The 288,358-nt window shown below is 39.9% G+C and overlaps 2 long non-coding RNA genes and 1 pseudogene across 2 annotated transcripts; 1 reads left to right on the top strand and 2 right to left on the bottom strand.

Annotated features, from left to right (window-relative positions):
• Positions 1 to 116,824: 116,824 nt before the first annotated feature.
• Positions 116,825 to 287,205, top strand: LOC123334651. Its single transcript, XR_006552650.2, has 4 exons — positions 116,825 to 117,041; positions 128,732 to 128,818; positions 251,015 to 251,161; positions 287,024 to 287,205. It is a non-coding gene; the product is annotated as an uncharacterized LOC123334651 (long non-coding RNA).
• On the bottom strand, positions 156,321 to 158,527 carry LOC123334650. The gene is made up of 2 exons (XR_006552648.2): positions 157,945 to 158,527; positions 156,321 to 156,799 (listed from the first exon to the last, which is right to left on the bottom strand). It is a non-coding gene; the product is annotated as an uncharacterized LOC123334650 (long non-coding RNA).
• Positions 283,280 to 283,672, bottom strand: LOC102407361 (annotated as a pseudogene).
• Positions 287,206 to 288,358: the final 1,153 nt, after the last annotated feature.

The following is a 288,358-nucleotide window of genomic DNA, read 5'->3' as shown; positions in this document are numbered from 1 at the left end:
TGAATGTTGCCTATTCCCTTTGAAAATACCACATTCCTAGTCAGGAAAATGAATTATGTTGCTAACACAGTAGTATAAATTGGTTTTATACATATGGCTTTCCTACTGATCAGGTGGTCAAGGGATATTGGAGGCTGATGGACGTTTGACAGAGAAAATCTTCACCTATGTTCTAGTTTTGCCTATGGCTAGATATCTAGAACTGGAGGACTGGAGAGAATTGCTCATTCCAAGGACACGGGCTTCACATTGCTCATGCAGCTAGTGGGATGGAAGCCTAAGGTACCCTCTTGGCATATGAGATCTTCCATCAATTCTGGAAGAAGACAGAAAGGAAAATGATTCTTTCTGTTTAGAAACTGCCACTGGTGTCTCATGATAGTCAGGCTACTTCTCCTTAATCGATTACTATTTTCCCTGCAGAAATTCAAAGCTGAGGAAATGTTTTCTCATCACTGTGTGTCTCAAGTCACTGAAATAAGGCATCCTTTCCTGTCTATTATTTGATTTAAGGTCTGCTTTAGGCATTTATTGAACTGATTAGCACATTAGTTTTATTATTCTCTTCCATGTCCTTTTATGTTCTGGTGAGTTTATTAGGTGAGGCCAGTTTCCTTCTGAGAGTTTAATCCAAAGGCCTTTACTAGAAGGCTAGCATATTTCCTTTTCTCATAAAGATAAGAAAATGTCAACAGGCAGACTGTCTGAGCCTGAGTTATGGAACAGATTCCATATCAAACTTCCCAGTGAGACTGACTTCAACATCTGCTGGCTTTCTTCTCCTGGTACCTGGTTCACAAGTGAGACACATAATTAATTCCCTGAGGAGGGAACTGGTCATATTCCATGACTTACTCATGGATTTTCAGTGCTTTTTTTTTTTTTTTTTTTTAGGTTTTTGGTAGAAAAGATATGGAGTGTGAGAGAAGAAGAGAAGTCAAAGATGTTTCTAAAATTTTTGACTTGAGCAAAGGAAAGGATTAAATTTTTTTTGCTGCATGGAGTAGACTACTTGAAGAAAGTCTTTCATGCAGAGGAGGGAGGGTGCAGAGGAAATGTCAGGGATTTGGTTTTGAACATGTTAAGTTTAAGAAGCCTATTGTGTATCTCCAAACTGAAATATTCAGCTAAGTAAATGAGGAAGTTCAGGGACTTGTCATCATGTACTTGATATTTCAAGCCATGTGGGGAAGAGTAGATAAAGAAGGGAAGAGACTCTCTGTTGTTACAGCAGGATCAGCAATCATGTTCTGTAAAAATTTTAGGCTTTGCAGGGTGTATGGTCTTTGTCATAATTAGTCAACTCTGTATTTATAGTGAAAACAGCAATATGCAATATGAAAAGAAATGGATGTGACTATATTCCAATAAAACTTTATTTATGGAAACACGAACAGGCCAAATTTGGTCTATGAGCTGTAGTTTGCTCACCTTTGTGTTAGAGGTCAGAATCATATAGGCTTATAAGAAGGAACAATTAAATCTTGAGCTTATACCTTAAATTCTCTTCCTTTCTAAATGAAACAATTGTGTGTGTGTATGTGTGTATTTGTATGCCATATACTTGTATAAAAGACAAGTTGAATATCTCTGTGGACCAGAAATGGAACAGAAGCCTAGAGCTGTAAGTTGAGCTGAGGCCCATATATTAGGTCCTATGTGCAGAAAGAGAGAGACAACGTTCTGTAGTCATGAGATTGTAGAGAGCCCAAAGCTCCCCATGCATTATGAGAGACCTGAGCTGGGTTTCATTGCCTGAAACCAGCTGGGCAGAGAAGGTGGAAAGAAAGAAAGGGTGAGAAAACCAATACTACTGTCTTTGGCTACTGTTTGCATAAAATATGAGCTATGTCAAGAAAAAAGAGAAAATGTCATTCAGAAAATTTAGGGTCTGGACAGAACTCCCTGCTATCTGAGTGGATGGATCTTGATATTCATAGTGCATCTTGAAACTGGAGCTTCAAGCTATTTATTTAAGACCTGGTTCTGGTACTGGACTAGAGAACTTTAGTATAAAAACTACATGTTACAGAGTCAGACCACAGCTGCTGCTGCTAAGTCGCTTCAGTCGTGCCGACTCTGTGCGACCCCAGAGACGGCAGCCCACCAGGCTCCCCCGTCCATGGGATTCTCCAGGCAAGAACACTGGAGTGGGTTGCCATTTCCTTCTCCAATGCATGAAAGTGAAAAGTGAAAGTGAAGTCGCTCAGTACTGTCTGACTCCTAGCGACCCCATGGACTGTAGCCCACCAGGCTCCTCCGTCCATGGGATTTTCCAGGCAAGAGTACTGGCTATTGCTGCTGCTAAGTCGCTTTAGACGTGTCCGACTCTGTGCGACCCCATAGACGGCAGCTTACCAGGCTCCTCTGTCCCTGGGATTCTCCAGGCAAGAGTACTGGAGTGGGTTGCCATTTCCTTCTCCAATGCATGAAAATGAAAAGTGAAAGTGAAGTCGCTCAGTCGTGTCCGACTCCTAGCAACCCCATGGACTGTAGCCCACCAGGCTCCTCCATCCATGGGATTTTCCAGGCAAGAGTACTGGAGTGGGTTACCATTGTACTGGAGTGGGGTGCCATTGCCTTCTCCGTCAGACCACAGACCAGGAACGTAAAACAATGAAAACATTTTCCATTCAAAGTGAACATGCAAATTAAATTTTCAGAGTTAGAAAATTGAACATCAAGTTTGAAGTCAAAACAAAATACAGAAGAGTTAAATACATGACAAAATATAAACAATAGAATACTCAATTTGACTTTAAATATGTTTAAGATTCTCAAATAGTTATAGACAATTTTACCCAGGGAGAAGATTATGGCAGTAAAATAAATTGATACGAGCCAAAAAAAACAATTAGAAATTCTCAAAATGCAGAATATAGTCATTGGAATAAATGTAACCCCATGGACTGTAGCCTACCAGGCTCCTCTGTCCATGGAATTCTCCAGACCAGAATACTGGAATGAGTAGCTGTTTCCTTCTCCAGGGGATCTTCCTAATCCAGGAATCAAACTGGGGTCTCCTGCATTGCAGGTAGATTTTTTACCAACTAAGCTACCAGGGAAGCCCACAAAAATCTCACTAAGCAGAGTGATTTTCAGACTGGACTTAGTTAAAGAATGAATTAGGGAGTTGAAAAATAGTATAGAGAAAATCACCTGAAGTTAAACGTAGAGAAATAAAAGTATGAAAAACATGAAAAATACATTAAAAGACAATCACTGAAAGATTTCAACACACACACACACACACACACATATATATATACACATATATATGTATATATATGCTATGTATATATAGTAGGTATCTCAGGGACAGAGAAAAGAGAGAATGATTGAGAAATAATATTTGAAATATCACAGGTAAAAGGGTTCTAACAGTGAGAAAAGGATGAGTTTTCAGACTAAAAGTACACACCAAATGCTGACAGAGGTTAAAAACAAAAATAAACCCAACTTGATTTATTATACAGAAGTACTGATATCTCACATATTTAAGAAGAAAATCTCAAAAGCTAACGATGTAAAACAATGTTCAAAACTTCAGAGAAAGGCAACTGGACAACAAGCAGATTTCTCATGAGAATAACAAATACTTGAATGGAGTAATATCTCCAAAGTGCTTAGGGAAAATACTAACCTGAAATTATATATCCAGCTAAATTTGCTTTCAGAAGTGAAAACAAACTAAAGATATTTTCAGAAATGCAAAGACTAAGAGAATTTACTATCCAGCAACTCTTGATAAGAGAATGAACATTTTTTTTTTGGCAGAAAGAAAAGTGAACTTAGAAAGAATAAGATATAATGTGATATAAGAAACAATGGGAAACATGTAAGTTGATAAAATATATTTTATATATTAAAAAAATTTTTTTAATTTTTTTTATTATTTTTTTTTAACTTTACAATATTGTATTGGTTTTGCCATATATCAACATGAATCCACCACAGGTATACACGAGTTCCCCATCCTGAACCCTCCTCCCTCCTCCCTCCCCGTACCATCCCTCTGGGTCGTCCCAGTGCTCCAGCCCCAAACATCCAGTATTGTGCATCAAACCTGGACTGGTGACTCATTTCATATATGATATTATACATGTTTCAATGCCATTCTCCCAAATCATCCCACCCTCGCCCTCTCCCACAGAGTCCAAAAGACTGTTCTATACATCAGTGTCTCTTTTGCTGTCTCGTATACAGGGTTATTGTTACCATCTTTTTAAATTCCATATATGCATTAGTATACTGTATTGGTGTTTTTCTTTCTGGCTTACTTCACTCTGTATAATAGGCTCCAGTTTCATCCACCTCATTAGAACTGATTCAAATGCATTCTTTTTAATGGCTGAGTAATACTCCATTGTGTATATGTACCACAGCTTTCTTATCCATTCATCTGCTGATAGACATCTAGGTTGCTTCCATGTCCTGGCTATTATAAACAGTGCTGTGATGAACATTGGGGTACACATGTCTCTTTCAATTCTGGTTTCCTCAGTGTGTATGCCCAGCAGAGGGATTGCTGGGTCAAAAGGCAGTTCTATTTCCAGTTTTTTAAGGAATCTCCATGCTGTTCTCCATAGTGGCTGTACTAGTTTGCATTCCCACCAACAGTGTAAGAGGGTTCCCTTTTCTCCACACCCTCTCCAGCATTTATTGCGTGTAGACTTTTGGATTGCAGCCATTCTGACTGGCGTGAAATGGTACCTCATAGTGGTTTTGATTTGCATTTCTCTGATGATGAGTGATGTTGAGCATCTTTTCATGTGTTTGTTAGCCATCTGTATGTCTTCTTTGGAGAAATGTCTGTTTAGTTCTTTGGCCCATTTTTTGATTGGGTCATTTATTTTTCTGGAATTGAGCTGTAGGAGTTGCTTATATATTTTTGAGATTAGTCGTTTGTCAGTTGCTTCATTTGCTATTATTTTCTCCCATTCTGAAGGCTGTCTTTTCACCTTGCTTATAGTTTCCTTTGTTGTGCAGAAGCGTTTAATTTTAATTAGGTCCCATTTGTTTATTTTTGCTTTTATTTCCAATATTCTGGGAGGTGGGTCATAGAGGATCCTGCTGTGATGTATGTCGGAGAGTGTTTTGCCTATGTTCTCCTCTAGGAGTTTTATAGTTTCTGGTCTTACGTTGAGATCTTTAATCCATTTTGAGTTTATTTTTGTGTATGGTGTTAGTAAGTGTTCTAGTTTCATTTGTTTACAAGTGGTTGACCAGTTTTCCCAGGACCACTTGTTAAAGAGATTGTCTTTTCTCCATTGTTTATTCTTGCCTCCTATGTCAAAGGTAAGGTGTCCTTAGGTGCATGGGTTTATCTGGGGCTTTCTATTTTGTTCCATTGATCTATATTTCTGTCTTTGTGCCAGTACCATACTGTCTTGATGACTGTGGCTTTGTAGCAGAGCCTGAAGTCAGGCAGGTTGGTTCCTCCAGTTCCATTCTTCTTTCTCAAGATTGCTTTGGCTATTTGAGTTTTTTTGTATTTCCATACAAATTGTGAAATTATTTGTTCTAGCTCTGTGAAGAATACCATTGATAGCTTGATAGGGATTGCATTGAATCTATAGATTGCTTTGGGTAGTATACTCATTTTCACTATATTGATTCTTCCAATCCATGAACATGGTATATTTCTCCATCTATTAGTGTCCTCTTTGATTTCTTTCACCAGTGTTTTACAGTTTTCTATATATAGGTCTTTAGTTTCTTTAGGTAGATATATTCCTAAGTATTTTATTCTTTTCGTTGCAATGGTGAATGGAATTGTTTCCTTAATTTCTCTTTCTGTTTTCTCATTATTAGTGTATAGGAATGCAAAGGATTTCTGTGTGTTGATTTTATATCCAGCAACTTTACTATATTCATTGATTAGTTCTAGTAATTTTCTGGTGGAGTCTTTAGGGTTTTCTATGTAGAGGATCATGTCATCTGCAAACAGTGAAAGTTTTACTTCTTCTTTTCCAATTTGGATTCCTTTCATTTCTTTTTCTGCTCTGATTGCTGTGGTCAAAACTTCCAAAACTATGTTGAATAGTAATGGTGAAAGTGGGCACCCTTGTCTTGTTCCTGACTTTAGGGGAAATGCTTTCAATTTTTCACCATTGAGGATAATGTTTGCTGTGGGTTTGTCATATATAGCTTTTATTGTGTTGAGGTATGTTCCTTCTATTCCTGCTTTCTGGAGAGTTTTTATCATAAATGGATGTTGAATTTTGTCAAAGGCTTTCTCTGCATCTATTGAGATAATCATATGGTTTTTATTTTTCAATTTGTTAATGTGGTGTATTACATTGATTGATTGCAGATATTGAAGAACACTTGCATCCCTGGGATAAAGCCCACTTGGTCATGGTGTATGATCTTTTTAATGTGTTGTTGGATTCTGATTTCTAGAATTTTGTCAAGGATTTTTGCATCTATGTTCATTAGTGATATTGGCCTGTAGTTCTCTTTTTCTGTGGCATCTTTGTCAGGTTTTGGTATTAGGGTGATGGTGGCCTCATAGAATGAGTTTGGAAGTTTCCCTTCCTCTGCAATTTTCTGGAAGAGTTTGAGTAGGATAGGTGTTAGCTCTTCTCTAAATTTTTGGTAGAATTCAGCTGTGAAGCCATCTGGACCTGGGCTTTTGTTTGCTGGAAGATTTCTGATTACAGTTTCAATTTCCTTGCTTGTGATGGGTCTGTTAAGATTTTCTATTTCTTCCTGGTCCAGTTTTGGAAAGTTGTACTTTTCTAAGAATTTGTCCATTTCTTCCAAGTTGTCCATTTTATTGGCATATAATTGCTGATAGTAGTCTCTTATGATCCTTTGCATTTCTGTGTTGTCTGTTGTGATCTCTCCATTTTCATTTCTAATTTTACTGATTTGATTTTTCTCCCTGTTTCTTGATGAGTCTGGCTAATGGTTTGTCAATTTTATTTATCCTTTCAAAGAACCAGTTTTTGGCTTTGTTAATTTTTGCTATGGTCTCTTTTGTTTCTTTTGCATTTATTTCTTCCCTAATTTTTAAGATTTCTTTCCTTCTACTAACCCTGGGGTTCTTCATTTCTTCCTTTTCTAGTTGCTTTAGGTGTACAGTTAGGTTATTTATTTGACTTTTTTCTTGTTTCTTGAGGTATGCCTGTATTGCTATGAACTTTCCCCTTAGGACTGCTTTTACAGTGTCCCACAGGTTTTAGGTTGTTGTGTTTTCATTTTCATTTGTTTCTATGCAAATTTTGATTTCTTTTTTTATTTCTTCTGTGATTTGTTGGTTATTCAGCAGCGTGTTGTTCAGCCTCCATATGTTGGAATTTTTAATAGTTTTTCTCCTGTAATTGAGATCTAATCTTACTGCATTGTGGTCAGAAAAGATGCTTGGAATGATTTCAATTTTTTTTTAATTTACCAAGGCTAGATTTATGGCCCAGGATGTGATCTATCCTGGAGAAGTTTCTGTGTGTGCTTGAGAAAAAGGTGAAATTCATTGTTTTGGGGTGAAATGTCCTATAGATATCAATTAGGTCTAACTGGTCTATTGTATCATTTAAAGTTTGTGTTTCCTTGTTAATTTTCTGTTTAGTTGATCTATCCATAGGTGTGAGTGGGGTATTAAAGTCTCCCACTGCTACTGCTGTTGCTGCTAAGTCGCTTCAGTCATGTCCGACTCCGTGTGACCCCATAGACGGCAGCCCACCAGGCTCCCCCGTCCCTGGGATTCTCCAGGCAAGAACACTGGAGTGGGTTGCCATTTCCTTCTCCAATGCAGGAAAGTGAAAAGTGAAAGTGAAGTCGCTCAGTCGTGTCCGACTCTTCGCGACCCCATGGACTGCAGCGCACCAGGCTCCTCTGCCTATGGGATTTTCTAGGCAAGAGTACTGGAGTGGGGTGCCACTGCCTTCTCTGAAGTCTCCCACTATTATTGTGTTATTGTTAATTTCCCCTTTCATACTTGTTAGCATTTGTCTTACATATTGCGGTGCTCCTATGTTGGATGTATATATATTTATAATATTTTATATATTATTGACTTTAATCTATACAAGAGAGGAATAACCATAATTTTTGGTTTATATTTGTTAAGGTAAAAGTTTTGAAGTAAAATGACACTCTGATGTCTAGATTAGGAATGAGAGAACTTTCCATACAGGGCCATATAAAGAGTATTTCAGACTCTGTGGGCATTTGGTCTTTGTTGTAACTACTCAGCTTTGCCATTGTGTCAGTTTAGCAGCCCTAGATAATACATAAACAAATGAGAGTGGCTATGTTCCAATATAACTTTATTGTGGACACTGAATTTTGGATTTTATATAATGTTGATGTCATGAACTATATTCTTTTGATTTAAAAAACTGTTTAATGTGAAAACCATTCTTAACTCATGAGCTATACAAAATCAGGTGTCAGGCAAGATTTGGCTGAAGCCTGGTCTAGACAAGAGTAACAAGGAAGATGGAACAGTGTGGGTGGTAGAGAAAAAGGGACTATTTAATGGATAGTTTTATAGAGTAAAATAGAGATGCTCAATATCTTAGTCATTAGAAAAATTTAAGAGTAATTGCCAAATCAATAGAAATACAATTGACAACTTCAAAACCAGCCGAGAAAAAGTGAAATAAAGAATATTTACAAATACCACAGAAGGTAAGAAATGAAACACAAAGATAAAATATAATAGAAGAAACCACAAGATGAATTAGTGTTAGTAAGTAAAAATATTATGAATTATAGTGAATGTAAATGGATTAAATGCATCAAAAAAGAAGGACTATATGATTGGATTTTACAAAAAGCCATCTATGTTCTATTTGCAAAAGTTATACTTAAAGTGACATAGATTGAAAATAAAACCATAGAAAGAAGTATTCAAACACTAAACAAAAGAAAGCTAGCTAGTAGAGAATAATGATATTAGGCACAATGGAATTTAAGGAAAAAGCACCAATCCATATAATAGTATTAATTAAAGAGAAACATTATATAACAAGAAAAAACAGTACACCAATAGAAAAAATAATCATGAAAGCGCATACTTTAACAACATAGCTCATAAAACTGACAAAATTACACAAAGAAACATAACCATAGTGAGAGATTTTACTACTTCTGTCGCAAATGTACAAAGCAAACAAAAATATTTCTGCCTACATTTTGTCCATAGAGAATATATATTTTTTCTACCAAATGAAACACTTATTAAAAATTCTTAAAACTCATGCCTTAAGCATTCCAAAGATCAATATCTTATGTGGATTACATTTCCTAACAATAATGCAATTAAACTAGAACTCTAATACAAAATAGTACAAAGCCCAACTGACATATTTGAAAACTAAAAAATAAACTCTTAAAGAATGTAAGGAGTTAAGTAAGAAATTAAAAGAAAATAATTGCAAAATATTACAATTGAACAACAATGAAGCAATACATTTTGGAATGTGAAGGCATAATTAATATGTTGTACGTAAACAGGGAAAGAGTAGAAGGAAGGAAATAATGAAGATAATAACAGAAGTTAATAACTTTAAAAAGCAAGTCAACAAAAACAGAAATAACAGAAACAATTAGTATAATCAAGTATTTATTTCTAGGCAAACAAAGAAATAAGCAAGTAAAAACAGAAAAAAGCAAAAGTAAACACTTTAAGGAATAAAAAATGTGGGCATAATATATAGTAAAGAAAAATGAGTATATAAAAATGAAAAACCTGAGGCTAGAAAATTGGGAAGCAAATGAATAGATATTTTTCCACAAAAAGAAATTATCAAGTTAGTCTCAAAAAGTGGTCAAAAAGCCAAGTACACTACTAGCCATTAAAGACATAATTACATAGATGGGCATGAAAATATCTCAGATATTTATTGCTAAGTTAAAAAGTTTGCAGAATGTCACATAGAGTATGTTTTTAAATTAATTAATACCATACATTATTTTTGAATATTATATATTTAAGAAAAGTATAAAGGCATGACTTGTATTTACACTAAATACATGAAAGGAGCTGCCTCTGAGGAGAGAAGGAAGAGAGAAATGAAATGAGACCAAAAGGGAAAATTTAGTGTATATTAACATTTTCTGTAAGGACTAATCAATCTTTTAAAAATTTTTTGAAGAAACTATTAAAAGATGATTTTCAAAAACTATAAAATCCTGACTCTCCTATTGATATAAAATGAATACATTATAGATTTTCTTTAACTTAATGAGTGTATTAGGCAGATGTTATAATGCATTCAAAAGACGCTCAGTGAACAGACACATCTATACATCAGGAAAATTGAAGTATGTATTAAAATTGTCTATCCAAGGTAAAAGAAGATACAGAATTTATATGTCTATAGACAAGAACTATTTTGCATTGCTATCAGTTATCTGCAATACACAGAGTTGTACAGTAGCTTCCATAGAATCAGCATGTGATAACGCTGAGAGGTCTCCTCTATAGAGTCTAGCCAATGCAAAGTTTTCTATCAAATTATAACTTTTTCTCTACACAGCCATAATTGTTAACATCATCTCATTTTAGTTTTCATATTATTTTCTGTACTCTTCTTGATTTAAAAGCAGTTCAATTTTTTTAAGTTAAAAGATCATATCCTCGCCACTGCTCCCTACAACTTCCTAGTCTACAGCACAAAATTCAAAAGATTTTGAGTCTATAGATCTGGAGATGGATCTGGGGTTTTGTAAATTTTTTAAAACTAACCCAGGTTATTGTGATGTGAAGCCATGTTTGGGCACCTCTCACTTGATGGTAACTAACATTCCTTCCAACTCTGAGATCTATATATTGTGCCCTTGTTTCTTGGTTTGGGGGCAATGCATAAGTTTTAAATCATGTGCTGTTCTGAGTAGCATGATGAAATCTTTGCACTGTCCTGCTCTGTCCCATCCGGGATGTGAATCATCCCTTTGTCCCTTGCATCCCTTCATTTAGTCACTTAGTAGCTACCTTGTTGCTCAGATCGACTGTTGTGGTATTGCAGTGCCTGTGTTCAGGTAACCTCTATTTATAATGGACACAAAACACAAGGGCAGCGATGCTGGCAATTCAGATATGATGGAGAGAAGCCATATACTGCTTCCTATAAATGAAAAGAGAAACGTTCTTGACTTAATAAGGAAAGAAAAAAATTGTATGCTGAGGTTGCTAAGATCTACAGTAAGAATGTTCTGTCCTTGAAATTGTGGGGAGGGAAAAAGAAATTAGTGCTTATTTTATTTTCTTACCTCAGACTGCAAAAATTATGACCATTGGTCATGATAAATGCTTAGTTAAGATGGAAAAGGCATTAAATTTGTACAAGGAGACATTTTTAGAGTGAGAGACATTCACATACCTTTTATTACATTATATTGCTATAATTGGTCTGTTTAATTTTTAGGTGTTGTTAATGTATTACTCTGCATAATTAATAAATTAAACTTTATCAAATGATGTATATGTAGGAAAAAACATAGTATGTATAGAGTCTGGTAGTATCTATGGTTTCAAGCATTACCTAGGGGTCTTAGAACTTACACGATACAGATAGGGAGGGACTGTTGTATTTGAAAAAATCTAATGAAACCTCTGAGTCACAAATTGACCTTTAGGGAGTACGTCTGATCAACTTAGGAATCCAATAATGTAAACAAAGTAGTAATTTCTGTAGAAATAGAATTGGGGTCAGCTAGCACTGGATGGAAAAGCTCCACACTTGATAGGAGTTGTTATAGAGTAGAATGGGATGAAATTATTTAAACAGGAGAATCTGTGATTGCTTTGTAGGTTAGGCTGACCCAAAAGCTCTTATGAGAATAAACAAGGAAAATCCTTAAAAAAAACAGTACTCACTGAACTCATCTCTATGGCTTCTCGTTTTCTTCTTCCTTGGTTATCTGAATCCTACTCAATTTCCAGACCCACTTTATTCCTCTGTGAATCTGCCTTTAACTTCCTGCTATAGCTCCCAAATCTTCCTGCCTCTTCTGAACTCCAAGCAGCACTCCTGGTTTCCATCACTTAAATGGTTTTTGGCTCATATTCCATAGCCTGATTATTGTAGATGACTTGCCAGTCCTTTTTACCTATTTTGTCTCTTCCTTCTCAGTTGATAAGCAACCTAAGGCAACAGCAGTGCCGTATACATCTTAGGGTTTCCTAGTCTGGTATTTTACACAAAGGATTACAGATGCTGGCAACCTCTCTAAATTATGTGAACCATTGACCAAGACTCAAAAAGTCCAATCCTACATTGGAAGACAATGAGACACATGGTTTTTGCAAGGTTTATGGCATAATTTTAGGAATTCACATCTTTTATATTAAAAAAAAAATCTTGTCACTGAAAGTCGCTGAATCTTTAAAACAGTTTAAGCCAGAAATTTGAACACAACCAGTACTCTCTTATCTAGCTTGTCTTTGGTATCCATATTATTCACCTTCATAGCAGACAGTTCTCCACATTGTGAAATCAGTTCAGTTCAGTCACTCAGTCATGTCTGACTCTTTGTGACCCCATGAATCACAGCACGCCAGGCCTCCCTGTCCATCACCAACTCCCGGAATTCACCCAAATCCATGTCCATTGAGTCAGTGATGACATCCAACCATCTTATTCTCTGTCATCCCCTTCTCCTCCTGCCCTCAATCTTTCCCAGCATCAGGGTCTTTTCCAATGAGTCACCTCTTCGCATCAGGTGGCCAAAGTATTGGAGTTTCAGCTTCAACATCAGTCCTTCCAATGAACACCCAGGACTGATCTCCTTTAGGATGGACTGGTTGGACCTTCTTGCAGTCCAAGGGACTCTCAAGAGTCTTCTCCAACACCACAGTTCAAAAGCATCAATTCTTCGGTGCTCAGCTTTCTTTATAGTCCAACTCTCACATTGTGAAATAACTGATTGGCAAATGCTGCTGGAATTTTTAACTTAAGGTTATCACAGTGAGAAGGGACTGACATGGTTTTTATCTTTCTCAAGTTCACAACTACTGGGGAAAAGTGTTTAGTTGGTCCAGCCTGGGGCCAGTGATCATGCCTAGACCAATCTACTTTAGTCAGGAGTGAAGGTGAAGCCACATTAAAATATAGATTTTTCCATCTGAACTGTGGAAAGCATTGGAATGGGGGGGAGGAGAAAAATTCCCAACAGAAGGGTGGAGGATATTGTTTTTCAAAAGACAAAATAACAGGTTTCAACCATACTTTAACTCTCACCGTTAAAGCCTCCTTATTGCTTCTTCGCACATCCTTACTGCTTTCTGCCTCTATCCTTTCTTCCAACTCTATCCTCCTGTTTTGAATCCCGTCTTCCAAGAAGATCCCCCCTGCCTCCATCCTATGCTATCAGTTATATTTGTACAAAAATTTGAGTTAAATGCTATATCATAATGCTGTGGTACTGTACTTCCAATAATTCATCAGCCATTAAGGAAACGTAGAGGGAAATGACAATGGTATGCCATTTTACATTCACTAGGATGACTATTTGGAGAAGGCAATGGCACCCCAGTCCAGTACTCTTGCCTGGAAAATCCCATGGACGGAGGAGCCTGGTGGGCTGCAGTCCATGGGGTCGTGAAGAGTCGGGCACACGTGAAGCGACTTAGCAGCAGCATGATGACTATAACTAAAACAACAACAACAGGTGCCAACAAGGATGTCGAGAAAAGGAACCTTTGTATATTGCTAACGGAAATGTAAAACGGTGTGGTCACTTTCACAGATACTTTGGCAGTTATCCGAAAAAGTTAAACAGAGCTGCCATATGAACCAGCAGTTCTACGCCTACACGTGTACCCAAGGGACGTGAAAATGCACAAAAACTTGTACACCAGTGTTCATACAGCATTAGTCACAATAGGTGAAAAGTAGAAGCAACCCGTCAATAGAGACTGTTGAACGGATGAACAAAAGTGTTATGGTCGTACAATGGAATACTATTCTGCAGTAAAAAAGAATGAGGCATTGATACATGCTATGACAGGGACAAACTTTGAAAATATTATACTAAGTGAAAGAAACCAGTCTACATATGGTATGATTCTCTTTATATAAAAGGTCCAAATCTTTAGAGACAGAAAGTAGATTAGTGGTTGTCTAGGACTGTGTACGTGGGATGGAGATGGGGAGTAACTCTTGGTGGGTATGAGGTTTCTTTTTGGAATGATGAAGATGTTCTAAAATTAAATCATGGTACTGGTTGCACTAATTGTGTAAATATTCTAAAAACCATTGCATTGCACATTTAAAATGGGGTGGCCAATGATATGAAAATAATCTCAATGAAACTTTATTAAATGCAAAAAGATTAAGTTTTCAAAAGAATTAAAAACATAGTGGAAGTAGTGTCTGTGCCAACAGGTAGGGACAACAGTAATGATCAGAAACGAGCATGCTCCCAGGCAACATGCTCAATTTCTGGAGTTTAAGACCTAGAGTTAGAAGCTCCAGTCTCCCCATTTGGGTGTTGGCAAGAGCTCTTTCACACATTTTCATTTCTTTGCTAACATATTCTGCTCAGTTTAACATGTCTTTCCCTCCTCCCCCACCTAGTGAATTCTTATTCTTTTGAGATTCATCTAGGTATACACTGAATTCTTTCCTACGACGTCTTCTGGACAAAGGTAGTGGCTTCATCATCTTTCTTTCCCATAGTGCCACATACATAGCATTGTTAGAGTGTTGACCTTGCTCATCCATGACTTTTATGGGTACCTAAATCCTGAAAGATGATGCTGTGAAAGTGCTGCACTCAATATGCCAGCAGATTTGGAAAACTCAGCAGTGGCCACAGGACTGGGAAAGGTCAGTTTTCATTCCAATCCCAAAGAAAGGCCATGTCAAAGAATGCTCAAACTACCGCACAATTGCACTCATCTCACACGCTAGTAAAGTAATGCTCAAAATTCTCCAAGCCAGGCTTCAGCAATACTTGAACCGTGAACTTCCAGATGTTCAAGCTGGTTTTAGAAAAGGCAGAGGAACCACAGAGCAAATTGCCAACATCTTCTGGATCATCAAAAAAGCAAGAGAGTTCCAGAAAAACATCTATTTCTGCTTTATTGACTATGCCAAAGCCTTTGACTGTGTGAATCACAATAAACTGTGGAAAATTCTGAAAGAGATGGGAATACCAGACCACCTGACCTGCCTCTTGAGAAACCTATATGCAGGTCAGGAAGCAACAGTTAGAACTGGACATGGAACAACAGACTGGTTCCAAGGAGGAAAAGGAGTACGTCAAGGGTGTATATTGTCACCCTGCTTATTTAACTTGTATGCAGAGTACATCATGAGAAACTCTAGACTGACGAAACACAAGCTGGAATCAAGATTGCCGGAAGAAATATCAATAACCTCAGATATGCAGATGATACCACCCTTATGGCAGAAAGTGAAGAGGAACTAAAAAGCCTCTTGATGAAAGTGAAAGAGGAGAGTGAAAAAGTTGGCTTAAAGCTCAACATTCAGAAAACGAAGATCATGGCATCTGGTCCCATCACTTCATGGCAAATAGATGGGGAAACAGTGTCAGACTTTATTTTGGGGGCTCCAAAATCACTGCAGATGGTGACTGCAGCCATGAAATTAAAAGACGCTTACTCCTTTGAAGGAAAGTTATGACTAACCTTAGATAGCATATTAAAAAGCAGAGATATTACTTTGCCAACAAAGGTCCATCTAGTCAAGGCCATGGTTTTTCCAGTGGTCATGTATGAATGTGAGAGTTGGACTGTGAAGAAGGCTGAGCGCTGAAGAATTGATGCTTTTGAACTGTGGTGTTGGAGAAGACTCTTGAGAGTCCCTTGGACTGCAAGGAGATCCAACCAGTCCATCCTAAAGGAGATCAGTCCTTGGTGTTCACTGGAAGGACTGATGCTAAAGCGGAAACTCCAATACTTTGACCACCTCATGCGAAGAGTTGACTCATTGGAAAAGACTCTGATGCTGGGAGGGATTGGGGGCAGGAGGAAAACGGGATGACAGAGGATGAAATGGCTGGATGGCATCACCAACTCAAAGGACCTGAGTTTGAGTGAACTCCGGGAGTTGGTGATGGACAGGGAGGCCTGGTGTGCTGTGATTCATGGGGTCACAAAGAGTCGGACACGACTGAGCGACTGAACTGAACTGATCCTTACAATGGTATGTCCTCAAGGCCAGAGGCAATTTCTTTATTATTTTAATATCCCAAGCACTTGACATGATGATTAATAGATGCTCAATATATGTTTGCTAGGGCTTCCCCAGTGCCTCAATGGTAAAGAATCCACCTGCAACACAGGAGCCACAGGAGATACAGGTTCAATCCCTGGGGCAGGAAGATCCTTTGGAGCAGGGCATGGCAACCCATTCCAGTTTTCTTGCCTGGAGAATCCCATGGACACAGAAGCCTGGTGGGCTACAGTCCATAGCATTGCAAAGAGCTGGACACAACTGAAGCAACTTAGACCACAGGCCTGCACGCAATTTGCTAAATGTAGAAAAAGGGCAAGTGTCCATGAAATAGCCTGATACCCTAGATAGATTTAGATAAGGGACTCAGAAACAAAATCTAAGGCCAAAATCCCACTGTGAAAAATTACTGCGTGGGAAGCCCACTGTCAATGCATTGGCTATGCAGTAACTGAGCAACAGGAAATATGAAAGGACTCCTGTGACCAGCACTGCCGTAGTCCAGTGGGTTCCCTTTTGGGCAGTTGGAGATGGCATTTGAGGTGGGGGCTGCTGGCTTCTGTTATTACCTACTTGTTACTCTTTTCAGTTAAATTATAAAGTCTTTAAGGTCAAGGCTGTAAATTCTTCTTTTATATGCCTCATGGATAATGCACAAATGTTTGTTAAATGAACTCCTTTCACCCTAAACATCTTCTCCTGAAAAAGAGTGAAAATTCTGTTTCCTTTTTGCTGATTCCTTCATTCTAACTCTTTCAGAAATGAAATCCAAAATACAGAAAAGTGACTCTCTTTCAATTTGAGAGAGATACTGTGGGTCTGGGGGAAAACATCACTGAAGAACTAATTCAAATTGTGAAACTAAGTGAAGGGAAAAACAGTGCCTATCATTGGAGCAACATGACATATCATTCATTTATTTGTTATTTGTTATAGGCTATCATTCCACACCAATAAGTAAGCTCTGTGAGAGCCAAGATTTCTATCTGTTGGGTTCACTGAGGTATCCTGAGCATTTGAACAATTTCTGGCACATAATGGGTACTTAATAAATATTTGCTGGTAAAGGGAGACTGGAAAGGAACAAGTGAGGGGCTGAGGGAAAGAAGACGGTTATGTATGGAAATGTATAAATACCAGGAATTAGTGCCAGATCAACCTTACTTAACGTTGTTATAAGTGATTTGGAAAAACGTCTGCTAGAATAACATTTTCTGCAGAGCTCTCTGTGTAGTGACATACTGAGGCAATAAGTATAAACTGTAAAAGGAAATAACTTGGCCATATGAGTGGGTAGAAAAATGGCAAATAAGCTCCATGTAGACTTATGTAAGATGATAACACATTATGGGAAAATGGTACAAATGTGCCTATAAGATAATGATTTCTAACTATCAGATCTGAACCAGGAGAGACTCCAAAAAGTTGTTGAATGCACTCTACTTTATGCCCAGGGGTGACTCTCCAACATCACTGCGGTGTCAGGAATAAGTCCCACATTACTTTAATTACACATCTCAGGCCTTGGGTGAAAAATGACTGTGGAAGATAAATAAATCCTTTTGCAGTGGCTATGTCACAATTTTCTCTCTGCTTCTCTGCATTCTAGTCTGTTGTCTGTGGATTTGGCTCGTTTCTTCTTACCAGAAAAGCAGCACAGGTGACACAGTTAGGGTGCCTGCTCTGCAGGGAGCACTTTCAGAGCTCTGGCTATGGTGGGGTCAGCTGTTCTGAATAAGTTGGACCCATAACCCTTCTGGTTACATCTAACTAGAGTCAGAGCACCATTTACTGTCCATATCTTTTTTTTTTTTTTAACCCATATGCCATGTATAAGTTTTCCTACTTAAAGTTGGTTTGAGTAGGTTTTTAGTTATTGCAATCAAAGAAATCCCAGATAGCAAGAGGTAAAATATTTCAATAGGAAAAAAATTCCCCTATCCCATCTTGCAAAAAGCTCAGTGCAAATCAATTTGACTGGTAAAGAGGCTTGGAAGTAGATTCTGGAAAGGACTGAATAGTCTCCCCAGGTTGGAAAGTCCTACCTTAAATATCCCTTGTTCTGTATCTCTGATGTGGTGAGGTTTGAGGGCAACTCCTGGCCAGCTCCCCAAGCGTTACTATCTAATTCCCAGTGTAGAAAGTAGTTACTTTTGTATCAGCAGACTACCATTTGCTAATCCAGTCCTCTGTGTGATCTTACTGTTGTTTTCCTATTGTAATTTTTGTATTAGCATTCTCCATAGAAACAGAACAAATAGGATATATCTATACATCTGTCTATCTAAAGAGACTTATTATAAGGTATTGGCTCATATGATTTTTATGGAGGTTACAAAGTCCTACAATTGGCCATTTGCAGGCTAGACACCTAGCAAAGCCGGTGATGTAGTTCAGAGGCCTGAGAGCCAGAGAGCTGATGGTGCAGATCCCAGTCCATGTCTGAAGCCCCGAGAAACAGGAGCAGAGAAGGCTCATGGAAAGTCACTGTCCAAGTTCATAGACAAGAGAAGATTTAGGTCCCACTTCAGCAGTCAGGCAGAGAGTGAATTCCACTTTGCTTCCCCTTTTAACTCTGTTGAGGCCCTCAATGTTTTAGATGATACCCACCCACACTGGGGAAGGCCATCCGCTTTATTCAGTTCACCATCTCAAATACCGATCGCGTCTAGAAACATCTTCAGAGACATACCCAGAAAGAATGTTTAACCAGCTGGCATCCCTTGATGCCATCAAGTTGATACAGAAATCCCAACCATTACAGTTTCACAGGTACATATTTACTTCGAAAAAAATGTCAAAACACCATAGTTCACTTTAATTCTGGTCTCTGCACCTTGTAAACGACTATGTAGAACTGAAAACAGAAGAACAATCAGGATAACCAGAGAACTGATGGTCACACACACTGGTTAATTTTATTTTAAAGTAGAGTTGTAACATGAAAAGGCAAGGTTGAAAGGCGTTATTAATAAAACCAATAAATTAATGGTATGTATTATATGTAATCAATGACATATAATTTATAGATATTAGCTTATTTACTGTAAGAAAATATTATTCCTAATTCACATATGGGAGGTAAAGTAATTTGCCTAAGGTCTCATAGTGGCAAAGCTGGGATTTCATTCCAGTCAGTCTAGCACTATGGTTTATGATCTTAATTACTGACTAGATGACCTCTGATGTATGTTTAATTAAACTCAACTGTTTGAATACTTACAAAACTTGTAAACTTATAAAACTGATAGAACTCTTTATATCATGATATAGCAGTGGCTGTAAACATAAGCAGGCATGATTACTAAGTTTAAGAATGTTAAATCCATAATGTAACATGAATGGACATTGGGGAAACTGGAGGGTATCAACCCATATGTTACTGATGAACTGGAGACAATCATGATATCCACAAACTCTGCCTTAGAGACCCTGTTCCGGATGGACCAGAGAAAGGTGTGGAAGTCAGGTGGAATCCAATATAAAAAGCCTCATGTTCCTGTTATATGTCATAATAGCTACAGAAAGAATATTTCAAAGATCTTTAAGGGTCCTCGTGCAGCTGGCCACTCCCATTGCTGATGATTAAAAATGTTGAAGAGTCAATAGACCTGATCTTGGTGGCTTTCACATCCTTGTATTCATGCTGGGCATCCTCCTGCTGCTTTGCCTCTTTGCTAAGTGAAATAGGTATTTGCTCATGTCTTGGTCTTTAAACCCCGTTTGTCATCTATTGAATATTTCACAATCAAAATTAAAACAGTAAAATCTATTTCACAGAAGTTTTCTTTAACAAGTGTTTAATATTATCAAGTTCAATGATCTTACAATTTCACATGTAGTTTGGTGAATAGGTTTTAACATTTCTCTACTTACCCAAACATGTTGATATAAAAAACTGAAAAGATTTTAAAAAACTACTGAGGTGGGGTTAGAGGGAGGGAGGAGAGTTGTTGGGAGAGAGTTCACTTGGTGACTGTTGCTATAGGAACCATTTACCAACTGCTCAAGGTATCAGTTCCCAAGGAGGACAGCAACAGCAAGCAAAATGAAACTAAAACTTACTGAGGTTTGTGTATGGAGGGTGTTTCTTCTAGGCATATCCTTGGCTTCCTTTTTACTTTTCTTTAATTGGAGGATAATTACTTTACAATGTTGTGTTGGTTTCTGTCATACAACAGCGTGAATCAGCTATAAATATAAATCTCTCTCCCCTCCTTCCTGTCCCCGCCATCCCAGCCCTCTGGGTCATCACAGAGCACTGAGCTGAGTTCCCTGGGACAGCAGGTTGCCACTAGCTAGCTAGTCTACACACGGTAGTGTATATACGTCAGTTCTATTCTCTCAATTTGTCCTGCCCCTCCGCATTCCGCATGTCTGTTCTCTACGTGCTCTCCGCTCACTCCTTCCTTGCTCTCTCCAGGGGATATAGCACAGCTGACTCCCACTTGCAGACAAATGGCCTATGGAGAAATCCAAGAAGAATGCTGCATACCCACGGTGATACCTGGGTACCTGCCTCCTGGAGTAGCTGAGGCCAGAACAAATCACCAGGAGCCATAGCACTCACATGACAGAACACATCACTGTTGCTTAAGTCATGTTTTATAGTAACTGTAGGAAAGCAGATACGATAGGGCACAGTGAGCTCCCGAGCAGGCAGAATTGAAATCCTGGCTATGCCACTTACCTTGGGCAGCTTACTCAGTCTTGCTCAGTTGTAGATTCCTAGTCTGTCAAATGGGAGTCATCTTATTTGTCTGAAGATTCAACAGAATGGTAGATACCAAATGCTTGGCATGTATAGAAGGTATTCAATTGATGACTGCTTCCTTTCCTTCTCCCAAGGGAAATGGTTTGCTGTAAGGGAATTTGTTTCCTCCCTTTCTCTTAAATCACATTACCTTTACTCTTTTTGAACATATTATCTTCAAAATATTGTGATTTTTTTCAACCTACTGTGCATACTGTGCATGCGTGCGTGCACACATGCTAAGTTGCTTCAGTTGTGTCCAACTCTTTGTGATCCCATGGACTGTAGCCCACCGGGCTCCTCTGTCCATGGAATTCTCCAGGCAAGAATACTGGAGTGGATTGCCATTTTATTCTCCAGGGGATCTTTCTGACCCAGGGATCAAACTTAAGTCTCTTGTATCACCCGCATACTGTATTTCCTAGGTTTTAAAGTCTCTCCTTAAACTTTTATCTGCAAAACACTCTTTTTATTCTGTGTCTTTCTCTCACACTTAAATTGTTGATGTTGCTACATGAGAGTTAATCTTTTGATCTTTACTTTCAAAGATTTTTCATGGTGTCTTATATATTTGCTACCCAGGACTTTAGCAGAAAAGTCAATTACATAGATTGATTAGAATAAAAGCAGGGATGGCATTTAAAAGTGTGTCAACTCACATTTTTGTTGGGGGGCGGGTGTTCCTTAAACATGGACTAATTTTTAAAACATTCTCTGCCTCACTTTAAAATGTTTGGTGACTGGTTTTTGTCTGAATGCATCCAGTAGCAACAGACTTGCATGCTCTTTTGTGACCTGGAAATTCCCAAGTAATCACTTTTGAGTAGCAGATGTTTAGATAAGCTAACAAGTTCTTAGGGAAATAAATCCTTTTATGATTATTTCAGTAGGGATCTGTATGTTTGGTTCTGTATGTCAGTGGAACTACATTCTCAACAGGTGAAAATAAATGCCTGCAGAGCTGGGGTTTAAATGGAGAGAAAGGGATCTGGCACCTATTTTCTAGCGACTATATAAAGACAGGCCAGGGGGCTGACCTCAGGTTGGGTGTGGGTCAGGAGGGCAGGAAGGGGACCTGCTGGTCCTCTTGTTCTCTTTTAACATCTTGTAGGAGCAAAATACATGTCACTTTTTAAAGGAGACCTGGGAAAGGAAGTGTAAGAAATTTAACTTAATACTTTTAATGCGTACAATGTATTATCATGTAGTAATGTATAGAACCAGCCGGGAAAATCATATCACCTGTTACCAATAAGATCAACAAATATTTATTACATACCCTTGGGGGTGACACAAGCAGCAGTTGAGTGTATGAACACATAAGGGGGTGCTGGGGGGACCCCCACATATTTAGATAGATATGTAAGCAGAATCTATTATTGCTCGGATTTTTTTTTTCCTTGTCCTCTTTCCTTTCAATTTCTGCGGTAAAAAGTCTTTAAGCCACCAATACCTTTGTGGAAAAAGGGAACATTACTCATTAGCTTTTCCCTGCAGGCAAAACCAAGTGCTTCTGTTTCAGCTCTTTACCCCTGATAAAGGTCTAAATCTTTTATCTTGATGGGAGGCAAAGACAAAGACGGCAACCTTAGTTTTAAGAGATTCCTTCCTTCCTTCCTCCCTTCCTTTTTTCCTCCCTTCCTTTTCTGTTTTTCGTGCTCTCTGATGGCACAACTTCACTCTTGGTTGTATTCCTCTTTGTCTGAACTTTTCTAATACTCCAGGGTTATCCACAAACCTCATACAATTTCTTTAAAGAGAGACAAATTATATTAATCTCAATTAGAGACCACACATGCCCACACAATTTTGCCCACATCAGGATGAAGTTTTGTGTGTGTGTGTGTGTGTGTGTTTTTTAAAAAAAAAAAAAACAATTTTTTTTTTAACAGGCAAACAACGGTAGGATCATAGACCCTACATTTTCTACATAGTGAACATATAAACTCAGTGGTCAGAAAGACATGGTAGTTCTACACTCTTCAGATCTTTCCAATTAGAACTTGAAAGCCCATTTCCCTCCCAGAGAAATGCCAGATGCATTCTTCTTTAATGAGCTTAGGACCAAAACTGCAATATGATCTCCTGCTTCAGGTGGAACACGGATAACAACTTAGAAAGAAAGGAGAATGGGGTCTGGAAGAGGATGTAGATTGAAGGATTACCTTAATTAAATGTAAAAGTAGGATCAGAGAGGCAGAAAGACCTTAGAGAGAAACTAGTTCTGTGGTCTGAGAGACAAAGCCCTATAGGGCAGCTGTTACCATGTTTGGAAAAAATCAAAGTAAGTCTGGGTGTTTATACATTATTTAAAGAAAATAAGGTGGGCATGACAAATACTCCATAGAATATAGGCAACCCAAGACAAAAGCCTATGGAGGACTAGTAACATCTTAAGTGTTTTTAGCTGACTGTATGTTCTAATTCCATGCATTTTATCTACCTGAAACTCATAAATCAAGTTATTCTTTCAAATTATCCCTGATACCACAAGCCCTCTATGTTTTCTGACATCTTAAAAGGTCAGGCCACAGGCAAATAAAAATCTAATTCAAAGTTTAATACAAAATGAAAGTACATGGAGCTTCCTAGATCATTTTTTTTTAGGGTGACTAAAACTTTAAAATGCTGCAGTTTGGATTAAATAAATTATCGATTAAAACAATGAGATACTATGTAGCTGTAAAAATGAATGGGGAAACCATGTACTGAAATACAAAAAAAAAAAAAATCTCCAAAGTATAATATTAGGAGAACAGGTAAGATACAGAACAGTATGCAGAGTGTATGACTTTTGCGTAAAGAACAATATATATGTATGTATTTACTCAGATATAAAATCAAAGTATAGGAAGAATACATGAGTAATTAACAACAGTCAGTATTTAAGAGCAGAGGGTAACTGGGCTGATTGGGAGTAAGGGTAAGAAGGCATTTTACTATAGACAGCTTTTGTAATATTAGATCCTTGAACTATGTGACTATATTAGCTACAAAATAAAACAGTAATACAGTAAATCTATTAAATGGTAGTGAAAATGAAAGTGTTAGTTGCTCAGTTGTGTCTGGCTCTTTGCAGCACCATGGACTGTAGCCCACAAGACTCCTTTGTCCACAGAATGAGGATTGCCTTCTCCAGGGGATCTTCCCCATCCAGGGATCAAACCCCAGTCTCCTGTATTGCAGGCAGATTCGATACCGTATAAACCACCAGGGAAGCCCATATTAGCTATACATGTATAATTTTAAAAGTCCTTTATTATACCAAAAAATGAAACAAAATGCAGTAGTTAGAAGAAAATTGCAGGGTGATGAATGTATAGGGAATCTATGTTTTATTTTTAGGCTCTGTCATCTTGTGTCTTGCTAATACCTCAAGGATAAGCTATCAAATACCTAAACAGTTCGACTGGAGATCAGGAAACTTCAAAAAACACAACCACCTGATAATCTTCTTAGAAGCATTTGGGACTGCTCAGTGATCCATGAATGTCAAGGCAAAACTCTGATATGCCTCTTCCAGGTTCCATATAAATCTCTTCATCTAAGGTAAACTTGGGGCCAAATAAGAAATACCTGCGGCCCTTGTTTCATGTTCACGAGTGTTTTAGAGGCATTATTTCACACATCTTCCCACAAGCTGGTGAACCGCACAGCTTTTCTAATACCTTTTCACAGAGAGGTGAAGGCTCTGAACAATCCAGCCCTGTAGCAGTGTGTTCAGTGATAAAGGAGGGCACACATCTGTTTTGATTCCTAGCCATACAGTTCCAGAGATTCACAGACTTTTCCCCAGAACATTCCCCACTCTCTGGTGTCATTCTAAGCTCATTTCTTCGGTACTCAGATTCCTTTCTTTTCTTCGGATGGCAAACTTGTCTCTATCTAGTATCTGGGGAATGAATATCATTGGAATTATTAAAAGTACAAGGTGACACAACAAACCACCAATTTGTTGTTTTGATGAAAATATTCTTGTATTTTCAGCAGATGTTGCCTTTATTATACATTCTTTGTTTTGACAAAAAAAAGAGAAAGAAAGTTCTGATCATTTTTCCTATGAAACTTAATCTAAAACCAAACAATTTGGCATGTGACTTCTGAACGTGTTCCATGTTTCATTTCTAGAGCCCATTTCCCTGGCAACTTCCACCCTCTCCCAGCTGCAGAGGTCAACACAATAGACTTGTCACAGGTTTTTAAGTCGGGTAACTACTTTTAATTTGGAGAAATTATTACCCAGAGAGAAAATAGGCTGGTCCTGTACTTCAAAGAAAAAAAATACAAATCAAGATGCACACAGCCTCCTGAATTGGACTAACTCTTAATGTTGCTGTGTACCTCCTAAGCAGCTGTTCAAATAAGTAGCTGCCCGAGGAAATGTATATTCAAATGCTCTTTGTCATTTGCCTCTCCTAGCTTCACACCTAAAAGCCAGATGCAAGCTCTTCCAGGGCTAACAAATAGATGCCTTCTGGTGGCTCATTATGGTAATTACTGGCCATATATTACTGCCATGTGAAAAGGGCTGTGAGGCAGGCCAGCCCAGGGGCATTTACAAGTGGTTTATTTATGTTGAGCTATTAAGAATCCTCGAGTTATCAGATCAACCACAGCTCTTTGGGTTTTACAAGCAAGTTGTTCCTTAACAATCTGATCCTTCATCTGCTACCTTTGTGCTATGTTTAAGCACCACTTAGGGACCTAACATGCTGCTTAGGAAAGTTACTTTACCTATTTACAAAGAGATTCTCAAGTCCATTGCATCCTGTGCACTTTTTCTGCATGGCTCCTTCCCAACACCACCCACTCTACCTCCCCCATCCCTCCAAAGGCTGTGATGCTTTTCCCCATTCTTTGATCTTCAATTGGCCCACACACTTCTTTGCTGGCCACAAACACCTTCTTGGTGTAAATGAATGTTGATGCAACTGAGCTTTATGGGTTTGGACATCAGGGCTGAATTCAGGTACCTAGGGTCTGAAGCTGATACAAATTTGGGGGAGGCCCTTTTTAACAAAAAGAATGAGATACTTTCTGAATATAAAATTAGATACAAAAATTAATATTTGGCATGAGAAACAAACTTCAAAATTTAGAAAGTTGGCAAATCTTACAAACATCACAAAATCTACACCACCACCACCAAGAACAATAAAGACCTTAAAGTCAGTTGCCTGACTCTTTTCTAAACTTTTTTCTTGTTTTTGGCAGGGGTAGCAGCAGGCTCTTTGATTGCCTCTTCATTAGCCAATAGTTTTATAATTGTTTTATAGTGAAAAAAGAAACTCAGTCTTTCCTCTAGCAACACTGAAAAATCTTTTATTACTAATATAGTTTAGTGAAGTTTCTTTCAGCTTCATATCTTGTTTTTGGTAATGTCAATCAAATTTTTTAGAATTCTTACTAAATTTAGGGAAAAAAATTTTTTTGTGCATGAGCTGTAAGATTTCAGGGTATTTCAAGTTTTATTTTGCGATGACTAATCTTGAATACACTTGAAATATATTCATTAACTAGCTTATATTAGATAATACCATTGAAATATATCCCCTTCTTAATCAATTACTGCTTTTGTTTTAATCTCAAAGTTTTGGTTTTTTTTTTACATACGGCTCTTTGTATCAGAATTTCTACTGATGTCATCACTCCTCTTTATTGCATTTAATTTTGTATTCCCTTCATTTTTTTTTCCCTTAACTTCCTTTTAGTTTTTAAATACATTTATAAAGAACAAAGGGCTTCCCTGGTGCTCAGTGGTAAAGAATCTGCCTGGCAATGCAGGAGATGCATTTCTTCAATCCCTGGGCCCTGAAGATCCCCTAGAGAAGGAAATGGCAACCTACTTCAGTATTCTTGCCTGGGAAATCCCATGGACAGAGGAGCCTGGCAGGCTACATAGTCCATAGGGTCGCAAAGAGTCGGACATGGCTTAGCAACTAAACATAACAACGAAAGACAAAAATGGTAACTTTCATAAACATTCACTTCAGGAGTACACTGGAGATAAATTTTCACTTGTTTCATTGAAGCATCCCAAAACATCTTTCCAAATTTGTTTCTTCTCCATGTTAGAATAATTTCACAACTTAAAAAAAAGACAAACTATTTTAAAGGTGCTATGCAAATAAAAAGCCAGTGAAACGTAAGTCTCATTAAAGTCATGAAGAATCTGCCTTTGGACCTCTGGGCGATGACTCGATAGGTGTAAGTCAACGTGCAGTTGGAGATAAGTCGTGCCTCACTCCTCAGTGCTTCTCTGCTCAGTGCAGCGTGCAACTAAACACATAACTAAAGCTTCAAGCTAAAACTGGGGAAGGAGGAGGAGGGATGTCTCTCCCCAGAATTCTCAGGGGTGGGGAATGGAGTGGACAGAAGCCCTTGGCTGGGAGGCAGGGAAATGAGAAGGAATGACTCTTGAGAACTGTCCCTCTTTCAGCATGATGTCAGGACGCATAAGCTCATTTACAACCTATTTCTAATAGCATCTGGTTGTTACAGTTGTATGAATACTTTTCACACGAGAGATAAACCATTCAGCAAATTCTTTTTGGCTGACATTATCTCTTTCATTATAATGGCAAAGTTGGAAATAACCCAAATATTTAAAAGTCAGGTGTTGGTTAAACACATCATTACATATCCATACAACAGATGCATGCAACATGTAAAAATGTTTCATAAGAGTATATTTATTGATTTGAAAGTTGGTTATTATATGTTTTTACATGAAACAAGCAATATATGAATGGTAAAAATCCTAGTTTTTCTTAAAAAAAAGAATCTTTACATAATGTAGTTATGGATGTATATGTACTAAGGTATTGACAATAGTTGTCCTTGAGCAGATGTAGGTGTAAGATTTTTGTTTTTATTAAAAATAGTTATTTGTATCATTAAAATTTTACTGATAAGCATTTTTTATTTTGGTAATAAAAAATATTTTTATTGGAAAAAAAGAGAAAATAGTACTGTGACATTGGATTTTAGTCCTTTCAAATAAAATAATGGCCTGAAATTAAAACTTATACATGCAGTTTCAGTATTCATGCTAAAATTTCATTTCTAAGAGACATTAACCTATTTCTAAGAAGGATTACTCTCTAGGACTTACTGTAGCAATATGAGACATGTCAATCTCCCCTACAGCATACTGTGGGATCTGCAAATTTCATTCCTGTGACTGGGGAAAGGCCAGGGTCCCCTAAAACTAGTTCCAAAAGGGGATTTTAAGAGAAATGTTTTATACTTAATCAAATTTTTCTAAAATGCATATATATATATTTTTTTTTATTTAAAGTATTACCTGGAAAAGACTATGTTTATTCCTTCATATTTAAAATATAGGAAAGCATAGTGACCCTTCAGAAACTTGGGGTGTACATAAATAAAATGCATTAATCTGAGTTGCCTCAAGCAATATTTATTGTTGTAAATGCAGTGTGATCCACCACTTAGAATATACAAAGCTCAGAACACATTTGTTTCCATAACCTTACTCTATTCTTCCAAGATCCTTGCAAGTTTTCAGTCCTTGGTATGCAAAAGAAACACATGAGGAAACTTGGTAAAACGCAGATCCCAAAATCTCACTCTCAGACATTCTGATTAAGTAGACCTGAGATCGGACCCAGGAATGAGCAATTTGAACTGGGGCTCATACTTGGAGAAACACCATTTTAAGGAAGTGTGCTTCTTTTAATAATGGGGAAATTATAGGAAAGCACAAAAAAGAGTTTGACTTACTTTGAAAGCGGCAACTCATTGGAAAAGACCCTGATGCTGGGCAAGACTGAGGGCAGGAGGAGAAGAGAATGACAGAGGATGAGATAGTTCGGTGGCATCATTGACTCAGGGGACATGAGTTTGAGCAAACTCCAGGAGATGGTGAAGGACAGAGAAATCTGACGTGCTGAAGTCCATGGGGTCACAAATAGTCGGACACGACTGAGTGACTGAACAACAACAGAGAAGTAAGTCACTTGACTTACTGTGAGAGGTTCAAAAAAGAGACTACCTAAGGACTAAAGGCTTCCCAGGTGGCACTAGTGGGAAAGAAAGTGAAAGTGAAGTCGCTCAGTCGTGTCTAACTCTTTGCGACCCCATGGACTGTAGCCTACAACGCTCCTCCATCCATGGGATTATCCAGGCAAGAGTACCTGAGTGGGTTGCCATTTCCTTCTCCAGAGGATCTTCCCAACCCAGGGATCGAACCTGGGTCTCCCGCATTGTAAGCAGATGCTTTACCATCTGAGCCACCAGGGAACCCGCCTGCTAATGCAGGAGGCATAAAAGATGCAGGTTGGATCCCGGGGTTGGAAGATCCCCTGGGGAAAGAAGTGGCTACTCATTCTAGTATTCTTGCTTGGAGAATCCCCATGGACAGAGGAGCTATGTAGTCCATAGGGTCGCAAAGAGTCAGACACAACTGAAGCAACTTAGGAGGCACGCACAAGGACTGTGATGTGTGAGACAGAAATGAGAAACATTGCTTACGCTCCTGAATCTTTCTCTATCTCGCCTTTACCAGCTGACCAGCATGCCCCCTGAGCTACAAAATATGAACCCTTTGACCAAATTATTCAATGCCTCAATACTAGCCCTCTGCAGTTAATGAAACCATACTGTGTGGGGGGAAGAAAAAAACAACAAATCTTTTTTCTTCGGAGTAGCTTGAAACCCTGTTAAGATAATGACTTGGGCCTCACTTAAAAACCTGCCACGTCTAACCCTCTCAATCGACACAGATCGCTGCCGAGTGCATGCACTTTGTCTCTGCTGGTGCTAATGGTTTTCTACCTTCTGCTCTAGACACGTGACAGCCCAGTGTCACAGTGATGCTGAAAAATGCATTCTCCATGCCCAGGAAGAAGCTGTATAAATATTCTCAATAAATAAATAACAGTTGTCATTTTCAAAATATGACAATCTCCAGCTGCCTGTGCTTAAAGTGAGCGACGTGTCATTTATCCTAATAGATATGAGCGCATGTATTGTACATACCAGTGAGTCACCTAATTCTTATTCACTCCAGCCTTGGTCTCAGTTGGGGGCAAGTACCTCTAACGGGGTATAGCTGGATCAAATCACAAGCTGAAAAATCTTGGTCAATTATAGAAGCCTGAGGCTAAGGAGGGTTTTCAGACCTCGTAGACCCCTCCTCTTCCCAGGCTTACCCAAGATGCCAGTCAACCTCCTGGCTGTGGAATTTCTGGGACTCTTTCTCCCCCCTGTAATTTAATGTGACTCAGTTGTTCTCTGTCCTGATAATACAAATGGTGAGAAAGTCGCCTAATCCTACGGCATACCCTCTTATCAGCACCTCTTTATTTCCCTCTTTAAAGGCTCAACATGTTTTGATTTACAATCCACACCAAGATAACTACAGGTGCCCTTTCTAAAAAGCGAGGTTAACTCACCTGAGATGAATTCTTTTATTGCAAACAAAAGCAGCACATGAGCAGGAAATACAATTAATACAGGTGCTTCCCTGAAACTTAGCAAATGCCTGTTGTATTTGAAAGGAGAAAAATCGTCACCATGGCCTGGAGGGTCCTTTGAGGCTGTCTCAGTGAAGGAAGGATTTGAATTAAAATGGCATTTAAAGGGAAAAGGAGAAGGCCCAAGAAAGCTGTAAATTGTTTATTTGGGGTGAGGAAGGTGTTGAGCAAAACTGACCCCAGCATCAGCATTTTGAAGTGAAATCAATGAAATAACACCCCGTGAAATCTTATCAGTTTTGTATGGGTGCATGTTCTGAGCTATATTCTTGCTCAATAACTTTTTCAGTACTCTGGTTAAAGCAACCTTGTAGAATCTGTCATTGAGTCTCCTTGAAAATATATAATGCATATATTAACTCTGGGAAAGCATTTTGAATTCTGTTAGATGGAGGCTGATGTGCTAACTTGATCTTCAGTTTGTGTGAGGTTCAGAGTTCACTGTTCTGGCAGTTGACAGTTCTTTATTTTAAACTTCAGCAGTTAATTGAAAGTCTTTTATCATGAAGTATAGGTAATTCTTTTTAGGTGGTGGTAAAGATGTTTGCTGTTCATGTTAAAAAATGATCAGAAAGGGAATCAAGCAAAATAAATGCCACAGTCCTTTCAGATAGCTTAATTTTATAAATCTTGTATAGTTAAAAAGAAAATTATGATATTAAAAAACCCCCATGAAAAACAAATGGGGAAATGGTAGACTTAACAAGAACCCCTGACAAGTAGTTACAATTAAATTGCCATTCTGTTTTAAAAAATCTTGATCACTTCTCTAAACAAGTAATGTGTCTTCTTTTAACTCCTGGTTCTGATATTCATTTAGTTTGGATAGTTTCATCAAGTACAGTCTTACTTTTCAGCTCTGGCCAGGGTACTTTCTAATATTAATTGACTTTGGAGGGCACATTCCTGTGTTTGCAATCTGGACCCTCCTTCTGACAATCTCCTCCTTCCCCAGGGCATCCACAAACAGGGCTTCAACAAATGCTTTTGGCATCTCACACTTCCTCAATGGCAGAATCTACCTGCTCTTAGAACGACAAGATGACAAGATTGCATGCTCAATTACACCTGCTCCTCTTTTTAAGTAATTGCCTTAGATCTTGACAAATTATGTGCTAGTTTTCTCAAGCACTCTAATTTAAATTAGAATGAAGTACCAGACTTTTATTAATTATTGAATCCTGATTGTCTGAAGCAATGTCATTTTGTTTTCTAGAATTTTACTATCATTCACGACCCAATTAGAAACAGCTAAAAATTCCTGCTACTTTGGACCCCTTCCACATATACTGTGTATGAAACTAGTTTCCTATATCTGGATTTTTATGTAACCAAAAAAAGTGCTAGTTTATAGAGTTTTCTATGACCTGTGGAAATAAAAGTAGAACCAAATTTAGCAAATTAGAATTCAACATCCCTAGTCAAATCTGAATTTCAGATAAATAATGAATCATTTTTTAATGTATGTCCCATGCAATATTTGGGATTTAATTATACTTTGAAAATTACTTGTTTATCTGAAACTCAAACTTAACCAGGTGTCCTGTGTTTTATCTGGCAATCAAGAGTTGAGTAAAACCAAAATGATTTATATATGTATGTTTTCTATGAATCACATTTTATTGGGAAGCAAAGGAATGAATTATATTTCAAGTTTGGTATTGGTAAAATATGGGAAGATCGATGTAAATAATAGGTAAGAATACTATTGACAAGAAATATTAACGTGAGTGTCTTCATGACTTTTTTCACATTCTAGTAAAATATAAAATTTCTCCCTGTTTAGGAAATTCCATTTTCTGCCTTAATTTGCATTTGTTATTTTTCTTCATGACCCTCTGAAACACTTTCCATTACTCAAGTCATCAGCATTCATTTAAAACTGGTGAAGCCTTACAAGAACAGCAAATGGAGGAATAGAAGTCTGATTAAAATTATCTTATTTCAAGGAAGAAGGAACTCTGCTTTAAATTAACTGTCATAAGCAAAATATTAGGAAACAAATACTTCAGGTATCTTTCAGATTCCAAGAAAAATGTAATAAAGATAATTTTCTTTTCAAAATCATGATTATAGTAGTGGAATGTTCTAATTTTTTTTGTACTTTATTTTAATTAAAAAATTTTTTTTTAATTTTTATTTTTGATGGCTCATGATTTTAGCAAAATGGTCACAAAATCAATTGAATGTGAGCTTCATGAATTCCTTATGGTTTCTTTCCTCACAAATTAAATACTATAAGCCAAATAAAAATATTCACTAATAAAGTTAAGGAATGTGCTACAAATTATTTTCATTAATATTAGAATTTTACATATTTCAAGGTTTCTAATGTATGCTATTATCCACCCTGTGTATGAATTGAAATATGTCAAATCTTAAAATTACTTTTATTTTTCTTAATGTTATCTTTCCCTTCAGTCTAGTATTAATAATTCCCACTTTCCTTCCTTACTCCTAAAATAAATAGAGTTCAAAATGGAAAGAGAAAGCTTGGTATTTCTATTATTATAAGGAAATGGACTTTTATTATCAAATAATATACCTATCTTGTTTAGTCTAATCTTGTTATTATAATCTCAACTTCCCCAAATGAAATGACTCTTTTTAATAGACTTGATGAAATGGAAGCCAATTACAAGTGTTTCTTTTTGGTGCTTTAGGGGTGAAGTTTTTAGTTCACATGACAAAATATAGGTACTAGATATACTGGTATAAAAGTTTCCTCTAACTTTTTTTATCTAGCTTCCCACAATGTTTAATGTTACATGTTTATTGTCTCCTCAGTGTCTGTAGGAAAATGTCAAATTTATCATGCAAGATTCTAATATAAGTAAATATGTATTGTTGTTGCTGTTGTTGAGTCAGTCGTGTCCCCACGGACTGCAGCATACAAGGCTTCCCTGTCCTTCACCATCTCCTGGAGCTTTCTCTAACTCATGTCCATTGAGTCAGTGATGCCATTCAACCATCTTGTCCTCTGTCATCCCCTTTGCCCCCTGCCTTCAATCTTTGCCAGCATCAGGGTCTTTTCTAATGAGTCAGCTCTTTGCATCAGGTGGCCAAAATATTGGAGCTTCAGCTTCAGCATCAGTCCTTCTAATGAATATTCAAGATTGATTTCTTTTAGAATTGACTGGTTTGGTCTCCTTGCAGTCCAAGGGATTCTCAAGAGTTTTCTCCAACACCACAGTTCAAAAGCATCAATTCTTCAGTGTTTAGCCTTTATTGTCCAACTTGCAGCCATGAAATTAAAAGATGCTTACTCCTTGGAAGGAAAGTTATGACCTACCTAGATAGCATATTGAAAAGCAGAGACATTACTTTGCCAACAAAGGTCCGTCTAGCCAAGGCTATGGTTTTTCCAGTGGTCATGTATGGATGTGAGAGTTGGACTGTGAAGAAAGCTGAGTGCTGAAGAATTGATGGTTTTGAACTGTGGTGTTGGAGAAGACTCTTGAGAGTCCCTTGGACTGCAAGGAGATCCAACCAGTCCATTCTGAAGGAGATCAGCCCTGGGATTTCTTTGGAAGGTATGATGCTAAAGCTGAAACTCCAGTACTTTGGCCACCTCATGTGAAGAGTTGACTCATTGGAAAAGACTCTGATGCTGGGAGGGATTGGGGGCAGGAGAAGAAGGAGACGACAGAGGATGAGATGGCTGGATGGCATCACCAACTCGATGAACGTGAGTTTGAGTGAACTCCGGGAGTTGTTGATGGACAGGGAGGCCTGGCGTGCTGTGATTCATGGGGTCACAAAGAGTCGGACACGACTGAGCGACTGAACTGAACTGATTGTCCAACTCTCATATCCATAATCTAACATACATAAAGGATCTGTTAATTTATCATACGCTATCCAGTTCTCTTGTTTTATCAACACCAGTTAAATAGCATCGGTTGCTTTTAGAAGAGTTCAGAATGTCATTTTTCTGGGGAAAAAGGTCTTGGTTCTAAAGCAATAGAAAAAAAGAGCCAGAAATAGTCCCAGTTGCAGTGTGAGGACAGATCTCTCTGGACCAACCAGAAACAAGGTGTACTACACTCAGTGCTTATTGAGGCTGAGGATTCAAGCCCGTTCTTGATAAAGCTGCAACCCCGAGAGAGATTCCCAAAAAAGGAGAAAAAAGAAATAAGAAATACAAAGAAATAAAAGCTCAGAGAAGACAGTGGAATACAAGGATAGTAATGAATCAGAAGCAGTGAGGGCACAAAATGAAGACTTCTCTGGGAGAAAATAACAAAAGCATAATTCAGAATAGAGGGAAGGTGTTATTTCTCTAGCAAAATTCTATGGAAATTAGTGTCCAAAAGTATAAAAGGTGTGCCATGAAAGGGGGTGGGGAATTTTCCATGACTGAATTTGCTTGGGAAATGTAAATATTCCTATCTTGAAGATATACAGCACATAACTGAATACTAAAATTTCTGAGAGGTCCTGTGTCTAAAAGCTTAAATTTTATAAATATATATACATGTTGTGGCACTCCACTCCAGTACTCTTGCCTGGAAAATCCCATGGATGGAGGAGCCTGGTAGGCTGCAGTCCATTGGGTCGCAAAGAGTTGGACACGACTGAGTGACTTCACTTTCACTTTTCCCTTTCATGCATTGGAGAAGGAAATGGCAACCCACTCCAGTGTTCTTGCCTGGAGAATCCCAGGGACAGGGGAGCCTGGTGGGCTGCCGTCTATGGGGTCGCACAGAGTCGGACAGGACTGAAGGGACTTAGCAGCAGTAGCAGCAGCATACATTTTGCAAGGATATCCAATGAGTCCATCCTAATGGAGATCAGTCCTGGGTGTTCATTGGAAGGACTGATGCTGAAGCTGAAACTCCAGTACTTTGGCCATCCCATGTGAAGTGTTGACTAATTGGAAAAGATCCTGATGCTGGGAGGGATAGTGGGGTGGGAGGAGAAGGGGACGACAGAGGATGAGATGGCTGGATGGCATCACCAACTCAAGGGATGTAAGTTTGAGTGAACTCCGGGAGTTGGTGATTGACAGGGAGGCCTGGCGTGCTGTGATTCATGGGGTCACAAAGAGTAGGACACAACTGAGCGACTGAACTGAACTGAATACATGTTAAATATTGATAAATATTAACAAACAATATTGGTATTAATATGTGGTATTAATGCAACTTATATACCTATGGGATTATTTTTTCAGACCCTCTAGTAACATTTTCTATCCTATGAGTGGATGAAGCAATGAACTCTAGTGTGTGCAGTGAGTGCTAAGTTGTTTCAACTGCCTCCGACTCTGCAACCCTATGAACGGCAGCCCTCCAGGTTCCTCTGTCCATGGAGTTCTCCAGGCAAGAATACTGGAGTGGGTTGCCGTGCCCTCCTCCAGGGAATCTTCTCAACCCAGGGATTGAACCTGTGTTCTCATGTCTTCTGCATTGGCAGGCGGATTCTTTACCCCTAGCACCACCTGGGAAGCCCAATGAACTCTAGTATTCTGCAGTTATTGGTTACTTGGAGACTTAGATCTGGATACTGTTTACACCTTGATGGTATCTGAAGGCTTTACTTTATCACATCCATGATGTCGAATTGAGAGTGTGTGTCTGTGTGTGTGTGTGCTCAGTCGCTTAGTCATGTCTGACTCTTCAGGACCCCAGTGTCCATGGCATTCTCCAGGCAAGAATACTGGTGTGGGTAGCCATTCCTTTCTCCAGGGGATCTTCCCAACCCAGGGGTCAAACCCAGCTCTCCCGCATTACAGGCAGATTCTTTACTGTCTGAGATTCCAGGGAAGCCCATGAATTGAGAATCCCTGGGTTCAAATCCTAGGTCTTCTACTTCCTTCAGCAGGGTCCTTGACTTCTTTAAGCCTCAATTTCCTTCTCTGTCAAACAGGAAAGAACTAACAATGAATACAGGATGTATTTCATAGCTTATTGAGGGAATCAGATGAGATATTCCTTATAAAATATATAACGTAATGCTCGGCACATGGTAAACAGAAAATGTAATTTTTTGAAGTGTAGTTGATTTAGAATGTTGTGTTACCTTCAGGAGGACAGCATAGTGATCCAGATTCCTTTTCAGATTATTTTCCACAATGGCTTATTAAATGATATTGAATATACATTAAGTGGGCTATATAGTAGGGCTTTGTTATTTATCTATTTTATATATAGTGGTATATATCTGTTAATCCCAAACTTCTAATTTATCCCTCCCTTAACTCCTTTCCCCTTTGGTAACCATATTTTTGTTTTCTATGTCTGTGAGTTTGTTTCTGTTTTGTAAATAAGTTCATTTGTATCACTTTTTTTTAGATTCCACGTATCATTCCACATATGATAGCGGCCTTGCTCTCTCTGATTTGTCACTAAGTGTGATAATCTCTGGGTCCATTCATGTTGCTGCAAATGGCCTTATTTCCTTTAGGAAACAAAAAAATCTTAGTATTATAAATCCTGTGCTTGCATCTCCTCCTTTGTGAGTTCTCTGAGCACGATTTTTATCTGGCTGTGGAAGTGAAAGTCTCTCAGTGGTGTCCGACTCTTTGTGACCCCACAGACTATACAGTCCATGGAATTCTCCAGACCAGAATGCTGGAGTGGGTAGCCTTTTCCCTTCTCCAGGGGATCTTCCCAACCCAGAGATCTACTCAAATGTTTTTTTGGAGATTAGAGCTTAAATGAATTATGAATATCTAGCCAAGCAACATGGTACCTGGGCTTTGGCCAAATGAAATATGACCTTAGCAGTCTCATGGTGAATAGAGAGGCTTTAGTGAGATTATATGCATAAAGGGTTAATGATTTGATAGGCAGCAGCAGGGTTTTTAACTAACAGTGGCAAAGATGAACTAACTAAATTAGATAATTTATATTATCTAATATAAATGAGATAAGTAGGGTTTCTCCGCCCCTTGCATTGCACTGTTCACAGTCTTTGCTGAGACATGTATGGGCTCTTGGATTTGTGTACCTCTGAACTCAGGTGGGAAGAATGCGTCTTACACTGGCAGTTGGCATTTTGAAAGAAAGATGAAACCACTGGGAGAGGTAGTGAACCCTCATAATGGGGATCAGAAAGCCAAGGCCTGCATTGCATTTTACCCAGGGCTACAGATAAATCCCTGCCTTCATCCTTTTTAAAATGGAGAGGTGAGGAAATAGATTTAAAAAAAAACAAAAACCTTTTATTTAGAAATATTTGGATTGGCCAAAAAGTTCATTCACGTTTTTCTGTAACATCTTACAGAAATAATAATTATAGACACACAGGATGTTTCTGGGATGATACAGAGAAATCGTGTGTACCTGTCACCAATTTCCCCCACTGGTTACATTTTAGGCAACAGTACTGTGATATCAAAAACAGGAAACTGAAATTGGTATAAAGGATGTGTATAGTTCTGCATCATTTTATCACATTCACCTCCACAATTAAGATAGGGAACTTGAGATTTTATTTTATCCAATTTTTCCTTTTTGAGAGGCAAAATAAAAACAGTTCACATTAGTATGTGTTAACTTTTGTAATTATATTTCAACTTTCACAACTAGAAGTAGACAATAGCAAAAAAGTAGTTATTTTTGAGGGTTTTGATATCACAGTTCAGGGTTTTCATAGGATTCTGAACATTTATGGTTGCAATGTTCTTCCCCTTTCCTCTTTCTAAATCTGGTCATCATATGTAAATACTTTGGGAAGTAACTATATTCTAATTCAGTTCTCCTTTGTCATCATTTGTGATTGCATTGGGGAAATGTATGTGTTTCACAGAAAGCAAAAAGTGCTGAAGAAAGAACCAAATGGTGAAACAGATCCCATTTTAAAAGGCCATAAACAAGCTTACAGCAGTAAGTGGTGACATGAATAAATTGCTTTTGCAAGAAAATTCAGACTTAATATCATTACTAAGCCACAGCTGAAAGGCATAACTGTATTTCAACTGGTAGCAATGACTGGGAGAAGGCAATGGCAACCCACTCCAGTACTCTTGCCTGGAAAATCCCATGGATGGAGGAGCCTGGTAGGCTGCAGTCCACAGGGTCACGAAGACTCAGACATGACTGAGCGACTTCACTTTTACTTTTCACTTCCATGCACTGGAGAAGGAAATGGCAACCCACTCCAGTGTTCTTGCCTGGAGAATCCCAGGGACGGCAGAGCCTGGTGGGCTGCCATCTATGGGGTCGCACAGAGTTGTACACGACTGAAGTGACTTAGCAGCAGCAGCAGCAATGACTGACACCACTGGGCTAGAAATGATCTAATGATGGCATTATAATGACTTTTCTTATTTAAAAAAAAATGAAGGAAGCTTAGAATTTCATCCTAGTAGTTGAGGAAGTAAAAGTTCAATGATAATATAACTGATTTTATCCTATATTCTTTGCCATGGCTTTGCCGTGTTCTCCTCTGGCCTTTAATATTAAGACAGATATGTCAAAATTTGAGACCAATTCTCACAGTTTTGTATGACTGTGGCTCCTAGCTTGTTAAAAGGCATACCCATGACATTCATAGTTCAACAAATTGATCTCCAGACTGAAGAACACTATTATAACCAATCATTTTATCCATAAAACAAGTACTTTAGAATAAGTGGGTGGGCACCTGTAGTCACTAACCACACCAGCCAAGAGGCTGGTTCTGGCACTGCACTTAGCATTAATTAGCAACATTTCCCTGAGTGTGTTCCATTAAGTAGAAGAGTCTTCTAAGATGCTTATGAAAAAAATTCCATTTTTTACATCACAACCAAGACATGGTTGTTTTCAGTAGATTTTTCTACATGTTTACCAATGTCTATCCTTAGTATTTGCATCTCAGCCCTTCATTTTGGAATCATTTGTGTGTGTGTGTCTCAAAATTTTAGAAATTTCTTTACAAGAGAGATCTTTAAGTTTGTAAGATGTGTTAATTTGACACTGGAAGATGTTTCACTGTGTGACTCTAGGTTGACAATTAAAAACTCTTAGCAGTTTGAAGATATCCCCATCTTCTGATGGTCTCAACTAAATTATCATTCTGCTTAAGTTATCTGGGTTTTGTTTGTATTTTACTCTCTAGCTTCTTTTAAGAACTTCTCTTTGTCTTTGGCAAACTGAACTTTCATTGTGTATTTAGGTGTCTTCTTTTTCCCTCTAGCTTCTTTGGAATCTGAGTTTCATTGGGATTGTGAATCAGAGGGTTTGTGTTTTTGTCATTCTGCAGAATTCTCAGCCAATATTATTTAAAAAAATTTTTTTTAATTGGGGTATAGTTGATTTACAATGTTAGATTTAGGGTACAGCAAAGTAAATCAGTTTTATATATACATTTATCCACTCTTTTTTCTTAGATTCTTATCCCATATAGGCCATTACAGAATATTGAATAGAGTTCTCTGTGCTATAGAGTAGGTTCTTACTAGTTATCTACTTTATATATATTAGTTTATATATGTCAATCCCAATCTCCTAATTGCCAATGTCTTGAATGTTGTCTTTCCCTAATTCTGTTATTTTCCTCAAGAAGCCTGATTAGGCATTTGTTAGACCTCCTTACTCTGCCTTCCATGTTCACTGATTTTATCTTCACTATTTTCAATCAGCTGTTAGAATCCAATCTGTTTAGTCCGCTGAGTTTCTAATTTGATTTCCAAAAGCTCTTTGGAACTTTTTTTTTTTTAATCTTACCTGGTCATTTTTCATAGTCTTTTGTTTCTTAGCTATACTTGAGTCTTGTATTTCTTTAAGGATTTCAAACATACCTATTTTATATTCTGTATGTAATAATTTCAAAGTCCAGTGGTCTTAGTGAGTTTAATATATAGTGGTTTTTTTTTTTTTTTTTTTTTACTTTCTATTGACTTTTGCTCATGGTGGTTTATTTCCTCACTTAATATATTTTTCATTAACCTATGTGCTTTGGAATTTTGGCCATAGAAATATTTTGAGACTCAAGTTTAAAGTGTTTTCCTTTATGTATGATTTATTTTTGTTTCTGACAGTCACCTAAGGGCATTGCCTAGCCAGGACTAGTTCAAATTAAATTCTTAGCTCTGGGTTTTTCAGGTCACTGAATTCTTTGAAATCCATTCCCAAACCCTTGTAAAGACTTGCTTATGGTTTAAATTCTCAGGGAAAAAATTTCCCAAACCCCTTTATCCAGAACCAAGTCTAAGATAGCAAAACATTTCTTTCCCTCTGCTGGTTGTTTTGTGTCTCAGTTAATTAAACACATCACTAAGTAATCAATTATAATGTAATAAAACAATATCTTTACCTTTTCACCAAAAAGGTCACTGTGGGAGGTTCTGGATTCATGTAGGAGTCTCTCCGCCAAAACTTATTCCTTAGCTTTCAATCCCCTAACCTGAAGTAACCCATTAAAGCTCCAGGCCATCAGCAAATACTGGATGCTCTTGCAGTTGCTTCCAATGATAGTGTGATGTATACTCGCTAGGGATATATTTTCTCATGGTTGGGGCACAATTTCTTGCCAGTTTAGTTATTCACTTAAGGGCTAAAGATTGCATCCAACATTTCTAATTGTTCTGTACTAGAGACAGTTTTTTTGTACTATCTTTCATAATAGTTTATTTGCCACATTACCTGAAACAGAATTCAGAATATCATTTAAAGATGTAAAGAAAACTATTAGAAGAACTAAGAGTGATAATCGACTAGTGGAAAGAGAAGTATGAAGAACTGAGATATATATCAAAAGCCTCATTGTAATGTGGCTTATTGTAAAAGAAACATTTGAATTTTATTCCCCCCAAACCCCTGCCAAAAATGATTTATTCAATAACTAATGATGACAATTGCCTGACCTTCTGGAAAATAATAAATTTATTCCTACCCCAGGCTTATACCAAAATGAAAGCCAGTAGGATCAGAGATTTAGCTTCACAAAAGGGAACTCTAAAGTTAGTAAGGAAATTATATGAGATTTTAAAAATTAACTTTGGAATGAGATGAGCATTTTAAAATAAGACACAAAATGGAGTCATAAAAGATGATGAATATGTGTACATAAAAATTAAACATTCCTGCCTTAGAATCTTATAAATAAAATCGATGACAAGCTGGGAAGAATATTTGTAGCATACTATATATAATAAAGGGCTATGTTTTAAAATATATTAAGTGTTCTTAGGAGTCAATTAGAAAAAAATTTTAAAACCAAGAGGAAAATGAGTAGAGAACATTAGTAGCCAGTTTATAGAAAAGTAAATACAAACAGTTTTAATTGAATTAAGATATGTTCAGTCTTATCAAAAGAAATGTTTATTAAAATAATAATAATATATCATTTTATACCTATCAGATTGAGTTATACTAACATATGTATGCATGTATGCTTGTATGCATATATGAATTCTCTGGAGTGAATCATCTCAAGATATTAAGAGAATTTGCCTCTATGGAGGACAACCAGGGGCCAAAGTGAGATGAACACATACTTTTATTATAGCACACTATATTGTATGTTTAAATTATTACCATGTGTGTATTACTTTTATTTTATTTTTTTAATATAAATTTATTTATTTTAATTGGATGCTAATTACTTTACAATATTGTATTGGTTTTGCCATACATCAACATGAATCCACCACCGGTGTACACGTATTCCCCATTCTGAACCCCACCTCCCACCTTCCTCCCCATACCATCCCTCTGGGTCATCCCAGTGCACCAGCCCCAAGCATCCAGTATCGTGCATCGAACCTGGACTGGCAATTCGTTTAACATATGATATTATACATGTTTCAATGCCATTCTCCCAAATCATCCCACCCTCGCCCTCTCCCACAGAGTCCAAAAGACTGTTCTATACATCTGTGTCTCTTTTGCTGTCTCACATACAGGGTTATCGTTACCACCTTTTTAAATTCTATATATATGCGTTAGTATACTATATTGGTGTTTTTCTTTCTGGCTTACTTCACTCTGTATAATAGGTTCCAGTTTCATCCACCTCATTAGAACTGATTCAAATGTATTCTTTTTAATGGCTGCGTAATACTCCATTGTGTATATGTATCACAGCTTTCTTATCCATTCATCTGCTGATGGACATCTAGGTTGCTTCCATGTCCTGGCTATTATAAACAGTGCTGCGATGAACACTGGGGTACACGTGTCTCTTTCAATTCTGGTTTCCTCGGTGTGTATGCCCAGTCGTGGGATTGCTGGGTTGTATGGCAGCTCTATTTCCAGTTTTTTAAGGAATCTCCACACTGTTCTCCATAGTGGCTGTACTAGTTTGCATTCCCACCAACAGTGTAAGAGGGTTCCCTTTTCTCCACACCCTCTCCAGCATTTATTGCTTGTAGACTTTTGGATAGCAGCCATTCTGACTGGCATGAAATGGTACCTCATAGTGGTTTTGATTTGCATTTCTCTGATAATGAGTGATGTTGAGCATCTTTTCATGTGTTTGTTAGCCATCTGTATGTCTTCTTTGGAGAAATGTCTGTTTAGTTCTTTGGCCCATTTTTTGATTGGGTCGTTTATTTTTCTGGAATTGAGCTGTGTGAGCTACTTGTATATTTTTTAGATTAATTCTTTGTCCGTTGCTTGGTTTGCTATTATTTTCTCCCATTCTGAAGGCTGTCTTTTCACCTTGCTTATAGTTTCCTTTGTTGTGCGGAAGCTTTTAATTTTAATTAGGTCCCATTTGTTTATTTTTGCTTTTATTTCCAATATTCTGGGAGGTGGGTCATAGAGGATCCTGCTGTGATGTATGTTGGAGAGTGTTTTGCCTATGTTCTCCTCTAGGAGTTTTATAGTTTCTGGTCTTACATTTAGATCTTTAATCCATTTTGAGTTTATTTTTGTGTATGGTGTTAGCAAGTGTTCTAGCTTCATTCTTTTACAAGTGGTTGACCAGTTTTCCCAGCACCACTTGTTAAAGAGATTGTCTTTTCTCCATTGTATATTCTTGCCTCCTTTGTCAAAGATAAGGTATCCATAGGTGTGTGGATTTATCTCTGGGCTTTCTATTTTGTTCCATTGATCTATATTTCTGTCTTTGTGCCAGTACCATACTGTCTTGATGACTGTGGCTTTGTAGTAGAGCCTGAAGTCAGGCAGGTTGATTCCTCCAGTTCCATTCTTCTTTCTCAAGATTGCTTTGGCTATTCAAGGTTTTTTTTATTTCCATACAAATTGTGAAATTATTTGTTCTAGCTCTGTGAAAAATACTGTTGGTAGCTTGATAGGGATTGCATTGAATCTATAGACTGGTTTGGGTAGTATACTCATTTTCACTATATTGATTCTTCCAGTGAATGAACACGGTATATTTCTCAATTTATTAGTGTCCTCTTTGATTTCTGTCACCAGTGTTTTATAGTTTTCTATATATAGGTATTTTGTTTCTTTGGGTAGATATATTCCTAAGTATTTTATTCTTTTTGTTGCAATGGTGAATAGAATTGTTTCCTTAATTTCTCTTTCTATTTTCTCATTATTAGTGTATAGGAATGCAAGGGATTTCTGTGTGTTGATTTTATATCCTGCAAATTTACTATATTCATTGATTAGCTTTAGTAATTTTCTGGTGGAGTCTTTAGGGTTTTCTATGTAGAGGATCATGTCATCTGCAAACAGTGAAAGTTTTACTTCTTCTTTTCCAATTTGGATTCCTTTCATTTCTTTTTCTGCTCTGATTGCTGTGGTCAAAACTTCCAAAACTATGTTGAATAGTAATGGTGAAAGTGGGCACCCTTGTCTTGTTCCTGACTTTAGGGGAAATGCTTTCAATCTTTCACCATTGAGGATAATGTTTGCTGTGGATTTGTCATATTTAGGTTTTATTATGTTGAGGTATGTTCCTTCTATTCCTGCTTTCTGGAGAATTTTTATCATAAATGGATGTTGAATTTTGTCAAAGGCTTTCTCTGCATCTATTGAGATAATCATATGGCTTTTATTTTTCAATTTGTTAATGTGGTGTATTACATTGATTGATTTACAGATATTGAAGAATCTTTGCATCCCTGAAATAAAGCCCACTTGTTCATGGTATATGATCTTTTAAATGTGTTGTTGGATTCTGATTGCTAGAATTTTATTAAGGAATTTTGCATCTATGTTCATCAGTGATATTGGCCTGTAGTTTTCTTTTTTTGTGGCATCTTTGTCAGGTTTTGGTATTAGGGTGATGGTGGCCTCATAGAATGAGTTTGGAAGTTTCCCTTCCTCTGCAATTTTCTGGAAGAGTTTGAGTAGGATAGGTGTTAGCTCTTCTCTAAATTTTTGGTAGAATTCAGCTGTGAAGCCGTCTGGACCTGGGCTTTTGTTTGCTGGAAGATTTTTGATGACAGTTTCAATTTCCCTGCTTGTGATGGGTCTGTTAAGATTTTCTATTTCTTCCTGGTCCAGTTTTGGAAAGTTGTACTTTTCTAAGAATTCATCCATTTCTTCCAAGTTGTCCATTTTATTGGCATATAATTGCTGATAGTAGTCGTTTATGATCCTTTGTATTTCTGTGTTGTCTGTTGTGATCTCTCCATTTTCATTTCTAATTTTATTGATTTGATTTTTCCCCTTGTTTCTTGATGAGTCTGGCTAATGGTTTGTCAATTTTATTTATCCTCTCAAAGAACCAGCTTTTGGCTTTGTTCATTTTTGCTATGGTCTCTTTTGTTTCTTTTGCATTTATTTCTGCCCTAATTTTTAAGATTTCTTTCCTTCTACTAACCCTGGGGTTCTTCATTTCTTCCTTTTCTAGTTGCTTTAGGTGTAGAGTTAGGTTATTTATTTGACTTTTTTTCTTGTTTCTTGAGGTATGCCTGTATTGCTATGAACCTTTTCCTTAGCACTGCTTTTACCGTGTCCCACAGGTTTTGGGTTGTTGTATTTTCATTTTCATTCGTTTCTATGCAAATTTTGATTTATTTTTTTATTTCTTCTGTGATTTGTTGGTTATTCAGCAGCGTGTTGTTCAGCCTTCATATGTTGAAATTTTTAATAGTTTTTCTCCTGTAATTGAGATCTAATCTTACTGCATTGTGGTCAGAAAAGATGCATGGAATGATTTCAATTTTTTTGAATTTCCAAGGCTAGATTTATGGCCCAGGATGTGATCTATCCTGGAGAAGGTTTGTGTGCACTTAAGAAAAAGGTGAAATTCATTGTTTTGGGGTGAAATGTCCTATAGATATCAATTAGGTCTAACTGGTCTATTGTATCATTTAAAGTTTGTGTTTCCTTGTTAATTTTCTGTTTAGTTGATCTATCCATAGGTGTGAGTGGGGTATTAAAGTCTCCCACTATTATCGTGTTATTGTTAATTTCCCCCTTCATACTTGTTAGCATTTGTCTTACATATTGTGGTGCTCCTATGTTGGGTGCATATGTCTTTATAATTGTTATATCTTCTTCTTGAATTGATCCTTTGATCATTATATAGTGTCCTTCTTTGTCTCTTTTCACAGCCTTTGTTTTAAGTCTATTTTATCTGATATGAGTATTGCTACTCCTGCTTTCTTTTGGTGTCTATTTGCACAGAATATCTTTTCCCAGCCCTTCACTTTCAGTCTATATGTGTCCCTTGTTTTGAGATGGGTCTCTTGTAGACAACATATATAGGAGTCTTGTTTTTGTATCCATTCAGCCAGTCTTTGTCTTTTGTTGGGGCATTCAACTCATTTATGTTTAAGGTAATTATTGATAAGAAGAGTTGACTCATTGGAAAAGACTCTGATGTTGGGAGGGATTGGGGGCAGGAGGAGAAGGGGACGACAGAGGATGAGATGGCTGGATGGCATCACTGACTTGATGGACGTGAGTTTGAGTGAACTCCAGGAGTTGGTGATGGACAGGGAGGCCTGGCGTGCAGCAATTCATGGGGTCTCAAAGAGTCGGACACGACTGAATGACTGAACTGAACTGATGATCCCGTTGCCATTTACTTTATTGTTTTGGGTTTGAGTTTATACACCCTTTTTGTGTTTCCTGTCTAGAGAAGATCCTTTAGCATTTGTAATATAATTACCTCAAAATATAAATTGAAGCCAGAGAAAATAAGTACATTAATTATTGTCATACAGTTAATAAACAGCAGATGTTTCATTCAAGCCCAAGGCAACATGATTTTGACTAAACCACACAGGTCTATTGTGACATTAATTTGCATTATTATTTCTAAACTTTTTGTCAACTTATCCAACGTGACAAGGATACTGTGTATATGGACTATCTCTTAAGGAAGAACCATATGAACATTTCTTAGGAGGCTGATGTTCTTACTCTCTTTCCACTATTTTCTTTTATATTTTTACTTAATAGAGATATGAAACAACTTGTGACATTTTCATTTTTAACAAACATATCTAAAACTCTGGGATTTTTAAAGTCTTATTTTTAAAGCCTTTCTTCAATGGCAAAGTTAGTGTTGTGTGTGTGTGTGTGTGTGTGTGTGTGTGTGTTTGTGAATGTGTGTGTGTAATCATTACTTAAACTTTAGATTATTAAATTGCAAAACCTAGATTGAGAATAAAAACACATCATGGTGTCCTAGTTAAATGAGCTAAGGGACTCTGAAGGAATTTATTTTTGGAACATTATAGAGCACCCTGTATGGATTGAACTGGGAGAATTTACTTCTTTTCTTTCTTCTCTTTTTAATCACAAACTCCACTTACTAAAATTGTGTTTCACAGAGCATTGACCTTTAGACTATAATGGCTTTCTTGGGGCTATTACGATTTATAGGGCAAACGCCTTCCAATCCTTCAACCCACAAGTAAAGGTTACAAAGTTTTAGAGCACAAAGTACCTAACTCTTTACTTGTAAATTCACTTTCCCAACCAAAAGCCAAAACCATTAGCCCACTGTGGGTACTTTTCATGTTTGAAATGACATTATTAAAAATCAAGTTTATCTTTTAGTAGAAAAGTGTTTTTTTTTAAGTATGGTATCCTCAGATAATAGGTTTGACTAAAACCCTAAAGACCACCAAGTTAAACCTCCTATGCTGATCAGGATTCCTAAATTTTCTAACTGAATTTGTAGGGGAGAGAGGGCTAGTGTTTGTTTTGTTTGATTTGTATTTCTTTGTAGAAATATATGTCAAAATTCAAAATAATTAAGTAGTGAAACTATCAGTAATTTTTGTTTATATGTTAACGTCTAAATCAATAAATATTATGCTTACAGTTTAAGTGCAGCATCTATTGTAAAATTTGAAAAATACAAAACATGAAAAAGGATGAAAAAAAGAATCAACATCTATATATTATCCTATCATTTTTTCTGATTATATATATATACACACACACACATACATATATACACCCATATTATGATTAGGTTTATTAGCAAGTAATTAAAAAATGTCTAACAGCAGTGATATAGAAAGGATAGAAGGTTTTTCTCTCCCATATTAAAATCCAGACAGAGAATCCAAGGCTGGATTGCATCTCTGTTTTATAAAGTCCTCAGGGAACTGGCCTCTTCTACCTGTTCCTCCATGCATGGCTCCATTCCCAAGGTCATTTAATAATCCAGCTATCACATTCATGTTCTAGCCAGCAGGATGGAGGAAGGGTTTTAAAGGAAAGAGCATACCTATTCCTTTTACAAAACAAGAATTTGTAAAGCTGAACATTACACTTCCATTCACTGGCTAATGTTCAGAGCCATCACATGACTATACATCCCTTTGCAAGGAGGGCTGGACAATATAATACTTTTTTCTGGACGGCCACAGCCAGCTAGAAGTCCCAGGACAGGTTTCCTGCCTACTAACTCCCATTGCTTCTTTTAAATGGTACATACTCTTCCACCACTCCTACAACATGCGAAATGCATTTTGAGAACTTTATTCACTTTGATGCATAAAATCAGGAGGTGAAGGTGACCTTTAAGACAGTAAAACAAACATATAATTTTAAAAATTGAGAATTACATAAATTATTCAAAATTGACTCAAGATGAAATAGGATATAAACAACTTCTAAAAACAGAATTTATCATTACCTGTCTATCACCAACCTTTATACATTCAAGAAAAGACATTCATACCAAATAGGTAATTTGACAAAATTCTCAGATTTTAGATACCTCCATTTTGTAAAAACTGTCTTATAGACTAGAAAAAGAGAAAAGATATGCCAATTATTTTATGAGGCTAGTAAAAGCTCCATATCAGAGTGTATTGAGAGCACAACAAAATAAAATCAGAATTGAAATGCAGTTATGAATTTAGCTTATGAAATGTCAGAAAAAATGTGAAATGTTTACTGGATTTATATTGAATGTTTAGATGATGTAGGTGAGTTTCTGTGTATTTTTAGGGAAGGAATTATTGACAGGTTTGAATTTTTCTCATTCCTTTTTTTATCTTCTGTTGTTTTGAAATTTAAACGTTGTTATGTCTATTCATTTAATAGTTGTTATTCAGTTACTCAATCGTGTCCAATTCTTTGCAACTCCATGGACCACACGACGCCAGACTTCCCAGTCCTTCACCAGCTCCCAGAGCTTGCTCAAACTCATGTCCATTGAGTTGGTGATGCCGTCCAACCATCTCATCCTCTGCCATCCCCTTCTCCTCCTGCCTTCAATCTTTCCTAGCATCAGGGGCTTTTCTAATGAGTTGGCTCTTACACTTAATAAATATACATTTAATAGTTACACTTTGTGTTTTAATATAGATACTTCACAAAGCCTAATGTTAGTACAGGGACTAGGCAAATTTTTCTTATTCATCTTATTGAAAAATAGTTTTGTTGGGTATAAAATTTTAGGTCAGTATCGGTTCAGTTCAGTCGCTCAATCGTGTCCAACTCTTTGCGACCCCATGAATCGCAGCTCGCCAGGCCTCCCTGTCCATTACCAACTCCCGGAGTTCACTCAGACTCACATTCATCGAGTCAGTGATGCCATCCAGCCATCTCATCCTCTGTCGTCCCCTTCTCCTCCTGCCCCCAATCTCTTCTAGCATCAGAGTCTTTTCAAGTGAGTCAACTCTTCTCATGAGGTGGCCAAAGTACTGGAGTTTCAGCTTTAGCATCATTCCTTCCAAAGAAATCCTAGGGCTGATCTCCTTCAGAATGGACTGGTTGGATCTCCTTGCAGTCCAAGGGACTCTCAAGAGTCTTCTCCAACACCACAGTTCAAAAGCATCAATTCTTCAGCGCTCAGATTTCTTCACAGTCCAACTCTCAATCCATACATGACCACTGGAGTATATGCTTACTTATTATATTATTCTACTATGCTTTGCTTCTACCATTTTTGTTGAGAATGTCAGCTCTCAATCTAAATGCTGTTTTTATGTCTATGTTGTCTGTCTTTTTTCCCAGGCTGTTTTCATATTTTATGTCCCATTCTTTTTGTTTTTGTTGCTATTTTTATAATTTAAAGTTTATCTACTGTGTGTTTAGGTGTGGGTATGATTTTATTAATAGTGTTTGAAATTTACTGAACTTCTGGTTTTTTTCACAATAATAGAAAATTCACAGCCTTTAACTCATCAAATAATCCCTTCTTTTGCCTTCTGAAATTCTGATTCAATGTATGCTATATTGTCACAGTAAATTCTCCATACCTTGTAATCTGTTTTTCATCATATCTCTGGATTGATTGTATTTTGATAATTTTTTTGAAATTGATTTCTAGATTATTGAGTCTCTACTCAGCTGTCTAATACTTTTGCTCAATTTTTAAATAGGTATTGTATTTTTCATTTCTGGGAGTTCTGTTTACTTCTTTTTTTCTCATTGTCTTGATTATTCTAGAAGATAGTATGTTCCCTGTCACATTTTCAATATACTTAAAATATTTTGGAAAATATTAAGCATAGTTATTTTATATTCTATGTCTGGTGATAAGTAACATCTAAAGTCTTTCTGCGTCTATTCTGTTTTATTTTTCCTACTAGCAAACCCATAGAACAGTGATTTCTTGAATGTCTTGTAATTTTTACCATAAGTAATTTATTTCCCTTTGAAATTTGAATGGAAATTCCTTAAACTAGAGTTGAAATTGACTTCCTCCAGAGAGGATTTGCACCTGTTTCTGACATAACCAACTAAAATTTAACTTCTTAGCTTTAGTTATTGTTTGTGGTTTTGGAGATTAGTTTGTTTGTTGTGATTTCATGTAATTTGTAAGTTTTTCATTTGGACCAGACACTTTCTTGTGGTATCAATTCATAATAAAAATCCAAGTAAAGGCTGATTTATGGCTAGGAATTCTCCAGAGAGGTTATTATTTTTTTCCTTTCCACCTAATGCCAAATTCAAGGCATATTTTCTTGCCCTTAATGTACAGTGGGATTTTGTTTGTCATATACCCTTACACTGAGAGTATGGCCTTAAGAGAGCATCTTTTTTGTGAAGAAGCCCAAGTGGATCTCTCACTTAGGACTGGCCTTAGCTTTGCGCTTTCATCTCTTGCATCCTTTTACCTGACAAAGTGGAGGGATGAAGTATCCAGGGCATGTCAGTATTCCTCAAGGAAGAGGCAACTGTGAAATTCATTCATCTCCAAAGGTTCCTGCTTTTATTTCTTTTGGGAATATATAGATTCCTTATTTTCATATTAGTTCAATAATTGATTTATAAGTATTTTGGGAGAATGTTCCCCAGCCTTTTAGCTGCCCCTCTTGAGGTCTAATCTGCCATATTTCTGGAAATGAAAGTTCAATTCTGTTATGTTTTTACTTAATTCTTCTGTTTTAATTATGCTTTTCCCTATCAGGAATACTAACAACCCCTGTATATGCTCAGTTGCCATCCTCTACCTCCTTAACAATCTTTTTATTTTCATTGTTTTTCTTTTCTCTCTGCTACATTTTATTATTGCTGTTTATGCTTCTCCCATTACTCCTATCATAATTCTTGGCAATTTTAATACCAATTAGCAGATCCTTCTAGTACCTAGACTCTCAGTTCCTTACTTTCCTCTCCTATTCTCCTCTCCCTCAGTCAGCCACTCCCATAGTTATATCTTAGTCCTTTTCACTACCAATAACTGAAGTTACTCCATAATCTCAATTTCAGCATTTCTGTTTTGCCCATCACCTATCTTTGTAGCTTACTCCTTCTAGTATTCTAATGCTAGTATTCTATTCCTCTGGAAACTAAAAGCTATCAATCATACAACCTTTTCACTGTCTCTTTTGCCCACCCTTCCATTGTTTCCTTACTCCCACCTTTACAGCAAATAGTTCAGTTCAGTTGCTCAGTCGGGTCCAACTCTTTGCGACCCCATGGACTGCAGCACACCAGGCCTCCCTGTCCATCACCAACTCCCAGAGTTTACCCAAACTCATCTCCATCAAGTCAGTGATGCCATCCAGCCATCTCATCCTCTGTCATCCCCTTCTCCTCCTGCCCTCAATTTTTCCCAGCATCCGGGTCTTTTCCAATGAGTCAGCTCTTCGCATCAGGTGGCCAAAGTATTGGAGTTTCAGCTTCAACATCAGTCCTTCCAATGAACACTCAGGACTGATATCCTTTAGGATGGACTGGTTTGATTTCCTTGCCGTCCAAGTGACTCTCAAGAGTCTTCGCCAACACCAACAGCAGATATTCCATGGTTTAATATTAAAACTCCCTCTTACATAAATCCTCAACTCCTTTGTTCTTCTCTGGCTTTGACAAATCTCAGTCTTGGTAAATTCCAACTTTTCTGTATTCTCCATGTACCACTGTATAGCTGAATTTGAAGAAAAAAACAGAACCATATTGACTGGTCTTATTCTAAGTTTATGACCATTAACATTGAGAAGATTTTTTTTGGTGCTGTCTGGCAATCATATTGCATTCCCTATGACCATTTATAATCCCATTCTGCTATATTACCCTTTTACATGCTCTCCCCTTTTTCATACTTCCAGCATATCCTCACCCATCCTTACCTTCAGGGCTGACTTTGCTTCCTAGTTCACTAAGAAAATAGGAGCGAGCAGAATGATTCTTCCAAGCAATCTTCTAAACTCCTCCAATGCTACTCTATTCATTTACGTGTATCTAGACTAGTCTGTTTTTCTTCCTGTCCTGAATGAACAGTATGTTCTAATGGCATCCTTTTGCATTTCATGTCTTGTCTAATCAGGAGCATCCTTCTAACAAATTTTCCCTCTCCCCAGCATTGTTATTTCTCCCCTTTACTACTCTATCTTTTTAGTCTTGCCTCTCTTAATCAATTCTCTATTTAGCAGCCAGACTACTACGAGTGTAAAACTAGAACATTTTGCTCATCTGCTTATAATCTTTCAATGGTTTCCCTTCATACATTGGCTAAAATTCAAACCCTTTAGCCAAGTTTGCAAAGCCCTCTGTGATCTGGCCCATACCTATTAAAACTCATTGTGTACTATGGTTACTCTTGTTCACTGTATTTCAGTCACACTGGGCCTTACAAAACTCACCAAAATTCTCCTGATTCTATGGCTTTGTTCCTATTTTTCTATCTGTAGGATTCTTTCTTTGATACTCATATAGGTGTCTTCCTTAAAGTCATGCTCACAGAGAAGTTCCCATGATCATCCAGTTCAAAGGAGGCAATGTCTATTATACTACTCTATTTTAATTTAAGTTATAGCAGTTATCATTCAGTATGTGATGTTTTTCTTATGTATTGCTTGTTTAACAATTTAAAAAACTTCTCCCACTAAATTGTTAGCTCTACTACAGCATGAACTTTTCCCCTGCTATAGATACCAGGCACTATATCCTTAGCACATAGAACAGGGCTTTATATTAGACATTTAATAAATATGAATGAATGAGTAATGTCTTCTAACTTCTAAAAAATTCCAATGAAAGTAAGTCAACCTTCCAGTAAGACATGTTCCATTACCTTGCTTTAACAAATTAATGTGGTCTTTTAAAATAATAATAATAATTTTATTTATTTATTTTTGGTTGTGCTGGCTCTTTGTTACTGTGCTGGCTTTTCTACAGTTCTGATGAGCAGGGGCTACTCTGTAGTTGTGTGCAGGCTTTGCATTGTGGTGGCTTCTCTTGTGGAGCACAGGCTCTGGGGCACCTGGGCATCAGTGGAGCATGGGCTCAGTAGTTGCAGTTCCCCAGCTCTAGAGCACAGTTGTGGCACACAGCTTAGTTGCTCCATGGCATGTGGGATCTTCCTGGCTGGTGGAATCTTCCCGGATCAGGGACCAAACCCTTGTCTACTATATTGGCAGGTGGATTCTTTACCACTGAGCCACCAAGGAAGCCCTCAATGTGATCTTTAATTTGTACTGTGTGTATTTTAAAATCATTACAACAAGGGAAAATGACTTTCTATTTAACTTTCTCTAAACTTTAATCTGACTAAAGGAATTACACGTGGTGCATGTGCCTCTGTGCTCCGTTGCTTTAGTCATGCCTACTCTGTGACCCTATGGACTATGGCCCACTAGACTCCTCTGTCCATGGGATTCTCCAGGCAAGAATACTGGAGTGGGTTGCATGACCTCCTCCAGGGTATCTGCCTAACCTAGAGATCGAACCTGTATCTCTTAAGTCTCCAGCATTGGCAAGCATGTTCTTTACTGCTAGCACCGTCTGGAAAAGGAGTCATAATTAATGACTTGGGTTTACATTTGATCATTACTAGGTCTAGAATGTGTTCACTAAATAGTGACTAACTGGGCCTTCCTTATTTCATGCTATAGATGTAAAAAGAAACCAGTGGTAAGTGTTCTACCTTTTTTAGTGAATAATGATAATACAAATATACCAGATGGGTTCCTTACTTTTCCACCTTAGGTGTCAAGGACATAGTAACTTAAGAAAATCAGACCATTGCCGAGCTTTCCCCTTTTACTCAGGGGAAGTGAGTCTCCACATACTTGTCACCTTTCCAGCTATAGCACATCTTTAATGTTTCACATTTTATATTCCCTTTAGCTGAGTATGGAAATAGTTACTTAAATGGTTCCAAAGCTACCGTTGAGTGAAAATCTTAAACGTGGAACAGATGTTCAAATATTAGGGTTATAAAGATATTATTTTGGGCAGCTGAGGAGCAGATAAGAGGGTGGAGGAGATCAACTCATGATGGATGAGCACCTGCAGCCAAAGAAACTGCAGGAAGAAGCAGCAGAAGGCTACTGGCATCCCAAGGTATGGGAGCCTCTGCTGTTTTGTGAAGGGACCAAGAGGCTTCCCTGGTGGCTCAGACAGTAAAGAATCCACCTGCGATGCAGGAAACCTGTGTTTGATCCCTGGGTCAGGAAGATTCCCCCAGAGAAGGGAGTGGCAACCTACTCCAGTATTCTTGCCCAGAGAATTCCATGGACAGAGGATCCATGGAGTTGTAAAGAGTCAGACATAACTGAGCAACCAACACAAGGTCATCAGTATTGAAAACAAGACCATGAGTCTCCCTTGTTTTGGGTTGCCCCCATGGCATTTTCTGATAGGACAGGATGTCCTTTAGCGCATTAGAATATCCCAGAGTTGTGATTTCTCAGATTGCTCCTAAGAAGTTGCAGCAAGGACCCAGTTGGTGGACAAGTAGATAGGACTTTAGCCCACTTTTGCCATCTCCATTGCTTCAACCTGAGCTGTTCTGCATAAGATTTTATTGCATAGTAAACAGATTGTTGCATGGACCTTTACAAATTTATTCTAATTCGTCTTGAAGAATTAAAGTAGAACTATATCTAGAAAGTCCTAATTTTTAAGAAAAGAGTAATTGGGAGGAAGATTTGCACTAAGCTTAGTAAATTCTAAGTCCATAATAAATAAAATAGCACATATCAGCTTAGGAATAGACAGCTAGATCGACTAAATAAGAAGTACATAAACATAAACATGTATAGGAATTTTTATATGAAAGGTGCTATTTCAAATCAAATGGAAAATGATAGATTATTTAATATATGATATAGGAGCCCTATCATATAGTTGCTAGGTAGGTTAATAAAATAACTATGAAAAAGAAAATCCTATAAGTGCTTGAATAAAATATAGGTGAATGTTTTTTCAACCTGATACAGAAAAGTTTAGAAAGCTAATCAAGACACCCAAATCAGAAACCATAAAGGAAACTCTTAACTTTACCTATGTAAAAAGTAAAGATACCCTTATGGCAAAACATTAAGAGTAAGATTAAAAGACAAACAACAAACCAGGAATATATTTGGAATATATAGGTAGAGGTTAGATATTCTTGAGATGTCAAGCACTATTACTACTATAAAACAAACAGCCAAATGGAAAAAATATATGATATTAAAAATCGTATACTTCACTAAAAAATTTAAATGGACAATAAATATTAAAAATACAAAAAAATTAAACCTCTTTAGTAAACAAAGCAATGGCAACCCACTCCAGTACTCTTGCTTGGAGAATCCCATGGACGGAGGAGCCTGGTAGGCTGCAGTCCATGAGGTCGCTAGGAGTCAGACACGACTGAGCGACTTCACTTTCACTTTTAACTTTCATGCATTGGAGAAGAAAATGGCAACCTACTCCAGTGTTCTTGCCTGGAGAATCCCAGGGATGGGGGAGCCTGGTGGGCTGCCATCTATGGGGTCGCACAGAGTCGGACACGACTGAAGTGACTTGGCAGCAGCAGTAAACAAAGACATTGATTTTTAAAATTTAGTTGATAACACATAGTTTTGCCAAACATGTATAAGGCTTTGCAGTTTGGGTACAACCCCTGTGACGGAGCAGTCAGTCAGTATCTATCAAAAGTTAAAGTGTACATACCTTTGACCCAGAAATTCTATTTCTAGGAGTTTATTCTAAGGATATAATCAGATTAATTTACAAAAAATATATATTTATATATAAATATTCATTGTAGAATTTCTTTTAATAATGAGGAATTTGAAACAACCTATGTGTTCACATATAGTAATGGGTAATAGCGGTGCTGGTGGTAAAGAATCCGCCTGCCAAGGCAGGAGACACAAGGTTTGATCCCTGCCTTGGGAAGATCCCCTGGAATAGGAAATGGCAACCCAGTCCAGTATTATTGTCTGGAAAATCTCACAGACAGAGGAGCCTGGCGGGCTATAGTCCATGGGGTCGCAAAGAGTTGGCTGCAACTGAGAGATTGAGCATGCACACACACTCATACAATGGAATATTACCCTGCGTGTTAGGACAAGCTAGAGAACATTGCTATACCAAGCAAATTCTGAGATCATGGAAGCTTTACACCTAATTTTTTTCCTTGCTTACACAAAATCTATTGAGAGAAAAGACAGCTTTTTAAAAAGTCTATCTCCATTCTATAGCTCCATGATTTCTTTGAAATGCCACTTTGGAAGGATTGTAGGGCAATGCAAAGGTTCTTCAGCACTTCAACCTGCATGTGACACACCTCATTTCCGCTTAGAGCTCATTGGCCAGAATTGGTACTATGTTTCTGCCTATCTTAAAGGCAAGTGGGCTGTGTATTTTTCTGGGTATCCAGAAGAAGACAGAAGCAAGACATGGCTGAGCTCTAGCAATCTCTACCATATTTGGCCATCAAAAATGCTTTAGATCTTTATTTGCTAACACAAAAGAATGTCCACAATACATTGTTTTATTAGTCCCATGATCATGTCCGACACTTCGCGACCCCATGGACTATAGCCTGCCAGGTTCCTCTGTCCATGGTATTTTTCCAGGCAAGAATACTGGAGTGGGTTGCCATTCCCTTCTCCACCACAATACGTTATGTACAAGGAAAAACATGTTCTGAATAAATCATTTGTGTGTGGGTTATGGGTAAGTGGCAATCTATACAAGTAGGAAAAATATGTAAATATATATCTCCACATACAAATTGGGAAAACATGGGAGGATTTACATACTAAAAGTTAATAGTAATTGTTTTTGAGTGATGGTATTGGTGATGGACAGGGAGGCCTGGCGTGCTGCGATTCATGGGGTCGCAAAGAGTCGGACACGACTGAGTGACTGATCTGATCTGATGTGATGTGTATTTAACTCAAATTTAGATGATAGCATGGGTCGCCATCAAGCATAGTAACTTAACACTGAATTAACATTCTCTGGTTCATTTAATCCTCTCAATAACTGTGACATAAAGATTTTATTATCTCTGTCTGACATGAAAATCTGCTTCAGAATATAAGCACCTTACCCCATATTATTCAATAAATAGGGTTGCGAGGGTTACCAGTTCTAAATATTATCCTCCTGGACGACAGAGGATGAGATGGCTGGATGGCATCACCGATTCGATGGACGTGAGTCTGAGTGAACTCCGGGAGTTGGTGATGGACAGGGAGGCCTGGCGTGCTGCGATTCATGGGGTCGCAAAGAGTTGGACATGACTGAGCAACTGATCTGATGTGATCTGATCTGTTTATTTTTTAATAAGTGTAATAATTTCTTTTTGAGCCTGATTAAATCTTTGTCGTTCCAGCAAACTAGACCTTCCAAGATTCTTGCTATGTAGGTTGGAAGTTGCTGTTGCTGTTTCTGTCGCTCAGCTGCTAAGTCATCTCTGACATTTTGCAACCCCATGGACTGCAGCACGCCAGGCTTCCCTGTCCTCCACTATCTCCCAAGGTTTGCTCAAATTCATGTTCATTGAGTCAGTAATGCTATCTAACCATCTCATCCTCTGCTGCCCTCTTCTCCCAGGTCTGAAGTTACCTGGGAAATTTTATTTTTTTTTTAGTAAAATAAATACATATGGGATTCAAGAAGGCCTTATTGCTTCTTTATGTTTCTGCTCACCTTTACCTTCTGATCTACTCTCTGCCTTGTGAAATCTCTTCCTCTTGGATCTCTTTTTTTTTTGCAGGTAGTTTTGTAAGAAACGACTAGGCCAGACTCTTTCCTTCCAGCTGTATCCTTACTGCTGGCCCTCTGCTTTATGCCTGCATTCATTCTATTTGTCCTGCTTCCCATTCATTGATCTCAGTGCACCACTTTCTTAATTTAGGGAGCCTTCCCAGATTCAATTCATTTTAGCTGACCCTTCCAGGGTTTTGGATTCCCTCAAACGTATGCATAAAGTAGTCCTGCTTTGTCACATACATACTTGTATCTCCATGTGTGCAGCATCTACTGCTTGACCAATTTAATTTCTGAAAGGAAAGACTGTAGTCTCTAGTCTTTGCTTCTTTGCTCTTTCATGACCTGGCAGTCATGGAACTGCATCACCCAGATCTTCTTCATAGTTAAATGATAGCCCCAGTCGCCATTCCTTTGGATTTACTGTGTGTTCATGGGGAGGCCGTGCTTCTCCTGGGCCTCTTCTAGCTAATGACATGAGATAGCTCAGTGCTGTCCCAGTCCTGTGAGATGCAGGGCTTCTCTAATGAGCAACTTTGACTTAGTATACTAGTTTCCTGTGGCTTCCATAACAAGTGGCTGCAAACTGGATGGCTTAAAACAACGGAAACATATTATCTCACAGTTTGGTGGCCCAGGGTCTGAAATCAGTGTACTGGCAAGATTGGTTCCTTCCAGAGGCTGTGGAAGAATCCACTTCATTCATCTTTCCTAGCTTCTGGTAGCTGCTGGCAGTCTGTGTGTTTCTTGGCTTGTAGATTATATAATTCCAGTATCTGTCTCTATTTCCACATGACCTTCTCCTCTGCATATCCGTGTTTTCTGTTATTGTTAGGACACTCATTATGCGATCTAGGGACTATATGGATAGTTCAGAATTATCTCATCTTGATTCCCTTAAAAAAAATTTTTTTTTTATTTATTCATTTTTGGTTGCACTGAGTGTTGCTGTGCATAGGCTTTTCCCTAGTTGTGGCAAGCAAGGGCTACTCTCTAGTTGCAGTGCTCGGGCTTCTCATTGCTATGGCTTCTCTTGTTGCAAAGCATGGTCTCTAGAGCATGCGGGCTTCAGTAGTTGTGGCACATGGGCTTAGTTGCCCCGTGGCATGTGGAATCTTCCCAGCCCAGGGATGCAACCCGTGTGCCTTGCATGGGCAGGTGAAATCTTAACCACTGGACCACCAAGGAAGTCCCTGATATTCTTGATTATATTTGTAAAGACTCCTCTTCTAAATAAGGTCACATATATAGGTTCCACGGAGAAGGCAATGGCACCCCACTCCAGTACTCTTGCCTGGAAAATCCCATGGGTGGAGGAGCCTGGTGGGCTGCAGTCCATGGGGTCGCTAAGAGTCAGACATGACTGAGTGACTTCACTTTCACTCTTCACTTTCATGCACTGGAGAAGGAAATGGCAACCCACTCCAGTGTTCTTGCCTGGAGAATCCCAGGGACGGGGGAGCCTGGGTGGGCTGCCGTCTATGGGGTCGCATAGAGTCGGACACGACTGAAGCGACTTAGCAGCAGTAGCAGCAGCATACAGGTTCCAGGAAGACATACCCATCTGGGGCAGGGATTAGGCAGCATTCAACCCACTATACTCAGAGACTTTCAACTGACTCGGCTGAAACTTTCTCAAAGCTGCAGTGTGGTCTTTACACCTAATGAGACCTTTACACCTAATGCAATGTTTACTTCTTTCCTTCTACGTGTGCCATAGCAGCATTGTTCTGAAGGCTCTCCTAGCTACTCCTACTCCCTTACCACTTATCCTTCAGAAACATTTCCCCCAACAAATCTCTTGCATGTCTATTCCACCTTGGTGGTGGTGTTGTTATTCAGTTGCCCAGTCATTTCTGACTCTTTGTGACCCCATGGACTGCAGCACATCAGGGTTTCTTGTCCTTCACTATCTCCTGGAGCTTGCTCAAACTCATGTCCATTGAATCTTGATGCTATCCAATCATCTCATACTCTGTCGTCCCCTTTTCCTCCTGCCTTCAATTTTTCCCAGCATCAGGGTCTTTTCTAAAGACCATCTTGGTGAATGGTCCTTTAAAAAAATATTTTTTCAATTTATTTAAACTAAAAACAACAACAATAACAGTGCTGTGAATGTCAAAGTGAAGAAATTCAAGGAAGCACATATAAACAGCAGGAGTAAAAGACGCTTGCTCATTGGAAGAAAAGTTATGACCAATCTAGACAGCATATTAAAAAGCAGACACATTACTTTGCCAACAAAGGGCTGTCTAGTCAAAGCTATTGTTTTTCCAGTAGCCACGTATGGATGTGAGAGTTGGACTATAAAGAAAGCTGAGCACAGAAGAATTGATGCTTTTGAGCTGTGGTATTGGAGAAGACTCTTGAGAGTCCCCTGGACTGCAAGGAGATCCAACCAGTCCATCCTAAAGGAGATCAGTCCTGAATACTCATTGGAAGGACTGATGCTGAAGCTGAAACTCCAATATTTTGACCACTTGATACAAAGAACTGACTCCTTGGGAAAGACCCTGATGTTGGGAAAGATTGAAGGCAGGAGGAGAAGGGGACGACAGAGGATGAGATGGTTGGATGGCATCACTGACTCAATGGACGTGAGTTTGAGTAAACTCTGGGAGTTGGTGATGGACAGGGAGGCCTGGCATGCTGTGGTCCATGGGGTTGCAAAGAGTCAGACACAACTGAGTGACTGAACTGAACTGAACCATGCCTCTCCTAAGGTGAATTCTCCTTGTAGGACCTGAACTGGCACACATAGTTTCTGATAGATTCGTAACTATTTCTGAATGAACATTGGTGCAAGAATTTCTTTTTTTCCATTGAACTTCAGTGCAGGAGCAAATTGGATTTTTCATACAACATCCTAATTTTTCTGTTTCCTAATTCTTTCTTTTTGATAGTGTAGACCAGTCATTCTTAACAGTTTTTCCTATCCAGTTTCTTTCAGCTACCTTTCCATATGTCACACTCCCCAAACTGCTGTTCAGAAACGTAGACAGCAAGCTATGGCCAGCTAGCTCAAAACCCGTTCCTTTTCTCTCTCTTAAGAAAGCACCACATGATACAATGACTTGGATAATCTGGAGCTACTCTAATCTATTTTATAAAGTAAATAATTTGTAAGCTTTGGACCCCATTTCCTCTAATTAGTACCAACTTCTTAAAGCACGCTTCATAATCGATCCTGACATACCGGTATGCTGCAACATCACAGTTAAGAATATTGCTGTAATCACAAGCAAACAGTATACAAGTGTCCAGCAGATGAGTGAGTGAGGAAGAATAAGATCATGCTTTGTAAATGGAAACATAAACTATTTTGCAATCAAAGTAATAAATGCAGTTCAGAAAATACTAATGCACTTCAATTGGTAATCGCATTTGTCATGATCAAGTGCTCTGTAAGGCAGCACTTAGCTATTCTACAGTCACTCAGGTATGTTAAACAATTAAATAAGAGTTTGGGGAATAGCTTTATTTAGTCTTTTTCAATTATAGAACCATGTATTATGTTCAGTGTTTTCTATATGAAGTCTGTGATACAATAGTATTTTAAAGAAGAATGTTGGGAATATATAAAATAATGACTTTCTCACAACACTTGTAACAGGACAGTTGTTTTAAATGATTTTCCCTATCCATTTCTTAAACTTTATATACTATATTGTGGGACACATTTTAAGGAATAAATTAAAATATTCAAACCCAGGATGTTGAAAAAAACCCATTTTTGAATTCAAGAAAGTCCAGCTTTGAACAGTCCTGTGTTTTTTGAATGGTGACCACTGCCCACCATGGCAACAGCGTCATGACAAAAGGGAACACTCAGACCATTTATAGATTAAATTATTAGGTAATATTATTTAGTTACATAGCTGAATAATGCTATATATATATATATATATATAAGCATTCCAATTGAATTATAGTGCTTTACAATGAAATCATCTGGTCCTGGATTTGTAACACCACAATCCAATCCCATCCAATACCATCTGTATTTTTTTTTTTTTTTTTTTAGGTAGAAAGAACTAAATGAGCTTATTTGGAAATGGCAGTCATAAAAATTATGTCTGGAAGTGACTTGAATTTAGGAAAACAACCCCTGTGCCTTTCCCATATGAAAGCATTTCTGGCAAGGTTTTGCTCTGGTCCTGGGGCCATATACTTCCAAGATAATTCAAATATTAGCACCTTTGGGTCAGTACCTGATGGGAAAAAACCCTAAGATTTCTAAGATGGTGCTTTTAAGTGAGCCATTCTTTTGTGAGGGAAAAGAAAAGTCTGTCCCTCTCCATATTTATAAAAAAGACAAAAATAAAGGATTCCTGTGTTAAATTAGTTAGTGAATTAGATAGTGGGAGTTAAGCCACTATCCCGTGGGTGGACTTAAGAGATCTGCCTCTAGGTACATTTTTGCTGTTGGACATTCTTGGTTAGATTGTAAAAGTGCCTTAAAAACATAAATGTCTGTCAGAGACTCCAAGTCCTTCACCTTTAGCAAAGACTGTCAGTAGATATGGCACTTCAGCAAGCAGTCAGGTGGGGTAACCAGAGGTTCCAGTTTCCCCAGGGCTTGAGGGGTTTCCTGAGACATGGGACTTTCAGTTCTGAAACCAAATCAGTCTCCGACAAACCAGTTCGTCAGCCCACCAAGCCTCAGGCTCTTGTACCTCATTGGCTGCTTTTCTAGCAATCCCTGTGCTCCCTCATAGCTCAGCTGGTAAAGAATCTGCCTGCAGTGCAGGAGACCTGGGTTCGATAACTGAGTTGGGAAGATACCCTGGAGAAGGAAATGGCAACCCACTCCAGTACTCTTGCCTGGAAAATCCCATGGACAGAGGAGCCTGGCGGGCTACAGTCCATGGGGTCGCAAGAGTCAGACATGACTTAGTGACTAAATCACCACCACTGTGGAGTAGGATTTTAAAGGGCTGTTTTGGTTTGCTGGAATGCATGACATCTTGCAGCAGGACTGATAACTCCCATTCTCAAAAAATCAAAGGAAGAAACTTGGAGCCACCAATCCTATCCTAGACAACCAAGATTTTCTCTGGGGCTATCATAGCAGTATGGTCTCTGAACTGCCTGTCTCAATTTCCCTCTCATCTGCCTGCCCCAGGCATGATGTGCTGAGGTCCTGAGGCAACACCAGGGGATTATGGAATTCGATCTGCCAGGCCTCTGTTACTACACACACATTTTGTCTACAATGGGTCATTTGTTCATTTGTTTCACTCAACAAGTATTGGTTGAATGTTAATATGTGGGGGCAGTACAGAGAAAGTACTTGTGCTCAAAGAGCTTATGTTTTAGAGAGGGAGGTGTGGTCAATAAAAAATAGAGACAAATAAAGGAAGCAGATACTTCAGGTGACCATAAGTGTTCTGAATTCAATATAATTCAGTCCTGCTCATTAGCAGCCACTAACAAGTAGCAGCCAAATAATAAAGTTCTAAAGCAGAGCTTCTCAAACCTTAATGTGCATACAAATTGCCTGAGGATATTGTTAAAGTGCATATTCTGACTAGGTAGGTCAGAAGTGAGGCTGGAGGGCCTGTGTTTCTAACAGGCTTCTTGTGAAGCTAATACTCCCAGTTTGCAAAGGATACTTAAGGTTCTAAAGATATACTAGAAAATTATGCTTGGAGTTAGACCTAGAAGGGAATGCTCAAAGTATGGACCCTACTTAGAGCAGATAGGCTCAGAATGAGCATTGCTCTGGGTTTCCTGGAGAATTCTGGGTGACAGAAAGGACCTGGGACTGCAAATTAAAAACACAGAAACTCTTGAGATGATAGGATGCTTTTCCAGAGAGCAGTGAAAGCCATAGAATCCCCTCTAGCTATAAACATTAAGCCCCTTCTTCTGTTCTTCTATTGTTCATATAATGGCATTTGCTCCATTTAGGCCTGGTGGCTCAGAGGTTAAAGCATTTGCCTGCAATGCAGGAGACCTGGGTTCGATCCCTGGGTCGGGAAGATCCCCTGGAGAAGGAAATGGCAACCCACTCCAGTATTCTTGCCTGGAGAATCCCGTGGACGGAGGAGCCTGGTGGGCTACAGTCCACGAGGTTGCAAAGAGTCGGACACGACTGAGCAACTTCACTTCACTTTGGTTCTTCAAAACCACAGCTCAAAGTTAGACAGACAGACAGACAGACAGAAGTCGCTCAGTCATGTCCGACTCTTTGCGATCCCATGGATTATAGCCTACCAGGCTCCTCACTCCATGGGATTTTCCAGGCATGAATACTGGAGTGGGTTGCCGTTTCCTTCTCCAGGGGATCTTCCTGACCCAGGGATTGAACCCTGGTCTCCCGCATTGTAGGCAGACACTTTACCGTCTGAGCTACCAGTTAGAAAAGGAACCAGATATAACTCTCTTGTTCTGCCCACTGGATCTCCCCACCTCAACTTTGACCTAATACATCACTTTTAAACAACAGGATTGGAGGGCATACAAGTGAGATGGCCACCATTCTCCACAGAACATGTCTTTCAAGGAACAACTTCCTTTGCAATGCGCCTTTTAACTGAACTGTGAGAAACAGCATTAGAATAGCAATGAGTCAGTAAGCAAGAATCCTATGTGTGTGGAACATCCGGGCCCACTGTGGCTCATCGAGGTACCTCTTTACAACTCCCATCATCACATCAGCAGAACCACAACACGCTCTGTGCAAGCCAAAGGGGAAAGCGTCATTGTAAAACTGAAGACAGCTGCTTCCATAATAGAACTAATTGCTCACTGCATCACAGAACTAAATTAGTAGTGAAAACAGTTATAAAAACCGACAGACAGTGAAACATGACTCACTTAGGAACTGCTGCCAGTCAGGCACATTGTCATTGGCCACTGTTCAAAAACTCACACCTGCATTTTTGAATAGTAAACATATAAGATGTAATTACTAGGAAAACATATGCCAGTTTCCAAATGTGAAAATGCCATGTTTTTTCCTTGGGACCTTGAATGGCATGGGACGAAACTGACCACAATACCCTTCATCCCTAGGAATCTTAGCAGCTGAATGAAAGCATAACCAAAGTCTCCAAGCCCCTTTTCTTACATAAAAGACTGTCTTTAATGTAACAGTATTAAGGGATCAGTTTTGTTGACAGGATTCCTTGATGTCTTCTAGACTGTCAATCAAAGAAAAACTAACATGGAGATGTAAGAAACCTCAGTTCTAAAACGCGTATGACTGTGTGACTGAGCTTTAACATTCAAGCTTTAGTGAGTTGGGGTGTCTTCTCTGGCTTCCCGGGGAAGTAATTGCTGTCTCAATAAAAACCAGATGTTCAGAGAAGACTTCATCAGTTCCTGCAGACTAAACTCATAGTTCTGCCTCCTCCACCGCAACTTGCTTTAGAGAATTTGCAGCTTCCCCACGTGGTGCGTATATACTTCATGCTTGGGACAATGGAAAGGATGTTCACTCACGATGGACAGATGGTCACTGGTGACAGCAAACACACTCCTTGGTTTCTGACCAACAAGGCGGAGGGTTGTGAGCACTGCGGAAATGTGCTTTGAGCTAGGGCATGGCAGTTCATCTTAAACAACAGCTTACCTCCTCATCTGATGTTCTAAAGCTTTCCAATTGTGTTGGATCACATTTATCAGCAAAGAAGGGCAGGTAGAATTTCATTCTGAAACAAGTCACAGAATGAAATCTGTTCAGTATCCTTGTGAAGATCGTGCCTGTGGAATGTTCCAGCTTTTACTAGTGGAGTCTTGGAGTTGCTGATGAGTTGTAAAACTATATAGTGACTAATCTTTCTTTCTCCTGCTCAATTAGTCAAACCTAAACATAAATCCAGAAACACTTGAGAGAATTCTGCTGGCTGTTGTCGGCACTTAAGAGGTGGGGACTAAAAACGATCAGCATTTTCTTCATGTGAAAGATGGTAGAGAACTACATAAATATTTTTAAAAGGTCGTATTACTTCACAAGTTCTAGAGATGCTTGTGTAAGCAAAAGGAGGAATGTGCTAATTGGTTTGAGAGTGCAAGGAGTGTGTATACAGTTCTAGATGAGGAACCTGTGTGTAGCATTTGTAATTTGTATTGCAATTGTTTACTTGTTTTCTTCCTCTCAAATAAGGAGTTCCTTGAAGACAGGAACCATGTTACTCATCTTTTTTGTTTCTTTCTTAATTTGAAGAGCACTGAAATAGGCCCTATACGAGAGATAAAGATGAGTGAAATATAGTACTGTGCCTTTAAGAAGCTTACAATTGAATAATCTCTCCCACTGATGTTCTCTGATCTGTAAAGCATTTCCCTTCACCTCCCATTGCCACATCCAACTTCTTATCTTTATTTTTTATTGACATACAATTGGCATAGCATTACATTAGTTTTTGGTATAAAACATAAATGATTTGATTGCTACATATATATTATGAGATGATCAAGCACCACAATGAATTTAGTACCCATCACCTCATATAGTTACAATTTTTTTTCCTTGTGATGAGATCTTTTAAGATCTACTCATTCAGCATCTTTCAAATGCACAATACTGTGTTATTAACTGTAACCACCATGCTGCACATTACATCCTCAGAACTTATTTATCTTATAACTGGAAATTTGTACTCTTGGACCACCTTCACCCATTTTTCCATCTTATCCATTTTATTCCCCATATTATACATCATTGAATCCCTGCATTTAGCAGTAGATACAATCAATTTTGACATTTGTAAGGTATTCCTTATTTGAATTTGCCTCATTGATCCCTCTCAAGTTCAATATGATTGGCAGGCTTGGCTAATGAGCAACTCCCTGCTCAAGAGCAAACTGCTTTGCAAAGGAACAGAGAAGTCTGCAGAGCAGCTGCTCATCCCAAAAGCTGATTCAAAGGATGAGGCAAAAATGTGCATGCTAATTAGATTCTCAGGTCTCATTCTTCAGGGGCTGTTTCTGAAGGAGGCAGGAAGAGGATCTGTTTGGCCAAAGTGCCTCATTAGTCCACAGCATCGCTAGACCAATCGCTGAAGTGTAAGCAATGACAATTTGGATCCCAAACCTCTTTTCAACTTTATCAGTTGTTGCAGATATTAAGCTGTAGGATTTAGAGCAGAGAATAGAAACAATTCATTCTATTGTTTGCATTTATCTCATGGGCCAAATGTGGCTCGCCTTTGGAATGTGTAACTATTAAATAGTGAAAGTTCAGGGTAGTGCGCATGGCTCTAAAATATCTAAGATAAGTGTTTAAGAAGCCTAGTTTTTCTGGAAATATTTAGCATTGAAGTATGAAATAGTTAAGGAGTGAATGTACTTGCCAAGCATTGAAAATCTTTCAGAAATCATGTTATCAGCTTCTTGTTAGCAATAACATAAAATTTGGTGCCAGCCAAGTACTAACAAATAGTCTTTTATTGCTGGCAGCACACTAATTCCTTGGTCTTAAATTTTTTTTTCTTTCATATGGCAGTATTTTAGCAAGCTGTTGAGTTTTACTACTTTAGCTTGAGGAACTGCTACTTCCAAAGCATCAGGAACTCTGAGCAGCTTGTGATTTCCTTCATTTAATCTTTCTCAAAAAAAAATGCAAACTGTTACTATTCTTTAAATAAAATCAGTAAGGAAATTAGAAAACATTGGGCTAAATTTTTGAAATACCAATGTAATAGTAATAATAAAAAAAATAGTGCCTCTGCCACCCCAGGATCTGGGAGCAGGATTTCCTTTTGAATCTTAAATAAAAGCTGTAAGTTGAAGAGTCTAGAAAGGGGCATGCATGCATGCTAAGTCGCTTCAGACGTGTCTGACTCTTTGCAACACCATGGACTGTAGCCCACCAGGCTCCTCTGTCCATGGGATTCTCCAGGCAGGAACACTGGAGCAGGTAGCCATTCCCTTCTCCAGGGGATCTTCCCGACCCAGGGATGGAACCTGCCTCCTAAGTCTCCTGCACTGACAGGCAGGTTCTTTACCACTAGCGCCACCTGGGTGCATATCCACTTCCTAACTCGCCTTCATCCTGGAGGTTCTGGTGGGACCAGCCAAGGCCCGACAAGAGAATGACCCCATGTAAGTTATGTGGCACAAGCCACACTGAGGCTAGCACAGGGCTTGGGTGGAGCCGAGGATGAGCCTAACCACGCAGCCCGCTCAGCCGAGTTTCCCATATCTGCCTTCTGTATCCCATTCCTGCCATTGCTGCTCCACATGAGTGACGAGATGCTTCTATCCCATTTCCCTGCCTCTATCATCTACTATGCCACCAAAACAGTCTAAAAAGTCTGGCCATGTGTCTTTCTGGCTTAAAACAAACAAAAACGTTCCTCCATTGCTCCTCATCACCAAAAGGGAACTCCAAGCTTCTGAGCATAGTGCAGAGTTGGTCCAGGCCTCCCCTTTCCCGCATTGCCCAGGGCCTTTCTGCTTTGGCAGTGAAGGCCTGCAGCCTGCCCCACAGAGTATCTTGCAGTTCCGTCCTTATGGCTTCTCAATGCTGTTTCCTCTTCTGCGAAAGTCTTTCCTCAGAAATCACCTCATCTGGGATGTTCTTGCTGAGACATACCCCCTTCCCTATGCCCCCACTCCTCTTCCCTCACCCACCTAACTAAACTCCACCTTTGTGTATTTCTATCTGGGAAAAGCTTTAACTGTTGCACTATCTTACTAAACTATGTTATTAGTAGGTTGTTGTTTTCTTTTTTTTTTTAATCACCATTCCAACTTTATTTTTTTCTTTTTTTAAAAAAATATAAATTTATTTATTTTAATTGGAGACTAATTACTTTACAATATTGTATTGGTTTTGCCATACATCAACATGAATCCACCACAGGTGTACACGTGTTCCCCATCCTGAACCTCCCTCCTACCTCCCTCCCCGTACCATCCCTCTGGGTCATCCCAGTGTACCAGCCCCAAGCATCCTGTATCATGCATCAAACCTGGACTGGCGATTCATTTCATATATGATATTAATCATGTTTCCATGACATTCCCCCAAATCATCCCACCCTCTCCCTCTCCCACAGAGTCCAAAAGACTGTTCTATACATTAGTGTCTCTTTTGCTGTCTCACAGGGTTATCGCTACCATCTTTCTAAATTCCACATATATGCATTAGTATACTGTATTGGTGTTTTTCTTTCTGGCTTACTTCACTCTGTATAATAGGCTCCAGGTTCATCTACCTCATTAGAACTGCTTCAAATGTATTCTTTTTAATGGCTGAGTAATACTCCATTGTGTATATGTACCACAACTTTCTTATCCATTCATCTGCTGATGGACATCTAGGTTGCTTCCATGTCCTGGCTATTATAAACAGTGCTGCGATGAACAGTGGGGTACACATGTCTCTTTCCATTCTGGTTTCCTTGGTGTGTATGCCCAGCAGTGGGATTGCTGGGTCATAAGGCAGTTCTATTTCCAGTTTTTTAAGGAATCTCCACACTGTTCTCCATAGTGGCTGTACTAGTTTGCATTCCCACCAACAGTGTAAGAGGGTTCCCTTTTCTCCACACCCTCTCCAGCATTTATTGCTTGTAGACTTTTGGATAGCAGCCATTCTGACTGGCGTGAAATGGTACCTCATTGTGGTTTTGATTTGCATTTCTCTGATAATGAGTGATGTTGAGCATCTTTTCATGTGTTTGTTAGCCATCTGTATGTCTTCTTTGCAGAAATGTCTTTTTAGTTCTTTGGCCCATTTTTTGACTGGGTCATTTATTTTTCTGGAATTGAGCTGTAGGAGTTGCTTGTATATTTCTGAGATTAGTTGTTTGTCAGTTGCTTCATTTGCTATTATTTTCTCCCACTCTGAAGGCTCTCTTTTCAGCTTGCTTATAGTCATCAAGATAGTATGGTACTGGCACAAAGACAGAAATATAAATCAATGGAACAAAATAGAAAGCCCAGAGATAAATCCACGCACCTATGGACACCTTATCTTTGACAAAGGAGGCAAGAATATACAATGGAGAAAAGACAATCTCTTTAACAAGTGGTGCTGGGAAAACTGGTCAGCCACTAGTAAAAGAATGAAACTAGAACACTTTCTAACACCATACACAAAAATAAACTCAAAATGGATTAAAGATCTAAATGTAAGACCAGAAACTATAAAACTCCTAGAGGAGAACATAGGCAAAACACTATCCGACATAAATCACAGCAGGATCCTCTATGACCCACCTCCCACAATATTGGAAATAAAAGCAAAAATAAACAAATGGGACCTAATTAAAATTAAAAGCTTCTGCACAACAAAGGTTGTTGCTTTCTAGTTGCTAAGTGGTGTCTAACTCTTTGCAGCCCCATGGACTGAAGCACACCAGGCTTTCCTGTCATTGACCATCTTCCAGAGCTTGTCCAAACTCATTGAGTCAGTGATGCTACCTAGCCATCTCATCCTCTGCTGCCGCCTTCTCCTCTTGCCCTCAATCTTTCCCAGCACCAGTGTCTTTTCCAATGAGTCAGCTCTTCACATCAGGTGGCCAAAAAGATTCTGGAGGACTTTGTAGGCAGGTATTTTCTGTTTCTATACATCCCCAGCCTATTACAGTGCCTGGCATAAAGGAACAACTTGATGCATGTTTAAATCGACTTACAAGTCCTAGAGTAACTCTGTGAGGATCCACCATCTAAAGGAATAATTTCATGCCATGCTATAGGTTATAGAGACTTCTAGGCCAAGTCTCACATTACAAAATAAAATTTACATTTCCTTTAAAACCAATGCAAAAGTGTAACACAGTGTCTTTTTAATCTGGCTGCCTTGAAGCTCAGCTAAATTCTCGGCTCAATCATATTAAATTTCATTTCTTCAAGATTTTCGTGTTTAACTGAACCATTTTTAGCCCTTCATCTTCATTATTTGGCCCTTGTTTTACTCTGTGTTATTAGTGTTTCAGTTCAGTTCAGTTGCTCAGTCATGTCCGACTCTTTGCGACCCCATGAATCGCAGCACTCCAGGCCTCCCTGTCCATCACCAACTCCCAGAGATCACTCAAACTCACGTCCATCGAGTCAGTGATGCCATCCAGTCATCTCATCCTCTGTTGTCCCCTTCTCCTCCTGCCCTGAATCCCTCCCAGCATCAGAGTCTTTTCCAATGAATCAACTCTTCACATGAGGTGGCCAAAGTATTGGAGTTTCAGCTTTAGCATCAGTCTTTCCAATGAACACCCAGGGCTGATCTCCTTTAGAATGGAGTGGTTGGATCTCCTTGCAGTCCAAGGGATTCTCAAGAGTCTTCAACACTACAGTTCAAAAGCATCAATTCTTTGGCGCTCAGCTTTCTTCACAGTCCAACTCTCACATCCATACATGACCACAGGAAAAACCATAGCCTTGACTAGTCAAACCTTTGTTGGCAAAGTAATGTCTCTGCTTTTGAATATGCTATCTAGGTTGGTCATAACTTTCCTTCCAAGGAGTAAGTGTCTTTTAATTTCATGGCTGCAATCTGCAGTGATTTTGGAGCCCAAAAAAATAAAGTCTGACACTGTTTCCACTGTTTCCCCATCTATTTCCCATGAAGTGATGGGACCAGATGCCATGATCTTCGTTTTCTGACTGTTGAGCTTTAAGCCAACTTTTTCACTCTCCACTTTCACTTTCATCAAGAGGCTTTTGAGTTCCTCTTCACTTTCTGCCATAAGGGTGGTGTCATCTGCATATCTGAGGTTATTGATATTTCTCCCTGCAATCTTGATTCTAGCTTGTGCTTCTTCCAGCCCAGAGTTTCTTATGAAGTTAAATAAGCAGGGTGACAATATACAGCCTTGACGAACTCCTTTTCCTATTTGGAACCAGTCTGTTGTTCCATGTCCAGTTCTAACTCTTGCTTCCTGACCTGCATATAGGTTTCTCAAGAGGCAGGTCAGTTGGTCTGGTATTACCATCTCTTTCAGAATTTTCCACAGTATATTGTGATCCACACAGTCAAAGGCTTTGGCATAGTCAATAAAGCAGAAATCGATGCTTTTCTGGAACTCTCTTGCTTTTTCCATGATCCAGCGGATGTTGGCAATTTGATCTCTGGTTCCTCTGCCTTTTCTAAAACCAGCTTGAACATCTGGAAGTTCACGGTTCACATATTGCTGAAGCCTGGCTTGGAGAATTTTGAGCATTACTTTACTAGCGTGTGAGATTGCAATTGTGCAGTACTTTGAGCATTCTTTGGCATTGCCTTTCTTTGGGATTGGAATGAAAACTGACCTTTTCCAGTCTTGTGGCCACTGCTGAGTTTTCCAAATTTGCTGTTTATTTATGTATTTATTTTTATTGTTGTTTAGTCGCTAAGTCATGTCTGACTGTTTGCAGCCCCATGGACTGTAGCCCACCATGCTCCTCTGTCCATGGAATTTCCCTGGCAAGAATACTGGAGTGGGTTGCCATTTCCTTCTCTAGGGGATCTTCCCAATCCAGGGACTGACCCTGTGTCTCCTGCATTGGCAGCCGGATTCTTTGCCACTGAACCACCAGGGAAACCACTTTATTTTTATTATGGTATCTTTTTTTTAATTTTATTTATTTTTTAATTTTTTAATTAATTTATTTTAATTGTAGTCTAATTACTTAAAATATTGTGGTGGTTTTTGCCACACATTGACATGAATCAGCCATGGGTGTACATGTGTTCCCCATCCTGAATCCCCCTCCCACCACCTTCCCCATCCCATTCCTCTGGGTTGTCCCAGTGCACTGGCTTTGAGCCCTGTTTCATGCATTGAATTTGGACTTGTCATCTATTTCATATATGGTAATATACATGTTTCAAAGCTATTGTCTCAAATCATCCCACCCTCAGCTTCTCCCACAGAGTCCAAAAGTCTGTTCTTTATATCTGTGTCTCTTTTGCTCTCTTGTACATGGCATTGTCATTACCAGCTTCCTAAATTCCATATATATGCATTAATATACTGTATTGGTGTTTTTCTTTCTGACTTACTTCACTCTGTATAATAGGCTCCAATTACATCCGCCTCATTAGAACCAACTCAAATGCATTCTTTGTAATAACTATTACGACATCTTAAATATTTTTGCAGTAAATCATTAAAAATCTGAGAAAAGGATAAAGAAATTGAATAAAATTTCCCAAAGTTAATTTACTTTCAAATACATTTGAAGTATGAGTAATAGTTAAGAAGGACAGAATGAAGTTGAACAGGGCAAGAAAAGGAAGAGAGTGATACATTGGGAAAGAGAGGGAAAAAGAACAAAATGTTTACTATTCCAAGTGGAATGTTTGCCTTGCATGGGGACAGTCCCTGTAGACTATAATATAAATGTAACATAGAAAATGTATGAAGCATCTGGTAGATAGAAAATATTAAGAAATGGAAATGAAAAGACCTTGGTTGTATAGATTCCAGAATGATAAATAGAAAGAAATTTATGTTCCCTCTTGTCAAGCAAGTAGCCCATGTCACTAACAGGACTAATAGGCAGTTTTGTCCTGTCTGTGAAATTCAAGTCTTGAAAACACCTTGGTGAGGTTGAGTAATTAGGACATTACAGGGAAGTAGTCAAGGGTAAAGGATCATGAACAAACTTTCAAGCTGTCATTAATACTAAGATTAAACATTAAAGATATTTCATGGATTTTTTAACATGTTGAATGATTCCATTTATTTATTATTTTAAAATTGTATCTGTATTGGAGTACAGTTGATTTACAGTGTTGTGTTAGTTTCAGGTGTACAGCAAAGTGGTTTAGTTGTACATACACATATATCTATTCTTTGTTTAGATTCGTTCCCCATATAGATTATTATGGAATATTGAGTACTGTTCCCTGTGCTATCCAGTAGGTCCTTGTTGATTGTCTATTTTATATATATATATGTTAGTATGTATATATGCTAATTCCCACCCCCTAATTTATCCCTCCCACACATTTCCCCTTTGGGAACCATAAGTTTTTTTTCTAAGTCTGTAAGTCTCTTTCAGTTTTGTAAATAAGTTCATTTGTATCATTTTTTAGACTCCACAGATAAGTCACATCATATGAGGCTTTTCTTTTTCTTCTAGTGAATATTCCATGTGATCTTGTTTATAAGACTAATTATTTTTAATATATTAAAAACTAGAATGGTCTAGGACATGTGTTCCTGCGTTAAATAAAAGAGGGTTTCACAAATTCAGCTTTTCTAAGTGCACTTTTTAGGATACATAATAAAATTTTTGAAATTTAGTCTATTATCAATCCATGACTTAACTTTTCTTTTTTGATTCCATGGTTGTTTTGTTCATCTTTCCTTCCTTGTTGCTACTTCACTCTTTTCTTCTCATAGAGACCCATCCTAATATGTTTAAAATATGACTTCAAATATATGTGCATACTTATACATTTCTGGTGACACTGTAGATGTATGTGGTTTTAAATTCAATTTATTGAAACAAAAAAAAAATCACACATTTCTCCTAACCCCTACCACCTTCCTCAGACAAATGCTAATCTAACCTGTTCTCTGTATCTATGAGGTTGGTTATATAAAATTCACACACACACACACATAACACACATGTTTAGATTTCATATATATAAGAGATCTGACTTTGACTTATTTCACTTAGCCTAACAGGGAGGGAACACAACCCCACCCATCAACAGAAAATTAGATTAAAGATTTACTGAGCATGGCCCTACCCATCAGAACAAGACCCAGTTTCCCTCTCAGTCAGTCTCCCCCATCAGGAACCTTCCATAAGCCTCTTATCCTTCTCCATCAGAGAGCAGACAGACTGAAAACCATAATCACAGGAAACTAACCAATATGATCACATGGACCACAGCCTTGTCTAATCAATGAAACTATGAGCCATGCCAGGTAGGGCCACCCAAGATGGACGGGTCATAGTGGAGGGTTCTGACAAAACGTGGTCCACTGGAGATCAGATCAGATCAGATCAGTCGCTCAGTCGTGTCCAACTCTTTGCGACCCCATGAATCGCAGCACTCCAGGCCTCCCTGTCCATCACCAACTTCTGGAGTTCGCTGAGACTCATGTCCATCGAGTCAGTGATGCCATCCAGCCATCTCATCCTCTGTCGTCCCCTTCTCCTCTTGCCCCCAATCCTTCCCAGCATCAGAGTCTTTTCCAATGAGTCAACTCTTCGCATGAGGTAGCCAAAGTACTGGAGTTTCAGCTTTAGCATCATTCCTTCCAAAGAAATCCCAGGGCCGATCTCCTTCAGAATGGACTGGATGGATCTCCTTCCAGTCCAAGGGACTCTCAAGAGTCTTCTCCAACACCACAGTTCAAAAGCATCACTTCTTCGGCGCTCAGCCTTCTGCACAGTCCAACTCTCACATCCATACATGACCACAGGAAAAACCATAGCCTTGACTAGTCAAACCTTTGTTGGCAAAGTAATGTCTCTGCTTTTGAATATGCTATCTAGGTTGGTCATAACTTTCCTTCCAAGGAGTAAGCGTCTTTTAATTTCATGGCTGCAGTCACCATCTGCAGTGATTTTGGAGCCCAGAAAAATAAAGTCTGACACTGTTTCCACTGTTTCCCCATCTATTTCCCATGGAGTGATGGGACCAGATGCCATGATCTTTGTTTTCTGAATGTTGAGCTTTAAACCAACTTTTTCACTCTCCACTTTCACTTTCATCAAGAGGCTTTTGAGTTCCTCTTCATTTTCTGCCATAAGGGTGGTGTCATCTGCATATCTGAGGTTATTGGTATTTCTCCCGGCAATCTTGATTCCAGCTTGTGTTTCTTCCAGTCCAGCGTTTCTCATGATGTACTCTGCATATAAGTTAAATAAACAGGTGACAATATACAGCCTTGACGAACTCCTTTTCCTATTTGGAACCAGTCTGTTGTTCCATGTCCAGTTCTAACTGTTGCTTCCTGACCTGCATACAAATTTCTCAAGAAGCAGATCAAGTGGTCTGGTATTCCCATCTCTTTCAGAATTTTCCACAGTTTATTGTGATCCACACAGTCAAAGGCTTTGGCATATTCAATAGAGCAGAAATAGATGCTTTTCTGGAACTCTCTTGCTTTTTCCATGATCCAGCAGATGTTGGCAATTTGATCTCTGGTTCCTCTGCCTTTTCTAAAACCACCTTGAACATCTGGAAGTTCATGGTTCACATATTGCTGAAGCCTGGCTTGGAGAATTTTGAGCATTACTTTGCTAGCGTGTGAGATGAGTGCAATTGTGCGGTAGTTTGAGCATTCTTTGGCATTGCCTTTCTTTGGGATTGGAATGAAAACTGATCTTTTCCAGTCCTGTGGCCACTGCTGAGTTTTCCAAATTTGCTGGCATATTGAGTGCAGCACTTTCACAGCATCATCTTTCAGGATTTGGAATAGCTCAGCTGGAATTCCATCACCTCCACTAGCTTTGTTCGTAGTGATGCTTTCTAAGGCCCACTTGACTTCACATTCCAGGATGTCTGGCTCTAGGTCAGTGATCACACCATCGTGATTATCTGGGTCGTGAAGATCTTTTTTGTAGAGTTCTTCTGTATATTCTTGCCATCTCTTCTTAATATCTTCTGCTTCTGTTAGGTCCGCACCATTTCTGTCCTTTATCGAGCCTGTCTTTGCATGAAATGTTCCTTTGATATCTCTGATTTTCTTGAAGACATCCCTAGTCTTTCCCATTCTGTTGTTTTCCTCCATTTCTTTGCATTGATCGCTGAAGAAGGCTTTCTTATCTCTTCTTGCTATTCTTGGAACTCTGCATTCAGATGCTTATATCTTTCCTTTTCTCCTTTGCTTTTCACTTCTCTTCTTTTCACAGCTATTTGTAAGGCCTCCCCAGACAGCCATTTTCCTTTTTTGCATTTCTTTTCCATGGGGATGGTCTTGATCCCTGTCTCTTGTACAATGTCACGAACCTCATTCCATAGTTCATCAGGCACTGTATCTATCAGATCTAGGCCCTTAAATCTATTTCTCACTTTCACTGTATAATCATAAGGGATTTGATTTAGGTCATACCTGAATGGTCTAGTGGTTTTCCCTACTTTCTTCAATTTCAGTCTGAATTTGGCAATAAGGAGTTCATGGTCTGAGCCACAGTCAGCTCCTGGTCTTGTTTTTGTTGACTGTATAGAGCTTCTCCATCTTTGGCTACAAAGAATATAATCAGTCTGATTTCAGTATTGACCATGTGGTGATGTCCATGTGTACAGTCTTCTCTTGTGTTGTTGGAAGAGGGTGTTTGCTATGACCAGTGCATTTTCTTGGCAAAACTCTATTAGTTTTTGCCCTGCTTCATTCCGTATTCCAAGGCCAAATTTGCCTGTTACTCCAGGTGTTTCTTGACTTCCTACTTTTGCATTCCAGTCCCCTATAATGAAAAGGACATCTTATTTGGGTGTTAGTTCTAAAAGGTCTTGTAGGTCTTCATAGAACCATTCCACTTCAGCTTCTTCAGCGTTACTGGTTGGGGCATAGACTTGGATTACTGTGATATTGAATGGTTTGCCTTGGAAATGAACAGAGATCATTCTGTCGTTTTTGAGATTGCATCCAAGTACTGCATTTCGGACTCTTTTGTTGACCATGATGGCCACTCCATTTCTTCTAAGGGATTCCTGCCTGCAGTAGTAGATATAATGGTCATCTGAGTTAAATTCACCCAGTCCAGTCCATTTCAGTTCGCTGATTCCTAGAATGTCGACATTCACTCTTGCCATTTCTTGTTTGACCACTTCCAATTTGCCTTGATTCATGAACCTGACATTCCAGGTCCTATGCAGTATTGCTCTTTACAGCATCAGACCTTGCTTCTATCACCAGTCACATCCACAGCTGGGTATTGTTTTTGCTTTGGCTACATCCCTTCATTCTTTCTGGAGTTATTTCTCCATTGATCTCCAGTAGCATATTGGGCACCTACTGACCTGGGGAGTTTCTCTTTCAGTATCCTATCATTTTGCATTTTCATACTGTTCATGGGGTTCTCAAAGCAAGAATACTGAGGTGGTTTGCCATTCCCTTCTCCAGTGGACCACATTCTGTCAGATCTCTCCACCATGACCCGCCCATCTTGGGTTGCCCCACGGGCATGGCTTAGTTTCATTGAGTTAGACAGGCTGTGGTCCTAGTTGTGATTAGATTGACTAGTTTTCTGTGAGTATGGTTTCAGTGTGTTAGCCCTCTGATGCCCTCTTGCAACACCTACCATCTTACTCGGGTTTCTCTTACCTTGGGCATGGGGTATCTCTTCATGGCTGCTCCAGCAAAGCGCAGCCATTGCTTCTTACCTTGAATGAGGGGTATCTCCTCACTGCCGCCCTTCCTGACCTTCAATGTGGGATAGCAACCACTTCAGTATTCTTGCCTTGAGAACCCCATGAACAGTATGAAAAGGCAAAAGATAGGACACTGAAAGAGGAACTCCCCAGGTCGGTAGGTGTCCAATATGCTACTGGAGATCAGTGGAGAAATAACTCCAGAAAGAATGAAGAGATAGAGCCAAAGAAAAAACAACACCCAGTTGTGGATGTGACTGGTGATGGAAGTAAAGTCCAATGCTGTAAAGAGCAATATTGCATAGGAACCTGGAATGTTAAGTCCATGAATCAAGGCAAGTTGCTGCTGCTACTAAGTCACTTCAGTCATGTCCGACTCTATGTGACCCCATAGATGGCAGCCTACCAGGCTGCCCTGTCCCTGGGATGCTCCAGGCAAGAACACTGGAGTGGGTTGCCATTTCCTTCTCCAATGCATGAAAGTGAAAAGTGAAAGTGAAGTCGCTCAGTCCTGTCCGACCCTCAGCGACCCCATGGACTGCAGCCTACCAGGCTCCTCTGTCCACGGAATTTTCCAGGCAAGAGTACTGGAGTGGGTTGCCATTGCCTTCTCCTCAAGGCAAGTTGGAAGTGGTCAAACAGGAGATGGCAAAAATGAACGTTGACATTTTAGGAATCAGCAAACTAAAATGGACTGGAATGGGTAAATTTAACTCAGATGATCATTATAACCACTGCTGTGGGCAAAAATCCCTTAGAAGATACAGAGTAGCCATCATAGTCAACAAAAGAATCTGAATTGCAGTACTTGGATGGAATCTCAAAAATGACAGAATGATCTCTGTTCGTTGCCAGGGCAAATCATTCAATATCACAGTAATCTAAGTCAGTAATGCTGAAAAGCTGAAGTTGAACAGTTCTATGAAGACCTACAAGACCTTCTAGATATAACACCCCCAAAATATGTCCTTTTCATTATAGGGGACTGGAATGCAAAAGTAGGAAATCAAGAGATACCTAGAGTAACAGGCACATTTGGCCTTGGAGTACAGAATGAAGCAGGGCAAAGACTACTAGAGTTCTGCCAAAAGAATGCACTGGTCATAGCAAACACCCTCTTCCAACAACACAAGAGAAGACTGTACACATGGACATCACCACATGGTCAATACTGAAATCAGACTGATTATATTCTTTGTAGCCAAAGATGGAGAAGCTTTATACAGTCGGCAAAAACAAGACCAGGAGCTGACTGTGGCTCAGACCATGAACTCCTTATTGCCAAATTCAGAATGAAATTGAAGAAAGTAGGGAAAACCATTAGACCATTCAGGTATGACCTAAATCAAATGCCTTATGATTATACAGTGGAAATGGGAAATATACTCAAGGGATTAGATCTGCTAGAGTGCCCAAAGAACTGTGGACAGAGGTTCATGACATTGTATAGGAGGAAGGGATCAAGACCATCCCCAAGAAAAAGAAATGCACAAAGGCAAAATGGTTGTCTGAGGAGGCCTTACAAATAGCTGTGAAAAGAAGAGAAGCAAAAGGCAAAGGAGAAAAGGAAAGATATATCCATCTGAATGCAGAGCTCCAAAGAATAGCAAGGAGAGATAAGAAAGCCTTCCTCAGTGATCCATGCAAAGAAATAGAAGAAAACAATAGAATGGGAAAGACTAGAGATCTCTTCAAGAAAATTAGAGATAGCAAGGGAATATTTCATGCAATCATGGGCACAATAAAGGGCAGAAATGGTATGGATCTAACAGAAGTAGAAGATATTACAAAGACGTGGCAAGAATACATAGAAGAACTATACAAAAAAGATCTTCATGACCCAAATAACCACGATGGTGTGATCACTCACCTAGAGCCAGACATCCTGGAATGTGAAGTCAAGTGGGCCTTAGGAAGCATCATTAAGAACAAAGCTAATGGAGATGATGGAATTACAGTTGAACTATTTCAAATCCTAAAAGATGATGCTGTGAAAGTGCTGCACGCAATATGCCAGCAAATTTGGAAAACTCAGCAGTGGCCACAGGACTGGAAAAGGTCAGTTTTCATTCCAATCCCAAAGAAAGGCAATGCCAAAGAATGTTCAAACTACTGAAAAATTGCACTCATCTCACACACTAACAAAGTAATGCTCAAAATTCTCCAAGCCAGGCTTCAACAATATATAAACTATGAACTTCCAGGTGTTCAAACTGGATTTAGAAAAGGCAGAGGAACCAAAGATCAAATTGCCAACATCCACTGGATTATCAAAAAATCAAGAGCATTTCAGAAAAGCATCTACTTCTGCTTCATTGACTACGCCAAAGCCTTGACTGTGTGGATTACAACAAACTGTGGAAAATTCTTTAAGAGATGGGAATACCAGACCACGTGACCTGTCTCTTGAGAAACCTGTATGCAGGTCAGGAAACAACAGTTAGAACTGGACATTGAATAACAGACTCTTTTCTAATCAGGAAAGGAGTATGTCAAGGCTGTATATTGTCACCCTGATTATTTAACTTACATGCAGAGTACATCATGAGAAACACTGAGTGGGATGAAGCACAAGCTGGAATCAAGATTGCTGGGAGAAATATCAATAACCTCAGATATGCAGATGATACCACCCTTATAACAGAAAGTGAAGAGGAACTAAAAAGCTTCTTGATTAAAGTGAAAGAGGAGAGTGAAAAAATTGGCTTAAAGCTCAACATTCGGAAAACTAAGATCATGGCATCTGGTACCATCACTTCATGGCAAATAGATGCAGAAACAGTAGAAACAATGACAGACTCTTTTTTTGGGGCTCCAAAATCACTGCAGATGGTGACTGCAGCCATGAAATTAAAAGACACTTGCTCCTTGGAAGAAAAGCTATAACAAACCTAGACAGCATATTAAGAAGCAGAGACATTACTTTTCCAGCAAAGGTCTGTCTAGTCAAAGCTATGGTTTTTCCAGTAGTCATGTATGGGTATGAAAGTTGGACTATAAAGAGAGCTGAGCACTGAAGAATTGATCCTTTTGAACTGTGGTATTGGAGAAGGCTCTTGAGAATCCCTTGGACTGCAAGGAGATCCAACCAGTCCATCCTAAAGGAAATCAGTGCTGAATATTCATTGTAAGGACTGATGCTGAAGCTGAAACTCCAATATTTTGGTCACCTTATATGAAGAGTTGACTCACTGGAAAAGATCCTGATACTGGGAAAGATTGAAGGCAGAAGGAGAAGGGGACGACAGAGGATGAGATGGTTGGATGGCATCACCGACGTGATGGACATGAGTTTGAGCAAATTCTGTGAACTGGTGATGGACAGGGAAGCCTGGTGTGCTGCAGACTATGGGGTTGCAAAGAGTCAGACATGACTTATGACTGAACTGACAGAACTGATATAAATATATTGTATATATGTGTATATATATTATATACATGTTTATCTACACATATATATGTATGCATATGTATATTTGTTCATTCGTCCATTGATGATTTAGCTTGATTCCATATCTTTGTTACTGTAAATATATTTTTTAAGTTAGTTGTCTTTGGCTAAACACCCAGATGTAGAATTGCTGGATCATATGGTAATTCTATTTTTAATTTTTTGAGCAGTCTCCATACTGTTTTTCATAGTAGCTACACCAATTTATATTGGCACCAACAGTGTACAAAATTCCCCTTTTATCAACATGCTCACCAACATTTCCTCTTATCTTATAATAATAGCTGTTCCAACAGATGTGAAGTGATACCCTTGTAACTTTTGGTCATCTATTTTCTTCTTTGGAAAAATGTTTATTTAGTTCCTCTGCCCTTTAAATCAGATTATTTGGGGGGGGGTTTCTATTGAATGAGTTATTTATATATTTGGATATTAACACCTTATCAGATATATGATTTGCAAATATTTCCTGCCATTCAGTGGGTTTCTTTTTCATACTATTGATTATTTCCTTCACTGTGGAAAAGCTTTTTAGTTTGATGTAGTCCCACTTGTTTATTTTTGCTTTTGTTGCTTTTGGTGTCAGATTCAAAGAATCATTTGTCATGACCTGTGTAAAGGAGCTTACCACTTATGTTCTTTTCGAGGAGTTTTATGGTTTCATGTCTTACATTCAAGCCTTTAATCCATTTTGAGTTAATTTTTGTGTATGGATTAATAGTGATCCAGTTTCATTCTTCTGCATGTGGGTGTCCAATTTTCCTAACATAATTTATTGAAGAGACTGTTCTTTCCCCATTGTATATTCTTGGCTCCTTTGTCACAGATTAATTGATCGTATATATGTGGATTTATTTCTGGGTTCTCTATTCTGTTCCATTGATTTATGTGTCTTTTTTAATGCTAACATTACACTTTTCATTACTATTGCTTTGTAGCATAGTTTGAAATCAGGGAATTTTATATCTCCATTTTTGTTCTTTCTCAAGATTTCTTTGGTCATATGGGATATTTTATGGTTTCATGCAAATTTTAGGATTTCTGTTTTATTTTTGTGAGAAACGCCTTTGGAATTTTGATAGAGATTGCATCGAGTCTGTATATTGCTTTGGGTAGTATGGACACTTTTAACAGTATTAATTCTTCCAATTCATAAACATGGAAATATTTCCATTTTTCTGTGTCTTCTTTAATTTCTTTCATTAATGTCTGGTAGTTTTCAATGTACAGGTCTCACTTCTTGGTTAAATACACTCCCAGATATTTTATTCTCTTTGATACAATTTTAAATGAAGTTGTTTTCTTAGTTACTATACTCTTTTCATAGTTCATTATTAGTGTATAGAAATGCAACAGATTTGTATATATTGATATTATATCCTGAAACTTGACCAAATTTATTTGTTCTAACAGTGTTCTGGTGGAGTTATTAGGGTTTTCTACATAAAATACCATGTCTATTACAAATAGTCACAGTTTTACTTGTTCCTTCCAATTCAGATGCCTTCAGTTTCTTTTTATTGCCTAATTGCTCTAGAGCAATTCAGTGCTATGTTGAATAAAAGCGGCAGGAGTGGACATCCTTACTTGTCCCTTATCTTCCAGGAAAAGCTTCTAGCTTTTCACTATTGAGTATGCTATTAGCTGTGGGCTTGTCATATGTGACCTTTATTGTGTTGAGCTATGTTTCTTCTATACATGCTTTATTTTTTATTATAAATTGATATTGAAATTTGTCAAATGCTTTTCTGAATCTATTGAAATGTTAGTATAATTTTTATCTTTCACTTTATAAATGTGATGAATCACGTTAGCTGATTTACAGATGTTGCATCATCCTTGCATCCTGGAATATGTCCTATTTGATCATTGTGTATAATACTTTTAATGCTTGTTGAATTTGGTTGTTTTCTAGTATTTTGTTGAGATTTTTGCATCTATGTTCATCAGAAATATTGTCCTGTCCTTTTCTTTTTTTGAGGCATCCTCATTTGGTTTTGGTATTAGGGTGATGATGGGTTTGGAAGAGTTCACTTCTCTTCTATTTTCTGGAAGAGTTTGAGAAGGATAGGTATTAGTTCTTCTTTGAAGGTTTAGTAGAATTTACTGGAGAAGGAAATGGCACCCCACTCAGTATTCTTGCCTGGAAAATCCTGGGACGGAGGAGCCAGGTAGGCTACAGTCCATGGGGTCGCAAAGAGTCGGACACGACTGAGCGACTTCACTTTCACTTTCACTAGGGAAGCCATCTGGTCCTGAACTTCTGCTTTCTGGGAGGTTTTTGCTTACTGATTAAATCTCCTTACTAGTCATTGATCTGTTCAGATTTTCTGTTTCCTCATGATTCTCTCTTGGTAGGTTGTACGTTTCTTGGAATTTATCCATTTCTTCTAGGTTGTCCATTTTGTTAGCACATAATTGGTCATAATAGTCTCTTATTATCCTTTGTCTTTCCATGGTATCAATTGTAACATCTATTTCTTTTCTGATTTTATTTGAGACCTCTCTTTTTTCTTGGTGGATCTAGCTAAAGGTTTGTACATTTTTTCATCTTTTCAAAGAACCTCTTAGTTATATCAATCTTTTCTGTTGTCTCAGTCTCAATTTCATTTATTTCTGCTCTAACTTTTATTTCCTTCCTTCTACTAAATTTGGATTTAGTTTGTTCTTTTTCTTAGTTCTTTGAGGTATATAAAATTAGGTTGTTAGACACTTTTCTTGTTTCTTGAGGTAGGCATTTAGCACTAGGAACTTCTGTCTTAGAGCTCCTATTGCTGTATCCCATAGACTTTGTTGTGTTATGTTTCCATTTTCATTTGTCTCAAGGTGCTTTTTAATTTCTCTTTAGATTTCTTATTTGATCTATTGGTTGTTCAGAAGCATGTTGTTTAATCTCCACATAATTTGTGAATTTTCCAGTTTTGTGTAATTAATTTCTAGTGTCATACCTAATGTCATTGTGGTTATGAAGGTTGGTTGTATATAATTTCACTTCTCTTAAATATTTTAAGACTTGTTTAGTGGCCTAATATATGATGTATTTTAGAAATTGTTCCATGTGCACTGGAGGAGACTGTATATTCTGCTATTCTTGAATGGAATGTTTTGTAAATATCTGATGAGCATCATCTTTTTCCTCCCTTTTTTATGCTCCAGTGTCTACTAGATGAGGGGGTTTATACATGTCTGGTTTTTGTAGCTGACACCTAGGGGAATGCCTCTTGGTCTCCTGGCTCTGGAGGCCAGGGGATCTTGCATTCCTGGTCCCATGGGACTGTAATAATTGGTATCACCCAGGAAAGACCTTTTACCCCTGGCTGGTGCTCTGAATTTTGTGACTGCTGCCAGGAGACATCTCTACATTGAATGGCTCTGGTGCCAGTGGGGTTTATACTCATGGGTCTCACAGGACTAAAACCAAAGGAGACAGAGTGACTGAGAGCCACCACTCCCAGGGCATTGCAAGAGGCAACAGATTGAGGAACTTGATTATTCTGTGAAGGAGATCTGTTAGCTAGTTATTATGACTGTGGCCTGAGAGACAGGCTTCTAATTAAATACATTTCTTGGGGTCGAACAATCATTACCAGAGATCTTGGAAGGTGGGTTTAGCTTTGCACTCATCCTCTGTCACATTACAGAGCAGCAGTGTCTACTGGAGGGGAGATTAAATGTCTTTGGGGCCTTAGTTTTTATATTTAGTATCCTGGTTTTTGTGGTTGTTGTCCAAGGAATGTTCCTTTATCACTTGGCTCTGGTGACAGGTAGTAAGGGAGGGCTTTCATTCCTGGGTTCCACAGGACTGTGGCAATATGAAAGATAGTTCTTTGCAGGCTACCACCCCAGGGCACTACACAAATAGTAGACTGGAGCACATTCCCCAATCTTTCTGTGAAGGGACCTCTTTGCTTGTCTTGAAGCTTTGGCCTGAGGGGCAGGCTTTTAGCATACATTCAGTAGCCTACAGAGCTGCTTTCAAGGAAGATAGGCTATAGCTGTCATCTGGGCACTCCAGCTCACTGTATCACCCAGAAAAGAGCTTATCCACCTGTTTGGAGCCCTGATCTCTGACTGCAAGCCAAGGGATACTTGCATCTTATCTGGCTCTGGTGGTCAGTGGGGTTTATGCTTGTGGTGTCACAGGACTGTATATATTTGCATGCTTTTAAAAACTGATATCTAAATATCTAGCTTCTGGTCAGCCTGAATCTAGGTGCTGAGACCTTCCTCTCTGGGACACTGACAGGTCTTTGCACATCCTTAACTGCTGGGAGCTATTTAAGATACGGCCTGCTTGGACAAGTACAGAGATTTGACAGACAATCAAGATCTGAGGGTTGAAAGACAAGGTTTATCTCCTACACAAAACCACTCCTTCAAGACTAGGAGAGGCTGTTTCATCTATTGTATAGAAACCAACTCAGAGAGTCAAGCGTAATGAAGAAACAGAGGGACATGTTCCAAATGAAAAGAACAACATACAATCTCAGAACGCAAACCTTAATGAAATAGAAATAAGTAATTTACCTGATAAAAAGTTAAACGTAATAGTCATTAAGATGCTTACCAAACTGGAGAGAGGAGTGGTAAACACAGGGAGAGCTCTGACACAGAAATGTCAAATATGAGCAAGTATAACACAGAAGTTACAGAACTGAAGAATACACTACAGGGGTTCAAGAGCAGAGGACATGAGGCAGAAGAAAGAACTGGTTAACATGAATAGAGGCCAGTGGAACTTACCTAATTGAGTAGCACACAGATAAAATGATGACTAAAATTGAAGATAAGTTAACACAGTTATGAAGTGAAGTGAAGTCGCTCAGTCATGTCTGACTCTTTGCGACCCCATGGACTGTAGCCCACCAGGCTCCTCTGTCCATGGGATTCTCCAGGCGAGAATACTGGAGTGGGTTGCCATTTCATTCTCCAGGGGATCTTCCCGACCCAGGGATCGAACCTGGGTCTCCTGCATTGCAGGCAGACGCTTTATGCTCTGAGCCACCAGGGAAAAGCTAACATAGTTATGGGACAATATCAAATGAACTAATATTCACATCATAGGGCTCTAAAGGGGAAGAGAGACAGAGAGAAACGCCATTATTTTTTGAATGGCCATTATTTAAAGAAAGAAAGAAAATTTAAAAGAAATTATGGAGAAATATTTGAAGAAAGTCCATTATTTGAAGAAATAATGGCTAAAAAGTTCCCTAACCTGAGGAAGGAAACAGACACCCAGATCTAGGAATCCCAGGGAGTTCCAACTAAGATGAACCCAAATAGACCCACACTAAGGCAAAGACAAGGAGAGAATCTTAAAAGCAGAAAAAAAAAAAAAAAAAAAGACAAACGTTATATACAAGGGAACCTATATAGGACTATCAGTAGATTTTGAGCAGAAACTTTGGCTGGAATAAAGTGGCACAATATAGTAAAAATACTGAAAGAAAAAAAAAATTGCCAATGAAAAACACACTACTTGGCAAAGTAATCATTCAGAAGTAAAGGGAGATAAAGATGTCTCCAGACATGGCAAAGCTAAAGGAGTTCATCATCACTAAATTGGTTTTACAAAAAAATATTCAAGAGACTTGTTTAAGCTGAAAAGAGAGGGCACTAGTTAGTTACAGGAACACGTGAAAGAATAAATCTTACTGGAATGGTAAATACAGAGTAAAGGTAGTAGATTAATCACTTTTAAGATAGTGTGAAAGTTAAAAGACAAAATTAGTGAAAAACAAAAAAAAGATAAGCATAATTTTAATAATTAGTTGGGGATATACAAGATTTAAAAATATGACATCAAAAACATACAAGAAGGGAGAGAATAATATTGAGTTTAACAGTGGGATCAAGCTTAAGTTGTTATTGACTTAAAATAGACTGTTATAGATAATAATTGTTATATGTAAGCCTCATGATAACTACAAAGCAAAAATGTATATTAAATACACAAAAGGTAAATAGAAAAGAATGTAAGCATACCACTAAAGGAAGTAATCAAATCACAAAGAAAGAGAGCAAGAGAAGAAAAAAGAAATGGAGAGGAACTGCAAAAATAGCAAGAAAACAACAAAATGTCACATAATTATCAGCAGTTACTTTAAATGTAAATGGACTAAATTCTCCAATCAAAAGACATGTAAATGTATTTTTAAAAATTTGTTTGCTACCTACAAAAGACTCACTTTAGATGAAAGGACACTCAAAGACAGAAAGTAATGGGATGAAAAAAGATATTCCATGAAAATAGAAACCAAAAGAAAGCTGGAGTGGCTGTATTTTTTTCAATCAAAATAGCCTTTAAAATAAAGACTGTAATTAAGAGACAAAGAAGGCCTTACATAGTGATAAAGGCATTAATTCAACAAGAAGATTTAACATTTGTAAATATTCATGCATCCAACACTGGAGTGTCTAAACATATAAAGCAAATATTAACAGACTAAAGGGAGAAATAGGCTTCTCAGGTGGTACTAGTGGTAAAGAATCTGCCTGCCTGCAGAATATGCAGGAGACACAAAAGACATGGGTTTTATTCCTGGGTCAGGAAGATGCCTTGGAGTAGGAAATGGCAACCCACTCCAGTATTCTTGCCTGGAAAATGTCATGGGTAGAGGAGCCTGATGGGCTACAGTCCATGGGGCCTCAAAGAGTCGGACACAACTGAGTGAGCATACAAAGGGAGAAATAAACAATCATATTAAGGGACTCTAATACCACATTTGCGTCAGTGGGTAGCTCATCAGACCAGGAAAACATCAAGGAAACTTTAACCTTGAACAATATTAAACCAGATGGACTTAACAGACATTTTGCACCTTGAATGGATTTTTTTCTCAAGTTTGATTTTGTAACATGCATTGGTCATTTGGAAAATGTTGCTTTACTGAGTTATACAGATTTTCTAAATGTTGATACATTTTATCATATAGTATCAACAAATCACATTCATTAATATCATTCCAGTCTCATAAAAAAAAAAAAAAAAAAAGCTGTTGAGTATGGGGAAGCTGTCAAGCTCACAGAGGCACATACACATTTTCCAAAATTCTAATTTTTGCTGGATAGCTCAATTTTTATTGTGGGCAACAAATACTGTCAGTTGTTTTCCTTGAAGTGACAAGCTCACTTTGTTCATTTCTGACAAAGTGTCTGCCAAATACCCAAGTCTGAATAGCCATGGTTTGTCAGTCATTCTTTCAAGCAAAAGTGCCATTCTACGAGGGAAAAAACAGTTAGTTTAGCTCTCAACTCAAATATCTTCACAGATGCACGTGTACTTCAGTATACAGAAGAAAGAGCTGTATATGTGCTTACCATTTGGTCACACTGAAAAGAAGCATATTCAAGGACGGAGATCTAATAAAATGATTTTTACTACCTCGTCAAAGATATTCCTAATGACGCTGGCTTTTTTTTTCTGCAAGTGCATGGTGATGAAAAATAGAACTACTAGCAATTTGGTGCCATTGCTTCTATGTGGACTAAGGCACGGCACTTATATCCACCACTCTGCTTTTATACCATCAGTTCAAAGGTCAGCAATGTAAAAAAGGCAGAAGATGCCTTAGTATTTTTATGAAAATAATTTTGACTCTATGGGCCTCTGGAAATGAACCTCACAGACTGTTAAAAATGCTGTCAAGGGAGATATATGAAGAAAATTTAAAAAGTCCTTTGTCATTCATATCCCCCAAATTCAGTACCACTGTAAAGATGTGATAATCCGAGGTAGCATCTATAGGCATGGTGGAATGGAGAAGCTAAGGAGGAGGTAACCAAAATGCACAAACGTGGGGAAGTCTAATTTTATTAGGTAGAAAATTGTTAATGAGTTTACAGGCATACCTCTGAGATAATTGCAGATTCAGTTTCAGACCACTGCAATAAAGCAGATATTACAATAAAGCAAATCACACATGTTTTTTGGTTTCCTAGTACTTATGAAAGTTATATTTACACCACACTATAGTCTACTGAGTGTGCAATTGTATCATGTCTAAGAAATGTGTACACCTTAATTAAAAATAGTTTATTGCTAAAAAATGCTAACCATTCCGAGCCTTTAGCAAGTCATAATCTTTTTGCAATCACGGATCACAGGTCACCATAGCAAATATAATATTAACGAAAATGTTTGAAATATTATGAGAATCACCAAAATGAGACACAGAGTGAGCAAATGCTGTTGGAGAAAATGCTGCCAACAGACTTGCTCAATGCAGGGTTGCCACAATCCTTTATTTTTAAAAAACACAATTATCTGTCATGTACAGTAAAGTGAAACACAATTAAAGCAGATATGCCTGTAGTAATCTAAATAGCCTAGAGATTCAGGGCCACTGTAAGTATGGTGATATTGTAGGTGGCTGTTCTAGAAGGTAGTGGGTAATGACAATCTTTCATTTTCTGGATCAGTGGAGATGGTGGAGGGAGAAACTGCTTTTTTAGGGGAAATATGGAAAGATGAACTAGCAATGGAGCTGAGGCTACACAGGTCCTGCCATTCCTGAATATATAGCAAGCTAGCAGTTAATGGAATGTTGGCAAAATTTCATTTTGATGAAAAAAAGAGAGCACACCTCAGCTGACATGACAGTGTTAAAAACGTGGCTTGTTCAGATATATGTGGTTTGGGGTTACCAATTTGTTTTGCCCTTAACAGTCATGTTGCTACATCTATAAGAGACGTAACCTTTGCTCCAGAAATGATGAGTTAAAGGAAGTGAAATATATCTGTGCATTCTGGATGTCTGAGTAGTCCATTAATACAAACAGTAATAATAATACCAATCTATTGCAGGAATAAACGCCTTTTCTTATTCACAAACATGGTTGAGAGGATATGAATCAGTAACCACAGCCTCCTCCAGTTAACTGCTTTAATTCTCCTTTTCAGTTTTTTTTTTTTTTTTTTTTCCTTTGAGAAAGAAAACATCTTCCAGGGTCTGAAGTAAAAGCAGAAGTGGATGTAAACAAAATTAAAAAGTCAGGTTTTCAGGCTGGATCTGTAATAAGCTTTCAGCTGAAATGAAATGTAATTAGCAACCACGATAATGCAGTTTGCTTCATTTAGCTCTTCAGTGGGTTTATAAACAAATTCTGCCGGTTAACTTGTAAAGCAGATGCAGCCACTACACTCTGGCAAAGCACGTTAGAGAGGACCGTCTCCTGCAGGTGCAAGGATGGCAGGGTGATCCATTTATCTGCTCAGCAGTCAGGAATGCCAGCGACAATGAAGATGCACCATTTTTAAAGGCTCCTCTATAAGGAGGGTTAGGAAATAGTTCATCTGAGGAATTAAGAAGGAAAAGTTGGGAGCAGCACTCAGATTCTCAAAGTAAACATTAATGCTTACTTCGTAGAACTCCCACAAAGACAGACTTACGTGTTATTTAGGGTCCAAGCATACACTCAATAACTGACTGCTGGTTACTCTTACCAAAATATTATCAGTGAGTATGAAGTGGGATCAAAGACTTTTTTAAAGCATTTCTGGATTTTCATAGTTTACTCATACTACCTTTAATATGCATAAAAATATTAAGATTATTTGAAAAAGCAAGTAAAGGCAAAATTTTGAGCTCATCCTCAGTCAGTCAGTGTAGTTGCTCAGTCATGTCCGACTCCTTGCGATCCCATGGACTGCACATGCCAGGCTTCCCTGTCCATCACCAACTCCCGGAGCATACTCAAACTCATGTCCATCACGTCGGTGATGCCATCCAACCATCTCATCCTCTGTCATTCCTTTCTCTTTCTCCTTCAAAGATTGAAGTTCCTTCAATCTTTCCCAACATCAGACTGTTTTCCAATGAGTTGGTTCTTTGCATCAGGTGCACAAAGTTTTGGAGTTTCAGCTTCAACATCAGCCCTTTCAATGAATATTCAGGACTGATTTCCTTTAGGATGGGCTGGTTTGGTATCCTTGCAGTCCAAGGGATTCTCAAGAGTCTTCTCCAACACCACAGTTCAAAAGCATCAATTCTTCAGTGCTCAGCTTTCTTTATAGTCCAACTCTCACATCTATACATGACTACTGGATAAACCATGGCTTTACTAGATGAACCTTTGCTGGCAAGGTAATGTCTCTGCCTTTAATATGGTATCTAGGTTGGTCATAACTTTTCTTCCAAGGAGCAAGTGTCTTTTAATTTCATGGCTACAGTCACCATCTGCAGTGATTTTTGGAGCCCCCCTACTCTTTCCCATCTATTTGCCATGAAGTGATGGGACCAGATGCCATGATCTAGTTTTCTGAATGTTGAGTTTTAAGCCAACTTTTTCACTCTCGTCCTTCACTTTTATCAAGAGGCTCTTTAGTTCCTCTTTGCTTTCTGCCATAAGTGGTGTCATCTGCATATCTGAGGTTATTGATATTTCTCCCAGCAATCTTGATTCCAGCTTGTGCTTCTTCCAGCCCAGCGTTTCTCATGATGTACTCTGCATAGAAGTTAAATAAGCAGGGTGACAATATACAGCCTTGACGTACTTATTTCCCGATTAAGAACCAGTCTGTTGTTCCATGTCCAGTTCTAACTATTGCTTCTTGACCTGAATACAGGTCTCTCAAGAGGCAGCTCAGGTGGTCTGCTACTCCCATCTCTTGAAGAATTTTCAATAGTTTGTTGTGATCTACACAGTCAAGGCTTTGACGTAGTCAATGAAGCAGAAGTAGATGCTTTTCCGGAATGCTCTCGCTTTTTCGATGATCCAGAGAATGTTGGCAATTTGATCTCTGGTTCCGCTGCCTTTTCTAAATCCAGTTTGAACATCTGGACGTTTGTGGTTTATATACTGTTGAAGCCTGGCTTGGAGAATTTTGATCTTTGCTCTGCTAACGTGTGAGATGAGTGCAATTTTGTGGTAGTTTGAACATTCTTTGGCATTGCCTTTCTTTGGGATTGGAATGAAAACTGACCTTTTCCAATCCTGTGGCCACTGCCAAGTTTTCCAAATTTGCTGGTATATTGAGTGTAGCACTTTCAGAGCATCATCTTTTAGGATTTGAAACAGTTCAACTGTAATTCCATCACCTCCATTAGCTTTGTTCTTAAGTGATGCTTCCTAAGGCCCACTTGACTTCTCATTCCAGGATGTCTGGTTCAAGGTGAGTGATCACACCATCATGGTTAACTGGGTCATGAAAATCTTTTTGTATAGTTTTTCTATGTATTCTTGCCACCTGTTCTTAATATCTTCTGCTTCTGTTAGGTCCACACCATTTCTGTCCTTTATTGAGCCCATCTTTGCATGAAATGTTCCCTTGCTATCTCTAATTTTCTTGAAGAGATCTCTAGTCTTTTCCATTCTATTGTTTTCCTCTATTTCTTTGCATGGATCACTGAGGAAGGCTTTTTTCTCTCTCTTTGCTATTCTTTGGAACTCTGCATTCAAATAAGTATAACTTTTCTCCTTTGCCTTTTGCTTCTCTTCTTTTCACAGCTTTTTTAAGGCTTCCTCAGACAACCATTTTGCCTTTTTACATTTCTTTTTCTTAGGGATAGTCTTGATCCCTTCCTCCTGTACAATGTCATGAACCTCTGTCCATAGTTCTTCAGGCACTCTGTTTATCAGATCTAATGCCTTGAATCTATTTCTCTCTTCCAGTGTATAATCATAAGGGATTTGATTTAGGTCATACCTGAATGGTCTAGTGGTTTCCCCTACTTTCTTCAATTTAAGTCTGAATTTGGCAATAAGGAGTTCATGATCTGAGCCACAGTCAGCTCCCGGTCTTGTTTTTGCTGACTGTATAGAGCTTCTCCATCTTTGGCTACAAAGAATATAATCAGTCTGATTTTGGTATTGACCATCTGGTGATGTCCATGTGTAGAGTCTTCTCTTGTGTTGTTGGAAGAGTATGTTTGCTATGACCAGTGTGTTCTCTTGGCAAAACTCTATTAGCCTTTGCCCTGCTTCATTCTGTACTCCAAGGCCAAATGTGCCTGTTACCCCAGGTATCTCTTGACTTCCTACTTTTGCTTTCCAGTCCCCTATAATGAAAAGACATCTTTTGGGGGTGTTAGTTCTAGAAGGTCTTGTAGGTCTTCATAGAACTGTTCAATTTCAGCTTTTCAGCATTACTGGTTGGGGCATAGACTTGGATTACTGTGATATTGAATGATTTGCCTTGGACATGAACAGAGATCATTCTGTCATTTTTGAGATTGCATCCAAGTGTTGCATTATGGACTCTTTTGTTGACTATGATGGCTACTTCATATCTTCTAAGGGATTCTTGGCTACAGTAGTGGATAGAATGATCATCTGAGTTAAATTCATCATTCCAGTCCACTTTAGTTCACTGATCCCTAAAATGTCAATGTTCACTCTTGCCATCTCTTGTTTGACCACTTCAAATTTGCCATGATTCATGGACCTAACATTCCAGGTTCCTATGCAATATTGCTCTTTACAGCATTGCACTTTACTTCCATCACCAGTCCCATCCACAACTAGGTGTTGTTTTTGCTTTGGCTCCATCCCTTCAGTCTGTCTGGAGTTATTTCTCCACTGATCTCCAGTAGCATATTGGGCACCTACTGACCTGGTGAGTTCCTCTTTCAGTGTCCTATGTTTTTGCCTTTTCATACTGTTCATGGGGTTCTCAAGGTAAGAATACTGCAGTGGTTTGCCAGTCCCTTCTCCAGTGGACCACGTTTTGCCAGAACTCTCCACCATGACCCATCTGTCTTGGGTGGCCCTACATGGCATGGCTCATAGTTTCATGAGTTAGACAAGGCTGTGGTCCATGTGATCAGATTGGTTAGTTTCCTGTGATTGTGGTTTTCAGTCTGTCTGCCCTCTGATGGTAAAGGATAAGAGGCTTATGGAAGCTCTATCCTGATGGGATAGACTGACTGAGGGGGAATCTGGGTCTTGTTCTGATGGGCAGGGCCATGCTCCATAAATCTTTAATCCGGTTTTCTGTTGATGGGTGGGGCTATGTTCCCTCCCTGTTGTTTGACAAGAGGCCAAACTATGGTGGAGGTAATGAAGATAATGGCAACCTCCTTCAAAAGTGCTCCCAACCCTGCAGCAGGCCACCGTCCACCCACGCTTCTGCCAGAGACTGTTGGACACTCATGGGAAAGTTAGGTCAGTGTCTTGTGGGGTCACTGCTAGAAAAGATTTTTAACTATTAATGAATTATCCTTTTAAATATGCCTCAGTCTATTTGTATTTGGGAAAATAAAATCCTCTCACATTTGTATGGTCATGTGGAACCCATTAAAAACAAATTGTATTTGTTGTTCAATCACTAAATTGTGTCCAACTCTTTGCAATTCCATGGACTGCAACATGCCAGGCTTCCTTGTCCTTCGCTATCTCTTGGAGTTTGCTCAAATTCATGTACATTGAGTGGGGATGCCATCCAACCACCTCATACCCTGTTGCCCCTTCTCCTCCTGCCCTCAATCTTTCCCAACATCAGGGCCCTTTCCAATGAGTCGGGTCTTTGCATCAGGTGGCCATAGTATTGGACTTTCAGCTTCAGCATCAGTCCTTGCAATGAATATTCAGGGTTGATCTCCTTTAGGACTGACTGATTTGATGTCCTTGCAGTCCAAGGGACTCTCAAGAGTCTCCTCCAGCACCACATTTGTAAAGCATCAATTCTTTGGCACTCAGCCTTCTTTCTTGTCTAACTGTTACATCTGTACATGACTACTTGGAAAACCATTAACTTTGACTATAAGGATCTTTGTCAACAAAGTAAAGTCTCTACTTTTTGATACACCATCTAGGTTTGTCATAGCTTTTTTTTCAAGGAGCAAATGTCTTTTAATTTCATGGCTGCAGTCACTGTCCACAGTGATTTTAGAGCCCAAGAAAATAAAGTCTGTCACAGGTTCCACTTTTTCCCCACCTATTTGCCACAAAGTGATGGGACCAGATGCCATAATCTTAGTTTTTTGAATGTTTTAAGCCAGCTTTTTCCCTCTCCTCTGGCACCCTCATCAAGAGGCTCAATTCTACTTTTTATTAAAATGATGTGAGAAAAAATTCAGACTTTCCTAAGTTAGAAATTTGTGTCATGTAAAACAGTTCAGGGAGTTGGCACATTGAAGGCAGATTGTACTCATGCTATTTTGAAGGGGAAAAAAATCAAGAAGTATGAGAATGAAGATTTTTACCCCAATAAATCAGCACACTCATTAGAAGATATAGCTGGCCTAGAAGAAAAACTTTCATTTTCACTTTGTAAAATTCTTTCAAAATTTAGATCAAATTTTAACTCTTTCAACATAACCTCTGCCCACTCTCATTCTCACTTCTTCCTCTGAAATTCTATGCTCTTATATGCACTACTCCTATCACCCTCTTCCTGGCACCCTAGTGCTGTGTATGGGCAGTTTCTATCTCCCCAACAGGCTAGAGCAGAGACCACAGTTGATCTCTTTTGACATTCTTAATGGCTAGCACCATTATCTACAATAGTGCATATATGCAATGATGAGATAAGAGAAGGGAGTACATGTCTGTGGAATTGGCTCAGGGACATGAAAATTATTTTTGACATGGTGAACCAAAATTTCACAGAAGTTTAGGCAGTATAAATGTGTGTCACATCTCTTTGCTTTGATGGATTTAGTCTCAATAATGGCTATAAAACAGTAAATACTAAATAATGATTATATTATACTTGTATTAAAGCCTTCGACTAAAATAGTTGGTGCAAAAACACCCTTACAAGAGAAAATAGAGCACCCCAGGGTGTCACCCTAAAAATTATTCATCAGAAGTAACTATTATTGTTTTCTTAAAGTCTTATTAGAACTGGCTCTGTCCCATGAAACATCTTTATCAGTATACACTGCGTTAGAGTTATAATGTTTCATTATGTACGTGTCATATATTCTGACACCTCATGCTCACTTTGAAGGTCATAAGATAATCCTATCCATCTCTTCACAACCCATAATGTGCAAATCTCTAAACTTACCTAAATCTTTGCAACTACTCTCCCAGTCAACAAAACAAGAAACAAATACTTCTGACCAGGCTTTTATTCATTAATACATTCATTCAACAAATATGCATTGAGCCTCTACTTATGTTCCTGATCTTTCTTGTTTTAGGTATTCAGGATGCAGAAGTGAAGAAAACAGAAAAAAAAAAAAAGCAACCCTCTTGTTCTCATAGATTTATTCCATTGAGGAAGAAAAACAATAAGCAAGCATAATACATACTGTTGGGCAGATAGAACAGGTTAGGAGAGGAATGTGAGTGCTGGGCTGGGGTAGGGAGTTCAGTCTTAGTGAGAGTGGTCAAGAGAATGGGATGATGACACTTAGCTGGCAGGAGGAGGGATTTAACCCATGAAATATCTTCCCCAGTCTTCATAGTATTTGAAACTTTCCAAGTGATTCAGGCTTTGAGTCTATGCAGTTGGTTTCAATTAGCTACACACGTCTCACACTAACTTGCCTTTTTATTCGTGTATTTAACAAGTCTTTATTGACTACACAGTGTGTGCTACACATTGCCAGGATATAACGGTGTATTAACGTAGGCCCTGTAACAAGTTGCTCAAATCCAATGGGTGATGCAGACAGTGAGTAAATAACTTCTAGTGCTCCAAGAGAAGGCTGAGCAGAGGTCGTGGGACCCTGCGAAAGAGGAGACAAAATTCCCAGAAGTCAGCAGTCGTCACAGAGGAGAGGATGGCATTTCAATTATATCTGTAAAAACACTTAATAGGGATAAAAATCCAAAGTGATAAAAATATTGGGAATTAAATCATACCCTGATTCTTATAGACACAGAAAGTATAGGACTGCCATTCATAATGTTTTCTAGAAATGCACACAGAAATGCTGAAATGTCTACATTCCTGCCGTATTATTAACTATCAGTAATAATAGGATAAATGTTAAAATTTCTTTAACACTAAGCATCTATGAGTTCTGATCCCGGTCACGTACTCTTATTCCAACTCTCAGGAAGTTTTCTTTCGAGGATTGATAGACACATGAGCAATTATGCGTTTTCAATGCAAAGCCATTAGACTGGATCTCACACAAAGGATCTTCGCTTCTGGTTTTCCTGTCACAGGGTGAATGTTCACGTGTGTATCCCATAGTTATAATTTTCAAGGTGTTTTCATGTTGTAGTACTTGGTCATCTTTTTATCCTCTTTGTGCTCAGTTGCTCAGTCACGTCTGACTCTTTGTAACCCACGGACTGTAGCCAGGCTCTGCTGTCCATGGGAATCCTCAGGCAAGAACACTGGACTGGGTTGCCATTTCCTCCTCCAGGGGATCTTACCAGCCCAGCAATAGAACCCGCATCTTCAGTGTCTCCTGCATGGGCGGGTGGGTTCTTTACCTCTGCACCACCTGGGAAGCCCTTTTATCCCTTATGACCATTTTAACCACAATAGTATCTCCAACATGTCTTTCAGTTCTAAGACACTAATATCTCTAGAAGATAGGCTTCCTCCCTACCCTCTCAGCTAAATTTTATGATACAGAATCCAGAATATTACAACAATTTTGCTTATTATGAGCATCCATCATGGTTCTTAGGAACCGTCTGTGTGCTAAATAAATGCTTCTTTTTCCTTCCTCTAATGATTATCACATTTCTGAAGACCCAACACAGCTTAGCAGGACTAGGAATAGTTTTACCCTACTCCCTAGATAGCATATTCAAAAACAGAGACATTACTTTGCCAACAAAGGTTCATCTAGTCAAGGCTACGGTTTTTCCTGTGGTCATGTGTGGATGTGGGAGTTGGACTGTGAAGAAGGCTGAGCGCGGAAGAATTGATGCTTTTGAACTGTGGTATTGGAGAAGACTCTTGAGAGTCCCTTGGACTGCAAGGAGATCCAACCAGTCCATTCTGAAGGAGATCAGCCCTGGGATTTCTTTGGAAGGAATGATGCTAAAGCTGAAACTCCAGTACTTTGGCCACCTCATGCGAAGAGTTGACTCATTGGAAAAGACTCTGATGCTGGGAAGGATTGGGAGCAGGAGGAGAAGGGGATGACAGAGGATGAGATGGCTGGATGGCATCACTGACTCGATGGATGTGAGTCTGAGTGAACTCTGGGAGTTGGTGATGGACAGGGAGGCCTGGCGTGCTGCGATTCACGGGGTCGCAAAGAGTCGGACACGACTGAGTGACTGATCTGATCTGATCTGATTCCACATGGGTTGTTCTTTTAAGTTTACACAGCTTGACCTCTTTGCATCTGCTTTTGCCCACTCCCAGTCCATTTCAGCTTTTTCAAATCTACTCTTAGGTGTTCTACAGGGTATGTAATGGGCCAATACTTCTCCAGCTCCATCAGGAGTTCTGGTGGAATTCAAGATGGTTGTGCCAATGGCGCCCCACTCCAGTACTTTTGCCTAGAAAATCCCATGGACGGAGGAGCCTGGTGGGCTGCAGTCCATGGGGTGGCTAGAGTTGGACACGACTGAATGACTTCCCTTTCACTTTTCACTTTCATGCATTGGAGAAGGAAATGGCAACCCACTCCAGTGTTCTTGCCTGGAAAATCCCAAGGATGGAGGAGCCTGGTGGGCTGCAGTCCATGGGGTCGCTAGAGTTGGACACGACTGAATGACTTCACTTTCACTTTTCACTCTCATGCATTGGAGAAGGAAATGGCAACCCACTCCAGTGTTCTTGCCTGGAGAATCCCAGGGACAGGAAGCCTGGTGGGCTGCCGTCTATGGGTCACACAGAGTCGGACACGACTGAAGCGACTTAGCAGCAGCAGCAGCAGCAGGAGTGCTACACTGAATTATTTTCTGGCTTTTGGCCACTGGAGAAAAGGGGTCACTGGGCATGGGATTGTTTGTCCCTCAACTGATACTGGAGGGTATGTCTTAATGACTCCTAAGCAAACTTCTGGAGCTTCTCATCCTTTTTATTCTAACCCATTCCCAACCAGGAAAACATCCATCTACCTCCCATGTTCCTCAGACAGACTTCTCAGAACCCATCTGACTCCATCCATCAGTCCTTGACCTAGATTTTGTTCCCCAGTCCCCTAGGAACCTTCCACGAAGCTTCCACTGTGGTGGGCACAGACGTGCTCTGATACTTTCTGGGCACTGTTTTATAACTACTCTAACACTGACCAAGGGTTTCCCTGGTGGTTCAGTGGTAAAGAACCCACCTGCCAATTCAGGAGACTCTGGTTTGATCCCTGGATTGGGAAGATCCCCTTGAGAAGGAAATGGTGATCCACTCCAGTATTCTTGCCTGGGAAATCCCACGGACAGAGGAGCCTGGGGGCTATATAGTCCGTGGGATTGCAAAGAGTAGGACGTGATTTAATGACCAAACAACCACCACCACCACCCGGACCAAAACGACAACTCTTTCCTTATATTCCCTTAAGTTGTTGCTAATTTCTTCCAGGTTGCCTCCCTTTCACTTCCATCCTCCTGCCATCACCCAATCACTATTCTCACCTCCCCTCCATTCTAGCCTGTTTCTCTCCATCCAGACAAACCTGGTCTTGCAGAGCCTTTGCTCACAGTTTTGTTCTTTCTTGGCTGTGAGCCCAGAGACTAACCGCACCCTGATCTTGGTCTTTCCTCACTGCCATATTGCATCTGTATCATCAACTGGAGCCATGAAGAGCAACCATCCTAGAAACAATTCTAAAATAAACCTAAACATAATGTCCACAAATATTCATGCTTCTTAATTGAGAGTTTTTGCATTAGTAAGGTACTGTCTTCTGTAAAGTGTTTCAGAGAGGAGCAGAACAACTATTTTTATGCTAGGAGCTAGGGATTCCCAGAGCTCCTCCACAGTGATTCAAAATGCATTAAGACCACAGTGAAAGCTCATCCTGTTCATGTCACCAAGAGATTTTTTTTAAACTCAAAGTGTGTATTTGTTTTTAGAAGAGGATCACAGTTACTATACATATAAAACATTTTATTTGTATCTCCCTGAAGATGGTTGAAGATAGTGTAAAACACCCGGAAAACTATTTCTGTAAAGTGATGGTCCTTTCTGGAAATGCTACTTTTCTGTGCTTAAAATAATTCTAAGTGAGAACCTTTCTCCAAGAACTATATACGTATTTTTTTTTTTTTTTTTTGCCAAGGACTACAGTGAGTTCTTTACAATGCAAAGGATTTAATCATACTTATAATTATTGAAATATCTAATTGTTTGACATGAATATTTTTATGAGGGATAAAAAATTAATTTGTCTTAATTTAAGATGAAAAGTAGGTGAGAAATGTCATTGTCATATGCAAAAGTGGCTTGTAACTGATCCACCAAATAAATATACAGTGTTGCTGTCAGTGAAGTGGATCCTGGAATAAGCTACTTTTGGCATGGTGTGATATTCAAAGCATTAATGATAGAGAAGAAACTAGATTTTAAATTAGTATTTTCACTTTGAAAATTAATATTTTAAATATTTGAAGAAACCTTTTTTAAGGTTTATTTGATGTACTCTTTTATTCCTTGGAAGGAAAGTTATGATCAACCTAGACAGCATATTAAAAAGCAGAGACATTACTTTGTCAACAAAGGTCCATCTAGTCAAAGCTATGGTTTTTCCAGTGGTCATGTATGGATGTGAGAGTTGGACTATAAGGAAAGCTGAGTGATGAAGAATTGATGCTTTTGAACTGTGGTGTTGGAGAAGACTCTTGGGAGTCCCTTGGACTGCAGGAGATCCAACCAGTCCATCCTAAAGGAGATCAGTCCTAGGTGTTCATTGGAAGGACTGATGTTGAAGCTGAAACTCCACTACTTTGGCTGCCTGATGGGAAGAGCTGACTCATTTGAAAAGACCCTGATGCTGGGAAAGATTGAGGGCAGGAGAAGAAGGGGACAACAGAGGATGAGATGGTTAGATGGCATCACTGACTCAATGGACATGGGTTTGGGTGAACTCTGGGAGTTGGTGATGGACAGGGAGGCCTGACGTGCTGCAGTTCATGGGGCGCAAAGAGTTGGACATGACTGAGCAACTGAACTGACTGATTGACTGATTCTTTTCTTTTTTTTCTAAAAAAGTTTTTTGGCGGATTCATTTTGATATTTGGCAAAACTAATAAAATTATGTAAAGTTTAAAAATAAAATAAAATTAAAAAAAAAGATCCTTATAATAATATATTCTCAAAAAAAAAAGTTTTTTGGGGAGGAAAGTGGTGTTTGCAGGCCCCTATATCCTAATGGCTTTTTCATTATGTAACATTAGTAATCTATTGGGCATGGAGATAAAGGGGATTGAATCATAGGGTATGAGGTCAGTTATCTAATAGTCATACAACATAATTCATTTTTCCCTCCAAACCAGCATGAATTGCCAGTTAAACCATCTTGACAATAGATGTTTGATTTATGTTGTTAATTTTTTTAGATAGGTACTGGGTGAAGAAGTGAAGTGAAGTGAAACTTGCTCAGTCTGTCCAACTCTTTACGGCCTCATGGACTATACAGTCCATGGAATTCTCCAGGCCAGAATACTGGAGTGGGTAGCCTTTCCCTTCTCCAGGGGATCTTCCCAACCCAGGGATCAAACCCAGGTCTCCTGCATTGCAGGCGGATTCTTTACCACTGAACCATGAGGGAAGCCCAGATACTGGGTAGATTGCATGAATTTCTTGATTATGGAACTACACATTAGAGTATAATTTCTAAGTTTGCCAATGTAGTGTATTTCAAGGGTTGCTGTAGAAAATCATGGTGTCAGGATGCTCCTGGTGGGGAGGGACAGGATGGGAATACTTCTCCACACTCTATCCCACACTCTACTCTCTACTGCTCCACACTCTAGCAGCACTCTTCAAACTTTAATATGCGTGGGAATCTACTGGGGGTGTTGATAAATTGTAGTAGGTCTGGGATGGGTTTAAGCTTCTGCATTTTGAACAAGCTCCCAGATGATGCCAAGGTTGTTGGTCCAGAGACCACACTTTGGGGAGCATGGCTCAGAAGTCAAAATTGTTTGATCTCAGAGTTAAGAATCATCTTTCACAAATTTGGAGAGATTCTTCCTGAATCAAGAAGACTTGGCATGCTTGCCTGTTATATTTATAGCTAAATTTTGCTCATTTCAGTCAAGTCTTCTCAAATTTGGCCCAAATTTTGGGGCAAATGAGCATATATACAGTTGGCAATTAATCTTTGATAACCTGGATGACTATAACTCCTATACATACATCATAAATTGTCCCTAAGGGCTAAAGAGCAGTTCTGATTGCACTGGTTTTAAACCTAGAGTCTGTTTTGCAAATCAGCTAAGTATAGGAAAACTACCCCACAAGGAGCTGGCATCATGAACCATACTTATTTCTATTGTGAGAGTTACTGGAAAAAAAAAAAAAAAAAAAGGAAAATGAAAAGTACTGGTAGATTTTAATTATTTTCAAAAAGTAATAAACAAAAATAACTCCAGACATGTCATCTGAGGACATGGGACCAAGGACAAATGAAATTTGCTTTCTAAGACTGGTACTCAGGGGAGAAACCAACAGCTAAGCAGGGTATGTCTAAGAGCTAAGAGCCTGCACATTTTGCTATCTCATGAAAAGTGTAATTTACAGAGTTGCAGTAATAATAACAATGATAACGATGTGAATTAATAAACTCACCAGTGAAACCACCATTCAAATACATGTTGGGTAATTTAATTAGCCTTGGCTGTACTTTCTCTGTCAATCTCAAACTTACAGGGATTGAATTGTTAAGTACATTTTTCACCCTGTGATTCTGAGAAGTTTATTTTTACCTGGCAAATTATTTTAAATGTGAGACAAAGCAGGGCCACGGTGGTGAAATCACATAGGAAGTCTGCGTTCCTGCTCCCCAGGCTTGGGCCCTGGCTGCCCCAGACCCTGGTGCACAAAGAGCTGGTGTGAATTTCAGATCCTGGGTCTGCTCTAAATCATGGAAACTGGAGAAATTAGAAATGACACCATTTACCCAGGGGCCTTTGCTGAGGAGTATTTTTTTTGGAACTTTTACATCAGTCTCAAAACTCACTGGCTTCATTAAGTCATGTGTGTCATTGTGTTAGGAAGGAAGGAAAGAACATGTTATTAGCTAGGGATTTTTTTTTCTTCTCCCTCCACCACCCTCCTTTCTCATCGCATTTCATTGCATGTGGTATTTCCCTTCCCTCCCAAGATATCTATTATATCTTTCCTCTCAAGATTCCTTATGCCCCAACTTCCTTATGTGTTAACTTTCCTGGCACGTGCTCTGAAGAAGTATATTTCTTTTTGTACATACAGTTTTGGAAGCAAAATCCCTGGCAAGGATTAAGAGATGGTTGTAGGGTCAACATTTAACTTCCCTGATAGTATAGTTTTTTCTTCTCTTACCCACATCTTTATTTTCCTTTTCCTTTGAACCTTACGTTTTCAGAGCTAGGGAGGAAATAATGAGAAATAATCTGCATGTGTGTGTGTGTGTGTGTTTTAGGAGGATGATTGTCATTGAAACTGATATGTCTAGTCGATAACAAAAACTGTCCTAGCCTCCCACAGAACACAAGCCCCGAGGGCTGGGAAGAACAAAGCCATCCTCAGAGACGAGTGGGGAGGGGTGGGGGGTCATGTACAGCCTCTCATCCCCGTGGCACCAGCCAGAGCCCACAAACCATTTTATCATCCTCCGGTCCTACGAGATCAAGGAAGGCGCTGTTTGGAAAGTTCCCGTCAAGGCTGAGTTAAATATTCCAGTCTTTTGTTTGTCCTAGTGGCTTTCCTCTGCCTTTTTCTAGGATTCTCAGCATAGGCTGAGTCAAAGGAAGTTTCTGGAGTCCATTTCACTTCCCCAACCCCCCGCATTTTTTTCTTTTTTTGGTTTGGGTAGAGGCTTTTCATTCAGCATTCCCTCACTTGCTTCTGTGTAAATTTGGGCTTTTTACTAGTAGTTGGGAATAGGGAGATTCTTTTCTTTCTGTACTTGGGACCCAGTTCACCTCCAAGTCAAAAGTGCCTTTGACTATTGTTTGCAAAAACTTTGCATACTCTATGTATTTTGAAAAATTTTAAAGTTTTAGGCCTAGAGAGATACCTATGATCCAGAGACTTATTTTATTATCTCCAAAATTAATGTGAATGTCTGAAAATATATTTTACATCAATACATCCTGGTGAATGAAAGTATCTCTCAAACTGCTAGTTACAAAATAAGAAATAGTCTAAGAAATCTAAGAGATAATCGAAGGCTGCGGGGAGCTTGGGGGCAGTGGAAGTGAGTACTAGTAGTTACGGGGTTTATTTTTGTGGTGATGATAGTGTGATAAAATTGAGGTGATGTTTGGTCAACTCTGTAAGAATACTAAAAATTATTGAATTGTGTATTTTATAGAATCACCTAGAGAGCTTTTAAAATTGACTAAAGTCAAAGCCCCACCCAAAACCAGACAAAACAAAAACATGGGTTAGAGCCCATCAGTATATTGTAAATATTCTCTTTTTAAAAAATTTTAGTTGAACATTTAAATGATTCTAAAATCATAACAATATAAAAAAACTCACTTCTAGCCTTCCCTCCATCCATTTCGTCCCCTGCCACCATGCTATACACTTTGATTAGTTTTTGTGTATCTTTCAAGTGTACTTTTCTATAAATCAGTGGTTTTCAAACATGGATCAGCATTGCCTACAGGGCTTGTGAAAACAGAGACAGTCAGGCCTCACCCGTAGTTTCTGATTCAGTATGAGTGTGGGGCGAGGCTGAGAATTGTATTTCTAACAAGTTTTCAGGGGATAATGATGCTGTTGGCCTGTTGGTGCCACGGCTACGAAAGGGAAAAGGAATCACGACAAGGAGAAATCACTGATGGCATATGAAGGGGGCCATGGGGACCCCCCATGAAATGCAGATAGAATCCTGAGGTTGGTGGGGAAGGCTTAGAGAAACAGTGAGGTTGAGGTTGGGTGAGCAAGATGTGACTTCCTTAGACAATCTGGTGAAGAAAGAGCAAGACCGAAGCTATTGAGAGCCTTAAGGCTGGGGACAACATGTCACCATCCTTTCTGCTGGATCCTACATGGCAGTCGCTAGCCACACGTGGCCACTGAGCACCTGAAATGTAGCCAATAGGGCTGAGGAAATACATTTTAAATTTTTATTTAATTTTAATTCATTAAAATTGAAAACAAAAAGCTGATACTTAATGGAAAGCTTTTAAACATGTTTGTAACAACTTGGTATGTGAATCTCTGTTTTTAGCTGTACATTTTATGAAATTTAATACAGATCAAATATGTTCCATGAAAATCTAATGTTTGACTTGAGATGTGCTAGAAGCAAAAAATATATATCAAATATTGAAAGCTTGGTTTCAATATTAAAATATCTCATTATAATTTTTATATTGATTACATGTTAAAATGAGATTTTTTCAAGTATTTGGTTGAATAAAATACATTAATTATGTGAAAATAATATTAGTTATCTAAAATTAATTTCTACTTTTTGAAACTTTTTAACATAGCTACTAGACAATTTGAAATTATTTATGAGGCTGTTATATTTCTGTTGGATAACTCTCGTCTATGTGATGTCCAACAGAGTAGCTGCTGCTGCTGCTGCTGCTGCTACTAGCTACATGGTATTATTTAAATTTTTATGAAAATCAAATAAAATTTAAAATTCAGTACCTCAGTCTCAGTAGCCACATTCACATGTTCAATAGCTGTACGTGCTCAGTGGCTACCCTATTGGACAGTGCAGATATAGAATATTGATAACAGCATAACAGATTCTATTGAACAGCTCTGATCTACATGTTTTCAATAAATGGACAGACAAGATTCTTTCTTAAAGATGATACCAGGAGTTTTGAGGAGAGGATTAAAGATCTGAAACAGCAGATGCTCGAAATATTTCACCAAGTCTTCAAGAGATGAATCAAAACAAGTGGAGTTGTAGCTATGAAGCCCTCATTGAAGCAAGGTAGTTGGAGTTTGATAGAGATATAATGGCAGCCGACCAAGGGATTCTACCTGGCAAGCAAATGCATTGTTTAATAGGTTAGCCAGAAACTCTAGGCTAAGGAAGAAAATAACTAATGCCAAAATTGAGGTGGAGGCAGTAGAAAATGGTGATGGATACAAAGGACAGAATGAAGATGACAGTGTGGACAAGAGCAAAATTTTATTAAATATAAAATAAGAAATAGTATGAGAGATATCATACAACAGAAAAATTTTGAAGTCTGCATTATTGGAGTGGAACAACTTCAAGTGGTGATGTAGACAAAGGTATGACTCTTCAAATGGGTAGCTGAGTTTGGAGTTGATTATATGGGGTGGAGCCAACATAGTACAATGTCAACAACATGATTGTTAGAGTTTTTGAGGATAGCTGGTAAAGAGGGAGAGGCCTGCTAGGTGATGAAGGTGGAAGAACGGCCAGGTAGGTGCTGTGGTCAGGAAAGGGAAAGGCTGAAATAAGTTAATGATCAGGACCCAAAAAACATTGTGCAGAAAAGACTTGGAAATGATCATCAGAAGTGATGTGGGACGCAAGGCATATGTTGCCTCATAAAGCTGCTCTGATTTTCTTCAATCAAACGTAACCTTTCTCCTCTCTTGAACACTGAGGCACTTTGCACTTGTTTGGCAAACTGTGGCTGTTCAGATACTCATCTAAACACTTCCCCTGCCCCTCACCTCCCCACCTCCCCCTAGCCCTTACACCCATCTCTACCTGATGCACACATACACACATACCCTCATCGGATTATAAGGCCTTTGACGTTTAGAACAATGTTTTCCTCTTTTATTCACATTTCTGAATATCAATAAATTCACATTGAATTAATCTTGATTGAGATTCTTATAAACAAGGGCTTCCCTGGTGACTCAAACAGTAAAGAATTGCCTGCAATGCAGGAGACCTGGGTTTGATCCCTGGGTGGAGAAGATCCCCTGGAGGAGAGAAGGGCAACCTGCTCCAGCATTCTTGCCTGGAGAACCACACGGACAGAAGAGCCTGGCAGGCTACAGTCCATAGGGTCAGAAAAGATACAGACACAACTGAGCGACTAATGCTTTTCACTTTTTCACTTTCACCCTTAGGCAAATAGCACAAAGCGAAGCCACTATACATCATTATAGATTTTTAAGCAAAAGAAATACAGTGGAAACATGCAAGATGGATTCTTGATAAAGATGGGACCCAAGAAGAAAGATGTAATCATCTCTGTGTCTTTCACCAGCATCCGTTTCTGCAGGGCACTGTGCTTAGCTCTGCATGTGTGCATGGCTATGGTAGTTGTCCCAGTGTGGAGTGCTAATGGTGTAATAAAGAAATATGAGACAGAAAGCAGGAGGCAGGAAAGAGCAGTGATCCCCGATGACCAGTGCCCACTATTTGGCTCCAGTGCTACACTGTTACAGCAAACTAAAAGTCCAGGGACTTAGGCAAATAGAAGTTAACATCCACCCACATAAAGACAACAGTTGAAACCCTGTGAGTGATATTTTAATCCCTCAGCACCCAGAGGTCAGGGCTTTACATGCCAGGAATGGATCAATTACGCAAATATAATGGTAATGTAGAGCATGTGGTTGGAGCAACGTGTCAGTCCATGTCATCTTGGATGTCCCAGAGACCGCATGTGACATATGCCAGGATATCTGAACTGCTAACACTGACTTCCTCCTTACCACACTTCACATCCTTTCAAGGATAATTAACAATTTGGCAAAATTGATTTTGAAAAGAGGGGAAACAAAGACAAAATTTTATTTACTCTTTTCCTTTTCTCTCCCTAAGATCTGTTTCCCTCTGTGCTCCTTGCAGTTCAGGTTTGTTCTATAAACAAATGGGTCTCATTTTTCTCTTGAATTTGGGGTAACTTTACAGCTTAAGGGCCACCTGCGATTCTCCTGTCTGTGTATGCATAACCTGGACCATCAACAAGAAAATGCAGCCTAGTGAATCTGTGCAGTGCTCTGGAAAAAGCATGGCAGTGCTCTGAGAGTGAAATGGAAAAACTTAGCTGGCTCAGGGAGGCCTCCATTTTGGGCTGTAAATTTGGAGATTAGGAGCCAAATCCTCATTCCATGTGACTCCAGGGGAGCTTTGGTCAGTGTGTAATCCAGTGTGGGTTGGGCAAGGAAAAGACCGAAGAACATGAAACTGCCAAGTCTGAGGCCTATTACGCAGTTGTGACCTGACCTAGAATATGGTGCCGAGTTGTGTGTGGGTAACTCAACCATAAAAAGGCAGCTGTGGTCTTATTAGTCGTGAACTTGAGATCATTTTTGCAGAAGATGGATTGCCCCTAAATGATTGATCTGGTATTTGGAGGAAATGCTGTTCTCTTTGCTTCTCCCAAATGGAGACACTAACCAGATGCTTGTCCCACACCCAGAACATTATTTGTGGTGTGGCTCTTTCTGTGGCCTGCTGGGGAATGATGACCTTGGACTGACAGATCCCCTTTAAGTAGCAAACTTATGTTTTTCATCTTAACATGATATGCCAGAGGCACTGAATAACAACCTACATCCTTGCACACAGCACATGTCTGTGCCAGGTTTAAGCTGATAAAAGCTGGAGAGAGTGTTTTTCAAGTGGTCTGACTGAGGCTGGAAATGGAGATATTCAATAAGAGACACAAAGAAAGCCCTCCTTTTTTTTTGCCTTTAGGCCCCCTTGAAGAAAATCATGGCGACTCTGTGAGCTTGGACTCAAAGTAGCTTAAAATTTCAAGCGAAGGGTAATGCCCCTCCCCTTTCTTTGTGAGGTTTTGCAGGAAAATAACCTATTTTCTTGACAGATTAGGTTTGTCAGCTTCAGCATCACATGGGAAGGTCTCACCTTGAGTATGCTGGGGCTCTCAGGAAAATCAGCAGTGCAGGAAAAGGGCAAACCTGTTGCCAAGATCACCTGGCCAGGCTCAAATCTGATAAGAACCCGGAAGAGGAGAGCCAGGGCAAAGGTGAGCCCAGCCTAAGGGCCTCTGTCTTCTCCTGAGCCACAGAAAAATAAAAATGCTGAAAGATTTCCTCCAAAGACACGGCACATTTTTATTTCTGTTCTAGAAGAAAAAGAGGTGCATGCTAAGTCACTTCAGTCATGTCCGACTCTTTGCTACCTTATGGACTGTGGCCTGCCAGGCTCCTCTGTCCATGGGATTCTCCAGGCAAGAATACTGGAGTGGGTTGCCATTTCCTCCTCTGGGGAACCTTCCTGACCCAGGGATTGAACCCGTGTCTCTTTCATCTCCTATATTGGCAGGTGGGTTCTTTACCACTAGCGCCACCTGCATGGATTTTCTTCCCATGCTGCTTCCTGAACTATACAATGGTACTGCATTTTCTCCTGAACCTTCTCCCCACCTTTGGCCATCACCAACTCTTGTAGATTAGATAGCAAACCAGCAGGACTGAGGTTACTGTTGTTCTGAAGGTGCAGATTATTTCCAGGTGTGAACTAAAAGGAATCAAATATTCAATCAGTATTTGATGGGAATAAGAGCCTTGAGAATAATAATGTCTTCTGTTTGAAAAGCGTTTGATTACTTTGGAGACAGTTTCCCCTAACACTTCATTTGAGTCTTACAAAATCCCTGTGAAGTAAGTGGGCCAGGTGGTATTTCCCAATTCCACAGATGAAGAAACTGAGCCCCCAGCTGATTCTGTAACTAGCCAGAAACCACAGAAGTACAAGGCAGAGCAGGTGTAGTCTGGGGACCTTGTCATTCCACCTACTCCTCTGCCGAATTCGCATCTCAGGCTGCAAAATAACAGGCGATGTGAGTGACCCATGGCATCCTTGGTCAACTCTACTTCCACTGTGGTCTTTTCTCCTAGGCTGATTACAACATACCATCTCACCCCTAGCAGTACCTCAGAATCCTTTCTAGCGGGATCTTCCTGGCAGACCATGTTGGACTGGAGCGGGTTTCACTTTGACAAAAGTCAAATTGTTCATCAAAAGTCCGTCAAGAGGCCCCTTCCTGCCCACCCTTCTCCTTTCCCTGCAAGTCTACAATGGTCAGGTGATCTTTTCACTATCAGTCAGCAAACAGCCTTGCTCTTTTTAGTCTCTGCATGTGATCTAAAACTCAAGGAATAACCATCTATTACCGGGGTGGATGAGTGTACATCTGACATACCTTTACCTTTTTGGCCAGCGCGGGGAGACTTGGGGGATTTTTGAAGAATAGTTTGTTTGTTTCTTAATACTTTCACACTCACAGATATGCAGCAGTCTTGTATTGGTGACCCTCCCGCTTGGAATGTTCTGCCTCCCAAATGCCTCCCTCTCTCAACTCCAATCAAGTAGCCACCCCCGTCTCATCTTCTTAGCGGGCCTCTCTTCCCCACCACTTAGAAGTCTCAACCCACCATGCCACTTGACAGGTCCTGATCCCACCTGCCTTGCTCTACCTTTTTTTTTTTTTTTGCATAGCATGTACCACCTCATATAATCTACTGATTTATATTTATGTTGTTTATTGTTCATCTCTTTGCGAGACTTAAGTTCTAAGAGGAGAAGAAGTTAGATTTTTATTGCTCTTTGTCGTATCCAAACACCTAAAGCAGTACCGGGCACATAGTAAGTGCTCAAAAAAGTGTTTGTTGAAACAATGAAATTTCCTTCCTCCTTTCCTTCCATCTTACCCCTCCTTTCTCAGCCTTCAGATTGTGTTCACATTACAGTTTTCATCAATCACTCATTTTTTTTATACCAAATCACCCCAAATCACAGATGTGCCTCCACCTGGGAATATTTGCATGTGTATTTTACCAGGCCAATTAGTCACAGTACCTTTTAGGTGAAGTTAGGGCATTTATGTCAGGAAGCAACAGTTAGAACTGGACATGGAACAACAGACTGGTTCCAAATAGGAAAAGGAGTACATCAAGGCTGTATATTGTCACCTTGCTTATTTAACTTATATGCAGAGTACATCATGAGAAACGCTGGGCTGGAAGAAGCACAAGCTGGAATCAAGATTGCTGGGAAAAATATCAATAACCTCAGATATGCAGATGACACCACCCTTATGGCAGAAAGTGAAGAGGAACTAAAAAGCCTCTTGATAAAAGTGAAAGTGGAGAGTGAAAAAGTTGGCTTAAAGCTCAACATTCAGAAAATGAAGGTCATGGCATCTGGTCCCATCACTTCATGGCAAATAGATGGGGAAACACTGGAAACAGTGTCAGACTTGATTTTTCTGGGCTCCAAAATCACTGCAGATGGTGATTGCAGCCATGAAATTAAAAGACACTTACTCCTTGGAAGGAAAGTTATGACCAACCTAGATAGCATATTCAAAAGCAGAGACATTACTTTGCTAACAAAGGTTTGTCTAGTCAAGGCTATGGTTTTTCCCGTGGTCATGTATGGATGTGAGAGTTGGACTGTGAAGAAGGCTGAGCGCCAAAGAATTGATGCTTTTGAACTGTGGTGTTGGAGAAGACTCTTGAGAATCCCTTGGACTGCAAGGAGATCCAACCAGTCCATTCTGAAAGAGATCAGCCCTGGGATTTCTTTGGAAGGAATGATGCTAAAGCTGAAACTCCAGTACTTTGGCCACCTCATGCGAAGAGTTGACTCATTGGAAGAGACTCTGATGCTGGGAGGGATTGGGGGCAGGAGGAGAAGGGGACGACAGAGGATGAGATGGCTGGATGGCATCACTGACTTGATGGACGTGAGTCTCAGTGAACTCCAGGAGTTGGTGATGGACAGGGAGGCCTGGCGTGCTGCGATTCACGGGGTCGCAAAGAATCGGACATGACTGAACGACTGATCTGATCTGATCTGATCTGATCAAGGAACTAGAATGTATCTCAGTTCTGTCGATGCATGAATTTTTATCGAGCTACATTTTCTTAGACCTTGGAAAAACTGCTTACGGGGCCCCCAATCACAAGACCAAGAATTATTAGTTCTAGTGCACAAAAAACTAGGTGTCAGTTTTCATATCTTGATAAACTATGAAATTCTTTACACCCTCTGTCCTTCATGACCCTTCTCTCTTCTCTACTTTCTTTCACAATAATCTCCAGCACCTGTGTTACACAGAATGCTGTGTAAAAGTAAGAAAAAGAAAAGCTATTCAATGTTTGTTAGCATAAGGACAGAATAATAGGTGATAGAGACATATGGATGATGGAGGCACAAGACAGACGGGCCATCCAGGACATTGCACGTGTTAACCTGTAAACCTTTCCCAGCCAAATAAACCCATCACAGTGGGAAAATTCGTGGAGAGAAAAAAAGCAATGGTGCACAGCACCACCTCCTTTACTAAAGAACTGAATAATTCACAGACATATACCTGCCAAGCTAATCAGAATATTGATACTGGTTAATTTGAGCACTGCCTTCCCAGTAGGGCAATCTACTTAGGAAACAAAATTATGAACTGAAGGTTGCGTGATGAATATACATTCAGCACAAAGGAACTTGGTTGTTTCTGACTGGCAGTGGTGACGTCGCAATTCCAGTAGCTAGAGGTATGACTGGGGCCAGATGTTTCCCCAGGAGTCACTTGGTTGTGTCTGCGACTGCCACGGATGTTGTGGCATTGGCTGCCAGCTTTGCCTCTTTAGTTTTTTACTTAATAGCATTACGCTTTTGTTGCACTCGTCCTTCTATCACTCTTCCTCATTTTAATATGTCCATGGATTTTACTGACTTTAGTTCTTAACCTCCCAGTTTACTATACAGGCTGGTAAACTTCATGCCTGTTGCTAACTGGTGACAGCAGGCAGTAGTAGACCCTTTATTCCCAGCCCCTCATTTGAGTAAGAGGAATATGGGGTGACTTCCTTTCAATACATATCTTTAGTACATGTATTCAATGACATTAGAGAATGGATTGTTAATATACACTTACACAGGTTAGGTAAACTGTGATTTGCCTCAACCAGAGAAATCACCTTTCTGGCACTAGCCTGTACTGCTGCTGCTGCTGCTGCTGCTAAGTCGCTTCAGTCGTGTCCGACTCTGTGCGACCCCATAGACAGCAGCCCACCAGGCACCCCCGTCCCTGGGATTCTCCAGGCAAGAACACTGGAGTGGGTTGCCATTTCCTTCTCCAGTGCATGAAAGTGAAAAGTGAAAGGGAAGTCGCTCAGTCGTGTCCTACTCTTCGCGACCCCATGGACTGCAGCCCACCAGGCTCCTCCGCCCATGGGATTTTCCAGGCAAGAGTACTGGAGTGGGGTGCCATTGCCTTCTCCGAGCCTGTACTAAGTTTCTCTAATTTCTAACACCAACCTTTGTGATCATTGTCCCTGTACCACCTACAGTAATGCCTCCAGTTCCTTAAATATAGTACAAGTAGTTACACATTTAAGAAATATGCAAGTATGCCTTTGCCTCTATATGTATCTGTTTAAAGCCTAAGTATGACATAGAATGTAAATATCACAAACTAATTGTGATATTTTTATTTGATTGACAGATGTGACTACTGTCAAATTAGATATACTAGAGGCAGAAGACACTGAACAAAAGTTTACAAAACGTTATGATGGAAGAAAATATCTTGCATATATTTAGCGGATTAAACTTAATAAATATGGGAGGAATATTCATCTTGACTACTTGTTACTATCCCAAACATAAAAATACTTAATAGAAAAAAAGAAAGCGATTAGAAAAGAACAAAGGATGTGACTAGGCAATTCTCAAAATAAGAACTTCAAATGGCCAAAAAGATGAAAAGTTTCTCCATCTTATTAGTGACCATGGACATATATTGTTAAAAATAATGAGATTCTCTTTCTCTTAGGCTGGCAAAAATTTCAAGAGATTGATAAGTAAAGAGACTGCCTGCCAATGCAGGCGATCTGGGTTCTATCCCTGGGTCTGGAAGATCGCCTGGAGGAGGAAATGGCAACCCACTCAAGTATTCTTGCCTGGAAAATCCCATGGACAGAGAAGCCTGGTGGGCTATGGTGCATGGGGTCACAAAAGTCAGACACAACTGAGTGACTTTCACTATTGATTATATGTTGAAAACGGTGTGGAGAAAGGGCATCTAATACCATGACTGGATAATAGCTGCAACATTTTTAAAGAGCATTTGACAATTCTTCTCAAGTTCTTAAGTGTGAAAAGCTCTGACTTGGCAATTCCACTTCTATAATCCATCCTGAAACAAAGCTCTCAGAAGAGTTTAAATATATTAATTGCAAAATTGTTTGCAATAGCAAATTCCCTAAATGTGTATCATAAATCACAATACATTCGTAAAATGAAATTCACGTAGCTGTTAGTACGGCGTTAGTGGTATAGTGGTGAACACAGCTGCCTTCCATGTAGCCATTGAAGTGAAGATGCAGATCTGTGTGGACTGATGTGGGAGAATGTCCACAGTATATTTACTGAATTAAAAAAAAATAGTTAATGTCTATGGTGTAATCTCATTTTTACAACAAACATATTTTTATGTACATAGAAAAAGGTCTTGAAGAAGCACCAACCCCTTCCAACCATCTGATAATGACAAGAGTTTCCCTTTTATTTCTGTGCTTCATACCTTGGTAGCATTGGATTTTTTTTTGTATGGTAACATATATTGCTTGTATGAGCTTCCTAGGACTACCATAACAAAATTCCACAAATAGGAGTAAACAACAGATATCATTGAAATCTTTGTCTCACAGTTCTGGAAGCTGTAAATTCAAAATCAAGGTGTTGACAGGGTTGGCTTCTTCTTAAGAAATTATTTTTTATTGAAGTATAGTTGATTTACAATGTTATATTAGTTTTAGGTGTACAGCAAAGTGATTCAGTAATAAATACATATATATCTATGCTTTTTAACATGTATTTATTTTTCATTGAAGGATAATTGCTTTACAGTATCATGTTGGTTTCTGCCATACATCATCATGGATCAGTCATAAGTATACATATGTCTTCTCCCTCTTGAACCTCCCTCCCTCCCACCTATAACTATTCTTTTTTAGATTCTTTTCCCTTACAGGTTATTACAAAATACTGAGTATAGTTCTCTGTGCTATACAGTAGGTCCTTGCTGGTTATCTGTTCTATATACTAGTGTGTGTATGTTAACCTCAAACTCCCAATTTATCCCTCCAGGGTGGTTTCTTCTGACAAATGTGAAGGAGAATCTGTTTCATGCCTCTCCTGGCATTTGGTAGCCTCAGGCATTGCTTGGCTTGATGGCACTCTCCCTGTCTTCACATCACCTCTCCTCTATGTGTCTATCTGTCTCTGTGTACAAATCTACCCTTTCTGGAGAGATAAAGCCATATTGGATTAGGTTGCACCTAATGACTTTATCTTAATTTGATCATCCACAAAGACCTTATTTCCATACAAGGTCATGTTCACAGGTCCTGGGAGTTAGGGCTTCGACCTCTTTTGGAGGGGGACACACGATTCCATCCATAGTGCTGTTTATGTAGTGAAAACAATTAAGAAAATCCAGTTTATGCTCTTCACCTCCACTCTGATTTCTTAATTTTCCTTCTGTATTTCTGTTGATGGCTCCTTGTGAGTCAGCATCAAAATCTGGGTATCCTCTCGGACTCTTTCTCCTGCCCTTTCTACCCACCAGCTGCCCATCCCATCAGGTTTAACAGCCCATTTATGTTTTCCCTCTAGCAACTGTTTGACCACAAACTCCTAAGTGTGCACGGCATAGGGATTTCTATCAATAACAGTGGGGGAATTTAAAGCATCTGCACATCTTTCATGGGTGTCAGGTCAAGAAATAATACATGTATTATAGCTCCCGGGAAAGCTTTACTCAAGCCTGTTTTCCTTTTCTCACTAATCCTTCATAATGTCCCAGTTTCATAATGTGATTTAGTGAAATTAAACTCAAACAGCCCTAAATTATATAATTAATTATATTTGGCTTCAATTACATTAACTAATTGATCCAAGCGTGCTCTCACAGGCTACCTGCAGCCTGAGGTGAAATGAGGCAGGTGTGAGAGCTCATTAGCATAGTAGTTGATGTTTGCAAGCTAATTTGATATGTAAAATTGTTATAAATCTCAGATAGATCATACCATGAGTCAGGTGGATCTCACCTCTTCCAAGCATCCCCTGTTGTACATGTTTCTGCAATCCCTCAGCAAGGGGCTCTGTAATCTCCAACCAGAAGGGCAGTCTCTGGGGTCAGGCCCTTCCTACTCCAATCCCTTCTACCAAAGCCCCATTCATTTTGCCAACACAGAATGCACTAATAAACAGGAATCTGAAGCTGGAAAAGAGGAGAGGGAGCTGTTGTGTGTGTAGGAGGAATGACTATGTGTGACCCATGAGCGCAATCTCCAAAAGGTGCGTCTTTTCAACAATTTATAAGGGAGTATGTGGCTGAGATGGTTGTTAAGTACTTGACTGATGATATGATTTCAAAGCCTGGCTACACAATGTGTTCACCCACGAGCCGCAGCAGCCTTACCTGGGAGCTTTCCAGAAATGCAGAATCTTGCCCCAGACCATTGAATCAGAATCTGAATTTTAACAAGATCTCCAGCGCTGTTTTAGAGGAAGCCTTGTTTTGTGAAAGCAAGGATCAGTCTGTTCAGCATGTGATTCTCTTGTCAGTGGTCAGACTGTGAGACCCAGAAAAGAAGAAATCAAAGAGTAATGCTTCCATTTTACCCACTAACTCCCCAGGCCATGGTCCAGTTACAGCCCCTCTTCCAGCTTTGCTCCTTAATATAAAAAGCTGACTATGCCTTTGGCTATAATCAGTCGTTTTTTGACAAACCCTGTGTATTCCCAAAAAATCTTCAATTGGACATTCTACGCCCCCAACTTACTTTTCTAACTGTATTGCTTCTTCCAGATTTTAGTGTATACTTCAGCCCATGGGTATATTGCTTGGACAAGTTGGACAAACACCATGTAATCTTCCTTGTTGGATTTCCTGGGTTTAATCTTCTCACTGTCTCTCCTAATTGCAATTGCCCTTTCCTTGAAGCCCCTTCATAATTTTCCAATCAAACATGATATCTCTCTGAACTCTTATAAAAAGTGACACCTCTCTTAAACTGCTTATATTGACTTTATTAGAGCCATTGCCTCCCCACTAGGCTGCACCAGCACAGTGTCCAGGTGATTAATAATAATCAAATGAGTGACTGACTGACTGAATCTGTGAAGTCAGGGCCTCAGCAAATTATTCCTTGAGACCAGTTAAGAACTATGAGTCTTACTTGTTTACTAATTCCTGAGCTGTTGATATTCAGTTCCTTCTCACATAAAACTCTCAACAGCAATGAGACTCTCCTGAGGACACTTGCTTGAATGAAAAACACAAGATAATGTCAATTTTCCTCAGACTGATGGTGGCTCCAAGGGCTCAGGCAAACGCAACCTTTGCATGATTTGTGTACTGAGAGCCCTTTTAGCTCATCCAGTTACTGTGGGCCAATCAGCTTTTAGAACATAAATTCATCCAAACAATAGTCTTCTTAATTCAGAAAAGATCTCAAAGGACCACTGAGGGAAAGAGGATTGCATGTTGCTAGGCAGAGAAGGCAATGGCACCCCACTCCAGTACTCTTGCCTGGAAAATCCCATGGGCGGAGGAGCCTGGTGGGCTGCAGTCCATGGGGTCGCGAAGAGTGGGATATGACTAAGTGGCTTCACTTTCACTTTTCACTTTCATGCATTGGAGAAGGAAATGGCAACCCACTCCAGTGTTCTTGCCTGGAGAATCCCAGGGACGGGGGAGGCTGGTGGGCTGCTGTCTATGGGGTCTCACAGAGTCGGACACGACTGAAGCGACTTAGCAGCAGCAGGCAGAGAGAGAAGATGAAATACCCTAACTGTGTGCAATGACCACTTCCAAAATTTCTCATTTGAACTTTAAAAATGCCATTTCCAGGCAAGAATCTCAGAAACAGAACTTATGTTACAAAAGTACATCATAGTGATTTCACCTTCCCTGATATTGGCATGCTATGTGGTGGCCCAGATTATGTCATTTGAATTCTGACCCAATTCCCAGCTCCTCTTTTGAGATTTATTAAGTATTGGTTTCCTTTGCATAAATAAACAAACAAAGAACATCTCAAAGGCTATGTGGCCATTGAGAAACTATTTGTAACATGAATACTAATACAATAAACTGCTAAGTCAAATTTCCTGTGGCCAACTGAAGAGCTTATATATTTAAATTAAAAATGATTGATAAAATGTACTTTAAGGTTTTTTTTTTTAATTGCAGTAACCTATGCATACCACAAAATTTACCATTTTAAATAATTTTAAGTGTACAGTTTAGTGATATTAAGTATATTCATGTTGTTCTGCAACCATTAGCATCATCCATCTATTTTTTCATCTTTCCCAACTGAAACTCTGTACCCATTAAACACTAACTCCCCAGTCTTCTCTTCCCAGTCCCCTGGTAAGCATCATTCTAATTTCTGTCTCTATGAATCTGATTACACCTGGTACCTCACATGTGTGGAATCATATTATCTTTATCCTTTGCTGACTGACTTATTTCACTTGATGGAACATATATCAGAATTTCCATTTCATTGTCTATATATGCTACGTGTTATTTACACATTCATCACACATGGACACTGGGTTGTTATTGTAAATAATACTGCTATAACATGGGTAATACAATTTTTAATTTCGGTTTTTAAGACAATCTAGAATTTTGACCATGGAGTTTCAATGTGTTTGGAGGGGAAGTACAAGCCATAGAGTTTATTATTTCGTGTCAAAACTTGCATTGATGCTGATCACTCATCATGCATCAAATAGCTAATTCTGATCATCAGTTCTCTAGTGTGTGTGGCTTGCAGTGCCCATTAGTGTGAAAAGGAACTGTAAGCAGTATCCATGGGAATCATGTGGACTTCACTTGTGTATTGAAGATAGTAAAGGTTATCTCTTATAGTAAAGATTGTCATTTAATTAAAAGAATAGATTTGTAAAGGGAGGACATATATGTATACCTATGGCTGATTTGTGTTGAGATTTGACAGAAAACAAGAAAATTCTGTAAAGCAATTATCCTGCAATTAAAAAATAAATTAATTTAAAAAAGAATAGATTTCTAATCAAATCATTACACTTAAAAAATCCCACCTGATTTAGAGTTACCAAAGCTGAACAAAACTTTAATTTTCCCCATTTTCCCTTTGACTTCCTGAAGATTCTCCACAGTAGCACTACCTAGGAGCCTCCTTTCGTGTCTTGTGGTATTTGGAATGAGAATGATTTCCTTTAACCACATTCTATATTGTATTTATGCACCTTATGCCACGAGATTTGTTGCCAAAAAATGAACTGGTATTAATGGGATGCAGCCCTTTAGACAATAATAGCAGCATGGATTGCTAACCACATGATAAGATCAAGATGCATATTTGAATTGGCTGTATTTATGTTCCAGATGCAAGATGATTATCTGACAACAGAGGCAACATGATTTAATACAAAAGGCCCTGGGCCAGGAATCAGGAGATCTGGCCTTCATTCCTGGCTTCATCACTTAGGCCATGTATGCACGAGTGGAGGATGTTGTAATTGCGCTGTTCCTCTTGACCCCAAACTGGTTCCCACCCTGCCCCACCACCAAACGTGTTTTCCAATGTTCAGTTGTACTACAACTACTGCCCCTCATCCTTTTCTTTCTGCTTCTTTTCTCTTTCCTCACCTTCCCTATTTCTTGCTAAAGTGTATTAATTTTCTTTTATATAAATAATACATAACACATTTTATAATTTTTTTAAGTTACTGTTGATTCTACCTTAATGTTCATTTTTCCACTCCCAAGCTCCTTTCCTCCTCCCTCTCTCTCTATTTTAGTTGGAGTACAATTGCTTTACAGTGTCGTGTTTGTTTCTGCTGTACAACAGTGTGAATCAGCTGTCTAAATATCCATATATGCCCTCCTCCTTGAGTCTCTCTCCCACCCTGCCCCCACCCCACCCCTCTAGGTCACCGCAGAGCACTGAGCGGAGCTCCTTGTGCTCTGCAGCAGCTTCCCACTAGCTAGCTCTTTTACTCATGGCAGTGACATATATCAATGCTACTCTCTCAGTTCGTCCCACCCTCTCCTTTTACCTTTGTGTGCACAAGTCTGTTTACTACACCTGCATCTCTGTTCCTGCTCTGCAAATAGGTTCACCAGTACCATTTTTCTAGATTCCATGTATATGCATTAATATACAATATTTGTTTTTCTCTTTCTGACTTACTTCACTCTGTATGACAGACTCTAGGTTCATCCACATCACTACAAATGACTCCGTTTTGTTCCTTTATATGATTGAGTAATATTCCATTGTGTATATATATATACACACACACAAATGTGTATATATATATATATATATATATATATGTATCTATATACATTTTCTTTATCCATTCATCTGTCGATGGACATTCAGGTTGCTTCCATGCTTTGGCTATTGTAAATAGTGCTGCAATGAATACTGGAGTACATATGTTTCTTTGAATTATGGTTTTCTCAGAGTATATGCCCAGGAGTGAGATTTCTGGGTTATATGGTAGTTTTATTTCTAGTTTTTTAAGGAACTTCAATAGTGTTCTCCCTTGTGGTTGTATCAATTTACATTGCCACAAACAATGCCAGAGGGTTCCCTTTTCTCCACACCCTCTCCATCATTTATTGTTTGTAGATTTTTAATGATGGCCATTCTGACTAGTATGAGGTGGTACTTCATTGTGGTTTTGATTTGCATTTCTGATTGGATGGTTTAGTGAGGCCCTCGATCGGCCCCGCAGGGGTCGGCCCACGGCCCTGGCGGAGCGCTGAGAAGACGGTCGAACTTGACTATCTAGAGGAAGTAAAAGTCGTAACAAGGTTTCCGTAGGTGAACCTGCGGAAGGATCATTAACGCGGTCGGTTCCGAGAGCGGCGCGGGGGGCCTCGCCCGCCCCGCCGGCTCGCGAGCCTCTCTCAGTGAACTCCGGGAGTTGGTGATGGACAGGGAGGCCTGGCGTGCTGCGATTCATGGGGTCGCAAAGAGTCGGACACGACTGAGCGACTGATCTGATCTGATCTGAATGAGCATCTTTCCATGTACCTATTAGCCATCTGCATGTCTTCTTTGGAGAAATGTCTATTTAGGTCTTCTGCCATTTTTCTATGGGTCTTTTTCTTATGTTGTTAAATTATATGAGCTGTTTGTATATTTTGGAAATTAAGCCCTTGTTGATCGCATCATTTGCAAATATTTTCTCCCAGTCTGTAAGTTGTCTTTTCATTTTGTTTATTATTTTCTTTGCTGTGTAAAGGAAGCAAACGGCTTCTCCTGTGGCTCAGCTGGTAAAGAATCTGCCTGCCATGTGGGAGACCTGGGTTCGATCCCTGGGTTGGGAAGATTCCCTGGAGAAGGGAAAGGCTACCCACTCCAGTATTCTGGCCTGGAGAATTTCATTGGCTATATAGTCCATGGGGTCACAAAGAGTCAGACACAACTGAGCGACTTTCACTTTCAAATAATAGTAGCTTGTGTTTCTTTTTTGAATATTTGACTATTTCTTTCCACATAGAGATGTGGCCATATGTCAACTCTGATGATATCGTAGCTCTCAGGTATGTGGCACTTCTATGGCAAGGCAGGATATCAAAAGGTTTAAGTCAGGGCTACACGCTAAGTTGCTTCAGTTGTGTCTGACTCACTGTGACGCTATGGACCATAGCCCTCCAGGCTCCTCTGACCATGGGATTCTCCAGGTAAGAATACTGGAGTGGGTTCCCATGCCCTCCTCCAAGGGATTATTTAGACCCAGGGACCAAATCCATGTCTCTTATGTCTCCTGCATGGGTAGGTGACTTCTTTACCATTAGTGCCATCCGGGAAGCCCGTATCTACCAAGTACCTGACAGTCTTGGCCAGTTCTTAAACTTAGAACATGCTCAGGAGTAATGGTGACCTCAGGTATAATTCCAGCTTGCAGTGATATGCAAGAAATCTGATCTCAGAGTAGGAGCACCATGGCAATAGTCTTGGACAGCAGTAATGTGTAAAGCTCGGTTGATAGTATCTTGGCCTTTTGAGTTTCATAGTAAGAAGCAGACTGTTCTTTCACACCATCCTGTTGCAGTTGGCTATAAACCATGGTTAGGGGAACAGGAGCAAGATGCAGAAATTGAGGAAAAGATAATAGGAGCTAGACAGGTTGTCAGGGCCCCAGCCAAACACCATCCAGGCCTGGGCAGGGAACTGGAAGGCATGCAAACTGGGAACCAAGATAAAAATCAAATCTCCAGTCCAGGAACATGTTTGGGGAGATATGAGGGGAGACTGCAGCAAGAAACCATTTACAACCACTTCTGTGAGTAAAGTCCATATGGATATTCTAATTTGGTAGTTGCAGTAACAAGGTGGAAAATTACCCATATTTACCTCTTTTTAACCTCACAAATAAAAATAACACAGGTAGTGACTAATGACAGAGGTTCATGACATTGTATAGGAGGCAGTGATCAAGACCATCCCCAAGAAAAAGAAATGCAAAAAGGCAAAATGGTTGTCTGAGGAGGCCTTACAAATAGCTGAGAAAAGAAGAGAAGCTAAAGGCAAGGGAGAAAAGGAAAGATACACCCATTTGAATGCAGAGTTCCAAAGAATATCAAGGAGAGATAAGAAAGCCTTCCTCAGTGATCAATGCAAAGAAATAGAGAAAAACAACAGAATGGGAAAGACTAGATATCTCGTAAAGAAAATTAGAGATACCAAGGGAACATTTCATGCAGAGATGGGCTCAATAATACACAGAAATGGTATGGACCTAACAGAAGCAGAAGATATTAAGAAGAGATGGCAAGAATATACAGAAGAACTATACGAAAAGGATCTTCATGACCCAGATAACCATGATGATGTGATCACTCACCTAGAGCCAGACATCCTGGAAGGTGAAGTCAAGTGGGCCTCAGGAGGCATCACTAAAAACAAAGCTAATGGAGGTGATGGAATTCCAGTTGAGCTATTTCAAATCCTAAAAGATGATGCAGTGAAAGTGCTACACTCAATATGCCAGCAAATTTGGAAAACTCAGTAGTGGCCACAGGGCTGGAAAAAGGTCAGTTTTCATTCCAACCCCAAAGAAAGGCAATGCCAAAGAATGCTCAAACTACCACACAATGGCACTCATCTCACGCGCTAGCAAAGTAATGCTTAAAATTCTCCAAGCTAGGCTTCAACAGTATGTGAACCATGAACTTCCAGATGTTCAAGCTGGATTTAGAAAAGGCAAAGGAACCACTGATCAAATTGCCTACATCTATTGGATCATCGAAAAAGCAAGAACATTCCAGAAAAGCATCTACTTCTGCTTTATTGACACACCAAAGCCTTTGACTGTGTGGATCACAACAAACTGGAAAATTCTTAAAGAGATGTAAATACCAGACTACCTTACCTGCCTGCTGAGAAATCTGTATGCAGGTCAAGAAGCAACAGTTAGAGCTAGACATGGAACAATAGACTGGTTCCACATCAGGAAAGGAGTACGTCAAGGCTGTATATTGTCACCCTGCTTATTTAACTTATATGCAGAGTACATCATGTGAAATGCCAGGTTGGATGAAGCACAGGCTAGAATCAAGATTACCAGGAGAAATATCAATAACCTCAGATATGCAGATGACACCACCCTTATGGCAGAAAGTGACGAAATAAAGAGCCTCTTGATGAAAGTGAAAGAGGAGAGTGAAAAAGGTGGCTTAATGCTCAACATTCAGAAAACTAAGATCATGGCATCTGGTCCCATCACTTCATGGCAAATAGATGGGAAAACAGTATGTTTTTTGGGCTCCAAAATCACTGCAGATGGTGACTGCAGCCATGAAATTAAAAGACACTTGCTCCTTGGAAGAAAGGTTATGACCAACCTGGACAGCATATTAAAAGCAGAGTCATTACTTTGCCAACAATGGCCCATCTAGTTAAAGCTATGGTTTTTCTAGTAGTCATGTATGGATGAGAGTTGGCCTATAAAAAAAAGCTGAGCACCAAAGAATTGACACTTTTGAACTGTGGTGTTAGACAAGACTCTTGAGAGTCCCTTGGACAGCAAGGAGATCAAACCAGTCAACCCTAAAGGAAATCAACTCTGAATATTCATCGGAAGGACTGATGCTGAAGATGAAGCTCCAATACTTTGGTCACCTGATGCGAAGAGCTGGCTTATTTGAAAAGACTCTGATGCTGGGAAAGATTGAGGGCAGGAGGAGAAGGGAACGACTGAGGATGAGATGGCTGGATGGCATCACTGACTCGATGGACATGAGTTTGAACAAGCTCTGGGAGTTGGTGATGGACAGGGAAGCCTGGTATGCTGCAGTCCATGGCGTCGCAAAAAGTCGGACACGACTGAGCAACTGAACTGAACTGAATGGGTGCTTAATGAAGTCATAGCCCTTCTATATGCTGCTGATCTTCATTTCCAAAGAGGACCCATCTGGTAGTGAGAGCCACTGGTGAATTCAGTGATGCTGCAGGAGGAGCAATGCAATGTGTCCTTCAAAACTGCCCCCTGTTGTTGCTGAACCTCTTTTCTAATGAAATGTTGCTCATACCAGTGATACTGAAACACACCCACAGAAATGGTTCTTAAACTTATTTTCAAAGAGGTACCTACCAGTCTGACAAGGTTTTCACCGGCCCACCTTGGAATGAGAACAGGAAAAATGTAGTGAATTTTCTTTCACAGAGCTAAATTAATTCAATTCAAATGACCACCCTTTATTCTTATATGGACAAAAGTTATGTCCTTATTACTTATTTGATGCCAGATCCTATATATTGTGTGTTTTTGTTGATGGTGACTGTTGATGCTGGTTTGCTCCTTGATTTTTATTTTGCTTGATCTATGTTACAATCCTAACATTTTCTAGCCGGTGAAATCAAATTCCTGATCAACTCAACAGGAATGCATCTAGCCTCCGAGTCAATACTAGTCAGATCAGATGGTTGTTTTTTCTACTCCGTGTCTCATGACTACTCATTTGACTGGTTTTCCAGAGTGGAGTTACAACTCAAGTAGGCATTACAGCCTGGTTTGTTTATTTGTTGAGTAGGTATCTGGATTAGAAAACTAGAATAGCATCTGGAACTTTGTGTGTGCTCAGTGAATGATTGTGAAAATGGAATTAGATTGAACTGCGAAAGGTTTAGAAGTCCTCACTCAGCTCCTTCCTGAGCATGGTGAATCATGCCGAATCAGTAGAGGGCTACTCGCCTCCTGTGAGGAGAATGTAGCTTATATGAGGGGCTAAGGTGTTCGAGCGACTTCCCTTTCACTTTTCACTTTCATGTATTGGAGAAGGAAATGGCAACCCACTCCAGTGTTCTTGCCTGGAGAATCCCAGAGACGGGGAACCTTGGTGGACTGCCATCTCTGGGGTTGCACAGAGTCGGATACGACTGAAGCGACTTAGCAGCAGCAGCAGCAAGGTATTTGAGTGAGACCCATTTATGAGAATCTCGGTTCTGGTTTTATTACAGGCTTACTTACTCTGTGACCTGACACCCTGTGACATCCAAGTGGACTTTCTGTCCTACTTGCAAGGAGTGAAAAAGTGTCAGATTATCTCTGTTGCCTAATAGTCTTGGTATGAGGGCATTAGAGTTAATTAAGTATGTGGGCATTATTCAGAAAAAAATAATTCCTTGACATAATTATGGACCCCAGGAATTGAGGAGCCCAACCATTTTTATCTAATGGCAGACTGACCCATGTATTTAAGTTAATGTACTTTTGAGAATAAATATGATTACTGAATTGATGGCATTCATATCAGCATATTAAGACATTTTTAAAAATCTACATGCTTTCATTCTTTATCAGTTGGATAGTGTATTGTCGACAGTCAGGGCTAGCTTATTAAATAGCTTTTATATAAAATCATATTATAAGGAAAAAATTAAAGTGAATATCATGCACAAAGTTGTACTGGAAGAGAAACCATTATTTAACTCCCTTACACTGATGATTCTATACAAGAAATACTTTGCATGACCTTTGTCCATATAACCTTAGGCAAGTCAGATAACCTCTCTCTGCTCCTCAACTCTATAAAAAAGAGTAGAATCTACCTTAAAGGGTTGCTGTAAGGATTAAATGTGTTAATACATGTACTTTAGCCTAGAGCATGACACATGATAGTCTTTCAATAAACTGCGTAATATGATTATATTAATTTCCTTATTATTGCCATACTTTAATTGAAATACCAATTGTAAAATGCTTTAGAGCTATGAACAATTTTAACATCATTTAACAATTTTAACACTCATTAACATAAGTTCTATTAAATTGCAAGTTCCATTCAACTCCTCTCTATCTTATCTTTTTGAGAAAATGGCAGGGTAGAAATACAGTCATTCTCCATCTCAAATCTTGTAGCACTTTCAGAAAAAATCTGTCTGATCTCCAACAAATCTACACCTAAATCATGCAGGCATATGTGTCCCTATGTGCACACACACACACAAAACAGAATGTCATGTTTAATGGGATCCTTTAATTTCACTAAACTTCCTCAGATAAGGTTCATTCTTTAAACCGAATTATATTTTATTGCAAATAATGCTATAAACAATATGGAATGCATGAACCTTGGAGTAGACTGCGTGGTTTCAAATTTCAGCTCTGTGATCATGTACAATTATTTACCTTTTCTAATCCTCAGTTTCCTCACCTTTAACACCTGCTCTGTAGAGGTGCTGCTGCTAAGTCACTTCAGTCATGTCTGACTCTGTGCGACCCCATAGACGGCAGCCCACCAGGCTCTGCCATCCCTGGGATTCTCCAGGCAAGAACACTGGAGTGGGTTGCCATTTCCTTCTCCAATGCATGAAAGCGAAAAGTGAAAGGGAAGTCGCTCAGTCGTGTCTGACTCTTCACGACCCCATGGACTGCAGCCTACCAGGCTCCTCTGTCCATGGGATCTTCCAGGCAAGAGGACTGGAGTGGGGTGCCATTGCCTTCTCCATCTGTAGAAGTGATGCTGAAGTTAAATGAGTTAATGCATGTGAAGCTCTTAGCCAGTGTTTGGCACCTAGGAAATGCTCACTACGTTTAGCTATTGTTACTTTTCATTATAGACATTGTATTTTCATATCTACAAGTTCTATTTGGTCTTTTTCTATACCTCTATTTCTGTCCTCATCATGCTTATGTTTTCCTCCAAATTCTTCAGCATGTAGAGAACATAGTAGTTGCTTAAAGCCCTTGTCTGCTAGTTCCATCCTCTTTATCATTTCCAAGTCTGTTTCTAGCCATTGATTTTTTTTCCCTAGTCATGGTTCATATTTTCCTGCTTTATTGCACACCTGTAAGTTTTTATTACATGCTGGGCATTGTAAATTTTGCTTTTGATTGCTGGTTGTTGTATTTCTTAATTAGTGTTAGGTTTCAAGCTGGCATGCAGCTAGGTTACTTGGAACAGGTTGGGTCTTTTCAAAGCTAGCTTTTAAACTTTGTTAGGGTGGTTCATTGAGACTTTGGTCTACAGCTAATTTAGTCTCCTACTGAGTCAATACCTTTGTAAGGATTCTATCTCCTATGTTATGAGTTCCTTTTACTTGGCTGGCAGGAACACAGCTAATCCCATTCCTATTGGATTCCTGATTCCTTTTCAGTGGTTCTTTCCTTGGTGCCAGGCAGCTTACCCTTACACATGCACAACTCAATTCTCAACCAAACACTCAAGGGAAGCCCTCTGCAGATCTCCAGAGCACCCTCCCTTCCTCCCCTCTCCTCTCGCTGTCCTGTCCTGTCCTGTCCCCTCACCTTCTCTCCTCTCTTCCTTTCTCCTTTTCTCCTGTGTAGCTCTCTTTCTCCAATACCCTGTCCCACAGACTCTTATATGTTTTGGCCTCTCTGAACATCCATTGCGTCTCTTTCAACGCAGCCCTATCCCCAGATGCTGGGTTTCCGTGCTGCAGCTGACTTTAGCCATTAAGTTGCAGCCATCATAGGACTCACCTTATTTGTTTCTCTTCTCTCAGGAATAACTGTCCTGTGCTGCCTGTCGTCCAATATCTGAACATTGTTTCACATATTTTGTCCAGTTTTCAACTTGCTTGAGGTGTGAGGTAAGTCCAGTCTAACTTACTCCGTCTTGGCCAGACGTCCTTGACTACTGTTATCTCTGCCAATGCCAGTTTTAGGAATAAAAAAGTCCTCAGGTACAAGTCAGATTACAACGAGTAGCACATGTAGAACTTTATGTATGTGGTTACAGGATGTTATTAAACACCCAGCACAAATATAGGTCTGCAACATCTTGTTTCTCTTTTTCACTCCTTATTAACATTTTGCTTTTGGATGATTGGCGAAGGCCCCGTCTTTATGTAAAAGCCACAAAATAGGAAGCTTTTGTGTAAGTGAAAATCCAGTTTAAGGCATCATTAAGCCTTTGTAGTTTTTGTTTGTTTGTTTGCACCGGGTCTTCGTTGCTGTGCGAGGACCTCCTCTAGTTCTGGCGAGCAGGGTCTGCTCTTGGTGGCGATGCACAGGCTTCTCACTGCGGTGGCCTCTCTAGTTGCCAGCACCAGCTCCAGGTGCCCAGGCTTCGGCCGTGGCAGCACCTGGGCTCAGTAGTTGGTTGCGGTGGCTTTAGTTGCTCCAAAGCATGTGGAATCTTCCCAGACCAGGGACTGAACCTGTGTCCCCTGCATTGACAGGCAGATTCTTATCCACTCTACCATCAGGGAAGTCCTGATTAAGGCTTCTGTGAGTGACTTGATAAATTAAATTTTTCCCTAAAAGAAGAAATTTGGTGTTTTAAAAATTTTGATTTTACTCTGAATATTGATACCACACAATGATTAGAGTGCTCTTACATAAATAGATTACAATGATAATTAAACACACATAGAAAACTAAAGTATAGGAATCCTCCCCATGCAAGATTTAATTTTTATTACACAACCACATGCTAATGTCAAGTAGTATCATGTTGTCTAACGTTAGATGAATGAATTTGTGGTGTGTGTGTGAACACATGCACTGGAGACAGAGAAAAACCATTCATACATGATGGGGAGTGATTTAAACTAAATTTATTGTTTAAATAAATATTTTATACTTGTTGTATGTATTTAATCTGCAGACTGAGGATTATAAATCCATAATGGAAAATGAGGAATTTAGACTTAACAAAACTTACCCTAGGAATTTAACCACTGCATTTTGAGGCTTATAACACATGCTACAATGAGTGAGATGGCTCTACAAAATGTTCATTATATAGAAGTTGTTCAAATGAGAAACACCTCCCAGATCCACAAACTGCAGTATATGTGTCTTATAAAAATTACCCTTAAATCTTAAATTTCCCCTTTGAGACATTTATTGTTCCTGGGGAAAGCAGTATTTTTTTTTTTTCCTTATTGCTAAATCTGTCTTCGATTAAACTAGAGAACTCTATAAATCAATAATAACCTTTTAGATATCAACCCCTTCATAATTATGCCCTCCAAATCCAGGTAATTGTTTACATACTTTATACAGAAAAAAATGGGGAAAAACATATGTTCCATTTGATTTGGGGGGGTATGAAGCTTTAGATGTTTTTCAGCATTTATGAAGTTTGACTTTATCCTCTTTTGTATTACATTTGAAAAATTAATTTATTTCACACAGAGAAACAAATAGATCAGGTGATGTTATACAGCTCTGGAGGAAAAAAAAATTGTTAGAAACTGATGCATATTTTATCATAATATGGCTTTCATTAAATATAATACTATACAACCAGTGAGTTTAAAGGAATGTTTTGTTTTAGTCAAATCAATCTCTGGGTATCTTTCTGATACTTCTAGTACATTTCCCAAAAGGAAGTGGGTAAACACGCAAACGGGAGTGATCTCAGATTAAGAAACAACACAGGCGTCTTGAAGGCTCTCTGTTTGTAGAATGAACTGACAGCAAGCAGAGAGACCTGAGGCTGTTTTTCTAGATGCTTACTCTGGGTGCCAGCCATCTGTGTTCATTTAGGGCTGTGTGTGTGTGTGTGTGTGTGTGTGTGTGTGTAGGTAGAAAGGGGGTGAGGGACAGATCTCAAGTTGCAAGTCTGAGTGTGGGCTCTGATACAGAACGCAACCTTCTGCCTGGTGCTTCTCAAACAAGACCCCTCATCTGCTGGTCCCTCCAGAGAAGTAATTTCACCAATACCAGCTGCAAAGGGGAATGTTTTGTGTTTTCTTTATTCAAAGTGAAAGATGTTAAACAGAAATTTTCAGAAGCACTTTTGTTTGGAAAAGGGGAAAGGAAGATCGCGGAAACTGGAAAACATCCATGAAATTAGCCCCAAATCATTGCCAATACTGATCATTTCCTGACAAGCTGTCTATCAGCAAACCCACAACAGCAGCTTATTCCAGGCTTTCTGGTGCCAATAGTGATGTGGCATTGCTAATTACATGTTGGTGCAGTTGTGAATATTTTTAAGTTTAACTTTCGTTACTACAACAGCAAGTACAATAGCACATTACTATCAGGATTCCTGTAAATACTTTAATGCAACTCTCTTCCAAATTGCTTTAGCAGGAATTAGAGGAATATCATTTTAAAGTAAAAGTCCTGCATGTCTATTTAACCACCTAAAGTTGGTGAAAATGAAAAGAATAGAAAGTAGGGATGCACTTGGCCATGTTAACTCCAAATTCAGTATTTATTTGTGAGAAAATACTATTTATTTACAGATAAATAAATAAATTTATTTATCTTTAGAATTTATTTAAAATTAAAAAAAATTTAATTTATTCTATAAATTATTTATTTATAGATAGGTGAGGGAAATAAGAGAGGGAAATGAGCTAATTTGACTGTATGATTTTGTTTATTCATTATTCATAATGAAAAAATCCTGGCTGCCTTTAATTTATGTACTATCTATAAAATGTCTCAGCATTCCTGTGGCCTGAGATATTACGGCAATTTTCTTCCAATGTTGTATTCTCTCTCTCGCCATCTCTCTACCTCTGTCTGTCTCTCTCTCTCTCTCATTTTCTCTGGTTTATCTACCCTTGACATACTCTGTTCTGAAACCTTCGTCGGTTACTGTTAGCAGTGGTTCTAACACTCATGTCCTAATGCAATAGGAGGGCATACTCGATGCTGGGTCAACCTTCTGGATGTCATATCTGCTTACAGAAGTATGATTTGCATCCCCAACATAGTGTCAAATTATCCATTTTTGGAACTGTTATAAGGTGAAAAGTGTCCCTCTTAAGCCCTCCTAAACGGAAAGTTTTCTGTTTATTAACTGAACTTAAAAGCCCACTTTGAAAATAACTCCTAAACTTAGGAATAGTAAGAACATTTCACATGTCCCAGACCAGTGTGTATCTAGGGTTTGGACATCATCTGGACCCTTAGGAGAAGAGGGAACACTTAGTGAGTATCTCACATATTTTGAGAATTATTTAAAATGAGAAACAGATTCACCTGGATAGCATTTGCCCTGAAATTCACTGGCCTGAGTTTGCATACCACAGTGTAAAAAATACATAAGGAACTATTTAAATACCTCCGTTCTTGCTATTCTGATATTTAACAACTTCTATAAGAGATTTCTTCCTGGGTGCAAAGCATTTTCTTCCTAAGGGCTCTGATAAAAGTCTATCTCCACATTTTGAAATTTGTGTGTTCCTGTTACTTTCTCTTATTTCATAAACCAGCAAGTATTTATCAGCCCTAAATCATGGGATTGTCACAAAATTATAGGACAAAGATCCTGTATTGACAAAGATCCTGTATTCAAGAATGTTAGCATGTGGTTGGGGGAAGCAAAAACTAATAAACACTGGAAATAAATGGAGACCATATATGCTTTGAAGTGCAGTAGGAAATGGCTTTGTAAGGGATTAAATGAACGAAAGGCAATGGCATAGATTGGAGAAAGAGTGTGCTTTGTAAGGCTAACATGGTTTTTAATCATTGACAAATTAATTTATTCATAATTTTTCTTGCCCTTGTAAAAGCTGAATCGTAAATGAACAAATGAATTGTAAACAAATAGGTGCATGGGTAATTACACAGATGAAGTTCCAGATTCTAGTAGAGCCATGAAAACATATTTACAAGTGTTCACAGGGTCCTGGGTAGACACTTTCCTATTTCCTGTGAGGTAGCGCCACCTTTTCTTAACTGACTCCAACCAACATTAAAATAGAAGCTCTAGTTCCTGACAACACTAAAAAAATCTTACCTGAAAAGTGACTCAAATGGCATATTGGCCCCTTTAAATGGGCATATTGGCCCATTCACATAACATAGAAAGCAATGTATGATCATTGATCATGTATAATTATTACCAGCTGAGATAAAATATCGGAGAAGGCAATGGCACCCCACTCCAGTACTTTTGCCTAGAAAATCCCATGGAAGGAGGAGTCTGGTGGGCTACAGTGCATGGGGTCACTAAGAGTCGGACACGACTGAGCGACTTCACTTTCACTTTTCACTTTCATGCATTAGAGAAGGAAATGGCAACCCACTCCAGTGTTCTTGCCTGGAGAATCCCAGGGATGGGAAGCCTGGTGGGCTGCCATCTCTGGGGTCACACAGAGTCGGACAAGACTGAAGTGACTTAGCAGCAGTAGCAGCAGCAGAGATAAAATATAAAACAAAAAGAAGATTTGATTTTCAAAAAGTAGTCCTTGGTGGCTCAGTGGTAAAGAATTCATCTACCAATGCAGGGGACTCAGGTTCTATCCTTGGATCAGGAAAATCCCCTGGAGGAGGAAATGGCAACTCACTCCAGTATTCTTGCCTGGAGAATCCCATGGACAGAGGAGCCTGGTGGGCTACAGTCCATGGGGTCACAAAGAGTTGGACACAACTGAGCGATTATACAATAAAAAGAGGACTTACTGTGAGCACTGATGAGAGCCCTTGGAGCAGGGAAGAAGCACAAAATAATGTTACATAGATAAGTCAGGTAATTTACTGCCTTTAAACTGACCAAGCAGCCTGAATTTAAGGCCTCTGTATGATCTTCAGTAGGGACATGATGGAATTGTTTCTTTTAGGAACATCACTCTAATAGTGATGATATTGGAGGGTTGGTGGGGGGCATGACAGCACAAAGCTCTGTCGGGCAGCTGTTGAGGCAATCCACAGTGATCAGACCCTAGTGACAGTCATGGCAGAGTTAACGAGAGGAACCCAATCTGTGGACACTTTGAAGAAATGAACAATGCTAACAACAGGCTAAATATATGAGGACATCAATGGCAAAGAGACCAAATGACATGTATACAATGGAATATTATTCAGTCTGAAAAAAGGAAAGGCATTCTGATACACGGTACAACATGAATGACGCTTGAAGACCTTATGCTACATGAAATGACTGATACAAAAGGACAAATATTGCATGATTTCACTTAGATTAGGTACCTAGAATAGTTAAACTCATAGATTAATAAGGTAAAATAGTGATAATCGAGGGCTGGGTGGAGAGAGGAATGGAGAGTTTTTATTTAATGGGTACAGAGTTTCAGTTTGGGAGGATGAAGATGTCGGTGATGGAGAGTCCGATGGCTGCACAATGATTTGAATGCACGTAATGCCAGTGAGAAGGAAATGGCAGCCCACGCCAGTGTTCTTGCCTGGAGAATCCCAGGGACAGGGTAGCCTGGTGGGCTGCCGTCTATGGGGTCACACAGAGTCGGACACGACTGACTCAACTTAGCAGCAATGCCAGTGAACTGTACATTGAAAATTGTTAAAAGGTCAAATTTGTGTTATGTATGCATGCATGCTCAGTCGCTTCAGTCATGTCCAACTCTTTGCGATGCTATGGACTGTAGCCCACCAAGCTCCTCAGGCCATGGGATTCTCCAAGCAAGAATACTGGAGTGGGTTGGCATGCCTCCTCCTGGGAATCTTCCCGACTCAGGGATCCAACCCGCATCTCTTATGTCTCCTAAATTTGCAGATGGGTTCTTTACCACTAGCGCACCCTAGGAAGCCCATGTTATGCATAGGTTACCAGAATTTTTAAAAATCAGTATCTTAGGGAAAGAATGGAGAAGGCAATGGCACCCCACTCCAGTACTCTTGCCCGGAAAATCCCATGGATGGAGCAGCCTGGTAGGCTGCAGTCCATGGGGTCGCAAAGAGTCGGACATGACTGCATGACTTCACTTTCACTTTTCACTTTCACGCATTGGAGAAGGAAATGGCAACCCACTCCAGTGTTCTTGCCTGGAGAATCCTAGGGACAGGGGAGCCTGGTGGGCTGCCATCTATGGGGTCACACAGAGTCGGACACGACTGAAGCGACTTAGCTGCAGCAGCAGCAGGGAAAGAATATATAAACGCTGAGAAGTCTGTATGGAAGAAGTGTTATGTTAATGAAAGAAGTGTTCAAAGATTTAAGTAGACTATATGCCTGGGGTCAAATTTAGACTCTGCCACTGAACTAGCTGTAAAATGGGAACATTAATGAAGATTAAAAGAAATAATGTCTAGAAAGCTCTTCAGCACTTAGTAGGTGTTCCATAAGTATTATTTTCCTTTTCAGTTAAAAAGCCACTGTACAATTTGAAATTTTTTCTCCTCAGCAGAATTAGACTTTGGGTGTATTACTATACATCTTTCTTATCAAACAAAGAATAACTTCAAAGATGACATAGGGTGGCTGCCAGCAAGCAAAGAAGGGCTGCTGCTGCTGCTGCCGCTAAGTCGCTTCAGTCGTGTCCAGCTCTGTGTGACCCCAGAGACGGCAGCCCATTAGGCTCCACAGTCCTTGGGATTCTCCAGGCAAGAACACTGGAGGGGGTTGCCATTTCCTTCTCCAGTGCATGAAAGTGAAAAGTGAAAGTGAAGTCGCTCAGTCGTGTCCGACTCTTTGCAACCCCATGGACTGCAGCCCACCAGGCTCCTCCGTCCATGGGATTTTCTAGGCAAGAGTACTGGAGTGGGGTGCCATTGCCTTCTCCGAATGAAGGGCTAGGCTTATGCAAAGACTAAAAATACACAAAATGCACCAGTTAACACGAGGCCAGCTCTGACCGACCACTATCCCTGCAGTATAAGTCTCCTGCCCAAATCCCAGGAACATCTGTCACGTAACCTTGATGGTGTTTGATTTTTATCTTGAAAAATCTTTATAACTAATCCAAGTATTAAGATGTGAGAACTAAGGTAGAACTCTCAAGTTCTCAGAAAACTGAGAGTCTGCTCAGGAATGGGCAAATGATTCAGTCCCTCTCGGTGGAGTTCAAGAACAGAGAAAACGGTTCAAGGGAGATGTAAGATAGGGTGTTACTGGACAGCTGTCACTACCACTGGTTGAAAAAAGAAAGTGAAAAATTATTATGACTATTGAGTGTGTGATTAAGTATTTTTTAAAACACCATAAATGTTACAAAAACACTCGGATAGTCTCAAAATTTCTGAACCACATCACGTTCCTACTTTATGGAGGAAGTAATTTTCTATCATAAAGAGCCCACCAGGCTCCTCTGTCCATGGGATTTCCCAGGCAAGAATATTGGAGTGGGTTGCCGTTTCCTCCTCCAGAGAATCTTCCTGACCCAGGGATCGAACCTGTGTCTCTTTCATCTCCTGCATTGGAAGGCAGGTTCTTTACCACTCACGCCAACTGGGAAGCCCCAAAGGGTGTTAAAACCAGTTACACACGAATGAAAAAATAGTTCCAAAAATAAGTGAATGACTTCCTCATTCTCTTTTTTTAATTTGATTTTTTTTAAGTGGAGGATAATTGTTTTACAATATTGTGTTGGTTTCTGCCATATATTGACATGAATCAGTCACAGGTCCATACGTCTCCTTCCTCCTGAAACACTCCTCCCATCTCCCTCCTCATTCTGCCCCTCTCCTCCTGCAGTGCAGGAGACCCCAGTTTGACTCCTGGGTCGGGAAGATCCCCTGGAGAAGAGCATGGCAACGCACTCCAGTATTCTTGCCAGGGGAATCCCCATGGACAGAGGAGCCTGGCGGGCTACCATGTGGGGTTGTAAGGAGTCGGACGTGACTGAGTGACTAAGCACAGCACAGCACAACCGTCCATACCCGATGTCAGCATAACACAGCCAGTGTAAATCCATAGGACAACTCTGTGATCCTCGGATGCCATTTCATCCAATGCAAACCTTACCCACTCCCTGAGTTCCAGTTACTCTTAGAATACACTCCTCTTTTCCCAACATGTGACCACATTTTGCTTGGCCTTATGGCCTGGTTGTTCATCAGTCCCCACGCCAACCCAGTGAATACAGCCCCCAATGCTGAATTCAGGCAACAACTAACTTGTCTCCTGCTTTGCATCACAGGCATTCTGAGGAGACACCCCTGTGGTCTTAATTCATGACAAACAATAATTTCCACTGTACAAAATTCAAAACCTGAGGGATGCAGTTTGATAATTTAGCATTTTTGCTTCATGTGAGAATATTATTTCTAGTTCATAATGGGAAGTTCAAAAACATTGTTTCTTACAATTAAAAGCTTTCAGAAGTGTGTAATCTGGGCTCTTTATAGGTATGTTCCCTATAAAATGTAGGGAGGGATAGCATGCGTTTTTCTACAAAGGAATACCTTCAATATCTTCCATTGCTTAAGGAAAAAGGTCTTTAATTTAGAGCTGAATTAGTCATACAGATAAACACTTTAAAGTCCTTGGAATCTGCAGTTCGTTTTAACAAGCTTTTAAGATAAATTAAGAGTGTGTTGTATCTGTTGTGTTGTGATGACAGTGAATTAGAAGAAGAGAACACACAGACTCATCCATTGAGGAATTTTTCTTTTCTGGCATCATATTCTATGCTAGAATCTTTATGGGAGTTCCATAATGTATGGATCTTGGCTTCAGGGATATTCTAATTAGGTGAGGGGCCAGTATTGAGTTGAAATGTCCCCCAGCCCAAAATTCATGTCCACTTGGAACTTCAGAAAGTGCCCTTACTTGAAACAAACTCTTTGCAGATACAATTAAGATGCAATTTAAGATGAGGTCACATTGGATTAGGGTGGGCCTTAAAGGCAATCGCTGGTTTCTGTATAGGAAGAGCAGAGGACGCAGAGACACGTGTACACACAGACACAGGACAGAAGGCCATGTGAGAGTGAAAGCAGAGACTGGAGTGCTGTATCCACAAGTTGAGGAGTGTCTAGGACTGCTGGCCACGGCCAGAAGCTAGGAGAAGCTCTGTCCCTAGATCCTTTGAGGGATCATGGCCCTACCAATCCCTCACTTGGGATGTCTGGCCTCCAGAACTGTGAAAGAAGTCATTTCTATTATTTTAAACCATGCTGTTTGTGATCATTTGTTACAGTAGCCCTCGGAATCTAATACAAGCCCTCATCTTCAAAGAGTCTGGCTTAATCGGTCTGGGCTGAACTTAGGCACCAGTACTTTTATAAAAGTTGCTCAAGTGATTCCATGTTTGAGAGCCATCATTCTAGTTTGTTGACTTTCAAAGTCTCCAGAGAAGCAGCAGCATCCGCAACTGGGAACTTAACAGAAATGCACATTCTATGGCTGCACACAGCCCTACCAACTGTATGGGGGTGAGGTCCAGCAATGTGTAGATTATCAAGCTTTCTAGGTGATTGTGTTGCCACTACTGTTTGAGAACTGCTGCTCTCATTGGTAAGGGAAGATACATGGCAATGGAAGATGCTCCAAATGGGAATGGAGAAATCATTAGAAAAGTATAGGAAGCATAGGAGGAATAGGAAAGTACAGGAAGTACTTAGAAAGTATAGAAAGAATATTTGTATGTTGTCATGGGCAATACCTGGCATTGCTTCAGATAAAAATGTGTCCAAACAATCATCTTCCAATTGAACTTTTGAAGACAAATTATTTTCAAGTTTGGGATGCTGTCCTTACAGTGTTGTTGATATTAGGGAATATAGCCACCCAAAGTCTACATTAAGATTACATGTGGAATTGGCTGTACCCCAATACAAAATGTTTTGGGTGTTAAAAAATTAAATTAAATTAAAACAAGGTAAAACAAAAAATAAGACAAGCAAACAAATAAAAAAGACTGCATGTGAACCAAAAATGGCAGAGTAGGGGACCCCAGCTTCCGTCACTAACAACATTCAACAATTAGACAGCTATCCACAAATAAAGGGCTTCCCAGGAGCGCTAGTGGTAAAGAACCCACCTGCTGATGCAGGAGACATAAGAGACATGGATTCAATCCCTGGATTAGAAAGATTATCTGGAGGAGGGCATGGCAAGCCACTCTAGTATTCTCACCTGGAGAATCACATGGAAATTGGAGCCTGGTGGGCTACAGTCCATAGGGTCACCAAGAGTCAGATATGACTGAAGTGAATTAGCACACTGGCATGCCACAAATAAAACAACTCTGTGAGAGTTCAGGAGACCACTTAAGAAACTTCAGCAAAACAGTGGAATAAAGAAAACCTGAGAAATAGCCTCACAAAAAGGAAGACAGCTCAATTTTCCTTTCATTATCCCATTCCCCAAGCCATCACGTGTCATCACAGAAATACAAATTAAAACAACAATGAGACACCACTACATACAAATTAGAATGACTAAAATCCAGAACACTGGCAATACCAAAAGCTGGTAAGGATGTCAAGAAACAGGAAATTTCATTCATTGCTGGTGAGAATACAAAATGATATGTATAGTCATTTTGGAATATAAATTGACAGTTTCTTATAAAACTGAACACCTGTATCATATGATCCATCAACTGTCTTCCTGGTATTTACCCAAAGGAGTTGAAAATTTATGTCCACAAAAAAAAAAAATGCAGAAGAATGTTTACAGCAGCTTTATTCATAATTGCCAAAACTTATTTTGCAAGGAGATCAAACTAGTCAATCTTAAAGGAAATCAATCCTGAATATTCATTGGAAGGACTGATACTGAAGCTGAAGCTCCAATACTTTGACTACTTGATGTGAAGAGCTGACTCATTGGAAAAGACCCTGATGCTGGGAAAGATTGAGGGCAGGAGGAGAAGGGGCAGCAGAGGATGAGATGGTGGGATGGCATCACTGACTCAAAGTTCATGAATCGGAGCAAACTCTGGGAGACGGTGAAGGACAAGGGAACCTGGCCTGCTGCAGTCCATGGCTTCACAAAGAGTTAGACAAGACTAAGCGACTGACCAACAAGAATCAACCAAGATATCTTTCAGTAGATCACTGGATAAATAAACTACACTGTATGTAGTACATACAGATAATGGATTGTTATTCAGTGCTAAAAAGAAATGAGCTATCAAGCCGTGAAAAGACATGGAGGAAAATTAAATTTATATTACTAAATGAAAGAAGCCAATTAGAATAGGTTATATACTATATGATTCCAACTGTATGACATTCTAGAAAAGGCCCACACTATGGAGACAGTAAAAAGTTAAATGGTTGCCAGAGATTGTCCAGTAGGAAGGATAAATAGAACAGAGAATTTTTAGGGTAGTGAAATTACTCTGCATGATGCCATAATGATGGATATATGTCATTATATACTTATCTGAACCCATGGAATATATATCATCATGAGATAACCCTAAAGTAAACAATGGACCTTGGGTAATTATAAGGTGTCAATATAGGTTCATCAGTTGTAGCTCGCCAGGCTCCTCTGACCATGGTATTCTCCAGGCAAGAATACTGGAGTGGATTGCCATTTCCTCCTCCAGGAGATCTTTCCAACCCAGGGAGCAAACCAGGTCTCCTGAATCTCCTGCATTGGCCACTGGATTCTATACCACTGAGCCACCTGGGAAGTCCTCCGTGTAGGTTCACCAGTTGTAATGACTGTACCACTCTGTTGGGGGATGTTGATAATGAGGGATATTATTCATATCTGGGAGAAGAGGGTATATAGAATATCTCTATACCTTCTGCTCAGTTTTGCTATGAATCTAAAGTCTATCTAAAAATATAGTCTTTATTTTAAAAACTGGGGACAAAATAGTATAAAAGGTTTTCAAATATCAATTCAAATGAAATTTCAAATTTATATTTCAAGGTTAAATTTTAAATGAAATAAGAAAGCATATGCTGCTGCTGCTGCTAAGTTCCTTCATTCGTGTCCGACTCTGTGCGACCCCATAGACGGCAGCCCACCAGGCTCCTCTGTCCATGGGATTCTCCAGGCAAGAACACTGGAGTGGGGTGCCATTGCCTTCTCCAAATAAAGCATATAGTCTATGATATACCCAGTAAATAGTAACTCCTCATACTAGAACATGGGAAATTGACAGAGCCGTGACATCCTCCCAAGCAGTTTCTAGAACTATATTATCTCTAAATGGTCCAGCTTCCCATTGTAAATTTGCGCTAAAGACTAGCCGATCATTTAGCAGAAGAGGTTAGTCCATTCCATTGATCTGTTAATCCCTCCTGCTCAGTTTTAGTCTTCAGTCATCTTTTTGCTGAGAACAAAGCCATGGAACTGACTTGTAAGTTACCCTGATGAAGATGGAGACTCTATCTTATGCTTCTTTGAATGCCTTCTGCCGCATCTAACACTGTGCTTTGGACATATTTCTGAATTTTTATTTATTTAATATATTCCAATGGGGTCTTATTTCTGCTGTACTCACCATAATGAGAACAGGATGATCCTTCCTCCTTCCATGACTGGGCAATATGTGCCCTTGTATTTAAAGAATGCAGAAGTTAGCCTGGCAACTTCTGTTTTAGCAACAAAATGGGATACAAGACTATCAGTTCAGTTTAGTTCAGTCATTCAGTCGTGTCCGACTCTTTGTGACCCCATGGACTGCAGTACGCCAGGCCTCCCTGTCCATCACCAGCTCCCGGAGCTTACTCAAACTCATGTCCATTGAGTCGGTGATGCCATCCAACCATCTCATCCTCTGTCGTCCCCTTCTCCTCCCACCTTCAGTCATTCCCATCATCAGGGTCTTTTTCTCTTATGTGGAAACAGGGTATAGAAAATAGCTTCAAGGAAATATTCCAAAATGTTAGCAGATGGTTCTCCTGGGAAGTCTGACTATGGCTGATACTTACAGAACCTCCTTTAGACCTAGGTAAGAGATATTTTATTAGAGTTGTCCACATACCACAATCACACACAGATAAATGTATTAAAACCACACAGGTGCCTCTATCAGAATCTGCCCTCAGAGCTGGCACAGCACAGCTCATAGCTCTTAACACCCACCTTCATGACCACACTATTCAGGCCCTTGGAAAATGCATTTCCACATCTCTTGCTCCATATCCACGAAAGAAAAGGTGACAGGGTTTGAAAGCTGTGAAAGACCATAGGTTAGGATGATGACATTGCTTTGGAATGCTTGGACGATGTGAGGGAAAAGAGTGTTGGGCTAGGAGAAAAGTCAAGCTTGTCAAATTCCTCCTCTGATAACATGAATGCAAGAGATTCCTTCATATCAAAGTATCATTTCTCAATAACATCAAGAACCCTTTTTCTTACTTCTTTTGTTCCTATTCCTGGTTCCCATGGTACTCAATTCAATTAGCACAATGTTTCACAAAATTTGCAAATGGTGGCTTACAAAAATTTTCTGATTTTGACACTTTAAATTACTTTTAAATTTGCATTCATGTATCATGATAGCAGTTCTTAGTATCGGCCACTTGATGGACATAGAATGTTTAAATTTTGAATGGTTTTTTCTCTATAAAAATAAATAAGATTTAATCAAAATATTAGTATACCCAATGAAATTTTGGCATTTATTAATTATAATTTGTACTTTACCTTTTAAAGTGAATAGGTAATTTTGCATATTTTAAAAGAAAACTTTTGGAAATGTAACTTTTATATTTAATTTATATGTTCTCTTAAATCTGTTTGATTTTTGTATGCTTTGAAATAATTATAATTTTTGAAACCCTTCAGACCATTGCCCTGAGTTGAAAATAAATTTTGTAAACATCTTGCATGTAACAATAAAATCAGTGATTTTGTGGAAATAAGGTAAGAAAAATTAATTTTATGAAAAAATACATAATTCATAAGTTATATAAAATCTTTATCACCTACTCAACTATCACTAATCTTTTAACAGATATCAGATATCTGCTGCTGCTGCTAAGTCGCTTCAGTCGTGTCCAACTCTGTGCGACCCCACAGACGGCAGCCCACCAGGCTTCCCCGTCCCTGGGATTCTCCAGGCAAGAACACTGGAGTGGGTTGCCATTTCCTTCTCCAATGCATGAAAGTGAAAAGTGAAAGTGAAGTCGCTCAGTCGTGTGCGACTCTTAGCGACCCCATGGACTGCAGCCTACCAGGCTCCTCTGTCCATGGGATTTTCCACGCAAGAGTATCTGCAGTAATAATTAAATTTAGTAGTCTGACATTTTGCCAGATCTCAGACACATTGAAATCACACTTTTACACATATCCTTTGGTTTTTGTCATTATGAGAATATATTTGTCAAGATATGAGGATAGGATATATTTTATTTACCAATTTGTATAAAGAACTAAAATCCCATCAGAAAAGGCAACTTCAATAATCCTGTTGGGTCTGTGGTTGAAGGAGTGTTCATCTGCTCTCCATGCCAGATGAAATATAGTTTAACGCCATGGTGGATGGTCCGGAAATGGCAATATCCTTGACCGTTTAAAGAACAGAAAGTGGTGGCTTGGAGGAAGAGTTTGATTCACTGTGAAATCCAAAAGGACTGTCCAGCAGCTCCCAACCAGAATTATAAAGTGCCTTAGGAAGCAAATCCACGGGGAGAGGGTCAATTATGTCCACAGACCGGCCTGGTTAGGAGTAGCAGAAAGATGGGGAAACGGAGGAAACTGAGCCCCGCAGTGAGTGACCTTCCTTTTGTTGTTCCTCAGCACCAACACTCAGGTATGTTTAAGATAAAAAGTGCTTGAACTTGACAGACAGCTGAGAGCACTTGTCTCAAGAGCAGAGATTCTTTGGAAATGACAAGGTGCAAACACTGTCAAATGGCCCCCTTTGCACTGCACTGCAATCTCCAGCCATAAAGGCTGCCAGGACCAGCGGGGGCAAAGCTCCCAGCCATCCCTCAAAACACCAGGCTCCGGCTGTCTGAGGGCTCCCTGGACTACATAATGACAGAGGCCTGAGCAACCCGGGCTCGAGATGGGTCTGTTCAGGGTAATCTCCAGCCCTGGAACTCAAAAGGAGAAGCCTGGGGAGGATGTTGTCTGGTCCTGGTGAGGAAGGCTTCTAAGCAGGGAAGCCCCCAGATGAAGCCAGCTGGGCTTCTCTCGCTTTTTACCCCTCCTTTCTCGGAGCTTACCCACGTAGCAGGCTCCCTGCCGAAGCTTGATGTAGGCCTGTGGATTTGAATCCTCTTCTGGGAACATGCTGCCAGGAAACGTCTCCGTTGAGAGGAATGATGGATTCTTTGGACTCCCCAGGGTTCCAGACTATATGTAACATGGCATTGCAACCTCAAGGGATTGCAAATTCTGCCTGAAATCTCAACACCCAGACAGAATTTGGTCTGGGAGGCTGGCATTAATTAAGGAAGAGGACAGGGAGTGCTGGACCAAGAGCTGAACACGGCCCATGTCTCAAGAAGACTCACACACTTGAGAAAGCCTGCCATCCTCTACCCTGATGTGCCATGTGCATATATGCATAAAATATCCAGTACCATCATTGTTCACATTGTTCATCCCTGTGCTCATTTGACAAACATTTAGTTCGAGCCAGCTAGTGCCAAAGAGTTGAAATACAAGAATGCGAATAAATCACAATATTGATGAACCCTTAGAACCACACTTCATCTAGATGGACTGGCTAAGGTGCCATTCAGTTTGAAGGGGGAGAGGGAGCTTAAACAATCTCTCTATGCCCCAGCCAACTGAATCTGTTAATTTGGTATTCTAAAGTTTAGTATAGAAATGCAATCTAACAGGATTCTCTTCCTCGTACTGCTGCTTAAATCTAATCCTCCTGGAGTTGTGGTCCCCAGCACTGGAAGCTCACACTACTGATTGTGCTTCAGGAGTGTACAGGGAGAAGAGTGAGGGGCTGTGGAGGTAAGGTGTAGGCAAAACCATTTTTGATGACATATTTTCTCAGGCAGTGTTACCAAGAAATACAAATACTTTTCTGTGTGTGTTCTGAGTCTCTGATGTTATAAAACACGCTTGACACAGCGATTTTTCTACATATAAGGCTTGTTGTGGCCCTGTAATGGAGGCAGAAATGGCAGCCCACTCCAGTATCTTTGCCTGGAGATTCCCATGGACAGAGGAGCCTGGCAAGCTACAGTCCATGGGGTCACAGAATCGGACGCGACTGAAGCGACTTACGCTTGGCCCTGTACCTCCCTCTGTCTGCCTCTGCTCACATGTTCATCCTTGCCCCACTTCAAATGTCCTCCCTTCCCTGGGAAACCCTACTTCTTGCTCTTGACACCCTACTTATCCACCCAAATCAGTCAAGTTTCCCAGTGGTACTGCTTCAGGATGCTAATAATAAAATAAATAAAATGTACAGCTGATTTTCATTGTGCTTTTGTGTGCCAAGTATTATCCTATCTCATTTATCTTCACAATCTCGTCACTGGCTCAATGGACACGAGTTTGAGCAAGCTCTGGGAGATGGTGAAGGACAGGGAAACCTGGCATACTGCAGTCCACAGGGTCACAGAGTCGGACACGACTGAGTGACTGAACATCAGCAACACAATCTATCATTATTTTTCCAATGAGTCACTGAAATAAGGAGACTGGCCCAAGATCACATCCCCAGATCTCTTTGATCCTTCAGCCTATGTTCTGAGTCAGAACACTGTTGCTGTTTCCAAGTGCCTCTAACAAATACTGTCTCCAGTTATATCCACTTTTTCACTCCTTAGGTTATTGATCTGTCTCTTATTTTGTTTCTTGATAAAGCCAGGCACAGTTTCGCTCATTTTCAAATTTTCCTCATAGAACCAAACTTGACATTGTTGATTTTTTTCCTATTTTCTTAATTTTTACTCTATTATTTCCTTCCATTTTCTTTTTTTTTTATTTCACTAGTCTCCTTTTTAATTTCTCTAGTTTGATGATTAGTTCATTAATCTTTAGCTTTTGTCAATATGATCAGTTAGGGAGTTCCCGCTAAGTACAACTTTTCTACAAGTTAAGTTTTTATATCTAGTATTTTCAAGCATTCATTTCCAAGTATCTTTTCAGTTCAGTTCAGTTCAGTTCAGTTGCTCGGTCGTGTTTGACTCTTTGCCACCCCATGAACCGCAGCATGCCAGGCCTCCCTGTCCATCACCAACTCCCGGAGTTCACCCAAACTCATGTCCATTGAGTCGGTGATGCCATCCAACCATCTCATCCTCTGTCGTCCCCTTCTCCTCCTGCCCTCAATCTTTGCCAGCATCAGGGTCTTTTCCAATGAGTCAGCTCTTTGCATCAGAGTTCCCACTATATTAATTTTATAATTCATAAGTTATTCGAAGTTTTTTTAATTTACAAGCATACCGTTTGTTATCTTTTTGATACCGATTTCTAACTTAACTGTATTGTGATCAAAGGATGCAAAATGGTGTTGTCCTTTGTGTCGTGTGTAGGTCACTTCCCATCAATTTCTTTGTTCTTAGAAAGAACACATGTTTGCAAACTGTTGAGTGCAATGTTCTATACAAGTTCATTCTATCACATTTGTTGACTGTGTTGTTTTTCTACATACCTTGTAATTGTTTTGTCTTTTGATCTATCGGTTCCTGAAATGGGTATATGTATTAAATCTCTCACTATGGTAGTGAATGTAACAGTTACCTTTGTTAATTCTATAAAAACTTCCTTTCAATTGAAATGAATCTCAGGAATTCCCTGGCACTCCAGTAGTCAGGACTTTCATTGCCATGGCCCTGGGTTCAATCCCTGGTTGGGGAACTGAGATCTGGCAAACTGTGCATGGCAGCCCCCCCAGAAAAGAAATGAATATATGTGTGTGTGTATGTATGGAAGGGGAAGACTTTTTATTGAATTAATTCAATTAATTAATTACTTAATTCAATTTTATTTAATTCAATTTTAACTGATTAATTAATTTTATTGAATTAATTACTAATCATTATTTAATTATCACTAATGATCACTAGTCAGTGATCATTATCTGAAATGAGCAGAGATTCATAGTTAAATCAGTAGTCATTATGTAGTTTATCTCTAGTAATACTTTTTTTTTTACCTTGCAGTCTATTATGTCTGATATTAATGTAATATAATTATACCAGCTTTCTCTTAAATAGTATTTGCTTGGTATATATTTTTCTTTCCTTTAACTTTCAACATTTCTGGTGAAATGTTTCTGTTTTACATGTGCCTTTGGGAAAGCATCACTAAATTGGATTTTATTTTTAAACTCAGCATGATAATCATTACCTTCTAACTGGAGAGTGTATTTACACTTATTTTGAATTGTGATATATTTAGACTATGTTCTCATTTTTTCCATCTTATCATTTGGGTTTATTTGTCCATTTTCTGGTATTGTTTTCTTATTTCCTGCCTGAATTCAATCTTTTTTCATTTTACTTTTTCCATTACTACAAAAATCATACTTTTTTTTCAATTTCTTTTCAATTCTATTCATTTAATTTCTATTCTTTTAATGATTTTCCTGTAAACATTAACATGAATATTTAGTCAACATTAGCTAATGTCTTTATGTTCTTTTAGAATACAAGATCCTTATAATGCTTCCATTCCTGATTACCACCACCTCACAGACAAAGCTATGCTACTGCTAAGTATTACCTTATTTCTTTAGCTCTACATGTTAAACATTTATAATTATTTTATACACTTGATTTTTTATATTTATTGACATGTTTGAATTTTCTCTGTATACAATTTCTTTTTACACTTTAGGCTTTTCTATAGGACCATATTCTTTCTTCCTGATGTAACTTTTCTAGAAGTTATTTTAGTAAGATGTTGGTGGTAAACTTGTATGTTGGTTTCAAAATGACTATAATTCACTGTTATTCATGAAAGATGATTTTACTGGATATACAGTTATTTTCTTCTTGAAAGATAATTTTGACTTCTTGAAAGGTAATTTAACTTCTTGAATTTAATGTTACTGCATATAATTATTTCTTTCAGAAAATTTTAGATAATATTTTATTCTCTTCTGGCCTCATTGTTCTTAAGATACCTCTTCTGTGTAAGTAATAATAATAAAGATAAAAAAATAATAGCTAAAACTTATGGTGTGATAATGTACCAAGGACTATTTTCAGCTATTCTTCAGTCAGTCAGTTCAGTCGCTTAGTCGTGTCCAACTCTTTGTGACCCCACGGACTGCAGCATGCCAGGCTTCCTGTCCATCTCCTGGAGCATACTCAAACTCATGTCCATCGCGTTGGTGGTACCATCCAACCATCTCATCCTCTGCCGTCCCCTTCTCCTTCTGCCTTCAATCTTTCTCAGCATCAGGGTCTTTTTCAATGAGTTGGTTCTTTGCATCAGGTGGCCAAAGTATTGGAGTTTCAGTTTCAGCATCAGTCCTTCCAATGAACACTCAGGACTGATCTCCTTTAGGTTGGACTGGTTGGGTCTCCTTGCAGTCCAAGGGACTCTCAAGAGTCTTATCCTACACCACAGTTCAAAAGCATCAATTCTTTGACACTCAGCTTTCTGTACAGTCCAACTCTCACATCCATACATGACTACTGGAAAAATCATAGCTTTGACTAGATAGACCTTTGTCGGTAAAGTAGTACTTTTGCTTTTTAATATGCTTATCTGCTACTTCCTCTACTGTGAGGAAGGTCCTAACATCTTACAGGTAAGTAAATGAGGCAAACAGTTCATTCGCTATAGAACCTAGCTTTGAACTCAGGCAGTCTGGCTGCAGTCTACACACTTGACCATTATACTGTGTAGCCTTTCTGATTTATTTCTTCTCTCTGCTTTTAAAATCTTCTCTTTGCCTTTGGTGTTTACTAAAATGTGTCTAAAAGTAGGACTTTTTATTTATACTTCTTGAGATTTATGTAAACTCTTACATTTTATGTGACCTATTATTCCTCAGTTCTGGAATATCAGATGTTGTCTCTTCAGATATAGCTTCTTTTCCACCCTCTGCCTGAGACATCAAGTAGCTGTGTATCAGCACATCTTACCCAATACCTCATATTTTTCGTATTTTTAATCTATATCCAAGGTGTGTTCTGATGGTCTTTTCAGTTAGACTTTCTGTTTAATTATTTTCCCTTCATTTTTTTCCTAATCAAGTGTTTTATCCACTGTGTATTTAGTTTAATTATTATATTCTTAGTTCCTAGAAACCGTGTTGGTTCTTTTTAAAATCAGCTTGGTACTATTAACAGTCTCCTTGTGTTTTGGACCATAGTTTTTATAGGCATTTTTGGTCATTCTTACCATATCTTTTAAAGATACCTTTGTCTGCCATTTTAACAGAAGTAGAAACCAAGAGTTATTGTCTGTACTGTTCCTCTACTATCTGCTTGCTGTTATGATCTGAATGTTTGTGTTTCCCCCAAATTCATATTTTGAAATCCTAATGCCTGATGTAATGATATTAGGGGCCTTTAGAAGGTAATTAGGTCACGAGGATGCGGCCCTCATGAGTGAGATTATGCTCTTGTAAAAGAGACCCCCACAGAGTCCCCTAACCCCTTTCACTGTGTGAGGACACAGCAAGAAGTCAGCGGTCTTCATCCTAGAAAAGGGTCTTCACTATAATCCAACTACATTGGCACCCTTATCTTGGACTTCCAGCCTCTAGAACTGTAAGAAGTACGTTTCTGTTGATTATAAGCCACTCATCGGTGGTATTTTGTTATAGCAGCCTGAATGTACATTTGGCATCTTACATTAAGTTATCCTGGAGAAGGGAATGGCAATCCACTCCAGTATTCTTGCCTGGAGAATTCCATGGACAGAGAAGTCTGGTGGGCTACAGTCTGTGGGGTTGCAAAGAGTCGGACACGACTGAGTGACTAACACACATAACACACATTAAGTTATCCAGTTGTCTTTTGTCCTCGTATCTTTTGAATAAATACTTCATATGCACATGCAGACAAAGGTATTAAAATTCTGGAGAATCCCAGGGGTGGGGGAGCCTGGTAGGCTGCCGTCTATGGGGTTGCACAGAGTCGGACACGACTGAAGCGACTTAGCAGCAGCAGCAGCACATAGATCTTTTAAAATGATCTATTTTTTAATTTTGGTTGCTAAAGAATACAGGGACATTTTAGGCTTATTTTAGCGATTGTTTCACAATGTAGACAAATATCGCACTATGTCGTACACTTCAATCTGATATAGTGTTGTATGTCATTTATATTTCAGTTTTTAAATTACATGAACATTTTGGAATTCTAACCCAGCATCCACACAAAATGTTGAGTCCAGTTTCTACTTTCCTTCAAGCTAATTTTTCTTTATTATTATTACTCTTTTTATTAAAGTTTAATTGATGTACAATATTATAATAAATCACAGGTGTACAATTTAGAGATTCAAAATTTTTAAAGGTTATATTCTATTTATAGTTATTACCAAATACTGGCCCAGGTTTCTGGATACTTGGCTTATTTCATATTATGAAAAAAATTTTTGGCTATGTTCCCTGTGTTGTACAATATATCTTTGTAACTTATTTTACACATAATAGTTTGTACCTCTTAACCTTATGTTGTCCCTTCCCTGATTCTCTCCCCAAGGAAACCACTGGTTTGTGCTCTATACCTATGAGTCTGTTTCTGTTGTCTTATATTCACTAGTTTGTTGTATTTTTTTAGATTCCACAGATCAGTGATATCATACAGTATTTATCTTTGTGCATCTGACTTATTTCATTTAGCATAATACCCTCCAAGTCCATCTGTGTTGTTGCAAATGCAAAATTTCATTTTTTATGGTTGAGTAGTATTCTAGTGTGGAGAAGGAAATGGCAACCCACTCCAATATTCTTGCCTGGAGAATCCCATGGACAGAGGAGCCTGGTAGGCTGCCATCTATGGGCTCACAGAGTCGGACACAACTGAAGCGACTTATCAGCAGCAGTATTCTGTTGTATATATATACCACCTCTTCTTTATGTAGTCATCTGTTGATGGATACTTGACAATTGTAAATAATGCTCCTGTGAATATTGGGATACATGAATTTTTTTGAATTAGTGTTTTTGAGGTTTTGGGTATATACCCATTGTGGGGTCACATGGTAGTTCTACTTTCAGTGTTTTGAGAAGTTTCCATAATGGTTTCCACAGTGCACCAATTTATGCTCCCACCAACAGTGTACAAGGATTCTCCCTTCTCTACATCCTCATCAACATTTGTTATTTGTGTAATTTTTGGTGATAGCCATTCTGATAGGTGTGAAGTGATATCTCTTTGTGATTTTGATTTGCATTTTCATGATGATTAGTGATGTTGAGCATCTTTTCACTTGCCTGTTCACCATTTACATGTCCTCTTTGGAGAAATATCTGTATGAACTCTTTATATATTTTGGATATTAGCCCCTTACAGGTCATATCATTTGTAAATATTTTCTCCCACTCAGTAGGATGTCTTTTTGTTTTGTTGATGGTTTCCTTTGATGTGTAAAAGATTTTAAGTTTAATTGGGTCTCACTTGTTTATTTTTGCTTTTATTTTATTTTCTTTAGGAAACAGAGTCAAAAAATATTGCTATGACTTATGTCAAAGAGTATTCTGCCTATGTTTTCCTCTAGGAGTTTAATGCTTTCCAGTCTTAGATTTAGGCCTTTAATCCATTCTGAATTTAGTTTTTGTATATGATGTTAGAGAATGTTCTGATTTCATCATTTTACATAATGCTTTCTAGTTTTCCCAGCATCACTTATTAAAAAGACTGTGTTTTCTTCATCATATATTCTTGCCTCCTTTGTTGTAGATTAATTGACCATAAGTGTGTGGGTATATTTCTGGGCAGTCTATTCTCTTCAATTGATCTATATGTCTGTCTTTGTTCCAGTACCAAACTGTTTTGACTACCATAAGCTAAGTCTATCTTATAATCTACAATATCTTCCTAAAGTAACAGTATCCTATACAAACTGACAAATGCTTGCATCAATTAAAAAAAAAAAAAAAGAAATCTTACCAGAAAATCCTAGTGAGGTTTGGCAGAAATAATCTTGTCCTTCAGTCTAGATGTCCCAAAGTTGAACAATCTTCCAGAAAAATCTGCAATAACCACTTAAACATATATCTAGGGTGTTATCAGAGGTCATTATCCATACTATTCTTTCTCCCATAGGTGGATAGCAAGCAATTTATAGATGGTGAAATTACAATACAAAAAGATATTCAACCTGATATAAGATCACAAATCATGATATTTTCATAGATTCCCATGACAGAGACTGTAGGAAGCCATCTTACAATTTATCCATGTTCAGTTCAGTTCAGTCGCTCAGTCATGTCTGACTCTTTGCGACCCCATGAATCGCAGCATGCCAGGCCTCCCTGTCCATCACCAACTCCCAGAGTTCACTCAGACTCACGTTCATCGAGTCAGTGATGCCATCCAGCCATCTCATCCTCTGTCATCCCCTTCTCCTCCTGCCCCCGCTCCTTCCCAGCATCAGGGTCTTTTCCAATGAGTCAACTCTTCGCATGAGGTGGCCACAGTACTGGAGTTGCAGCTTTAGCATCATTCCTTCCAAAGAAATCCCAGGGCTGATCTCCTTCAGAATGGACTGGTTGGATCTCCTTGCAGTCCAAGGGACTCTCAAGAGTCTTCTCCAACACCACAGTTCAAAAGCATCAAATCTTCGGTGCTCAGCTTTCTTTATAGTCCAACTCTCACATCCATACATGACCACTGGAAAAACCATAGCCTTGACTAGATGGACCTTTGTTGGCAGAGTAATGTCTCTGCTTTTGAATATGCTATCTAGGTTGGTCATAACTTTTCTTCCAAGGAGTAAGTGTCTTTTAATTTCATGGCTGTAGTCACCATCTGCAGTGATTTTGGAGCCCCCCAAAATAAAGTCTGACACTGTTTCCACTGTTTCCTCATCCATTTCCCATGAAGTGATGGGACCCATGGGTAAATGTCCTGCTACTCCTGATACATTTTAGCATCACTTAGTATATCACTTAGTATTATCACCTAGTATAAATCAATAAATTAGGGTCAAATTGTGTGTGTGTGTGTGTAAAGCATTTGACATTTTAGAGATCCTAGACTTGGATCCTTTTCTTAGTACTTAGTTCACTAACCAGTGCTTGATGGAATAGACAAGCATAATTTTTTAATCTGCAAGTAAAGGACTCACTCAGCAAATATTTTTTAAGCACTCAAGCTACAAAAACAGCTAAAACATCTTTTCCCCTGAGATACTTATGATATACTGAAAGAGACATCATAGCAATTACATTGCAATGTGATTTCTAATCACATAGAAATATTATCAGGGCTTCCCAGGTGGTGCTAGTGGTAAAGACTCCGCCTGCAAATGCAGGAGATGCAAGAAAGGAGGGTTCAATCCCCTGGGTCAGGAAAATCCCCTGAAGTAGGAAGTGGCAACCCACTCCAATATTCTTGCCTGGAAAATCCCATGGACAGAGGATCCTGGCAGCTGCAGTCCATGGGGCTACAGCGAGTTGGATACGATTGAGTGATTGCGCAGAGATATTATTAAGTACTAGGAGAATATAGTGAAAAAAGATTTAAAATAGAGTAAGAAAGGAACATAGACGTCTTCACAGAGTCCTGAAGCCCAAGTGTGTCAAAATGGGATAGAAAGGGAAATCTGGGCCCAAGTTATGGAAGAACCCAGCACATTCTGGAAATGAAAATAGTCCTAGATGGCTTAGCCATAAAGGAAAGTAGAAGGCATTCAGGTAAAGAGCAGTACTTGTGGAAAGCAGTAGAGACAGAAAATCTTAAGTTTTGGTTAGGAGATAGTGACAAAAGTCAGTTTATCTGCAGAAGATGGTTTGCAGATGGAAATAGAGAAAAAAGTGAAGATACAATAAGACATGATTATTGCAAAAAGAGCAAAGATGCAAAATCTTCTGTGCCACAGATTTTCAATTTAGACCAATGCTTCTAAACATTAATGTGCATACAGATTTACTTGGGGTCTTGTTAAAATGCAGGTTCTCATTCAGTAGGTCTGTGGTGGGTCTGAGAGCCTGCATTTCTAACAAACTTCTACTTGATGCTGATGCTGGTGATCCACAGATGACACTTGAATAGCAAAGGTTTAGAATAAACCATGTTTTATCCCAAGTCATTTCTACAATTTTAAATACAGGTTTAATGCCATCCTTCAAAATTCACCCCATATTACTAATGCTTTCAAAGAATATTTTTAAAGCTTTATAGAGGATGTTCCATATACATTGTATTGCATTTAAACCCTAGAATTAAAGGAGGAAAAAATAAATCTCATGTCTTTCTCTTCTTTCAGGATGTATGTGCTTCGAGGGTCTCATTTCCTCTTTTAGCAAATGTAGCATCTCTTCCAAAATAACACTTAATAGCTTAGTTCTCTCATTTTATGAACATTTTATGCCTACACCATGTAGTCCCTTTAATGAGAAGTCTTAAAATAAGGAGATAATAAGTTACTTTAAATATGCAACTTGTGTAAAATCTGTAGATCTCAGAGACTTTTCTGTCTCCCATAGTACCTAGCATAGGGCTTTGTGCATGGGAAATGCTTGTATGTGTCTGTTGAAGAACCCACATATCCCTTAAGCTGTTTTGAAAGAATTTCATGACTACATGGAAATAGATTGTACACATAATCTTTTTTCCTCAAGTGCATGTAAATTTTGCATTTCAAAATACTGGACTTCCTTCACTTCCAATGAGAGTTTTGCACACAGTCTATAAATCTTGCTGTTAAGACATTTTCCTTCATTATCCTAAATTTATCTTAATTTCAATCCAATTAAAAACTGTTTACTAGAGTTTTCCCCCCATATAATTGAGCACAGTGTAGTTGATTTTTAAACTGTAAACATACATCTGTGAATAATTCCTAAATGCCACAGTATATAGGAGATCCTGCAGCATAATGGAAGTAATTTATTTCCAAATTGCTCCCATTTCTCTTATGACTAGCTTGCAAAGCTTTATTAAAATCAAGACCAGCAGGTATGACAGGAGGCTGACCTTGTTTCCTAAGCATTATGCATGCTGCCCACACAAAAGACTCCTAAGGCTTTTGCGTAGCCCATAAATTCATATATCCCCAAATCTAGGTCCCTAATTTGTTATCGAAACAAAATAGTGGCAATATAGCATCATATTTTAAAGCAGGAATCTAAAGTAAGGCTTCTGAGGTTCATATTCTATCTCTACAATTCTCCAGTTGTGTGACTTAAAGAAAGTTGTTGAACTTTTTTCATTCTCACTTATTTTATCTGTAAAGTAGAATAATAGCAGTTTCTACTTTACAGGGTTATTGGGAGAATTATTTAAATTGATGCATACATGAACAGGACATCATACATGCCTATTAATAATTATTATAATTAGGATTATGGTCATTTTTATTCCTACCAATCCCTATAGTGGCCAATTTCTAGGCATAGGTGGAATTGCAAAACAGTAAAAATCAAACACCAATATCTTCAGATGATTTCAGAAACCATATCATGGTCTGCTTATTCTGATCACCTTAGTGATCAGATGTCATTGATCAGCAGAGTCAAATCCATTTTTCAGCAAATAACCTTTTAATAGTTCCTAAGCCGGCTAATTGTGGTACTCTGTGTCTGCATTCTCTATCAGATAATTTGAGCAATGTGTCAATTTGATCTGATTCATCAAACTGGTATTGAGCATCCATTATATAGAAAGCATTATATAGAAAAAGTCAAATTGTGTGGAAGGATAAAGATAAATGTTTCATTGAACGGCTACTCAATGGCTTTCTGTGTGCTGGGCACTGAGCTAGGTGATGAAGATATGAGATCAAAGTGTATACACTTTCTGTCCTTGGGGAGCTTCCAGTCTAGAGGGGAAAAAAGAAAATAAACCAAAATTATAATAACATCTAACTGCTGTGAAAACAAAACAAAATGCCATGAGAGAAAAGAAGATGAAGAGGAGGTCAAGAATGGTGTCCAGGTGGAAGTAGCATCTAACGTAAAAACAAAGACATAAGTAGGAATTAGCCAGGTGAATCGGGTGAAGCAATAGGGAGAGTGCTGGGAAAGATACAGGCAAAGGCTCAGAGGCAAGAAAGAGCCCAACAGGCATCAAAGAAGGAACAAATAGGAGCTAAGGGTCTCTTGAATGTATAGCACATTAGAAGGAAGTTAGAACGAAGTTACATTAGGAGTTAGAAGGAAGATGCTGATAGAGCCTTGTAAGCCATGGCAAGGAGTTTGGATCTTATCGCAAGGGCAATGTGCCGATATTAAAAGTTTTAAGCAAGGGAATAAGATTATTAGATAATAGGCATTTTAGGGAAGAAAAAAAAAAAAATCACTGTGGCCACAGAGTAAGAAATAAATGGACAAGAGGAGGCAGACTTGAGTCAGGAAAATCTTGACGATAAAACAAGACCTGGGGGTAGCCCAGACTCAGATAGGACAGTGGAAACGTAAAGAGAATCAGTAGGAGTTACTGACTGACGAAATGTAGTGAGGGTGGAAGAAGGAAAACTCAAAGGGGACTCTGAGATAAGAGGACACAAAATAGAGGGCAAAGCCTTCTGTTCCCTGTTGTGTGGAATCAGGTGGACAGAACATGACCACCAACGTAATAGAGATGCAGGAGAGGCGTGAGAGAATAATTCCTTAGGGACAAGAGGCTTGGAAACATCTTCAAGGTGAACGGGCACTGGAGTTGGATTAAGATTAGCCAGAGCCATTAGTTTGGAAAAGCCAAAATGGTGTTTTCATTCTTCATTGATGGCAGTTTCGTAGCTTGGGTCCTTTTCAGTGGCTAGAGTCCTGGGGGCAGGTGAGGCTTTCAGGAAAAGGCACTGACAGTCACGGTCCAGAGGTAGCTGTTCATCAGGCCCTGGAACTCCTGCCTGAAGTCATCTGTGGCTCCGTGTAACATTTTCCAAGCTGCAGATATTCGAGGTCACGTCCAGGTCTTTGTCAGCGAGGGAATTGCTGCTGTGAAAGTGTACTTAGTAGAAAGCCTTGCCAAAGTTGTCAGAAACAAATCACTCTCCCTACACGCTTAACATTTCTTTAAAAAAAAAAAAAAAGACAATAGACACATTTTTGATACAATTTTTCAAAGCTCTGCATATCAGATTTTGTCCTGGGGTGGCTATTAACGTAATATTGGGACTTGTTGCTCTCAGCCTGGAATCCGAACGCTGACCCTTTCTGCTTCAGCTCTGCTAACCTGAGCTTTGCAATCAGAATTTTCAGCAGCACTGTGAAGGCTCAGAGAGGAGTTAACAGGCCTTTTAAATTGCCAGCCCAGCACATGTGGGATACATCTTTAACCACAAAATATGTTTTCTTTAAGTCCTTTCCTCAATTGTGAAAACTTAAATTTAATAAGGACTGAGGAAGCCTATAAATCAAACACAATAAAATATTAAATTATGCACCTTACTCCAAGTGGGGTACATATATTTTATCATTGAAAAGTATGGGTCTGGGTATTCTGGAAATTCTGATTTCTTGGGCAGTTTGGGGGTTGTGGAACAAAGCTGCATTAGTTTTCAATTTTCAGAACATGATGTTAGTGATTACATTAACTTAATCTAATATTATTTCCCATATTTAAAGACAGAATGAGAACCTTGTGTTTAGATTGTTGATGGCTTTAAAAATATAAATGTGAATGTATATGTGTGAGTGTGTGTGTATGTGTGTACATACATAAAGAAATACAGGACCGGCTGGCTTTCCATATAATAGGCCAAGTTATTAGTACAGCTGCACATTCTGTGTCTCAGGGGATTAGAAGCTCAGCCTGAAATCTCATTTAATTACAGAGCATTGACTACCATGCACCACTTGCATCTGGACCCAGAAATAATAGAGAGAATTCTGTTTGAATGGTTTGTAGTGTTCGGGCTAGAAACACATGTAGTTCAATTTCTAACATTTGGTTAAGAACAAAAAAGCAGAAGTTCACAGATGGTTAACTTAGCCTATTGAACAATTTTACTAAGGTTCCTTGACTTTCTTCTTCTTTGGGGGCTTAAAAAAATGCAATTCTATTCTCTTTTAGATGTGGAGGTAAAAGAGTACAAAATTATTCAATTCATCTATAGATGAACTTAAACAATAATGCTTACCTCACAGACTTTCATGGGGATGCTGCCAGGTAATGGAAGTGAAAGGACTCCTCAAAACACCAAATGCTGTTCAATGTTGGTTAAACACTATTATCACTCATTCATTCCTTTATGTATTCAGGAAAGGCTCTTGAGCACCTAGTAGGCACCAAGCACTATTCTAGATGAGGGGAATAGAGCGGTGAATAAGAAAGACATGATTGCAACTCCAGGGCAGTTTATACTGTAAGGAGGGAGAGAGATGATCAGATGATTCTAGGGCATGATGATTCCTGTGAAAAATATGAAGCAGGATAAAGTGATAGAGAGCCAGCTGTGTGGGGTTCCTTCAGAAAATTCCCTTAGAAAAAGTAACCTTTGAGCTGGAGACTGAGTGAACTAAATGATAAGAAGCCAGCCGCTGGGAAAACATCCCAGAAAGAGAGAAAAGCAAAGGCAGTCAGCGGCCTAAGCTGGGCCTGTTTGAGGTCAAGAGATCACGGAGGAGTGTGGTGAGGTGAGAGAGTGGTACCAGGTGAGTCTTGAGAGAAGGGCAGTAGCCCAGCCGTGTAGGCCCTGCTGGGGTTCGGAATTTTATCACAGGAGCTATGGGAAGACATTGGAGGATTTTAAACAGGTAAAAGGTATATTCTGAATTGTATTATTATTATTATTATTTTTGGTATCATTCTGCCTGCTGTGTAGAAAATGGAGAGAGGTTGCGTGGGGAGTGGCCAGAGTGGTAATGGAGACGGCATTTCAGAGGCTATTGCAAATGCGGGGGTAGGAAGAATGAAGGCTGCACTAGATGGTTACATGAAAACAGGGAGAAATAGGCATCCCAGGGGAGACGGCAAGCAGGAAGTGCGATTTGGGTGAGGGTTGTGAATGTGAAGGTCATCAACAAACCAATGGTAGATGAATCCTTGGGTGCTGATTTGTCACAGAGGGAGACTAGAGAGGGAGGAAGAGGGGGCCAGGACTGAATTTGGGAATATCCCCCAATTTAGAGGAAAACAGAGGACAAAAAGCCAGCAAAGAGCAATCAACAAAGCAGGGGGAAATTCAAGAAAGGGTGGTGCTCATAGCCAAGAGAAGAAAGTGCTATAAGAAGGAAGGATTACTCAATCGAGTCAAGTGCAACTGAAATGAATTGAAGGATGACTGCAAGAAACAGTCAGTGGATTTGATGCCCTTGATGGGAAGATTAAAACCTGATTATAGTAGGCTGCAAATAGACTTGAATTTGAGGAAAGTGAAGAAGTATTATCGGCAGCCCTTCTTCAAAGTTTTATAGGAAGGATCAAAGAAATGAGACTTGGGTAAAAAATATTCATTTCTCTTCTAGTAACTAATACCAGTTACCATTTTTTTGCCCACTCACTATGTGCCAGTCACTATGTACTTTTATCTCACTAACACTTTAATTCTTAAAATTCTATCAGATAAGATATTAGTGTAATTTACCGTTTACATGTGAAGTCAACTGAAGCAGAGAGATAGGTAACTAGCCCAAGACCTTACAGCAAGTAAATAGAGGAGCCAACACTGGTCTCCTTTCAAGGCCCATGGTTTTCCCATAAACTCCAGTGGCTACATGCCTACACTTTCAATCATATTGTCCAGCCAAATATATATAAAGCTGCAGTCAGGGATATTGACTCAATGTGTTAGTTATTATAATCTTTGTATGAAACATATCTGATACCCACTCACCCTGACTAATGATTTCATATAACTGAAACTTCAAAAGTGGGGCAGTCCCCAGGACAATGTGAACAGTGGCTCGTCAAGGACTCATCTTCCGTCCTCCTCTGCACTTTGCAGTCCTTAGCACTGATCTCATCTTTAGGCTGGTTCAGCTCCTTCACACTGGATACCTTTTGGTAGAACATATCTTAAGCTCCATTGTTTAAATCCAGAATGTGTAGAAAACCTCTCTCTCAAGTACAGAACATAGCTACAGTCTGTCTGAGCCAAATGAAGCCATGTACCCTTGATCGGTCATTGCCTGCGTATGTGTGTGTTAAGTCGTTTCAGTCCTGTCCAATTCTTTGCAGCCCTATGAACTGTAGCCCATCAGGCTCCTCTGTTCATGAGATTCTCCAGGCAAGAATACTGGAATGGTTGCCATGCCCTTCTCCAGGGGATCTTCGACCCATGGGTCTTCGACCCAAGGATCGAATCCACATCTCTTATGTCCCCTGCATTGGCAGGCGGGATTTTTACCGCTAGCGCCACCTGGGAAGCCCCTCTGTCAGTCACTGGGGAATTGTCAAATATTGATTGGCTTAGAGGAAACAGAATCTTTCTCTAGAACTGAGAGTCAAAGGATAAACTTTCAAAATCAAGTTCTATTGGGAAGAGATAAGAAATGTTGGGTAGAAAATGCCTAGGCTCTGCCTGCAGCTACAATCCTATTTAAATTGTCTATGAAGGGCCACTTTACATGTATCCTCCCCACAAAATCTTAGGAAAAACATCAACAATGGCTGGAGAGTTATTAGAAACTTTGTATGTTCCTTTATTGAACTTCTGAATAAGGAATTATGTCACATGTTCCCATGCTTGTTTCTATTTGCTATTTTAACTGGGGGCCACTTCCAGGACAACTAATATTACTTTGTACCAAGAAAAAGAAATTGAGCCACTGTTTGGATGGGGGTTTTGTTTAGCCTAAGATTTAAGATTTAATTACTGAAAGGAATAACTGTCTTTTGTTACTGCGGTGCTCTGTAATTACTCTGGGTGTTACATAAAAATGGTTGTATGACTTTCTCTTGGAAAACATTGAAAGCTTTCAAATGGAACTATTGGTAAAGTGACAAAATGTTGGGTCATTGTGATATGTATGTTACTAAGATACAAATGGATATAGGCAGAATCAACAGAGTTTAATTTGAAAAATAGAAACAACTCTCATGGCAATCCTGAGCAAAGATTTTTTTCCCCCTACAATTTCCATTTTATAAAAGAAAAACAGTAGCAGCCATACAACTTTTTAAGATTTCCCAGGTGACCTTCATCAGATAATGTTCCACCATATGCTTAACTTAGTCTAAAAATTCAGTCAACCAAATGGGTAAGATAATTTTCCTAATTTAAATATAATAATGTCAAAGACATGGCTTGCATGATAGGGTACATTTCTTCTTTTATATTTTTTTTTAATATTTGATGAAGTACCAATAAGTACTGTAGGAAAAGAAAGAACTAATCTTTTGCATATTTATCATGTGCTAACTACTATACCTGCTGCTATATTTGCATTAACTTGCTTAACATTCACTACTATTCTACAAGATATAACCTATCTTCAATACAGAAATGAAAAGACTTTGGCTCAGAGTTTAATAAAACCTGTTCTGGTTTACATAGACATAGTGATGGAATAATAAATTGGACCTCAGTTCAGTCTGTCTAAAGGACAAATATTCTTCTTGCTTCTTTATGCCACTATTTTACATAAGCTGAAGGAGACCATTCCCCATCCCACACAAGGCTGAATATCGTAAGATACAATTCCATAACATATAGAAACCTCCTGAGGTTTTAACACATTTGTTTAATGACATATTTCCATATAGAATTTAGTCTAGACACTGTGCGAAATGCCAGGCTGGATGAATCACAAGCTGGAATCAAGACTGCTGGGAGAAATATCAACAACCTCAGATATGCAGATGATACCACTCTAATGGCAGAAAGAGAAGAGGAACTAAAGACCCTCTTCATGAGGGTAAAAGAGGAGAGTGAAAAAGCTGGCCTAAAACTCAGCATTCAAAAAACTAAGATCATGGCATTTGGTCCCATCATTTCATTGGTCCCATCATTTCATGGCAAATAGATGGGGAAAAAGTGGAAGCAGTGACAGATTTTATTTTCTTGGGCTCCAAAGTCACTGTGGTTGGTGACTGCAGCCATGAACTTAAAAGATGCTTGCTCTTTGGAAGGAAAGCTATGACAAACCTAGACAGGATATTAAAAGCAGAAATATCACTTTGCCAACAAAGGTCCATATAGTCAAAGCTATGGTTTTTCCAGTAGTCACATAATAGATATTAGGGTTGGACCTTAAAGAAGGCTGAGTGCTAAAGAATCGATGCCTTTGAATTGTGGTGTTGGAGAAGACTCTTGAGAGTCCCTTGGACAGCAAGGAGATCAAACCAGTCAATTAACCCTGAGTATTCATTGGAAGGACTGATGCTGAAGCTGAAGCTCCAATACTTTGGCTACCTGATGCAAAGAGCCAACTCACTGGAAAAGACCCTGATGCTGGGAAAGACTGAAGGCAGGAGGAGAAGGGGGCAACAGAGGATGAGATGGTTAGATAGCATCATTGATTCAATGGACATGCATCTGAGCAAACTCTGGGAGATAGTAGAGGACAGAGGAGCCTGGTGTGCTGCAGTCCATGGCGTCATAAAGAGTTGTACACACTGACTTAGCAACTGAACAACCATAACAAAAGGCTCCATGAGGTTAGTCCTCAGCCTTATCACTTTATAAATTCCTGCATCTCACATTCAAAATTTAAATACTTTGTCAAAATTTGTTAATTGGCAGCCTTAAGTGAACATGTTTATAATTTAAAGAAAACACTAGGCAAGTATACAGTGATTTAAGATCTACAAAACAAGCTACAGTCTGTCAGAGAAAAATTATCTTACAAAGCAGCCTGTGTCTGATATAACTCTGAGGCAGACTCTGTCAGGTCCATAGAGGCCAACAAATTCTGTGCTTCTGAGTCCTGCCATCCCTGGTCACCTCCGCAGAATGCACACAATCCAGACCAGCTACCCAGGCAGCTCAGTCCCTTGTTCTCTGTGCTTTCTCTCTTCTCACCCAGCCCCTATCCTCCTTTCCCTCCAGACCATCCCACTGCAAACCCTCTGTGCCTTATTCCAGAGTAAACAGGCTCCCTTTTACTCTCAGCTGCTGCACAGAACACTTTCTATACTGCCTTGCTTACTAAAACTTGGTGCATCTCCTAAGGCCACTTTTTCTTTGGTGGCCCTTTCAAGGGCCATATTCCCCCATGCCATAGCACATATCTCTCTCCCAAATACCATATTCCATAGCTCTAAGGCATGCATTCTGCCTTCATTTCACTCACCAGTGCATTTTTCAAGCCATTATTTCCCTGTCCTTACATTTACAAAGTATGTTTGTCACTTGCAATTCATGTTGTTTAATATATCATCAACTCCTCCTAAACCATTAACTACTAACCGCCTGGTTATGGTCTTAATCAAAGTTTTTGGCCTCTGTATCATAATGCTCCTCTCTACTCCAAGTCTCATCCAGAGATTCCCAATCAATACCCATGTATAATAATTACTTTCAGCTCTTTAAAGTGTCCCATTCCTACTCTGCCTCTTCTCAGACTTCAGCTCTTTTCTGTCTCTATTTTTTATTTAGTCTATACCCCAGGACCCATCATGTCACCCCTCTCATAATACTCTTCTCAACAACTTTGCCCCATATCCTCCCTTCACACTATCCTAGGAAACCCCACCTTCAGCTTCCATGATCTACCAGGCAGTACTGGAAAATATAAAATCACAGTGGATATTGATGACCTTTCTTGTTCTAGACCTTTGATCTTCTCTTGGTTTTTAGCACTGCCTATAAGCCATATATTCCTAGCCAGCAATCTCCTCTTATCAAGTATTAGTAATACTTTTAAAACTTCATCAGTCTTCTCAGGCAGCATGCCTCAAACCTCCTATCTGACTCTTAAGATATGTCTTCATCTCTTACTTTAGGAAGAATGAACAGACAATCCTATGGGAATTTCTTTAGCTTCCCACTCTCATATCTACAGAACTAACCAAGCCTACCCTTGTATTTTTCTCTTTTCTGTCTCAGTAGAAGAGCTTCCCCTCCTGAGGCTGATCCTAAAACTTATGCTTTGACTTCCAACGAAGTCTTCTAACTAACCCATTACAAGTACTTTTACCAGTTACTGATGACCTCCTGAATTTGGCAATAAGGAGTTCATGATCTGAGCCACAGTCAGCTCCCAGTCTTGTTCTTGCTGACTGTATAGAGCTTCTCCACCTTTGGCTGCAAAGAATATAATCAGAAAAGGCAGAGGAACCAGAGATCAAATTGCCAACATCTGCTGGATCATGGAGAAAGGAAGAGAGTTCCAGAAAAACATCTATTTCTGCTTTATTGACTATGCCAAAGCCTTTGACTGTGTGGATCACAATAAACTGTGGAAAATTCTGAAAGAGATGGGAATACCAGACCACCTGACCTGCCTCTTGAGAAACCTATATGCAGGTCAGGAAGCAAGAGTTAGAACTGGACATGGAACAACAGACTGGTTCCAAATAGGAAAAGGAGTACGTCAAGGCTGTATATTGTCACCCTGCTTATTTAACTTATATGCAGAGTACATCATAAGAAACGCTGGGCTGGAAGAAGCACAAGCTGGAATCAAGATTGCCAGGAGAAATATCAATAACCTCAGATATGCAGATGACACCACCCTTATGGCAGAAAGTGAAGAGGAACTAAAAAGCCTCTTGATGAAAGTGAAAGAGGAGAGTGAAAAAGTTGGCTTAAAGCTCAACATTCAGAAAACGAAGATCATGGCATCTTCACTTCATGGGAATTAGATGGGAGAACAGTGGAAACAGTGTCAGACTTTATTTTTTTGGGCTCCAAAATCACTGCAGATGGTGACTGCAGCCATGAAATTAAAAGACACTTACTCTTTGAAAGGAAAGTTATGACCAACCTAGATAGCATATTCAAAAGCAGAGACATTACTTTGCCAACAAAGGTCCGTCTAGTCAAGGCTATGGTTTTTCCTGTGGTCAGGTATGGATGTGAGAGTTGGACTGTGAAGACAGCTGAGCGCTGAAGAATTGATGCTTTTGAACTGTGGTGTTGGAGAAGACTCTTGAGAGTCCCTTGGACTGCAAGGAGATCCAACCAGTCCATTCTAAAGGAAATCAATCCTGGGTGTTCTTTGGAAGGAATGATGCTAAAGCTGAAACTCCAGTACTTTGGCCACCTCATGCGAAGAGTTGACTCATTGGAAGAGACCCTAATGCTGGGAGGGATTGGGGGCAGGAGGAGAAGGATGGGCAGGAGGAGAGGATGAAATGGCTGAATGGTGTCACTGACTCGATGGACATGAGTTTGGGTGAACTCTGGGAGTTGGTGATGGACAGGGAGGCTTGGCGTGCTGCGATTCACGGGGTCGCAAAGAGTCGGACAGGACTGAGCCACTGAACTGAACTGAACTGATGACCTCCTTGTTGCTATTCAGTGGATGGAGTTCTGTTCTTAACTAACTTGATTTCTGTGAACCTCTTCCTCCTCCTTGGAACACTTTCTTCCATTAATTTGTATAACACTACACTCTCCTGGTTTTCCTAGAACATACCTGTCCATTCCTCAGTATCTTCCTCTACCTCCTCTACAATTGTTCTACCTTAAGGCTCCATCCTTGGTTATCTTCTCACTCTGCATCTTTCCACCAAGCAATTTCACCCATTCCTATACCCTCAACCACAATTAGTATCAGCAGTCCTTAAATTGAGTCATGGGTCTATTTGAGAATCTGATGAAAATTCTGGACATTGTCCCTAAAAACATATGCACAAGCAGAAATTTTTCCAAACCATTTTAGGAGGTTCATGGATACTCTGAAACCTATAAACGGATCTTTCAGAAGGCTTTCCTGATCTGCATTGCTAACAACCCCCAAATCTTCATCTCCATCCACCTAACTTAGACAAGACTCATATCACACTGCCTACTTGATGTTTCTAATTGAATATTCCACCAGCATCACACACTCAACATGTTTAAGACCGACTGTTGTCTTCCTACCCTAAACCTGACTCCTACTGATTCACTTTTTTCTCTTTCAGTAATATTTTCTTCATTGGGTTTTATGAAATTCTTGTTAAGTTTATTCCCAGATATATTAAATTGCTTCCATTGAGAATGGGATATATTTCCCATTTCTATTTCTAGGTGCTTACTGCTATCATAGAAACAAAAGCTATTTTTGTATGTTTATCAAATATTCAGGCATCTTGTTAAATTTTGCTAACTTTTTACTCTAATCTCTTGGACTTTCTAAATATAAATTCAAAGAATTGGCAAAAAGCTAGTTTATTTTCCTTTTCTTATGTTTATGCTGATTATTCAATGTTCTTGTCTTACTGCATTTGCTAATCTGGCTACTGAAAGTGTGCAGTCAACATTATTGGCATCATCTAGGAGCTTATTAAACATGAAGAATCATAGTCCCATCCCTAGATCTACTAAATCATAAGCTGCATTCTAAAGATCCCCAGGTTTGGTAGCTCAGCTGGTAAAGAATCTGCCTGCAATGCAGGAGACCCCAGTTTGATTCCTGGGTCACAAAAATCCCCTGGAGAAGGGATAGTCTGCCCATTTCAGTATTCTTGGGCTTCCCTGGTGGCTCAGCTGGTAAAGAATCTGCCTGCAATGCGGGAGAACTGAGTTTGATCCCTGGTTGGGGAAGATTCTCCTGGAGAAGGGAAAGGCTACCCACTCCAGTATTCTGGCCTGGAGAGTCCATGGACTGCATAGTCCATGTGATCACAGAGTCGGACACAACTGAGCAACTTTCATTTTCACTTCAGGTGACTCATGTACACAGCAAAGACTGAGCAATACTGCTACAGAATATGCAAGACAATATTGAATAGTAATGATTACAGTAGCTACAGTAAATCCATTTACTGAATTTAATTGAAGTGGGCTCTATGCTTCAGTATTTAACTAATTTTGGTGAAGTTTTTATAGCACAAATATAATTTTTTTCTCATGCCATCTTAAAATTTTTTATTTAGAATTTCTTTGTATATGCTAATATATCAAATTTCTTTATATATATGATAATATAATCTTTCTACTTTAAGTTAGTATAATTCACTACAACAACAAATGGTTCAGTTCATTACACCAACAAAGTAATCTTTTGATATACTATTGGATCCTATATCTTAATATTTTAAATAATTTTAATTTTTTATTCTATATCCATAGACAATTGATCTCTAGCTTTCTTTAATGGTTTGAGGTATTAAATTATAGCAGTTTTATAAAATGATTTGGGGACTATATTTGTCATCTTTGTCAGTAGACTGGAACAGTGATTGGCAAAGCTAGTTTGCACATTAGAATTACCTGGGGAGCTTTATTGTTGCTCAAATGCTAAGTTGTGTCCCCAACTCTTTGCAACCCCATAGATTGCAGCACACCAGGCTCCTCTATCCTCCACTATTTCCTAGAGTTTTCTCAAATTCACATCCATTGAGTTGGTGATGCTGTCTAAACATTTCATCCTCTGTCTCCTCTTTCTCTTTTTGCCTTCCATCTTTTCTAGCATCAGGGTGTTTTTCCAATGAGTCAGCTCTTCACATCAGGTGGCCAAAGTATTGGAGCTTCAGCATCAGTCCTTCCAATGAATATTCAGTGTTGATTTCCTTTAGGATTCGCTGGTTTGATCTCCTTGCTGTCCAGGGACTCTCAAGAGTCTTTTCCAGCACTTCAGTTTGAAAGCATCAGTTCTTCAGTGCTCAGCCTTCTTTATGGTCTGGCTCTCACATCCATACATGACTACTGGAAAAACCATTTATATGAACGACAAATATATGAACATTTGTTGGCAAAGTGATGTCTCTGCTTTTTAATGTTAGAGAAGTAATAGTGTTCAGGCCTGGCTCCTCGAGATTCTGATTCAGGTGTCTGGGACTCACCAGAAAACAGTATTTTCAATTAAGTTAAATTTTAAAAAAACAGTTCCACAGGTGATTCTAGTGAGTCTTTAGGCCTGTGAAATACTGGTCTAGTGTCCTTTAAATAACTTGGGAAGATTAAATATAATTTAGCCATTATCTTGTCAATGGGTGCTATTCAGTCACCTTCTCAATTCCTTCTAATGTAATTGTTCCATTACAATTTCCCATTTCTTTTTGGATGAATTTTAATAAACTTATATCTTGCTCGTTATGAGGCTAAGGACATTTCCTTCTATTCTCATTTTGTTGAGAGTTTTTTTCTTTTTAACATGAATGGATCTTCAATTTTGTCAAAGGCTTTTCTTGTATCTATTGAGATGATGATGCAGTTTAATTTCTTTCATATCTTAATATGGTGAATTACATTGATTGATTGTGAAACGTTGAACTAGCTTCTCCTTCCCAAGATAAATCTCATTTGATTGTGACATCCTTTTTATATGTTGTTGGATTTTATTTGTTAATGTTTTATTGAGGGGGAAAAATCAGGAAACTCAACCTTACTGGTCATTTTTCACTTTCCTTTGCATATGTCTGCTATTACTTACTTCTCAGATTCTTCAGATAGTTGCTTCATTGCTTTCTGTAGTCTATGCAGATTTTCAGTTGGAATCAGTGGAAGAGATAAAGAGTGGCAAGCTTACTCCATCTTGATGAGTACCAGAACTCTGTCACTATTTTTGGATGTTTTTTGTAAATTGCACATCCAATAAGTCTGCTTTTAAATGGAGAATTCAGTCTATTCACATAATGCTCATATTTTTTATTTCATTTCATTTTATTTTTTATACTATTTGTGATCTTTGGTATTTTTCTGTTGTTTAATTATTCCCTCCATTCACAACCTCCTGCTATTTAAAAATGCCATTGTATTAATTTTCCAATCCATAAGTATTCACTTTCTCTTTCCTGGAGGTCATAAGCAAGCGCCTTTTATTCAACTAACACACAAAAAGTGGATACCAACTGTTTTCTTTCCAATAAGGCTTTGGTCTTTCCTTTCTTTACTCTTTCCTTTAAAGAAATGCTCTTTAGAACATATTTTCTTTCAACATTCTTTTCCCCTTCACAAATGAGTCTTTTCCCATATTAAAAAAATTTTTTTTCCTCTTCCTTTCCTCCAGTTTCCACCAAGGTTGTACAGAGATTTAGTACTTTGTTTAGCTCCAGACTAGCATTATTTTTTCCAGTACACATCCTCCATTCCAGGATCATTGTCTTAGCCCTTGCATTATGGATTTAGATAGATGGGAACATACTTCATCCTCCTTTGCCCCTCTCTAAGTCCTCTTCATCTTGTCCTATCATATATACAAAAGTAATATATAAGATAGCAATTAGAATAATGGCTACCCTGGGGAGAGGAATGAGGAAGCCTACTAGGGTGCTGTAAATATATGTTTTTTTGTTTTCTGTGGTGCTTCCATGTTTATACATATGTAAAAATCATCAACCTGTATGTTTAAGATCTTTGCACTACTCTATATGTGACCTATAGCTCAAGAAAAAGTTCAAAGAGGATGAAGAATATCAATAAACTGATAGCTTACCTATAGAAGACAGTTGAAAAATAGAACCAAGAATATGCCTCTCTTCCATAAAAAGCACCATAGCAAAATCTGTTAAAGGCAATTTCTAGCAAAGCTCTCAGGAACAAATATACTTAATGCCATTTTAAAAATAGAGAAATAAGGAGATTCCCAAATAATTTTGGAACATGAAAAGGTGACCTCATATTTTTGCCCTTAAATTGGCCAGAATAAAGAAGTGTCAAGTTGTTGTCATTTAGTCACTAAGTCATGTCTGACTCTTTTTCAACCCCATGGACTGTACCCTGCCAGGCTCCTCTGTCCATGGGATTCTCCAGGCAAGAATACTGGAGTGGATTACCATTTCCTTCTCCAGGGGATCTTCCCAACCCAAGGACTGAACCCACATCTCCTGCATTACAGGCAGAGTCTTTACCACTGAACCACCAGGAAAGCCCAACCATCAAGTACCCACATTCTAAAGAAAGCTGCAAACAGTTGGAGACAGTTGGGCTTATTAGGAAGCAATGACTTAGCCCTCCTAAACCAGCCATGCCTCCTTCCACTTTGAGGTGCTAGAATAAGGAAAATGCTGAAGGCTTCTAGCTTCTTCATTCCCCACCCCCTCCTCACCTCCCTAATCCCCACTACCCATCCTCCTACCCCAGGGCCCTTCAGCAACAAGTTAAGTTGATCTGGATGGAGGGAAACAGATTCAAACAAGAATGTGCATCAACATCTCAGCTCAAGTTATTAGAATCAAGTGAGCTTAAGTTATTAGAATCCATAGTTACCCAATTATAATTTCCACCCAAGAGTGGTCACCATGCAAATAAGTCAAGAAGCCATAACAAGTGTTTTTTTTTTTTTTTAATCTGTTTAAATGCTATTAAATAAAATCCATTGGCAAGCACGGCATAACCAAGTGCATGCTGCTCTCTTCCAGATGATAAATGTGAATTTCAAGAAAAAAATTAATGAGGACAACATCTGCTTGTGTCAATCCAGGTTGTTCCTTCTATTGTAGCAAAAGCATCTTTTGTAACACACGTACATTTCTTCACTGAGAGCCCACTTTCACTCTCTTTTTCACCTCTGTGCAAATGAAAGTTGTGAAGCAGTCATTTCACCTACTGGATTTTGAGGTCTGTTTGCATTTCCATTCATTTATGGGGTTCTGCATTCAGGTAAATGGAGAGAAAATGCTAACAGAGCAGCAGGCCTTGATCTGAAATCAGCATTTAGAGTATCTGCCCACATAGCAAGAGATCTTCTTGTAAGATTGAATGATGCTGATAAGTAATAGATTGACCTGCTGTGTGGAAGCCATGGAAAGGCAGCTAATGGGGCTTACATAGGTTCTGGGGACCAAGCAAGCATTTGCAGCAGGATCTGATGAAAAAGAAAAATCTAACTAAGGTGTTATTGGTAAATTAACTCAATATGTAAAAATGTATGTGTGTGTGTGTGTGTTGAGAGGCAAAATTAGCCATTAACACATGCTGTTTGGTCTGTCTACCTTCTGTTGCAATTTCTAGCACTGTCTAGCAGTCTTTTGGGAACCTGCCCCATGTTTCAACTGTATTCCTGCTGAGAGAACAGGCTCCCAGGGACATGGGCATTCATATGCCATTAAAACCAATCAATTTCACTGTTGTGTTTTTACAAATATTTCCACACAATTATCATCAGAAATAAAATTTTCTGAATAGTATCACACAAAGTATATCTCAGAAAACACTGCAAAAGTCAAAGTATCTATTTGGAGTCCCCAATCCTAAGGGGAATCCATTTGGGGAATCCATTAGGGAATCCATTTGGAATCCGCAAACAAATCCTAAAAGATGATGCTGTTAAAGTGCTGAACTCAGTAAGTCAGCAAATTTGGAAAACTCAGTAGTGGCCACAGGACTGGAAAAGGTCAGTTTTCATTCCAATCCAAAAGAAGGGCAATGCCAAAGAATGTTCAAACTACTGCACAATTGCACTCCTTTTACATGCTAGTAATGTCATCCTCAAAATCCTCCATGCCAGGCTTCAGCAGTAAGTAAACCAAGAAATTCCAGGTGTACAAGCTTGGTTTAGAAAAGGCAGAGGGATCAGAGATCAAATTGCCAGTATCCACTGGATCATAGAAAAAGCAAGAGAATTACAGAAAAAATCTACTTCTGCTTCACTAAAGCTTTTGATTGTGTGGATCAGATCAAACTGGAAAATTCCTAAAGAGATGGGAATACCAGACCACCTTACCTGCCTCCTGAGAAACCTGTATGTAGGTCAAGAAGCAACAATTAGAACCAGATATGGAACAATGGACTGTTTCAAAATTGGGAAAGGAGTACGTCAAGGCTGTGTATTGTCAACCTGCTTATTTAACTTCTGTGCAGAGTACATCATACGAAATGCCAGGCTGGATGAAGCAGAGCTGGAATCAAGATTGCTGGGAGAAATATCAATAACCTCAGATATGCAGATGACACCATCCTTATGGCAGAAAGTGAAGAGGAACTAAAGAGCCTCTTGATGAAGGTGAAAGAGGAGACTGAAAAAGTTGGCTTAAAACTCAACATTCAAAAATCCAAGATCATGGCATCCGGTCCCATCACTTCATGGCAAATAGATAGGGAAGCAATGGAAACAGTGACAGACTTTCTTTTCTTAGACTCCAAAATCACTGCAGATCCTTGCTGACTGCAGCCATGAAATTAAAAAACATTTGCTTCTTGAAAGAAAAGCTATGACCAATGTAGACAGCGTATTAAAAAGCAGAGACATCACTTTGTCAACAAAGGTCTGTATTGTCAAAGCTATGGTCTTTCCAGTAGTTATGTACGGACGTGAAAGTTGGACCATAAAGAAGGCTGACTGCCAAAGAATTGATGCTTTTGAATTGTGGTGTTGGAGAAGACTCTTGAAAGTCCCTTGGACTGCAAGGAATCAAACCAGTCAATCTTAAAGGAAATCAGTCCTGAATATTCATTGGAAGGACTGTTGCTAAAACTCCAATACTTTTGCCACTTGATGCAAAGAGCAACTCATTGGAAAAGACCCTGATGCTGGGAAAGCTAGAAGACAGGAGGAGAAGGAGACAACAGAGGATGAGATGGTGGGATGGCATCACCGACTCGATGGACATGAGTTTGAGCAAGCCCCGGTAGATGGTGATGGACAGGGAAGCCTGGTGTGCTGCAGTCCATGGGGTTGCAGACTGAGCAAGTGAAGAACAACAGCGATCTTTAGACTTCTCTTTGTGGTTTCCACCTCATTCAGCATCTTAGGAACCAGCAGACATATTCTGCAGCTGTGAAAGTACCAAGGCAACTTCAGCTTCTCTCTCAGGCCAAGGTCATCCTGTGCACTTTGCATTTTGGCATGCTGTGAGCCACCCATTAGCCAAACTAAAGTGTGTGTGTGTGTGTGTGTGTGTGTGTGTGTGTAAGAGAGAGAGAGAGAGAGAGAGAGAGAGAGAGAGAGAGAGAAGGGGACACCTGCTCTAAGAGAAAGGATAAATAGTTCTTGCTAAGGTATAAATACGGAGAAGGCAATGGCACCCCACTCCAGTACTCTTGCCTGGGAAATCCCATGGACGGAGGAGCCTGGTAGGCTGCAGTCCATGGGGTCGCTAAGAGTCGGATACGACTGAGTGACTTCACTTTCACTTTTCACTTTCTTGCATTGGAGAAGGAAATGGCAACCCACTCCAGTGTTCTTGCCTGGAGAATCCCAGGGACGGGGGAGCCTGGTGGGCTGCCGTCTATGGGGTCACACAGAGTCGGACACGACTGAAGCGACTTAGCAGCAGCAAGGTATAAATAACTGATAAATAACAGTCTCATAGGAAAGTCACGTCTTCACGTGTTATTTCTTTTTGTAAGATTTGTAACCACTTCCTAAACTTTCTTCATTTTGACCAAGAATAGAGTCTTAAGTTAAATGGGAAAAGCTCTAATGATGGAACACAGAATCATGGGCACTGAGCTGATAAATGAGATTGCCGTCCTGGGAGCCTGAGAATGTTATACTGTGTGGGTTTCCCTGAAAACCTAACTATTGACTCTGCCTTATTTCAAAGTCTTTCTAGGACAGAGGGCTATGTTTGCCTCTCTGGTCTTTGTATAAAAACAAGAATATTAGTGCAAAAATCAGTTCCTCAGAGCACCTATGTTAGGTCCCGAGAGGCTCAAACATTGGGGTAGTTGATGAGGCAGTCAGAGAGAATCCAGCAGGCTCTAACGCATGCTCCTGCAGTGGCCACGCTACAGTTAGCTCATAAGCCAAAAGCACTTGAGTTTAGCCAGAGCTGAGAACAAACAGTAGGGCAGACGGGGCAGGCTTGGCAATGCGGAGTGTTGTGTGATGCTCGACGTTCCCTCCCTGTGAAAGTCTTGGGAACCTGGGGGACGTGAAGGATTCGTTCTAGACACTTAGAACTTGGTCTCTCTCCCACATGTACTTCTTGTCTAGTTGCATCAACAAAGGTACAATTGAGGAAGGATGTAAATGTTAGAAGGAACTTTCCAGATAGAAGCAAGGGAGCAGAACCCAGCACCCATGTAACTGCCTCTTTTATCATCTGCAGCTTGCTCTCTGAGGTACAACTACATCCTCACCCATGTAGCAAGACCAAACTCAAATTCTGCCACGGTGCCTCTAAGTCACATTGTTACTGCTACTCCATGAAATGTATGCGTGTGTGCTCAGTCCTGTCTGACTCTTTGCAACCTCATGGACTATAGCCCACCAGGCTCCTCTGTCCATGGGATTTCCTAGGCAGGAACACTGGAATGGGGTGCCATTTTCTGCTTCAGGAGATATTCCCAAACCCACATTTGTTGCGCTACAGACGGATTCTTTACCACTGTGCCACCTGGGTTTCCCGGTACCACTTCATACTTCCAAGCACATCATACTGCCCATAGTAGGTATATCATAAATGTACTGAATGATCTATCCCACCTCTGGTGGTTCTTATCTCCCTGTGTGACTATAGCTTGTGTCCCAGTAGGATCATAAACAGGGACAGCATATTACACTTCGTTTGCCCTACAGTTCCTCCCAGAGCACCATATTCAGAGTGCTCTGTGGAGACACTGAACCGTTAATACTTTCCTGTGCTTGCATAGACGAGCATTTTCTGTTCATGTCTCTTTCCTTATTTACATTATTCAGTACAGTGGGTCCTTTTAAACTTTCACCTACAATGATTGCTAGTATAACATACCAGCCTCTAAATGGAATTAGTTTCCTCATGCTGCTGAAGAGCTGCAAGAGATCAATTTTATGTGATATTTTGATCATTCACACCCTGTTTCTGAGAAGAATTATGGCAAGAAAGAAGGAAAGAGAGAGATGAAGGAAGGAAGGAAGGAAGGAACTGTTTAGTAGATAATAAAAAATTTCCACTCATTTCTTATATTTATCCATTTTCAAGACCACTTTCCATTTATTTAATTCTTTTTTCTGAAGTGTTTCTGAAGAAAAATAAAAGACATTTTCCCCTTGAGGCAGTCTGTTTGGAATGAACTATCTGAAGGGCAACCCAGCAGTGTGGGCTTCCCTAAGTAACACGACCATCCATCACTTTAAGGAAGCACAATGTATTAATAAAATGGATAAACCAGTTTAGCAGGATTAAAGAAAGATTTTCTACTTTCCAGGGGAGAATTACTTCAAGCTCCTACATTGCATCGGACATGAATTTCAACTTTTAACTTTTGAGTTGCATAAAACTTTTTTAAGAGAAGTACACTTATAAACAAGAATTTCTCTGAATCCTTTTACAAGAGGAGCCCGAGGGAGAATCTTCCAGTTCCAGCCACTAATCCAGTGAGATTGTATCTGCATTTGAAAGAGTGATGTCAGACCCTCTACAGCTGTGACCCAGGGGGTGTGGGCCAATCAAAGCCTCAACGTGCAGCTGCGCCTGCTCATTTGTTCTCCTAGATCTTATCAGGTTTGACTCCTTTTCCCATTAGAACTCCTCTTTCTCACTTTCAGCCTCCATTTTCCTCTACTCACAAATACCCACAATAGAAAGGAGCTTAATGGTCTTCTAATCCACTGATTTTCAAACTATTTTTTTAAATAAGAGAGTCCTTTCCGCAAATGAAGTGGTGCACGCTAAGTCGCTTCGGTTGTGTCTGACTCTTTGTGACCCCATTGACGGTAGCCCAACAGGCTCCTCTGTCCAAGGGATTCTCCAGGCAAGAATACTGGAGTGGGTTGGCATGCACTCCTCCAGGGGATCTTCCCGACCCACAGATCGAACCCACGTCTCCTATGTCTCCTGCATTGGCAGGTGGATTCTTAACCACTAGCGCCAGCTGGGAAGCCCCCTCAAATGAAGGCTATCCTTGAAACCCAAGATGTAAAACAGAGCCCCCGGATGTGCTCTGATCATGGAGCATAGCACCGCCAGCCGCCCACCTGCGGCACTGACCTGCCCTTCTGAATAAGGATTCCCAGAGGGAAATGGCACTCCATCCCTGGACATGTGGAGAACCTGCAGGCTGGATTCAGGGTTTCGCAGTGAAGGTGTTACTGCCATCTGGGGGCAGAAACAGTCTACTGTGTAGGATTTACTTCTGTGTCATAGTCCTCTGACTTCCTCAGCTAAACCCCCGTCGTGCCCTCCCATACTTGTGTTGACTAACATCAGCTACTGAGAGAGGATGGTCTGGTTCCACCTGGGCTGAGAATAACATGGCTGTGAAATGATTTCCCCAGCGTTAGTCAGGGTGCAAGGCAAGGACGGGGCTTCCCTGGTGGCTCAGCAGTAAATATCCTGCCTGCAATGCAGGATGCCATGGGAGACGCAGGTTCGATTCCTGGGTCAGGAAGAGGCCCTGCAGGCAGGCATGGCAACCCACTCCAGTATTCTAGCCTGGAGAATCCCATGGTCTTAGGAGCCTGGTGGGCTACAGTCCATAGGGTGGCAAAGAGACACAACTGAAGCGTCTGAGCACACACACACACACACATACACACACACACACACACACACAAGGCCAGAATGAACCCAGGTTTCCCGATTCCCAGCCTATTGATCTTTCCTCTCCAGCGCATGGACTTTCCTGCCAGCTACAGTTTCTTTTTTTTTTTTCTGTCCCTCACTCCTTTTGAATTTTGCCCTAACAGTTGGACCCCTGTCTACCAAAATTCAGCTTCTACTCCTAGTCTATGAGGCTGCCTTAAACTGCTGCCACTGCTGCTTCTAATGTGGAAGCCAGAGACGCTGTTCCATCTAAGGATGGAGATGAGTATACACAAAGAAGAGATATCCCTAGCACTTTTTCAGTTCATAGCACAAATTCAAGCCCTGGCCCCATGACCGATGTAGCTTCTCACTGCAATGTGACTTGCAGTTCACTCGTCCAGATGAACTGATTTTTTTTAATTGAAATATAGCTGATTTACAATGTTGTGTTGCTCTGGTGTACAACAAAGTGATTTAGTTATATGTACATATATTCTTTGTGATATTCTTTTCCATCATAGGTTACTACAAGACATTGAATAAGTTGCCTGTGCTCTGCAGTTGGTGGTGTTTAGTCCCTCAGTTGTATTTGACTCTTTGTGACCCCATGAACCGCAGCACACCAGGTTTCCCTGTCCTTTGCCATGTCCAAGAGTTTGCTCAAACTCATGTCCATTGAGCCAATGATGCCATCCAACCAACTCATCCTCTCTTCCCCCTCCTCCTGCCCTCAGTCTTTCACAGCATCAGGGCCTTTTCCAATGAGTCGGCTCTTTGCATCATGTGGCCAGAGTTCTGGAGCTTCAGCTTCAGTGTCAGTCCTTCCAGTGAATATTCAGGGTTGATTTCCTTTAGGATGGACTGTTTCTATCTCCTTTCTGCCCAAGGGAGTCTCAAGAGTCTTCTCCAGCACCAGAGTTTGAAAACATCAATTCTTATACAGTGCTGCTGCTACTGCTAAGTCACTTCAGTTGTGTCCGACTCTGTGTGACCCCATAGACAGCAGCCCACCAAGCTCCCCCATCCCTGGGATTCTCCAGGCAAGAACACTGGAGTGGGTTGCCATTTCCTTCTCCAATGCATGAAAGTGAAAAGTGAAAGTGAAGTCGCTCAGTTGTGTCCGACTCCTAGCGGCCCCATGGACTGCAGCCTACCAGGTTCCTTAGCCCATGGGATTTTCCAGGCAAGAGGACTGGAGTGGGGTGCCATTGCCTTCTCCGTCTTATACAGTAGGACTTGTCATTCATCTGTTTTATATATCATAGTTTGTATCTGCTAATTCTAAACCTCTAACTTATATCTTCTCCCACACTGATCTTCTTTTCATCTCTACAAAAGGTACTGTTTGATTCTGGATCAACAGAATCTATATGTATATAATTATATAGATATACTAGATATATAATCATCTATATTCTATATAACCTTGATTCTTGTAGAGCATCTATTGGCCAATGGTTTCACCAAACAATTCCTGCTGTGTGGCTTTCTACAGGACACCTGCCTTTTCTGACCTCAGTGTCCTCAACATGTGGATCTTAGTTCCCCAACCAGGGTTCGAACCTGCACCCCCTGCATCAGAAGTGTAGAGTCTTAACCACTAGACTGCCAGGGCAGTCCCAGTGTCCTCATTTATAAACTGGGGAGAAGAGAAAACCTGAAGGGTCCTTATATGGATTCAGTGCAATAAAGCCCAGCTACTATTCAGAATCATATTGTCACCATTTCCTTGCTTTATATAATTTGTTGGGATAAAGTAAATGCCCCTTTAAAGTTGTAAAACAGAGGTGGCTGAGTACCCAAATTCTAGATTCCCTGCCCAGAATTTCCCTCAGCTTTCAAGCTCGCCTAGTAATGTCAGCCCATTTTGGGAGAAAGTGTTAGAAGTGCCTCTTTCTCCTGTAATAAGACTGGTAGACATCCCCCTTGTCATCTGGGAGATCTTATTTCCCACTGATATAGGGGTCGGCAAATTTCCAGACCTCCTAAAATGGGTTTTTACTAACAGTCTATCAGGTCTCCAGAGGGAACTATCATGTCTGAGGCAGCCAGGACTCTTTCTTTTTTTACTGACAGTTTGAGTTGTGTTCTTGAGATCATTTTTGACAAGGAAAAAAACAGCTCAAGTACAAAGAAATCACAGACCATCTACAGTGACCAATTTTCAAACTTCAAAATCCACATGAGTGCTTAATTATGCCACACACACAAAAAAAGAATTTTCATGGAAGTTTGCTGTAAAATTTTGTTTTTTGCACTCAGTTGCACTCAAGAATCAGTTGAACAATTTCAAAGATCACAGCCATTAAGTCAAACTAAACCAAACACATTGTTCTAAGATATTTGCCAAAAGTTGTTTCAGGGTACAATTTGCTTCACTATGTCAATTAGTTTTTGCAAAGTTATATTTGTGTAGAGCATCTGTTAGATGCCTGTTTAAAATCTATCCATATGGTTAGTGTTTTAAACGATATATACAGATGTTAAGTGTATATATGAAAAAGTACCCTTTATTTTAAAAAATAGTTAAAACCCAATAAATCATAACAAATTCAATATTGCATTCCATGTTGGGATTCTTTGAATAGATCACATTCAGCAGCTCTTCTTAATAGAAGGGCTTTGTGTGTTTCCGAGGAAATTGTGCCCAAGGAAAGACTGGCTCGGTTTCCCTAGCTCCATTTCCTTGCTCTTTTTCTCCCCAATGAAACAATAATTATTCAATTAATCTTGTCAACAAGTGGAGGCTGGTTTCATTTCAGTTGTTTACTAATTATTATTGGGTAGATCTTTAGATCCTTGAAAATGTTGTCCAATTGCGACAAGCTACTAATGAAGCAAGACTTGGTTAATTAGGGAATAAGAGCAATTAGCTTGTCAGCAGTTAATTCCAACAATCCCTAGAGAACTACATTTAGGGATATGTATCATAGGAGCTGCTGACCTTTAAACCTTGCTCCCATGCTGTCACTGCTGTTTAATGGAAAGTCACTTATTTTGTCCGGCTAATAACAGGTAATGAAGTAGCCTATGGCTCTGGCTTGCTACTCTGCTTTTCTCTTGCTAATTTTAGAAAGTTTAAAAATAGATGAATGGGTCTATTTTGGACATCAGTAAAAGAGGAAATCCAAGGTGGGACATTACAGAATCTATGGAGCACCCGCTGACCACCCCCAAAACTATCTGGAGCTCATTAGTCTTTATAGAGCTTTCTCTGCCAAAGAAAAGTTGGTTGTGAAAATTTTAAATAGAAAGGTTTGTGTGTGTGGGTTTTTGTTTTTTTTTTTTTTGACCCAAATTAGTTTTGTTTCAGAATTTGATTTAATAAGATGAAAGAGGGTAATTCTGAAATTTGTTCTCATTTCTATGTTTACTGATAGAGACTGTCTTTAAAAAGTGATAGAATTAGGTGATTACTTTGTAGCTTTTTGTGTGTGGAAGGTGAAGGAGGCTGGAATTCGGGTTGCTTTTCATAATAGATCTTAGAAAACAGCTTAGGGCAACTTGATAAGCTTGACTTTGCCAAAGAGCAAGTTTAAGCCAAGATAATGATTGTTCTAGCCTTGGACCTTCAATTTTCAGTATAAATTCTGTGCAGAACTTTCCACATCTAGACAGTGGCTGGATCTGACTGAGACCGATAGAGTTCATGGAATCAATTTGCTCTTTCCTGTCTCCTCATTCTTACGAAACATTTGGACAGGAATGTACAAGCCTAGCCTTGCCTCTCAGAAGTCCAGTCCCAGGCCCTGGTCTGTCTACCCTATGGCATGACAAAGCTTCACTTCTTTTTTTTTTTTTTTAATTTTTCTCCTTGGGAGCATTGTAAAAACTGTAGTAAGCTTAAGCCATTATACCAACTACAAAAGATATAAAAGGAACATGAAAATGGAAATGAAAGCGAAGGCAGCTAATCCTATCTCATCAACTAGTTTTCCCGAAGTCACTGATATTAGAGGCAACAATACTGATGCAGTTGGAATTCAAGATGCACAATAATAATACTCTCTCTTCCCCTCCTGAGTTCTGAACAAAATAAGAAATAAGACAAATGGGTAAGGTGGATCAGAACTCATACTACCTTTAAGTGATAGAATTCAGTTCATATTTTACTATATTTTCTAAGGAAATTACCTCAATATTTTAAAGAATTACCAAAATTTCAGTTCAATTCAGTCATTCAGTCATGTCCAACTCTGCGATCCCATGGACTGCAGCAAGCGAAGCCTCCCTGTCCATCACCAACTCCCAGAGTTTACTCAAACTCATATCCATTGAGTCAGTGATGCCATTCAACCATCTCTTCCTCTATCACCCCCTTCTCCTCCTATCTTCAATCTTTTGCAGCATCAGGGTCTTTTCAAATGAGCCAGCTCTTTGCATCAGGTGACCAAAGTATTGGAGCTTCAGCTTCAACATCAGTCCTTCCAATGAATATTCAGGACTGATTTCCTAAAGGATGGACTGGTTGGATCTCTTTGCTGCCCAAGGGACTTTCAAGAGTCTTCTCCAACACCACAGTTCAAAAGCATCAATTCTTCTGCACTCAGCTTTCTTTATAGTCCAACTCTCACATCCATACATGACTCCTGGAAAAACCATAGCTTTGACTAGACGGACCTTTGTTAGCAAAGTAATGTCTCTGCTTTTTAATATACTGTCTAGGTTAGTCATAACTTTTCTTCCAAGAAGCAAGCGTCTTTTAATTTCATGGCTGCAGTCACCATCTGAAGTGATTTTGGAGCCCCCCGAAAGAAAGTCTGTCAATGTTTTCACTGTTTCCCCATCTATTTGCCATGAAGTGATGGGACCAGATGCCATGAGCACAGCCTTGTCTAACTCAGTGAAACTACGAGCTATGCCATGTAGGGCCAACCCAAGATGGACGGGTCATGGTGGAGAGTTCTGACACAATGTGGTCCACTGGAGAAGGGAATGGCAAACCACTTCAGTATTCTTGCCTTGAGAACCCCATGAACAGTACCAAAATTTAATACTATCTTAAACATCATAAGAGAGAATGTGCTTGTTGTAGGAATATGGTTTCTATCACAGACAGGCAGGCTTCCTAATAGGAATAAACCTTGTAAAATAGATAGCTGGTTAGAAGTTGCTACATAACACAGGGAGCCCAGCCTGACACTGTGTGATGACCTAGAGGGATTGGATCCTGCTAACTCAGCAGTAAAGAATCCACCGGCAAAGCAGGAGACGCAAGAGACATGGTTTCAATCCCTGGGTCGGGAAGATCCCCTGGAGGAGAGAACGGCAACCCACTCCAGTATTCTTGCCTGGAGAATCCCATGGACCGTGGAGCCTGGTGGGCTATAGACCATGGGGTCACAAAGAGTCAGCCACGCCTGAAGCGACTTAGCGCACAGCATAGCATAGCTAGTTAACAATGTTGTGATAGTTTCATACGTACAGCAAAGAGATCCAACCATATGTATACATGTATCCATTCTTCCCCAAACCCCCCTCCACCAAGATTACCACATAACATTGAGCAGAGTTTTATGTGCTGTACAATATGTCCTTGTTGGTTATCCATTTTAAATATAGCAGAATATACCTGTCCATCCCAAACTCCCAATTTCTTTCCCCTATCCTTCTTCCTGGTAACCATGAGTTCGTTCTTTGAGTCTGTCTTTTACTTCTTGATATGGATATATTCTACCAATATGCTTTACCTTCATCTTATTGATGAGTAAAGACTGAAAGGAAAAGGAGCATTGGGTTGCCGCATCTTTCCCTGTCCCTCTATGCCAGCATTTTCAACCTAAGTGATTGACACAGAGGGGTAATACGAGTAGAAGATGTGATAGGCTTCCCAGGTTGATTTGTTTCTTAGAACACTGTTGCCTCTTTTTGTGTATGAAACAGTCTCTTTTAAACAGAAAGTGTGATTTGGGAGGCAGTTATCTCCCTGCACAACCTCTGCTACTCATTCCTTGTTGTAACATGCTTACCTTATACCTGCTTTGAACTTAGCTGAACTCCCTCTCATGCATCATGAGTGTGCCAGAGTCCTGTGCCTGAGGACATTGTGAACCTTGACTGCAATGGGACAGCTAGGAAGAAGGAGACTAATGCTGCACATACCCTCTCTGCTCAGACACAGGCTTTGTTGTCCCATCAGACTTCATGGATGGAACACAGGTCTGGAGACAAACAGAGACAGCAGAGAAATAAAGCAAGTGTGGGGTGCTTTTGGGCACGGGGCAATGCACAGTGGCGTAGGTCACATGCCTGTGAGACTGGCCCTGGAGAGAGGATTGGACCTAAGGGAATTCAGGCTGCAGATGAGCAGCCAGGAGGGCTGAGTTCCAGGATAGTGAATTGAAAGGGAGGGACACGTGGTGGAACAACTTCTTATTTTAAGCAATTGCTCTCACTTTTGCCAGGACGCTACAGTACCAACAACAAATGGGCCTTGTACCAACCCAACACCAGGCTGCAGGCTGTTGCTGGCAAGTGTGTTAGAGGTAACTTACTCCTCAATGAATAGGAAGTAATTCTTCTCAAGTTGTTATTCAGAGTTTTATGGAACCAATTTAGCCTTTGTGTTAAATTATGTTTAACACAAAAGTATGTGAGTTTTTGCTGCATTTTTGTGGGCATCTGGCAACAACCAGTCTGGTTAAATAAAAGTTTATTATAATTTCTCAACTGATGTAGTAAAATTGGTATAAACGTGTAGCTTTGGTAAATTAAACAGCTTTCAAAGTCCTTTACATTCATTACGTTTGTGACCACTTCAGAGTTTACAAAGTGCTTTTACCTACCGAATCCCCCATTTAACCCCCATAATATTCCTGTGAAGTAAAGTAAGCCAACATTATTATCCCTGTGTATGGGTGTATTTACCAGACCTATGAATCGGATTGCGTGAACCTACATTCTTCCATGGCCTCCACTGATTGGAAAGGTAGAAATACTGAATGCAAGCAATTCAAACCATAAGCTAGACAATGCACGATCTAGTGTGACAAGACTCTAAAAGATGAACTGGGCCAGTTGGATGGATCTCTCACCAGAGGCAAGGTAATTTGTCCAAATACAGACTTCTTTATACAGCTCATACTGAGTCTCAACATTTCTAAAATAGATCTATTGAGACATTTTCTCAAATTGCCCCTTTCTCAGTCTTCTCCATCTTAGTAAAAGGCACTTCCATCCACTTATTTGCTCAGCCAAAACCCTAGGGGTCATCCTTGAGTCTTCCTTTTCTTTCCATCCAATTTCTCAGTGAATTCTGCCAGTTCTGTATATAGCTTTAGTCTATCTGCTTCTTTCCATCACTACTGCCTACCCTCTGGCCCTGCTAGGTCACTTCAGTCATGTCTGACTCTGTGCGACCCCATAGACGGCAGCCCACCAGGCTCCTCTGTCCCTGGGATTCTCCAGGCAAGAACACTGGAGTGGGTTGCCATTTCCTTCTCCAATGCATGAAAGTGAAAAGTGAAAGTGAAGTCGCTCAGTCGTGTCTGACTCCTAGCAACCCCATGGACTGCAGCCTACCAGGCTCCTCCATCCATGGGATTCTCCAGGCAAGAGTACTGGAGTGGGGTGCCATTGCCTTCTCCGACCCTCTGGCCCTAGCTATAATCATCTCTTGCCTAACTTGGCAATAGCCTCAAAGTTGGTCTCCCTGCTTCCATTCTTGCCCATTGTAATCCCTTCTCCACACAACAGTCATCATGAGCTTTATAAAATGTGAATCAAACCATGTCATTTATATACTTAATTTTTTCATAGGTTCTTCATAGTTCAAGAGCTTATTGTCTTGATTTCCAAGGTTTTTCATGATCTGGAATTTACATTCCTCTCCAATCTGACTCAAACCAATCCCTTCAGCCACACTGACCTTCTGTTAGTACTTGGAGCCCATCAAGTTCTCTCTGCCCCAGGGACTTTGCACTTACTGGAATGAGCTTCCTTCAAACTCTTTGCAGTGCTTATTTTGAAATTGTTTTAATTTAAATTCACCTTTACAGGGAGGGCCTTCACTAGTCACCCATTCCAAAGTGATTTTCACCCACAGTTATTTTATTTAGTTCCTATTATTTCCCAGGGCTTTCCTGGGGGCTCAGTTGGTAAAGAGTCTTCCTGAAGTGCAGGAGACCCAGGTTTGATCCCAGGGTCAGGAATATCCCCTGGAGAAGGGAATGGCAACCCATTCCAGTATTCTAGCCTGGAGAATTCCATGGACAGAGGATATTGGTAGGCTACAGTCCATGGAGTCACGAAGAGTCAAACATGACTGAGTGACTTACACTTCAATTTACTTCACTATTATTTCCCATTATAGGCTTTATCACAGTCTTTCTTATTTATTAGTGTCTTTGCTTGCTTATCGGAGAAGGCAATGGTGCCCCACTCCAGTGCTCTTGCTTGGAGAATCCCATGGACGGAGGAGCCTGGTAGGCTGCAATCCATGGGGTCGCTAAGAGTCGGACACGAATGGGTGACTTCACTTTCACTTTTCACGCATTGGAGAAGGAAATGGCAACCCACTCCAGTGTTCTTGCCTGGAGAATCCCAGGGACGGGGGAGCCTGGTGGGCTGCCATCTATGGGGTCATACAGAGTCGGACACGACTGAAGTGACTTAGCATAGCATAGCATAGCATTGCTTGCTTATTGACCTTTTCTCCCATCAAAAAAAATATATTTTACCAGGGCAAGGACCTTGCATAAATTGCTTATACCTAGCACAAGGACGGGTACCTGGCATAATAATGGGGTCTCAATAATTTTTTACTTAAATGAAGAGCAGGGAAGAAGGCAAATGGACATACTGGAGCTGCTGATGTACTTGTACTTGGGACAACCTGACGTTTACTAAAGACCATGTACAAGCAGAGAAAATAAAAGTATATTCATAAGCAATAAAGAGGACATGAAAATGATTGCAGAAACTAGCCAAAATCTGAAAAAGAATTAATATAGACCCTACAACTGTCTTCCGTGGGAACAGTGTCCCAGTTCTTAACTTAGGACAGGAGTATCCCAACAATAAACTTCTTTTGTCAGACACCAACCAAAGTCTCAAGTTTTTTAAATTAAAAAGCTGAAGGTGATTCTGTAGTTTTGTCATCTACCACTGTGGTTTTCATCAAGGTTCTTTCAGCTACAAGTAACAGATATGTAATTCAAGCTATCATGAATTTAAAAAGGGACTTTCACTGATTCATAAAACTAGGAACTCTGGGAACATGGCTGATTTCAATTTGACTGAACCCAGAAGCTCAACTTCTGTCATTCACCTCTCCCCCATCTCTCCCTTTCTGGATAGATAGATAATATATAGGACTTACAGACACACACAGGGATAGAAATATAAGTATCCATCTCTGTTTCTTAAACTTACTTCCTTCAGTGCTGTGGGTTCATTCTTTGTCAAGTTCTCACCTTTTGAAGGAAAACATAACCATAGTCACATCCTACTCACATTTCACATCCTACTCACATTCTTATAATTCTTCATCAGAAAGAGGAGATACTCTCTCCCAATGTCCTTAAGTGAATTTAACAGGATTGTTACACCTGACTCACTTTGCATTGGTCCAACTAACAACAAATTTTCTGAAAAAAAGAAAACAAACTTGTTTATAATAGCATCAAAAACAAAAGACAAGAATAAATTTAAATAAGAAGATGGAAAATCTCTGTTCTGAAAGCTGCAAGACACTGATGAAAGAAACTGAAGACACAAATAAATGGAAATGTATTTCATGATCATGAATTGGAAGAATGAATATTGGTAAAATATCAATACTACCAGAAGCCATCTGTAGATTCAGTGCAATCCCTATCAAGACTTCATTTGTCATTGTTTAAAGAAGTAGAAAAAACACTCCTAAAATTTATATGGAACCACTAAAGACTCCAGATAACCAAAGAAATCCTAAGAAGAAGAATGAAGCCGGAGTCATCAGAAGAGTATGTGTGCATGCTAAGTTGCTTTAGTCATATCCAACTCTTTGCAACCCTATGGACTGTGGCCTGCCAGGCTCCTCTGTCCATGGGATTCTCCAGGCAATAATACTGGAGTGGGTTTCCATGCCCTCCTCCAAGGGATCTTCCTGACCTAAGGATTGAACCTGCATCTCTTACATCTCCTGCATTGGCAAGTACATTCTTTACTACTAATGCCATCTGGGAAGCCCTCAGAAGAGGGCTTCAGTATGGTACTGGCATACAAACAGGTCAGTAGACCAATAGAGGGGCTTCCTGGGTGGCTTAAACAGTAAAGAATCTTTCTGCAATGCAAGAGACCTGAGTTTGATCCATGGGTTGTAAAGATCCCCTGAAGAAGGGATCCAGTATTCTTGCTTGGAGAATCACATGGACATGAGTTTGAGCAAACTCCAGGAGATAGTGAAGGACAGATAGGGAAACCTGATGTGCTGCTGTCCCTGGACTCATAAAGAGTTGACATGACTTCATGACTGAACACCAAGACCAATAGAACAGAATCGAGAGCCCAGAAATAAACCCAAGTTGACTGTATCATCAACTAATATTTGACAAGGGAGCCAAGAATACTTCATGGAGAAAAGAAGTCTTTTCAATAATAGTGCTGGAATAACTGAATATCCACAAGTGAAAGAATGGAACTTGGCCTCTATATTACACCACTCATAAAAATTAACCCCAAGTGGATTCAAGACTTACAATGTAATAGCTGCAACCATGAAAGACCTAGAAGGAAACATGGGACTAAAGCTTCTTGATGTGGAATATTGGTAATAATTTTTTGGATCTGACATATAAAGCACAAGCAACAAGTAAAAAAATAAACAGATGGGACTACATCAAACTAAAAGGCTTCTGCCCAGCAAAGGAAGTCATCAATAAAGTAAAAAGATAGCCTACAGATGGAAAAAAAAAATTGCAAACCATATATCTGATAAGTGGTTAATGTAAAAAATATATAAAGAACTCATTGAACTCAATAGCAAAAAAAAAAAAGAAAGAAAGAAAACTAAAAAACCCCAAAAACAATAAGCCCCAAATAAACCAATTTTTTAAATGGACAAAAGACCTAAATAGACATTTCTCCAAAAAAGATATACAGAAGGCCCATATTACTAGTGATTAGGGAAATGCAAATTAAATCCACAGTAAGATAACACGTTGGGCTTAACCCAGGTGGCTCAGTGGTGAAGAATCCTACTGCCAAAGCAGGAGACATGGGTTCGATCCCCGGGTCAGGAAGATCCTCTGGAGGAGGAAATGGCAACCCACTCTAGTATTCTTGCATGGAAAATTCCATGGATGTAGGAGCCTGGTGACCTACAGTCCATGGGGTTGCAAAAGAGTCAGGCACAACTCAGTGACTACACAACAACAAGACAACACTGCACTCCTGTTCGAATCACCATCATCAAGCAGACAAGAGATAACAAATGTTAGCATGGATGTTGAGAAAGGGAACTCTTGCACACTGTTGATGGGAATGTACACTGGTATAGCCCCTATGGAAAGCAGTGTGGAGAATTCTCAAAAAATTAAAAATAGAACTACTACATGATCCAGCAACTCCATTTCTGGGAATATATCAAAAGGAAATGAAAACACTAACTTGAAAAGTGCACCCCCATTTCATAGCAGCATTATTAACAATAGCCTAGATATGGAAACAACCAAAGTGGCCATTGATGATTATTGGTTAAAGAGGTTGGCATATCTACATCTATATCTATATCTACATATATATACACACACACACACACACACACATACATACTATGGAATACTATTCAGCTATAAAAATGATAATATGGAGGGATCTTGCAGCCATTATGCTAAGTGAAACGTCAGACAGAGAAAGACAGATACTGTATGATCTCACTTATATGTGGAATTTTAAAAAAACCAAACCAAACAAACAAAAAAGCACCAAATTCATAGAAAAGAGATCGTATTTGTGGTTATCAGAGGCAGAGAGCTGGAGCAGGGGAAATTGGAGGAAGGTGGTCAAAAAGTACAAATTTCCAGTTATAAGCTAAAGTACTAGGTACTAGGGATCTATGTACAACATGATGACGATAGCCAGAGCTGTTCTAAGATATATAGGAAAGTTGTTAAGAGAGTAGATCCTGTGACTTCCTATTACAAAGAGAATTTTTTTTCCTTTTTTCTTGTCTTCTTTTTATTGTATCAATATGAGAAGATGGATGTTAGCTGACCCTGTTGTGATAGTCATTTCACAGTATATGTAAATGTATACAGCGGTGGAAGTCAATTACTTCTCAATAAGGCTGAGGGGGGAAATTGCATGGGTCCAGTAGGCTGAGTCACTGTGAGTGTTCATCCGGGGTGAGCTGTCCCAGTCCTGTGACCAGCAAGCCTGGCGCAGTGACAACCCGTGGAGGTCACGTGGAATGGGTGAGTGTGACTTCCCCAAGAGGCGCTGGCACAGGAAAGTGGAACACTGCCTGCTGCTCTGTTCTAGGCCCCCAAAGGCCTTTCAGTTCCCTGCACGTGCCATGCCCTTCCCTGTGACCAGCGCCTTGCATGCCCCCCCCGCCTCGAACTCCGTCTTCTCTAGTTGCCTAGCGAACTCAAGATGAGATGGTTAACCTCCAAGCACGCCATGCAAACCGTCACCACAACCAGCTCGCTGCCCTGGCTTCTTTATCTTTGTTTACATGTCTGTCTTTGACTTCAAGGACAGTGAGTGGGGGCTCAACATGATCGGTGCTCCACCAACGGATGTGTGATTATTTCACATTCAAAGGTCCCCCAGCTAATGAATGACAGAGCTAAGATTAGAATCCAGTGTCTTACCCTTGGCCCTGTATTCAAAGTGTGTGTACCACTGTAATTGTATAAGACTCTTACGAAGAAAAGCTGTAACTTTCTCAGCTATTGCAGCACAAGTCTTAGTTTGAGTGTTAATACTGAGCAAAAGAATTACAACTCTCTACTGGATAAACAAAAACAAAAGGCCTTAGCATGTTTTACGAAAGTAAATTGTATCTTTGGGGTTGTGATAACTCGGGGAACTTTGCTATTTTAACTTCTTTTCACAGCCCTTCCAACAGTCAGTATTCCAGGTAAACATTTCTCCAGTGAGCACTTATTTAATGGATACCAAATAGGAGTCTGATTGTTCTAGTGTCTGAGGACAGAAAGATAAGTAAGGTATTCCCTGCCATTGAGGCGATATAGTCAGTGAACAAATCAGACACAGCAGCCTATGTGACCCTTTAACATCAGGTAAACGGTGCCACTCTTCGGCTAACACCCTCTAGTTTTCCTTCTCATTCGCAGTGATCTTCAGACTCCTTACCACAACCTGCAAGACTCTCACAGATGGCCTCCCTTACCTTTATGACCTCCTCTCCCACCACTCCAGCCCAACCAGCTTTCCAGCTCAAGTTCTTGAAATGTTTCTGTGCATGAAATACTCTTCCCCAGATAACCCGCAGTTAAATCTCTTACTTCCCTTATCTTCCTGCTGAAATGTCTTCTAAAAAGGGCTTTCCTGACCAGACTCCCCACCACCCAGTCTCCAACATCATCCCCTACCTCATGCACCTGGTTTTCTTTATAGCCAAGCGCTTCCTGCTAACTGACATGTTTATTTTGTTATGTTAACTCTCTCATACACACACATACACACACACATGATTGTAAGCTTCATTAAACAGGAAATGGTTGTTTTATTCATATTCAATAAATGGTTGAGTGACTGAATGAATGAATGAATACTGAGTAATTTTTATTTTATTGAAGTATAGTTGATTTGCAATGTTTTGTTAATTTCTGCTGTACAGCAAAGTGATTGTTATGAATATATATGCATTCTTTTTCATAGTCTTTTCCATTATGATTTATTACAGGATATTGAATATAGTTCCCTGTGCTATACAGTAGGACCTTGTATATCCATCCTATATATAATAGTTTGCATCTGCTAATCCCAAACTCCCAATCCATCCCTCTCTAAACCCCCTCCCTCTCAGCAACCACAGATCTGTTCTCTATGTCTGTGAGTCTGTTTATGTTTTGTAGCTAAGTTCACTTGTGTCATATTTTAGATTTAACATATAAATGATACCATATGGTATCTGGCTTTCTCTTTCTGATTTATTTCACTTAGCATGATAATCTCTAGGTCCATGCATGTAGCTGCAAATGACATTATTTCATTCCTTTTTATGGTTGAGTAATATTCCATTGTGGGTTTTTTTTTTTTTTGGTGTGTGTATATATATATTCTTTATACATATATATATTCTTTAGATATATTTATATTCTTTATTTTATATATATATATATCTCATATCTTCTTTATCCATTCATTTGTTGATGGACATTTAGGTTGCTTCCATGTTTTGTCCATTGTAAAATAGCACTGCTATGAACCTAAGGGTAGCTATCACTTTTTGAAGTATGGATTTTTTTCAGATATATGCCCAGGAATGGGATTACTAGATCATATGGCAACTCTATTTTTAGTTTTTTGAGGAACCTCCATACTGTTTTCCATAGTGGCTGTAGTAATTTGCATCCCTGCCGACAGTGCAGGAATGTTCCCTTTTCTCTATACCCTCTCCAGCATTTGTTATTTGTTCCCTTTTCTCTATACCCTCTCCAGCATTTGTTATTTGTGGACTTTTTAATGATGCCCATTCTGACTGGTGTTAGGTGAACCTCATTGTAGTTTTGATTTGCATTTCTCTAATAATTAGCAATGATGAGCATCTTTTCATGTGCCTATTGGCTGTCTGTATGTCTCCTTTGGAGAAATGTCTATTTAGGTCTTCTAATCATTTTTTGATTGGGTTGTTTATTTTTGTTATTGGGTTATATGGGCTATTTTTATATTTTGGAGATTAAGCCTTTTTTGGTCACATCATTTGTAAATAGTTTCTCCCAGTCTGTAGGCTGTCTTTGTTTTTCTTTGGTTTCCTTTTTTATTGGAGGATAATTTCTTTACAATATTGTGTTGACCTCTGCCATACATCAACATGAATGTCTTTTCATTTTGTTTATGGTTTTCTTTTCTGTGCAAAAACACATACGTTTGATTATATTGCATTTATTTTCGCTTTTATTTCTATTGCCTTGGGAGACTGACCTAAGAAAACATTGGTACAATTTATGTCAGAGAATATTTTGCCTATGTTCTCTTCTAATTTTATGTTGTCATGTCTTACATTTAAGTCTTTACACTATTTTGAGTTTACTTTTGTGTATGGTGTGAAGTTGTGTTCATTGATTTACATGCAGCTCTCCCACTTTTCTTAAACCACTTGCTGAAGAGATAATCTTTTCCCCACTGTATATTCTTGCCCCCTTTGTCAAAGATTAATTGACCTTAAGTGTGTGGATTTATTTCTAGACTCTCTATTCTATTCCATTGAACCCTATATCTGTTTTTGTGCCAATACCATACAGTTTTTATTATTCTAGCTTTGTATGATTGTCTGACATCTGGAATACCCAATATATATATGTATTTCTTTCAATTTTGATACCGCGACCCCACCGAGCCCAGCGACTATGCGAAGGGACAGCAAGATCGCCACCGATCAGACTCCCAGAGCCGGGCGCTCAAAACGCGCATGACAACCTGGCCGCGTCGGAGCGGATCCCAGCGGCCACGCAGATCCCACCCCTGCGCGAGCCCAATATTTTAATATAAACTTTTTCAAAGTATGGGTGCTTGCTAAGTCATTCAGTTATGTCCAACTCTTTGTGATCCTGTGGACTGTAGCCTGCCAGGCTCCTTTATCCATGGGATTCTCCAGGCAAGAATACTGGAATAGTTGCCTTTCCCTTCTCCAGGGCATCTAGCAGACCCAGGGATCAAACCCATGTCTCCTGCGGCTCCTGAATCGCAGGCAGATTCCTTACCGCTGAGCTACTGAGTGTCCCAAAGTATACTATACCCAGCATATAACAATCATTATAACAATCATTTTCTTAAACTGCACTGATAATAGATCTTACTAATAAGGACTGAATCTCAGTGTTCAGGGTAGGGTCTGGCTCCAGTTGATGAGGTATTTCTTTTTTTTAACTTTTTATTTTGTATTGGGCCATAACTGATTGATAATGTTGTGATAGTTTCAGGTGAACAGCAAAGGGACTCAGCCATACAATGTATCCATTTGATGAGGTATTTCTTATTTCTAGAGAACCATTAAAGACAAGACACTAGATCAGGACTTGTGAAAGGCACAAATGGGTTTAAAATGAGATTCAGAATTTAGAAGACTTTGCTCTAGTAGAAGAGAGAGAAATCCACCTTTGATCATACAAATGCAGTCAGTAATAGGAGTCTAAAGACATAGCATGTCATGAAGTCTCATAAAAGAGAAAAGAATTTTTGTTGGGATGATCAGAGAAGATCTGAAGGATGAACTGATGTTTCATATAGACACTGCAGAATAGGTAGACACATGAAAATGACAATTGCCCACAGAAGAGACAGAAAACAGGGTAATGGAGCATAAAAGTCTAGTGTGCCTTGACTAACAGTAATGGGGGCAGAGGAGATATAGACACTATGATGCATTGAGGTCATGGAAGCCTGTGAATATGCTGAATAGTTTGTACCATGGGAGGTGGGCCTTATGGACAAATCTAACATTTTAAAAACTGATTCTTTAGCAAAATTGAAATATCAATACTTCCTTATCAGAGTTCTAACAAAATAACATATTTGAAAGCACTGCCACATACTGTATTTATTAATCTTGGTTTTTGTTTGTTTATTATTCAGAAGATGTTGTCTATTTATGGAAACGATTTGAACAAAAAACTTGCATAATTAGAGCTTTTTCTTATTATCAAATTACTTAAGAGATCTGGTACAATTTGATCCTCCCTCGACCAGATGTTTTTGAAATACCAAATTTAATTTCCCATTCCTCTATATGTCAAACAAGTAGTGATAACATTAGCTTCTTCTTCATATATATGTCACAAATGGACATTGAACATTTTTTTTTTTTAAGTTATGAGGTGGTAAAGCCAAACTGCCTGGGTTCGATGCTTCCTCTGACATGCAGTAAGTGTGTGACCCTGCCCAGGACACTTGGCTTCTCCGTGCCTAGTGGTTGGTGCTATGAGAATTAGTTAAGATAATGTGTCTCAAGAACAATAAGAAATGGTCAATAAATATTAATTATTGTGATGCCATTGATGTTCTCTTAGATCCTAACCAGATAAGGATACAAAATTTAGTAATTTGGTTTTCATATTTTTATGAATAAGCTATAAAAATTGAAGGTTTGAATAGTAGGATGCACCTAAGTTTGAAAGAAATGAAAAACTGGACTTCACCAAAATTAAAGACCTTTATGTATCAAAGGACATTGTGAAGAAAGTGCAAATACAACCTATAGAATGGAAGGGGGCTTCCCTGAGGGTCCTGTGGCTAAGACTCCATGCTCCCAATGCAAAAGGCCCGGCTTCATCTTCACTAACACTTGCTATTTTCTTTGTTTTTCTTTTAAATCTAGCCACCCTAGTGACTATGAAGTGGTATCTCATTATGTTTTTGATTTACATTTCTCTAATGATTAATGATGTTGAGCATCTTTATTGTATATCTTCTTTGGAGTAACATCTTTTAAAATCCTTTGCCCATTTAAAAACTGAATTGCCTTTTTGTTATTGAATTATAAGAGCTGTTTATATATTATGGACATTATACACTTATCAGATATAAGGTCTGCAAATATCTTCTCCCATTTTATTATTTACTTATTTATTTGACTACACTAACTTGGTTGTGGCATGTGGGATTTAGTTCCTTGACCAGGGATTGAACCTGAGCCTGCAGCCATGAAATTAAAAGGTGCTTGCTCCTTGGAAGAGATGCTATAACAAACCTAGACAGCATATTAAAAAGCAGAGACATTACTGTGCCAACAAAACTGTAGTCAAAACTATGGTTTTTCCCATAGTCGTGTATGGATGTGAGAGTTGGACTATAAAGAAGCTCAAAGAATTGATGCTTTTAAACTATGGTGTTGCAGAAGGCTCTTGGGAGTCCCTTGGACTGCAAGGAGATCAAGTCAGTCAATCCTAAAGGAAATTAGTCCTGAATATTCATTGGAAGGACTGATGCTAAAGCTAAAGCTCTAATACTTTGGCCACGAGATGTGAACAGCCAACTCATTAGAAAAGGCCCTGATGCTGGGAAAGGTTGAAGGCAGGAGGAGAAGGGGACGACAGAGGACGAGATGGTTGGATGGCATCACCGACTCAATGGACATAAGTCTGAGCGAGTTCTTGGAGTTAGTGAAGAACAGGAAAGCCTGGCATGCTGCAGTCCATAGGGTCACAAAGAGTTGGACATGACTGAGCAACTGAACAACAGCTGAAATATGCACACTACAACATGGATATACCTAGAAAATATGCTAAGTCAAAGAAGCCAGATGCAAAGGATCACATAATGTATGATTCCATGTATATGAAATATCCAGAACAGGTATATCCATAGAGACAGAAAGGAGGTTGCTAAGGGCTAGGAGAAGAGAGGGGTGGGGAGCAGCTGCTTAATGGGAACAGGGATTACTTTTGGGGTAAAGAAATTTTAGAACTAAAGATAGCAATTGTACAACACTGTGGATATTCTAAATGTCACTCAGTTGTTAATTTCTAAGCAGTTAATTTTACCTTGTGTAACTCTCATTTCAAAAAATAGAAAAGCAAATGATTCTTTCCATAAAAATGTTAGCATTATACTCTCCTTGTAGTCTTTTCTAGTTGATTTCTCCCACGTTGTCCTCCCTTAGCACATGCTTCCTCCATCATAGCCTACTAGTCCTGTGTTCTGGTCTATTGTTTATGCACATCTACTGCAGGGCTCAGTGAACTGTGGCCGACAGGCCAGGTTTGGCCCGCTGTTTATTTGTGTGTGGTCTACAATCTGAGAATATTCTTTCACATTTTTAAATGGTTGAAAAAGAAATCAAAGCATGAACAACATTTTGTAACACATGAAAATAATATGAAACTCAAATATGTGTTCATTCATAAAACTTCATTAGAACAGGGTGGCTCTCACTTTTGTACATTGTCATTGCCCTCTTTCATTCTACAAAGAGTAAAGTAATCAGCAGTAGAGATTATATGGCCTACAGAGCCGAAAATATTTACCATCTGCCTGTTTACAGAAAATGTTGTTGACCTTTGATCTCTATTAGATAATAAGCCTGTGAAAGGAAGAAATCTTCCTAGTATCAAGCCTGATGATTTTTGATAAATGCCTCTTACTTTAACACCACTTTTTAAACTTTTTTAGTATTCAAATGTGTGCTGCAGAATCCCTGTTTGTATATGTTAATAGAACTGAAAGCACTAATTTCTTTATATTTCTGCAAAATGTGACACTTACTTAGTTTGATATTTAGCATATGAATTCTACAAAAGATTTTTTAAAACAGAAACTTCATGCTGAAATAAGAATTTATCATACCCCAAAAGAGATGTAATTTTTCAGTCTTTTAAAAAAACTATAAAATAGATGTTCATGTTGAAATCTTGAAAATTACACTAATGTACTACTCAAACTTTAAATGTCAGTACATAAAACTATGTTAGTTTTCTAGCACAAAAATAAATTAAGGACTAAAAAGTTCTGATCCCTGGCATTTCTCTCTTGAGGATAAATTCAAAACCTATATAATGTTCATTTAAAAGAACTTCTATATTTAGCATTTATTTTATTAAGAAATATAGAATTCTGTTATTGGTTTTATGAAGTGAGACATCACATATGTTCAAGAGAATATAGGTAAAGATGTTAACACTAAACATTCCCAGAGTAGATTTGAGGGAAAAAAGAAGCAAAAGTAACATGGAGACTATATCTTTTTCCTTGATGACAAATGAGCCAAGATCTTTGTAAGATAGAGTGATACTAGGTTTCTCTGGTGGCTCAGATGGTAAAGAATCTGCCTGCAATGCAGGAGACCCAGGTTTGATCCCTGGATTGGGAAAATCTTCTGGAGAAGGGAATAGCTACCCACTCCAGGATTCTTACTTGGAAAATTCCATGGACAGAGGAGCCTGGGAGGTTCCAGTCCACGGGGTCGCAAAGAGTCAGATACAACTGAGCAACACAGTTACAGTTAAGCAGAAATCACTTAAGTTTGTCAGACATTTTTCTGGCAAAATTTCTTCTTTCTCTGACTTTTAATATTTTTCACTACTTACATGTCTCTATTTGCTCAAAAGGTTGCCTGAGTTGGGACTGTTGGTATAATCAATTGAGCAATCAATTAATTGACATTGATGTTGAGTAAAGAATAGCCTATTGGGAGTTCAGAGATCACAACCTGAAGCCAAGTGACCTTGAGCCTGTTCTTTTACCTCCCGTGGTCTATGATGAAGATGGTGATGCCATGGTTTCCGAGGGTCTTCCATTCAAAAATCCTGGGTGGCTAAATAATAAATTAAATTTATTTTTGTCATTAAGATTGACAAGTTCTTCAGCAGATTTAGGTGCATCGCATTTTTTTATAATAATATATAGATTTGGGCCTTTGTATTTCTTCTTTCTCAAACAACTTATGTGCACCTACTGGTGTGCTGCTAAGTCGCTTCAGTCGTGTCCGACTCTGTGCGACCCTATAGATGGCAGCCCACCAGGCTCCCCCATCTCTGGGACTCTCCAGGCAAGAACACTGGAGTGGGTTGCCATTTCCTTCTCCAATGCATGAAAGTGAAAAGTGAAAGTGAAGTCGCTCAGTCATGTCCGACTCCTAGTTACCCCATGGACTGCAGCCTACCAGGCTCCTCTGTCCATGGGATTTTCCAGGCAAGAGTACTGGAGTGGGGTGCCATTGCCTTCTCCGATACCTATTGGTATAGTAGCCCTATATTTGATAGGACATTATGAAAGAGTTTTTAAAGGGTGAAAAAGCTAGATGCATATAAATTTATTATTATTAAATAAAATCACACAATATTTAGGGTTAAGAAGTTCTGGAGTCACCTACATGACTTTTTCACTTCACAGATATGAAAACTGGATGAGATTCAGAGTAAGTGCTGGAGATTTTAGCTTTTCCATCATCCCACGTTGCCCCACTAACAGTTAGGAAAAGTATTCCAAATCCCTGCTGTTCCTACCATATTTGCCTATATTGGCTTCCTCAATCATCATATTTTTCTGGCAATATTCTATTTTCTCACACACTTACTTTTTTATTCCCATGGCTTGATTTCAACTTAATCTCTGAGTCTGCAAAGCACTGCATTCCCTGGTTAGGTTTATCAACAGTTATATCTAAGTAGTGTATTTATATTTCATCCAAGCATAAGAAGTACATGGCTCATTAGAAATCTGGGATAATAACATAAGGTGAAGTAAAAGAAACAAAGACGAAGTAAGGGGAAAATTTTTTTCTTATCTTGACCATTTTGATGTCAGATTCTTCTTCAGAACTGTGGCCTTATAAAGAGGCACACATTAATCTGGCAAATTATATCTTGTTAAGCAAAAATCAGCAATAGTAATAAGATACTTTTGGCAAGAGTCCATTCACTCAGCTACTCAGCAAACATTTATAGAGCCCTATAAATATCAAACCATTGTAGGAGATCCTGACTAAAATGAACAGATTAGTGAGTCCCTTCCTTTCTAGGAAAAAAAAAATTAAGAAATAATCATAATAACTCAAACTTATTGAGTCTGTGCTATGCCTTCTGCTGAGTATCACAGGTTATTATCACTTTTGATCTTTACAGCAATATGTTCCATGTTATATTGATATCATGCTTAAATGAGATCTTTGATAAAGCTTCTAGACCATGCCAGGAGTATTTTGATTCTCACAAAATATTTATTTCCTCTCTATTTCTGCTTTATTGACTATGCCAAAGCCTTTGACTGTGTGGATCACAATAAACTGTGGAAAATTCTGAAGGAGATGGGAATACCAGACCACCTGATCTGCCTCTTAAGAAACCTGTATGCAGGTCAGGAAGCAACAGTTAGAACTAGACATAGAACAACAGACTGGTTCCAAATAGGAAAAGGAGTACGTCAAGGCTGTATATTGTCACCCTGCTTATTTAACTTATATGCAGAGTACATCATGAGAAACGCTGGGCTGGAGGAAGCACAAGCTGGAATCAAGACTGCCGGGAGAAATATCAATAACCTCAGATATGCAGATGACACCACCCTTATGGCAGAAAGTGAAGAAGAACTAAAGAGCCTCTTGATGAAAGTGAAAGAGAAGAGTGAAAAAACTGGCTTAAAGGTCAATCAACATTCAGAAACTAAGATCATGGCCAATAGATGGGGAAACAGTGGAAACAGTGTCATACTTTATTTTCCTGGGCTCCAAAATCACTGCAGATGGTGACTGCAGCCATGAAATTAAAAGACACTTACTCCTTGGAAAGAAATTTATGATCAACCTAGATAGCATATTCAAAAGCAGAGACATTACTTTGCCAAGAAAGGTCTGTCTAGTCAAGGCTATGGTTTTTCCAGTGGTCATGTATGGATGTGAGAGTTGGACTAAAAAGAAAGCTGAGCACCGAAGAATATCTGCTTTTGAACTGTGGTATTGGAGAAGACTCTTAAGAGTCCCTTGGACTGCAAGGAGATCCAACCAGTCCATCCTAAAGGAGATCAGTCCTGGGTGCTCATTGTAAGGACTGATGTTGAAGCTGAAACTCCAATACTTTGGCCACCTGATGCGAAGAGCTGACTCATTGGAAAAGACCTGATGCTGGGAAAGATTGAGGGCAGAAGGAGAAGAGGACGACAGAGGATGAGATGGTTGGATGGAATCACTGACTCAATGGACATGGGTTTGGGTGAACTCTGGGAGTCGGTGATGAACGCAGAGGCCTGGCGTGCTGCAGTTCATGAGGTCACAAAGAGTCGGACACGACTGAGCGACTGAACTGAACTGAACTGATCCTCCTTTTATTTCACAGGAGATAGACTTCATTATCTTTCCTTCTAGAATATGTCTCCCAGATAGATGCCGATTTCCTGAGCTAAATGAATGATACAACCCAAAGAACCTGCTGACCGAATGAACATAAAAAACACCCCCAGATCCAAAGTGCAGCTTAGAAGAATGGAATGAAGCTCAGCTGAAGGCAGAAACGGAACAAATGCTGATCTGCGGTACCTGAGATGCCTGGAGATGGGAGGTAAATGTGGAGACTCTACCAGAAAGGGTTGAGACAAGAAGAGGGCTGGAGGCTCTGCTTAGTCATGCCAAGGCTCATGCAGTCAGGCGGCCTGGCTCCAAGGAACACACTGAAGGAAGCGTGGGCAGAGCACAAATGACAGGCTGTGGAGCCCGTCTCTCGACGCCTCAGCCTAGAGCCTTCAGAGCATGCCTTCCAGAACCACAACAGACCAACACTTTCCTCAGGGAAGGGGAGGACGTTGCTAGAACAAACACTGTCCTGAAAACTTGCCCCCAGTCTGAACCTAATCAAACCCCAATGTTTTCTTGAGGTTAAAAAAGGCCTGGCTTAGCATTTTTAAAACAATATCTATTTGCCTTTTGTCTCCCGTTTGTAGCCAGAAGTGGAAGTTCTAAAAACCCATTAAAAACTTTGGGTTTTATTTTGTATTCATTTCTTTACTAGATACCTTCCTAGCCAAAACCAGAAAATGCTGGGACGGCACAAGCTCTTTCTCCTGAGATATCCAGATCAAAGCTGTTTGGAACTGCCTTGGCTAAGCAACTGAATTTTTCCATTCTCCAAACCAATGCTTCAAACCCTTACAATTTCCTCATATGCATCCACCTTCTCAAATGTTCTGAGGCATTTCTTTCAGCACACACGTTGGCCTTCGAAGGGTCATAAGAAACTATGCTGGCGAAAGCTGCATTTTCAAGTTTGTAGCCCTGTCGCCTCATCCACGAGAACAAGAACTCTGGCAACTTCCTCCACTCTCCATATATTCAGTGCAAACTGAAAGTATAGGAAAGGCAACACTGAAGACCCTCTTGCAGAGAAATGTCTTGTTTTCAGAGTATTTTGCACTGCTAAATTATCCTCTTCCTTAAGTGTAGAAACCACTTGGGCCAAGTGAAATTTTAAGGCAACTCATGTCATCCAACCTGAAAATTTACTAGCAAACTGGTCTTGTGCCTCTCTTAAGGCCTTAGAGAGATGTTGTTCGGTGGAAGTGGTGGTCACCCAAATTTTCCCTGTCAGAAAAGTTGCATGTTGTTGGATAATCCACAATTTGCATTTGTTAGTCTACAAGTCATCCTTATTCTAAACAACTGTGACCCATAGGGACGTTACCTTTTAGGAAATTGTTGAGTACAAGGGGTAGCACACCACATTCTTAATTTTGTCTTCACCAAAAAAATTCTGTATATATGTAGTGATTTTGCCATGGCAATTCTTACCTTGACTTTCTTTTTTCCATGAGATACAATAGCAAACTCTAATTATCTTACCCAAAAATCAATTCTCAGGGAACTCTGCCTTTTCAATAGGATAAAGAAAATTTAAGATGCTGCCCAACTCAGAGCTGCTGGAGAAAACATCACAGTGAGTCCTGTCCTTGCCTGTGCCCTGTTTTAGCCTCGGCTTCTCTTTGGATACTAAAGTATTTCTTCAGGGATTTCACATACCCTTGGCTATTCCAGGCTGTGTCTTATTTATTAGCATGATCTTTTTCTAATGCTAAGTGAAAACCATTTTTATGATCAGATAGATGAACTTCTAAGGCCAGCATCCCCATCTCAATTACTGATATTTCCAAAATACACAAGTGATTCTTTAGCTTTATAAACCTCCACCTGCTTCTTCCTTTCATGTAATTCACCTTTGTTCAGTTATTTTGCACCACCCCTGGAGTGTTTTCAAATATATTTCAAACCCCTAAGCAACCCTCTTTCAGCTGATTGGCTTCAGAGAACTCTAATGCCAGTCAGGCATTTTGCGGCAACCCCATTTAGACTCAGCAGGAAGGACAGATTTAAAAGGCAGATTACGTTTTTAGCTTTTTAAAAACTGCTTTATTAGAGAGGCTAAAAGCCACATTGGTGGTAAGCTGAATTCTTTTGAAATATAAGCAACTTCAAGACATCTAGGGAGCAGTTCCTTGCCTGTGGAGCTCCTCCCTTTGGGTTTCAATGATGGCAGGAACCAGCTGGCCCCCATGCATTATTCTTAAGGGTCCTTGTGACTCCAACAACAAAATCCATAAATGCACCAAGAGGTTTCATTTAAGGGTCAGAGGTCTTTTAAAAGCAGCTTACCAAGATGCCCACCCCTGGACTTCTAGCAAGCCATTTTGCGTGAAAGTGTTGGTTATGTACTGCCCTCCATTAACTGTAGAGGTTGGCCAATGAACAGTAGCTAGAGAACCATGGTGAGGATGTGAAAAGTCACATAGAAAAGAAGAGAGAATGTCTGCAGGCCAGATTCCTATGGCAGGCAGCTAGGAGTCTAAATGGGAGTTCCCATGTGGCGCTAGCGGTAAAGAACCTGCCTTCTAATGCAGGAGACTTGAGAGACATGGGTTTGATTCCTGGGTGGAGAAGATCCCCTGGCGGAGGGCATAGCAACTCACTCCAGTATTGTTGCCTGGAGAATCTCATGGACAGAGGAGCCTGGCAGGCTACAGTCCGTAGAGTCGCAAAGACCTGGACACGACTGGAGAGATTTAGCAGGCAAGGAGTCTAAATGGGTGGATAGATAGATAGATAGGCAGTTCGATAGATAGAGACCTCAGCAGTGGCTACTGCTTCACATATTTTCTTAAAGCTACAAATTATCAACGCTTTCTCTTTCACTTTCTTGGGTCTCTGTTTGAACTATACCAGGTGCTGCTTGTAAAGTGGTTGAAGGTCTATGAAAGGAGGTGGGAATAATGAGATTTCTAGAGTCAACAAGCGGAGAGGCAATGGCACCCCACTCCAGTACTCTTGCCTGGAAAATCCTATGGACGGAGGAGCCTGGGAGGCTGCAGTCCATGGGGTTGCTGAGGCTCGGACACGACTGAGCGACTTCACTTTCACTTTTCACTTTCATGCATTGGAGAAGGAAATGGCAACCCACTCCAGTGTTGTTGCCTGGAGAATCCCAGGGATGGCAGAGCCTGGTGGGCTGCCGTCTATGGGGTCGCACAGAGTCGGACACGACTGAAGTGACTTAGCAGCAGCAGCAGAGTCAACAAGACTCCATAAGGTTTTGAGATGGTTATGAACACTGCTGAGTTTCAAGAATGTTTATGGAGAAAGTGCACTCAGAAGCAGTCCAGGTTCTATTTTAAAGTCAAGACATAGGCTTAAACTAGAGATGTAACTAGTCAGGGAGGAAATACACGGCATCTGTTCTGCCACCCACTCCCTCTGTGGCCAAAGGGAACATTGACAACTAATCATGACTCCTGTGCCAAGCCCAGACAGCCTTCAAATCCCTCTCAGCAGGCCAATGCAATCCTAGATTAGACTGCAGATATTCCTTGTTGGAAAAGAACCCAATACTGGGAAAGGTTGAAGGCAAAAGGAGAAGAGGGAGACAGAGGACGAGATGATTAGAAAGCATCACTGATTCCATGGACACTGAGCAAACCCCAGGAGATAGTGGAGGACAGGGAAGCCTGGCATGCTGCAGTCCATGGGGTTGCAAGGAATCGGACATGACTTAGCTGCTGAACAACAGTTCCTGAAGAGGTCTGTGGGTCAGTTTCGAACTCAACACAAAATCCCGTTGGGCAAGGGATGCAAACAGGTGACAGAACTGAGAGAAGCAGTGGGGTGGGACTTGCAGGCTGTCCCGTGGAGGCCCATGCTGAGCAGGGCAGCAGGCATTCAACTTGAATTGTTACCCAGCAGGAATCTGGGACCTGTGTCACCAAATTTTTCAAGGGTAAATAGAAATCCAATTTTTACTTGAAATCTCTTGATTTTTACATGTTGGATCCAAAAAGAGGGGTGGGGGAAAATGAGTGCTATATGGGCCAAACCAAATACCTCTGCAGAAAAATAAAAATAAAAAAAGATTAAAATACACCTATGGGCTGGTGTAGCTTCCAGGCCTAGACAAACAAGATTCCAGTTCGCTCTTATCTTGCCTGAACTACCTTACTACCATCCGCAGCTTAAAAACAAAAGAAAACCATCTCACCGGGGCTTGAAGAGGGCATGTGACAAATTGTAGAAAATTATAGCCAGCACTTTGTGGTTGCCGGGCTCCCCCGGGTTACACACTAACAGAGTCCTGAAAAACAGGCAAACTTCAAAGATCAAAGTTTCCACGGCAGTGGAGGGGACCTTTCCACCAGCTTGCTTTTGTTCGGATCCTCCCCCACCCCAACCCCTTTTTGTCAATCATGAAGCCGTTGTCTCAAAGCTCAGATTCTGATATTGTCAGAGGGTTTCGGCAATGTCAGAGGCGTCTGCTCATGGCTTATTTCAGTGTTTCAGCCCTCTCCCTCTTGGTCTCCCTTTGGGCTGTTTACATACAATTTCCTTCTGGGTGGAACTTTGTTTTTCCTTTCCTTCTTTTGAGGCTGTTGTTTTTTCTTAAAATAGGAGGTCATTTCAGGCAGAAATGTGTTTTCGTCTCCTTGCTTCCTCTATGGCTGGGACTGGGGCCCTTTTGGAAAGAAGGAAATTTCCACTTTGTTTACAAGGAGGGACTGGTTTTCTTTGGATACCCCATTAATTTGCTGGGTAGGGAGTTTGGAGTTCCTAGGACTATCTAAGGAGATGAGGAAAGTTATTTTAAAGGCATTGTTTTTTTGTTTTTTTTTAATGTTATAAACTCTGCTCTTATTCTTTTTCTCAAACCAGTTCACATTTTTCCAATGAATCTAAACCTCCCATATGTCTGTCCCTGCAGTTCAGCTCTTTACATTGTCTTCCCAAGATCTTTCAGCTTCAGTTGTCAATCTGGATAATTTGACCAACATTCTGGACCAATTCCAGCATGAGTCATAGTTTTTATACTCTGGGCTGGAAAAGTAATTTTCCCTTTCCCTTTAAAATGCAGCCATGACCCATTACTGTTACTGGAAAAGACAGACTTCATCATGCATACCTTTCTTCACCCCATCCTCGCATCTTCACAGGCTACATCTGTCAAGCAATCCATCACTCACATCAAATAATGTCAGTATGCAGCCAGGTGGGTGTAGACTGTTCTAGGCACCATCGAGAGTTTTACCCTGGGCCTCTGGAAGAATACATTCTAAGACAGAGCATTAATTGGAAAAAAAAAAAAAAAACTTTCCAAGCATCCTAAAGCCAAACAGAATAAAATTGCTCTAGGTGAGTCTTGTGATGACTTCCGTAGGTTTGATGCAAAAGAAGTATTAATTTTAAAATGATTTCTTCAAGGCCACTCCCAATATGTGATTTCTTTAAAGGGCCATATTCGCTAACCTGTAATGTCCAAAAACCTCAGTTAGATGGAGTCCAGCTATCACATCTCAATTTTGACTTTTCTATACCACTCCATTTTATAAATGCTTTGTTTATTCTAACCCAGGGAATACAGGGAAAGAATGAAAAATAGGATAGATGATAAGAAGGATTGAGATCAGGAAATGTGTGACCAAAGCAGGTAAGCATGGAGGTCGCATGCGTGCTCAATCGCTCAGTCGTGTCCAACTCTGCACCACCCTGGACGGTAAACCTCCAGGCTCCTCTGTCCATAGCATTTTCCAGGCAAGAATACTGGAGCGGGTTTCCATTTCCTCCTCCTAGTGACCATCCCATTGGGATCATGGATTTGAAGTCAGGGAGATGTGGGATAGTTCCTCAGCCACACTGGTACTAATTGAGTGGCCTCAGGCAAGTTACTCATTACGTCTATTTAATGTTCTCATCTGTAAAACACAGATAATAATAGTACCTGCTTCACAAAGTTTTTGATTAGTATATTAAAGACATAGTTAAGTGCTCATCACCACCAACACAGAAGTAATTCTAACCTTTATAGGGCACTTACTATTAAGCATCCTACTTGAAGAACTCTATGAAGTAGGTATGATTATTATTATCCTAAGTTTACAGATGAGAAAATTAGGGACCCAGAGAAGCTAAGTAACTAAGCCAGGGACACAGAGCAACTAAGTAACCAAACCAGGATTCCAACCCATGTGAACTGGCATTGAGCCTAAGCCTTTAACCACTGTGTAGCTTTTATTATGAACATCTTTTTAATGTGTAATGAGTCTTCATTATTCTAAGTGATGCTCTAAGGTTATTTCTTCCTTAATTCAACTTCTTATGTTGCCTATGGCTATATATATAGTGTTGTACACTGAACAGAGCTGTTCAAAATATCAATTCTGTTTGCTATTTTATACACACACACACACACACATATATCCCTCTCTCCCAACATTTCTCTCTGTCTCTCTCTCTCACACACACAGACACACCTATTTGGTTATCTTCACTGGACTCTACTTCCTAAATCAGAGGAGTAAATCATGTATTCCAGAAATATTGTCTACAGTATAAACAAAGAAAGGGGTTTCTAATGCATTTTAGCTTTTTAGTTAATCAAAAATAAGTTATGTAAAACTTCTTGTTCCTCAGCATTCTGGTTAACTGAGATTTTTCTGTACGAAATAAATACACATGTTTGAAATTACAGCATCAAATAGCTTCAATTCCAAAAAGGTACAAACTGCTCTAATGTCTAGTTTCCAAAGAAGTGAACATTTTAAAGTAAATTGTTGGTGGAAGTCCAATTTTCATTGTTCTGAGAAATGAAATTTGAAGAATTGGAGAGAGTATGACATCAGAAACAGAAATATGAAACAAGGCCAGAAGTTTGTCACCGTAGCATATTCTAATAATCAAGATAGTAAACATCACAGAATGTATTTGCATATTTATAACAATACGCTGTCCTCGAATAGAGCTTACATTTTATTTTACATTCTACTTTACATGTGTGACTTCCATGTGATAAGAGAGTAGAAATAGTACCAATTCATTTTATGCAGGAGCAAACTGAGGCTCAGAGATCCAATGGCTTGACCTCGGTCACACAGCTGGCTCCTTGCAGAGCCAAGGCTTATCGTTTCCTGCTATTTCTGCTAAATCACAATTCCCACTGGCACTTTTGCTGAACTTAGTTTGACAGTTTATACTAAGACCAAGATGGCTGTTCCCCAAGGTTTGGGAACCAGGAATGATTTCTGTGGGGTAAAGTCCAGAAAAAGAGGTGGTAATGCATATGGGTACACCATTCTCAGACTAGCTCAGAAGGTGCAAGGCAGTGCTGGAAAAAAGGTCACTGGCAGGGGAGGGGGACATTACAAAGGGCAAGTGACCCAATTTTCTTGCATCTGGCTCTGCTCTTCCCACATTTTATTTTGTTTTAAATCTCCTGGCTCACCAGTCAGACTGTAGGGACTGAACCCCAGCTCCACTGTTCACTAACCTCTTTCTGCCTCATTTCTTTGTTGGTAGAATAGGATCCATAATAGTACTGATTTTGTGGGGCTGGTGTGGGAATTCAGCAAGAGAACTTACATAAAAGGGTTAGCTTTGTAACTGGTAAGTGGCGAGTAGTTAGTGAACACCAGTGATTGTCATCACAATGATTTCATGCAGAGATCTAAGAGAAGTTGGGATTTGCACCTAGTTAACCAGACTCCAAAGACTATTTTCTTAACTACAATCCAATGCCACCCCTGTGCTTGCTCTGCCCTGCCATCTAGAAAGCACTTTTCCTAGATACACAGGTCATGTCTCCTTTCCTCTCTCCATTCAGCCTGTGTGCCTGGGTACTAAGTCACTTCAGTCGTGTCTGACTCTCTGTGACCCTTATAGACTGGTGTCCACCAGGCTCCTCTATCCATGGGATTCTCTTGGCAAGAATACTAGAGTGGGTTGCCATGCCCTACTCAAGGGCATCTTCCCAACCCAGGGATCAAACCCACCTCTCTTATTTCTCCTGCATTGGCAGTTGGGCTCTTTACCACTAGCACCACCTGGGAATCACCCCTCCATTCAGACCCCTGCTCAAATGTCACTTCCTCTGAATGACTTTTCCTGGCTCTTTGATCTAAAACAGTACTCCTTGTGACTCTCTCTATGCCTTTAATCCACTTCATTTTTTATTGCACTCATAGCAACCTGTTACAATATTGAATATTTGATTTTTCATAGACTGCTATATCCACCATTAGAAAGCAAGCTCCATGAAGGTAAGGAGCTTGGTCTGGCTCATATCTGTAGCCTTATTGCCCAGAACAGGTCCTATTTTTTTGTTGCATACATGTATGAATTAATATGGAAAACATTCATTAGCAGCAACAGCTAACATATTGAAATGCTGTCAACAAAGGAACCAAAATATGGATAAGATCTAATTTGTACTCTTAAGGCACTTGCACTCCAGTTGAGAAGGGGCTCCAGAAAAGTGGGCAGAAACATGCCTTGCCACTATGAGAGGACATGCCAAGCCTAAGGGAGCAGTACCAGACCCCTGGGTCCTCCTACCCTGAGCTTTCTCTTCCTCCTAAGCTGCTGACTTCTCCACCAAGTCAGTCTGATGGTCTAACCTCCCCAATGAAATGTTCTGGAAGCAAATTTCATAAAATCAAATGACATAATGTCAGAAAGCCATGTCAAGAGCATGTAAGTGCTCAACTCTACTATCTCTATGAAATCAGATCATTCTTTTGGGGGTGACATTCCCCAGAGAGTTGCAGATAAAGTACACTGTTCAGTTCAGTTCAGTTCAGTCACTCAGTCCTGTCCAACTCTTTGCGACCCCGTGGACTGCAGCACACCAGGCTTCCCTGTCCATCATCAACTCCCAGAGTTTACTCAAACTCATGTCCATTGAGTTGGTGATGCCATCCAACCGTCTCATCCTCTGTCATCCCCTTCTCCTCCCACCTTCAATCTTTGCCAGCATCAGGGTCTTTTCCAATGAGTCAGTTCTTCGCATCAGGTGGCCAAAGCACACTTCTTCCCCGTCTAATCTACTCCCAAGCGTAAACTGGGGAAATAGATGCTTTACAGTTACTAAAAGTCTTGAGAGAATGAAAAGCAGAATAGAAACTCAGCCTCATTCAGCCCAAACTACTGGACTGTGTCTCCCGTGTGTGAGTCATTAATCAATCCCATTAAGTTATAATCCTTTGCCAAGCTAAGAAAACACAACCCAAACAGTAGCAAACATTTCCTCCCCTTGCCACTTACCCCTCAATAGGAAGAGCAGCCTTCTAAAAACTTCAGTCTTCCTGAGATTAGCAGGTCTGCAAAATGTCCATAGGATTTGTCCGGGGAGAAAATGTGCCAGATTCGATGAAGTAAGAGAACAGTGCTTGATTCTGACCACACACACTCAAAACTATTCCCATAGCCCAGATAAAGCAACACAGAGCTACATGGGATGACATGACTAAAATAAAACAAATTATTTAAAGCATGATTTCCCACTGAGTGGTATTGTTAGCCGTCCCATGGTGGGTAAACTGTTAGCTAACAGAGAACAGACCTTAGGCTCTTGAATAGTAAATCCTTTTATATGACAAATGACATCATGTTGATGAATGGTGACCACAGGAAAACGGCATGATATAATGGAAGACTACACTGTACTTCATCAGAGAGGTTCACCTTGATCAGATGTGATGGACCAAAGGGATAAACAGTCACTGGTACAGTCAAATCCACACTCCGAAGCAAGGGCATAGCAGGGGTCCAATGTGGTTTATATAAAGGGCAACACGATGGAACATAATTGGTCAAGGGTCTGGTACATGCAACATTACGGGTTAAGGGTTAAAGAGAGAAAGATGCACACGACACATGCCTGCTGTTAAGGAAGAGGAAAGTACTAACTTAAACCTTTTTAAATTTGGTTCTTATAAAAATCTAGTCGGGTAAATAGCAGTTCCATAAGCACCATTTTACAGATAATGAAGCTAAGGCTCAGAGTGACAAGTGATGAGATCAAGTCTTAACCTGAGTGAGGTCTGCAGCTGGGGCTTCACTGAGTCTTTGCCTCTTACCACTAAATCACACTGTATCTGGCTCCATCTTGAGACAACGAGAGAAAAGGATACCTTCCTTCAGACCTAATCCTGAGGTGTGTTAAAATCTGACAACTCTCAACTTTTAACCACTTTAATACATCATTGAAAACATTAATAACTTTCTTTCCTAAAACTGTGAAATGCTCCCATGATTAACATAGCCAGGCGATCTCAGAACACAAGTTCTACTCCCATTCACAGTGCAGTTCAGAACCCAAGGACAGCAGTCTGGATCCAAGGTACCAGGGAGATCAGAGGGCCCTGGAATTCCAGTCCTGCCCTGGACTGGATCCTAAACCGTCATGAGTGGCCCAGAGTTAGCACGTTTGCTCTCGGTGGTTCATAGTTGCTCGTTTTTTCACCTCCTTTTCCTAGGGTCCTTTGAGTGCACTTTCACTGCGCTTTTGGTTCCAATGCCATTTCCTGACGTCTTTGATCATAGAAGGTGGTGTGCCTCTATCATTGTGATCACAATGGCACTTTTATCTTTTCCTCTATTTCTAGTGAAATAATGTTTTCTACTCTATATATTACTGTATTTATGTATATTTTTATGTCACCTTTGAATGTAAAAGCCCTTGAAGACAGTACCTGTAATTGAATATTATGTCTTTAACTAACCAGCACAGAGTCTTGAATTTCACAAGTATCCAGTTTGTTCAAAAAAGCAATAAAACTGTCTCTGGTTTCCACTCACCCCGATATCTTCTTCTAAGGACTTCTGCTTGACTTGGGTCCAATCTTATCTATAAAAGTTTTTTTTTTTTAACTAGTTTCCCTTTTTATTTCTCCAGTTCCATGATATTTGTTTAAGGATTTCTTGAGCGCATCATGGTTACAGGACAAGTTTATAAAACTTTCAGTTCTCTCAAAAATGTTATTGACCATTCAATCAAAGCAGGATCATCATAAGTAAAGGAAAATTGCCTCTCAGCATCTGAAGCAGAGGTGCTTTCCCCAGAGCCTGGAAATGCCCCAGGAAACACAGTTTTAGATTTCCCTCAGTCTTGAATCTCTGGATCTACTGGCGAATTAGGAATTCCTGGCAACTAAAACAGAGATGGAGGTAGGGAGAGATAGTAGGTCATATAATTCAATTTTCTCATTTTATATATGAAAAATGGAAGCCCCAAATGGTCATGTAATTTGTCCAAATTTACCCAGCTCCTTAACGAAAGGCCTAGGACTAAAACCCAGTTACCCTGCCCACTGGTCCTCTGGGCTTTTGTTTTTTGTCTGTATATATGTGCTTAATTGCTCAGTCGTATCCGATTCTTTGTGACCCTATGGACCGTAGCCTGCCAGGATCCTCTGCCCATGGGATTTCCCAGGCAAGAATACTGGTGTGGGTTGCCATTTTCTCCTCCAGGGGATTTTCCCAACCCAGGGACTGAGCCCCAGTCTCCTGCATTGACAGATGGATTCTTTATCTTGGTGCCACTTGGGAAGCCTCATCTTTTTTTTTTTGTCTACCATCTCAAACTTAGTCTTACTAATATTTTAGTTCCTGTTTTTATTGGATTGGCTTGGTTCCTTGAATCGTCCTCCTGTTCGCATGCCTGTCCATAGCATTAGGCCACTGAACTAGTAGCCCCAAGTCCTCATGGCTCCAGGAGGTGCCATCAAGTGAGAAGGCACTCCTCTCCCTCCTTGGGGCAGTACCATTTTCCCTACTTAGACAGGAGATCCTTGTTTTACACCTGTCAGCCTGGAGTCCTACAATAACTAGCAGAGCTAAGAGACCCTGCCTAGACTCACATTGCTCAGGAATTAACTAATCTACAATCTGTGTGTCAGATGACATCACACTCATTCTAGCATACCTTGATTTAAGAATCAAATTAATTTTTATCAGAGTCGTATGGTAATAGATGGTTCTATTACCATCTTAGTTACCTCATTTTTCTATTCTTACTTTCTAGTTTTTAATAGAAATATGTCTTTCTCATACTTACTCTATTTGTTCATTTTGAGATGTGATTATTGTGTAGAATATTACTTAATGTAAAAAGGATAAATTTATCAAATTCAATATAGTAGAGCAAGCTCTAGTTGAAAGAGCCCTAGATCTGAAATCAGAAAGCTGGAGTGAAAACCCAGCCTCTCACTAGCTCTGTAACTTTTGCCAACGGCTGAGCCTCTCTGAACCTCGTTGTGTACATTTGAAGAATGGAGCGAATGAGCCTGTAACACAGAGTCTAGGAGGCCTGAGTGAGAAATCATTCAACAGGTCCAGTGTGGTGCCTATTGTGGTACATAGGCTCTCACTACACTTTGACTGAATCTGAAACTGCAGGATTTTCAAGAACATAAGAGCAATTTATCACAGTTTCTTTCACTGTTGCTCTGGATTCTCTCTTCATCAGCACTTTCCATAGCATGTTTTAGAAATGCCAAATTAATTTTTTTAATATTTTTTAAATTAGTGTATTTTTTATTAAAGGATAATTGCTTTACAGGATTTTGTTGTTTCCTGTCAAACCTCAACATGAATCAGCCATAGGTATACATATATCCCCTCCCTTTTGAAACCCCCTCCCATCTCCCTCCCCATCCCACCCCTCTAGGTTGATACAGAGCCCCTGCTTGAGTTTCCTGAGCCATACAGCAAATTCCCGTTGGCTATCTATTTTACAGATGGTAATGTAAGTTTCCATGACTCTCTCCATACATCTCACCCTCTCCTCCCCTCTCCCTACGTGCATAAGTCTATTCTCTATGTCTGTTTCTCCACTGTTGCCCTGTAAATACATTCTTCAGTACCATTTTGGTAGATTCCATATATATGTGTTAGAATATGAAATTTATCTTTCCCTTTCTGACTTACTTCACTTAGTATGATAGCTTCTAGGTTCATCCACTTCATTAGAACTGACTCAAATGCATTTCATTTTATGGCTGAGTAGTATTCTATTGTGTATATGTACCACTTCTTTATCCATTCATTTGTTGAGGGGCATCTAGGTTGCTTCCTTGTTCTAGCTATTGTAAATAGTGCTGCAATGAACAATGGGATACATGTGTCTTTTTCAATTTTGGTTTCCTCAGGATATATGCCTAGGAGTGGGATTGCTGGATCATATGGTGGCTTTATTCCTAGGTTTTTAAGGAATCTCCATACCATCTTCCATAGTGGCTGTATCAATTTACATTTTCACCAACAGTGCAAGAGTGTTCCCTTTTCTCCGCACCCTCTCCAGCATTTATTGTTTGTAAACTTTTTGATGATGGCCATTCTGACCGGTGTGAGGTGATAACTCATTGTAATTTTGATTTACATAGAAATGCCAAATTAATTTTTAAAAATCAAAATGAAATGGAAAGATACCATGATTCATGTCACCGAACAACTTATTACATGTATATTTCTTAAGAGCTTAATAAACAAACATATTTATTCAAGAGAAATAGATTAAATAGTTGTTAAACTTGGGCAATATTGCACTTGTAAGGGCAGAAGTAGATGTTTCCACATCATTCAGAGAAAAACATGAAACAGCATGAATACAAAACCCTTCAGCATGTATCAGAAAATAAAAAAAATCTATACTAAATTGAATGTTGAAGAGGTCCTGGATTATTATTCTTTTTTATGGAGATCAAAATGGTACTCTGAACAATCACTGTTTAGATGGAATAAAAAGCAACATTTATGTTTTTAAATGCAATTCCAAAATAATATTAAAGGTAATGTTATCAGCAAGTAAATGACCACAAATCCACCGATGTTACTACATTTTACTTTTGCTTATACACAGATTTCAGATAACATACAGTCATATTTTGAATTCCACTAACTCTCCCTTACATTATATTATAAATATTTCTCGTTTATTTAAATGATTGCATATTATAGTTCATCGTGCTACTGAGTCTAAATTTAAGTGAAGTCAAAGCGTTAGTTGCTCAGTTGTGTCCAGCTCTTTGTGACCCCATGGACTATAGCTCTCCAGGCTCCTCTGTCCATGGGATATTCCAGGCAAGAATATGGGAGTGGGTTGTCATTCCCTTCTCCAGGGGATCTTTGCAACCTGGGGATTGAACCCAGGTCTCCTGCATTGCAGGCAGATTCTTTACTGCTTGAACTCTTCTCTTAATCCTAGACATTTATTTGGAAGTTAAACTACATTGGGTGATTAAGAGATTTTTATGTAGTTCTTACAGTTTTCATGCCAGAATCCCTTGGCATTCCCAGTCCCAATGGCCATTTCAGTTACATGGAGTAAGACAAGGATGCAGAAAACAAAAGAGATGCAGAAGATAAGCCACTAAAACTAGTGTTATTGGAAGGGGTGGGGACAGTGAAGAGCCGTAGAGGCACAAAACCAAACCAAAAGCACATTCTTCTAACGTGTGTCTTCAGTTACTGGACTAAACAATTATTTGGTTCCCTTGTGGGGACGTATTTCACCAGTCACTTTTTCTAAGTCTGTATTCCTGTTGGCCAGGTAGAGAGAGACGAAAAACAAGGGTAGGGAAGAATTCAGGGCATATTTTAATGTGTGTCTATATGCATTGGTTTATGTCCCTTCTTGTAAAAAAGATTTAAGGCAGCTCAGTTAGAGGATTTTCTAAAGGACTTAAGGTCTTTAACAATGCAGTTTTCCCCTGTTTTTTTTTTTTTTTCCCCTATTCCTAGAGCATTTCTATCACTAATAGAAACTGAATTATACTTTTTAGAGTCTTACCTCATATTACCAGTACATAATATTTTTATTCCTTTTTATATTACCCTCAGTTGGACATGAGAGTCAGTTGGATGTGAACAGTTTCATATCAGCATTCAGAAGTTATTACAAATGGTCTACATTTGTTTTTGTTATTAATATATCTCTTGTATAATTACAACCTGGGTGGACTATTATTTGTTTAAACTTCTGAGGTCACAGAGCAGTCTTTTTTGGTTTATATCTGTGCTAATCAGCTAAAAAGCAGTAGGTTAAGTTATATATATATATATAAAAAAGTAAATGTTGAACTTTTCTGAATGCAGGGCTTGACAATACCATGCAACCAGTTGGGCTTTAGAACTCTGACTGTACAGGACCGGGAAGGTCCCATTGTTTGTTGCAGTGTGAGATCATCCCATCCCAATGTTTGCTCTGTAACTGCATGATTTTTGCTTGTTTGTTTTAGTATTTACTGTGTGTCCACCTTCTGTATTCTGTGTAGTGGCAGGGTAGCATTTGGGAAATGGGAGGAAAGGTAACTGATCTCTAGCAAATATAAATCTTTGCACTTGCATGGAACTTTATAACTGAAAGAGTGTTTTTCGCCTGTGGTCTTCACAACAACCCTGTGAGATAGTTAGGGAAGGAATGATTATCCTCGTGTTATAGGAATGAGACTGAAAATCCATCATAACTAGAAAATGGAAGACAGTAGGCTCCCTGCTAGATATTCCTGTTCCTAACCTGATCTGCTGGACCCCACCGTTCACAACTATCATTCAGACCTTTACTAAGTAATTTCCCCCTTTGAGGGTTTTCTGTAACTTATAATTGCAGATCAGTTTTATAACAATCCAAGTCAAGGACAAATCTGTGTGCTTATGAAATGACTTCTTTCTTTGATGTGCCTCAACTCTCCATGGAACGGACCTAGCAATTAGTTCTTTCCCTCACCAAAGAACTCATGTTATTTGTTGAGATGGTACCCAATAGACAGCGAGACTTCTCAAAGCAGCTAATAGACGGGGGCTTCCTGTATCATGTCTTGAGGGGCAAGAAACATCACCCTCCCTGTGTGTGTTAGTAGCCCGCCAGGCTCCTCTGTCCATGGAAGTCTCCGGGCGAGAATACTGGAATGGGAAGCCATTTCCTTCTCCTCCCTGGCTGGTGGTAAATCTTCAACAAATCCAGGTGGCTTTTCTCCGCGGTTCCCATATTTCCTCCCTTCACTCAGCCAAAGTCCACATTCATCTCCCCGTCACCACACACAGTTTGACCCCAGGCCACCATGGCAGCTTCTGCCATCCCTTTGAGGTCCCAGCTGCTCTGTGGAGTCCCTGGCAGTGGGTATTTGGGGACAGCCACTGCCCAAGATTTCTGCAACAGCCCATGCGCCTTACTGACAATGACCTTGTGTTCTCCTTGGTTCCTTGGGAAGAAGACTCACCCTGCTCAGCCCAGGCCTCCCACCAAGTGTGTTACTTGGGGCCTTCAACAGAAACAGAACGGTGGTGGAGTGACGGAAGTTACTACCTCCTCCTTGGCCCTCAGCTGCTCAGTTCAGCCAAAGATGTCGGGACCCCACCTCAGAAAGGTTTGAGATTATTGTGGAAGAACTGTGAATATCTTCCCAGTCTTTTTTCCCCAACTGTGGTACTTTGAAAAGACATGTGCAATGGGCGCAGTGCAAAGGAGATATATATATATATATATATATATATATATATATATATATATGAAGGAAATGGCAACCCACTCCAGTATTCTTGCCTGGGAAGTGCCGTGGACAGAGGAGCCTGGCAGGCTACAGTCCATGAGGTCACAAGAGTTGGACACGACTGAGTGACTAAACAACAACAACAACGTCTCCTTAGCAAAATGAGAGGAAAGGCAAAACCTCATTCTTTTTTTTCTTTCAATTTTTTGGCTGCACTGGGTCTTTGTTGCTGGGAGTGGGCTTTCTCTAGTCGCAGCGAGCAGGGGCTACTCTCTAGTTGTGGTTTGCAGGCTGGCTTCTCACTGTGGTGGCTCCTCCTGTTGTGCAGCATGGGTTTTAGTTGCTCCCATGGCACGTGGAATCTTCCCAGAGCAGGGATCAAACCTGTATCCCCGGCCTTGGAAGGCAGATTCTTATCCACTGTACCACCAGGGAAGCCCCAAAGAGATATTTTTGCATCTAGTTTGGGGGGAGGGGGGTGGGAAACCTTGCCTAAATATCTGAGAACAGTTTTACTTGAAAACCTGGGAGGAACCACTATAAAGCAGATTGAAGCCCCCATGAGCACGGTGTACTGGACAGAGGACTGAGCTCCTTGGTGGTGGGCTCTGCAATGGTCCTAAGGAAAATACGGCTTACAGTGTGGGCCAGAACACAGAAAGAGAGGCTATGAAGAGGACCTGCCAATTTTACACCCTGGCAAATCACATGAGAGACAACTGCTATGGGGGACTGTTCCCAAAACGAATTCCAGATCTTGAGAGACACACTTCAAAAAAAAAATAAATAAATTTATTCCCTATACATCCATACCGCCCCCATCTAGGTACTCTCATTTTTATGAGGTTGCCTCCACCGTCAACACTTATTAAACACCCTCTCACCTTGACACCCACATATTCATTCCTTTATTTATTCATTCAGTACCAGACCCTTTGCTAGGCAGCAGGGACAAGTAAGACCTAGCGTCTAACCTTTCTCTGGGCATCCAGGATCGGGCCTGGGCAGGAACCTCTGTTCCCACTTTCTCTATCAACTTCCTTTTGATTCTTGTCTTTGCCTTCATTTTCCCTCTGAGACCTGTTCTCTGCCTAGTGGAATATTGGGGTGACCATATAAATTAATCAGGTTGCTATATTAACCAACTAGTATTTTTTTTCTCCCATGTAAATTCAAACTGTTGGATTCTTAAGAAGGCCATTCAATGTCCCTCAGTCAGTCATTGTAGTCTAAGGCTGACTTTTTAGTTTTGTGAATGGCCAGCTCTTATCTACAGGTTGAAACACAAAAAAGCTCAAATTTCCTCAGGCAGAATTACTTGGTATGAATATATCTTTATTTTCCATTATTAATGAGTGTGTGTATAAGATGCATAACCAAATCTTTAAAATCAAGTAGGCCACAATGAGGGGCTTCCAAGGTGGCTCAGCAGTAAAGAATCCACCTGTGATGCAGGAGTACCAGGAGACGCAGGTTAGATCCCTGGGTTGGGAAGATCCCCTGAGGAGGGCATGACAACCCACTCCAGTATTATTGCCTGGAGAATTCCGTGGACAGAGGAGCCTGGCAGGCTACAGTGTCACAGAGAGCCAGACACGAATGAAGCGACTTAGCATGCACACACACACAGACCATAATGATATCATCAGGGAGGAAAAATAACATTAATGTTGTTGTTCAGTTACTCAGTTGTGTCTGACTCTTTGTGACCCTATGGACTGCAGCATGTCAGGCTTCCCTTTGCTTCACTATCTCCTGGAGTTTGCTCAAATTCTTGTCCATTGAGTTGATGATGCCATGTTAATACTAAGGCAGAATACCTCTCTGTAGATGTTGGGGAAATGAAGGAAAATATCAATATCTGAACCATGCATTATTAAAATAAACATTCTCCCAGGTAGAGATTATTTGCAGAATCATGCCCAGAGCTTCCTAACACTCAGATGAGGCAAAGTCCAAATTATGGTACAAAGTCAAGGAACTAAAAAGTTTTCAGGATCTCCTCTTATCATCTCTCCCTTTCTTAAGAGCCAATAATAGCAAATTTATTATTAAAAGTTTTCTAGGTAAATTAATTTTATGTGCTGTTTTATAGTCCCATTACTGTAGTTAGAATATACGCATCATCAAACGTGTTTCTAACATCTAATTTAAAGCTCTAGATTAACCTTAGACCTGTATTCTAGGTGGGTAAAGGGACTGGGAAGATGTAGAATAAAGATGGAGAGAGACAGTCAATCAGCTTCTTCTCAGTATTCTTGAAGCTCTTGTCTAATTCCATGTATAAAATTTTCTTTTCCATTATAAGCAATTCTACATTAATAAATTGGTTCAAATAGCCATAGTCTCTATAACTTTTCATTAAATGTGTTAATAATAACTCACAGTAGTATGGCAAGTTCCAGTCACAAAGCACCTTCTTAGGCCTTATGTGTTGTCCTTTCTGTTCATTCAGAAGAGAATGATAGATGCTTTGAATATCAGAAGCTGTTAATTAACCCCTCCACTAACTTCTCTCCTTCAGAGTCACAGATTTTATAATTTGCAAAGATATATGCACTCCAGTGTTCACTGCAGCACTATTTACAGCAGCTAGGACATGGAAGCAACCTAGATGTCCATTGCCAGATGGATGGATAAAGCAGCTGTGGTACATACATACAATGAAGCATTACTCAATTATAAGAAAGAAAGAATGCCATTCGCAGTGACATGCATGGACACAGAGGTTGTCATACTGAGTGAAGTAAGTCAGAAAGATAAATATCATATGATTATCACTTACATGTGAAATCTAAAAAAATGGTACAAATGAACCTACAAATAGAAATAGAATCACAGATGTAGAAAACAGTTATGGTTACCAAGGTGGGAAGGGAAGGGGAAAGAATAAACTGGGAGATTGGGATTGACATATACATACTACTATATATATGAAAGTGAAAGTGAAAGTGGCTCAGTCGTGTCTGACTCTTTGCAACCCCATGGTCTGTATAGTCCATAGAGTTTCACTGAATTCTCCAGGCCAGAATACTGGAGTGGGTAGCCTATCCCGTCTTCAGCATATCTTTCTGACCCAGAAATCAACCCGGGGTTTCCTGCATTGCAGGCAGATTCTTTACCAACTGAGCAGCCAGGAAAGGCCACTATATATGAATAATGGATAACTAATAAGGACCTTCTGTATAGCACAGGGAACTCTACTCAATACTCTGTATTGACCTATATAGAACTAGAATCTAAAAAAAAGAATGGATATATGTATATGTATAACTGATTGACTGCTGTACAAAAGAAACTAACAGAGCATTGTAAATCAACTATATATTCCAATTAAAAATAATTTTTTAAAAGCCATACATTTTAAATTAAACCAGTTGATTTATATTTCTAATTTCTGAAAAAGTTGTGGAATTTTGAGATGATGATGTAAATGTTGCTAGAAATAAGATTCTCTAGTTGTCTATGTATTTTGAAAGGTATTACACAGAAGAGCAGTTTCTGTTGAAGGTACATCTCCCATTGATCACACAATAGGTTTTCCTTCTGCCCTAGAGTTTCTACATCTGTGTTGTCAAGAATGAAAGGTCAGCATTGTGTAGGGCAGTAGATGACTTCATAGCACAAAAATAATAGTACTTCTTCCTTAACTGGTTTAATAACATGAAAGTGATGGTCTCAAACAGTCATTCTTATTTTTTTTTTTTAATTAAGTTGTTTCTGATGTGTTTCAAGACTTTTTGTCTTGCTGTGGCATGCAAGATCCTAGTTCCTGGACCCAGGTTTGAACCCATGAAAGTGGAAGTGTGGAGGCCCAACTGCTGGACTACCAGGGAAGTCCCTGGGGCAAGTCATTCTTCAGCCTAAGATTACTTAAGAGAGAGATAGCTTTGTGGTATTTATTGCTTCCTGGTTAAACATTATCCCCACTATCCATCAATTTAACTCTACTTTTGTCTGTATCTAATCATTTTAACATATAGGTCATTCAAATATTAAAAAATAAAAGAATGGAGAGAGGGAATTATTCTCAATGAGCAAGGATAAAGTGTTTACATTCCTTAAGTTTCAAACTAGTTGTGCGCCTTAGAAACCCACCAAGTATTCCAGCGGGGGGCCCAATCATATGGCAGTCTAACCATTTTCTTTTTTCAATTTTTTTGTACTTATTTATTTTTAGCTGTGCGGGGTCTTCATTGCTGAGCAAGCTTCTCTCTAGGTGTGGTGAGTGGAGGCCACTCTCCGGTTGTGGTGCTCAGGCTTCTCATTGTGGTGGCCTCTTGCTGCAGAGCACAAGCTCTAGGGTGTGCAGGATTTACAACTTTATGTTAGTTTCAGCTGTACAGCAAAGTGATTCAGGTATATATATTATATATATATATTTATATTATATTATATATATTATAATATATATATTAGATTATTTCCCATTATAGATTATTACAAAATATTGAATATAGTTCTCTGGGCTATTCAGTAGGATACTGTTGCTTGTCTGTTTTATATATAGTAGTGTGTATCTGTTCATCCCATGCATGCATGCATGCTCTGTTGCTCAGCTGTGTCTGACTCTTTGTGACGCTATGAACTGTAGCACGCATGCTAAAACAGGCTCCTCTGTCCATGGGATTCTCCAGGCAAGCATGCTGGAGTGGGTTGCCATTTCCTCTTCTAGGGGATCTTCCTGACCCCAGGATCAAACCAGTGTCTCCTGCATCTCCTGCATTGGCAGGTGGATTCTTTAACACTGGGTCACTAGGGAAGCTCCATTAATCCCCTACTCCTAACTTATCCCAGCCTCCTTTTCCCTTGGTAACCAAACATTTGTTTTCTATGTCTGTGAGTCTGTTTCTGCTTTGTAAATAAATTCATTGGTATTGTTTTTTTTAGATTCTACATATATGAATGATATCATATAATATTTGTCTTTCTCTCTCTGACCTACTTCAATTAACATCATAATCTCTAGGTCATCCATGTTGCTGCAAATGGTATTGTTTCATTCTTTTCTATGGCTGAGAAGTATTTCATTGTGTATGTATGCCATGTTCTCTTTATCCGTTCATCTATCAATGAACATTTAAGTTGTTTCCGTGTCTTAACTATTGTAAACAGTGGCTCTACGAACACTCATTTGTGTGTATCTTTTTGAATACAGAGTTTCATCTTTGTATTGTAAATGTAGAGTTTTCATCTTTCCCAGATTTAGGTCCAGGAGTGGGATTGCTGGATTATATGATAACCCTGTTTTTAGTTTTATAAAGAACTTTCATACTGTTTTCCATAGTGGTTATAGCAATTTACATTCCCACCAGCTGTGTAGGAGGGTTCCCGTTCTCCACACCCTCTCCAGCATTCATTATTTGTAGGCTTTAAAGCGGAGAAGGCAATGGCACCCCTCTCCAGTACTCTTGCCTGGAAAATCCCATGGATGGAGGAGCCTCATAGGCTGCAGTCCATGGGGTCGCGAAGAGTCTGACACAACTGAGTGACTTCACTTTCACTTTTCACTTTCATGAGTTGGAGAAGGAAATTGCAACCCACTCCAGTGTTCTTGCCTGGAGAATCCCAGGGACGGGGGAGCCTGGTGGGCTGCCGTCTGTGGGGTTGCACAGAGTCGGACACGACTGAAGTGACTCAGCAGCAGCCTTTTAAAGATGGCCATTCTGACCAAAGTGAGGTGATACTGCACTGTAGTTTTGATTTGCATTTCTCTAATAATTGGTGGTGGTGATCATTTTTCAATGTACCTATTGGCTATCTGTATGTCTTTTTGAAAAAATGTCTATGTAGACCTTCTGCCCATTTTTGATTGGGTTGTTTGGTTTTGTGATATTAAGTTGAATGAACTATTTGTATATTTTGGAAGTCAATCCCTTGTCAGTCACATTATTTGAAAATACTTTCTCCCAGTCCACAGATTTTTCATTTTGTTTATGGTTTCCTTTGCTGTGCCTAAGCTTTTAAGTTTTATTAGGTCCCATTTATTAATTTTTACTTTATTTCTTTTGCCTTGGAAGACTGATCTAAGAAAATACTGCTATGATTTATGTCAGAGAATGTTTTGCCTATGTTCTCTTGTAGGAGTTTTATGGTGTTATATTTTATATTAATACTTAGGACTTTAAACAATTTTGAGTTTATTAGTTTATTTTTGTGTATGGTATGACGGAGTGTTCTAATTTCATTAATTTACATGAGGCTGTTCAGCTCTCCCAACACCACTTGCTAAAGAGACTGTCTTTTCTCCACTGTATGTTCTTGCCTCTTTTTTTGAAGACTGACCATAGGTGTGTGAGTTTATTTCTGAGCTCTCCATTCTGTTCTGTTGATCTGCATGTCTGTTTTTGTATTAATACCATGCTGCTTTGATTACTGTAGCTCTGTAGTATTGTTTGAAGTCTAGGAGGGTTATGCCTCCAGCTGATTCTGTTTTCCTCAAGATTGCTTTGGCAATTCTGAGTCTTTTGTGATTACCTATAAATTTTAGGATTATTTGTTCCAGTTCTGTGAAAAATGTCACAGATATTTTGATAAGGATCACATTAAATCTGTAGAAAGCCTTCTATTTTTAGTGACTGGATCAAAATCAAAAATAGGCATCTCTGGATTCAGCAGTTGTTAATAATGTGCATTGCTTGGCTGTAAATATACCCAGTTCCTCCTTCCTCTTCTCACCCACCAATTCTCATTTTTGAAAATGACTTGAAGGACTCTAGCCAGTGATATTCTTGCTGGGATTCATAATGTTGCTGACCTGGGCTCGTCAGCAGAGCAGATAAGGGCTGAGGTCCCTCTCCTTCATCTTTTTAATCCTAGATTGATGCCCAAAGCTTCTTTTGGAAGAAGGGATCTATGGCAATACAGAAACAAAAAGCACTGAGACACACCCTCATTTCACAAGTAGGGAAACTGATGCCTAGAGGGACTAAGTTACTTATTCAGCAGAAGAAAAACTCCAAGGCCAGAATGCAGGATTCCTCACACTTGTTCTGTTGGTTACTATTTTCACAGAACTATTTAGGCTCCTCAAAGAAAGAATCTCTATCAGACAAGCAAAAAACAGAGCCAGTGAAAGAGGAGTGTCTTCATCCTAAACCTGAGGTAGTCATGTACTGGCTGAAAATGATTAACAGTGCTTCGAACTATTAAGATTCTTATGGAAGGCAGCAAATCAAAATATGAAAGTCTTTAAAATATTCTAATGCAAGACCTCTGAACAGCCATTGTGTTAAATGTCACAAGAGATTTTCATCTTAGTATTTAGTGACTGGCAGGAGATGACTCAGTGCCATGGAATTTAATTTTAAATTGTTTTCAAATAAATTCACAGAGTCCAATAGCATGAAACCTTGGAAGGTGACAGGGTGGCTTTAGAGATTTGAGAGTTTTTAAAGCCATATATCAAAGGCTACTTCTGACAGTTATGGGGATTTATCGTGTTCTCAACTCCAATTGTTTCTAAAAGCTCTCAACCATGCTTTCCTGTGCAAGAAAATTAAGTTTGGAAATCTTGCCATCTTCGCCTGCTTGGGACCTCAAAATATCTAACCCCATATACCTAGAAACTGCTCAAACATTCCTTTCTGGGGGCTGTCATTAAACTGCCGTTTTCTGGATGGGGACACAGAGGGTGCAACCATTGGTCAAGGTTACCCAGTGCGTCAGCGGCAAAGTTGGGAATGCAACCCAGACTTTCTGACTCCCTCGGCCGTCCTCTGACCATCAAACCACACGCTCCTGACCAGGATGAAACAAGCTTGTCTGTCTCAGCGTTTGTCTGAGGGAGCTGAGTGAAACTGCAATTAATCCATTTCCCTTTCAAATATCCATATGCCAGTCATTTCATCGGCTAATGGGCAAATGGCTCCAGATCATTTTCCACTCGCAAAGACTCATTTTTTCTTAATTTTTCAAGGAAATGCTATCTTAATTTGGAAAAGCAAGAAAGACCACTCTCCCTGCCTGCCCCCGCCATCGCATCACGTTGTGTAACACTGGCAGTGTGGCCGCTGGGAAAACCCACAGAAGCTGCTCCCTCTGCCCTGCCGAGGGCCAGGTCCCCCTGCCAGCCGCTCCCTGTGGCCTTCCTTGTGCTGGGGTCGGGCGTCCCGTGGTTCCTGGCAAAGGCACGTCCCATGGACAAGCCAGGCCTTGACGTGGCTGTTCCTTCTCCTGCTCTTTTGAATGCTCCTTGACCACAAGAGAACTCAGCTCTCCCGCCAGCTACACCCCACATGCCACTTGAAATGCAGTCAGTGGTGACGGTCCAACGGGGCGCCAGCCAGAGTCCAGAGCAAGTTTACTAGGGACGAGGGAAAAGCAATCCCAGGTCTTCTGCCAGTGGGGACTGTCTCCTGCCAAAGACCACAGGGGAGGGGAGAAAGGTTTTTAACACTCTAAGCAGGGGGACCAGCCCATGGGTAAACTCTCACTCTTTTTCTTGCAGCCCATAAAGTTGTTTCTCCCAGCATTTTATACCTGTCATGTTCAATCATAAATATTTCTTCCTTAAAATGAACCCCATTGTTCACTCCCAAAGACCTGTTGCCATTTTGGGACAACTCTCCAAACTCTGGGTTGGGGTTTCTGACCAGTCCCCTCTGTGCCCTCTCCTTCTGCTGGCAGCTGGTCAGGATGCCGTGATGCCTTTGCTCCAGAAGCTGTCAGCAGAAGCCAGGAGCAGCAGGGAGATGGGATCCGGGTGGAACGGGGTGTGTCATCGTAGTTCTCTCCAGGGCCCTCCCTGGTGCCTTTGTTAAACATGCGCAGTCCAGGCCAAGCCAGCAGTGGTCCAGTGAGAGTCCCGGACATCTCCTCAAAACGCAGAGCCATCCCCTAGAGAAGGGCCATGACTTCTCGGTGCCCAGTGCCTGCCCTCTGCTTGCAAGAGACTTGAGGCTATCCCACTACCTTTCAGAACAAAGTCCCTCCAGACACACAGGGTGGCCCCAAGTCAGTTTCCCTAAAGGTCTTAAAATTGTTGTTGTTTAGTTATTCAGTTGCAACACCATGGACTATAGCCCACCAGGCTCCTCTGTCCATGGGATTTCCCAGGTAAGAATACTGGAGTTGGTTGCCATTTCCAGGGAAGATCCAGGGACTCTTCCTGACCCAGGGGTTAAACTGACATCTTCTGCATCACCTGCATTGGCAGGCAGTTTCTTTACCGCTAAGCCACCTGGGAAGCCCGGGATAAATTGTAAACACTTAAAAAGCTGATTCTGCTTGTCGTTCCCATCACATGAGACTCCAAGTGCATCATATTCTCCTGTTCTCCAGCTCTTTCTGCACAGGCCATCAGGCACTGTGGTCCCGTGAGAAGAAATCATTTTGCTTAATGTGGCAGTACTGGGATGTACTCCAGGGAGAGTGACAACATAATTTTGTTTACTATTCATCCAAGTTCCAAAGAAGTAAACTTCATTAACTTTTCTGATAAAACACAAAGACTCTATTATTTACCTTACCCATAAAATTAAAAAAGGGGGGGAAAAAAGAAAACTTTGATGTCTCCAGGAAGGCAGGCTTTCCTTGAAGTTTCTATTGCTCTATTTAGGTGATCTAGAGGCTGATACTACTTCTGTTGGCCTCTGACCTGTGATGGAAACACCCAGGTCAGGGATTCTGTGCTGGGCTCAGTTGAAGCCTGTCTGCCCATCCATGTAGATTTAATGGTACATCTGGCAGCTACACTGGTGGAACAAAGAGGTTTTACATCTCTAATATTATGTATATATTTGTATATGTATATATGCATTTATAAATAGATACAGAGATATTAGACTTCCCAGGTGCCTGCTAAGCAGGAGACTCGGTTCATTCCCTGGGTCAGAAGATCTGGAAATGGCAACCCACTTCAATATTCTTGCCTGGGAAATCCCATAGACAGAGGAGCCTGGTGTCCATGGGGGTCACAAGGAGTCAGACATGACTTAGCCACTGAACAGCAACAGCAACAAAGAGATATGCACTTAGATGGACGTGTAAATAAAATTTTTCATTCACAGAGTAACATAACTATACAGATAGAGATCTCATTCAAAGCAGCTTCTCAATCAGAAAACACGGGACTTAAAAATAGAACATAGTCCATGGAAATCTGACTTAAGTCACAGATGGGCGTAGAGAGACTGAAGCCCCTCAAGGGGAGAGTGGGGAGGACACGTCAGCCTCGTCCTCCACCTTCTGATTCTGGTAGAAGAACTTATGGGCCCGGTTTAGGCTTGTCTTCTTGATTCTCTGTCTGCATGGTGGACATCTGCTCTTATGATAAAAGATCATGAGAAAAAGTACCTGGATAAATGACAATTTTTAGAAAAATATTCTCAGTTTCAAAAGATTAGCTAGAAAACCAACCCCCAAATTAGATACTGGGGCAGATTATTTTTTTTATATTCTATTTTTTTCTGCTGAAAGGAAATAGCCGCGTGTATGATTGTGTCAGCAAGCATGGGCCCCAGGCTCTGACTGCACAGAGAAATTAAACTTCTTTCAAAGGGAGTAGCAGGCAAGTCAGCCCAAGAAAAGGAGTTTAAGACCTTTTGCATTCATTAAAATTTATTTGGAGCCTGATAAATCTCCCATATATGTCAAACAGCCGTCTTTCCTGCTATATTTTAAAAGCAGCATTTGAAGACCTGGGAGTAAACAGCAAGGTGAAAGCTTCCTTCTCAGAACTCCCTTGTTCTTTTTCTTCCTCTCCCCCACCCCCCAGTAAAATGGTGTTTATGGCTTAATATGCAGAGTTAGAAAGAAGGATGTGAGTGGGAAGGCATGGGGCGTAAAAATCTACAGACTTGGAAGGGAGACTCACGAGGGGGGCGATATATGTATACTTACAGCAGATTCACATTGTTGTACAGCAGAAACTAGCACATTATAAACAATCATCCTCCAATTAAAATAAATTTAAAAAATAATAAAAAATATTGTAAAAAAACCTGAAAACATCTTCTATTAGTCCAATGCCTTAGATAGGATACGCTTGGTTATATTCAAGGATAAACCTTGTTCAATTCTGACTTAAAATGTATTCATCAGTTGAAAAACTTTGATGAAGTTTAACAAATGGAAATAATTGCATCAAATGTGTGAGAGACATTGGAAATCTGTTCTTTGGTAGATAAAGCATGACAGAAAATTAATACCGAGACTTTAACTTGGCTTCCCTCTAATAAAATAAAACCTCCTGGGAGGGTGGGGGGTGGGGGGGAAATCTACAGACTGTAGGAATAGAACTGTATTTGGGGGTTGAACTTTTTTTTTAAAAAAAGGCAAACTTTGTTTTTTTATTTAATTTTTTATTGTGGTAAAAAATATATGCAACATGTGTGCGGGCATGCGTGCTACCTCATTTCTGTCGTGTCTGACTTTGCAACCCTATGGACTGTAGCCCGCCAGGATCCTCTGTCCGTGGGATTCTCCAGGCAAGAATACTGGAGTGGGTTGCCAGGCCCTCCTCCAGGGGATCTTTGCGACCTAGGGCTCAAACGCACGCCTCCTGTGTTTCATGCACTTCAGGCAGAGACTCTACCGCTGAGACACGGGGGAAGTCCTACATACAATGTAGTATTCATCATTTCAGCCATTCATAAGTGTACAAATTAGTGGCATTAAATTCATTCACAGTGTGGTATAGCCAGCATCACTATCTACACCCAAAGCTTTTTTACCATCTCCAATTCAAAAAAAAAAAAAAAATCTATGCTCCGGGCATTCCCTGGTGGCCCAGTGGTGAAGACTCGGTATTTTCGCTGGCTTAAGCCCACGCTACATCCCTGGTCAGGGAACTAAGATCCCACAAGCTGCGTGGCAAGGCCAAAAAAAAAACCTATGCTCCTATGCTTCTAGTTATTGTTAAACTAGTCTCACGCCCCTGGTAATACTTCTGTTTTTCTTTCTCTACAAATTTGTACATTGTGGGTATGTCATATAAGTTGGAATTATACAATATTTGTTTTGTGTCCAATTTATTCCACCAAGCATAATGTTTTCTAGGTCCATCCATATTGTAGTATGTATTAACATTTCATTTCTAAAAAAGGCAAACTTTCAACTTAAAAAGTCAGGATTTTGATCTGTTTTCTTCTTATTTGTAGCCCGCGTTTTAGAGCTTGTTAACGCTCCATAAAAGAAAGCAGAAGGCTTTGATCTTACAGGGCTTTGCTTCACTTACAGTGTTCTGAGCACTTGCAAGTCTTTCCTTGTTGACTGAGAAGCTGAAGAGGTTCTGGGTTTTGCTTTATTTTTCTTTCAGATCCTCTGGTATTGTTTACTGAGAAATTCCTCTCTTAAAACAAAAGGACTGAAAATCTGACCCTGACGCACTTATGGGCAATCCCAAGAGCACATTTTTTGATCCTCCTTGACCTGAATACATGTTGTAATTTTTCTTCAGATAAATTTTGGATGGGTACAATGTGTAGAATATGGGCATTTAACACAACTCACATTCATAACTCCTCCCATTTTTTTCTTTTTATCAGCCTTCAGTCTAGCATTTCCCAATCCCAATGAGACTAATACCACCTTTTTTACAAATATTTTGTTAATTCCCCTTTAAAATTGTAAAATGAAATTCATAGGCAATATAACCTATATACACCCATTGCTGTGCTTAGCCACTCAGTCATGTCCAACTCTTTTCGGCCCTATGGACTGTAGCCCACCAGGCTCCTGTGTCCGTGGGATTCTCCAAACAAGAATAATGGAGTCGATAGCCATTCTCTTCTCCAGAGGATCTTCCCAACCCAGGGATCTACCCCGGGTCTTCTGCATGCTGTCTAACCACCAGGGAAGCCCAATAACTATATTGAAAGAGCCAATAAAGTAGTCAGAAGCCGGTATTTAGCGGGATAATCACTTTGGATTCAACAAATACAAACTAACATAAATGTGTGACATAGACAACTAAATCCCTTGAATAATGTTGCAATTTCCCAACAGTTATGCATATTTCCAACTCAATGAACAGCTTAGAAAAAAATTCTGAATAGCATATAAAGTTTTATTCTTAGAAAGTTTAGAGTGTGTTAAAGCTGTAATAAATATATCGGGCTTGTATGTAAAATAGAATTAGATTTTCAGTTCAAATAATGCATAAGTTTGTACACATTCATGACTATCCAATTGGATATTTGAAAGTCATATATGGAATGCAGAAAAATTCTTCTTTGTGCAGGCAAACTCACATAACATAGACATCCCTGACATTTGCCCTGTAAATGTTAATAATGGCCCCCAATCAGTGTGACAATCAAAAAATCCACAATTTAAAAAATAAGCCAGAGGTGGAGTATAACTGGTCTAGTCTTTTTAGAGGTGGGAAGCCAGCAGATCATTTGAAGTGCCTCTAAGAATCCCCAAGTGTGTTTACATGCCCCATTTCCAGGGTGGGCTCTGGAGAGAGAAATGCTCCAAGGACAAATTAGGTTGGGAGGCCTCTGGGGTGGTTGCCAGTTTGGGGAGTGACTTTCTCACGTCCTTGCCCATGCCATGGGCCCGAGATCGTACCCTTTGCCTTTCTCTTTAGACACTCTGTCCACCACCACCTTCACCAAGCTTCATAAACGTAGGAAAGTACATAAACAACTTTCCTGTGGCATGGTGGAGTCTCTAGGGTTGAACTTGCAAATTATGTCGTTATGGCTTCAAAAAAGGTTCAGGCTCTTGCCTCCATTTCATTTTCCCTTCTAAGTCCACCCTTAATTGCAGACTCCAAACCAAAGCTGCAAGTCTTGGCGTAGCTCCCACACTATTAAAAAAATCTAATAATTCCTTTCTATGTGTGTCTCCAACTTGGTTCCATGCCCACACTGGTCGTTTGAACCAAACTTGGTGGCTTCCTGCATTCTGGGCTATAGTCACCCTGGACACTGCACTTTCCTCTCTCCAAAAGGACACCCCTGGGCCTCTCTCCTGAGTGAACGATCTTGCCCCCTTTCAAAAATACATTCTTAAAGAGATTCCTTCTGTGCCTCCACAGAATCTAAAAGTTTTCTCCACCCCGCCCGCCACCCCCTCCCCCCCCATCACTTCTGTTGTCTGCTCAGACCCTCTGGATAACCCCATAAAGTAGATCAGGGAGGTGGCCTCTTATCCCTGAGGTCACTGAGGTATAGATTTATTGATCTGCTGCATTACACAGCTAATAACTAGCAGAGCTGAGACAATACCATAGATTTGGGATTGCTTATTTGTTTTTGTCTTTTTTTATTATTTAATTCAGTAGGATTTACAGGGATTAGTTCACTATCCCCATTAAAATAAAAATTAAAAAAACTCTTTGGTGAACTATGTCATATTTATGCTTTCCATAGTCCTTTGAGATTTTGCAAATCTCTCAAAAAGCCTTTTTGCTTCTCTTGCTGTCAGTACGGTCGGAAAACCCCTCATTTTCTAGTCTATCATCATCTCCCCAGAAGCGCCTCTGCCCTTCATATGGTTTAAGGTGCCCTTCCTTTGACCCTTTTCCCCATTGTTATTTTTCTGGATACACAGAAACCAGAATTGCCACACTGAAAGATCCATATGGCCTACATTTTGGTAACAGAGGTGTGAGAATATTTTGTTTCATTTCTGATGCATATTGTAGGCAGGAGAATACTTTGGACTTGAAACTTCTCAGAACAGCAATTACTCAGTCCACCACTCACTGAGGCCCCAGCCTCCCATGCATTTCACACTCATCCTAAAGCCTTGACTGCCCTTCAGGCCCGTTCTCTCCTAAAGTCCCACACAGACTTCAAGGCCTTGTTTGCATGCTGCAGCCTCTATGAAGCTTTCTTTAAACTTCCAGAGGGACTTCCCTCATGGTCCAGTGGCTAAAACTTCATGCTCCCAAGGCAGGGAGCCCAGGTTCAATCCCTAGACAGGGAACTAGATCCACAGGCAGTAAGCAAGAGTTCACATGCCACAGATGAAAGAGCCCTCACCCTCACGCATGTGTTGGCATAAGTCCTTTTTGGAGGTTGTCGGTGGCCCTACTGGGTTTCCCAGGTGGCACTAGTGGTAAAGAACACGCCTGCCAATGCAGGAGACCTAAGAGATATGGATTTAATCCCTGGGTTGAAAAGATCCCCTGGAGTGGGTATAGCAACCCACTCCAGTATTCTTGCCTGGAGAAGCGCATGAACGCAGGAGCCTGGCAGGCTACGATCCATGAGTCACAGAGTCAGACACGACTGAAGCAACTTGGCAGTTCACACAGTAGCGCTACTATAGAGCTTGTAGACTCCAGGAAGAATTGATGCTTTTGACCTGTGGTGTTGGAGAAGACTCTTGAGAGCCTCCTGGACTGGAAGGAGATCCAACCAGTCAGTCCTAAAGGAAATCAGTCCTAAATATTCATCGGAAGGACTGATGCTGAAGCTGAAGCTCCAATACTTTGGTGACCTGATGCAAAGAACTGACTCATTGGAAAAGACCCTGATGCTGGGGAAGATTGAAGGTAGGAGAAGAAGGGGACAACAGAGAATAAGATGGTTGGATTGCTTCACCTACTTGATGGACATGAGTTTGAGCAAGCTCCAGGAATTGGTGATGGACAGGGAAGCCTTGGCATGCTGTAGTCCATGGGGTCTCAAAGAGTTGGGCACGACTGAGCAACTGAACTGAACTGAACTGAGACGCCAGGACTGGGTTGCCTGAGGCCAAACAACTAATAATAATTGTCAGCAGACAACTGGATTAAAAATTCACTGAGCATGGCCCTTCCCACCAGAACAAGACCGAGATTTCCTCACTCCACGAGATCAGACATCCCAAGTGCTCAACTAGGACAAGTCACAGACCAATAAATGTTTTTTTAAATTCCAAAATAATTCCTCTATTCCTCCCAAAGCACATCATCTAAAACCTGTTTAGCGCTTAATTAATTCTGCAGAATTTGTGATTAAGTGCTTGCAAACATTTTACATTCATTCTAATTTATGCTTTGCATTACATTTCACTCATTTCCCTGCTCTTCATTGCTGTTGTATCTCATTGCTTCTTCCTGACTCCGTGTTTCTTCTTTCTGGTGTAAACTGTCTCCGAGAGTATCTGTAGATGGTGCATGCATGCTCAGTCACTCCAGTAGTGTCCAACTCTTTGTGACCCCATGGACTGTAGCCCACCAGACTGGGCTTCCCTGGTAGCTCAGCTGGTAAAGAATCTGACCTCAGTTTGATTTCTTGGTTGGGAAGTTCCCCTGGAGAAAGGGAAGATCCTCTGGAGAAGAGATAGGCTACCTATTCCAGTACTCTTGGCCTTCTCTCATGTCTCAGACAGTAAAGTATCCACCTGCAAAGCAGGGGACCTGGGTTTAATCCCTGGGTTAGGAAGATCCCCTGGAAAAAGGAATGACCAACCCACTTCCAGTATTCTCTTCTGTCCAGAATGCCCATGGACAAAGGAGCCTGGCAGGCTATAAGTCCATGCAGTTGCAAAGAGTTAGACATGACAGTGATTAAGTACACAGCCATGCCCTCCTCCAGGGCACCTTCCCAACCCAGGGGTCAAACCTGTGTTCTCTTATATCTCCCGCTTTGGCAGCTGGGTTCTTTACCACTGGTGCCACCTGGGAAGCTCATCATTGCTATTGTATCTCATTGTTTCTTCCTGACTTCCTATTTCTTCTCTCTGGTGTAAACTGTCTCTGAGAAGATCTGTATATGGTAAGTTTCTTGAATTCTATGTTTCAATTAGGAAATTTGGGTCTGCAAGTAACAAATAAAAACTAAAGCATTCTTCAATTAAAAAATAAATAAATTTGAAAAATAATAATGATAAAGGAATTCAATTAGCTCACTTACCACCCGGTCCTAAGATGAAGGTGGCTCCAACAGGCAAAGACGTCACATAAAGGAAGGTCCTTCTCACCACCCGTCTCTGCCATCCTCCACTTTTCTATTCTGCTCTGGGGTGGACGCCCCTCTTGGCAATAGCTGCCGTAATCCCAGGAATCACCGGCAAACACGACAGTGTCCAAAGGAAGAGCATTCTGCCTCTTCTCCCTATGAGCTCTTGAAAGGAAAAGAGCCCTTTCGCTTAAGTCCCCCAGCAGATTTATCCTCACATCTTATTGGTCAGGACTGAGTCACCCACCACTCTCTGTATGTACCCACCACTCCCAAGGAGAACAGGATTACTATGATTGGTATAGACTAATTAAGATGGTTTGGGCTTCCCTGGTGGCTCAGATGTTAAAAATCTGCCTGCAATTCAGGAGGCCCAGGTTGGATCCCTGGATCGGAAAGATCCCCTGGAGAAGGGAATGGCTACCCACTCCAGTATTCTTGCCTGGAGAATCCCATGGACAGAGGAGCCTGGTGGGCTACAGTCCATGGGGTCACAAAGAGTCGGACACGACTGAGCAACTAACATTTTGTCAGATTAGAAGGTAGGACAAATACCACTATAAACTTAGGACATGGATAACACTTTGTTTTTGGACAACACTTACAGGAAGAACTTTCCAGAATGTACTTATTCCCCATAGAGAGCTTGAAACAAACAAAGCAGGAACCGTGGTAGTGTGCCTTGGGGCAGAGAACTGGTACCCATGCTGAGCCGGAAACTTAACCAGTCCTGTAGCACCAGGAGTTTTCAGCTGAGCAGCACTCTTGGTGGTGAGAGAATGTGAGAGTAGGGCAACAGCAACCTGGAGGAGGTTTCTTTCAAATTCCGGTGTCAGCTAGAGACCTCAGAGTTCTCTTCACTGAGCTGGCTTGTTGCTAGGTTACCAAAGGGAACAGGGGAGAGAAGTTGTCTTGACTTATCCCTGAATCACATGGAGGAATAAAGCGCACCTCAGTGAAAAAAGGGCTCTACCAGCTCTCTCTACCAGAGAGAGCTCTTTTCAGTATGCTATTGGATATGCCTTAAACCTTGAATGCTTGAAACTCTTACTGACAATGGCTAAATCTCAATTTTAGACTCAAAAGTTTCTTTTCCTTCAATACTCTTGATGATTTTGCTTCAGTGTTTTCTCGCATCCAGTATTGCAGGTCAGAAATCTGTGGGTTATCTATTTTGATTCTCTAAAGGAGCTTTTGCAATTTTCTTAATCTTTAATGTATGGAAATATCATAATTTTCTGCGGATCTGTGAAGTTTTTCATCCTGTTTGGCACATGATGTTATCATTCAGTCTGAGAGCTGTTAATTTTTTCCAGGTGTTATTTATTTGTCACTTACTTGAAGATTTCCTTCACTGCCTCTATTTTATTTCAGACTAGCCCAGGAGAACCACGCATCATTAAACAGGCTTTGAAACTTTCAGGTATCTCATCCAGGTCTCCCAACTTCTCTTGCACATTTTCCACCTACTTGTTGTTCACATTCTCTTCTGTAAGGATAGCTGATCCAGTTATTAGCTTGTTATTTGGCTCCTTAGCTTTTCTCTTCTGCTGCTCAGTCCTCCATTTAGTTTGTTTTGCTAATAAACCTCCTTATTGAAATATACATAAAGAAAAGTGAATACCTCCTGGGTGCACACGCTGTTGAAGACTCACCAAATGAACACACACGTGTAACTCCCACAGGGAAAGAAGACAGCACTGGGAATGTTGTCTTTGCTTCTTTAATACATAGGGTACATGTTTCTGATACGGAAACTTAGTGAAGTGAAAGAATAAAGAGAAAGTAGAAGGTACCGCTAGACTCACCTTTAACTCAGTTTGCAATTCAGGCCAAGTGTTCATTCTATAAAACAGCCACATTCTATAACACAGTCCCTGGTGACTCAGACAGTAAAGAATCCATCTGCAATGCAGGGGACCTGGTTTTGATCCCTGGGTTGGGAAGATTCTTTGAAGGAGGGCATGGCAACCCACTCCAGTACTCTTGCCTGGAGAATCCCATGGACGGAGAAGCCTGGTAGGCTACAGTTTGAGGGGTCACAAAGAGTCGGACACTACTGAGCAACTTCACTATAAGATATACATGGCAGTGTCACTCTCCCTAGACCATCAAGTAAACCAGCTCACCCATGCCCTCAGGAGGAATCTGGGAAGAAGAGCAGAGAAGTATACTGTCTTCCTGTCTAATGCTCTGATTGCTGCCCTCATGCTTACTGTCATTCTTCTTGCTGAGGACTGACCATCTCAAGAGAAGAAAGATCACAAGGAATTGATTGCAACTTGCAGCTCTTATGTGGGTTCAGTGAAGTCTCAACAAATATCTAAGTCATTCAGTGACTGGAAATCTATATGATTAGTTCAATTCAGCTGATGTTTTTTGAGCACCTATCTTTTTTTTAATTCAGTCAACAAATATTTGTCAGTCACCTACTCTGTACCAGGCTCTGTTTTAGGAGCCATAGTAGATACAATAAGATGAGAAGGAAATTCCAACTTAGTTGGAAGGAAAGGAAAGGGCATACAGAAACAATGAAAACCAATAATAAGAAAAGGCATGTGGCTCTGGAACAGTATAAACAAATGACATTGAGGGCAGGAGGAGGGAGGTCAAAAAAGGGAGATCAGATTCAGATCATTAACCAAGGTGGCTTCATAGAAGATTGCATTTAACCCTGAAGCTGGGTATGAATTCAGTAGTGATGTGGGAAAGAAGAGCATTCCAAGAGAGAAAACTGCATATAGAAAGGCATGGAATGTGGAGAAGGAGATGGCTACCCATTCAAGTATTCTTGCCTGGAAAATCCCATATACAGAGCAGCCTGGTGGGCTACAGTACACAGGGCACAAAAGAGTTGGACACAACTTAGCCACTGCTGCTGCTGCTGCTGCTAAGTCGTTTCACTCGTGTCCGACTCTGTGCAACCCCATAAACAGCAGCCCACCAGGCTCCGCTGTCCATGGGATTCTCCAGGCAAGAACACTGGAGTGGGTTGCCATTTCCTTCTCCAATGCATGAAAGTGAAAAGTGAAAGTGAGGTCGCTCAGTTGTGCGCGACTCTTAGCGACCCCATGGACTCTAGCCAGCCAGGCTCCTCCATCCATGGGATTTTCCAGGCAAGAGTACTGGAGTGGGGTGCCATTGCCTTCTCCAACTTAGCCACTAAACAACAACAAATAGTTGATCATCAATGTTGTGTTAATTTCAGGTGTATAGCAAAGTGATCCAGTTATATGTAAACATGTATCTATCCTTTTTCAGTTCTTTTCCCATTTAGGTTATATAATATCGAGCAGAATTTCCTGTGCTATGCAGTAGGTTCCTGTTGGTTGTCCAAATAACTGAGAAATTAATGAGCTAAATGATCAGCTCTCATATTGTGATTTTTCTGTAAGTGTTCATGTCATTGATGAATAGAAAAGTTTACTTCTTTCCAAAAAAAGAAATGTATAGAATGAATGTAGGCAGAATAGTAGGGTGTGGCTGGAATGAGAATAGAGACAAGCAGGGAAGAATATTTAAAAAAAAAAAGAGAAGTTGGTCTATGTGCACCATACATATAGATCCAACTCTCACCAATAGCCAGTGGAAACTGTACCAGCCAAAACAAGCTTCTTCATAAGAAGATATAGAATTTCTGGCTAAATGATATTTTTGTTAATCCAATATAACCTGGGTTAAATGCAGAATGCTAAGACAAACCCTTCCCTTAAGGAATCCTCTTTTTAATCAATGAATTAGAGGAACCAAGAACTTGCCCAGTTTACCTAGATTAAAACATATGGACAACTTAAAGTAAGTATGAATGATTGAAGAGTTAGTTCTGGCTGAAAGGAACACGGAAGACTCTGTGGAAAATGCACATTTGAGCATGGTTTTGAATGACCAGCCAGGAGGAGAAGATGGAGGTGAGATCAGCTCCTGGTTACATTTGTAGTGCTCGTGGATGACAAGCATGAAGCTGGTGGAATCACTTGCCCTCCACAGACACAAGCTGCAGAAGCACTCTGACCCAGCCAATTAACTGTGGGTATCTAATGAGTGTTTCATTAGCATAAATTGCTATGATGGATAGAAATATTATGAATCCTATGCAGCTCTCTAGGCATTTAAATAAGGGCTTTGTTTGTCTTCTGCAATCATTATTACAAAATAATATGATGTGTGGCCACTATCCTCACAAAGTGGGAAAAGGGGAGAGAAGCTGGGGAAGGCTTCTGAGAGACATGGATGATGTCTGAGACAAGATGGGGGAATGGGGAGGGAGGGTATTGCTGGGCAGCCCAAGCAGAGGGAGCAGCAGGTAAAGGAGGCAAAAGGGAATTTGGTGGAATGAAGACATGTCAGTAGTTCCAGAGCTCTGAAGTGGAGGAAGGCTAAGGAGGGGGCTGGGGGCAGTGACCAGAGATGAAGTATGAGCCACATGTTCTCAGGTCTCATATATTATCTTAAGTTTGGTTCTTATCTTAAAGACAATGGGCGTTATCAACGTATTTTGAATCAAGTGCAGACGTTCACTTTAGAAAAGTCACTGATGACAGCCGAAGGAAAGAAATGAGTGGTAGGCGAGCTGAACACCCAGGCCCAGTGGGTATTCCACTCCAGCTGGGCAGCCAGGGCAAGGTGGGCTTGGAACACGCATGGTCACTAAGACTGGTTTCAGAGAACACACTGGTTGTGAACCGTCTGGTTATGTCGTTAAGGTCTCTCACCACCCCTTGTTTGTCAGGACACTGCTCAGGCCAATTTTTTAAACCAAAAGCCTTAGGAATAAGAATATCACATACACTGAGGAAATTTTAATTCAACTTTCCCGATAGTGGGAAACCAAACTCTTGCAAAGTTCAGCACATTCCTCAAAGCTTCTCTCACTTCCCTGCCTTGCTGAGTCAGGCAGCAAAAGGGCTTGGTTGCTAAGACAACTCCATACAAGGCCCTCTGCACCGTGCTGCCCTCAGCCTCGATCTCAGGCCAAACCCTTTGGGGTTGCTTGGAAAATTACAAACCGAAACTAGCAAGGCTACTTCTTCATGGATCTTTTAACAGAAATCCCACTTGGACATCTTTTTCTAGCAACCACTTTATTTCTGTTGTCAGTTTCTCCCGTCCCAAACTCTTTCTTCTTTGAAAGGGAACATGATTATCCAGGCAAAGGAGATTGTATTTTCTGATATCCTGAGACCTCATTTGCTATCATTCTGTTTGTTTGCAACTGATCTAAGGAAGGAGTAGAAAGGGAGGGACACGATCCATCTGATCTCCTGAATGTCATTCATCACATACTGCATCACAGAACCACATTTAAATGCATTTCCTTGTTGAAACGGGTTTCCCAGGTGGCGCTAACAGTAAAGAACCTTCCTGCCAATGCGGGAGACATAAGAGATGCAGGTTCGATCCCTGGGTCAGGGATCTGGGTTAGGAAGATCTCCTAGAGGAGAGCATGGCAGCTCACTCCAGTATTCTTGCCTGGAGACTCCCATGGACAGAGGAGACTGGCGGGCTACAGTCCATAGGGTCGCCAAGAGTCAAACACGACTGAAGTGACTTAGTACACATACATGCCTTGTTAAAACATATGACATCATATATTGAATCAGAGCAATACAGAGCATCTGGCTTTCAAAAAGGAATTTGGCAAAGTTTCAGAATAAGGAACAAAGTGAAGAAATGGGGACTGGATAAAGTTAAGTGGGTAGCCTGATTTAAATTTGACAATACTCAGAGGATGTTGATTAATGAGTCTGACATTTTGTAAGAAGGGCTCTATTCTTTTTATTTAGTTTATTATTTATTTAGGCTGTTCTGTCACAGCGTTCATGATCTTCGTTCTCGGACCAGAGGTTGAATCCCTGCCCCCTTAAGGGAAAGTGCAGTCTTAACCACTGGGCCACCATGGAAGTCCCAGTAAACCCCATCCTGTTCATCAAATTCATAATCACTTGGATAGCAACATATATTATTAATCTGGAAGATGATCAAATACATTTAGTGCAACGCTAGGCATTTAGTAATTGCTCAATAAATGTTTGTTGAATTTAATTGAGAGGAAACGATATTTTACATGACAGAATCACAATTCTAAATTAGTTCATTAGGCTGAAAGAAAGCAAAAATAGAAATATTCAATACAATAATATTGAAAAGGAATGGATGAATTTTGTGCTGTTGGGCTCAAATAATCAATGGTACAAGTGTAGGATTGAAAGCCCAATTTAACATGTGAAAAAAAAATTAGAATTTAGTTGACCAAATATGAATTAATAGGCTGCTTTCCTCTCCTTAGAAAAGTAATACAGGCGACATGGCCTCATGGACAAATCAGGAAGATAACAGGGTTTGCCATTGCATTGTTGAGACAATATCTGGAAATTGTTTCACATTAGGCACTGTGTTTTAAGAGGATCATTCATCAAGAGACAGTGTCCAGATGAGAATGGGCATAATGGAAAGGGGCTCCTGTAATAAAAATGTAAAAACATTTGGGTTATTTGTTCAAATTGTAAAACAAAATGTATATGGGTGTAGGAGTAGTGATGGGAGTCTTCCTGATAGCTGCCTTCACATGTTGAAACGCTAGGACACACAAGCAAGAGTCACATTCTTTTTGTTTGCTCCAGAGGGCTTAGCTTAACGAAGCTAAGATTAATTTAGCTTAACTGGGACCTTGAAAGAAGTGAGAATAAAGCAAAGTTGGGCTGTAGATAAGAAATAATCTTTTACCAAATAAAATGATCAACAAATGAAACAGTGAGTGCTACAAAGTAATATTGTAGCATGGAAGCATATACACTACCTTATGTAAAACAGATAGCCAGGGGGAGTTTGCTGTGTGACTCAGGGAGCTCAAGCTGGTGCTCTGTGACAACGTAGAGGGGTGGGATGGGATGAGAGGTGAGGGGGAGGGCCAAGAAGTAGGGGACATATGTATACCTATGGCTGATTCATGTTGATGTGTGGCAGAAACCAACACAATATTGTAAAGCAACTATCCTTCAATTAAAATCAATAAATTTTTAAAAAGAAAAGCAGATTACTTTTAGAGAAAAATATCACATAAAGTAATTCATTGAATTTTAAAAAGGGTTCTATATTTTGAGGTCTCTTCCTTCTCTAAAACTGCCTGACTGTAATATAATTATATTATATAATTATAATTATTGTCTGAAAGCAAAAACAAATAGTGGTAAACCACTATCAATCAACTAACCATCAAGCAGATCAATATGATACATGAAATATTAATTCAGTTGAATTCCACAAGTTGATTGCTGCTTTTGTACTAAGCGCTTTGTAGGAACTAATTTTTTTAATTGAATAAAACTTAGTGGTTTACCACAAGAAGCTTATAATCTTTTGGTGAAGAATGACCTAATAGATAACTTCAGTATGTTTCTTAGGCACTTGCATTGGTTTCCAATTGCTACTATAACACATTACCAAAACTTAGTAGCTTACAACATAACAATCTTATTATCTTACAGTTCTGGGAGTCAGAAGTCTGAAATGGGTGTCACTAAGTTAAAGTGTCATCAATTCCTTCAGGAGGCCTCGGGGAGACTGTTTCCTTGCCTTCCATCAGTTCAGTTTATTTCAGTTCAGTTGCTCAGTTCAGTTCAGTCCAGTCGCTCAGTCATGTCCGACTCTTTGCGACCCCATGAATTGCAGCACACCAGGCCTCCCTGTCCATCACCAACTCCCGGAGTTCACCCAGACTCACGTCCATCGAGTCAGTGATGCCATCCAGCCATCTCATCCTCTGTCATCCTCTTCTCCTCCTGCCCCTAATCCCTCCCAGCATCAGAGTCTTTTCCAAAGAGTCAACTCTTTGCATGAGGTGGCCACAGTACTGGAGTTTCAGCTTTAGCATCATTCCTTCCAAAGAAATCCCAGGGCTGATCTTCAGAATGGACTGGTTGGATCTCCTTGCAGTCCAAGGGACTCTCAAGAGTCTTCTCCAACACCACAGTTCAAAAGCATCAATTCTTTGGCGTTCAGTTGCTCAGTCGTGTCCAACTCTTTGGGACCCCAGACCACCAATATTCCTTGGCTTGTCGCCCCATTCCTCCAATTTCAAAGCCAGAAATGTCAGGGATAGTCATTTTTACATTGCCATCTATCGGATTCTCTGTTTCCTGCCTCTTTTGTTTTTTTTTTGTGTGTGTGTTTTTTTTTGTTTTTTTTTTTTTAATATTTCTTTCTTTCTTTCTGGCTGTGCTGGGTCTTCATTGCTGCACACAGGCTTTCTCTAGTCGTGGTGAGCGGGGGCTACTCTCCAGTTGAGGTGTGCAGTCTTCTCGTTGCAGTGGCTTCTGCTGTTGCAGAGCAGGGGCTCTAGGCACATGGGCTTCAGTAGTTGCGGCATTTAGGCTCAGCAGTTGTGGTGCATGGGTTTAGTTGCCCCATGGCATGTGGGATCTTCCCCAACCAGGGATCAAACCTGTGTCCCCTGCCTTGGCAGGCAGATTCTTTTCTTTCTTTTTTTTTTCAAGGTCTGATTAAGAAATTTTATCTCCCTAGAGTTTATTAGGTAGATTACAATACAGGTAGTAACCTGCTGAGAACTAATTTGAAAAACTGTTCAGCTCTTGTCATGAGACACTTGTGTTTCAGGTGTGAAAAGACTAGCTAGTTTATCCATCCTGATTAGTGAGAACTTTAAGAAAGGTTGCTGCTGCTGCTGCTGCTAAGTTGCTTCAGTTGTGTCCGACTCTGTGTGACCCCATAGACGGAAGCCCACCAGGCTCCTCCGTCCCTGGGATTCACCAGGCAAGAACACTGGAGTGGGTTGCCATTTCCTTCCCCAATGCGGGAAAGTGAAAATGAAAAGTGAAAGTGAAGTCGCTCAGTCGTGCCTGACTCCTAGCGACCCCATGGACCGCAGCCCACGAGGCTCCTCCACCCATGGGATTTTCCAGGCAAGAGTATGGAGTGGGGTACCATTGCCTTCTCCATTAAGAAAGGTTAAGAATGGACAAATCAGCTCAGTTTCTCATAGATCAGTACACTCATCAGAGAATGTAAAATACAAGGTCACCATGACTCTGAGGATATGAGATTGTGGTTGTACACTTGTTACATTAAAGGGCTAAAAGAAACAGAAATAACATCAATAACAGTGGTAGTAATAGTAACTATTACATACTGAGTACTTACCACGTGACAAGTACTGTGAGAGTCTTTTTAATGTATTTGTTTTCATTGGAGGATAATTACTTTACAATACCGTGATGGTTTTTGCCATGTATCTACATGAATCAGCCACAGGTTTACATGTGTCCCCCCATCCTGAAACTCCCTCCCCACCCCATCCCTCTGAGTTGTCCCAGAACACTGGCTTTGGGTACCCTGCTTCATGCACTGAATTCACCCTGGTCATCTGTTTTACATATGATAATGTACATGTTTTACATATGATAATGTACATGTTTTACATATGATAATGTACATGTACAATTCTCTTAAATCATCCCACCCTTACCTTCTCCCACTGAGTCCAAAAGTCTGTTTTTTATATCTGTGTCTCCTTTGCTGTGCTGCACGTAGGGTTGTCGTTACCATCTTTCTAAATCCCACATGTATGTGTTAATATACAGTATTTGTCTTCCTCTTTCTGGCTTACTTCACTTTGTATAATAGGCTCCAGTTTCATCCACCTCATTAAAACTGATTCAAATGTGTTCCTTTTTATAACTGAGTAATATTCCATGGTACATAAGCATGTACCACAGCTTTCTTATCCATTCATCTGCCGATGGACATCGATGTTGTTTCCATGTCCTGGCCATTGTAAACAGTGGTCAGGAGGATTCTTGACCACTAGATCACCAGGGAAGCCCTGTCTCCTTCTTTTACACTTAAGGACCCTTGTGATTATGTTGGACCCACCTAGATACTGCAGGATAACCCCCTCATCACGAGGTCAACTGAATAGCCATGTAGCATTTAGCTCAGTATTGTCAGACACTCTGGTCTTTCAAGGGAAGCTGCAGATCTGGATAGTTATATATAAAACACCAGAAAATTTTACACTGCAATTCTTATAAAATACATCCAAGGACCAGATATGGCCCAAAGGCTACTAGTTTGTAACTTCTGGTCTAAGATAAAGAAAGCACTTGACTGATTAATCAGCAGTTCTTAACCTGGAGTCCAGGATAGAATTCAAGAGGCTATGAGCCTGAATATGAAAAAAACATATCTCCATTTTTATTTATATAGTGCAAATTACATACCTTTTATAGATCTATTTAAATCTCTTTATATTAAATAATAGAAAATAAATTATATGCTTTATTTCTTACTCAGAAATCTAGCATCTCCTTATTTATGAATATCAGCAGCAAACCACAGTAGTATAGGAATACCTGTAACTATCACCCATGGAAATTACAAATACTTTCATATCACATTACTGTGTTGCAGCATTTCAAAATATCTGCTATGCTCACCACTACTTTGAAATTATGGCAATTTGTAGATCCATCCTAGATCTAGTTGTTTAATGTGTTAAAAAGAAGCACATATAATACCATATCATGAATTAACTTTTATTTAAATATTTTGATAACTGTATTTCATATTTGGTGACCTTTACAATGGTGTTTTATTTTATGAATGTAGAAAGATTATTCTTCGTATGCTTCACCAGACTCAGCAAAGGAGTCCATGGCACATGCAACACACACACACACACACACACACATCTTGAACCAAATGAGGGAAATGAAGGAGAAAGACAAGGAAAAATATGACTCAAAGTCAACACTCACAACTGTCCATCTTGGTTTACTCTGATAAAATGTTAGTATGTGCCCTTGTCAGGTGGCACGTGTCAATCCCTGTACTGAAGCAATGACATTAACCCTTTCAGGCCTGTCAGTTAGGTCTAATTTCAGCTACCAGGAATGACTGAGTCTTGGTGGAAACTGAAGGCTGCTGTTATTAATCTCTGTTATTAAAGTGGGCTACCATAGAAAGCACATCTTGTTCAGTAAATAGGTTACACAGGAGCCTCAGCTGCGTAGTTAGATGTGAAGATTTTTTGTTTAGGGCTTGCCGGACTGAGGGTTCGCTTGCATCCCTTTTAACCGAAGCCTCTCTCTGCTGGTGGATGACGGCTGGTTGCTTTTGCAGGTCTCAGAAAAGTGTTTGGCCTCCTCCAAACTGGGCTGTCTGCTGTGCTTGCTGGGTTTTGCAAATCTGAGCTTAGCTGTGGGTTTATTTAGTTCCAGGAGACTGGCGTTGGCTTTTCACATTCCTAGGTCTCGTGTGTCTGAAGACCTTCAGCTTGGCTTTCCAAATGATCCTATGGTGTAACCCTAGCTCTTGAATGGTAACATAAGTTTGGTAATAATAATAAAACAGAAATAGGGAGCTATCATAGATTATTAGTACTGGCATATGAATTAAACCATATTGCAACAAATCTGTTTCAAGGGTAATAATCTTCGTTTGGACAGAATTGAATTCAAGACCTCAGCCTTGCTGGCATTTCCCACATCCACTTCCTCTCAATTTGAAGCTTTCCAGATCACTTAAATGGTGTGTACTCTCCACTAGTCTCCAGATAGTTCTCTAAAGGGAAGTCATTCCTACCAAAATCCATTTGAAAATGTCCTGACATTTTTTGAGTTCTGGGTAGCTGAATGCTTCCAAAGTTATAAACTATAGGGTCCCGATAGCTATCTATGGTTCCTAAAGGCAGAGATATTTGTTTCTTTTATTCATTGTGGTATCTCTAGCCTGGCACATTGATAGACATTCAAAAATTATTAGTTTAGTAAATAAATGAATCAGTGCAACAAATACACATAATTAAAATACTTTAAAGGTTATTGAACAGATTAGGATACCAAGTTAAAACATTCATAAACTTCTATATCCTATATAAGTAAGTAAATTGAATTCACTAGTGCCATAAACCATGGTTAACCTCACACCCTCTCTTTATGTTATGTCCAACGAGAAATGCAGGAATCACATCTATACTAACTTTTGATGATATAAGAGTCTTTTGGTTATACAGAGTGTCCCTAAGCAAAACTGTGTAGTTGGTATGCTCCTTTTATCTGTGCTACTCTATTTTGAGAAGCCCCCAATCCGCAGGTGTATAGGGCCTCCCAAAATCTGTACAGCTAACCTGGCAAAACGGTGGGAGAATATTGGCTCTTCAAGAACATTTACTGTTATACCACACTGGCAGCAACCTATTAATACTTTATCTGAGCATAAATTCAATTGGGGAACACACACTGAGGCTTATTTTACCTCTGCTTTCTACTGCTACACTGGGAGACTTGGCCAAATCACTCCCCTCCTCTCTCTCTGTCTTAGCTCCTTTGTCTATAAATTGAAAAGAGAGGAGGGGATAGATAATCTATTCTGGAGCAATAATTCTGGAGTTATCTGTACTATGCTTCAGATGGAATAAATCAGGTTAAAAGAAATTTTTTTCTCACCTTCACTTGACATCGCACCCTTAATGACAATAGAGTAGCCAAAAAATATGAGAGAGAGATATTTTATATATATATATATATAATATATATATATATATATATATATATAGTTGTTGTTTTTGTTTAGCCACTGTCATGTCCAACTCTTTGCGACCCCATGGTCTCCCTCCAGGCTCCTCTGTCCATGGGGTTTCATATATACATACATACATATATATATATATATAATTAGTTTTGATTATATTATATATTGTGGGGCTTCCCAGGTGGCACTAGTGGCAAAGAACCCGCCTACCAATGCAAGTAAGACATAAAAGACCCAGGTTTGATCCCTGGCTCAGGAAGATCCCCTGGAAGAAAGCACAGCAACCCACTCTAGTATTCTTGCCTGGAGAATCCCATGGACAGAGGAGCTTGAAGGGCTGCAGTCCATAGGGTCGCACAGAGACATGACTGAAGTGGCTCAGCACGCATGCATATTATATATTTTACTTATATAATATATCTTTAGTGCCGGGGTCCAGCCCCAGCTGATCCGGCACTTTAGATGATAAGAAGTAGTATCTTAAGGCAATAAGAAGGCAAAATGATTTTTGAACAATGATCAAACTCACATTCTGCAAAGAGAACTATACAAATTTACTGAACTGAAAAGTATATACTGCATACCATGTTCTCATAACTGTCTTTACTTCCTCCACTTTCAGAATCTTTTGACACTTAAAAGGGTTCTTTGGGGCTTCCCTGATGGCTCAGCTGGTAAAGAATCCACCTGCCATGTGAGAGACCTGGGTTCAGTCCCTGGGTTGGGAAGATCCCCTGGAGAAGGGAATGGCAACCCACTCCAGTATTCTGGCCTAGAGAATTCCATGGACTCTATAGTCCACGGGGTCACAAAAAGTCAGACATGACTGAGCAACTTTCAATTCTTGACTTGGGTCACTTATTACTAGTCACACAGCTTTGTAGCAGGTTTCAGTATGTCTAGCCTAAAATTTGTCTGAGTCTTCAATGAAGGTCTGAATTCACATTTGTTGTGGAGGGCTTCCCTGATAGCTTAGTTGGTATAGAATCCGCCTGCAATGCAAGAGACCCCAGTTCGATTCCTGGGTCGGAAAGATCCACTGGAGAAGGGATAAGCTACCCATCCAGTATTCTTGGGCTTGCCTGGTGGCTCAGCTGGTAAAGAATCCACCTGCAATATGGAGACCTGGGTTCAATCCCTGGGTTGGGAAGATCCCCTGGTGAAGGGAAAGGCTCCCCACTCCAGTATTCTGGCCTGGAGAACTCCATGGACTGTATAGTCCACAGGATAGCAAAAAGACGGACATGACTGAGCAACTTTCACTTTTGATTACTTTCTACTTGAGATTTTTTCAATATGCAAAAGCATGGACACCACCATATTTCCAACTTAATAACATTAAATATGCCTGTCATATTTTATGCCTGACAAACTCAGAGTGCTATTATCCGATCACTTTGTGTTCTGCATAATGTAGGCACATATATACATTTCCGTTGGTGAGAGTAAGGATAAATTGCTGCATTAAAGAGACAGCCCCCGCCAAAAAAAAAAAAGGAATTAGTGGCTTAAAGAAACAAATCGCCTTCTTGATCATGTACCAGCCTGAAGGAAGTGTTGCCAGTTGGTGGTTCTGTTGCATGGTGGTCATTCAGAAACCCACTATCTTCAATATCTGCCTCCAAGTAACAACCTAAATTTCATTCATGAGCTTAAAAATAGACCACAAACTGGTAATTTTATCACTTTGTAGTTTAAAATGTGACCCATAAATATACTTATCTCCTTGGCCTAAAATTTACCTCTTAAAAAAAAAATGGCATAGTGATTAATGTAACACTTCATGTGTAGTAAATGAACCATTGCTAAAACACAGAGAATTTTTATTTTTATTAGCACCATTGATAACCAAATAAATGAATCTGGAGGTTTATTTATTATATATAGGATTCTTCTGTTCAATTTTAAAAAGTCACAGATTGATAAAGTCTGTGTTTTAACATCTTTTTTTGCAGTTATGTTAATATGCCAATGTCAGGCTGGCCTTTTTGTAGAGGGAACCAAAGTTCAAATATAAACAAAGGAATGAGTTCCTTTGTGTCTCATTTTTGTTGGCACTGAATTTTTCTTCTGAACAACAATAACAAAAAGCCTTTTTTTTTTCTCCCTCATAAGTAGTGACTTTAAATTGACCAAAAAGGAAAAACAAAAAGACTACAATGTGTTGGCAAATGCCAGGAGACAGTGGTGACCGCTTGTCTTTTTACAGTACATGGTAAATGACATTTAACCAAAAAAAAGTTTGAAAGAATACTAAGACTAAAATACTTCTAAAGGTCTCTGGCTCCTTTTTAAAGAATCACTTGAAGGATGGTGAGCATTCATCTCTGATAAATAGACAGTCACGATAAATAGGGATAAATAGAAAACCAAGAAAATAAATCATGATATTTACCAAAACCCAGAAAATTTTAAAATTTATTCTATTCACACTGATAGAACACAAGTTCATTTACTGCCTTGGAGGGCCGAGGTCTTTCACTGGATAAAACTGAGACATGGTTTCTCTGCTGGGCTGGATCTCTTGGGCAAGTGGACCCGCGGCAGCTGAGCGAACACTCGGGCGCTCTCTGCAGCTCGGGACCACTGCGAGGGCTGCTGGAGGAGCGGAAGGCAGCCCCCCCTCACAATGTGAGCGAGCGGATTCTGAGAACGAGATGGTCTCGGGGCACCAGTAGCCCATTACGGACTGAGTGCCAAGATGTTGCGACTTCCAGACCAGCAAGGTCCCATTCTTACAGACCCCCGTCAGACAGCCTGGGGACGCCTGCCCGCCTCTGTCAGACGGCCAGCCACGCTGGGTGCTGAGGCCCTCCCACTGCTGCCCCTGGGAGTTTTGGCCCAAATCGCTTCCCGCTACATTTCCTTTCTCCATTGCCATGTAGAAAAGTGTGATGAGGCATGGAAAACAGTATCGTGAGCCAAATAACACACTCTCTTTGAATCAACTGGTCCGGTATCCTTAAATAAAAGAATTTTGCTTCTAACTTCAAATGCCAGTCTCCAAACTTGAAAGAAACTCAAAAGACCACAGGATGCGGTTCTATAGACTACAGTGAGGTAGAGAACAGAAAAGGGAGGTATCATAAGAGCCTGGGGAAAATGTAGATAATTCAAAAGTGTGGCTCCAGTTGTGGGCTTTAGGGCATTTGCTGTAGCCAAGGGGTTTCCATGTTGCAAAAGTGTGAGACAAGATTAATTATAATCCCTGCTTCTATCAAGTTCATGAAAATTAATTGTACCAGAGTATAGATTTTCGTTAGTATTATTAAAGACAGAGATGATGCAGCCTGAAATCTTATATTTTATGCAATATGAACAGAAATAGTCACAAACTAAGGTATATATGAAAGTATGTGCTCAGTTGTTCAGTCATGTCTGACTCTTTGCAACCCCATGATCTGTAGCCCACCAGGCTTCTCTGTCTGGGATTTCCCAGGCAAGAATACTGGAGTGGGTATAATTAGTGCAAAATATTCTTGTCAGGTAATTCACTTGGAAAGCAGTCAATCTCTTCTGTAGACTGTGCCCGCATGTGTACAAGGAAGGACTGAAAAGAGAAAAATGAGTATAGAAAAACAACTAAGGAAAATGTAGGGCAGAATTGGAAGTCAAAACAAACTTCCATCTAGAATGATGTGATTAAGTAGCCAAAGGCTGGCCCTCAGACATCAAAGTAAGGCAAGAACAGGGGTGTTTTCCAAGCTCCTTGTTGAATAAGGGAATCATTTCACTGTATGAATTACAACAATGCGCATGATACCAGCCCCCAGTCCTCCTTACTAGTCCTAACAAAAATTACCTGAAACATATACAGAGTGAAGGAAAGAATTCTGGTTTCGAATATTGAGAATTTAAGAAGAGAAGTTATTTCTTCTAAAAGCTGAAAATGTACCCAGTATATGTATACGTGTGTGCATATATTCTGTGATTTTACACGTAATTTTTTTATACTTTCCCTAAGAGCCTGAAATAATTTAATCTTCTTGCAATTTTTTTAAGAAAATAGACTATAAACATTCACATTATTAACTATATATTTAGTGGACATGCAAGAACAAGAAAAAAAAATTCAACTGGGGAATTTCTGCCAATAAAAGATCGGGTTGAATTTCATGATGCTTGGAAAAGCAGAGCAGGCTGTGTAGATTAATGCTCTTTGGAAAGTTATAGGCTAAGTTTTAAATCCGCTTAATGATAATGGTAAGTCACTTTAAGTATTGTCACTATATGCTTTTAATTAAGTTAGATGCGTGTATGTCCATGTTCAGTCACTCAAGTCATGTCCAACTCTTTGCAACCCTATGGACTGCAGCCCACCAGGCTCCTCTGTCCGTGGGATTCTCTAGGCAGGAATATTAGAGTGGGTTGCCATTGCCTTCTCCAGAGGAGCTTTCCAAACCAGGGATCGAACCTGCATCTCCTGCATTGTCAGGTGGATTCTTTACCACTGAACCATCTGGGTAGCCAATTAAGTTAAATATAATTGTTTAAATAAATTACTGAACTTTCCTTCTTTTAAAATAGAAAAATGTAGCAGTTACCACCTTAACAAAATGATCAAATGTAGCATCCCTAGTAATGGAACGAATTACTTGATTCCATCTTGATGGAATGCTCTTTGAAGCTCATAACACAACCTCCATAGTATTCTCACCAAAATGTTTAATCTGAACATGTTCACAAGGAAACAATGAAATCTAGATTACGGAATATTCTCTAAAATACTGGTCCCCAACCTTTTTGGTACCAGGGACTAGTTTCATGGAAGACAATTTTTTTCATGGACCTAGGGGGTGGAGGGGATGGTTTCAGGATGATTCAAGGGCATTACACTTATTGTGCATTTTATTTCTATTATTATTACATCAGCTCCACCACAGATCATTGGGCATTAGATCCTGGAAGCTGGGGATCTCTGCTGTAAAGGAATTGGGTCTGACCCTTAGAAAATGGAATGCTATGAAAGACAAGCAGAAGATAGTACTATTCTACATTAAAAGAAACTAAAATGATAAGGTCATCATATGTAAAGCATAATCATTGATCAGATCCTGGGTCAATAATAACTGTAACAAAGATCATTTTATAAACAATTGAAGAAATTTGAATATGGGCTCTATGGTAGGTATTATTGGCTCATTATTAAATATCTTGGGTGGCTTTGTAGAAGACTATCTTCATTCATAAGAAATACATGTTGAAGTATTTGGGGTAAAGGGTCATATCTGGAAGTTGCTTTCAAGTGTATATACAGATGTGTGTGTGCATGTGTGTGTGTGTGTATGTAGAGAGAGAGAAAAAGAGAAAAGCTAATGTTGCAAAATATTAAGAGCCAGTGAATCCAGGTGAAAAGTATCAGATCAGATCAGATCAGTTGCTCAGTCGTGTCCGACTCTTTGCTACCCCATGAATCGCAGCACACCAGGCCTCCCTGTCCATCACCAACTCCCGGAGTTCACTGAGACTCACGTCCATCAAGTCGGTGATGCCATCCAGCCATCTCATCCTCTGTCGTCCCCTTCTCCTCCTGCCCCCAATCCCTCCCAGCATTAGAGTCTTTTCCAATGAGTCAACTCTTCGCATGAGGTGGCAGTTATTTCAGGTTTTAGTGGATTTGAAATTGTTTATAAAGACACAGGGTTACTAAATAGTAGATAAAGGCTTAGCAAGCTTTCAGGTAATAAATGAAGAAGGAATGATAGAATTAGACTGGCCCCATTGTGTAATCTTTCATATACTCATAGATCTAAGCACTGAGCACCAATGGTCATAAAAGGAAAAACAGTCAGGTACTTTATGCCTTTTATAAGAACACACCACTATTATAAAGTGACTTTGACAAAAAATATCAAGCCTGAAACTGTCTAACCCTCTAGGTCAGCTCGTCTCAAACATCACCAGAATCAAAATCACCTGGAAGGCTTGTTAGCTACTGATTGTGGGCCTGATTTCCAGGGTTTCTCATTCTGTGAGCCTGGGGTAAATTTCAATAATTTGCATTTCTAACAGGTCCCAGGTAAACCTGAGGCTGCGGTCCAAGCCCACCCTTTGAAAAGAACCTCTCTAGATCAACATACGAATTTACAGGAGCTACAAATTATAGAGGAACACGTCAAATGATACCATGGAGATGTTATCAACAATCCCAGACAGTGGGTAGGTAAAGGGAAAAATATTCTTAAATACATAAATCTCAATTTAAATAAAGATGAAGGGGAACATACAGGTTAAAAGATATACCAATCAACTGCAATATGAAAATTTTTACTTGGATACTTATTTAACTGCATTTTAAAGTATTTATTAATTTATATGATATTTAGAAATTTGACTATTGACTGAATGAATTATGGTTAATTTTTTAGGTGTGTTACTGGTATTTTTTAAAGGAGTTCTTATTTCTCAGATGTATATATTAAAATATTTATAAATGAAAAGGGGGAAAGAGTTTAAAAACATAAATAAAGGCAACAGATCTATAATTTTCAGTAACTTCACTGATTTTTTATTCTCCAGCAAGAATATTTTTATCCTGCTTGTTTCATCTTTAATATTCCTATTTGACTTTTTTCCATCTTCCTTTTCCCAGCTGGTAACTCAACTCTTAGAATTCTGAGATAGTCATCATAGCTAAATTCTCTTTGCCTTAGTGCCAGCATACATCTTTTCTGAATCTAGGGTACATATGTACTGTTTTCCTTAAAATTTTGGCCTTCCTAAATGTCAAAAATATTAAAACAAGCATACCCATAATCAGTATGTTATATTTTAGTTACAAGCAAAAATATTATGAAGTTTAGTTTTATTGTGAAAATATGAAATATAAAGAGTGTATGATGAACATATTTCTTAAAAATAACAAGTGAAAAATTGTGCACTGATCACCCAGCATAGGAAATAGGATATTATCAGTACCCCTCAAAGATACCTGTGCGTCCTCAATGAAATCACCTCCCCTGAAAGTAACCATTTTGTTGAATTTTGTGCTAAATTTTCCTTTGCTGTATTATATACTTTTGCCACCTAACACTAAAGTTTTGTCTGTTTTGATATTTATATAAGCAGAATTATACCGTATTCATTCTTCTGTGTATTTGTTGTTGTTGTTTACAACATTATGTTTTTGAGATTCAGCCACAAAGGTATGTAGAGCAGTAATCCATTCATTGTCCCTGCTGGACGGTATTTATTTGTACAGCTACTCCAAGACTTTTTTATCCCTGCTTGTGTTGATAGATATTTTCTCTTTCTCTTTCCGAATTTTACACTTCCTTATTTGATTGTACTGTTACCTCCATTACAAGGTTACCCTGAAATGGTGATACAGAGCTGACGTTTTTTGTTTGTTTGTTTAAATCTGTGGTTGCTGCCTGCCGGCTTTCTCTAGTTGCGGCCGCGGAGGGCTAATTCTTTGCAGCAGCGCGCAGGCTTCTCTCATTTCCGAAGGCAGGCTCTAGGCAAGTGAGCTTCAAGAGTTGCAGCACGTGGGCGCAGGGCTTGTGGGAACAGGCTTAGCTGCTCTGAGGCGTATGGAATCTTCCCAGACGAGGGACTGAACCTGTGTTCCCTGCACTGGCAGGCGGATTCTTAACCACTGTACCACCGGGGGAGTCCCGAGATGACGTTTTAAAGCCAGTTCTTCCTGACTTGAGTAGCATGGCTACAGTGTTTCCCCCTTAATTGTGATGCTGGCTTTTGGGCTCAAATATATATTTATATCATGTTAAGGAAATATTAATCTAGTCTTATTTAATTGAATGTTTTTGTCAAAACTCATTGCTGGATTCTGTCAGGTGCCTGTTGAACGTTCATGGAGATGATCATGTGATATTTCCAATTAGCTCTTTCAATTTAATAATTTTTAATATATAAATATTACTGCGTCATGAAATAAACTCCTCTTATTAATGATATTTTAATTTTAAAATTTGCTGCTAGAGTTTATTTTAGAGTTTAGCCATGCCAGTATTCTTGCCTGGAAAATCCCAGGGACAGAGGAGCCTGGTGGGTTACAGATCATAGGGTTGCAAAGAGCTGGACACGATTTATGAACCAAATAATATTTATAAATGAGATTGGTCAATAGGCCTTTTTAAGTATAATCTGCCAGATTTTGAAATCAGTATATCACTTTGTAAAAATAGTTTGGAATAGTGTTTTGTTTTTGTTTTCTAATGTTGTGGTTATCTAAATAGCACTAGTATTGTGTCCCCTTTAAAGTTTTGGTAAAACTTTCCATAGACTCAAATGGCCCTGGAGTTTTACTGATTTTATTTCTTCTAAGGACATCATTTCAGTTAGGTTTTCCTATTTCTTCTGATCAGTTTTGCTATTAGATTTTCTTAAATGAGAGCTATTCTGTTCATCCAAATTTGCAAATATATTTTCACAGAGCTGAGTGTTCTCTTATTTTTCTTTTAGTTTTCTCTGTTCCTGCCATGATTTCTCTATTACATTTTTTTAATCTGTTTCTGTTCTTTTTTAAATTAACGTACCTGGTGTTTTAGCTATTTTATTATTTAATAACCTTTTATATTTCTTTATTAGTATTATATTTTATGTGTTATAAATCACTATTGTATTACCTCATTTCATTTCTGTGCTTCATTGAATTCTTCTAATAAAGTTATTTAAAGCTATTGAATTTCCTCTAAAGGTTGCTTTAGTTCTATCCTTCATATCTGGATATATAGTATTTTTGTTATTCTTTGGTAGAAATTCTAGGATTTTAGTTTAGATTTGTTGATGAGAAGTTGTTTAAAAGAGAACTTTTTAGATTCTAGGCAGAAGGAATTTTTTTTCATAAACTTGTTTGTAATTTATAATTTTATGTCATACGTGTCTGACTCTGTGCCACCCCATAGACGGCAGCCCACTAGGCTCCCCCGTCCCTGGGATTCTCCAGGCAAGAACACTGGAGTGGGTTGCCATTTCCTTCTCCAATGCATGAAAGTGAAAAGTGAAAGTGAAGTCGCTCAGTCGTGTCCGACCCTCAGTGACCTCATGGACTGCAGCCTTCCAGGTTCCTCCATCCATGGGATTTTCCAGGCAAGAGTGCTGGAGTGGGGTGCCATTGCCTTCTCCGTATGTCATATAATGTTGCCTATATTATATCTGCATTTTGAAGTTTTTTGAGCTTTTGTTTTAAATTTCCTAACAAGTAGTTAATTTCTGGTGTATATTCATATGCAACTGAAATTAGTTTATATTTTTAGGATGCATATTACAGTTTTTGTAATATGTGTGTGTGTGTGTGTGTCAGATTTACCCTATTAACTATTTTTGTAGTTCTTTATATACTTACATATTTTTTTTTTCCCATTTTGCCAGTCACTAACTGTTTCTCCCCTTCCAAGCACACAGTAGAAATGTTCCACCTACCCCTTTTGGGTTATGTTTTGGATAATGAAATCTTTAAATGCTGTTGCAGTATTTACCATATTCCTATTTGCTTGCCACAGCACCCAGAAGGGAACATTCCAATTATGGGAAATTTGATCAGCTTGCATCCTGGGTGAAAAAGAGATTGAGATCAGTCCTCCTCAGACTCATGATGTACATATAATATGAGCAGGAATTAATCTTTGTTAGTTTAAGCTACTGGAATTTTGGGATTGCTATTATTTACAAGATAAGTATAACCCAGTTTTTCTGAATATAGAAGTAAGGGGTACAGCAGATTTTAGCAGTAGATTGATTCAGCAACTCAATTATGTCATTAAAGACTCAGATTTTTCCATTTTTTCACTCTTTGGAATCTCACTGATACCAAGAGAGGTAGCAGGTTTAGGATTTATATTCAGATGTGAAATAGTAAAAGCAAGATGGAAAAGCATCTTTTCTCTAGCCTTCTTTTAGGGGCAGGGGACCTTCCAGGAGAAGACCTTTATACCTCACTGACTAGAACTGCGTCACAAGCCCCTTTTGAACCAATCACTGGCAATAGAGGCAGAATTTTCATGAATGACATAGAAGAATGATCTGAGATGAAGTAGATTTTGGGGTATCAACCACAGTGACTTCTGCCAATAGCAAATAATCTCTGTTAGTATGTAAACAGATTGTGGGAACTATTATTTTTCAATATCTTAATACTTATAAGAAATATGCGATAGAATTAGCTTGACAAATAAGGATCTAATTTGTTTTTACATTCTGGAGTCATTAATTTTCCCTGGATCCTGAATTTTAAAATTTTAAGTTTCTTTGGTGATAGTTTTTATATTTTGATTTGTATTCTTTCTCAGGCCTTTTATTTTTCTTTCAGATTTATTAAGATATAATCAACATACTGTACTGTATAAAGTATACAGCATAATGATTAGACTTATATACATTGTGAAATGATGACCACAATAAGTTTAGTGAACATCCATCATCTTATATAGATACAAAATTAAAGAAATAAAAACATTTTTTCCTGTGTTAGGATTTACTCTCTGAACAACTTTCATATGTAACATACAGCAGTGTTGATTATTTTTATTTTGTTGTATGTCACATCCCTAGTCCTGATTTATAACTGGAAGTTTGTACCATTTGACCACCACCCAATTAACCCTCCTCTCACCCTGCCACCTCTAGTAACCACTATGAATGTCTTTGCTTATTTTGAGATATAACTGAGCTAAAATACAATATTAGTTTCTAGCATGTGGCACAGTGATGATATGTCTATACATTTCAAAATGATCACCATGGTAAGTCTAGCTGTAATATGTCATCATATGTAGTTACCGACTGTATTCCCTGCGCCGTGCATTTCATACCTCTGACTCGTTTAATTTGCAACGGGAGTTTTGTACCTCTTAATCTTCCTCACCTATTTCTCTTATTCCCCCACCCCATTTCCTCTGGCAACCACCTGTTTGTTTTCTGTATCTATAGCTCTGTTTCTGTTTTGTTATATTTGCTCATTTGTTTTTCTTTTAGATTCTGCATGTAAGTGAAATCATACAGTATTTGTCTTTCTCTGTCTGACTTATTTTATTTAGCAGAATACACTGTAGGTCTATCCATGAGGTCACAAATGGCAAGATTCATTCCATTCTTTTTACGGCTGGGTAACATTCTATTGTGTATATATTCTAACTCATCTTTATCCATTCATCTATTGGTGGGCACTTAGGCTGTTTCCATATGTTGACTATCATAAATAATGCCGCTAAAAACATTGAGGTGCATGTATCTTTCCTATGTAGTGTTTTCATTTCATATCTGGATCATAAGGTAGTTCTGGGGCTTCCCAGGTGAAGCTAGTGGCAAACAACCTGCCTACAAGTGCAGAGGCATAAGAGGTGTGGGTTCAGTCCCTGGGTTGGGAAGATCCCCTGGAGGAGGGCATGGCAACCCACTCCAGTATTCTTGCCTGGACAATCCCATGGACAGAGGAGCCTGGTGCGCTACAGCCCACAGGATAGCAGAGTTGGACACAATTGCGCAACCTAGCTCACATGCATGCATGAAGGTTCTATTTTTAATTTTTTGAGGAATTTCCATACTGTTTTCTTTAGTGTTTGCAATAATTTATGTTCCTACCAACAGTGTATGAGAATACCCTTTCCTCCACATCTTTGCCAAAACTTATTTGTTGTCTTTTGGATAATAGACATTCTGACAGGTGTGAGGTGATATCATTGTGGTTTTATGTGTATTTCCCTGATGATTAATGATGGTGAACAACCTTTCATATGCCTACTGGCCATCTGTATGTCTTCTTTGGAAAAATATCCATTCAGGTCTTCTGCCCATTTTTCAATTGGGTTGTTTGGGTTTTTTGATGTTAAGTTGTAAGAGTTATTTGTGTATTTTGGATATTAACCCCTTATTAGACGGGCTTCCCTGATAGCTCAGTTGGTAAAGAATCCACCTGCAATGCAAGAGACCCTGGTTCAGTTCCTAGGTCAGGAAGATTCCCTGGAGAAGGGCTAGGCTACCCACTCCAGTATTCTTGAACTTCCCCCTTGTGGTTCAGCTGGTAAACAATCTGCCTGCAATGTGGAAGACCTGGGTTCCATCCCTGGGTTGAGAAGATCCCCTGGAAAAGGGAAAGACTCTCCACTCCAGTATTCTGGTCTGGAGAATTCCATGGACTGTATAGTCCATGGGGTCACAAAAACTCAGACACAACTGAGTGACTTTCACTTTTACTTTCATTCCATACATCATTTTACATTTCTGTACACTAACAATGAGCTCTCAGAAAGAGAGAAAAAAAAGAAACAATTCCATTGACAAACTCATCAAAAAGAATAAAGCACCTAGGAGTAAATCTGACTAAGGAGTAAAAGACATGTACTTGGAAAACTGTAAGACTTTGGTGCAAGAAACTGAAGATGACACAAGCAGATGGAAGGGCAGGCCCTGGTCATAGATTAGAAGAACTAATATTGTTAAAATGATTATGCTACCCAAGGCAATCTACAGATACAGTGCAATCCCTGTCAAAGCACCAATGGCATTCTTCCCTGAAGGGGAACAAATAATTCTAAAATTTGTATAGAAACAAAAAATACCTTGAATAGCCAAAACGATCCTGAAAAAGAAGAAAAAAGCTGGAAGTATCATGCTCTCCAATTTCAAACTATATCACAAAGCTGCAGCTGTCAAAACAGTATTGCTACTGTTGTTCAGTCTCTAAGTCATGTCCGACTCTTTGCAACCCTGTGGACTGCAGCACGCCAGACTTCTCTGTCCTTCACTATCTCCTGGAGTTTGCTCAAACTCATGTCCATTGAGTCAGTGATGCTATCTAACCATTTCATCCTCTGCTGCCCTCTTCTCCTTTTGTCTTCAATCTTTCCCAGCATCAGGGTCTTTTCTAATGAATCAATCTTCACATTGGGTAGCCAAAGTAATGGAGCTTCAGTTTCAGCATCAGTCCTTCCAATGAGTATTCAGGATTGATTTCCTTTAGGATTGACTGGTTCAATCTCCTTGCTGTCCAAGGTACTCTCAAGAGTCTTCTCCAGCACCACAATTCTGATGTTTGTCATTAAAATGATGTCTGCTTTTTAATACACTGTCTAGGTTTGTCATAGCCTTTCTTCCAAGAAGCAAGTGTCTTTTAATTTCATGGCAGCAGTGATCATCCACAGTGCTTTTGGAGCCTGAGAAAATAAAATAAAAACAGTATAGTACTGGCATAAAAACAGACACATAGATACACAGAACAGAATAGAGAGCCCAGAAATGAACCCTTACTTACATGGGCAATTAATCTATGACAAAGAAGGCAAGAATATACAATGGAGAAAAGACAGATTCTTCAATAAATGCTGTTGGGAAAATTGGACAGCCACATGCAAAAGAATGAAACTGGACAACTTTCTCATACCCTGCACAAAAATAAATTCAAAATGGCTTGAAGAATTTAAAATGTAAGACCTGAAGCCATAAAACCTCTAGAAGAAAACATAGGCAGTAATCTCTTTGACATCAGCTTTAGTAGTATTTTTTGGATCTGTCTCTGCAGACAAGGGAACGAAAGCAAAACTAAAACAAATGGGACTACATCAAAAAAAGCATTTGTGGGGCTTCCCTGGTGGCTCAGTGGTAAACAATCCTCCTGCCAATGCAGGAGCCACAGGTTCAATCCCTGATCCAGGAAGATCTCCCTGCTGTGGAGCAACTAAGCCCATGAGTCACAATTCATGAAGCCCACGCGCCTAGAGTCTGTGCTCCGCAACGAGAAGCCACCACAATGAGAAGCCTGCCTACCACAACTAGAGAAAAGCCCTCACAGCAACCGAGACCCAGCACAGCTGAAAATAAATAAAAGTAAAATTATTTTCAGAAAGCATTTACATAGCAAAGGGAACTATCAACAAAATAAAAAGGGCACCAACTGAACGGGACAAATACATTCTTAGGCCTTTTATTTATAAAAATGTCCACTTACATGTTCTCAGTAGAAACAGAAAAATGGTTAAAAAAAAAATGTAAAATTTTAACCCAGAGCAAGCAAGATATGAGTGTAATTGTATATTGCCTAAGAAAGGCAACAAATCTCACTTTAACCAAGTTTCTCATGGTTTTTGACAACTCAGCTAATTTTGGTCCTTTTATTTCACTTGGCTCACATATTTATTCTTATCCAGACATTCAGCAATGACCGTGTATGTTATCTGCTTGTTAGATTTTGCTCCTGCTAAATTTACTTATTTGTAACAATAGTAGATGAGGTAATGATACTGAATATTTTCATAACTTAATGATTCCAGATTTCAATTTGCTTAAACATTATTAGTTAAAAATTATTTAAATTTTAAACAAATTAGTTAAACATATGTGTTCTGTTATCTAAACTATAGTGCAGTTTTAAAGCCACAATATCTGGTCTTCTGACTAAGGCTCAAGAAATACTTGATAATATGATGTAATGAGAAATAATCAATTTTTAAAATTAAGTACTTCTTTTCTATAAATGAAAACACTTTATTATTAATATATAGGTCATTCAGTCATGTCCACTCTTTGGGATCCCATGGATTGTAGCTCGCCGGTCTCCTCTGTCCATACAGTTCTCCAGGCAAGAATACTGGAGTGGGTAGCCATTCCCTTTTCTAGGGGATCTTTCCAACCCAGGGATTGAACCCCAGACTCCCACATTGCAGATCCTGAGCTACCAAGAAAACACGTTGGTAGTATACAAAAGTTTCTCGGTTATACAGTTTTGAGTGCCTATAATAGGTGGGGGTGACCTATTTTTCTAATTGCATCTTAACTGTAAGTACTGATGCTTTTCTCTATTTTTGACAGACATGTTAAAACTACCTCATACACTTCTCTGATTTGATAAGCAGAATAATCCAGACTTTTCTGGATGCTTCAGGTTCACCATTATCAGTTACTCTCCTGAACTTTAGATGTGGATTTTTGGCTGTGTCTACTGTAACATGTTCCCCTAAATAACTTCTGGATTAATTTACTTTTCCTCTTGTTTTTCTTTTATTTTTCAAATTAAAAAGAATTCTATTGGCGTATAGTTGATTTACAGTGTTGTGTTAGTTTCAGGTTAAAGTGAATCAGTTATACATACACATACGTGTGTGTGTGCTCATTCGCTCATTCACGTCTGACTCTTTGTGACCCCATGGGCTGTAACCCGCCAGGTTCCTCTGCCAGGCAAGATACTGGAGTTGCCATGCCCTCCTCCAGGGGATCTTCCCAAGCCAAGGATCGAACCCTCATCTCTTAGGTCTCCTGCACTAGCAGGCGAGTTCTTTACATAAATCTTTTTAATATCTGCATGGTAAACTTTCATATGAATGGATCTTAATCTAACCTGTCCCCTCTCCTCCATTTATATGTATTGCAGTTATATTGTCTTTTGTTTGTACAAACAGTGTTGCAATGAGCATTTTTTCTTTGCACTTTTATGTAAGTGTATCTCTAGAAGGAAGCTATACATCTTTTCCAATTTACATGCTGACAATATATGACTCAGACTTAGCACTTCTAAGATATTATCCAGAGGCTATATCTGCAGATGAATAACTCTGAAAACATTTAATTGATTAGCAGGAGGAGTTAAATGTTGAATGAACTCTACCCTTGTATGAAAATACATCTCTGTTTCACTACTCTTTCTGATGAGTTCATGTTACCATAGAGTGATTTATGAACGATTTCCAAAGTAATTTCCTTAATTTGGGGGTTATAGATATTTCACAGACTTTCAAATAAGAGAATAATGGCCACTGAAGATAACAGAATGAATCTGTGAGAAAAAAGAGTAGTTTGAAAAAATGATGTTTTCCAAATGTTCCTCATATTTTGTTCAAGGCTCATCTCATTCACAGTACCTTATTGTTTTTAAAAATGTTTTGTGCTTTTTGTGTGTGTGATATGCTGAAGGTTACTGGCATATGCCTTATTTTTGCAAATCAAATGTTTCTTTAAAATTCAACAAATTTTCAATGAGAGTTCATTAGGCTGAAAAATGGTTCAGAACTCATTTTAAAACATGCTTGATAATTAGGGAACATCAAAGAGTATTGTTACATTCTAAACAGTAAACAACCTACTGTTAATGAGTTAACAAATTCCAAACGCTAACCCACAGAACAGAGAACAGAAGCTTTGATTTTTTAAGGCAAGTCTAGATTAAGCTAATGATTTACTCAATCCCGCTTCTCAAAAACGAGTTCCACTGAAGACTGTATCATTGCAAGGGTCAAAGTTCATGAAACTTTGGAGCTGAGAGAGACCTTAGGTACCTCTCTATCTACCCGCAGCCCTGCCAGCAGATGAGGAAACTGACCTGACCCGTGTCATGTTTGGTTCCCAACAGGCTGAACTAGGACATAGCTTTTCTCCTCTCAACCTAGGTTACTTTCTACTATATTTTGCTGTGTCTGTATTCAGATATGTAAAAGTACTCACAACACTAGCTAACAAGTTTACTAGTGGTGTATTAATTTTTTAATTGATATTTTAAAAATCTTTCATGTTGAGAATCACTGTGATAAATAACAGGGATTCACCAGTGAATGAGAAGGAAAGTTTCTCTCTTTCAGGAGTCCATGTTCTGGTGGGAAAAGCACATACCCTTGATTAGAAAAGCATCAGAACAAGAATGAGAAATCCAGCTAGGACTGATTAGTTTTCTCCTCTGGGCTTGTTAGGAGTGGTAGAATGTCTGTCTCATTATATTATTTTTGCCCCAAGATTTGTGTGCGTGTGTGCTCAGTCGCTCTGTGGTGTCTGACTCTTTGTGACCACAAGGACTGTACCCTGCCAGTCTCCTCTGTCCATGGAATTTTCCAGGCAGGAATACTGGAGCAAGTTGCTGTTTCCTTCTCTGGGGGATCTTTCCGACCCAGGAGTCGAACCCAGGGCTTTTGCACCTCCTGCATTGGCAGGCGTATTCTTTACCACTGAGCCACCTGGGAAGCCCCAATATCTATCACATTTTAATTACAATTATAATCCCTTATATTATTATAATATTTCAGGTTTAAAAACATGTCTCCGTCACTGTATCTGATTCTACAGTAAAATGTGATACAGACATCATCTCCATTTTCTAATTTAAAAACCCTAAGCTAAGAGTGGGTGCCTTACCCAAAGCCTCACAGCCAGGAAGTTGTAGAACTGGGTCTAGAATCCCAGGCTTCTGGCTTTCAGTCCAATGAGTTGGTCATAATATTAATCAACTTGAGTTTCCAAAATTACAAACATTTAGTTTTCTGGGAATTTTGAGGTTACTTTAGAAGGGAGATCCTTCAGTGGAAGTTTGGGTAACCTAAATATCCAAATTATAGCATGCTTTCTTGGAAAAGGAAAATAGTAGCGCCCAAAAATTCCATGGAAGTGCTTGTGGCTGTTTGTGAACTGTGAGGACGGCGTTTTGCTAGAAGCATGAAACCACAGTCAGCTTTGAGTTCCTTGGTTTGTTTGTTCCATTTCTTGTCATGGGGATAAGGAAACTTGAAAATAAAATATCACTGAAATTAAATGTGTCTGGAAAGAAGTTTAACAAAATGTTACCAGTCTTGGGTGGTTGGGTTACAAGTTAACTTCATTTTCTTTTTCTGCATTTTCCACATTTCCTACAATAATTGTTATTTTTATGATCGGAAGCTATATAATTCATCTACAGCTCTATATGGTTCCCAACCTATTCGAAAAGAGAAAGAAATTTAAACTTTCTTAAGCTGAATATTTGGATAGACAGATACTTGGACGTTTTCCCAACAAATGAACACTCTTTAAAAAACATCAGTCTGTGAGTAAGCTAAAGAATTCATCCAGGCGTTCATTCAATCTTCTAACAGATATTAATTGAGCATCCACATGTGCCAAGCATACTTAGGCACTGGGAATACGGCACTGAAGGGCTTCCCAGGTGGTGCTAATGGTAAAGAACCTTCTGCCAATGCAGGAGACAGACTCCATCCCTGGCTTGGGAAGGTCCCCTGGAGGAGGGCACGGCAACCCACTCCAGTGTTCTTGTCTAGAGAATCCCACAGTCAGAGGAGCCTGGCAGGCTATGGTCCATACGGTCAAAAAGAGTTAGATATGACTAAAGCCACTTGGCACACATGCAAGTATGCAACATGCTGCTGCTGCCGCCGCTAAGTCGCTTCAGTCGTGTCTGACTCTGTGCGACCCCATAGACGGCAGCCCACCAGGCTCCCCCGTCCCTGGGATTCTCCAGGCAAGAACACTGGAGTGGGTTGCCATTTCCTTCTCCAATGCATGAAAGTGAAAAGTAAAAGTGAAGTCGCTCAGTCGTGTCTGACTCTTAGCGACCCCATGGACTGCAGCCTACCAGGCTCCTCCATCCATGGGATTTGCCAGGCGAGAGTACTGGAGTGGGGTGCCATTGCCTTCTCCACGTACGCAACATAGCACTGAACAAAACAGATGAAAATTCTTGCCTTAAAGACCTTCCATTCTAGAGGAATAGATAGACCAAAAAAGAAAAAAAGATGAGTTTAATAGAATATGTTAAATGGTGCTTGCTGCTGCTGCTGCTGCTAAGTCGCTTCAGTCGTGTCCGACTCTGTGCAACCCCATAGACGACAGCCCACCAGGCCCCCCCATCCCTGGGATTCTCCAGGCAAAAACACTGGAGTGGGTTGCCATTTCCTTCTCCCATCGGCTGTATCCCAATACAAAATAGAAAGTTTTAAAGTTTGAAAAAAAAATCCAGACTGGAAGAGTAATATTCACCTCCAAGTTGACGTCTGTCCTGTCTGTCTGAACTGTGAAGCTCCTCACCAAGTGTGGCGGGCAGAACAGAGGCTCCTCAAGCACGTCCTCGTCCAAATCCCTGAAACCACTGTACACAACAGAAGGGATTTTGCAGATATGATTAAGTTAAGGAGATGGCAAAATGAGCCTGGATTATACAGGTGTTTTCTATGTAATCAGAAAGTCTTAAGTGGAGGTAGGAGACTGGTAATCAGGGAAGAGATTTAAACTGCTGTGCTGCTGGTTTTAAAGATAGAAAAAGGAACTATGGGCCAAGGAACGCAGGCAGCCTCTAGATGCTGGAAAAAGCAAAGAAACAGATTCTCTGCTAGAGCCTCCAGAAGGAATACAGCCCTGTCAAGACCTTGATTTTGGCCCAGCAAAATCCAGTTTGGATTCTTCTTAACTCCAGATCTGAGTGATACATTTTGGTGGTTTTATGATACTAAGCGTGTGATAATTTGTTAGAGCAGCAGTAAGAAACTCATACACCAAGTCACCGACATGATTTCCTTCTCCGACATTATTTCCTTCTAGTACTTCTCTCTAGCTGAAATTTTGTTGTTCGGTTGACTTGCTTGTTAGTTGTTTCTAGACCACTCCACTCCTTCAGGAATATAAACTTTTCAAGATGAGGAGGGGTAGCCCTCAGATGGAGCCCATTGCCCGTCCCACTGAGTCAATGAACTACTAATAATGTTGTTGAAATTGCTCAACATTACTCAGTAACACCAGAGAGCAGGAATGTGGTATTCATTCTTAGGAATCTATTGTGTTCAGGGACACGGGAAGCAATGGGATGGAGAGAAGTATAAACAGCTCCTGATACCCAGGAGATCACAATCCAGTCACATGGAATAACAAGGTAATACTGATGTAAGATTGCTTTGAACAATTAAGATACAAATAGAAGAGCAATGTTTTGGAAGTCTGTGATTTAAAAGAAAGGCATGATGGGGCACCATGGTGAAGAGCAGTGGCTTTAGACTCAATGCCTTTAGTTGAGTACACTTCTTTCCCCAGAGTGACCAGGGGTACCTAATTTCTCCAACTTGATATCTTCATTAGTAAAATGTGGATGATGAGATCCATGCCAGGGGGTATTGTGATAATTAAATGAGAAAATGTATAATGCCTGGCATAAAATAATAACCCAATGAATCATAACAAAATTTCAGTTCATTTCTCAATATTCAGAAGCAATTTTTATGGAACTAGACAGTTTCTCAACCTTTCCTCATCAGGATCCTCGAGAGCTGAGCTATCTTGTTTTGAAGAGCCCTCCTCCTTTCCCACATCTCCCCACTCCCAAATCTGTAATTTCTGCTCAGTGCCGAAATTAATTTGTCAAGCTAGATTCTGTAAGTTAGGGTTTCCCTTTGCCTATTTCCTTTCAAGAGATGAACTCCAGCCAGAAAAGGGTTCTAGAGGTTAGTTAGGAGACCCTCTAACTAAAAACACAAATGTGGTTTGGAAAGGGTACCGTAAAAAGGCAGAAATACATGGACACAGTGATTCTTTCTTTGTGTTAAGATGGATGAGCTACCTTTGTTAGGGTGATTTTGTTTACCTGTGTTCTTTTTATACATGATGTGTATCAGTATAAAATCCCTTACTGTTTATTTTCCACTGGACCTTTCTTCCTCTCTCTTTCTTTTTAAACTATTTATTTATTTGACTCTGCTGGGTCTTAGTTACGGCACGCTAGACCTTCAATCTTCATTGCAGCATGCGGGATCTTTGGTTGTGGCATGCAGACTCTTAGCTGTGGCATGTGGGATCCAGTTCCTTGACCAGGGATTGAACCTGGGCCCCCTGCATAGGGAGAACAGTCTTAGCCACTGGACCACCCAGTAAGTTCCTGAACCTTTCTCAATGTAAATTTCACTGTTTTCTCTGCAACACCTTACTGCCAATCTGATGAGAAAGGCAGCAATTCTACCTCCCCAAAGTTAAAACTGTGCAGTTAAACACATGCAAGATTTTTTCTCTAACACATAAAAATGCTTTATCTTATTTCTCTTCCATGTAACCCAACACGCAAAAGTACTCCATCTCATATTCTGAATTCTTACCAGCTAAGTGAAAGGAATAACTAGGAATGATCAACAGACAAATCGACCTATGGAAAAGAATCAAGAACCCAGAAATAAACCCAAGCATATATGGCCAACTAATATTTGGCAGGGGAGCCAAGAACACTGAATGGGAAAAAGACAGTCTCTTCAACTGATGCTTGGAAAATTGGATATTCACATGAAAAAGAATGAAACCTAACTCTTATCTTACACCACTCATGGAAATTAACTCAAATGGATTAAAGACATAAATATAAGACCTGAAACCATGAGACTCCTGGAAGAAAACAGGAAAAAAAAACTCCTTGACATGGGAATGATTTTTTTTGGAAACCTAAACCACAAGCAACAAAATAAAAAATAAACACATACGGCTTCATCCAACTAAAAAGCTTCTGCACAGCAAAAGAAGCCATCAACAAATTGAAAAAAAAATCTATGAAATAGGAAAAATATTTGCCAATATTCAAAATATGTAAAGAACTCATACATCTCAATGGCAAAATAATAATAATAATAATACAATTTAACATTGGGCAAAGGACTTGAATAGACATGTCTCCAAAAGAGATATAAAAATGACCAACAGAAACATGAAAAGGTGCTCAACAGCACTTATAATTAGGGAAACGCAAACTAAAACGACACTGAGATATTACCTTAAGCCTGTTAGATTACCTGTCATCAAATGATAAGGGGAAAAAAGAGAACAGATGCTGGTGTGGATGTGGAGAAAAGGGAATCCTTGCACACTGCTGGTGGGATTGTACAGTGGCACAGCCACTATGGAAAACAGTACAGAGTTTCCTCAAAAATTTACATATAGGTCTACCCTATGATCCAGCAATTCCGGCTCTGGAGACATAGTCAACGGAAATGAAAACACTAACATGAAAAGATATCTGTACCTGCAGATTCATAGCAGCATTATTTACAATAGCCAAGACATGGAAACAAACTTAGTGTTCATCAGTGGATGAATGAATTAAAAAATTGTGGTATATAAATCTATAGATAGATACAATGGAATATTATTCAACCATAAAAAGTGAGGAAATCCTACCGTTTGTGACAACATAGATGGAATTCCAGCTGAGCTATTTCAAATCTTAAAAGATGATGCTGTTAAAGTACTATACTCATAATACCAGCAAATTTGGAAAACTCAGCCGTGGCCACAGGACTGGAAAAGGTTAGTCTTCATTCCAACCTCAAAGAAAGGCAATGGCAAAGAGTGTTCAGATTACCGTACAATTCCACTCATTTCCCATGCCAGCAAGATTATGCTAAAAATCCTTCAAGCTAGAACTTCAACAGTACATGAACCAAGAACTTACAGATGTATAAGCTGGATTTAGAAAAGGCAGAGGAACCAGAGATCAAATTGCCAACATATGCTGGATCATAGAGAAAGCAAGGGAATTCCAGAAAAACGTCTACTTCTAATTCATTGACTATGCTAAAGTCTTTGACTGTGTGAATCACAGCAAACTGTGGAAAATTCTTAATGATATGGGAATACCAGACCACATCATCTGCCTCCTGAGAAACCTGTATGTAGGACAAGAAGTAACAGTTAGAACCAGACATGGAACAACAGACTGGTTCAAAATTGGGAAACAACACCAAGGCTGTGTATTGTTACCCTGCTTATTTAACTTATATTCAGAGTATATCATGTGAAATGCCAGGCTGGATGAAGCACAAGCTGGTATCAAGATTACCAGGAGAAATATCAACAACCTTAGATATGCAGATGATACCACTTTAATGGCAGAAAGTGAAGAGGAGCTAAAGAGCCTCTTGATGAAGGTGAAAGAGGAGAGTGAAAAAGCTGGCTTAAAACTCAACCTTCAAAAAATTAAGATCATAGTATCCGGTTCTATCACTTTATGGCAAGTAGATGGGGAAAATGTGGAAACAGTGTCAGATTTTATTTTCTTGGGCTCCTCAATCAATGGGGATGGTGACTGCAGCCACAAATTAAAAGATGCTTGCTTCTTGGAAGAATCAGATCAGATCAGATCAGATCAGTCACTCAGTCGTGTCCGACTCTTTGCGACCCCATGAATCGCAGTACGCCAGGCCTCCCTGTCCATCACCAACTCCCGGAGTTCACTCAGACTCACGGCCATCTAGTCAGGGATGCCATCCAGCCATCTCATCCTCTGTCGTCCCCTTCTCCTCCTGCTCCCAATCCCTCCCAGCATCAGAGTCTTTTCCAATGAGTCAACTCTTCGCATGAGGTGGCCAAAGTACTGGAGTTTCAGCTTCAGCATCATTCCTTCCAAAGAAATCCTCTGATGTCCTTCAGAATGGACTGGTTGGATCTCCTTGCAGTCCAAGGGACTCTCAAGAGTCTTCTCCAACACCACAGTTCAAAAGCATCAATTCTTCCGTGCTCAGCCTTCTTCACAGTCCAACTCTCACATCCATACATGACCACAGGAAAAACCATAGCCTTGACTAGACGAACCTTTGTTGGCAAAGTAATGTCTCTGCTTTTGAATATGCTATCTAGGTTGGTCATAACTTTCTTTTTTTTTTTTTTTTTTTTCATTTTTTTTTTTTTAATTTTATTTTATTTTTAAACTTTACATAACTGTATTAGATTTGCCAAATATCAAAATGAATCCGCCACAGGTTTACATGTGTTCCCCATCCTGAACCCTCCTCCCTCCTCCCTCCCCATTCCATCCCTCTGGGTCGTCCCAGTGCACCAGCCCCAAGCATCCAGTATCGTGCATCGAACCTGGACTGGCAACTCATTTCATACATGATATTTTACATGTTTCAATGCCATTCTCCCAAATCTTCCCACCCTCTCCCTCTCCCACAGAGTCCATATGACTGTTCTATAACTTTCCTTCCAAGGAGTAAGCGTCTTTTAATTTCATGGCTGCAGTCACCATCTGCAGTGATTTTGGAGCCCAGAAAAATAAAGTCTGACACTGTTTCCACTGTTTCCCCATCTATTTCCCATGAAGTGACGGGACCAGATGCCATGATCTTCGTTTTCTGAATGCTGAGCTTTAAGCCAACTTTTTCACTCTCCATTTTCACTTTCATCAAGAGGCTTTTGAGTTCCTCTTCACTTTCTGCCATAAGGGTGGTGTCATCTGCATATCTGAGGTTATTGATATTTCTCCCGGCAATCTTGATTCCAGTTTGTGTTTCTTCCAGTCCAGCGTTTCTCATGATGTACTCTGCATAGAAGTTAAATAAACAGTGTGACAATATACAGCCTTGACAAACTCCTTTTCCTATTTGGAATCAGTCTGTTGTTCCATGTCCAGTTCGAACTGCTGCTTCCTGACCTGCATACAGATTTCTCAAGAGGCAGATCAGGTGGTCTGGTATTCCCATCTCTTTCAGAATTTTCCACAGTTTATTGTGATCCACACAGTCAAAGGCTTTGGCATAGTCAATAAAGCAGAAATAGATGTTTTTCTGGAACTCTCTTGCTTTTTCCATGATCCAACGGATGTTGGCAATTTGATCTCTGGTTCCTCTGCCTTTTCTAAAACCAGCTTGAACATCAGGAAGTTCACGGTTCACATATTGCTGAAGCCTGGCTTGGAGAATTTTGAGCATTACTTTACTAGCATGTGAGATGAGTGCAATTGTGCGGTAGTTTGAGCATTCTTTGGCATTGCCTTTCTTTGGGATTGGAATGAAAACTGATCTTTTCCAGTCCTGTGGCCACTGCTGAGTTTTCCAAATTTGCTGGCATAGTGAGTGCAGCACTTTCACAGCATCATCTTTCAGGATTTGGAATAGCTCAGTTGGAATTCCATCAGCTCCACTAGCTTTGTTCATAGTGATGCTTTCTAAGGCCCACTTGACTTCACATTCCAGGATGTCTGGCTCTAGGTCAGTGATCACACCATCGTGATTATCTGAGTCATGAAGATCTTTTTTGTACAGTTCTTCTGTGTATTCTTGCCATCTCTTCTTAATATCTTCTGCTTCTGTATCATTTCTGTCCTTTATCGAGCCCATCTTTGCATGAAATGTTCCTTTGGTATCTCTGATTTTCTTGAAGAGATCCCTAGTCTTTCCCATTCTGTTGTTTTCCTCTATTTCTTTGCATTGATCGCTGAAGAAGGCTTTCTTATCTCTTCTTGGCTATTCTTTGGAACTCTGCATTCAGATATTTATATCTTTCCTTTTCTCCTTTGCTTTTTGCTTCTCTTCATTTCACAGCTATTTGTAAGGCCTCCCCAGACAGCCATTTTGCTTTTTTGCATTTCTTTTCCATGGGGATGGTCTTGATCCCTGTCTCCTGTACAATGTCACGAACCTCATTCCATAGTTCATCAGGCACTCTATCTATCAGATCTAGGCCCTTAAATCTATTTCTCTCTTCCACTGTATAATCATAAGGGATTTGATTTAGGCCATACCTGAATGGTCTAGTGGTTTTCCCTACTTTCTTCAATTTCAGTCTGAATTTGGCAATAAGGAGTTCATGGTCTGAGCCACAGTCGCTATGACAAACCTAAACAGTGTATTAAAAAGCAGAGGAGACATCATTTTGCTGACAAAGGTCTGTACAGTCAAAGCTATGGTTTTTCCAGTAGTCATATATGGATGTAACATTTGGACCATGAAGAAGGCTGAGCACCAAAGAATTAATGCTTTTGAACTGTGGTGCTGGGGAAGACTCTTGAGAGTCCCTTGGACAGAGAGCAGATCAAACCCAGTCCATCCTAAAGGAAATGAGTCCTGAATATTCATTGGAAGGATTGATGCTCAAGCTGAAGCTCCTATACTTTGGCCACCTGATGCAAAGAACTGACTCATTGGAAAAGACCCTGATGCTTGGAAAGATTGAAGGCAGGAGGAGAAAGGGATGAGAGAGGATGAGATGGTTGGTTGGCATCACTGACTCAATGGACATGAATTTGAGCAAACTCTGGGAGACAGTGAAGGACAGGGAAGCCTGACATGCTGCCGTTCATGGGGTTGCAAAGAGTCGGACACAGCTTAGCGACTGAACAACAATAAAGATGGAGCCTAAGGGCATAATGCTAAGTGAAATAAGTCAGACAGAGAAAGACAAGTACATTGTGATCTCACTTATATGTGGAATCTAAATAAAACAACCCAAAACAAATGAACAAACAAAAACCCACACCAAACTAAGGAAAAAGAAATCAGATTTGTGGTTACCAGGGGTGAGGGTCAGGGAGGGAGGAGGAGAGGAAGGTGTCAAAAGGTACAAACTTCCAACTATAAGATAAGTACATAACCCACTTACTCTTCCAAGAATGGGAGTATTCTTGCCTGGAGAATCCCAAGGACAGAGGAGCCTGGCAGGCTACAGTCCATGGGGTTGCAAAGAGTCGGACACGACTGAGCGACTGAGCATGGGCCATGATGTCCGATAGTGATGGTTGTAGTTAACACTGCTGTTGATTATAGGAAAGTTGCTAAGAGAGTGGATCTTAAGAGTCCTCATCACAAGAAGAAAATTTTTTTCTTTTCTTTTCATTGTATACATGAGATGACAGTGATTAACCAAATCTGCTGTAATCATTTTACAATATATATAAATCCACCATGCTGTACACCTTAAATTTATACAGTGATGTATGTCAGTTACTTCTTAATAACACTGGGGGAAAAAAGGATGATCAAGTCACTTGATTCTTATAGGATTTAAATAGTGTTATTACATGTGGGAGCAGATGTGTCTTCTTTCCTTTGCTTCGCAAATATGAAGAAATCTGGTCCCAGTCCCAGTCCTTAAAGCCAGAGCTGTGCAATGGGAGTTATCATCAGTAATCTCCTCATATGCTGGAGTCTTTCAGAAAATCCAACCTTCCCACTGAGTGAAGGGTCTCAGTAAATATGGCATCTCCCCGCCGTTTATTTTGGCAGCTACTCAGGATTCTATAATAGGGTCATTTTCCTTTTGGAGAGGTGGGAAATCTGAGGAGAGTAGTCTGTGAACTCATGCATGGAAGGATAGACCCCGTGTGAAGAGCTCTTATAATTTATGATGGGCAGTGGCCTGGGGCGACTGTTAACTGCAGCACAGCCTCCCCTGGAGAACACAGCTTTGGTTGGCCTTTCTGGCTCGCCTGCTGAGACCCACGTGGAACCTCAGTAGGCATAGTAGGTGGTATGTAATTCCTGGGCTCCCAGAAGGCAATAGGAACCAACTTCAAACACTTGTAAAAGAATTCAGGCTGTTTAACAGTGGGGATCTTCCAGTGGAGGCAAGTGAATAAATGTCAGTCTCTCTCCTTTAGAAATATAAACCACTGTGTATGTTTTGCCAAGTATATACGTGTGTGTGAAGACTGGACTCTGTTCCTATCTCAGGCTATTCTATTCAATTCATCATAACTATGTATTTAATGCTTTCTGTGTGTATATCTCTGTACATTATTCTGTGGGAAACAGACATGAGTAATGAAGACAGAAGGAAGGGAAAGTCATATTTATAGACTCCATTCTATGTGCATGCATGCTCAGTTGCCCAGTTGTGTCCAACTCTTTGCAGCTTCATGGACTGTAGCCCACCAGGCTCCTCTGTCCATGGGATTTTTTTTCAAGAAGAACTCTGGAGTGGGTTTCCATTTCCTTCTCCAGGGTGTTTTCCCTACCCAAGGATCAAACTTGCCTCTCCTATGTCTCCTACATTGCAGACAGATTTTTTATCCACTGAGTCCCTGGGGAAGCCCATTCTATGTACCTGCTTTAAATTTCTTTTAATTGTTACAGCAGGGAGAGGCTGGGTAGTTTAGATTAAAGGTGCAGACTTGTGTAATGGAGGGCCAAAATAGAAGGAGTTAACTAAAGTAGAAATTTCTTTTTTTTTTTTTTTTCATGCCTGAGTCCAGAAGTAGGTGCTCCAGGACTGGTGTGTGACAGTTCTGTTCTGGGGACCCAGACACTTTCTCTCTTGTTGCTCAGCCATCCTTAGGGTGTTATTCTCATCTACATGGTCCGAAATGGCTCTCCACCCCATCTACATTCCCTCCCCTTTGCATATATTAGTTCTGCTCACAACCTGTTTGCCAAAGAGTAGCCTCCTGGCCAAAGCTACCTATGTAATATAAGTTTTATTATGGGCAGTCTCAGACCAAGCTAAAAAACAGAAATTCATACACATGAGAGAAAAGGCAAAAGACATATTGTGGAACGTGGCTAGTTAACAATGATTCCCACTTTACAGTTACGAAGTTGAGGTTCATATGGAGTCAAACAACCTACCTAAGATCTGCCCCCCAACTTCTGTATATATCCCCTCTCTGTGATGTTGCACCATGGTTGCTTTAGGCTTTTGACTAAGCTATTTCTGCCAGAACAGAGCCCTGAAATGCCAGACTTATACATGTCCACAATAAGTTTTATATCCTTTATGTAAAAGGAAATAAGGCTGTGGTGAAAATCACTTAAGGTAGAGATTTAAAGTGCTCAAGAGGTACCATTTAGCAAGAGCAAATAAGGTTGAAGTAAGTAGAACTTTCACGGAACTATAGGAAGAAGTCCAAACCAACCAGCTAGGGAAGCAAGATGGGTGAGACCTGCCTGGGCGACGTCAAGGCAGGGCCCTCCCGCTCTCTGGTTTGCCACCCTCATCGTGACGGTAGGCACTATCATGAATACTCAGCTCTGCCACTGTAACGTGCAAGCAGCCATGAATTAGACAACTCAAAAGCAGAAGGGTGTGGCTGTGTTCCAGTAAAATGTTACTTATGAACACTGTATTTTGCCTTTCATGATTTTCCTATGAAAATTTGTGTAAAATCATAATTTTACACAAATTATTATTCACCTTTTGATCTTTAAAGAACCATTGAATACGTAAAAATTATCTTAAGCTTGTGTCCATTTAAAAACAGATAATGGGTACATCCCTATCATGGACTATAACTCAGCAATAAAAAGAAACGAACTCTTGATGCATGCCACAACTTGGATAGATCTCAAGGGAATTACGCTGAGTGAAAGAGTCCATCTCGAAGGTCACAGACTATGTAATTCCATTTATATAACTTTCTTAAAGTGACAAAATTATAGAGACAGAGACACATTAGTGGTTAGAGGTTAGGAATTATTGGAGCTAGGGGCATGGCTGTGACTAGAAAGGTGGCATGAGGAAGACTTCTCTGATAAGGAAATCCTCCTCTGTCCTTACTGAAGTGATGACTACATGAATCTAGGCCGGCACTGATACAATGGTGGAGACACACACACAGTGCCATAGGGACTTCCTGCCTTTGCTGTTATATTATAATTGTGTAAAATGTAACCCTTGGGGGACACTAAGTGAAGGGTCCTTGACATCTTTATGTACTATCTTTGCAATTTCACAGTTATAATGAATCATATTTCAAAATACAAACTTAAATATAGAATTTCAAAACAAACAGGGGTTGGATTTGGCTTATAGACTATAGTTTGTACACTGGACTAGAAAGAAACATTTGAAGAATGTAACAGGAAAAATTAATATGCATAAACATAGAATATATGTCAATGAGGAAATCAAAAGCAACCCTTAAAAAAAAAAAGGATATAATGTGCTTAGTTGCTCAGTCATGTCTGACTTTTTGCTACCCCATGGTCTGCAGCTTGCCAGGCTCCTCTGTCCATGGGGATGCTCCAGGAAAGAATACTGCATTGGGTTGCCATACCGTCCTCCAGGGGATTTTCCCACGGGGATCTTCCCTCAAGGATTGTACCTGCATCTCTTACATCTCCTGCATTGGCAGGCAGGCTCTTTACCACTAGTGCCACCTAGGAAGCCCCAGTTTCAGGTTTCAGTTCAGTTCAGTTCAGTCGCTAAGTCATGTCCTACTCTTTGCGACCCCATGAATCGCAGCATGCCAGGCCTCCCTGTCCATCACCAACTCCCGGAGTTCACTTAGACTCATGTCCATCGAGTCAGTGATGCCATCCAGCCATCTCATCCTCTGTCGTCCCCTTCTCCTCCTGCCCCTAATCCCTCCCAGCATCAGAGTCTTTTCCAATGAGTCAGCTCTTCCCATGAGGTGGCCAAAGTATTGGAGTTTCAGCTTTAGCATCATTCCTTCCAAAGAAATCCCAGGGCTGATCTCCTTCAGAATGGACTGGTTGGATCTCCTTGCAGTCCAAGGGACTCTCAAGAGTCTTCTCCAACACCACAGTTCAAAAGCATCAATTCTTCGGCACTCAGCTTTCTTCACAGTCCAACTTTCACATCCATACATGACCACAAGAAAAACCATGGCCTTGACTAGACGGACCTTTGTTGGCAAAGTAAGGTCTCTGCTTTTGAATATGCTATCTAAGTTGGTCATAACTTTCCTTCCAAGGAGTAAGCATCTTTTAATTTCATGGCTACAGTCACCATCTGCAGCGATTTCAGGTTTAATGAGGATATAAAAATGGCTAAAATAGTCTAGTAATAAAAAAAAATGACAACATTCTGTTACAATATCGAAACCAAATAAGATTAATGCTATCAAGTGCTAGCAGCTTTGTGGAGAAGTTGATAATGTCATACACTGTTGGTAGGCAAGTAAAGGTAAATTAACTTTGAAAGACAATTTGGTAGTTCCTATGAAAAATTTAAATAGACATCCCTTTGGTCCATCAATTGCATATTTCCAAATTAGTTCTGTGAAAATACTTACACGAGATCGCAAAGATATGAGTATAAGGATGTTCAATATAATTTAGTTGGTTTTTTTAAAGGAAGCTTTACTGAGAGGAAAACAATAGAATGGGAAAGACTAGAGATCTCTTCAGGAAACTGGAGGTGCCAAGAGAACACTTCATGCAAAGATGAGCACAATAAAGGACAGAAATATCAAGGATCTAATAAAAGCAGAAGAGATTAAGAAGAGGTGTCAAGAATACACAGAAGAACTATTAAAAAAAAAAAAGATCTTAATGACCCAGATAACCATGATGATGTGTTCACACAACTGGAGCCAGATATCCTGGAGTGTAAAGTCAAGTGGCCCTTAGGAAGCATCACTATGAACAAAGCTACTGGAGGTGATGGAATTCCAGCTGAGCTGTTCCAAGTCCTAAAAGTTGATGCTGTTAAAATATTGCACTCAATATGTTAGCAAATTTGGAAAATTCAGCAGTGGCCATAGGACTGGAAGAGGTCAGTTTTTATTCCAATCCCAAAGAAGGGCAATGCCAAAGAATGTTCAAACTACCATATAATTATGCTCATTTCACATGCTAACAAGGTAATGCCAAAATCCTTCAAGCTAGGCTTCAGCAGCACTTGAATAGAGAACTTCCATGTGTAAAAGCTGGATTTAGAAAAGACAAAAGGAACCAGAGATCAAATTGCCAATATCCTTTGGACCATAGAAAAAGCAAGGGAATTCCAAAAAAACATCTATTTCTGCTTCAGTGACCGTGCCAAAGCCTTTGACTGTGTGGGATCACAACAAACTGTGGGAAATTCTTAAAGAGATGGGAATACCAGGCTACCTTACCTGCCTGCTGCAAAGCCTGTATGCAGGTCAAGAAGCAACAGTTAGAACCAGACGTGGAACAACAGACTGGTTCAAATTTGGGAAAGGAGTATGTCAAGGCTATATATCACCCTGCTTATTTAACTTATATGCAGAGTACATCACGCAAAATGCCAAGCTGGATGAATCACAAGCTGGGATCAAGATTGGTGGGAGAAATATCAACAACCTCAGATACACAGATTATACCACTCTAATGGCAGAAAGTGAAGAGGAATTAAAGAGCCTCTTGATGAGGGTAAAGAGAAGAGTGAAAAAGCTGGCCTAAAACTCAATGTTTAACAAACTAAGCTCATGATATCTGGTGCTATCACTTCACAGCAAATAGATAGGGGAAAAGTGGAAACAGTGACAGATTTTATTTTCTTGGGCTCCAGAATCACTGCAGATGGTGACTGCAGCCACAAAACTAAAAGACACTTGCTCCTTGGAAGAAAACCTATGACAAACCTAGACAGAGTATTAAAAACCAGAGACATCACTTTGCCAACAAAGGTCCATATAGTCAAGGTTGCAGTTTTTCCAATAGTTTTGTGAGAGTTGGACCATAAAGAAGGCTGAGCATCAGAGAATTGATGCTTTCAAATTGTAGTGCTGGAGAAGACTCTTGAGATTCCCTTGGACTGCAAACCAGTCAATCCTAAAGGAAATCAACATGAATATACATCGGAAGGACTGATGCTGAAGCAGAAGCTCCAATACTTTCGCCACCTAATGTAAAGAGCCAACTCACTGGAAAAGATTCTGATGCTGGGAAAGATTGAGGGCAGGAGGAGAAGGGGATGACAGAGGATGAGATGGTTGGATGACATTACCTACACAATGGACATGAGTTTGAGCGAACTCCAGGAGATAGGGAAGGACAGGGAAGCCTGGCATCCTGCAGTCCAGGGATCGCAAAGAGTCAAACACAACTTAATGACCGAACAACAATATCAACACTGAGCTATAGTTTATATACCATAAAATTATCTGATTTAAAATATTCAAGTCAGTGATTTTTAGTAATTAAAGAGTCATAAAACCATTACTAAAATCCAATTTTAGAACATTTCCATTACCCCCTGAAAGATGCCTCCCACCCATTTGTAGTTGCTTCCTGTTTCCATCCCAGCCCTAAGTAACCACTAATGTTCCTTAGCCTCTATGGATCTGTCTCTCCTGGATAGTTCATATAAATAACAAATTTTAGTTTTAATTGGAACGTGCTCAATTCTCAGCAGCATAAAATTTCTTTCACTAATACCAGTTATGGACATGATTTTAAATTGTGCTGAAATTTAGCTTAAAGTCATTAAGAATACAGCTTCAACAAGGAGGAGATTGCAGGATATTACGTACCGTGTGAGAGAGATTGGTATGAACACATTTGCATGTATACTGTCTTCCTTTAGAATTTGATCAGTAAAATCAGTGACACTTTGTAGTTGGAGAAATATCATGCAGCTGTGATACTATTCCCCATTCATAGGGGATGAAAAATTGATCTGTATATTTTCAATGCGGGAGGCATTGGCACTTTGACAGAGTTCTATTATAATGACAGTGTTCTTATTATGCCAAATGTCTAATATACACCTAATGATTGTATTATACACGGAAAGCTGCTATGCTCTGATTACCAACTGCTGTTTATAAGCTTTTGAATGCATTTTTGTAATGCTGAAAAAAGATGGAAAAAGTCACAAATAGGGAGAAAATGGAAAAGAAAGTGATCCATAAACAATGGGGCTTCATATAGCTCCATGTGGCTGCATCAAGACTCATGATGTCTGAGAGTCTCTGACAAGTTTTAAGAGCGTGATAAATGTCTAAGTGTAAAAGCAATAAAGCAAATAGTAGCCTCCAGTTTAACATGTACATGGGTGTCAAGGATACGGTAACACTTGATATCATGAGGCCTCCTGGCAACTGCTGAGCCCACTACACCCCAACCATAAATCATCGGTCAACCTGATCAATCAGAGATCAATTTTTCCTGTGGGAAAACTGCTTATTTCCATGTTCACGGTTACTTTCTGTGTTTGTTATGATCCAGTTATATTTCCAAATGTTTGAGAGGTTCAATGGAGAGGAAAATAAAGGACTTGGTTCCTTTGGGCAGGGTTGTGTTGTGCTTAGTCACTCAGTCATGTCCAGCTCCCTGGGACCACATGGACTGTAGCCCACCAGGCTCCTCTGTCCGTGGGATTTTCTAGGCAAGAATACCAGAGTGGGTTGCCATGCCCTTCTCTTGAGCAGGCTAGATGTTACCAGTGCTGCAAATTGAGCCATCATGCTAGAGAATCAGGAAGCATAGGGTATTCCCAAATGGAACTAGATCTGGAAACTCAACTGTGTCCTTTCTGTGTGGCGTTAGAAGGCAATCATTTTAGGAGAAAAGTGAAAGAGTAGTAAGAGAAGAGAAGCATCTTCACCGCAGTGTGACGAACAAAAGAACCAAGACATGAAAGTGGGGGAAGAGTTTAAGAAACTGCAATTAGCTCAGCTTGACTAAAGCTGATGTTGCAGGGAGGAAATGGCAAAAAATGAGGTTGAAGTGGCAGATGGGGCCAGTAAGCAATTTGAGGACATTGGGGAACTATCAGAAGATTCTGAGTAAAGGAGTGGACTGATGAGGTTTGGATTCTTAAAGTCCACTTTGGAGATAGGGTGGTGGACAGTGTGGAGGTGAGTGAAGCTGGAGGCAAGGAGCCCAGGTGAGAAATTATGTAGAAATTCCTTAGGAGGGGTGATCATGCTTGCACTACCACAGTGGTGGTTTTGAAAGAAGAGATATTGACATGATGAATCTATAGCACTTGAACCTACAAGGGCTGAACAGATGCAGAGAGTCAGAGAAGGAGAGGAGTCAAGGATGACGCCCATTTTTCTGTTTTGGGCAATAAGGTAGCTGATGGTTCATTCAGGTAGAGGTCAGTAGGGGAGAATCTGGTTGGGGTTGTATCCAGTTTGGACATATTACAGTACCAATGAAAGTGAAGTTGCTCAGTCGTGTCCGACTCTTATGATCCCATGGACTGTAGCCTACCAGGCTGCTCTGTCCATGGGATTTTCCAGGCAAGAATACTGGAGTGGGTTGCCATTTCCTTCTCCAGGGGACCTTTCCGACCCAGGGATCGAACCTGGGTCTCCAGCATTGTAGGCAGACGCTTTTGCCGCCTGAGCCCCAGGGAAGTCGTATCAGTGACCAGAAGGCAAATGCATAAATGTTATGAGTTTGAGGCTTAAGAAGAGAGATAAAGAGGTAAACATAGAGATAAATGAGATGAGACAAGACTATAGAGAAACAAAGACCTACAGAGGGTAAAAATGGCACAAAGTTATTATTATTGGACCTGGATCACAGTCCAGATTGTCTGACTCCCAGTACAGTGTTCTTGAGTGAAGTCGCTCAGCCGTGTCTGACTCTTTGCGACCCCGTGGACTGTAGCCTATCAGGCTTCTCCGTCCATCGGATTTTCCAGGCAAGGGTACTGGAATGGGTTGCCGTTTCCTTCTCTAGGAGATCTTCCCGACCCAGGGATTCAACCCAGATCTCCTGAATTGTAGGCATTCGCTTTTACCGTCTGAGCCGCCAAGGAAGATTCTTAGTGTTCTTAGGGGCTTCCAGATGGTACTGGTGGTAAAGAACCTGCCTCAGATGTAAATTCAATCCCTGCATCAGGAAGATCCCAGGGAGGAGGGCATGGCAACCCACTCCAGTATTCTTGCCCTTAGAATCCCATAGACAGAGAAGTCTGGTGGGCTCTGGTCCATGGGGTTGCAAAGAGTTGGGCAGGACTGAAGAGACTTAGCACTCATGCTCATAGTGGTCTTGCCTAAGAACCAACATGGTAACTGAGAGCCCCAATTCAGGAAGCAGAGAGAGAGCAATTTCAGTCTCTCTTTTATATGCAACCTTGCTGTATATAAACCAAATGATGTTAAGCAAGTGGCCTAGTCTCTATTTTCTTAAGTTATGATAAAGTAAAAGTGAAAAGTGAAAGTCACTCAATATGTCCGACTCTTTACAACCCACCGGGCTTATCCATCCATGGAATTCTCCAGGCCAGGATAGTTGAGTGGGTAGCTATTCCCTTTTCCAGGAAATCTTCCCAACCCAGGGATCAAACCCAGGTCTCCAGGATTGCAGGTGGATTTTTTTACCATCTGAGCCACCATGAAAGCCCACGTTATGATAAGGAGATAATAATAATATCAGCCACAAGTGTGCTGGAGAAAGGAAAAGCACTAAAGCATTTCAATCTTTGGCTTATAGCAGAGAATCAACTGATAATGTTACTATCATGTTCAATAAATAGAAGGAAGAAATTAGTATTCTGTATAAAAACAATAGGGTCCATAGTTGAAGGGCAGAGTGCCAACAGCATGGCAGTACTATTTGATATGTTTGGGGGAAGAATGAGCCCATCCAGAAAGAAGGTGATAAATATGCTAAAATCATACAATATGTGTTCAGCGATAAATATTCTAAGCATGCACTTCAATAATTCTCTCATCAGAGCAGCCTTGTTCCCCCCACCATCAGCAGATACTGATAATTAATCAACTGAAATGAATCTTTACAGAATAAACAAATCTGTTATACATGAATGATGATTATGTCTCTCTCAGTTGTGATGGCTTTTCATAACTTATTCATGCTAATGTTATGAAGAGTTTTCCCTTAGGGAACAAAAATCTTCTTTGGGGGGAGACCTCTTTTTAGACTGTTTCTGGTGATCAGTGACATTTCAGCCGTATTCAAAGGGAAGTAGCTAAGTGTAAGGAGTCTATGGGAGTTCTGGGGTGTTAGCCCACTCTTCTCTCCAGGAGGGAGAGAGTGGGTCCCTTAATCTGTTTCACAGACACTTATAGAGCTGATGGCAGAGCTGGGATGGTCTGTCCTGACTGCATTCATGGAAGTGGGCTGACAGCTAGAGTATCCAGATGCAAACAGATGCCTCTGATGGGAGATCTCTGCACAGGCTGCAAAGGAATTGACTTCTGTGGCTCAGGAACATGGAAAAAAAGTAGACAGTGCCAGACAAAAAGAGACCTTGGCTTGGTCCTGCAGAAAACAACAGCTCCATGAATAAAATGTACACGTACACTCTATTAATAGACTCTGACTCCATCTTCATGATTATGTTCAAGAAAATTCTCCACGAGTCTCTTGCATTTTTGCACATCTTAAGAGCTGAGGCTCTGATGGCCTTGCTCCAAACGATCTTTATCAGGACGTTGTATAACAAAGGGACTGAGATGCTTTGGGACAGAGAACGGCATACTTCGTGTCCCATATAAAAGAGTCAGGTTCCCTAACTAGGGTTCCTCTTCTGTAATGCAGCCCACTGCTTGCGCAGGTGTCACGTGGCCTCTTTGTGTTGTCCTGTGGGAGTCTGGGCTTAGGGGAAGCCAAAGCTGACATTCTGGCTGTTGCTCTTCTGGGAGTACTAAACTGCTCTTTGTTTCTAATCCAGGAGTCTCGTGTCTCCTGCGAGCGTCCATGAAACTTGTTAGCTTGCAAGTAGACTAGCATTTAGGCCCTTTATAGTACTTAACACTAGGTTTCAACATGTCTAATATTTAATATGAGTCATTTCAGTTTTAATGTACCTTAAAATTTTGCCTTTGTGGTTTCATTCCTTCTAAAATGAGATTTAGCACAGAGAACTGATCTGCAGTCAGTAGAAAGGAAAGATATTTCTGAAAGAGATGTGGAAAGCCAAATAATAGTCAAAGTGTGTTCTAAATCATTCACAGTATAGAAAATTAGAAATACTTGCCTATATTGTCTTTCACCAAAAAAAAAAAAAAAAAAAAAACAAACCAAAAATCACCAATGAATGAAAAAAGTAATGTTTTTCTAAAGAGTCAACCATAACATTTCAGAGTAGGAAAATAACTTAAAGAGCTTGATTCACTGATTCTCTCCATTAAAAAGAGAAATAAAGACTAACTCTCATTTTCTTCATTTGCATTCTCCATAATGGCTTTTTACAAATGTCTTCAATTTTCCTTAGAAACGTAGAACAAATTTGATGTACAAAGGTATTCATCACGTTTTACTTATGATAGATAAAAATGATAAATGAGTTAAAACACCCTCCCATTAGAGACTGGTTGAGATATGGGTAAATTCTTATGATGTGATATCAGGAAAACATTAATAATTATGTTTTTCAAGATTATTTAATAACACGGTAAACTTTTTATGGCATATTGTTTCTTTTTTTTAAATTGGAGGATAATTGCTTTACAGTGTTGGGTTGGTGTCTGCTGTACAACGACTTGAGTCAGCTGTCAGTATAGATATATCCCCCCATCTTGAGGCTCCCCCTCACCGAGCCCTCCCCTCTAGGTCCTCACAGAGCTCTGAGCTGAGCTCCCTGTGCTATACAGCTCCTTCCCACGAGCTATCTATTTTACCCGTGGTAGTGTATACATGCGGAGAAGGCAATGGCACCCCACTCCAGTACTCTTGCCTGGAAAATCCCATGGATGCAGGAGCCTGGTGTGCTGCAGTCCATGGGGTTGCGAAGAGTCAGACACGACTGAGTGACTTCACTTTCACTTTTCACTTTCATGCATTGGAGAAAGAAATGGCAACCCACTCCAGTGTTCTTGCCTGGAGAATCCCAGGGATTGGGGAGCCTAGTGGGCTGCCGTCTATGGGGTCGCACAGAGTCGGACACGACTGAAGTTACTTAGCAGTGTATACATGTAAGACATATTGTTAAGTGAGACAGTAAGACACACAAATTGTGTTATCCCAGTAATGTAAGGCATCATTATAACACCCACTCATGCATGCAAAAAAATAACTAGAAGAAAATTACTTTCAAATATTAAAACTCTCAAAATTACTTTCAAATAGTTAAAACTGGGTTAGGGGAATATGGATGATATTTTTTCTTTGTTGTCTTCTATGTCGTCAAAAACCCCTTATAGTCTAATCAGATGTTTTTAAAAATTTCCCTTAGAGAGTAAAATCAAACTCTTTTTTTTTAAAGAGGATTTTATTGATGGCATTTTTATTGTCTTCATAATAAAACAAAATATGAAGCTCAAAACTGCATCACTTGGCCCTTTCTCTTCTTATCACCTCCCAGCTCAAAATGCTTGCATCTCTTAATAGCCAGCATTCTCTTCCATCTACAGTTGGGCTCAACACATTCAAGCCTCAGTACAGTCTTCTTTGTAGTTTTAGCCTTTTTCCAGAAAACCGGCTTAGTCTGCCCACCATAGCCACCCCATTTCCTGTCATAATGCCGCTTTCCCTGGGCATGCACAGAACCCTTGCCCTTCTTGTCCTGTGTCACGTTGTGGGGCTAGTGCTTCCCACACTTCTTACAGAAAGTCCGGCGGGTGTTTGGAACGTTCACCATGTTTGCGAGAGCGATACCAGCACAGAAAGCTAAAATCAAACTCTTATTCCTAGATGACTCACTTACACTGAAGTTCAGCCTTTGTTTCATCCACCACTGAGCTCCTTTTAGCCTTTCTCCTGTCCATCTGTAACTCTCCTCGCAGTGTGAAGTGCACTGTCCAGTGAAGTTTTGAGGGGTGCGGTCTAGTGGGGTTAACACCAACTACCTGATTTCTTGGCCTCCCACTTCACCCTGCCCCTCTCACCCAATTCAACAGACCCCATCGTCATGTCAGGTCACATGTACGGAAAATCCCTAGAATTTCTACCCCCAGGAACTCCAGCCTGGACCCTGGCATTGCCAGATTTTTCTAAGCTTGCTGCCTAATGGTGCAAATCAGTGTAAACTGGAGATATACTAGGCAAAATGTCTTTGTGGCTCACTCCCATCTCCTCCATCAATCTTTGCTGCTTCAACTCCTCCACCTTCTGTCTCTCTCCACACACACATGTAAGTCTAGCTCTGCTACTGCTAAGTCACTTCAGTTGTGTCCGACTCTGTGCGATCCCATAGACGGCAGCCCACCAGGCTCTCCCGTCCCTGGGATTCTCCAGGCAAGAACATTGGAGTGGGTTGCCATTTCTTTCTCCAATGCATGAAAGTGAAAAGTGAAAGTGAAGTCACTCAGTAGTGTCCGACTCTTAGTGACCCCATGGACTGCAGCCCACCAGGCTCCTCCACCCATGGGATTTTCCAGGCAAGAGTACTGGAGTGGGGTGCCATTGCCTTCTCTGAGTCTAGCTCTAGAAAAGCACTATTCAAGAGCAATATAACACAAGCCCTTAATTAAAAATGTTCTATTAGCCACATTAAAAATATTAAAAGAAACATATGAAACGAATTTTAAGTATATATTTTATTTAACTCAACATGTCTAAATCATTGCCATTTCAACATGTCATAAATTTAAAAATTATTTATTGAGACATTTTACTTATACTTTTCCCTACTAAAATCTCTGTGATCCAACATGCTTTTTATCTTTTCAGCACATCTCAATTCACACCAGCCACCTCTCAAGTGCCCAGCCTCTCTGCAGCCATGCGGAGCTTCTGCTTTTAGTATCAGACAGCAGAGGACTGGAGAGATCTTTCCCTGTACAACTTCTGTCCCATGTCCCTTAGCCTGGGGCTTCCAAAAATGTAAATGCCTGGTGGTGGCTTTAGGGATGGACTCCTCTAGGACAGCTGTCTACCTTTCACCAGGGGCTGTAGAGGAACTTCCCTGGCACAGACCGTGACACACATCCCGAGGGGGATCGGGGCCTTTGTGGTTCTGCCAGCCCACCAGGCTCCGCCGTCCCTGGGATTCTCCAGGCAAGAACACTGGAGTGGGTTGCCATTGCCTTCTCCAGTGCATGAAAGTGAAAAGTGAAAGTGAAGTCGCTCAGTCGTGCCCGACTTTTAGCGACCCCATTGACTGCAGCCTACCAGGTTCCTCCATCCATGGGATTTTCCAGGCAGGAGTACTGGAGTGGGGTGCCATTGCCTTCTCCGGCCACCCAGAGTAGGTACTCATTTATCTGACTGATGAATCTTGCCTGGGTGGGAATGACTCAATCGGAGGTCGATTCCCATATTAAAGGACACTCACAATGTAAATACAGAGGTCATCACTATCCTTAATCAATACCACCCCTCCGATCATCACCAGAGTGAATAGCTTCCTCTTCTGCCTTAGTCTGAGATTGACAATCTGCTGTCTGTCTGTCTAAATGAATCAGGACAAGCATGTTAGTACTTGATTGAGCCTCTTCAAAATCAAGTGCGCCCATTTCATTGGTGAAGCAACTGAATCCTGGAGAGGACAAGTGGCTTGCTCACAGTGACAGACTGCTAAGTGCCAGATTTGGGTTGGGATTACGATCCAGACCTCCTGACCCTCATTCCATTATGTCAGGCCTCAGATCACTGATTTTGGCGGTGATGATGGAGCTCACGTGTCACGTCATTTACTAGGAGAAAGTTCCAGGATTTGCCCCGGAACTACAGGCCATTAGTTTGCCCCAGCTCAGTCCAGCCTCCCTTTCCTAGGTCACCTCTTCATACCACAGGTAAGAGAACAAACAGAAATAGTTATTCACTGTTCTGTGTGCTAAATCACTCAGTTGTGTCCGACTCTTTGCAGCCCCATGGACTGTAGCCTGCCAGGCGCCTCTGTCCATGGGAATTCTGCAGGAAAGAATACTGGAGTGGGCTGCCATGCCCTCCTCCAGGGGATCTTCCCGACCCAGGGATTGAACCCATGTCTCTTACATCTCCTACATTGGCAGGCAGGTCCTTTACTACCAGTGCTATCTGTGTAGCTTAATTACTCACTGTGATAGGTGCCAAAAGGGCCAGAAATAGGCAGAGACTGAGAATAACAGGGAGGTTCCCACTTCAGATGGGAGGTCAGGGTAGGACCCCAGGGACCTGAGGGAGGAGGAAGAGGATCTGGGAAAAGGCCTGGCAGAGCTCCAGGCAGAAGGAACAGCCAGTGCAGAGGCCCAAGGGCAAGACACGCTTGCTTAGCTTGTGGAGGAAGCGATGGCAGCCAAGAAGGGATAGGAGGACCTGAGAGGCAGCAGGGGCCATATTATTCGGAGTCTTACGGAGAAAACCTAGACATTCAGTTAGAGTTTGATTCTTCTGCCTCTCTTTTGATATATGATGAGCTTCATTTTAATTTTAAATGTTGACGTTTAAAGATCTTCTTCACTGTGTTACGACCTTAAGAGAATTAGGTCTGCCACTCGCAAGAGTCCTTAGGGGTTGAATGTGAGGACTTCCTTTTCTAACAGTGTGTCTCTAATGGATTCAGGCAGTCGTGGCAGGAGGCAAGATGATAAAGCACCACAAAGGCTGGTGGGCCTGAGGCTGGACTTGTGTGTCCAACTGACAAACAAGTTCAGACATGAAAGAGCTGGTCCAGTCTCTTCAAGTTGGAAACTAACAGATTATTCTTCAATACTCAAGCGCTTTCATGGTTTCTGCCTCACTAGAGTTTCAGTCTCCAGCTTTGAGAGTAGATTTTCCAATCTTTGTAAATTGATTGACCTTCCTTACTTCACCCACATCTATACTTCCCTGCCTTTGGAAGATTCTGAGACAATAAGCCTAGGTATAAATCATCTTCATTTGGGTGATAGGATGCTCTTAGAAGGAATAGCATGAGGATAGAATCATAGACCACCACAGCTGGAAAGAATCTCACAGGACAGCTGCTTTGACCCTCTCATTCTATTATTATTATTTGTAGCATATTCTTATCTGCCATTTATATACATTCAATTAAATATCATGGCAACCTTGCAAAAATTTTTTTTTTCTTTCTCTTTTACAGATCAGGAGACAGAGGCTCAGAGACGTTGATAATTGACCAAGTGTTACAGAGCCTTAAATGGCAGAGCTGGGATTCAAATTGTCTGATTTCCCTGGTGGCTCAGTTCATAAAGAATCTACCTACAATGTAGAAGACGTGAGTTCGATCCTGATTCAGGAAGATTCCCTGGAGAAGGGAATGGTAACCCGCTCCAGTATTCCTGCCTAGGGAATCCCGTGAACAGAGGAGCCTCGTGGGCTACAGTCCACTGGGTTGCAAAGAGTCAAAGATGACTGAGTGATTAACACTCACTCACTCATGCTAGCTGAAGCTACTTAGACAGACAGATAGGATGATGAGGAAATAATAATAAGAGCCAGTGGTAGAATATATTGGGTTGGCCAAAGGTTTCATTTGGGTTTTTTCCTAATGTCCAAATGAACTTTTGGACCAACCCAATACATGCTTCAACCTTTTCTCCATTTGTGATTAGCTGTAAGGAAGAGTGTAAGAGAGAAAGAACATCTGTATAGAGTTTTGTTGTTATTGCTTTGTTGTTTTTATAAAAACATAGGTCTCATTAAACCAGTTTTGGTAAGATTATCTTATTGAGCGTCAGATTTCTTTCAAAAATTCTAGAATTCTTAATAGTTTTGGTACTTCTTACAAAAGAAGCTGCTGCACTAGAAGCAATGCCACAGGTGGCCAGGCCCGGAGAGCTCATTGTATGAATCTCTAGCTGCTGCTCCTCCCTGCTGGTCAGACACTGGGGGGCTGGTGCATCTGCCTCTTCTGATATGTCCACTCATTGGTGGCTCACATGGTAAAAGAATCTGCCTGCAATGCAGGAGACCTGGGTTCGATTCCTGGATCAGGAAGACCCCTTGGAGAAGGGAATGGCAACCCACTTCGGTACTCTTGCCTGGAGAATCCCATGGACAGAGGAGCCTGACAGGCTACAGTCCATGGGGTCGCAAGGAGTTGGACATGAGGACTTTTCACTTTTTTCACTTTCCTGAGTATACTGAGGGGCCAGGGCAGCCTAAGCTTGATTTGCCACTACTTTGAGTAGTTCACTGAGCCCAGAGGACCTCAGGCAGATTCACGAACAGAGGCTTGGACTTGATGCAAGACCCTGAGGTTTTCTGCCTCTGGGTTGTTGAAACTGGGCTCAATCTCTTTAAGGACTTTTGATGTAATTCCCCCCAGCAGTCAGTTTTGCTTTACTGGGATTGCAAGGACTATGGTGATAGGTACCAAATATTCTACTCTAAGATCTCTTGTTTCCATAGATTTGCTTCACCAGTTAGAGCATTTTCAGAACAAGGTGTGTTAGGCAGAATAATAGCTCCCCAA

The sequence above is a fragment of the Bubalus bubalis genome, chromosome 8 (genome assembly GCF_019923935.1).
Source record: "Bubalus bubalis isolate 160015118507 breed Murrah chromosome 8, NDDB_SH_1, whole genome shotgun sequence".
NCBI lineage: Eukaryota > Metazoa > Chordata > Mammalia > Artiodactyla > Bovidae > Bubalus > Bubalus bubalis.
Note: the sequence above shows the minus strand (reverse complement) of the source record. Positions and strands in the feature narration are given on the sequence as shown.